This window comes from Rhineura floridana, chromosome 3 (genome assembly GCF_030035675.1).
Source record: "Rhineura floridana isolate rRhiFlo1 chromosome 3, rRhiFlo1.hap2, whole genome shotgun sequence".
NCBI classification, from domain to species: domain Eukaryota; kingdom Metazoa; phylum Chordata; class Lepidosauria; order Squamata; family Rhineuridae; genus Rhineura; species Rhineura floridana.
The window spans coordinates 144,324,211-144,542,100 of record NC_084482.1 but is presented as its reverse complement, the minus strand read 5'-3'; the positions used below and the strand labels follow the sequence as shown (position 1 = coordinate 144,542,100).

Below are 217,890 nucleotides of genomic sequence, written 5' to 3'. Positions count from 1 at the left end.
GCACTCTGGAGAAATGGAACCTCAACATCAGGCACTTCACCGGGTCAGGCAGCCCTCAACTAAATGTTAAAACAGGAACAAAGAAAGGAAGTTGCACGAACCGACATCAGCAGCTGCCCACTTTGGGGCAGGATTTCACTGCAACTGACATAGGTGCCTGCCCTCATGGCTGTTTTGTGTTAATGTCCCTTCATCTGCTCTCCCACTGTTTGGTGTGGAGAAGGGGTGTCCATAGGTCCCTAGGCCTAATAGAGCCACTGTCAACAGTAAACTAAGGCCAGAATCATATTCCTATCTTCACTTACCTGAGTGTAAGGTCTGTTTACACTTACTCCTGAGCAGATGTAGAATCATAGAGTTGGATGGGTCATCAAGAGTCATCCAGTCCAACCCGTTATAGGTAATCGATTATTACAGCCTACGGGTGGTCTGTCATCTGTATAGGCTTGCATTGTCGTGCTAGGGCAAAATAAAACTAAACACAGATTTAGTAGTATTTATTTATTTATTTATTTATTAAATTTATATCCCGCCCCTCCTCTCAGGAGGAGCAAACAAAAACACTAAAACATCTTTAAAAACATCTTAAAAAATCTTTAAAAACAAACCTTTAAAACATCTTTTTTTAAAACCCTAAAAACAATTCAAACAGAGACACAGACTGGGATAAGGGCTCTACTTAAAAGGCTTGTTGAAAGACGAAAGTCCTCAGTAGGTGCCAAAAAGACAACAGAGGTGGCGCCTGTATAATATTTAAGGGGAATGAATTCCAAAGGGTAGATGCCACACACTAAAGCATGGTTTAATTGTATATAGTTTAGATTGTGGCAGGAGAAGTTTCACAAAGTCCCAGCACTCTTATAGAACTGATAGCCAAGCCAGTTCCTTATTCCAGAGGATGTGTTGGAACAAAGGCACAAATGCCATATGCAATAACTAGTGCCCTGTGGACAGACCAGATTTATCATGATTGCTTTTTGTGTATTAATTGTTCATTAATTGTTCATTGTTCATTAATGACCTAGAATTAGGAGTGAGCAGTGAAGTGGCCAAGTTTGCTGACGACACTAAATTGTTCAGGGTTGTTAAAACAAAAAGGGATTGCGAAGAGCTCCAAAAAGACCTCTCCAAACTGTGTGAATGGGTGGGAAAATGGCAAATGCAATTCAATATAAACAAGTGTAAAATTATGCATATTGGAGCAAAAAATCTGAATTTCACGTATACGCTCATGGGGTCTGAATTGGCGGTGACTGACCAGGAGAGAGACCTCGGGGTTGTAGTGGACAGCACAATGAAAATGTCGACCCAGTGTGCGGCAGCTGTGAAAAAGGCAAATTCCATGCTAGCGATAATTAGGAAAGGTATTGAAAATAAAACAGCCGATATCATAATGCCATTGTATAAATCTATGGTGCGGTCGCATTTGGAATACTGTGTACAGTTCTGGTCGCCTCATCTCAAAAAGGATATTATAGAGTTGGAAAAGGTTCAGAAGAGGGCAACCAGAATGATCAAGGGGATGGAGCGACTCCCTTACGAGGAAAGGTTGCAGCATTTGGGGCTTTTTAGTTTAGAGAAAAGGCGGGTCAGAGGAGACATGATGGAAGTGTATAAAATTATGCATGGCATTGAGAAAGTGGATAGAGAAAAGTTCTTCTCCCTCTCTCATAATACTAGAACTTGTGGACATTCAAAGAAGCTGAATGTTGGAAGATTCAGGACAGACAAAAGGAAGTACTTCTTTACTCAGCGCATAGTTAAACTATGGAATTTGCTCCCACAAGATGCAGTAATGGCCACCAGCTTGGATGGCTTTAAAAGAAGATTAGACAAATTCATGGAGGACAGGGCTATCAATGGCTACTAGCCATGATGGCTGTGCTGTGCCACCGTAGTCAGAGGCAGCACGCTTCTGAAAACCAGTTGCCGGAAGCCTCAGGAGGGGAGAATGTTCTTGCACTCGGGTCCTGCTTGCGGGCTTCCCCCAGGCACCTGGTTGGCCACTGTGAGAACAGGATGCTGGACTAGATGTGCCACTGGCCTGATCCAGCAGGCTCTTCTTATGTTCTTATGTTCTTGATCTTTTGGTATTTCATTTTTGAGATTTTTTTTTTTTGCATTTCTGTATTTTTGAAAATGTAGTCTTTTTTAAAAAAATTCTTGCTTTGTTCTTTTCATTCTTTTTTTTCCTGATGGAGTGCTAGTCTGAGTCCAGAAGGCACCCCTTACATGGAATGGTGTTGCATTTGAACCATTAATCTTCATATTGTGTCTTCCACACAGTGAGCCCTTCAGAGGTGGCAGCTTTTGGGCAGTTCATGCACAAGCATGCAGTAAGAATTTAGATGTGGTTTTTTTAAATATATATTTATGAAAAGCTGCAAATAAATGGGTGTTACTGTAAGCAAACCTTCACCAATCTGGCACTCTGTAGATTCTTGGACTACAACTCCTTGGACAATAACCATGTGGCTGAAGCTAGTGGAAGGTATAGTCCAAATCATCTGGAGGGCACCAGCTTGGTGAAGGCTGCTGCAGTTCCCAAACACATCTGAGAGGAGGGGGAGGGACTCCTACAGCAGGAAAGGAGTAACCTATGGTCCTCCAGTTGTTGGATCCCACCTCCCAGCAGCCCCAGTCAAGGGATGATGAGAGTTTTAGTCCAACAACCCTAGTGCAAGTCCATAATGCAGGCTTCTGTCTCCTTACTTATTATTATTAACAAGAGTTATATTTTCATCCCATATTTCCTTTGAGGAACTCGGGGCAGGATATGTGTCTTCCCTCTGCCATTTTATGTATTGTTGCGCACCTCCCCCAATCTCCGAGCGGTGAGATTTTGGGGGTCCCTGTGCTCCTCCAGGGTCTCATTTCCACACAAGTACAAAAACAGTCCATTCCCTTATAGCACATCTTCAATTAATTGCTCTCTCTTTAGGCTTCCTCTTCTTTCTTAGAGCCCCCCTAAACAGTTGTACATACACCCACAATGCAACAGTCACAGAATAGTAAATCTTAACATTAAAACCTTATTGCAAAAACCTATCAACATAATTCCTAAAAAAATCATTAAACAGGTCATATCCCCACAGACATGCAGAAAGGACAAATCAACAGCATTTCAAAAGGCAATACTAAAGCCATCAGAAAAATTCCTTCAGCAAATCAATACACAGTCCCATCAGTACACAGTCCCATAAGCACAAAGCCCACCCCCAAACCATGCGGTCGGCCACATGGTGCTTTGTCTTGGGGCTTCATGGAGTTCCCAGTCCAGGCTGATCCCTGCTGCTGCCTACAGGGGGTTTGGACTCCTCTCCAGGAACAGATCAGCACATGGCAAGCTGTAGCCATTTTCTTTCCCACTCTCTGCTCTGGGAAAAGTCTGTAAAACAGTCCACTTGGTCTCCTGCCCCAAACTCCAAATCAAAGTTCTGCCACAAGTCTATATCTGGGGGCATCTTCTTAAGGATTGGCTAGCCTAGTCCACCCAGGTTGGCAGAACAAAATCTTCTCTGTTCTCCCTCACAATCTCCAACATGAAACATGGGCCCAAACAGAGGCAGGTAATCCTTCCAGTGTCTCTTGCCCTCCAAACTCACAGGGCGCTGGGTGCCTCTCACTGCTGGAATTTGCCCAGGGACTGCACCCATCATAGGAGCTGCATCCCACCCTCTAAGACCATTATGGGGCACCCAAGGGGCAAAGTCAATTGGGGATTTTATCTCACCCATCTCTCCAGGCGCTGGGAGCTCCTCTTGGACTTGAACTCCCTTCTCAGGCTGCTCCTGCTGCACCTTTTCTTGCACAGCCATTTCTCCAGGTGCTGGCAGCTCCTCTCAAACACACACCTCCAACTTTTCCCCCTGCACTTTCCCTTCCACAGCTAGCACACACGGGGCTAAGAAATCTATTGACAGCTGCTCTTCTCCAGCCTCTAGTTCACCTTTCTCCAAGGCTTTTTCTTCCTCCTGCATTACTTCCTTAACAGCAGGCACACAGGGAGCAGAGAAATCTATCAGCAGCACCTCTTCTCCAGCCTCTACTCCACTTTCTTCCGAGGCCTCTTCCTCTTCATTTTCCAGCCTGTCCTCCTTCAAATCTTGGGGCTCCACCTCCAGCTTTCTGCTGTCTTCCCCCCGGCAGGCTCCTCCTCACATGGGGTCTCCTTTTCCTCTTCAAAGGTACTTCCCAGTATCTCCCTCATTCGTTGCCAGTGCTCCTGGCGGTCTCTCTGTCTTTGCTCCTGTTCCTCTTGGCGCTCTTTTTGTATTTGTTCCCGTTCCTCTTGGCGCTCTTTTTGTCTTTGTTGCTCAATCTTCTCCATCCGTTCTGCTTGCTGCTGGAACATCAATTTAATCTGTTCCATGAGGGTTGCTGCTCTCCCCTCCATCTTGACTCAGGCACACCTTGCTCCCAATGCTGCTTCTAGGAAACTCAATCCCACTTCTAACACCAGTGTTGCGTGCCTCTCCTAATCTCCAAGCGGTGAGATTTCGGGGGTCCCTGCGCTCATCCAGGGTTTGGTTTCCTTTGAGAAGAAGGTCAGCGGAGACTGTGGTGTCTTTATGAAATATGGTTTATTTATTTACACACATTCCAACCTGAGCTTCAGAATGAGGGGTTCAATGCATCAGCAGTCTAATATTCAGCTTTTCCATCTGGGTTGCAGGGGGCACCTCAAAAGCCATGGTGCAGAGAGCCAGTCTCTCTCTGCCTGTCTGCAGCCCCAACCATTCTCTAGCCACACTAAAAACTACAAGCACGCTTCTGCTAGCTGCCAAGAGTGGGGGAGAGGCTCTCCTCTAGGGTTTTAATGACAAAAGGGGTTTTCCTAGCCCATTCTCCGTTGCTAGGCAACTGATCTGCCCATTATCCTACCTGGCCAATCTATTTGGTTAACAAAAGACTCATTTGACCAGCAGAGAGTTCCTCATTCCAAGGCACAGGATTCCAAATCAGAGTCTGGAAAGGTGACCCACAGGAATCATCCATTCCAACTCCCCATGCTCATAACTATGTTTTCAGAAATTATACATGGGAATAGTAAACAGTGGCCAATGCTTGCTTATAGAAAGTGGCCCTCTTTTAAGGTCTTTCTTAACTTTGATACTGAGGAGTAGCATCAAATAAGTATCTCTAGGAAAAGAAAACTGAACTTTTTTCTGTTACTGCAATGAAAGCTACAGCGACTGATAAAAGGCACTGTGTAAAAAAAACAACAAGCCCTTTTTCAGTTGCCTGACTGTATGCCATTTCCTGCAGGACTGTTAATTTGTGAAGAATTATCACCACCTTGTGGTTTACTATTGCATATTATCTGCTTATGACAAGGAAGGAATTAGTTAACAGTGTTCCTTTAAAATTAGGCTAAACTCTCCATGTAATGTTTACCTGACAACTTTTAAAAAAATATAACCCAAAGGATTCTGAGGATGAAACTACACGTAACAGAGATATGTGAATGAATCTTTGTCTCGGACTTCACAGGAGGATCCCTCCGCCTGTGCTGCCTCTGAGACGGGCTCCCGTCTTGGATGAAACTTATCCAGGTTAAATTCAGTCAGAAGGCTCTTTTCTGACTGGGAATAATTTCTTCCGGTTAAAGAAGAAACGTGAGATTTCCTACATAGCTTTGTTTTGATTGTTGGAGTCTGGAATTCATCAGAATTGTCTGTCTTCCAGCAGCCCAGACAGAGCGAGGATTTTTATGCTAGCTCAGCTGGATAAGTGACCCGTTTTTTTATACGGATTAACAGGCAAACATCCTCCTGTCTACATTCATCATTTTCTTATCTATACAGCTAAAGAGATTTGTCAAAGTAACAGCAATTGAGATAACCTAGGTGAGGTAAGACTTTCCTTTTTTTATTCACGGAACTAAGGGGGAAGAAAATATAAATAGCGTATCTTTTTTTTATTGCAAAAAGCTGACATGGAAAATAGCATCTAAAGATTAAACGGACGAGAGATTTCTGATTGGAAGAGATAAGAAATCTTTTTGATTTACTTGCTGGGACTATTTTTCTTGATCTACTTTTTTTTTGACGAATCTGCTCATTCTCTCTGCTACTAGCTATTTTGACGCTGTGAACTAAAGCCGTTCTTACACTTCTGGGCAGATAAGAGATAAGGGCTGTCTAGCGTGTGACGTTAGTTTGCTGGAAAGATTAACTTCTTTGTAACTGGTTAAAGAAATAAGCTGCTCTTTGTTTGGGACATTGAAAATTGAAGGAGTTTTGTTCCTTTGGTTTTAAGAATGACAATTAAGAAGATCATGGATGTACAAGAAGAGACTTTATCTCTAGACATGTTTCAGAAAATAATGAATGGGATTAACTCAATAAAACAAGAACTGAGAAATAATAGACAAGCGTGGAGAATTGAATTTCACGAAATGAGACAGGAGCTGAAAGAAACTCAGGATTCTATGAGAAAGGAGAATAAAGATAGATCTGGAAAACAAAAAAAGGATGAAAGAGAAATTAAAGGCAAGGTTCAAACTATGGAGATTGGCTTAATTATGGACATGAAAAAAGATTTGGATTTCCTGGCTGTGATGGATTCTGGAGACAAATATTATAGTTTGGAATTCAGCGCTGTCCTTGAAGGAATTGAAGAGATTGGAGATAAAGATATTATCGGTTCAAGAAAATTCTTGGACTGGAAAGATTTGATGGAACTTGAAATGGAGAAAGTTAACAGAATTAATCCCTGTTTTGTGTCAATGGAAAAACCTTCAAGAGATGTACTAGTGTATCATGTGGAAAAGAGGAACAGAGATGCGGCTTTGCAACAATACTTCAGTGATACGTTTGGATTTGATGGCAAGAAAATATCTGTGATGGAGGAAATTCCTATCAGACTTTTATTATATGACTATGACAGCAAGATTTTTGGGTGCGTAAAGATGGATGATGGAAGATGGACCCAATATGGATAATGACAGAAGAGCGATTTAAAATTACTGGACTTAGTAGATTTGATGAGTTGGATTAATTGGCATGTTTATTTAGAAAAAAAATTGATTGACATATATCTCAAGGATTGGAAACTTCTCTTTGACTTTTTGTGGAAGATTAAAATGATATGATGTTAATGAGATTTGAAACCAACTAAGATAACCGTTGGAGGAAGGTGATTTTATAATCTATTAAGAGATAGGTTTGTTATATATTATAGATTTATAGCTGAACTATGACAAATCGGAAGTCAATATTCTTTATATATATATATATATATATATTTCTTTCTTTTTGTATTGTACTAGTTATTGATTTGTGTTGTTTTCTTTTTGTATTGTTTTGGTTTTGAAAATTGGAATAAAAATTAATTAAAAAAAAGAAAAGAATGAATCTTTGTCTCTTTACATCCCCCCTTCAAATAGAAACTATAGGGAGGCTCAGTCTAGATTTGGACCATAGTACAGATTGGGTTTATTAGCCTTTTCCCTGATGAAAATTGCCCCCTGAGGCTGCTATTGGCCCATACATCTACACAGATTTTTTTTCCTACCAGGACAAATGATGGCTTTGTGTGCGAGAGAGATTTTCATCAGGAAAATAGTGTAAGGGCAGGAGTTAACCCCCTTACACCTCTTAAAGATCACTCCCCCCAATCTACTGGGAGTGGGGGAGTAAAGTGATAGGGGAGCTTGAATGCACCTCTGTTATAATTTGGCCCTGAGGAAGCTACAAATTGAAGTGGAGCCATGGTGCTATCTCATAACCTCTCTCTGGGACCATTTTATTTTCTGCTCAAAATGACCCCAGTCTGCTTTTTCTCTGTGGTCGGAAAAGGTACAGATAGTACCTGTACCTTTAAATAAGTAAAAACTAAGGACCATCTTTGATTCTGAAAAATGAGGAAGGAATCTTTACCTGATGGAAGGCAATATATGTCAATCACTCTTCAACCTCTGCCTGCACCCATAAAAACTGTGCTCTAGAAGCTCCACCAACCCTCTGTGGCAGGTTTGGAGAGGGTGGAATCACTTAAAATTGGGGAAGACTTACAATTGCCTCCCTTCAAAGTCTCTTTCAAGATGCCTTCTGAGTGTCAGTAGAGCAACAGCCATTTGATTCCACCCTTTATTTATGCACCGGGTTGGTTTGCTTTTTTATTATCTTAAAAGAAAGAGAGATAGGCAGATAGGTAGCTCATAACTTCCCATAAGAAACCGCAAATTTCTTAATTTTGCTAGCTGCAGATGTAGAGCCTAATTTATTTTAATTTGATAAAAGGAGCAGCTTGGCAGTGTTATTTCACACACACACACACATCAGTGTAATGCACTAGACTTAGGGTTGCCAGGTCCATGGCCTGAGACTGATCCTGTATCTTTAGGAGAAGAGAGAGTCTGGGCCTGGCAACCAAGAGGTCTTCTGTATCTTTAAAAATTGTGCAGGGGGAAGGGAGAATTGCACCTTGTGGTTTTTCCCATTACAGGGTTGCAAGAACACCTGCACTTGGCTGACTTTCTCTTCTCCTAAAGATACAGGATCAATCTCAGGCCAAGAACCTGGCAACCTTAACTAGACTATTTTTCAAATACTTTCACAGGGATACATAGAAAATAATAATATTCTGTAAACAGTGTAGCTGCTATTATTCTAATTTGGGTCTAAGGGCTACTTCACACTGCCTTTAACTCTCTTTTCTTTTTAAAATTTGCAATGCCTAGGATTCATTATATTCATGCGGTGTCTCAGATCACTTTTCAAAGCCTCATCATGCAAGAATCTTTTCAGTCCTGTTTCTGGTGGCTTTCAGCCAGCATATGTCAAGAACTGGTGGAAAGTGGCATGCAGAAGAAACAGAAAAAGTTACTTCATTTTGTGCAGTAACCTTCCAAGAGTTGCTTTTTCACCTTGATCTGTCTTTACCTTTAGGACTCAGTCATTCACTTTTGCATGTCATGAAGTTGTCCCAGATTGGCTCAGTTTGAGACTTGTGGAACTTGTTAATAGTTGCATCCTAGTGCCATCCTGTACTTAGAGTAGGGTTGCCATGTCCATGGCCTGAGACTGATCCTGTATCTTTAGGAGAAGAGAAAGTCAGCCAAGTGCAGGTGTTCTTGCAACTCTGTAATGGGAAAAACCACAAGGTGGAATTCTCCCTCCCCCCTGCACAACTTTTAAAGATACAAAAGACCTCTTGGTTGCCATGCTCTCACAGTGACCAACCAGATCTCCATAGGAAGCTTGCAGGCAAAACTTGAGTGCAACCACACTCTTCCCCTGTGAGTCCCAGCAACGGTTATCCACAGACATTACAGTGACATCATTACAATGGCTTTGCAGATAAGAATGTTGACCCTGATCTTTAGGATCAGATCACAGACCTGTAAACTCATTTCCAGAAGGTTTTTATTTGATGCGCATGTGAGAATCTACCTAGGAAGAGGATTTTTGCACCTATGCATCTTATAATCGTATGAACAATGCAACATATTGACCTTCTTAAACTTTTTTAAAAATAAAAGTTTTAAAAGTTTTTATTTAAGTATGCAAAGTACAAAAAGGAAAGAAGAAAAAATGGTCATCCCATAACCACAACAATAAGAACCTGCAAATAGCTATCAGCACACACTACATAGATCTGCAATTGTGTGAACAGTGCTCTATCCACAAGTAATCTAATATAAAGCAAAGTGACAACATCCACATTGTTTTAGAGTGGTTCTGATCCTAACCCCAAGGCTGTTTTCAGAGAATAGCATTGGGTGATTGTCTTTCAGCCCCCTGGCAGTTGTGCTATGGGGTGCCGCAGGGTACCATCTTGTCCTCCATACTATTTAACATCTATATGAAGCCCTTGGGAGCAGTCAACAGGGGATTTGGGGTGAAGTGTCAGCAGTACGCTGATGATACCCAGCTCTGTTTCTCTGTAACATCTGAATTAGGAGAGGCTGTGCAAGCCCAGGACCACTGCCTGGACTCAGTGATGGGCTGCATGAGGGCCAATAAACTGAAACTGAATCCAACATGTCAATCCGCTGCTGAAAGAATTGCACTGGCTGCCCATTTGCTACCGGGCCAAGTTCAAGGTTCTGGTCTTGGTGCACAAAGCCCTATACAGCTTGGGACCAGGATACCTGAAAGACTGTTTTATCCCTTATATACCCAGTCGATCACTGAACTCTGCAGGTGAGGGCCTCCTGCAGATACCATCTTATCAGCAGGTCCGTTCCGCACAACATAGGAAATGGACCTTAAGTGTGGCGGCACCTACCCTGTGGAATTCCCTCCCCTTAAATATTAGACAGGCGCCATCTCTGTTATCTTTTCGGCGCCTATTGAAGATCTTCCTCTTTCAACAAGCCTTTTAAGTTAAGACCCTATCCCAGTCTGCATCTGTGTTGGAATTGCTTTTTAATATGTTTTTAAGCCTTTTTTTTAAAAAAAACCACACACAATGTTTTTAACCTTTTTAAAAAAATGTCTTGAAAGCTTTTTAAAAATATTTTTAAAGATGTTTTGTTTTAATGTATTTTAAAGTCTGTTTTTAAGATGTTTTAAAGTGTTTTTAGTGCTTTTGTTTGCTGCCCTGGTATCCTGCTGGGAGGAAAGGTGGGATATAAATCAAATAATAAATAAATAAATAAATAAATAATTGAAATTAACTGGAAAGTATTGGGAGGGCAATATACTCCTATAAACCCCAAGTCATAACATCCAGATTTGTGAGGATGCTGCTGGTAATGCATTTTTCAGTTGTGGTTGATTAGTGTACATAACAAAGTTGTCCTTAAAAGTTATCCATATTCTTGCGGCAATAACATAACATACCACTTCCAAATGCAGTTACCTAGGGTCCAATGAATGAGAAAAGCTTGAATTCCTGTGATTCTCAAAATCTAGCCATTTTCTCATGTAACTTTTGGTCACTGAGGCTATAATCCTATTCTGATTTGCCTGGGTGTAAGGCCCATTAGTTCACTGGGACTTATTTCTAAGTAGATATTTATAAAAATGGGCTGCAAGGCTATGGTCCTGGGCACACACCTGGGACTAAGGCCCACTGAGTATATGTGGACTTACTTCTGAGTAAACATGTACTCGCTTGCACTTGGCTGATTGTGGAAAATTTCAAATCCTCGTGAACAATCTTAATTGTGTGTGTTATTGAAATTAGTCAAGAAGAACTGCCCTAGTAAAAATAATTGCATCACTACCATGCAAGCCTTGGACCGGTGCCTGGACTGGGTGGTGGGCTGGATGAGGGCCAATAAGAACATAGCTTAATAAACAGCAGCTGCAGTCATTATACACCACAGAAAAAAGGATGCTGCTTTTATGTGCTATTCTTGATCCAATGTTAGTCATACTCAGAACAGAGTGACCCATTGAAATTAATGTATATGACAGACTTAGGTTCATTAATTTCAATGGGTCATCTCTGACTAATGTTGACTGACACTGGATACATCCCGCAGTTTGTAATATGCACAAAGAGAATAAGCCATGAGAGAGGGACTATTTTCAGGTGTACCAGATTTCAGTTTTCTATATGTTAAGGAAGTACAACAGCAAATGAGCCACAGGCACAAGTGTGCCCAATGTGGTATAGTGGCTAGACCAGTGATTCTCAAACGGTGCGCCGCGGCACACTGGTGCACTGCAAGAGGTGACTAGGTGTGCCGTGAATATTATGAAAGTATATTTTAAAAATGAGAAGAAACCCATCTGTATAGAAATTTATTACATCCTTGATCAATTAATAGCTAGGCTAGGCCCTAAATATATTAATATATTTTTAATTTTGGACATGAAGTGTGCCAGAAAATTTTTATATGTTTTACAGTGCGCCGCGAACCAAAAAAGTTTGAGAACCACTGGGCTAGACTGTCAGAGCAGGACCTGGGAGACCAGGGTTCAAATTCCCACTCAGGCACGTAGGCCACTGAGTGACCTTGGGTCAGTCACAATCTCTCAGCCTAATCTACCTCACAGGGTTGTTGTGAGAATACAATGCAGAGGAAGAGAATCATGCATGCCACCTTGAGCTCCTCTGAGGAAAGGTGGGCTATAAATATAATTAGATAAATAAATATGTATGTTACTGACTCAAAAAGCCATTACGGCATGTAAGCGGTATATAAATCAATAATAATAATAAAAAGGCCAATAATTATGCTGAGCAGGGAGCAGGGTGAGTTGTCAGTGAAACATTAGAGTAGCATGAGACCATCTCAAAGGAATGCAGATCCCAAGCCATTCCGGTTATGTAGGAATTCCAGCCTAGTCCTACACATATCTGCTCTGAAGTAAGTCCCATTCAGTGGGACTTCTTTCCTCCAGTTAAGTGTGTATATAGCATTGCAGCCATAAACTTGTGTGTGTGTGTGTGTACACACTCACAGATATACATACATATATACATATATAGAAACATATCAAAATTATGGTGCGGATGTGACCCTCTTTGCTCATTGTATCAGTCAATCAATGGGGAAACCAAGCTACATTGATTTCCAGTCATGCCAAAGCTTCCTAAAGTCTAGTTTATTTCAATGGAATAAAAAATATGGCCCAAAATGTGCAAAATGTGTAGTCAATAAGGGGGTGCAATAAGGGGGTGCAATAAGGGAGTGCAAGATGGAGTAGGGTTACCAGGTGTCCAATTTTCAGTGGGAGTTTCTGGTTTTGGAGGGGTCCCCTCTGGGACTCCGGCTAACGTACCTTAATCTCCAGACTCTCTGCTTCAATTTTTTTTAAAAAATAAGTTTCTAGGTGGTCTGGTTCCCGAGATATACACCAAAACGTCAGTCGCCCCCCGTGACTGTTTAATCTGTTTATTAACGGATCTGTATAGCACCTCTTAGCAGAGCGTGGAACATTTACTTTTTTAAAGTACAACTCCGATCAGCCCCAGCCAGCATGGCCACTGGATTGGGCTGACGGGAGTTGTAGTTCAAAAAAATAACTTTCCCAAGCTGGGGCTCTAACCCTGCCCTTTCAGGATTGTAGCCAATAAGGGAAGCCAGGGTTGTGATTTGTTGACCCAGGCAGTGCTTGGGCTTCATTGCAACATCAGAAAATGGTGGTTTTCAGATCTTCAGTTTCAGTAATAAGTAAGAATATGGCTTAAAGTTTTTTTTCTCTTGTGTGCCCCAGGCTGACCCTGGGCTGTTGGAGAGGGCAGTGCTTTGAAAACCTTGGCAATATGAAAGTATTTAATCCAATACTTGCTTTTAATGCTAATCCCATGTACCTGGAGTAAACCCCATTGAATTCATTAGGACTTACTTTTGAGTAGACATGGTTAGGATTGTGCTGTAAATTAATGGGACAAAGAATTGTGTTTGTGTTGTGAATCTGAGTAAACTTCTGAGTAAATCTGAGTGACTTCTGAGTAAACATAACAAAGAATTGGGGACGGTGTAAAAGCCGGAACGGAACGGAACAGGCTGGAACGGGCCCTTTATAAAAGAAATTGATGCCCAAAACACTGTGATGTGTTAGAGACACTTGAGAACAACATTTAGGAACAAAAACCATTCTGATAAGATTTTTTATTAACCCTTTAACAACCAAAATGCCCTCCAGAACGGAATGAAACAGCCCGGAACAGCGACTTCCCAGCGAGCCAGACTTCCCAAATTCACCAGTCCCACATGACTACATGGGATGCATGCAATAAGACACAAAACTTCCATGAAAACCACGTTCCGATACCAGTTCTGGGCTATAATACGCTTTTACGTAAAACAGCCCGGAATGGTGACTTCCCAGCGAGCCAGACCTCCCAAATTCACCAGTCCCACATGACTACATGGGATTCATGCAATATGACACAAAACTTCCACAAAAACCACGTTCCGATACCCATTCCGGGCTATCATACACTTCTACGTAAAACAGCCCGGAACGGCGACTTCCCAATGAGCCAGACCTCCCAAATTCATCAGTCCCACATGACTACATGCGATGCATGCAATAAGACAAAAAACTTCCACATAACCCATGTTCCATGCAATAATACATCTTTCTGAACAGAGCCCAGAACAACATCTGAACTAGCCAAGTCAATCAAATGCACCAGTCATGCATAACTGTATGTGTCAATGCTCTGGGCCACAAGCTTTCACAGAAACCACTTTCACTTGCATATACACAAGCAAAGATTTGTGCTATGCACTCCAATTGTTTTCAATGGTATATAGCCAAATATAACTTCAGTTAATTTAACAACAGAGACAAATTTCATTTGATGTCAAATTTAAATTGGTACTGCTGAAAGTTAAGGGCACACTTCTGTATTTTTGTGAATACTTTGATTCTCTTATGTTACTGTAATATATATTAAAGATGACCTTTCATTCCAATGAGCTGTAGTGTTTATCTATAAATTATGCAGTCATCTACACAAAACATCCTGAATGAAATGTTGATAGTATGCAAAATGTTGATAGTATGCAGCTCTAGTAATTATTAATGAGGTATGTGTGTGAAAACAATATAGTACATTGTTGTTTTTCTTTCCTAGCAAGGTTTTTGTAGTAAGCTATACTAGTATTGAATGCAACTACAGATAGCTTTTGGTGCTAGAGAATAGCTGCAGTTTACTCTTCTTCCCACTAGGGGCACTATAAGATCTGCTGGTCTCTGCAGAGACAGGATGATCCCTTCTTTTTTCAGACCAAAAAGGCATTAGCCCATGTATGCTATATTTATACTGTGGAGGTGGCTCAGTGGCAGCAAGTAATGTCTTCTCTCATTACCTACAGCAGAAAAGCCATGAGTAAAAGCTAGCCGACTTGCCCCTCCAATCTCTCTTTCTCTCTCTCTCCCCAATTCACCAGCCATTCGCAACCAGGTAGCAGTACCAATAGTGCTGCTCAGTGGACCTACAAACAGCAAGAAAGGGTATTGCTGATCACCCCAGGGGTTCCTGGGTCATCCTGTGTTATCTCCCATTTCCCAACAAAAGGAGAGGCAGCAACATGTGTGGCTGGTGAATTTGGTAGGTCTGGCTCGCTGGGAAGTCGCTATTCCGGGCTGTTTTACATAAAAGCGTATTATAGCCCGGTACGGGTATCGGAACGTTTTCGTGGAAGTTTTGTGTCTTATTGCATGCATCCCATGTAGTCATGTGGGACTGGTGAATTTGGGAGGTCTGGCTCGCTGGAAAGTCGCCGTTCCGGGCTGTTTTACGTAAATTTATTTATTTTATTTTATTTATTATTAAACTTATATACCACCCGACTAGCAAGCAGCTCTCTGGGCGGTGAACATAAAAACATATACAATAAAATTACAGGATCTGATATAACAAATACATAAAAACCATCTAAAATGAAATTACAACATTTACTTAATTAACTTAAATTAAAATGCCTCAGAGAAGAGAAAGGTCTTAACTTGGCGCCGAAAGGATAATAGTGTAGGCGCCAAGCGTACCTCCTCACGGAGACTGTTCCACAATTCGGGAGCCACCACTGAGAAGGCCCTTGATCTTGTTACTACCCTCCGGGCCTCCCTGTGGGTCGGGACCCGGAGGAGGGCCTTCGTAGTAGACCGTAGTGTACGAGCCGGTTCGTATCGGGAGAGGCGTTCCAGCAGATATCGTGGTCCTGCGCCATATAAGGCTTTATAGGTTAGTACCAACACTTTGAATCTAGCCCGGAAGCATATTGGAAGCCAGTGCAGGCGGGCCAGAACAGGTGTTATATGCTCAGACCGCTTTGTTCTTGTTAGCAGTCTGGCCACTGCATTTTGCACTAGCTGTAGCTTCCAAACCGTCTTCAGAGGTAGCCCTACGTAGAGCGCGTTACAGTAATCCAAACGTGAGGTTACCAGAGCATGTACCACTGATGTAAGGTCCTCCTTACTCAGATAGGGACGTAGCTGGGCTACCAACCGAAGCTGGTAGAACGCATTCCGTGCCACCGAGGCTACATGAGCCTCAAGTGACAGGGAAGAGTCTAAAACGACTCCCAGACTATGAACCTGCTCCTTCAGGGGGAGTGTAACCCCGTCCAGGACAGGGTATGTATCCACCATCTGACCAGAGAAACCATGCACCAGCAGCATCTCAGTCTTATCAGGATTGAGTCTCAGCTTGTTAGTTCTCATCCAGTCCATTGTCGCGTCCAGGCAACGGTTCAGCACATCGACCGCCTCACCTGAAGAAGATGAAAAGGAGAAGTAGAGCTGCGTGTCATCAGCGTACTGATGACAACGCACTCCAAAACTCCGGATGATCGCACCCAACAGCTTCATATAGATGTTAAAAAGCATGGGAGACAAAACCGAACCCTGCGGGACCCCATATTGGAGAGCCCACGGTGTCGAACAATGTTCCCCAAGTATTATCTTCTGGAGATGGCCCGCCAAGTAGGAGCGGAACCACTGCCAAGCAGTGCCTCCAACACCCAACTCCGCAAGCCTCTCCAGAAGGATACCATGGTCGATGGTATCAAAAGCCGCTGAGAGATCAAGGAGGATCAACAGAGTTACACTCCCTCTGTCTCTCTCCCGACATAGGTCATCAAACAGGGCGACCAAGGCCGTCTCGGTGCCAAAACCGGGCCTGAAACCCAACTGAAATGGGTCTAGATAATCGGTTTCATCCAATAGCGCCTGGAGCTGGTCAGCAACCACTCGTTCCAAGATCTTGCCCAAGAATGGAACATTTGCCACTGGTCTATAGCTGTTAAAGTCCTCTGGGTCCAAGGAAGGTTTTTTCAGGAGTGGTCTCACCGCCGCTTCTTTCAGACAGCCAGGGACCACTCCCTCTTGCAAAGAGGCATTTATCACTTCTTTGGCCCAGCCAGCTGTTCCATCCTTGCTAGTTTTTATAAGCCAAGAGGGGCAAGGATCCAGTACCGAAGTGGTTGCACGTACCTGTCCAAGCACCTTGTCCACGTCCTCGAACTGAACCGACTGAAACTCATCCAACAAAACATGACTAGACTGTGCTCCAGACACCTCATTAGGACTAACTGTCATAAAATGGGAATCTAAGTCCCGGCAAATGCGTAAGATCTTATGCTGGAAGTGCTCAGCAAACTACAGCGGGCCACCGATGTATCTGCCATGTCCTGTGGGCCTGAATAGAGTAGTCCTCGGACGACTCTAAAAAGCTCCGCTGGGCGGGAGAGAGATGACTTAATAGTGGCGGCGAAATGTTGTTTCTTCGCCGCCCTCACTGCTCCTACATACAGCTTGGTAGAAGCACGGACCAGCGCATAATTGCATTCGTCGGGAGTTCGTCTCCAACTCCGCTCAAGCCGTCTCCTATCTTGTTTCATCGCTCTTAGCTCTGGAGTATACCAAGGAGCTATATGAGCTCTACAAAGGAGAGGGCACGCAGGGGCGATCATGTCCACTGCCTGGGTAATCTCTGCATTCCACAGATTAGCCAGGGCTTCAACAGGAGCGCCAGTCCTATCAGCGTATTATAGCCCAGAACGGGTATCAGAACGTGGTTTTCGTGGAAGTTTTGTGTCTTATTGCATGCATCCCATGTAGTCATGTGGGAATGGTGAATTTGGGAGGTCTGGCTCACTGGGAAGTCGCCATTCCGGGCTGTTTCATTCCGTTCTGGAGGGCATTTTGGTTGTTAAAGGGTTAATAAAAAATCCTATCAGAATGGTTTTTGTTCCTAAATGTGTTCTCTAACACATCACAGTGTTTTGGGCATCAATTTCTTTTATAAAGGGCCCGTTCCAGCCTGTTCCGTTCCGTTCCGGCTTTTACACCGTCCCAAACAATTGTGTTTGTGCTGTTAATCTTTCCCTCTCTCTCCAATCCAATTTTTAAAGCAATTAGGCAGGGTTTATCTAGGTATCACATTTTTTATTATGTAGGAAACTAATACTGATCTTTTAAAAAAAATGTTCTGCAATGACCAACTGGTTTTACAATAAACTATTATATGGGGTGTATTTTTACAAGTGTGTGTGTGTATGGAGTCTTTCCAACAATCCTGTGAGGTAGGGTTGGTGATTGGAAACCAAGGCAGCTCACAATAAGAAATAAATCCCTTTAAAAACCAATAATCATAAAACAAGTATAAACAGTTGCAAAACAGCTTAAAGTGGCATGATTCTGAATTTTGGGTTGGCTGAATGAAATTTATTTATTTATTTTGCCAGGGCGGCAAACAAAAGCACTAAAACACTTTATTTATTTATTTATTTATTTTATTTTGTTGCATTTATATACCGCCCTTAGCAAATAGCTCTCAGGGCGGTAAACAGCATAGGGTAAAATACATACATGGCAATAATAAAATCACAAAAACATATATGACATAAAAACAAATACAGTTAAACAGAAAATAAAAATAAAGACATTAGTATACAAGATTAAAAAGCTAAAAAGATTAAAATGATTAAAATGCCTGGGAGCATAAAAAGGTCTTTACCTGGCGCCGAAAAGATAATAGTGTAGGCGCCAGGCGTACCTCTTCGGGGAGGCTATTCCACAACTCGGGGGCCACCACAGAAAAGGCCCTAGATCTAGTAACCACCCTCCGGGCTTCACAATGAGTTGGTACCTGGAGGAGGGCCTTCGATGACGAATGAAGCGAACGGGTAGGTTCATAGTGGGAGAGGCGTTCCGCCAGTTATTGCGGTCCCACGCCATGTAAGGCTTTATAGGTCATAACCAACACCTTGAATCTCGCCTGGAAGCAAATAGGTAGCCAGTGCAGGCGAGCCAGAACAGGAGTTTATGGAATCAATCCATCTCTTTTTTGGTCTTCCTCTTTTTCTACTCTCTTCTGTTTTTCTGTATTGTCTTTTCTAAGGAATCATGTCTTCTCATTATGTGTCCAAAGTATGATATGTGTCCAAAGTCAGAGGAAGGCAATGGTAAACCACCTCTGAATACCTCTTACCACGAAAACCCTATGAACAGAGTATCCAAAATGCTGCCACTTTACAGGACTGATTTACAAGAGCAGAACAAGTACTATGTGGCACCCATAACATGGAAAGCACAGCTTGAACTTGGCCTGGTAGCAAATCAGCAACCAATGCTGATTTCAGAGCAGAGGTGTAATGTGCTGATAGGATCTCACTCATGTCAGCAATCATGCCCCAGCATTCTGCATTAACTGAGTGGCTGCCACGCCAGGATTGTTTTAGTTTTGGTTTTCGGTTATGAATCCTGACTGGTTGTGGGATGCTAAGTTGTCTGCCTTACTCATAGGAATCTTGTTGTGGTTGGTATGGCACTGCATTTAGGAAAGCATCACTGTATTTTTCATTTTCTGTTTGCATTTCATTTACCTTTAACCTCACTCCTTTACATCCATAGAAGCAACAGCAGTGGTTGCATGTGCTCAGCTTAACCCCCTAAAATCCACTGATGATGCACCTTGTCGGTTGCATGGCAGTTTGTTTCTTGCCCAATAGTGGTAAAAGAGAATTCACATATTTGAAAGTGTGGCTGCAGTTGTTGTTCCCAAGCTGCTGCCTGTTTTCTCTCTGTCAATTATTACTCACTGGAATTGGGTTGGCTGTCAAAGTGAGTTTATAGCAGCCCACAGGATAGACATAAAGGGTAAGAATCTTCTTACTCTCACTCATTTCTCAGACCTCTTTCTGAAGTGAAGGGTCAAATCTGTAAAGAAGTTTGGAGCAGCCACATTAAAAGATAAGGGCAGGGCATTCCAGGCAGGGGGTTGCCAACCCTGCTTGGATATGGATCTCTTTGCAAAGGATCCCTAGTCAAGCTTTACCAACAGCACGATCCAAACTGCTCAGAAGTAAGTCCTGTTGAGTTGTATGGGGCTTAGTCCCTTAGTGCGTGAGTTTAGAATTGCAGCCTTCAGGGGCATCCATCTTTATTCCCGAATGCTCCCATCTAACATCTCCAAAACACTAGGCTCCTTTCTTCTTACAGTGGCCTTCCGGTGACTGGCCTGGCCTGAAGGCACTTAAACCCTTCTTGCCAAAAGCAAGTAGGCTAGATTAAATGTTCCCTACCCAGGCTCCATCTTTTAGCTAAGATTTCTATCTTAATTTCCAATCAGATGTTTTTTTTAATTGTATGCTCCAAGCAACTGTGATTGATGCTTAATGTATTATGCTCAATGACATCACTCGGGCCTGCCGTGTGACATCACTCAGGCTGCCCCCATGACATCACTTGGGCCTGCCACTAAAAACTCAGTTTTGGGGATGCTTCTGACCTGGCAATCCTAAAATGGAGTGTTCATTATGAAGCTGGACGTGCAGCTATGGAGGCCGAGCCAGGTGGCGGTGGCCTGAGCCAAGCTGTGTGCATGGGCCAGAGCCTGGCATGCCTGCTGGCACCGTGGCTAGTGCCCGGCTCGGCCCTGCTGCTGGTGGCTTGCTCGGCGGGTGCCCTGGGCGAGCTGGAGGGCAAGCTGCATGCCGCCTGCCCAGCACTGCACATGTAGGGCCTGCCTGCCAGCCAACCTGCATGCTCCAGGCTGGGTGGGGGCTCCGCAGCAGGGTTGGCCGGCTCCAGCGGCTTCTTCTCATCAGCAAGACTAGTGAGTGCCCTCCCATTTGAAAGAGGCGCCTCTGAGGCTGAGCGAGTGCAGAGTGCTTTCGCTCTTCACAGTTTGCCAATCTCCCTCCCCCCGCAAAAGTTCCCTTGCCCTGCTGTAAGTAATTCTCCGTGGGGCGCCTTCTGCTTCCCCAGCCCCCGTGGAAGTTTTAGATTGGAAGCTCCCGGGGGCAGGGACCTCTCTTCTTGTACCCTGTAAAGCACTAGGCACAGTGATGCCACAATATAAGCAAATAAAGTACCCCCCCTGTGCATGGTTTAAGTGGGATGGGAGCTTGTTAAATAAATTCCAAGACAGTTTTGAGGTCGGCGGCAGGAATTGCATTGAGGTTGTTACTGTGGGAATGCCAGTAGAGAGGAGTCAAATCTTTCCAATTTTAAACATGTCTGTTGGTAGTTCATGGGGGGGGGAAGGAAATCTAGTGCAGGGGTTCCCAAACCTTTTCCCCCACGGACCACTTCAAAATTGCAGAGGGTCTTGGTGGGAGGGGACTATTAAGAGAAGGGGGGAGTTTAAAAATGATCCGCCCCGGGTGTCAAATACGCTAGGTACGCCACTGGTTGTAGGGAGATTATGTGCCAATGAGCGTTTTTATTGGGTTTTTTGTCTTTCTATTAATCATTCATTCATTCCACACTTTTCAATGCATTTCCTTGACACTTTCCTAACCGCAAAGAGTCAGTTTCTTTTTACAGGTGGATTTGTTGCACTAGAGTGACAGAGCACTTTAATTTACTTTAATAGCGCAAACCACTTGAATCCCTCTTGCAAAATACTGGCAGTCTAGAGGTGTCCTGTATCTTTTCTGAAAGGCCTCCTGAGTGCTTGTCATTTGCTAATATGCTATACAACAGTAAGCTGAAAAGAACATGAAAGGGATATTAGAGCATTAAGGCTTTTATGAAGCTATCCACTAAGTTGCCCTCAGGATTCCAGAATGCCTTGTTCATAAAATGTTTCTTATGGTGATAGAAAATCATCTCATTAGATACCAGGCAGAGATCATAATGGTAACTGAAAAATATTTACAGGCATTCTGTCCAGTATATTAACCTTTTTCCTTCAGGCATTTGATGGACTGTGGTCAATGAAACCTTATGCCAGTTAGTCTTTAAAGTGCCACAAGACTCTGGGAATAGGTAACAGTAAATGATGTTCCATATTTAATTCATATTATTTATGCACCAGTAATATTGCCAAGATAGCTAGCATGTCTTTACTTGTTTTTGCTAAATTCCATAATTATCATTCATCAGCAAAGTCAAAACTAGTTGGGCCCAAGTGTAAATAATTGCATATTCCTTGGAGTAACATGAAGCAAAAAGAAAGTTTACTATATAGATTAAGAGATTATCAATTTGCATTGAACTTTATAAAAGATCTTGAATGAGATAGTCATCGAGTTGTGTGTTTTCTTCAAAGCCTGGAAGGAAAATTTTAGACTGTTTATTGTAAAAAAGAAACTTGTGGTTGAAGCTCTCCACTTTTCTTCCTTAAAAACAACAACATTGAAATAGTTGTATCCAAGGATGCCTTTGTGCTAATGGAACACTTATTCTTGTGCAAGCCACAATACCGAATTTTAATGAGGCCTCCTAGCTCCTACTCACTGCAGCTCCCCACAGAGAATGGCAGGGATAGCAGTTTTTGTCTTGAAGGAATGCTTGGTTTTTCGCAAATGGTTTTTGCCCATCCAAAATTTATTATTTTATAAAAGCAAACACACAAACAAACTTTTAGATTGTGCCCCAAATTACTAGATTTTGTAAGGGTGTGGCTTTACTTTGTTTGGTAAAAAACCATTTTTTTAGTGATTTAATGAATTCCTAATCCACCTTCTAGAACTTATTTTAAATTGGTCATTTAGCTAAACTACAAATTGCAAATATTGCAATTTATATCTGTTTTGCAGACTGAAGTTTCTCTGATGGAACCTGTACACAATAGGAGAGAGAGAGATTGCCAGAGTGAGCAAGCTGTAGCAGTGCATTGTTGTAGACAGCACAGGGGAAGTGGAGTCGCTGCATCTGTTTGTGATGTGCTGCTGTGTTGTGCTCATGCATGGAATGCTGCTGTGTGCAAACACACATGTGCTGCTACTATGCACATTTGTACCTGATCCTCTGTTTTCTCTATATATGCTTTTGTTTGAGTTAGCAAGACTGGCATGCATTCATAGTAGGGTTGCCAGGTCCATGGCCTGAGACTGATCCTGTATCTTTAGGAGAAGAGAAGGTCAGCCAAGTGCAGGTGTTCTTGCAACCCTGTAATGGGAAAAACCACAAGGTGGGATTCTCCCTTCCCCCTGCACAACTTTTAAAGATACGGAAGACCTCTTGGTTGCCAGGCCTCCAAGAGGTCTTCTGTGTCTTTAAAAGTTGTGCAGGGGGAAGGGAGAATCCCACCTTGTGGTTTTTCCCATTACAGGGTTGCAAGAACACCTGCACTTTCTCTGAGTACTGACTTTCTCTTCTCCTAAAGATACAGGATCAGTCTCGGGCCAAGAACCTGGCAACCCTAATTCATAGTGAGAGACTGCATATATAGGGCAGCTGGTGGGAAGAAGGTTGCTTGATGGAGAACACAGGGAGACACATGACTGGAGACAGCTAGGGGCTGGGGACTGCGGCATGATGTGCCTGTTTCATCACTCAATAGCACACAGCAATAAGAGAAAGGAAGAGGCGAGTCCTGCCTTTATAACTAAACATTCGTAGTATTGGCCTTTTTAACAGATTAGCTCTGTCAAAAATTAATAAATAAAGGTGATGTGGGGAACTTTTGGCCCTCCAGATGTTGCTGGATAACTCCTCCCATCAGCCCCAGCAAGCGTAGCCAATGGCCTAGGATGATGGGAGTTGTAGCTCAGCAACATCTGATGGGCCTAAGGATTCCCCACACCTGAGAAAATGGATGAAATAATATTTCTTTATTTCTTTATTACATTTATATACCTCCCCATAGCCATAGCTCTCTGGGTGGTTTACAAAAGGTGTTACTCTGCTGATGGACGGCATCTATCAGAAGGAGGGAGGGAAATTTTCAGTAATTTCTTCTCCCTCTGTGGCCCCCCATGCTCCCTCTCTGAATCTGCTCTGAAGGGTCTGCAAACTGTTCAGAGCAGATATGGGGGGAGACCTGAAGGGGAGAAGAGGAATTCACAAAAAATGCCTCCTTTCCTCGGATGGATACCTTCCATCAGTGGAGCAATACCAATTGGATTCCGTCCCCCCCCCCCAATTTTGAGAATTCACAACAACACAGGAAAGCATGTCTGCAAGTCTGATACTCTGAAAAGTACTGATACTCTGAATAGTTACTTTTCCAATTTTACTTGTGGTTCAATGTGAACAAAATGGCACTCTGCAGTATACGACAAGGTATGCCAGAGGTTGGTTGTCTGAATTAAGAGTTTATGATTTCAAATCATATACCTTATTTAAGTTTATCATAAGACTGATCCCAGCTTGAATATTGCTCTAGCTGCCAAGAAAGAGGATTGGGGCCTAACAAAGGACAGTGTGGCTAAATGGTGAGTACAATATGTGAAACTCTAAAACAGGAATAGCCAACATTGTGCTAAGAACATAAGAAGAGCTTTCTGGATCAGGCTAATGGCCTATTTAGTCCAGCATCCTGCTTTCACAGTGGCCAATCAGAGGCCTATGGGAAGCCCACAAGGAGGACATGAATGCAAGAGCTCTTCCCCTTCCTGCAGTTTCCAGCAACTGGTATATGGAAGCATACTGCCCCTTGACTATGGAGGCAGAGCATAGCCATAATGGCTAATAGTCTTATTCTCCACAGTAGTGTAGTGGCAAATTCAGAAGTGCAGGGTCCCTTCATGATAGTCACCATCCCTTTTTTTGCTGTGGAGTTGAGAATGAGATATTTGTTAATGCCTTCTCCCACAACAACAGACATCCCTAAGAGCCAATAAGTATGAAAGGGGAGAGTGTTAGCTACTGTAAAGAGTCTTCTCTGTGGCTGACTCATCTCCTTTCACTCTGATTGCTTCCAGTCAGCAGGAAAGGACAAGGAAGCATGTAAGAAGACTCTTCTCAGTGGCTACAACACTCCCCTTTCCTGCTGATTGGCCTGTGGGATGCTGGAGACATAAGGAACCTGCTGGGACCCTGCTCCCAAAAACGTGAAGGGTCTAAGACCCCCTGAGACCCTGGACCACTACACCCCTGATCTTCCATTAATTTGTCTAATACTCTTTTAGAGCCATCCAAGTTGGTGGCCATCATTGTCTTCTGTGGGAGCAAATTCCAGTTTAACTATGTGTTGTGTGAAGAAGTACTTTCTTTTGTCTGTCCTGAGTCTTCCAACATTCAGCTTCATTGGATGTCCACGGGTTCTAGTGTTATGCAAGAGGGGAAAAAGTTTTTTTCTATCCACTTTCTCCATGCCATGCATACTTTTATACACAACCTCTTACTCAGTGGCGTACCTAGCGTATTTGACACCCAGAGCGGATCATTTTTTAACACCCCCCTCCTCTATACGAGAAAATTATTTTCAGTAATAATCATGATATGAAACAAATAATAATAATGGCCAGGAAAGAAACGGAGACAGTGTTTCAGCCCCATTACGCGACATCTCTCAAGGGAATCAGAAAGGCCCTCTGCACACGTGTCAGCTCTGCACTGAGTCAGCAGTGCCAGTGGGGGCTGGAAATTCCTGGGTCGTTGGCAGGGAAGGAAAGTCCTTAGCCGGCAGGCTGGTCGTAAATCTGCCAGGTCTATGAGGAGGGAACCTGATAAGGGCCAGGACTGTCTGAAGATTACTTGCCAAGTCCGAAGTCCAGAAGCGAGGTCAGTAGAGGTCCAGGATCAATTGCCAAGGGGTCAGTCCAAGAGATGCTGCACGGAAACAAGGAATACATGAGCCACGCCTGACGTTGCAGTCAGCAACAAGCTGCAGCCAAGGTGTGCCTTATAAGGAGCAGGTTTGACAGCAGGTGTAAGCCCACAGCGTTTGGGCCTTAAGGGGACAGGCCTGCCTCTCTTCTGCCTGACCTTCTGCTGTCTACGTTCTGCAGGTGAGGGGGGAGTATCCTGTGCAGTGTCTGTGTCTGGCTGCAGGGCCTCTGCTGTCCCTGGGGTGCTCCGCAGCTGAGGGGGAGAAGGAGCTGGATTCTCAGGAGGCTCCTCCGCGTCTCCTTCTGGGTCTGCTGCTCCTAGGTCTGCTGCTGTTACTCCCGAGTCGTCCTCATCGGAGGAGTCCTCTGACGGGGCCATGACAACACGCTCAGAGGCACACACTGGCCTCGCCATCATTCTTTCCTGTATTCCAGTACTGATCCTGCGCTCTGGGGCTCAAACGAAGTTGGCAGCGGCTCTCTCTCGCCACCCATCCTCATCTATCCACCCATCTGTCTGTCACAGCACTGGGTCTTCCATTGGCTGCACCCGGGGCGGACAGTAACCCTTCATGTAACTAGAAGCATAAAATGCTTTTTTTAAAAATCCACAACCTGAATAAGCTAGCCTACCACTGGGACCTACCACTGGGACCTGGTTCAGGCATTGGTCGATTTTCCTGCAAGGAAACAAAACAGACAACACTCAGCTTTTGTGAAAGCTTGCTACTGCTTACTCCAGGATTATATCGAGGATCGATTCAGGTGGCCTACTATAGTAAATTCCTTGCCACCCCAAGGATTAATGGTGTTTTGTTTGTACTGTTGCAACCCTATTCAGAGATAGATTTTTTTATTATTATTATTATTTATTACATTTGTATACCACCCCATAGCCGAAGCTCTGTGGGCAGTTTACAACAATTAAAAACATTAAAAACAAATATACAAATTTAAGAACACATTTTTAAAAACAATTTTAAACTACATGCTAAAATACCTGGGAGAAGAGGAAAGTCTTGACCTGGCACCAAAAAGATAACCGTGTTGGCGCCAGGCGCACCTTGTCAAATAAATCATTCCATAATTTGTGGGCCACCACTGAGAAGGCCCTCTCCCTTGTTGCCAGCCTCACAGCTTCCCTCGGAGTAGGCACCCGGAGGAAGGCCTTCGATGTGGAGCGTAGTGTATGGGTGGGTTCGTGTCGGTAGAGGCGTTCCATCAAGTATTGTGGTCCCAAGCCATGTAAGGCTTTATAGGTTAAAACCAGCACTTTGAATCAAGCTCGGAAACATACAGGCAGCCAATGCAAGTGGGCCAGAATCGGTTTTAATGTTCGAACCATCTGGTCCCTGTTACCAATCTGGCCGCTGCACTTTGCACAAGCTGCAGTTTCCAAACTGTCTTCAAAGGCAGCCCCACGTAGACTGCATTGCAGTAATCTAACTTGGAGATTACCAGAGCATGGACAACTGAAGCCAGGTTATCCCTGTCCAGATAGGGGTGTACCTGGGCCACCAACTGAAGTTGGTAGAAGGCACTCCGTGCCACGAGGCTACCTGAGCCTCAAGAGACAGAGATGCTTCTAGGAGAACCACTAAGCTACGAACGTGCTCCTTCAGAGGGAGTGCAACCCCATCCAGGACAGGTTGGACACCCACCATCCGGTCAGAAGAACCACCCACTAGCAGCATCTCAGTCTTGTCTGGATTGAGCCGCAGTTTATTAGCCCTCATCCAGTCCATTGTTGCAGCGCATTCTTCAGCACATTGATGATGAAGATGAAAAGGAGAAACAGAGCTGCACATCATCAGCATAGTGATGGCAGTGCACTCCAAAGCTCTGGATGACCACACCCAATGGTTTCATGTAGATGTTGAACAGCATGGGGGACAGAACTGACCCCTGTGGAACCCCATACTGGAGAGTCCAGGGTGCTGAGCAATGCTCCCCAAGCACCACCTTCTGGAGCCGACCCGCCAAGTAGGAGTGGAACCACTGCCATGCAGTCCCTCCTGTGATACTGGACTTTATTTGTTTAAGTTAAAATGCATTTTAATTTACTCTGGCTTGCACAGTAAACTTACAGTTAATTTACTTGTGTGCGTGTGTTTAACAGAAATGCTAAATTGCTGACTGGTATTGTTTGTATAAAGCTGCGTTTGCAAAATAGCTGGGAAAATCAGGCTTAGTTGCAATATCCAGCTGTGCTAAAGAAAAGTATCAAACTTTGTTGCGACGTCCAAGGTGGAAATGGGAAAAACAAGTTGTGAAGAACAACTCCAAATATGGAACTAGGAAGAGAGGGGAAGGTACCAGTGGGCACGGTTAAAGTGATGTAAGGAAAATGAAAGTGATGTAGTTATGATGATAATGATGCTAATGTAATTAACATAACAAAGCTGATAAAAAGGCCAGCAATGCTTGATTTTGCCAGAACTGGCCAGGCTACTTCTCCACGTGCACGTGTTAGCAATAAAGATACTCCTACTTCATCTTGTTTCGTTCGTTTTCTGAACTCTATTGGGTGAGTATTGGGGAGCGAACTCAAGCCACCAGGATCCCTAAAAGGGACTGGGGTGTTTTGTTTGTAACAACTTGGCGACATTCCGCCGGGACTCATTTTTCTGGCGTTCCTCTTTGCCTCGGGCGTGGTCCACAGGAGGTTGGGGAAAGAGCGCTCCAGGCTATTTTCAGCCTGCCCGAGCCTGTGAGAGCGGATCGGGACGACGAGGTATCGCCATAATGACTCCCTTTTAAAATCGAAACAAGGTTGGAGTGGAGCAGGGGATTGAATGTTCCAACGTCTTTGGCTGGCAGTGGTAAGGAGCCCAGTGGGCTTAAGTGTGAAGAGAGTGGTGTGTGTGGAAGTGTGTATGAGACAGGGCGTATCCGCAGCGGTTTACCCTGAAGTGAGTGCGGACCGTGAGTAGCGCGTTTCCCTACCTCCGCGAGGAGAAGGGCCGCGAAAACCGGGAAGCGAGTGTTGTACGTCATCTGTCCGTTGTTTTGTCTCAGACACCCCCCAGTTTAGACGGAGAGGCTACCCCCGAGAGTCGTACATCATCTGCAAAGGGCAGAGGGGACCGACACGGGAAAATGGGGCAGGGTGCTTCAAAACAGGAGAGGACAGAGGGGACAGGACACAGGAAAGTTAAGAAAGGGTCTGGAAAGGGTCAAAAGAAGAAAGGCGATTGGAAAATGACCCCCCTTGAATGTGTTTTGCAGAATTTTCCTAGATTTAAGAAAAATGTTGTTTCTTCTGGAGGGCCGGTCCCGAATGAAGAACAATTGTCAATGTTTTGTGATGAAGAATGGGTGGAGCTGGGTATTGATTGGCCGCTGGGTGGGACGTTCAACCTTACTAAGGCTCGGCAGTTGGAATCCACCCTCTTTAATATGCTGCCAGACGAGATAACCTCATGGTGGTATGCATGAGGTTGGAGAGCCATCTGCCTAGACCCACCACAAGAATGTGCGCTGACTATGGCGTTGGCTCAATGTAAAATTAATGAGGGGAAGAAATTGAAAACTAAGCCCCCAGTCCTCCAGGCAGAAGAAGAAGAATGTTTAGTTTCACCTACGGCCCCACCCGTGATCCCTTTACCGCTGCCTCAGGGTCCGGTGATTCCCCTACCAGCACCAGCACCACCAGTGCTACCACAGGTGGTCCAACAGCCACCAGCCCAGATTCAGCCACCAGCCCAGATTCAGCCACCAGCCCAGATTCAGCCACCAGCCCAGACGCCACCAGCTCAAATCCAGCCCCCAACGTATCAACAGTCGACTACCCCGCAGACCCAGTCCACTAGTTTTGGAATTCCGTCTGGAACTGTAGCAACATTCCAGGATTTAAGTCAATCTTTAGGGCGGCTGAGTCAAGAATATGATATTTTGGATCTATGTTGCAAAGCCAGGGTTTGGGAGCTTTGCCCCAAACGATACATCCACGTCTCCAGATGATTGAGGAAGTTAGGAGGGAGAATCAAGGAGTAAGTGGACATACCTTGCGGAGTGGGCGGACATATAGTTATACTCCCATAGGCAATGGCGCAGGTAGAAATAACCCTGAACTGGAAGATGTTTTGGCTGATGGCACCTTTATGGGACCGATGCGGCAAATGCTTGATGGCCATGGACAGATTGCTTATGTGCATGTGCCTTTTACTACATCTGATTTGTTTAATTGGAAAAACCAGATGCCAGGTTTGAGAGAAGACCAAGATAAGCATTGCCAATTGTGGGAGACTATTTTTGCCAGCCACCATCCCACTTGGGCAGATATACAGACGTTAATGAATACCCTCCTTAGTCCAGAGGAGAAGTCATTGGTACTTTCCCAAGCCAATGCTCTCGCATTAGAAGAGCAGAGACAAGGTGGCAACGCGCCCGGTTTAGCCCCAGATCGTGTTTTACCAACAGCAGATCCTCAGAGGTGGGTTCAAACCCCAGGAGCAGCGGCCCCCGAAATCACCACGTATAAACGACTGATTTTATATGGACTTAGACATGCCATTCCTAAACCAATGAATGTGGCAAAATTATATGAAATTCATCAGGAAAAGGAGGAAACTCCCTCTGCCTTTCTTAACCGCCTCACCAAAGCTATGCGGAGATTTACTACCCTTAATCCCAAGGGTGCTGAAAATCAAAGACTCCTAATTTCTTTGTTTATTGGCCAAAGTTCTACAGATATTGGAAAGAAATTACAGAAGGTGGAAGGAGTAATGGGTATGGGACTTGGACAAATAATACACATTGCATTTAAGGTCTATGTAAATAGGGATGAAGCAAGTAAGAGGGAAGAAGGAAAGTTGATGAAAAAGCAATATAGTATGATTGAGAAGCAATGTGACATGATTGCGGCAGTGGTTGGTGTGAATCAAAGAGACAGAGAAAGAGAGCCAAGGAGGAGATTAGAAAAGGACCAGTGTGCTAAGTGCTTGAAGAAAGGCCATTGGGCAAAGGACTGTAGAAATGAGAAGGTACCTAGGCCCCGCCAAGATGGACGAGGAGGCCCATATGGCTATAAAGAGGTTCCTGGCTCTCGAGACAACTACAGGGAACCCAGGACAGTATCAAGTCCTGATCCGAATCCACCCTATGTCCGGATGGCGGCTGCCAGAGGGCAACAGGAGGAATCAGAATGAAGGTGGACGGGATATGAGGTCGGCTCGTGGGAAGAACCATATGTGTCCCTTACCCTGAATAATTCGGCGGTCCAAGGACTAGTGGACACAGGAGCGGCCTTCTCTATGATCCCACGAGCAATGTCCCGTCTACCCTTGACCCTCAGTAAAGAAACCAAGGATGTAATGGGAATAGAAGGACAGCATCGTCGAATCCCTTTGTCCCAACCCATACAGGTACACCTTCCAGGAAGAGAAGATAAACAACAATGTTTTACACATCAGTTTTTGGTTTCGGATGGTTGCCCCATTGCAATATTTGGAAGGGACCTTCTAGCAAAGCTTCAGGCCCAAATCACGTTTAGAGGAAAACCTTGGAAGTGATGATACCAAAGCAACAAGAATGCGCTTTCCAAATGATCTTAAGGGGGGAGCCAGAAGTTAAAGAGAAACAACAGTGGGAGCCTCCGGAAGGAATTCACCCTGATGTTTGGGCCAGAAAGAATAATCCTGCTCGTGCGGTCAATGCTGAACCAGTGAAGGTCAGATTGAAGCCTGGGGTAGGCCCAACCCCAGTACGCCAATTTCCTTTGAAGCCAGAAGTACGCCTAAGTTTGAAGGAACTAGTGACGGACTTCATCCAGTATCAATGGCTACATCAGACCACTAGTCCACACAATACCCCCATATTTGGAGTTCTCAAGGAAGGCCGCCCAGGACAGTATAGATTGGTGCAAGACTTAAGAATAATTAATGAAAAGGTCCTGGAAGATGTTCCAGTAGTGCGAAACCCACATACTCTGCTGGCTCACATACCTGGCGATACTGCCCGATTTACTGTCATTGATTTAAAAGATGCATTCTTTTCAATACCCCTTCATGAAGATAGCCAAGACCTTTTTGCATTCCAATGGGAGGATCCGGTCGACCTCCGACAGTGTCAGCTGACCTGGTCCGTGTTGCCTCAAGGGTTTATCAGTTCCCCATCTGAATTTACCAAGGCATTGCAGAAAGATTTGGGACCTTGGTATAAACGACAACCAACGTCAGCATTGCTGGTCTATGTGGATGATTTTCTGATCTGTAGCCCAGATGAAAAGAGTAATGAACAGGACGCTGTGAGCCTTCTGAATCATTTGCATGCCTGTGGATATCGAGTGTCCAAGGATAAGGTACAATGGAATCAGGAGAAAGTGACTTACCTTGGATATCAACTGTCACGAGAAGGACGAATGTTGTCAACTGAAAGGCAGACAGCGATCTGTGGTTTACCACCACCAACGAATGTTAGGGAGCTACGATCATTTTTGGGTTTGGCCGGCTTCTGTCGACAATGGATACCAAATTATAGCAGTTATGCTACTTCCCTGTACGAGCTGTCGAAGAAGGAAACTGACTGGAAATGGACTAAAGAGTGTCATCAAGCTTTTGTAAACATCAAGCGAGCTTTACAAGAGGCACCGGCCTTGGCTCTGCCAGATGGACTCAAACCATACAGATTATATGTTTCAGAAAACAAGGGAACTGCCAGTGGAGTCTTGACACAGCAGTGGGGTCCTGATCATGTACCCGTGGGTTATTATTCCTCCCAATTGGATCCTGTAGCAAAAGGATGGCCAGCATGCCTGCGAATTGTGGCAGCCACAGGAATTCTTTTGAAGAAAGCTGAGGAGATCATGATGGGAGCCCCTGTAGAAGTATTGGGGCCTCATGATTTGAAAAGGATCCTGGGAGAGAAGGCAGCTAAGGTTCTCAGTCCAAGCTGGCTTACCCAGTATGAACAACAGTTGCTGGGACGGCAAGGCTTACGCCTGAGAACTTGCAATACTTTGAATCCAGCGACATTACTGCCTCAACCTGGAGAGTTGGTGCATGATTGCATCCAGACACTGGAATGCTCATTGAAACCCCGAGTAGATTTGACCGATCGGCCAATAGCAGGGCGACACTTATATGTGGATGGAAGCTCGAAGGTGATAGATGGACAACGGTATGCAGGCTACGCCGTGTGTGAGGACCTAAAGGCTATAAAGAGTGTTAAGTTGCCGGCTATCTATTCAGCCCAGATGGCGGAACTGGCTGCAGCCATAGAGGCCCTGAAAGAATTGGATCAACAAGAGGGAAATATATACACTGATTCTAAGTATGTATTCCAAACTGCACATGCTTTCGCTATGCTGTGGAAGGAAAGAGGTTTTATCAAAAGTGATGGACACAGAATTGAGCATCAACAAATGATAATGGAATTCCTGGAATGTGTTCAGCTACCGAAGCAAGTAGCTATAATCCATGTGAAGGCCCATGGAAGAGAAATGGATCCAGTTCGACGAAAGGGAAATCATCAAGCAGATGAGGCAGCAAAGGAGGCAGCGCTGAGTGGACAACCTTTGGAGAAGAATTTGATGAACATTATGATTCCATGGAAGGAGTTGATTCCTCAATATTCTAAGAAAGAGGAAGATGCCGCAGTACAGTATGGGGCTCAGAAATTGACTAATGGCTGGTGGCAGTTACCTACAGGATTAATTTTTGTCCCAAGGGTAGTGCTTCGGGCCCTTGTAAAGGAGACTCATAGACAGACTCATCTTGGAGGCAACGCTCTAGGGGATCTTCTGATCAGACAAGTAGTTGCACCAGGACAAAACAAAGCAAGCGGTATATGGATGTACTATCTGTGCAGCAACTAATCCTGCTCCAAAGCCACCACCGGCCATGGGAGGAAGACCATGGGCCTACTATCCTTTCCAGAGATTACAAATAGACTTTGCAGAATTGCCAAGATGTGCGGGGTACAAGTATTTACTTGTCATAATAGACCAGTTGACGGGATGGGTAGAGGCTTTCCCCATGCGAACAGCGACAGCAATAACTGTAGCAAAAATACTGTTGAAGGAAATTTTTCCAAGATACTCCATGCCAGAGACATTTGAGTCAGACCAAGGTCCACACTTTGTGAGTAAGATAATTTGTGCTGTAAGTGCGGCCTTGGGGTTCAAGTGGAACCTTCATACCCCATGGAGACCACAATCATCTGGTCAAGTTGAACGCGCCAACCGGACGGTTAAGACTTTGCTGACCAAATTGTGTCAAGAAACCAAGTTGAATTGGGTCATAGCGCTGCCATTGGCTTTGACCATTATGAGAAACACTCCAAGGGGAAAAACAAAACTGACTCCTTTTGAGTCACTGTTTGGCAGACCTCCCATTGAGCCTGGGCCCCAGACAGAGATTAATGGGGAAGTAGGGAACAGACAGTTAGTAGACTATGTTACTGCCTTGCAGGGTGTTTTGTCCTCTATTCACAGGCACAATCGTGAGTTTCAGAGGTTACCCCTGGATGTGGAGATCCATCAATACCAACCTGGTGATTGGGTACGAGTTCGGAAGTGGAAGCAAGAGCCTTTGCAGCCCACGTGGGGACCGCCAGAGCAGATCATCCTAATTACTGAATCGGCAGTAAAACTCGTAGGCCACAAACGATGGGTCCATGCTAGCCGTATAAAGAGAGCCAAGCCTGTAATCATTCAGGAACCCGAGCAGGGAGTAGCCAAGGACTCCCCACCTGGAGGGGTGAAGGATCAGACACCTGAAGAAAAGTGGCTATCGCAAACTGTTCCGGGTTTGGGCCTGAAATTGAAACTCACCAAAGAAACAAAGACTGATAGTTAATGGGAGGCTCTACACGACCTTTACCTTTGAAGACAGCTGTACGAGAATTTCCAGGAGATAGCCGACCAGCGGTAGATGTGATAGTATTGTACGCTCGACCTAGCTTAAATCAAAAGGGCTACGTACGAACAAGATACCGTTGGAAAGTACTGACTTGGGGCTTGTTAACATTTTGGAGATTAGGATTAGGAGATATTAATATAGAATAGATTATAATTAGCAATACTTTATGTCAAAATGGGTCGAACCCACCCAAGTACCAACTCCTTTGGCTTTAAACCTATGCTTGGTACTATCTTGTGTCTTGCTTCTTTATATGTGGTATATGTCTACTTCTCAGCTTCTTTTTCCGCACAAGAAACGGGAATATGCAGTCGTCAAAGGTGCTCATTCCAGGAGAAAAGGAAAAATGTGTTTGTCGAACTTGCCCAGGAAGTAGCTAAAGGATTTAACCTCACAAATTGTTGGGTTTGTGGAAGTCCAAAAGGATTTCTAAAATGGCCGTGGATTGGATTTCCTCTTGCACCCCGATGGCTCTTGAGTAACGTAAGTGAGGTGCATGTTAATTTAAGCACCTGGACAGAGCCTCATACATGGGATTTGTATACTTCAAGTCTTGGCAAATATTGCCTCCAACAGAACATTTCTAGAGGCAAATATGTTGGAACTAGTAAATGTAATTGGACATTGGGGTGGCGTGAGTATTGTTCCATAAATGGTTGCCCAGTCACAAATTGTACTACATTCGTCTCCCAATGGAATGACACATATGTCCAACTTACAAATGGAACATGGTGTTCATGTGTCCCTGATGCGCGTAACCAGAGTTCATGTAGATCCAAGTGTGAACCCACAGATATTCAATTGAATGAGTGCCAAGAAAGAAACCTAACGGTTCCTATGGTCTTGAAAGATCAAGGTTGGCTATGGAAACACCTTAATGGGACTGTCATTTTAGGATTTCAGAATTATTGGGCAGTGTGGAACCAAACTAATAATGATACTAAATGTACTTATAGGAATGAATCCCAATTATGGAAGTGCAATTTTGTTCAGGGACAAGGATACCGCATTGTTACAGGCCCTCTTGGCTCAAAGGATACCTATTACATTCCTTATAATAAAGGTTCCCCAGTTTTATATAATACTACCATGCCTGCGCTAAAAGGACATTACTGGATTTGTGGTCAAAAGGCTTATGCAATTCTCCCCTTAAATTGGACTGGTATTTGCTATGTTGGAATCATACAGCCAATATATACCATAAAAGGTGGAAACTTAAATCCTTTAATTCCAGTGTTTGATGAAGAACAGTCTGAAAGAAAGAAAAGGGCACTTGATCTTTCTTTGACAAAGGGCCAAGGGAATGATTGGGAAGATACTTGGCCTCCAGAACGTATCATTGCAACTTATGATCCTGCCTCATGGGCACATGATGGCACAGCGGGATACCGTGGCCCAATATACATTTTGAATCGCCTCATTAGACTTCAGGCGGTATTAGAGATAATAACCAATCAAACAGCTAAAGCCTTAACATTGCTTGCTGATCAATCAACTCAAATGAGAGAGGCTATACTCCAAAACAGACTGGCCTTGGATTATTTATTAGCCAAAGAGGGAGGGGTCTGCGGACTCCTAAATTTGACAGAATGTTGTTTGAAAATTGATGACAATGGTGAAGTAGTAAAAGATATTGCTAATAAGATCAAAAAGCTTGCTTATGTCCCAGTGCAAACCTGGAAAGGAATAAATCTTGGAACTTGGGGAATTTGGTTCAACTGGTTTGGAGGAATGAAGACAATGATTGTATTGGTTATTCTGATTTTATTGGGATGTATGCTTTTACCTTGCTTATTACCGATCATCATGAATGGTATTCGCAGTATAGCAGATAATGCAGCAGCAAAAAGTAGTATGCAAATGTATGGCAAAATTATGTATCAACAAGTTATTCAGAATGAAGAAGCTATATGATATAAATATCAGAAAGCTTCTAAGGGGGGAATTGTGATACTGGACTTTATTTGTTTAAGTTAAAATGCATTTTAATTTACTCTGGCTTGCACAGTAAACTTACAGTTAATTTACTTGTGTGTGTGTGTTTAACAGAAATGCTAAATTGCTGACTGGTATTGTTTGTATAAAGCTGCGTTTGCAAAATAGCTGGGAAAATCAGGCTTAGTTGCAATATCCAGCTGTGCTAAAGAAAAGTATCAAACTTTGTTGCGATGTCCAAGGTGAAAATGGGAAAAACAAGTTGTGAAAAACAACTCCAAATATGGAACTAGGAAGAGAGGGGAAGGTACCAGTGGGCACGGTTAAAGTGATGTAAGGAAAATGAAAGTGATGTAGTTATGATGATAATGATGCTAATGTAATTAACATAACAAAGCTGATAAAAAGGCCAGCAATGCTTGATTTTGCCAGAACTGGCCAGGCTACTTCTCCACGTGCACGTGTTAGCAATAAAGATACTCCTACTTCATCTTGTTTCGTTCGTTTTCTGAACTCTATTGGGTGAGTATTGGGGAGCGAACTCAAGCCGCCAGGATCCCTAAAAGGGACTGGGGCGTTTTGTTTGTAACACTCCCACTCCCAACTCAGCCAGTCATCCCAGAAGGATACCATGGTCAATGGTATCGAAAGCCTCTGAGAGTTCAAGGAGAATTAAGAGTCACACTCCCCCTGTCTCTCTCCTGACAGAGGTCATCATACAGGGCGACCAAAGCTGTTTCCATGCCAAAACCAGGCCTGAAACCCGACTGAAATGGATTCAGATAATTGGTCTCATCCAAGAATGTCTGGAGCTGGCCATAGATTCATCACAGATGAATGTGGAAATAAAATAAACAGAGCTTTTGAGCCACTCATGGGTCAAAATATGAAAGGGGCAACCACTGATTGTTTCTTTTAATGCTTACTCTTAAAAAAATGTGACCCTAGCCATTAAGAAACATTTGTTCAGGCCTTGATGGATCTTATTGCAAATAGGTCACATCCACACCATTCTTTTCAAGCACCTGGCTTCCCCCAAAGTATCCTTGGAACTGTAGTTTGTTAAGGGCAATGGGAATTGCAGCTCTGTGAGGGATTCTTTGGGGGAAGCCATGTGCTTTCAATGTATGGTGTGAAAAATCCTCATTATCTGTCTGTTACGAATTCTGCAGCATTCCATAACTACAGGGGAAATGCTAATACTTCTGTAGTGGCCCTATGACTAAATTCCAGGGATAAATCTTCCTTTCTCAGTAGAATTTACTGATATCAGATACGTTAAGATGAAGTAAAAGCCCACAGCGGCACACAAAGTTCCTGCAAGCAAAGCAGCACATGGGGAATGAAAAAAAGAACACGACAACCTTAGGCTTGCACTGTTCTACAACCCCCATCATCCTTGGCCATTGGCTAAGCTGGCTGGAGTTGATGGGAGTTACAGTCTGACAACAGCTAGAGGCCCAAGGCTGAAGAACAATGACTCAGAGCAGTAATGGGACCTGGTTATTTCCTTCATGCCCTGTTTATGGACTTCCCAGACTTATCTAGTTTTAAGGATTCTGAACTATGCAGACCGTCATTCTGAACCAGCAAGGCTCTTATGTTCTAATCACCCTTTATCCCAAATTGATCAAACACAACATTTATTTATTTACATTTATAGACCACCTTTCTTCCCTCACGGAACTCAAGGTGGCACTTGTACCTGCTTAGCTTCAGCAAGATGCCTCATGTGCCTTCAGACCACACCTCACGACTGTTAAGGTTGGGTCATATTACATAACTAGTGAGCACATGCTGCATATAGAGAAAATAAAGGATTCACCTCTTTTTCTACCATACGTACAAGCCAGGCAAAGGCACCGAGTACAACACCATGTCTATGCACAGGGTGCCCATCAAACTGTAATGTGTAAATGCAAGGGAGATTATGGCTGCAATCCTAGGCAAAATTACTTGGGATCAAACTGCACTGAACAGCATGGGACATACTTCTGAGTAAATGCAGCATTGTGCTGTAAGGTCATTTTCACAAGTGATTTGGGAAGCCCAATTCTATGGATTTACTCAGAGGTCCCACAGCATTGGATGGCGTTATTCTCTAAGGCACACTGTAACTTAGTAGTACAAGCACATGCTTTGCATGCAAAAGGTCTCAGGTTTGATCTCCAGGATGGTGTGGGAAAAAACCCCATCTGAAAACATGGAGAGCCACTGCCAGTCAGTGAGTAGACTATACGGATGGAGCAGTGGCCTGACTCAGGATAAGGCTTCCTATATTTGAATACTGCAGTTATGAAGTGCATATTCATGTTTACTCAGAAATAAATAATACATTCTATTGAGTTCAGTGGGGCTCCCAAGTATAGGATTGTGCCCTCATAGTGCAATCCTACACATGTTCACTCAAATGTAAACCTCACTGTACTCAGTGAGGTTTACTCCACTGTAAGTGTGCACAGAGCTGGAGCCTTACAGTGCAAGCCAATGCATATTTGTTTAGATGTCGGATGTAAATGAGGAACCAAGAGAACCGACATTGATAGATCTTTTCATCAGTATTGCCAAGTAAGGGTGCACAGGACTGCACCCTTACAGCGCACACTTATACATGTTTACTAAAATGTAAGTCTCACTGTGTTCCAAGAGCCTTACTCCGAGGTTACTGCACAGGACTGCAGCCTAAGCACTTTTTCCCAGTCAAAACTAATGTGCTGCATTCTTCTTTTGATCTTTGTGTATGTAACCCCAGGGTCAGCATGACTGGGCACCCCAGCAAATGCCTGCCTTCTCCCAGCGGGCCCTTGAACCGAAAATGGTGCAGAATGGTAGTACCACCTGCTACACCGTACAATCTTGCCATAAACATCTCGTGCCGTTAAGAAGGCAAGGCTACACCAGTTCAGGTTCAAGGGCGTGTTGGGAGAGGGGAGACATCTTTTGGGGCACCGAGTCATGGTGACACCGAGATTAAAAGCAGAAAAGCCCTGCCAACTGCAGCAAAATTTGAAACTGCAGTTCCAGATGTTGGATTGGGGGGAGTGATTTAGGCTGCAGTCATGTCCACACAGCCACCTGGGAGTTTGAACACAGCGAGACTTACTACTGAGTAAACACGCCTTGGACTGCACTGAAAGGTTGCTGTTCTGCTTTCGAAGCTGCCTACCTCCCCCAAGGTCCAAGCCCCAAGCAGCCATTCCAGCCTCCTGAAGCAACTACTGGGGACTTGGACGCCTCTTCCTGAGGAAAATGGCGGGTTAAAGTTCAGGAGGGCCGTACCAGGCGCAAGTTGCTGGCTTTGTGAACCACCACTGACGGTTCGTGTTGTTGGCTCCCATCGACATCGCCGCCCGCTTCTCTGTCCGTTGAGGTGACGCGCCTCAAAACGCTGCGACTGCCGCGGGGAGGGACTTTAATCTGCGGCGGGCAGACTCTTTTATTATTGTTTTTAAATTCAGACAATGCACCCCCTTATTGCCTGCACCCAAGGTGGACCGCTCCCACTGCTCTGCCTTTGGAATCCCACTGCTCTTACTTACCTTTTCTCTAAACTAAAAAGCCCCCAATGCTGCAACCTTTCCTCATAGGGGAGTCGCTCCATCTGCTTGATCATTCTGGTTGCCCTCTTCTGAACCTTTTCCAATTCTACAATACCCTTTTTGAGGTGAGGCGACCAGAACTGTACACAGTATTCCAAATGCGGCCGCACCATAGATTTATACAACGGCATTATGATATCGGCTGTTTTATTTTCAATTCCTAATTATTGCTAGCATGGAATTTGCCTTTTTCACAGCTGCCGCACACTGGGTCGACAGTTTCATCGTGCTGTCCACTACAACCGCGAGGTCTCTCTCCTGGTCAGTCACCGCCAGTTCAGACCCCATGAGCGTATATGTGAAATTAAGATGTTTTGTTCCAATATGCCTAACTATACACTTGTTTACATTGAATTGCATTTGCCATTTTACTGCCCATTCACTCAGTTTGGAGAGGTCCTTCTGGAACTCCTAGCAATACCTTTTTGTTTAAACGACCCTGAACAATTTAGTATCATCAGCAAACCTGGCCACCTCAGTGCTCACCCCTAACTCTAGATTGTTTATGAACAAGTTAAAAAGCACAGGTCCCAATTTGGATCCTGTGGGCTCCACTTTCTACATCCCTCCACTGGTAGAACTGCCCATTTATTCCTACTCTCTGCTTTCTTTTTCCTTGCCAATTCCTGATCCACAGAGGATTTCTCTTATTCTATGACTGCTAAGCTTATGTGGGAGTCTTTGGTGAGGTATCTTGTCAAAAGCTTTTTGAAACTCTTAAGTACACTATGTCCACTGGATCACCTCTATCTATATGCTTGTTGACACTCTCAAAGAACTCTAATAGTTTAGTGAGACAGGACTTACCCTTGCAGAAGCTACGCTGGTTCTGCTTCAGCAAGGCTGTTCTTCTTCTGCTTGGTTATTTTATGTTTAACAATACTTTCCACCAGTTTCTACGGGACAGGCATTAAGCTAACCAACCTGTAATTTCCATCCCCCCCCCCACGAATCCCTATTTAAAGATTGGCATTACGTTGGCCACTTTCCAATCCTCAGGTATGGAGGCGGATCTGAGGGATAAGTTACATATTTTTGTTAGAAGATCAGCAATTTCATGTTTGAGTTATTTGCGAACTCTGGGGTAGATGCCATCTGGACCTGGCAATTTGTCAGTTTTCATTTTGTCTATTAAGCCTTGAACTTCATCTCTCGTCAGCACTATTTGCCTTAGTTCCTCAGATTCCCTTCCTGCAAAGCTTAGTTCAGGCACAGAGATCTGCCCTATAACTTCTGCTGTGAAGACAGATACAAAGAATTCATTTAGCTTCTTTGCAATCTCCTTATCCTGTTTCAGCATACTTTTGACTCTCTTATCATCCAAGGGTTCAACCGCCTTTCTAGATGGTCTACTGCTTTTAATGTATGTAAAGATTTTGTTGTTGTTGGCTTTTGTTTTTAGCAATGTGCTCCTCAAGTTCTTTTTTAGCATCCCTTATTGCCAAAGTTTGTGTTCCTTTTTATTTTTCTCATTCAGACAACACTTCCATTTTTTGAAGGAAGCCTTTTTGCCTCTAATAGCATTTTTGACTCTGCTTGTTAACTACACTGACATCCTGTTAGTCCTGGTGGTACCTTTCCTTATCTGCAGTGTACACTCCAGCTGAGCTTCTAATGTTGTATTTTTAACAACTCCCAAGCATTTTAGAGTGATTTGACCCATGGGATTTTACCTTTCAACTTCCTTTTTACTAATCCCCTCATTTTTGGGAAGTTTCCTCTTTTGAGGTCAAATGTGACTGTGTTGGATTTACTTGGCTATTGTATGTTTAATTTAACAGCATTGTGATCACAGCTCCCAATTGGTTGAACAACATTTACATCTCACACCAGGCCCTGGGTGCCACTTAAGATTAAATCCAGGGTTGCCACACCTCTACAACCAACTGTTATAGGGCACTGTCATTCAAGGTATCTAGAAATTTTTCCTCTTTGTCGTGACTGGAACACATATGTAGCCAGTCTATGTACTTGAAGTCACTCATTACTATCACATTTCCTAGTTTAGATGCTTCCTTGATTTTGTTTTTCACCTCAAGATCTGCCTAAGCATTTTGATCAGGGGGCCTGGTGCCCCTGCACTCACAGTGCCTAGTCCTACCCCATGTTTTAGTTCTCATCCCAGGAGAATATTTTTTTCCGAAATGGAACCTCCTCAGTTCCCTTTGGCTTTTCCCTCCTCAATCAGTTAAAAACCTTTTTAGTTAGCACCACCAGTCTGGTTCCATCCTGGTTCAGTGAAGCCCCTCCTTTTTGTATAGGCCCGGCTTGTCCCACAGTGTTCTTCAGTCTAACAAATCCAAACCCTCCTCCTGACACCATTGTCTCATCCATGCATTGAAACTACAAAGCTGTGCCTCTGTAGCTGACTCTCCATGTGGAACCGTTAGCATTTCAGAGAAAGCTACCTTGGAGGTCCTGGCTTTCAGCATCCTACCTAAATTTTACTTCCAGGACCTCCCTACTACATTTACCCATGTCATTGGTGCCAGCTTGCACCACAACCACTGACGCCTCCCCAAGCTATATAGATGATGAGCGACATCCGCAAGCAAATCACCCTGTGGTCTGCATGCCCATCACATCCCCCACTATCTGTGTTTCTAATGATTGAATCACCCACTACCAGGATCCCTCCACCCCCTCACCCTCTTGGAAAAGTAACCTCAGCACAAGAGGATATCTGCTTGTCCCCCAAGGAATGGGTCCCTTCTAAGGGATCGTTTCCCTCTTCTTCAGAACAGCGCTGTTCTTCCCTGAGGCCCTCATTGTCTATGATAGCTGGAGAGCTATCATCCTGGGAGTGGGACAAAACTGTAATGCCTCACCCACAAACCTCTCTGCCTCTCTTGGCTTTTCCAGGTTAACTACCTTGGTGTTCCCGGAGGGCCAGCAGCTCCTTGCACCGAGGGCACACTCATGACTTCTATCCAATAGGCAGATAATTGTACATGTGACAGACAGTGCAAAACACTGGAAATCCCACCCCCTGAATTCCTACCTGCATAATTGTTTTTGTAGTTTATTGCGTTACTTTATTGTAGCTTATATATTGATCAGGTCAAGGAACAGAAGGGCAGAGTAGTGTGCCCTGCACTCCCTGCCCTGCTGTTGAACTTGCTCAGTTGCTAAACTGACATTGTCATCTGGGGTCCCCTCTAGCTTATGAAGTGGGCTCCCTCACTAGGCTATCCTAAATTTATATGCCTGGCTGGTTCCTCCCAGCTGCTGCTACAGCCAGTGGGGTAAGGATGTATGGCTCATATTCCTCAGTGGTAGGGTTATGAGAGCTCTGGCTTTCAGTTGGAGACTCTGGTTTTGGGGTTGCTCGCCCGACCTCCGGTCAGAATCACCACCATGTCCCTCTATCTCCAGCTTTTTTGGACTCGCACCCAGCCGTGCATGTGTGTTCTAACTTCCAGACACACATACACCAATTCTCCCCTTGCTTCTACCTTCATGGCTGCTTCGGCGCCTACTTCCTTTGCTTCTCTCTTTGTCACACGCACATGCGCGCGCATTGCATGACATGCCCTGCCAGCACAACCCACCAAGCAGAGGATGGGATGGGAGGGGCCAGGGAAAGACTCCACTCTCCTTCCCAACAAGCACCACCCCACGTTCTCATTGGCTGCCCCTGAGGCTCAATGAGAGCCCAGGCTTCCTCAGCGGTGGCGCCACCAATCAGAGTGAGGAAGTGAGGGAGGAATTTGGAGCATGTACGAGGTGAGTTGGCTGGCTGGCTGGCGGCGCCACACTGAAAAAGGCCCTGACTTTGGGCCTAGGGTTTTATAGATCTGCTACCCGGTGCCCGCTTAGCCCTTTAGGTGGCAATCTGGGTGGGCGCCAAGCTGCAGAAAGGGAACTACTGTGCCTGGGAGGGAACTGAGACATAATCCCAAACCATCCCCAGTCCTATAACAGCATATAGCCTGCTACAGATTTTGTTAAAAATAATTATAACTCACCCTTCATTCATAGATACCATGGGTGTCCGCAGGGGGTGGGCAAGGGGGTGGGCAGTTTCCATCCCCTGATGAGCCATTATCCCCTAATTCCAGTTTTCAATTAAAAAAAAAGTTAGCTTCTATTACTTATAGATATGAGATATGAGGATAAATATTCAGACACTATTTTTGCTGGTCTTCCCCGGTGGGGAAGTGATTGCTGCCCACAGAAAGCAATTCAGATATCCAGGATTTCAGTCTAGCTCTGTTTAGGGATTAGCATGCCAACTCCAAAACAAAAGGTAGCAGGACAAGAGCCTGGCTGGGAGTCCAGGGTCTGTGAGTTCAAATTCCCATTCATGTCTCCTGAGTATAAAGGGCCAGCTAAAGATCATCCCCTCAGTGAGTGGCTCAGGGGTTATGTGCCTTGCCACCTGTGCAGCCGTGGGCAAGCTGCATAAAATTAAAAAGGTAGCAGAGCAGCTTTTAAACTGACTGAGGGGGGAAACCCGACAGGAGCTGAGGAAGGTCCGGTTCGGAATAAACCTCCCCCCTAAAAACCAAAGAAATGATGACATTTTAGAAGGGGTAGGCCTAGAAGTAGGCATTGTGAGAGCAGGGGCACAGGATATAAATTCAGAAGAGCAAAATTACCACAGGCCAAACCACAAGTGCCAAAGACACTTGAAGAGAGACACTGTTTACAAGTGCCTGTACGCTAATGCTAGGAGCCTCCAAACCAAGATGGGAGAACTGGAGTGCTTGGTCTTAGAGGAGAGCATTGATATAGTGAGCATAACGGAGACCTGGTGGAATGGAGAAAACCAGTGGGATACGGTTATCCCTGGATATAAACTATATCGGAAGGACAGGGCAGGACGTATTGGTGGCGGAGTCGCTCTATACGTGAAAGAAGGCATTGAATCCAGCAAGCTTGAAACCCCAAAAGAGGCGGACTCCTCCACAGAATCGTTGTGGGTGGTGATACCATGCCCCAGGAGGGACTTAATACTGGGAACGATCTCTCGTCCCCCTGATCAAAATGCTCAGGGAGACCTGGAGATGAGATATGAAATTGAGGAAGCATCCAAACTAGGAAATGTGGTAGTAATGGGTGACTTCAACTACCTGGACATAGACTGGCCGCATATGTGTTCCAGTCATGACAAAGAAGCAAAGTTTCTAGATATTCTAAATGACTATTCCCTAGACCAGTTGGTCATGGAACCGACCAGAGGGACGGCAACCCTGGACTTAATCCTCAGTGGGGACCGGGACCTGGTGCGAGATGTAAGTGTTGTTGCACCGATTGGGAGCAGTGACCACAGTGCTATTAAATTAAACATACATGTAACTGGCCAATTGCCACAAAAATCCAACACGGTCACATTTGACTTCAAAAGAGGAAACTTCACAAAAATGAGGGGATTGGTAAAAAGAAAGCTGAAAAACAAAGTCCAGAGGGTCACATCACTTGAAAATGCTTGGAAGTTGTTTAAAAACACTATATTAGAATCTCAACTGGAGTGCATACCGCAGATCAGAAAAGGTACCGCCAGGGCCAAGAAGATGCCAGCATGGTTAACGAGCAAAGTCAAGGAAGCTCTTAGAGGCAAAAAGTCTTCCTTCAGAAAATGGAAGTCTTGTCCAAATGAAGAAAATAAAAAGGAACACAAACTCTGGCAAAAGAAATGCAAGAAGACAATAAGGGATGCTAAAAAAGAATTTGAGGAACACATTGCTAAGAACATAAAAACCAACAACAAAAAATTCTATAAATACATTCAAAGCAGGAGACCATCTAGGGAGGCGATTGTACCCTTGGATGATAAGGGAGTCAAAGGTGTACTAAAGAACGATAAGGAGATTGCAGAGAAGCTAAATGAATTCTTTGCATCTGTCTTCACAGTGGAAGATATAGGGCAGATTCCTGAACCTGAACTAACATTTGCAGGAAGGGATTCTGAGGAACTGAGACAAATAGTGGTAACGAGAGAGGAAGTTCTAGGCTTAATGGACAATATAAAAACTGACAAATCAGCGGGCCCGGATAGCATCCACCCGAGAGTTCTCAAAGAACTCAGATGTGAAATTGCTGATCTGCTAACTAAAATATGTAACTTGTCCCTCGGGTCCTCCTCCGTGCCTGAGGACTGGAAAGTGGCAAATGTAACGCCAATCTTCAAAAAGGGATCCAGGGGGGATCCCGGAAATTATAGGCCAGTTAGCTTAACTTCTGTCCCTGGAAAACTGGTAGAAAGTATTATTAAAGCTAGATTAACTAAGCACATAGAAGAACAAGCCTTGCTGAAGCAGAGCCAGCATGGCTTCTGCAAGGGAAAGTCCTGTCTCAGTAACCTATTAGAATTCTTGGAGAGTGTCAACAAGCATATAGATAGAGGTGATCCAGTGGACATAGTGTACTTAGACTTTCAAAAAGCTTTTGACAAGGTACCTCACCAAAGACTTCTGAGGAAGCTTAGCAGTCATGGAATAAGAGGAGAGGTCCTCTTGTGGATAAGGAATTGGTTGAGAAGCAGAAAGCAGAGAGTAGGAATAAACGGACAGTTCTCCCAATGGAGGGCTGTAGAAAGTGGAGTCCCTCAAGGATCAGTATTGGGACCTGTACTTTTCAACTTGTTCATTAATGACCTAGAAATAGGAGTGAGCAGTGAAGAGGCCAAGTTTGCTGACGACACTAAATTGTTCAGGGTTGTTAAAACAAAAAGGGATTGCGAAGAGCTCCAAAAAAACCCTCTCCAAACTGAGTGAATGGGCGGGAAAATGGCAAATGCAATTCAATATAAACAAGTGTAAAATTATGCATATTGGAGCAAAAAATCTGGATTTCACATATACGCTCATGGGGTCTGAACTGGCAGTGACTGACCAGGAGAGAGACCTCGGGGTTGTAGTGGACAGCACGATGAAAATGTCGACCCAGTGTGCGGCAGCTGTGAAAAAGGCAAATTCCATGCTAGGGATAATTAGGAAAGGTATTGAAAATAAAACAGCCGATATCATAATGCCATTGTATAAATCTATGGTGCGGCCGCATTTGGAATACTGTGTACAGTTCTGGTCGCCTCTTCTCAAAAAGGATATTCTAGAGTTGGAAAAGGTTCAGAAGAGGGCAACCAGAATGATCAAGGGGATGGAGCGACTCCCTTACGAGGAAAGGTTGCAGCATTTGGGGCTTTTTAGTTTAGAGAAAAGGCGGGTCAGAGGAGACATGATAGAAGTGTATAAAATTATGCATGGCATTGAGAAAGTAGATAGAGAAAAGTTCTTCTCCCTCTCTCATAATACTAGAACTCGTGGACATTCAAAGAAGCTGAATGTTGGAAGATTCAGGACAGACAAAAGGAAGTACTTCTTTACTCAGCGCATAGTTAAACTATGGAATTTGCTCCCACAAGATGCAGTAATGGCCACCAGCTTGGATGGCTTTAAAAGAAGATTAGACAAATTCATGGAGGACAGGGCTATCAATGGCTACTAGCCATGATGGCTGTGCTGTGCCACCCTAGTCAGAGGCAGCATGCTTCTGAAAACCAGTTGCCGGAAGCCTCAGGAGGGGAGAATGTTCTTGCACTCGGGTCCTGCTTGCGGGCTTCCCCCAGGCACCTGGTTGGCCACTGTGAGAACAGGATGCTGGACTAGATGGGCCACTGGCCTGATCCAGCAGGCTCTTCTTATATTCTTATGTTCTTATGCATAGTCCCAAGGAGCCCAGTTGCCCACCAGCTGGCAGTTGCGGATGAAGGGGCTGGCTTGTGCAGCTGTGGCAACCTAGCCAGCTGGGGAGGGCTAGCCTCAGAGGGAGGCAACGGCAAACCCCTTCTGAATACCCCTTACCATGAAATCCCTATTCATAGGGTAGCTATAAGTCGGGATCAACTTGAAGGCAGTCCAATTTTCAGGGCAGGCAGCAGCATCAGGCCCTGACAGGGCCCTGGGAGCCCAAGGATGCCAGGTGCTGACATCGGCCCTGCAGGTAGCTATTCTTGCCATTGGAAGTGAGGTTGGTAGTGCCCTGGGATGAGTGTTTTCAGTCATGGCACCCCAGCTTTGGAATGTTTGCACTGGGGAGGCTTGCCTGGCACCATACGTGATGCCTTTTTGGCACCAGGTGCCTTTTCAGTTGCACAGGTCTTTAGTTCCTTTATTCCTGTTTGGTGGTTGTTGCATTTAAAAATAATTTTAATACTGACATCTCTGTTGCTCTGCTATTTTACTAACAGATTTTGCTTTTACTATTTTCCTGTCTTAAAAAAAGGGTTTTGCAAGCCACTCTGAGTGCAATGTAGAGTTGGATATGAGCATTTAAAACAGTCTTATAGAAGAATTAACTCCAAAATGAGTAAGATTGAATTTGCAGCAACAGAATTCAGGTACATTTAAGACCAGCATGCAATCTTAGGATCCAATTCGGTGGAGGGCTTAGATGGCTATATGGCTTACTTCAGTTGGGAAGTACACAATTAACATTTCTCTTCTATTAAGATTTCTCTTCTCTCCCCCACCTTCACCTGCCATTCCATACTTTACAAATGGGTCTACATTTCTGATACGAGCAAAAACAAAAGTTGCCAACTCTGATACAAAATAATTAATTCTCCAAGTATGTGCAGTTTCACATTACAAATTCATTGAAATCATGGTGTCATCATAACTACTGGAATAAAATTGAGTTTCTTCTACTGCCTTGATACAAAACACATTTACTCAGGAATAAGCATCGTTTTGTTGTAGAAGATAATATATTTTAAAAGTAAAACTATTAACTATTTACATGTAACCATGTACATGCCCGTCACTATAAAATGCTTTTAAAAATAAAATAAAAATAAGAATATTATAAACTGACTTGTTTTGGTTGTGCTGCATGACGATTTCTGTTACCTTGGCTGACTGGCTTCCAGGATTGTGGGATGCTGAGTTTTCTGTCTTACTCACAGGAATCTTGTTGTGGGTGGTATGGCATTGCATTTAGGAAATCATCACTGTTTTTGGTTTTCTTTTTTATTTGCATTTCATTTACCTCTGACCTCGCATCCATAGAAGCAATAACAGTGGTCCCCTATACTCAGCTCGACCTCCTTATATACCTATTGATGATGCACCTTGTTGGTTGCATGACGGTTTGTTTCTTGCCTAATAGTGGTAAAACAGAATGCACACACTAGGAAATGTAGCTTCAATTGCTATTTTCCCCAAGCTACTGCCTGTGAAGGTAGATCAAACCAAGGGTGTTTTCTCTCTGTCAATTATTACTCACTGGATTTGGGTTGTCTGTCAAAGTGAGTGTATAGCTGCCCACAGGGTAGCCAGGAAAGGGTTGAGAATCTTCTTAACTCTTACTCATTTCTCAAACCTGTCTCTGCAGCAAAGAATAAAGTCTGTAAAGAAGTTTGGAACATCATTTATTTCACTTGCGAAGCACAGTCAAGAGCACTGTGGTGCGTTTTTAAAATTATTATTACTATGATGATGGAACTCTCACCAGTTAGCCTGATCCTATGCATGTTGGCTTCAGCATATTCTTACTACCTTCAGTAACACAACCTAAAAACCGCATAGCATCCAATTATTCCAACTACCCAGCTTCACTCCTAAACACACTTACTATGTTCCATTAAAAGCCGCCCTGGGCTCCTGCTGGGAGGAAGGGCAGGACAAAAATCAAATAATAAATAAATAAATGCAGTGAGATTTGCAAAGCAATCAAAAGTAACTGTGTATTCCCCTACATGTCTGGTCAAAAGTAAGTCTCATTGACTTGAATGGGGCTTTTTGCCAAGTAAGTGGGAGGGCAGCATAAGGATGCAAGCCTAACTCCACTTATTTAGGGATATGATGATGATGCACTGCCTTCAAGTCGATTGAATTCAGAAGGACTTACTTCTGAGTTTAGGATTGTGCTGCCAGTCTGCTATCTCCATCCTGGGCTCCTACTGGGAGGAAGGTCCTACTGGAAGGAAGGGTGGGGTGTAAACCTAATAAAATAAATAAATAAAATAGAACCTCCTCTTCCTACACTCCATCTTCAGACTGCGACCAGAATAGATGTAGACACTGTGGCAACAACAGCAAGACAGCTTTGCCATCCAGCTTGGTAAAACATTCTGGAGAACTTGAAAGTTTGCTTGTTGGTTTGTGACATTTTGGTTGTCTTAACAAAGGTATTGCTTGGCTGTGGATTTAGGCATTTTTCCTATGGACCAACACAGCTTCTTTTGCTTGTTGTGTGATTGGCTTCTAAATTCAGCTTAGAATTGTGCCTTTTAAAGCATTATTTCTTTTTTAAGGATTGCACATAATAGGTGACGCAAGTGCTCTCTTATAGCTTTCAAAATGCTGGATGTGAGCTTTTGACATTTATGAAACTGTTTTTCATGGATGATGTTTTTCATCACACCATGGTGGTGTGATGTTCTTTAGATCCTGATTAAAAGTGTGTGGGGGTGGTGGATGTAGGCTGGCCTGTTGATGCAAATGACACCGTGCAGACTCTGCAAAACATGTGCACGCATAAGGAACCTTTTCACCACAAGCATAAGCTGAATGGCCCTCTCTTCTTCCTGTACAGGTGCTGTTGTGCTGCACATCTGTTGTATCTGCAACTCTGCTATTGGTTTTAATGCAGCCAGAAGGGGAGAAGCAGAAATATGCAGCATAATTTCAGACTGAATGGCTGCAGAATGATGCTTTCAAAGACTGGATTGTAAAAGTAGATGACATTCTTGCCAGTTGTAAGTACTGTAATTCTACCTTCACCGTGAGACACGATGGTGTCAAGGCTGTCCAGAGACACATGCAAACTGAAGCACACATTAAAGCCTCAATAATGGTGAAGCAGAGTGCTGCCATGACATCCTTCTTTGCAAAGAAAAGTACACCGGAAATGCTCAGTGTTGCTGCTATAGAGGTTAGCAGCGTGTATCATGAAGTTATGCACCAGCACAGTTACCTGAGCATGGACTGTGGAATAAAACTGATTTCTACAATGATTGAGGACTCTGCTCTTGTTATAAAACTGCACTGTGGAAGAACCAAGGCACAGTGCATTGTTGAAAATGTGCTTGGACCAAAATCAGAAGAAAATGTGGTGCAGGCACTGGGTGGACGTTCCACTAAAAAGTTCCTTTTTTAGTTGCCACGGATGCCTCTAACAAAGGCAACAGTAAAATGTTTCCTGTGGCTGTGCGTTACTTTGATGCTGGTCTTGGAGTCCAAGAGAAACTACTGGACTTCTATGAGTTACCATCAGTTGCCACCAGCAATAGCCTTCTGAAGACTGTGACTGATCTGGGATTATCTGCTGAAAATATGGTGGTTTACACAGCAGACAATGCTGCTGTCAATTACGGTGTAAGGAACTCTGTATTCCAGATCCTAAAGGAACAGAAAAGTTCCATTGTGAAGGCAAACTGTTTTTGCCATGTTCTACACAATGCTGCAGGCATGGCTGCTTAAAGAGTAAGCATGATGTTGGTTCATACGGTATACATGGAGTTATCCAGGAGCACCCTTAAAAATGAGGAACTCAGAGAATGCTTTGATGAGCTAGACATGCAGTACCATGCACTAATTAGACATGGAAACACACGGTGGCTCTCTCTTTTCCCAGCTGCTGAGCGGCTACTCCAATCGTGGCCTGCTATAAAATCCTATTTCCTGGAGCTTGGGGAAGAGCAGACCAGTGACATGATATGGAACTTTATTGGAGACCAGGCAGATGAGGCAACTAGTGACACAACTAAAAAGATTTCTGTCCCAGAGTGTTACCTTTGTGCATCACTACATGCAACTATTTCATGAGACTATTAGTGTTTTGGAAAGAAAGCACTCAGTAAGTCCACACCTCCACACCTTGATGTGCAGCTTGAGGGAAAAACTGGTAAATCATGTGGACAAAGGATTTTGTTGGAGCAAAGGTGTTTTCTGGTCCAAAACATCTCCCTGAATCTCAACGTGCATCTTTTACTACAGATGCTCTCCAGATGTACAATCAGGCAATAGCATACCTTGATAAATGGTATGATTTTGAGAACTCACAACTAAAAGACTTCACAGACTTTGATCTGGACAGAGAGTCAGAGGAGCTAACAGTGGGCCATGTTAGTAAAGTGGCTTCAAATCTGGGCATTGAAGTCGATGTTGATGGACTTTTTGATGAACTTTGCCTGGTTAACAAGTTTATGCCTGAGGTGAGAACATCTGACCTTCCTCTGGGTGAGAAATGGGTGAAGTTGCTAAAGAGCATCAAATCAAGAATTCTGGTGAAGGTTGTCAGTGCAGTGTTTGCCATCCCAGTAAGCAATGCTTTCGTGGAGAGAGTGTTTTCACTCATGGCCAACATATGGACTGACAACAGGAGCCATATGTTACCTTCCCTTGTCAAACCAGAGCTTTGTGTCAAATTAAACTTTGGCATGAACTGTGCTGATTTTTTTCAAATATGTGAAAAAAGAGGAAAGGTTGCTTAAAGCTTGTATTGCAAATGAGAAATACAAATTCTAAACTTAGCCTTTTTTGTTATTTAAATCCAGTTACTACAGTGAAAGCATCTTGTTCATTATTTCTGTTTCTCTTTTATAAAGAGTAATACTGTTTGTAATGTTTGAGAACATCCATTGGATGCCATTCACTTCTGTTTTGTAAGAGAGATAAATGCCTAAATCCAGCTGCTAGTCCCAACTACAGTAGACCCATTGAATTGATGGGAACTTGGTAAATTGACACTATTCCGTTGCTTCAGTGGGTCTCTAGTTGGGACTAGCAATTGGATTATGATTAGCAGTTGGATTAATGATGTAACCTGCCTTTGTTCTCTAAAAGATAGTGTTTGTTAATAAAAAAAGTTTCTAACCTGGTGCTATTGGTTTTATTTCTCTCTCCTCACTTTTTTACCTTTATCTTAATATGAGAGGTAATCGTGTAACTGTGATTGTTCGATTTCTTTGAACAGAGACTGACAGAACAGTAGCCATCACATAAATTGCAGTGGCCTATGGATAACTTTGTGGAAGATCCCCAGTCAAATCTTAGCAATAGCGCAATGCTAACAGGCAGTTGCCAACTGCTTGCCTAGAATGCCCTCCCTTTTACGGGGTGATTTTCTTCTGAAATTCCTTGGTCCGTTCCATTATCCAACGTAGGTTTGCGATATGATCTCTGGTGCCTCTTCCCTTTCTAAATCCAGCTTGGATGTCTGGCATTTCTCGCTCCATATATGGTAAGAGCCTTTGTTGTAGAATCTTGAGCATTACATTACTTGCATGGGATATTAAGGCAATAGTTCAATAATTACTGCATTCCCTGGGATCCCCTTTCTTTGGAATTGGGATGTATATTGAATGCTTCCAGTCTGTGGGCCATTGTTTAGTTTTCCATATTTCTTGACAAATTTTTGTCAAACTTTTGACAGATTCAGTCTTTTAAGAGCAGCTCTCACATCATATTCTAAAATTTCTGGTTCTTCATCATATGGTTCCTCCATGAATGAATCTGTCATCCTGGCATCTCTTTTATAGAGTTCTTCACTGTATTATGTTCTAAACCGCACTTAACAAAATTTGTCAGTACTAACAGTTTTAGGCACGTCAAACAAATCCTCATCCCGACCATCTTCCATCTGGAAACCTATGTCCTCACTGTGGGAGGCTGTGTGGATCCAGAATTGGCCTCCACTGTCACTTACGGACCCACTGTTAAAGACCTTATCTTGGAAGACAATCTTACTCGGCCACGAGTGATCGCCAGTGAATGAAGATGAATGAATGATAAAATCAGACTGAGGATATGTGAACATATGGCAAGGACAAAACTTGAGCTGTCATGACAAAGATGTATCTTCAAGCCACCCCCCCAATGGGTTAAAACATGCAAAGAACAGTTTGCATCTTAGGTGTATTTTAAGTAATTAGAGAGCCTACTAGTTTTTATGCTCCTGTCATCAGCATGACATTCTTGTTTTCACTTAACGACAACCATCAGGGTGACTGTGAGCTGCTTTTGTGTAATACAATGGGCCATCATTTACATACAGTTTGCAATCATAAGCAGAGAGTGCATTAGGCAATCCCAGCCAGAAGTGCTCTTAATGCTTCTTTCAGAAAATATCATACATTCGAAGGACAGCAGCTATTGTGGCAATATGATCATAACAAACAAGGGGAATAATGCAGAGAATTGGATTTGAATTACTGGCAGAGATTATATCTATGGCTCTCTTCACATTGCACTTTTGGTATGCTCTACTCCTTCACTACAGAGGAATTTTCAGGGGGGGGATTGTTTTTGGCTCAGGGCCTTTCTACACAAACCTCTTTTCTTCTTCTTTTTACACTTAAGTGAAGTGAACTCTAGTCACAGTTGCTGTAGTAATAGTAAGAACCAAGGGTTGATGAATGTGTGCATGGAGGGTAGTAAATCTGGGAACACTAGCAAAAAGGGAAATAACCATTTCAAATTCATCAGCAGGAAGAGAATGCTACTGGTGATAAAAGGAATTGAAAGAGAAAAATATATATATTTATTTTGCATGCTCAACCATTAGAAGAAAAGAAATGAACATAGGAAAGACTAAGTCCTGCTATTAGCATCTTTTTCGTTTTGTTCATTCTCACTTTGTCCTCAAAGTGATTTTGATAGCATACCTTTCACTCAGAATGGAGCCACTGAAATCTGCAAAATGAACTATCTGCTGGTGAGCTTTGAGCCGTCAATGACATGTAAAATACTACAGGAAAGGCATCAGTCAGCTGTCAGAAGCAATGTAATTTTCAAATGAAAATGCCTACCTCTTTTATTGAAATGCTCCAGTCGAGAACTTGAGCCTATGAAGCATTCATTTGTACATTTCTTCCTCCACATCAGTTGTAGAACAAAATCTACCATGGCTTTTAAAGGACTATTCTGCTTATTATTTATAATATATATATATATATATATATATATATATATATATATATATATATATATATATATATATACACACATGTTAGGTCCAAACCCAACATGCAAGCTGTCACTGTCTACTCAGCTCACATACACCCGGAAAGGTGCGGAGTTGAGAGCAAGAACCTATTGCCAGAGGCCAGGAAATAATACACATTATTACCTTTGCAAAGGTGTCCCAAGACCTGCGAGCGAATTGCCTTTCAGAAGTGGGAACCCCGTTTATTGATACACACAAGATTTATATAGTTTCCCCAACGGTTACAAAAATGGGGAGCAGACGTCATAAAGAATAGAAACACATTGCTAGACATAGTAATATCTTAGATATGGAAAAAGGGGTGCTTAGGATAACAAAGCCAGGAACATCTTGCCTTCTTTCAGACATAGGCTTGCATAGTTTATACAACCTTGAGATAAGCACTCAGAGTCAGAGGAACAAAGGATAGATAGGAGCAGGGGAGGTTCGGTTACAAGTGGGATCATTAAACTAAGAATACACTCAGGTTACATTTTCTACATTTGTAAGAGTATGCGTGTCAAGGTCTACAACCATGTAAATGAAGCACAGGCATTCTTTTGTAATACAGTTGGTAACATCATACAAGACATTGAGTATAGATATGCACAAGAAAATGGGAGGGGAGAACATTTCCAGTTCAATCAGGCTTTTATTCATTTAGCCGCTGGAATGTTTAGGGTCAGGTCATCGGGAAATAAACCGATATCTACTTTATATCAAGTCAGTAATATTTCCATACCCAACATACACATATTAAAACAACAACACATTCTTCCTTTCTTCCCTACGCACCCTATTGTGTCAGTCAATTTTACACTGTGAAACTGTGGGTCAGGAATAGCACCTAGTAATTTTGGGTGGCTTAATAACATGATGATGATAAAGGCAAAGAGGAAGGTCCATGGTTCAGTGACAGAGCCCATGCTTTGCATACAAAAGGCCCCAGGTTCAATCTTGTCCATCTCCAATTAGGGCTGGGAAAAGACTCCTGTTTGCAATGCTAGAGAGCTGCTGCCAGTCAGCGCAGACAATACTGAGCTTGGTATGAGGCAGTTTCTTATGTCCGAAGGGACCCCATTCTTCTCTATTATAGAGAGTTGTGTTCTGATCCCAAACTCATGTATACTCTCTTCATGCATTCTTTTTTTCAGGTTTAAATGCAAGGAAGGGGTGTGTGTGGGAACGAGCATGCTGGCTGCACCTCCTGTTGCCATTCTGGTCACCCTTAGTGAGTTGGAGGATGAAGAGCCTCCTGCACATGTGGAGGCTCCCTGCATATTTGAGAACTCTGAAGGGTTCTAATTTAAAACACGTGAGGAGCTTCCAGCACAGCCTTCATCCTCCATCTTGGCTCAGGGTATGGTCTGAAGGTACATGCATGCCACCTTGGATTCTGTGGTGAAAGAAAGGAGGAATATAAATGCAAAAATAAATAAACTTGGGGAAGGTGATGGAAGTGGTGATGAATGGGTGAAGCTAGTATTCTCACCGCTGCAGCTCCCACTCCATCCCTGCAGGCCCGCCCCCTTGCATGTTTACTTAACCCGGGAAAATAACGCTTGAAGAGGGCTTTACTTGGAAGTTAATCCTATTGATGTCAATGGAACTTACATACCATTATAAAGTACGTTTAAGTTATAATCTTAACCACATTTTCCTGACAGTAAGCCCAATTGAAGACAATGTGGCTTAATTCGGAGTAAATATGCATAGGATTGCACTATTAAACGTGTGACACTTAGATCACATTCACACCATACCTTTATGTTATTTATTTATTTATTTATTTATGAGATTTGTTAGATGCCCATCTGGCAGAGGTTAATCTGCCACTCTGGGCGACTTACAACCAAACACAAGTACATTTCATATAAACATAATCAAAATCCTAAAAATTAGAAATTAAAAATTAAAAGCTTAAACATTTAAACCCCCCAAGAACTACAATCTGCCAGCCTAATCCCCTTCCCACATCTAGGTAAAGAGCCAGGTCTTCAAGGTCCGCCAAAAGCATAGCAGGGAGGGGGCCTGATGGAGGTCAGTTGGCAACAAATTCCAAAGCGTAGGAGCCATGATAGAAAAGGCTCTAGACCTTGTCCTCACCAACCTTGCCTCTTTTACTGGAGGTATAAGAAGTGAGCCATTCAAGGACGATCTTGTAAGCTGGGACCCCTGGTGTGAATGAAGGCGACTCTTTAAATAGAGTGGGCCGGCCTCATGAAGAGCCTTATAAGTTAAAGCCAGGATCTTAAACTTGGCCCGCGCAACCACAGACAGCCAATGCAATTCCTTAAGGACTGAGGTGATATGGTCACGGTGGTGACTGCCCTTAATCAGGTGAGCCATCACATTCTGCACCAGCTGCATCTTATGAACCGTAGTCCAGGAAAGACCAACATATAAGGCATTACAATAATCCAGCCGGGATAAGACCAGAGCATGGACTACTTTGGGAAGCAAGTGGCTCGGGAGGTAAGGGTGTATCCTTCAGACGAAACGTAGTTGATAAAGCACCGCCCGACTTACGGCCACTACCTGCAACTCCATAGATAGCTGGGAGTCAAGAATGACCCCCAAACTCTGGACTTGATCTCTTAGGAGCAATAATACCCCATTGAGCATCAAATCAGTAATCCCCAATTTCTCTTTATAACCCACCAACAGAACCTCAGTTTTATCAGGATTCAGTCTGAGCTTACTCCTGCTCATCCAATCCCTCACCGACTCCAGACACTTAGACAGCATTTCTATCGCCGCTGGTGGGGAAGATTTAAATGAGAGGAAGATCTGAGTATCGTCTGCGTATTGGTGGAATTGCAGCCCGAATCTCCTAATGACATCTCCCAGCAGCCTTATATAAACATTGAATAACATCGGGGAGAGGATAGAGCCCTGTGGCACCCCACATGTGAGAGGCCAGGGCTCCGAAACCTCATCCCTCAGTACCACTCTCTGGTATCTCCCAGAGAGGAGGGAGTGGAACCACCATTATTCCACTATTATTCCACTTTGAACAGTCTTTCCAAAGAATCCAACAAAGTGACATGTGTAAAGGGTGCTGAGAGTTAGGAGACACCTGTTCCCAGAGCCCCAATTCCCAGAGTTCTCTAGAAAGAGGGACTGACTATTAAACCACTCTGGCATTAATTTATTGTTCTGCAGTAGTGTAGTGGCAAATTCAGAAGTGCAGGGTCCCATCATGTTAGTCACAGCCATGCCCCTCCCGCCACTTTTTGCTGCGGGATTGAGAATTAGATCCTTGTAAATGCCTTCTTCCACAACAGACCTCCTTAGGAGCAATCACAATGAAAGAGGAGAATGTTAGGTACTGAGAAGAGTTTTCTCAGTAGTTTATTCACCTCCTTTCACTCTGATTGGCTCCAAGGAACCATGTTAAAAGACTCCTCCCAGGGATAACACACTCCCCTTTCATGTTGTTTGGCTCATAGGGTGCTGGAGACATAGGGACTCTGCTGGGACCCTTCTCCCCAAAATGTAGGGGGTCTAAACCCTCCCCCAAGACCTTGGATGACCAAAACTCTGTTGTTGTCCCCCCCTTTCAAGTGAGGTTGCTAACCTCAAACTCCTTATGGAAGCAGAAAAATATAGTAAACTAAACTAAGCATAATTACCTTGCACTCCCCTTTAATATATCAAATTTATTTATTAGAAAATATTTTTGTACATTTAAGAAATGTTCAGGGCAGTTTCCAACAAAAAATAAGACTATGTTAAAATTATAAACTAAAAATAGCCATTAAGGCTGCAGTCCTCAACACATTAGGAAGGAAGTCCAACCAAAGATAGTGGGCAATATGCAGCATTGATTTCCCCTTCCTCTCTCTTCTGCAGCCCCCTGTGCATCCCTCTAGGCCAGCCTTTCCCAACCTCCAGATGTGTGCCTCCAGATGTTGTTGGACCATGTTAGGTCCAAACCCAACACGCAAGCCGTCACTGTCTACCCCAGCTCACATCCACCCGGGAAGGGTGCGGAGTTGAGTGCAATTACCCACTACCAGAGACCAAGCAATACAGACACAGATCCTTTGCAAAGGGGAACCCGATACTTACAAGCCAAAAGCCTTTCAGAATGGGGAACCCCGTTTATTGACTTCCGGGAAGGGTGACTTAGCCTGTGCCTGCTTTTGAGACGGGCTCCTGCCTCAAAAGAAGCTTATTCAGATATATCAGTCAGTTTTTTCTTTTTTTTTTGACTGATTAAACTTCTCCCGGGTAGGGAGAAACGAAGAGATTAACCTCAAAGCCTATTTTTGTTGGGACGACCAGATCTCATTAATTTATGGGACGAGGTCCAGCCGACGAAGGTGGGACGGATTTTCAACAGCAAGCTCTATCTGATAAAGCGAACGTTCACCTTATCTTCTAAGAGAGAACGCACTAACAGGCAAGCACCCTTCTTTCTATATTTTTCTTTTACTTGACTTAAATTGTTGCTGTTTAAAAGAGATTTGCCAGATTGATCGGTTTTTGACATCTCACTGGGGAGCCATAACTTCTCTCTGCTACGCACTAATTAATAGCTTATCTCTGTTTTTGTTGCAAAAAGCTGTCCTGGATTTGCATTCTAAAGATATACACAGAAGAGGGATTTCTATTCCAGATTTTTATTTTGAAGAATATTATATTGTCTGAGACTACTCTCTTTTTGGTCTATTTTTTTTTGACGAATCTGTTTCCTGACGACTGCCATTAATTGTTTCGATCCTGGGAACTGCATTTTGTTTACTTAACTATGGAGAGATAAGGCTGTCTGCTCTGTTTATACTGTGATGTCACCAAGTTTGGAGTATTAACCCAATTGTTGCTGAAATAAGAAGTGGTTTTCCTATATTTTTCTTTTAAAATGGCAATTAAGAAAGTGGCTGAGAATCTGGAAATAACTATGTTTCAGAAAATAATGGATGAGATTGAGATAACGAAACAAAACCTGCGACAGGGTTGTAAGGAGCTGAAAATTGAATTGAGTAAAATGACGCAGGAGATTAAAGATATAGGGGTCCCTGTGAGAGAGGTGACCCTGGAAGGGGTCCCTGTGAGAGAGGAGACCCCGGAGATTGGAACAAACGTGGAACAGGAAAAAGATTTGGAGTCTATGGACTTTAGAAATAAAATCTATTGTTTGGAGACACAGGAGATTAAAGACATAGGGGTCCTTGTGAGAGAGGAGACCCTGGAGACTGGAACAGGGGTCCCTGTGAGAGAGGAGACCCTGGAGACTGGAACAGGGGTCCCTGTGAGAGAGGAGACCCCGGAGATTGGAACAAACGTGGAACAGGAAAAAGATTTGGAGTCTATGGACTTTAGAAATAAAATCTATTGTTTGGAACTCAATGTTATCTCTGAAGAAATTAATGAAGATTCTAGAGATAAAGTTATCAATGGCATGGATAATCTTCTGGACTGGAATGATGTGATGGAGCCCAATATAGAGAAAATCTATGGAATTAACTGCAGCCATGTGACAATGGAAAAACTTTCAAGAGATGACCCAGTGTATTTTGAAAAAAAGAACAGAGATATGATTTTACAGCAGTATTTCAGCAACCTATTCAGAATGGATGGCAAGAAAATATTTGGGATAGAGGTAATTCCCATCAGACTCTTACTATATGACTATGGCTTTGACAGCAAGATTATTATGGAATACTGATAATGGAAGATTGGATACTGAAATTACTGGACTTAACAAGACTACTGAAGATGGAAGATGGAAAATGGAACTAATAGGGATAATAGAACAATGGCTACTGAAATTACTGAACCTAACAGATTCTGATGTGATGGATTAATTGAAATGTTTATTTTGACTATGGTTATGACAATAAGATTATCATAATTAGTAATGAGATGGATTAATCGATATGCTTATCTGGAAAAAAAAAATTGATAGATATATTTCTTAAAGAATTGAAACCTCTCTTTGACTTTTTGTGGAAAGAATAAAGTAATGTTTATGAGATTTGATGATTAAGTAAGATAACTATTGGAGGAAAGTGATTTTATAATATGACTTAAGAGACAGGATTGTTATATATTATAGACTTATAACTGATCTGATCTTTGACAAATGGGAAGTCAATATTTTACTCTTTATTTTTTATTTTTATTTTTATTTTTGTTTTTTTTTTTTTTTTTTTTGTTTAACTATTTTTGATTTTGTTTTTTGTCTTTGAATGTTTTATGATTTCGTCTTGTATGTTTTATGAAAATTTGAATAAAAATTATTGAAAAAAAAAAAAAGAATGGGGAACCCCGTTTATTGATAGAGCAGAGAATATATAGCTTTTCCCCGGAGGTTACAATATTGGGGAGCAGCGTCATAAACTATAAAAAACATTAATTGTCACAATAACCTCAAAGATATGCAGAAAAGGAAGTGAAGGGGTACAGGGGAGGAACATTAGCAGGGACATCAGAATCTCTTTCAGACTTGGGTCTGCATATTTTACATGTCCTTGAGATAAGCACTCTGTAGCTAGAAACAAAAGATAGATATGGGATGGGGCATCAGTTGCAACCGGGCGCCCCTTGAGTGGCGACAACCTTAATATTGCCAGGCTTGCATTTCAAAGGCTTACATGTCAAGGTTTATAGGGGAATAGGGAAACTTTAACATTTCTTTCATGATACACTTTGCAACTATATGCGAGGCAATAGGTTTGAGAATGATACAGGAAAAGAGGGAGGGAGGAATGTTTCCAGCTTAAACCGGCTTTTATTCATTGAGCCACTGGAATGTGAAAGGTCAGGTCACCAGGAAATAAACCAGCGTGCTTTATATCAGGATCAATTTAATATTTCACCCCAACAACCACAATTCCCATCTTTCCTGACCATTGGCAATGCTGGCTGAGGCTGATGGGAGTTGTGGTCCAACAATATCTGGAGACACACTGGTTGGGAAAGGCTGCTCTAGGCGGACATAACTGGATATCACTCAGAGGGGATTATTTCTGAGTAAACATATGTAGGATTGCACTGTATGACAGTGTTAAAACAACCCAACAGGAATAAAAATAGCAAAGATTAAAAGTCTGATTAAAAGACTTGTCCTGGCATAGCAACATAGGCATTAGATGAGCCTCTCTGGGAAGTGAGTTCCATAAATGGGGCATCACAACTGAGAAGGCCCTTCCTTCACTCACCATCTGCCTCACTTCTGATGGCGGGGGCACCCAGGAGGGCCTCTGAAGCAGGTCTTAATAGATGGGCAGATTGATGTTTGACAGGACATCCCCTGTTTTCACAATGATGAGGAAGCAGTCCTGTTACTGTGTGTTTCAACTGATGAAAGAAGCTCCCTTTGCTTGCTCCTGTAATTTCCTCTCTGTCTAATTGTGCTCCTTTATCATTAAAAGAAATAGGAATTCAAAAGAATGAAATCTGAACTGTTATGCATTGACTGGCAGTTCTGTCTGTAAGTTATTTCCTTGTCTGAATCTTTCCTTTCTAATCAACAGAATGACCTCTACTAATACATTTTTTATCTCATCAAGAAAGCTAGCAGGAAACATTCTCACTTTAAACAAAAGAGCAAAACCAAAACACCTCCTCTAAGTTGCTAACAGTTAACAGAGACTGGAGAATATAAACTGGGAAGGCTGTTTACAATGCAAGGCTTCTACAAAGTGAGAAATGTTTATCGATGGAGGTCTGTTTAAGGCTACAATCCTAACCCCACATACTTGCAAGTAAATCCCATTGAATTCAGTAGGACTTACTTCTGAATAGGCATGATTAGGATTGTGATATAAACCACCTGGGAATGATTAATCCCCTTTTTAAGAAGGGTGATAGAACAGATTGTGGAAACTATCAAGGCATCTCTCTTCTTGCTACTGCAGGCAAAATCCTTGCAAGGATTCTCATAAATCTCCTCCTACCTATCTCAGTAGATATTCTCCCCAAATTCCAAAATGGCTTCCTCCCTTCCATGGGGACAGTGGATATGTTCTTCACTGCACGACAGCTTCAAGAAAAATGCCGGGAGCAGAATCAACCTTTATATATGGCATTTATTGATCTCACTAAGGCGATACTGTGAACCAAACTGCTCTCTGTACCATCCTTCTGAAGACTGGATGCCCTGATAAATTTGTGAATATCTTGTGACTGCTTCACAACAATATGACGGTGACAATTTTGGATAACAATGGTTTTCAGAGCGATCCATTCAGAGTCAGATCAGGCGTAAAACAGGGATGCGTCATTTCTCAGATCCTATTTGTTATTTTCATTGCTATGATTCTACACCTTATTGAGGGGAAACGTCCCACTGGTGTGGAAATCATATATCGAACAGATGGAAAGCTTTTTAACCTCAGTAGACTGAAAGCATAAAGTAAGGTAATGTCAACCTCTGTCATAGAACTTCAATATGCTGATTATAATGTAGCCTCCGCACATTCAGAGAAAGATTTTCAAACTATCCTAAATGTCTTTGCAGAAGCGTATGGAACGCTTGGCCTCTTGCTTAATATCAAAAAAACCAAAGTGCTTCATCAGCAGGTGCAAACTAGTTCCTCTGTAGCCCCATCAATCCAGCTTAATGGTGCGACGCTGGAGAATGTTGATCACTTTTCTTATCTTGGCAGCCATCTCTCTCTAAAAGCAGATATTGACAATGAAATTCAACATCGTCTGAGCTCTGAGAGTGCCGCATTCTCCTGAATGAAGTGTTCAAAGATTGGGATATTTGCAGGGAGACCAAAATGCTTGTTTATAAAGCCATTGTATTACAGACCTTACTGTACAACTGTGAAACATGGACCATTTATAAATGCCACTCCCAACTTCTTGAAAGATTCCACCAGTGCTGCCTCAGGAAAATTCTGCAAATTACTTGGGAAGACAGACAGACTAATGTTAGCATTTTGGAAGAAGCAAAGACCACCAGTGTTGAAACAATAATCCTTCAACATCAATTTCGCTGGACTGGCCATGTTGTTTGAATGTCTGATTACCATCTTCCAAACCAGCTACTTTACTTAAGAATGAAAAATGGAATATCGGTGGACAGCAAAAGAGGTTCAAAGACGTTCTTAAAAATAACCTAAAAAAATGTAACATGAGCAGTGAGAACTGGAAGCTTTGGCCCATGAGCGTCTCAATTGGAGGTCGGCTATTATCAAAGGTGCTATGGACTTTAAAGAAGCACGAGTACAGGGCAAAAGGGGCAAATGAGCTAAGGTGAAGGCACGTCAAGCAAATCCTTATGACTATCTTCTATCTGGAAACCTATGTCCTCACTGTGGGAGGCTGTGTGGATCTAGGATTGGCCTCCATAGTCACTTACGGACCCATTGTTAGACCTTATTTTGGAAGACAATCTTACTTGGTCACAAGTGATCACCATAGATAGATAGATTAACTCCCTGTATTGCTTGTTAGAGAAATGTCTATGAGTAACCTCATGGGGACTTAGGATAGACATGTGTTGGGGATCCATGACAGCTTCATCTCCACCACAAAGAAAAGAGTCAGACAAGGAAATAACTTACAGAACTTCAGAAATCCCACTTTCACAGATGTCAAGGACCCCAGAAAACTGTTGCTGACATGCAGGAATTTGATGTACTTTGCATCATGGCCCACAGGTGTTAAGAAAACAAGTTCAGATGTGATGCTGAGATCTCAGGGTTGTATTCAACTAAGTCCTACTCAGAACAGACCCGCTAAAATTAATGAACCTAAGTTAGTCATGTCAGTTAACTTCAATGGCTTTATTCTGAGTAAGACTAGCATTGAATATCGCCTTGAATTTTAATCTTTTTTTGGGATTATTAACAAGGTTGTCCACAGAAATATTTTGTTTTGGGGAAGGCCTGTGAATTGTTGCTACAGGCCATTGTCAACCCACTTCACCCACCATTACATGTAGAATTTTGGGGGAGGTAAATTCTCCCCTTGCCCCCCTGCAGACACCCTTGTTTATTAGGGACCTAGAACTTTCAAAAATAAAACATCACCCTGAATGCATTGTATTCCACTCCACTAAAAATCAGAGACAATATAAGGTAAGCAATACAAAGGAAGAAAATAAATCCATACATTAAGATTTTAAGAGTGGGATTTGAAAGGAAGGAAGGATAATTACCAATCTCTGAGTGGTGCCTTGGGAGGCGTTAAACAAAGGGCCTGTATGTAACTCTAGGTGAACAGCTGAAGATTAAATATTTTCCCTCTTCCTCCTCCTCCTCCTCCTCTGTGCAACCATTCCATTCCTGCCTAGCCAGGGTATGCCTTTCTTTTCGAGCAAGCACACCCAGAATCCACTTTGCAATGCACACTGGCAGATGGCACGCCAGACTTCCTGGAATTTGGGCTCCCTTGTCTCTCCCCTCCCTGTCTCTCCCCCTGGCAGTGAGCCAAGATAAAGCTGTCAGGCAGCCCCCACCCCCACCCCCACCATCCCATCCCATTTAGCGCTCCTTTCTTGAAATTCAGAAAAACCAGTCTGTTCAGATTTTGGATTGCCTTAATTCTCTACCTCCTGCTCTTTCATCTTTTTGTTACAAGCAAACCCAATTTCTAGTATGCAGTAATATGTTTGTAACACATTTTCCAAAATTAATACATGGTGCTCAATGCAAGTTCACTGGGGCAGGGATATTTTTCTATTTATGGCATGTATAGACAAACTGCCTTTTACATGGAGCTGCCTTTGACTTGGTTTGAAAGCTGCAGCTAGTCCAGAATGTGGCTGCCAAACTCATGACTGGGGCAACCTGATGAGAACATATAACACCCATTCTGAAGCAGCTGCCCAGGCTGCCAGTGTGCATCCCAGCCAAGTCCAAGATCTTTGTGCTGACATATAAGCCCCTATATGGCTCAGGATCTAGACCTGAAAGCCAGTATGGTGTAGTGGTTAGACTGTTAGACTAGGACTTGGGAGACCAGGGTTCAGATCCCTACTCAGCCATGAAGCTCACTGGGCCAGTCACCATATCTCACCCTAACCTACCTCACAGGGTTGTTGTTGTTGTGAGAGTACAATGTACCACATCAACCATGTATGCCACCTTGAGCTCCTTGGGGGAAATATGGGATATGAATGTGTTAGGTCCAAACCCAACACGCAAGTCGCCCTGTCAACCCCAACTCGCTTATTACACCCGGGAAGAGTGCGGAGTTGAGTGCAAATGAACCCACTATCAGAGATCAAGTAACACGAGACAAAAACCTTTGCAAAGGGGACCCAATACTTACAAGCCGAAGCAGGTCAGCATGGGAACCTCGTTTATTGGTGTTAGAGGGTTTATATAGGCTCACCCCGAAGTTTACAGTATCGGGCATACGTCACAAAATACAAAAGAAGCAGTTGCTAGACACTATAGCTTTGGGGCAGACAAAAGGAGGTAAAGGGGTGTAGGGGGAAGGACGAAAGTGGAAACACTAAGATTATCTCTTAGATTCCATGTCTGCATACTTCGCATGTCCTAGAGATAAGCACTATGCAACTACAGAAGAAGGGAAGAGTAAAGGGGTGGCCGGCTGCAACCGGGCGCCCCATGGGTAGGAGACAGACATGAAAATTACTACGCTTGCATATCAAAGGGTTTCACAAGTCAAGATCTGAGGGGCAGCGGAACAGCTTATAACATTTCTATGCAAGGCACCTTTATAGCAATAAACAAGGTCATAGGCATGGATGTGATACAAGAGATACATAGTAGGGAAGTTTCCAGCTTAAACCGGCTTTTATTATGCGAGCCACTGGAATGTAGGTAAGGGTCAGGTCACCAGGAAATAAACCAACATTTTATATCAAAAGTCAAATAAAGGCCACTTTGGTTCTATTTCCCATAAAGCCCAAGCTGGTTTAGATAGGACAAGTGAACTATAGTTTTACAAGCACTGGGGATTTCAATTTAACCCCAACAAATGCAAATGAAATATACATAAAGAAGACTTGATGGGCCACCTCCTCCCATATACACATGCCGTTGCTTTATGTTGGCTGGGGACGACCTCCTAACAATGCCACATTCACCAGGTGTGCATGTGTAGTAACACATAAGAAGGTTATGCATAAGAAGGTTGCAGTACCTCAATTGTGGAATGTTTTCCCCTTAACAAATCAGGTGGCACCAACCTTGATGGTATTTGCCATCTACTAAAAACATTCTTATTCACCCAAGACTTGGGGTTAATTGGAGGTGAAATTGGTTTGCTATCCTCAGAGATGCATGGACTTTGTTAATATTGTGTGTAAATGGTTTGTTTTATTGCTTGCTTATTGTTTTGAGATATTTATTACAACCCACTCTAGGATTTCTTTTAAATGAAGAGTGGGATATATATTTTTAAAAGACATAAATAAACAGTTTATTTGAACCATATCAAAGGTCCAATGCTTGAATTAGTATAAAATATACCAATAGGTCAGTTATACATGTTCAATATTAGCAACATTATATCCACATTGAGCAATCCATTCAGTAGCGCCCAAATAAGATAAAACGTACAAAACTGAGCGACCCTCATCAGCAGCTTCCAATATGAGATGGAACTGTAACCATTCATACCAAACTAGTTGCAAACACAGCCTTATTTAAGAGTTAATCATTTGCGTTAAATCAACATGTAAGGGGGAAGAATTCAGATGAATAGGCGATCTCCACCCCCATCACTGTCTCTGGTGGTCTCCAGGAATTAGAGACACAATTACTGTCAAGCCAAGTATTACCCACATATATTGACCAGCCTGGAATCTAGACATTTTTTCATAGTTAAGTATTTGTACAGTTAAGAGGTACAAATCTTTCCCCAAGATAATCCACATTTTCCCAGCAATAACACTGCAATATCCCATTCATGGGGGAAATAGCCTTGTTCCTTCTTGCCTCAGACTCACCGGTTTAGAAAGTGGCTGTGCAAATGTAACAGGCACCTACTGGCTAGCTATGGCTGATATCTCCTCTCTCCTAGAATGCTTCATGAGCACTGATGGGATCTAATGGCCAAGGCTGCAATCCTTACCTGAAAGTAAACCCCATAAAAAAAATAAAATGGGACTTACTATTGAGCAAGCATGTACAGGAATTCAGTGCAATCCTATACATGTCTACTCAGAAGTAAGCCCTATTGAATTCAGTTGGGAGTACTTCCCAGTAAGTTGATAGAGGATTGCATCCTGAGAGTGGTTTTTTATTTTATTTTACCATGGCAGTGAACTGCATGTCTTTAGGCAAGCTACATTTATTTATTTATTTATTCTCTCACCCTTCATCATCTGCAATACAAAAACAGTACTACTGTAAAGGGTATTTGGAAGGATTTATGAACTAATGTAATATTTGAAACACACAATAGAAATAATGCTAAACATTGTTATGTCTCACGTTATGACTTCCATAATGTAGTCAGTAAATTAAACAGGGAAAGTGGGCGGATTGCCCAGGCCAGCCATTTCCTGCCTAGCAGAGATAGAATTCCCAAAAGATGTGTTAAGATAATTATGCCTTGATGCAGGTGTAGTGGTTCTGGACTCATGCCAGTCTGGACATAACAGTCATTACAAGCTTTTATTATGCTAATCACATACGCTCATCCTTTCATGAGTTCTATCTTTGGCAATCTGCCATTTCTGAAGACACAACCAGATGTGTCTATGAAATAGCGGTTCCTGCTTGCTGCTGAACATTGTGTTTCATGATTCTGGATGAGAGTGCTGTCAAAAGAGATCTAGGAAGGTAAATGGACGTGTGAAAACACATAGAGTCAGTGACCATTCATGACAAAAGTCATTTTGTTCACATATGTGATTCCAGTTTTTCTGTTCTTTGGATGTTGGCTAGCTCTGATGGATAGTTCTATGGCTTTTTGAGCTATGAGGTGATACTGCTTAGCTCCCTAATATTCTGCAAAGTACTAAATGTACCTTGCTTATTTGACTGATTTCTTGTATCTGAACTGGAATTCCGTTTGGTCATGCTATTTACAGGGTTCATAGCAAATTATTAGTGTATTGTATACCAAAAGATTCTGCAAATTGTCTGGAAGGGTTTCCCTTTGTAGGATGTTGAACCCTGGCTAATAAATAATGGGGAAATTGTTAACGTTCAGATTTGAGCATCTGAATTCTTCATCAGCTTGGGTGAATATAGCAGTAACGTCTTGCATTTCATTTCTGTGATAATGGGTAACAGTCTGATAATCTAATTCCAAATACAGGCTGCGGACACACCATACTTTTAAAGCACATTCAAAGCACACACACCACAAAGAATCATGGGAACTGTAGTTTACTCTCACAGCATCCTTAACAAACTACAGTTCCCAGGATTCGGGAGTGGGGATGTGCTTTGAATGTGATTTCAAGGTATGGTGTGTACATGGTCTAAGTGTATGCTGGAATGTGGGTAAAACATACAAATGGGATTTACTATGTAATGTCCATTTACTTACTTGGTACACGGGTGTGGAGCATGTGACTCTCCAGATGGACTACAATTCCATCATCATCCCTGACCATTGACCATGCTGGCTGGGACTGATGGGAGTTGGAATCCAGCAATATATGTTAGGCACCAGGTTCCCCATTCCTGATTTAGCACATTTATATTCCACCTTTCCATTATGGAACTCAAAGCAGCATATAGGGGCTTCACAAGCTGTTTCCCATCCAGGCAATGACGAGACCAATACCTGCTTAGCTTCAGCAAAGTGGCTGATTCATATTCTCTCAGACCATGTCCTGAGATTCATTGACTACACCAGGGTGGGGAGCCTGCTGAACCAGACCATTGGCCCATCTAGTCCAGCATCCTGTTCTCACAGTGGCCAACCAGATGCCCATGGGAAGCCCACAAGCAGGACCTCAGTGCAAGAGCACTCTCCCCTTGCGTGGTTTCCAGGAACTGGTTTTCAGAAGTATAGCCTTATTCTCCATGAATTTATCTAATACTCTTTTAAAGTAATCCAAGTTGGTGGCCATCACAACCTCTTATGGGAGTGAATTCCATAGCTTAACTATAAACTGTGTGAACAAGTACTTTCTTTTGATTGTCCTGACTGTTCCAACATTCAGCTTCACTGGGCTCCTGCTGGGAGGAAGGGCGGAATATAAATCTAATAACAATAACAATAGGATGTCCATGAGTTTTAGTGTTATGAGAGGAGAAAAACTGTTATCTATCCACTTTCTCCATGCCATGCATAATTTTATATACTTCTAACATGTCACCTCTTACTCGCCTTTTCTCTAATCTGAAAAGGTCCAAATACTGCAACCTTTCCTCATAGGGGAGTTGCCCTTGATAATTCTGCTTGCCCTTTTCTGAAACTTTTCGAACTCTACAAGATCCTTTTTGAGGTGAAGCGATCAGAACTGGTCACAGTATACCTCACTATAGATTTATACAGTGGCATTATGATTTTAGCAGTTTAATTTCAATACCTTTCCTAATGATCTCTAGCATGAAAATTGCCTTTTTCACAGCTGCCACACACTGGGTTGACATCTTCATCGAGCTATCCACTACAATGGCATTTGCCATTTTACTGTCCATTCATTCAGTTTGTTTTAACAAAAACGAACAATTTAGTATCATCACCAAACTTGACCACCTCACTGCTCACCCCTAATTCTAGGTCATTTATGAACCAGTTAAAAAGCACAGGTCCCAATAACGATCCTTGGGGGCAGGGCTGGCACCAGGCATAACTTGGCCCTTGGGTGCTAGCCTGCCCTGGGCTCCCTCCTCCTAGACTCCCCTACAGACTGTGAGGGACTGCTCCACTGACCTCTTCTCTCTGTCTGTGAATGCCCTGAACAGTGGGCATGCAGGTTGCTGCCATCAACCAAGATGGCAGCAGAAGCTTCTCTAAGGGACTGATACCCCCACTGCCATCTTGGTTGAAGGCACACATGCACCCTGCACTGCATGTGCACACATTCCTGCCATCAGTCAAGATGGCGGTAGGGGCATCAACTCTTTAGAGAAGCCTCTGCTGCCATCTTGGTTGATGACAGTCATGTACCCAGCGCGCAGAATTCAGAAAAAGGGAGGAGAGGTAGGTGGAGCAGGTGGGGAGCACTTGGGAGCTCTGTCTTTGCAATCTGCAGCAGTGTCAGGAGTCGACCCTGCTGAGGATCACGGAAGGAGAGCGCTATCCCCACATCCTAAGGAGGGGCCCCTGGGTTACAGGAGCCCTCGGCCAGGGCCCAACCTGACCACCCTTTGGTGCTGGCCCTGCGTGGGGGACTCCACTTTCTACAGCCCTCCATTGGGAGAACTGTCCATTTATTCCTATTCTGTGATTCCTGCTGCTTAACCAATTCCTTATCCATACAAGGACCTCTCATCTTATTCCCTGACTGATAAGCTTACTCAGGAATGTGGATGCTTCCTCAGTTTCATATTTCATCTCAAGATCTCCCTGAGCATTTTGTTGAAAACTTTTTGGAAGTCTACGTACATTATGTCCACTGGATCACCTCTATCTATATGCTTGTTGACACTCTCACTAATAGGTTAGTGAGACTAGACTTTCCCTTGCAGAAGCCATGCTGGCTCTGCTTCAAAAAGGCTGCTTATTCCATATGCTTGGTTAATTTATCTTTATATAATACTTTCTACCAGTTTCCTTGGCACAGATGTTAAGCTAACTGGCCTGTAATTTCTGGGATCCCCCCCCTCCGATCCCTTTTTAAATATTGGTGTTACATTGGCTACTTTCCAGTCCTCGGGTATGGAGGCAGATCTGAGGAACAAGTTACGTATTCTTGTTAGAAGATCAGTAATTTTGCATTTTGTTCTTTGAAAACTCTCGGGTGGATGCCATCCGGACCCAGTGATTTGTCAGTTTTTATTTTGTCTATTAAGCCTAGAATTGCATCTCTCATCACCACTATTTGCCTCAGTTCCTCACATTCCCTTCCTGCAAATGTTAGTTCAGGTTCAGGGATCTGTCCATATCCCCCATTGTGAAGACAAATGCAAAAAATTCATTTAGCTTCTTGCAGTCTCCTTATCCTTCTTTAGTACACCTTTGACTCCCTTATTATCCAAGGTCCAATCGCCAATGTTTTGTTGTTGGTTTTTATGGTCTTAGCAATGTGCTCCTCAAATTCCTGTTTAGCATCCCTTATCATCTTCTTGTGTTTCTTTTGCCAGAGTTTGTGTTCCTTTTTATTTTCCTTATTCAGACAAGACTTCCATTTTTTTAAGGAAGCCTTCTTGCCTCTAATAGTTTATTTGACTCTACTTGTTAACTAAGCTGGCATCCTTTTGGGCCTGCTGCTGCCTTTCCTGATCTGCTGATTGAGCTTCTAATATTGTGTTTTTAAAGAACTCCCAAGGATTTTGGAGTGATTTGACCTTCTGGACTTTGTTTTTCAACTTTCTTTTTACCAATCCCCTCATTTTTGTGAAATTTCTTCTTTTGAAGTCAAATGTGATCATGGATTTTCTTGGCAGTTGGCTATTTACATGTATATTTAATTTAATAGCACTATGGTCACTGTTCCCAATCAGTCTGTCAACACTTACATCTTGCACCAGGTCCTAGGTGCCACTTAAGATTAAGTCCAGGGCCACCATCTCTCTGGTCGGTTCCATGACCAACTAGGGCACAGTCATTTAGGGTATCTAGAAATTTTGCTTCTTTGTAGTGACTATAACACATATATAGCCAGTCTATGTCAGGATAGTTGCAGTTACCCCTTACTATAACATTTCCTAGTTTGGATGCTTCCTCGATTTCATTTCTCATCTCAAGATCTTCCTGAGCATTTTGATCAGAGGGACGACAGAGCTAGTACTAAGTTGCTCTTGAGGCATGGTATCGCCACCCACAATTCTGTGGAAGAGTCTGCCTCTTTTGAGGTTTCTAGCTTGCTGGATTCAATGTCCTCTTTTATGTGTAGAGCGATATCACCTCCATTACGTCCTTCTCTGTCCTTCCAATATATATCCAGTGATCACTATGTCACACTGGTTTTCTCTTTTCCACCAGATTTCTGTTATGTTCACAGTATCAATGCTTTCCTCTAAGACCTAGCACTCTATTTCTCCTGTCTTGGTCCAGTATTAGCATTAGTATATAGACACTTGTATACAGTGTCTTTCTTCAAGTGTCTTTGAGACTTTTGGTTTGGCCTGTGGTAATTTTGCCTTTCTGAATTGCTGTTCTGTGCCCTTGCTCTCACAATGCTTAGTTCTAGGCCTGCCCTATTCAAATTTTCATCGTTTTTCTTGTCTTTATCCCAGGGGGAATGTTTATTCTGAACCAGACCCTCCTCAGTTCCTGTCAGGTTTGCCCCCTCAATCAGTTTAAAAGCTGTTCTGCCATGTTGTTGTCCTTGTTCAAAATATTTGTCAGAGCTAGGACACACATACACACTACAAATATGAACTGGTTTGCCTGTTTATGACCAGGCTTGAGAGCTCTAATATAATTCTCAGTACAAGTACAAGTAGGGTTGTATGCCCCCCTCCTTGAACTTCTGTGCCTTTCACAACTATCTGGGATTCAGAAATTTGACAGGGGAAGATTTTTCCTAACATAAATATAATTTTCATTACCTCCTAAATGCATGCTGAAATTCTAAAGGCATGGGAGGCTTTCCAGAAAGAAAGAAAGAAAAAAGGTATCCCTAATAGTTATTATACTCAATAGTCTGTAAACAAGGGCTATCTTCAGCAAGGCACTATCAAGAAATTGACGTCTGCTGGTGCGACACTAAAAAGTGAAGTTTCTATGCACAAAGCAATTAATGTTATTACTTTTCTTCTGTCACATTGCAGAGCTTCTTATGTTAATTTACTTAATGCAGCCTCTGACAGTACTTTAAGTTCTTTGCGTGCATGTACGAAATGGGTGCAGGCAGGTACTGTGCAACATTTTCTCCTGAGCTTTGTCAAATAAAGCTGCAATTGTTTCTGAATTGAGCTAAATGAAGATGGGCTGGAGGACAAGCTATTAGAATGAGGGACGAACATGAAAGAAGAGGCAAAATAGAACAAAACATTATTGCCTCCATTGAATTTAGCAATGTTACTAAATGGATACCACTTCAGTGCTTTGCTAGAACTGGTGGTGTGTTTTCAGCTGCAAATGTTGTTAGCTCTTTCAAAACCCTTGTTTGGATACAACCTGAAGGGAGATTTATTGCCTGACTTGTCACTGCATGAATGCACAAGTAAGAATTCAGAATGCGATGTACCGACTGTGATGCCAGTGCCAGTGAAAAAACGTGATGTGTTTCCAGTGTTGGAGGAATATATGCCACCTATTTTGGTGCTGGCGTGGCTTAATTTGTGCCAAGGTTAGTGACACAACTGGATGACAGACAACAGTGTTGGTACATCCATAAAAATGACAGGGAGCTCCCAGGCTTCTATCAAACTCTCAGGTCACCAAGAAACTGAACCTGGAGTTGGACAATGCAGATGGAGCTGGCTTCGTTCTTGGTGGCTCCCAGTGAACTCTATTGGACAAAATAAATGGGCTTTGATAGGACAAATGAGAGGGGACAGAACCCACCTCTCACCACAGAGATGAGAGTTACTAGAGGGAGGTTAGCTTCACCCCATTGGTTGGCCTGAAGCACTCACATATTTTCTCCAATATAATGGAATGACTGCCATTGATTCCTAAGGAGAAAGTTGATGTGCTTCACTGAAGAACATAATAATCTCAGCAGAGTTGTTCTGCAAGGGATGGGGAACCTGTGGCCCTCCAGATGCCCAGCCAACGTATTACAAGACAGCCTTATTCTCTTCCAGTAGCAATATGCAACTCACAGTTAATATTTCACCAGACATTTTGGCATGTTCAGTGTCTTGCCCATTCCATCTTTGTATCCAACTTCAACTATGCAACTGTAGATTATATTTCCAAACAAATTAAATTTATCAGCACAGTAAAGATGAACATGGTAAAGATGAGACTCCTGTTCCTTCTAACCCAGTTGGGCATATCTCCATAACTGTTGTGTCTCAGAAACAGGACAACTTATGTCCCTCCCTTCCTTTCTTGTGCCACTGTAAGTCTGCCATTTCTTGCTTTCAACGCATTCAAGTCCAACTTTCTCCTCCTTTTACATCTCTTGCTAAAGCCCACCTCAGCCCACTATCCTGTAGGCCCTCTGTCCTGCTATTTTATAGGCCTCTTCTGCCAATTAACTATGCCTCAACCAAATTGTATCCCCCCGTTGTTACTGCAATAACAATCTCCCCTCCCCTATAGCATCTGCTCTGATACTGTGCATGTCAAGACTGGCTCTACAGCAGGGGTGACTAACCTTTGGCCCTATTGCTGTCACTGGACTACAACTCCCAGCATCACTGACCTTTGGCCATGCTGACTGGAGCTGATGGGAATTGGGGTCCAACAACATCTGGAGGGGAACTGGTGTGACTTAGACTACACCTCTGTATATTTCACACTCTACTCATCAGCTAGAGCAGCCTTTCCCATTGGCAATGCTGGCTGAGGCTGATGGAAGTTGTGGTCCAACAACATCTGGAGGCACACTGGTTGGGAAAGGCTGAGCTAGAGAGTTGCTATGTTGTGATCTACGCAGGGCCCCCTGATGCTATTTGGTTTCTATTGCTAATCATCCCATGGTTAGAGGCAGCAAATCAAGAGATCACATTCACAGTTGCAGATCAACACAATTTTAAATCATGCAATGGGACATTCACTTCTAATCATAAAGTGCAGGATTTGATTATAAGCTTGTACTTTAATAAACTCTGCTTTAGGGTATAAAACTGCAGCTGTATTCTCTGCAGCTTGTTTACTCGGGAGAATGTAGGCTAGGTCCCAGATTGCTCATGAAGCTTGAAAATGTCTGTTCTTGTCAGAAATATTCATCTTGTTGCTTTTTATTGTAGTGCAGCTTCGTTGAGTCAGTGGGAGACAAAAAAAACTTTGTTTGGCAAGTTTAGATTTCCAGATTAGAATTGGTAAGATTCAAGGAAGCCAGTGTTGCCACTTTGTGAATTTGGAATCTCAGGCTAAAGCACATGGGGGAAGTTCAACCAACCCATAGCTTTCTCCTGCCTCCACCCGCCACTTCACCTTAAGAAAGTGTTTGGGAGTAGCCATACAGCTGACACAGTGCTCTGCTCTAGGTGATAGCTCTAGCAGACAAAGGCATTGTATTCAGGCTAGCCACTCCACGCAGGTATAGGGTTGCAGCTACCCCCCCCCCCGTCTTAAATAAGGCTGCAACTCAGTATATGTGGTCAGCTCCACACACACACACACCATTCTATTTAAAGGGCCCTTGCCTGTTTCAGCACTGGTCAATTCCTACAGCATGGGGAAACTAGAATTCTGTTGGAGCGTCTGTATTGGAATCCTCAAAACCAAAGAATGGCAATGCAACCTCCTTGGGCCATAGAGGTGTGTAGGTAAGATGCCTTCTCCTAGTCTGGAAGTCTCAGGGAAGTGGTGACTATCATGAGCAGCTCTGTGGGCAAATTTCTCTCACTCCCTGATTCTTCCTCCAAGTCCATGGCCAGTCCCCAAAGATGGGGAATCAGAGTCCAAGGTCACAACATCCCAACTGATTTTCCCATCTTAACTGAGAGAGCAGTGAGCAACCCCAGGCATATTCACTACCTTCCACCTAAACTAGTTCATAAAGGTACAGGGTCCGGGCTGACCCAAGACATTTTGCTGCCTGAAGCGGAGCAGCAAATGGTCCCCTCCCCTGTCAAGATACATAGTATTTAAGATAAGTCAAGTTATTTTTGCACCTGAGACAGAAAATTCCACAAGTGCCTGTTCCCTCACATCCCACCAAAATATGATTTTATCTGTATATCTTCATAACTTCTGGCAGTTTTGTTTTGTTTTTCTTCTTAAAGTGATCCTTACTTCTGCTTCTTGCATGTCTTGTACCTCCTGCCCGCATGCCCTTCTTCAATATTGATAAGGTATTAATGTAGTCATAGATATCCTCTTCCTGACTTTATTTGATATTTGATGATATTATCTGTATTTTTAGTGAGTTGTTTTCTTCTATGCTAATAAAATATTTGGGGGGAAAGCCCCAAAATTTAGGGATGGTCTTTAAAATAATGATAATCTAGAACTTATAGCATGAACATTGCCAATGTATAGAATGCGTAGAGAAAAAGTAATAAGTCCAGCAAATGCAAAATAGTGTTGGAAAAATACAAATTTTATAAATATTTACAGGGGTTAAGCATATAAAGTCAATCAGGAATGGGGGAACTTATGGCCTTCCAAATGCTCCCATCAGCCCCAGCCAGCATGGCCAATGGTCAGGGATGATGGGAGTTGTGGTTAATCATCATCATCATCATCCTGCCCTTCCTCCCAAAGGAGCTCAGAGGATCACAGGCTCTCCACATTGGAGGACTCCCATCCCTCAGTTTCTGAGTGGGAAAGTTTTCATTCTGTCCTATTTGGCTTTGCTGCATGTGGCAAGCAAGCTTGTTGCACTTAACCATTCATTTCAACAATGTTGCTTCTGTTCACCAATAAACTCACATCTTTCAAGTTAATAATTTCTCCTTGTGACAGGCTTGTTCACTGAGAAAATTACTGAATATGGGGTAGGCAGGGTTGCCTACAAGATTTTCTCATGAAGTTGTATTCAGCCTTCCACCTTACTGGATTCTATAGGTTTGATCCCATGTGTAGTATTTTGAGATTCTGAGGGTAAAATGAAATGAAAATGTAACAAGGAAGTTACAAAATGAATGTCAAGAGAAAAGGAAACAAAACTTGCACAATGAAGGTCAGAGAAGAATTAAATCCCGATTCCCAGGCTTCCTTCCAGCTGCTTAAACCATGATGCCCCTAGTTACCTCACAAAGATTTTTTAAAAAGCAGCTCATAGGGACCCAATTGGCTGTGCCACTCCCCTCCTTATGTATCCCTGACTTAATAATAATAATAATAAAATTTTATTTATCAGACGCCCATCTGTCTGACCGAACGGACACTCTGGGCGACGTACAATATAAAATACAATCTCAACATATACATAATCATCATAATATTAATATCATAACATCTCATCTAACAGACCATCCTACGCTAATACAGTATAAAATCTAGCCCACCCCAGAGATCCCATAGGCCTGCCTAAAGAGCCAGGTCTTCAAGGCTCAGCGAAAAGTCAACAGGGAGGGGGCATGCCGAAGGTCAAAGGGAAGTAAGTTCCAGAGGGCGGGGGCCATGATCGAAAAAGCCCTCTCCCTGGTCCACACCAACCTAGCTGTCTTCGTCGGTGGGACCGAGAGAAGGTCCTGCAAGGCTGATCTTGTTTGGCGGCATATTTTGTGATACTGGAGGCGTTCCTTCAGATAAACTGGGCCGGAACCGTATAGGGTTTTAAAGGTTAAAACCAACACCTTGAATTGGGCCCGGTATACAACTGGCAACCAGTGTAGTTCAATCAACACTGGGGTGATATGATCGTGGCGGCGGGTCTGCTTTATTAAGCGCGCCGCCGCATTTTGTACCAGCTGGAGTTTCCGGACCGTCTTCAAGGGTAACCCCACGTAGAGCGCATTACAGTAGTCTAATCGAGAGGAGATCAGGGCATGTATCACTCGTGGGAGCAGATGTATGGGAAGATAGGGTCGCAGTCTCTGTACTAGATGAAGTTGGTACCAGGCTGCCCGGCTCACTGCAGAAACCTGATCCTCCATAGACAGCTGGGAGTCCAAGATGACCCCGAGACTGCGGACCTGGTCCTTCAGGGGCAAACTCACCCCATTAAGTATCAGGTCAAAATCACCCAACCTTCTCTTGTCCCCCACCAGTAACACCTCGGTCTTATCGGGGTTCAGCTTCAGCCTGTTCTCTCCCATCCATCCACTTACGGACTCCAGGCACTTGGACAAGGTATCCACAGCCAACTCTGGTGAAGATTTAAATGAGAGATAGAGCTGCGTGTCATCCGCATATTGATGGCACTGCAGCCCAAAACTCCTGATGATGGCTCCCAGCGGTTTCATATAAATGTTAAATAGCATGGGGGAGAGGATAGAACCCTGTGGCACACCAGAGTTGAGGGGCCAAGGGTCTGAAACCTCATCCCCCAACACTACCCGTTGATATCTACCAGAGAGATAGGAACGGAACCACTGTAAAACAGTGCCTCCTATTCCCAATCCCTCCAGGCGATTCAACAGGATACCGTGGTCGACGGTATCGAAAGCCGCTGAGAGGTCCAGGAGGACGAGGAAGGTATGTTCTCCCCTATCCAACGCCCTCCTCATATCATCCACCAGAGCGACCAAGGCTGTTTCAGTTCCGTGTCCAGTCCTGAAGCCTGACTGGAAAGGATCTAAATAATCTGCTTCCTCCAAGTGTGTCTGTAGCTGCTTTACCACCACACGCTCAATCACCTTGCCCAAGAATGGTAAATTGGAGACTGGGCGAAAGTTGTTTAAATCTTGGGGATCCAAGGAGGGCTTTTTCAAAATAGGTTTTATCACAGCCTCCTTGAGGGCTAATGGCATTGCACCCTCCTCCAAGGATGCATTTACCATTGCCTGGATCCCTTTGCCCAGACTCTCTTTACAGCTCATGACGAGCCATGAAGGGCAAGGATCAAGCAAGCAAGTGGTTGGTTTCACAGTAGAGAGCACCTTGTCCACTTCATCAGAGAGAAGAGGCTGAAACCGATCCCAACAGACCGGATTGCAACTGGCCGCCTCTGGACCACTACTTGTAACTACGACGAACGGAATCCTGCCCTTTAGGCGCTCGATTTTATCGGCAAAGTGTTTAACAAATATGTCACAGGAGGCTTTTGATTGTTCCATAGGTTCCTGCGCAACTGGACCGACCAGGCTTCGGACCACCTGTAACAACCTCCTGGGACAACACTCTGCCGACGCAATAGAGGCAGCAAAGAATTGCCTCTTTGCTGCCTTTGTTGCCCGCTGGTAGGCCGCTATTGCCGCTCTAACCAGTGTCCGATCGCCTTCAGCGCAGGATTTCCGCCATCGGCGCTCTAGTCGTCTCACTTCCTGTCTCAGACTGCGTAACCGTGGTGTATACCAGGGTGCAGTCTGAGTTCTATTCAGGAGAAGAGGACGTTTCGGTGCCACCCGGTCTATTGCCCTAGTGATCTCCCTATTCCACTTCATCACCAGGGTTTCGACCGGGTGGCCTTCAGTTAGCTCCAAATCACCCAGCACATTCAGGAATCCAGTGGGCTCCATCATGCGTCTGGGGTGGACCATCCTAATGGGTCCATGTCCCCTGCGGAGGGTATGTGGCAGAGAGAGATCCAATTTCACCAGGTAGTGGTCTGACCATGACACAGGGCTAGAAGAGACCATCCCAATCTTCAGATCACTTCCCTTCTCTCCCGCGACAAATACAAGGTCAATGGTATGACCGGCTACATGGGTGGGACCCATATTACATAGGTGCAGTTCCCATGAAGTCATGGTTTCAATGAAATCCCGAGGGGCTCCGGTGAGAGTGGCCTCGGCATGCATTTTAAAATCCCCCAAAACCAATAAGTTCGGGGTAAACAACCGTACAGCCGCGACCACCTCGAGCACCTCGGCCAGGGAGTCTGCCGTGCAGCGGGGTGGGCGGTACATAAGCAGAATTCCTAAACTGTCCTTTGGTCCCAACCTCCAGTACATACAATCAACAAACTTGGTCTCGTGGAGAGGAGGTCTGGCGAAAACCAAGGACTCTCGATAAATAACTGCCACTCCCCCTCCTCGCCTACCAATCCTTGGCTGCTGTGCGTATCGGAAACCCGCTGGACACTTATAAGACTTATAAATAAGTGTCTTTTAAAATATATTTATACCTTGCTTTTCAGCCAAAGGGACTTGCAGTAAAAGTTACACATAAGTAGCTACAAGCTACTGAGACTGAATCTGTCCAAATTTTGACAAAAATTTGTCAAGAAATATGGAAAACTAAACAATGGCCCACAGACTGGAAGTGTTCAATGTACATCCCAATTCCAAAGAAAGGGGATCCCAGGGAATGCAGTAATTATCGAACTATTGCCTTCATATCCCATGCAAGTAAAGTAATGCTCAAAATTCTACAACAAAGGCTCTTACCATATATGGAGCGAGAAATGCCAGACATCCAAGCTAGATTTAGAAAGGGAAGAGATCATATCGCAAACCTACGTTGGATAATGGAACAGCCCAAGGAATTTCAGAAGAAAATCACCCTGTCCTTTATAGATTACAGCAAAGCCTTTGACTGTGTAGATCATGAAAAACTATGGAATACTTTAAAAGAAATGGGGGCACCACAGCATCTGATTGTCCTGATGCGCAACCTATACTCTGCACAAGAGGCTACTGTAAGGACAGAATATGGAGAAACAGATTGGTTTCCAATCGGAAAGGGTGTGAGACGGGATATTTTATCATCCTATTTGTTTAATCTATATACAGAACATATATGGAAAGCGGGATTAGCAGAAACCTGTAATGATTTGAAACGAATGCTGATGAAAGTTCAAGAGGAAAGCACAAAAGCAGGACTACAGCTGAACATCAAGAAGACTAAAGTAATGACAACAGAAGATTTCTGGTAACTTTAAAGTTGACAATGAGGATATTGAACCTGTCAAGGATTATCAATACCTTGGCACAGTCATTAACCAAAATGGAGACAATAGTCAAGAAATCAGAAGGCTAGGACTGGGGAGGGCAGTTATGAGAGAACTAGAAAAGGTGCTCAAATGCAAAGATGTATCACTGAACACCAAAATCAGGATCATTCAGACCATGGTATTCCCGATCTCTATGTATGGATGTGAAAGTTGGACAGTGAAAAAAGCGGATAAGAGAAAAATCAACTAATTTGAAATCTGGTGTTGGAGGGAGAGCCTTGCGCATACCATGGACTGCGAAAAAGACAATAGGTGTTAGAACAAATTAAACCAGAACTATCACTAGAAGCTAAAATGATGAAACTGAGGTTATCATACTTTGGACACTTAATGAGAAGACATGATTCACTAGAAGAGACAATACTGCTGGGGAAAACAGAAGGGAGTAGAAAAAGAGGAATGCCAAACAAGAGATGGATTGATTCCATAAAGGAAGCCACAGATCTGAACTTACAGGATCTGAACAGGGTGGTTCATGACAGATGCTCTTGGAGGTCACTGATTCATAGGGTTGCCATTAGTCGTAATTGACTTGAAGGCACATAACAACAACAAAGTAGCTAGCAGCCTCATACCTGGTGTTGCTCGGGAATTCTAAGAAATTTTAAGTGGTTAAAATCTGTGCAATTTTGAAAGGTTCAGTCCCCCATCTTGGTTCAAAATGGCATTCAATTATTTTTAAACACAGATGAAAACCTGCTCCTTGATCTTAGGAACCATGATTAAAAATGTGGTTATGATATCCTGAAAGGTGTCCAAATCCCTAGAACAAACAACTTTCCAAATATATCGTAGCTAGATATGCTAATGTGTGTGGCAGGCCAATCTCTTGACCTCTGGTCAGTTTAGGTTCTGGGCTCTTTCCTCAAAGTAAGGGAGCAGAAGTGCAGAATGACAGGGATTGGGTGATGGTAGTTAGAGTGCTAACTTGCAGTAGCAGCTCTTCCATTGATCTGGAGTCTTTTAGCTCCTCCCCTTATATCTCAGGGGTCGCGAACCTTTTTGTACCGGTGGGAATATTTGCAAACCAGACAAACTGTTGTGGGCATCATGTGCACACTGCAACCATTAGCTACAATACAATGCTTCTTTCAAGGCTAATTTCAATGGAGGGAAAAGATCCTGTGGGGAAGGCCTCTGTGGGTGCGTGTCCATGGCACTACGTTGTTGACCCTGTTAACTTATATCCTATGTTCTAGGCTGGAGCTCCTATATTCTAGGTGGAATTCAGCAACACATGTGATTGTTGGTGTTTGGATATTGCCTTGACAGGAGATTCTTAGTCTTGTGCCCCTCAGGAAGGGTGTAGTCAATCAAAATCCATCAGTCATTTCCAGGGCCAGCCTAAGGGGGGGGTGAGCTGGGTGGGTGCCCCTGGTGTCACGTTGAGAAGGGCACCAAGCTGAGCTGAAGAGAGAGCTTTTAATGTATTATCTACAGTGAGCTAGGGTGGCACAAAACAACTGTGACCTTTTCTTTACAATTCTACAGGTTGTTTGGGTACTAGCTACAAAAATGATCTTCCTCCAATTAACTTTAAAGTATATTTCTTTGTCAATTTCAACTTTGATATCATTTGCACAGATAAAAATGAATACAGCTTTGTTTTGAGGCAAAGTTACCAAGCACTTCGCACTCAAATACTATAAACACTATATAAATTCACTAATACACAAGAAACCTTGCAGTTTAAGATATTGCATATAGCCACAAATATTTTTATCAAACATTTAAAAGCAGGGAATTGGGCAGCTATAGTGAATGCACCAGGGGAGCAGGAGGCATGACCCCCTCTCTGCGATATTGTACTGCCCTACAAATTTGTCAAAATGCAAACACAATTTGGGTTGGTCTTTCACAGTCCAATCCACTTGCTGAGTAGCTTGGAATAATTTGGTAACATGTGCCTTTGAGCATATGGTGAGTGGTGGCAACACCTGGAATCAGCCCAAATAATAGAAATAAGAGATGCTGTGCTGATCTCATTTTATCAGGGAGGAAGTAATTGGGCAGAGCTTATTTAGGAGCCACTGCTGTTATTTGTCAGAAAAGTAATACTGATTTTTTTTAAAAAAAAATTATTTGGTATGGTGTGGCAGTTAGTGTTGGATGAGGACCCACTGCAAATTCCCACTCATCCATGAAACTCACTGGGTGATCTTGGGCCAGTCACCATCTCTCAGCCTAACCAACCTCACAGGGACATTGTGAGGATAAAATGGAGGAAGGGGGAGAACTATGTATGCTATCTTGAGCTCCTTGGAGGAAAGATTGGATATAAATGTCAAAATAAATGCTGCATGCTTTTTGTTGCATGCTCCCATAAACCTGTGAGACATTTTATTTATTTTATTTATTATTTGATTTATATCCTGCCCTTCCTCCCAGCAGGAGCCCAGGGCGGCAAACAGAAGTGCTAAACACACTTTAAAGCATCATAAAAACAGACTTAAATACATTAAAACAAAACAATGTTAAAAACATTTTTTTAAAAAAAGCTTTAAAAACATTATTTAAAAATCTTAACAACAAACAATTCTAACACAGACATTAAAGCTAAAATCATAGAGAGTTGAACCCATTAGTGGGCACGTGGACCTAACATGAACAGATGCTAAATACATGCTAAAGTGTTCAAGGACATGTGAGAATTTTCAGATTTGAGCCAATTAACAAAGAAGAATGAGAGCATAAAGGAAAGAAAATAAATGTTCATTAACTACATCAGGATGGATTACCTCAAACTTTTCATATTTTGGTTTCAAGCAATTATTATAACAAAGACAACAAGGGTGTTGCCTCCTTTCTTTCTTGTTTTCCACATGATGAATCCAGCCATACCATATGATCCATGTGAACTACTGAGTCTGCATAAGATCCATAATTAAAAAAATTAGCCAGGATGGCACATGATTCTGAAGCTAAACTTGCATAGATGCATCCCTTTATTAAAAGGTGATGTTTTAAATGTGCCAAAGAGGATTAAAATGATTGAGATGAATAAGATCAAAGTGTTTTATAAAGCCCTTGGCAGTAGGTGGGGCAAATGATGAGTGATCTAATTTTCAGGTGTGTTCAGAATGAATAATTGTTTTTGTTTTGGTTGGCACTTCTCTTTTCATTTCACTGCCCATTATTTCTGATGAAAAGGAAAACTTATGAGCTGCATTAGCTTCTGCAAAATGGAGGAAGCCTGGAGGAAGCTGGACTGGAGGAAGTTTCTAATTATTTTGCCAATTAAATGACCATCCTGTTTGGAGAGATCCTTTTGGAGTTCCTCACAGTCTCTCTTTTCGTTTTTACCATCCTGATGTCATCAGCAAATATGGTTTACTTACTGCTCACATCTAACACCAGATCATTTATAAAAAAGTTAAAAAAGCATCCTCGGGAGTAGACACTCCTTACATTCCTCCATTGGGAGAATTGCCAATCTATTCCTAATCCCTGCTTCCTGTTGTTTAACAAGTTACCAATCCATAAGGGGACCCATCCTCCTGTCCCAGGTTGAGGGGCTTTGTCAAAAACTTTTTGAAAGTCTAAGTACACAACCTGGTAACAGTATGTGATAACACTTAAGACTGGAAAGGCTTAAGCAAGGTATGTTTTCTTCTGAGGGAAACTCAGATTAAAACCTATCTATGAGGCCCACTGGATTGCCCAGAGCAAGTGGCTCTCAGCCTGATCTCTCTGAGTGTTAGTGAGGTTATAACACAGTTTTGGGAGGAAAGCTGGGACACAAATGTGCTAAATAAGTTTACTCCTACAGATCTGGCATCAGCACCAGTTATGATGTGGCAAATTGTATTTATTGATAAGTCACTCACATTATAAAATATCAGGGTGGTGTACAACCCCCCCCCAAAATAAGTATACAATATACACCAAGAATAATACAGTTAAAATAACAATGCAGCACCAAAAGATGATCAACAATCATTAAACATTTGTGTGTTTTTTTAAAAAAGGTCTTCAGTATGTGTTTGAAAGAGAAGATTGTTGGAGTATAATTTATCTCACATGATGGGCCCATCAGGGATGAGGCCAGTTGCTGACATTCCTTTTTTATTTTTAAAAACATTTTTATCAGAGTGGTGGGCTGACGGTGCATACCACAACGCTATGGAGTGGAATGCTGGGCCGGGGCCACAGACCCCTACCACCTTCATTTCCTCGGAATGCCTCTGGGCCCTGGAGCATTTTGTGGAAATTAAGATGGCAGGCTGCTGTAATCTCACTTGGTGGGGCGGTCTCCTTCATTTCACAATGCCCTCTCTATGATAAGCTTTTGCTGGGCCTTGAAGACCTGGCTCTTCAAACAGGCTTTTGGGGTGGGTTATGTTTTATTATTATTGGTTGAGATTTTAATTTTTTTAATGTAACTATACATTTTAATTTTGTACTTCGCCCAGAGTGGCTGGATTGCCAGCCAGACAGGCAACTAATAAATTTAATAAATAAATAAATAAATAATGCCAAGCTCAGCCCCACCTCCCCAAGAAAAATGTTGAAAAAGAACAAAGAGAAGCCTGTCTCTACTGCCTGGTAAACTGGGGGCTCAGGGTGTTGCTGGGGAGGGGAGCCCAGAAAGCACCTTGCTCAGGCCTTTCTCAAACCAGGCGTCTGCCCTGCCTCCTAAGATTCCTCCCCACCCTCACACTGCAATCAATAGGGGAGGGGGTTGGTACGTGTGTGCAGGATTTTACTGCCGTTAATTTGTATCGCCGATCATTGTCTGGAAGGAACGAATAGTGTCTAAAAAACTTTAAACACAGTTGAGAGCCGTGTTTGCTGCAAGTCAAACTGCGAAACAATGTAGCCACACGCAGAGTTCTGGCACAGCCTGAAGGGGTCAGTATTCAAGTTGAAGCAGCTTTGCCACAGCTACACTCGCAAGGAACAACAGCGCTCGCTGCCAGCTTCTTCCTCTATCAATAATTCCTTAAAGAGGGCAGGGCATAAACGGGCTTCCATCTGAGCTCGGCTCCCTGTGCGTCGTGGGACTCGTAGTCTTTCCGGGCCAGCGATTAGTTTGGCCTTGAAGGAGCCAGGACTACAAGTCCCACAATGCCGCAAGGTAACTGGCTGGCCGTTCCTTTTGAATGATTTCACTGCGGTTTACATTCCCAGCTTGTTGAGCAGCAGGAGGGCGCAGACATCATGGTGTAAGGAGCTGCCAGATCGCTGGCGTGTGGGGCAGGGCGATCAGAGGCGCAGGGAGCCGGCCCATTTAATGGCAGCCTGGGCAAGCTGCGCTGGAGGGCAGATGGCCATGGTAGCTCCAAGCTTAACGTGGTTGTAAAAGCTGCGGAAGAGAAGGGGGGGCGGGTGTTGCCGCTGGAGCCATACTGCTGCTGTCGCTCTCTGCCGCATTTCCTCCCTTCTGCCCCGTTTGGAACCCCCCCCCGCACCCGTGTCCGCCAAGATGTCTCTAGCCATGGAAGAGGAAGAGTACACCAAGTTGGTGATGGAGTCGGAGCCCGAGTGGCTCCGCACGGAGATCAAGCGGCTCTTCCAAGAGCTGGGCGAAACCACCCGGGAGAAGATCCAGGCGGCAGAGTACGGGCTGGCCGTGCTGGAGGAGAAGCAGCAGCTGAAGCAGCAGTACGAGGAGCTGGAGGTGGAGAACGAGACCATCCGGACCGAGATGGAGCAGCTGAAGGAGGTGAGGGCGCCTCTTCTCCTTTCCTCCTTACCCCTCTTCATTTTGGGGGGTTCGTGCGGTAGCAGCCGCCGCCGCCGCTGCAGCGTATATAATGCGAGTTTAGCGGGGGCAAGGAGGTGAAGAGGTGATGCACACACTGCAGGAGATGGGAGCCGTCTTGAACCCCAATTGCTTTCTGCGGGGCGGCGGCGGGGGGGAATAAATATGGGAGCGTGGGCTAATAGAGCACAATCGGGAATCGAGCCAGCAAGGCGCTTTCCGCTTTTCTGTTCGTTTGGGTCGGTGTTTGTTTACATATATGTGTATGTGAGGGGGGGGGCTTACTTCTCACGTCAAGTTCCATTTAGAAATGTTCATCCTGAGGATGCTTATTTGCAGCAGCAGCCATAGGGTGGCGATGGGAGACGCGCGCCCGGGCGTGAAGGGTTCCGCGTAAGGCTTCCCAAACACCCCCTCCGCATTCCGTCCCGAGATACAAATGGCAGCTGGTTCTACCGAACCAGCGTGTGTTGGGTGTGTAGCAAATGCAGCGCCTTGAGAAGCCTTCTCGGCTGGGACACGCAGCTCTCGCTGGAAGGCAGCTGTTGGCTGTATCATTTTTTGGTTTTATTCAGCTCGCGCGAGGCGCATCAAGCACCACCCCCTCCCCCCGGCGCGATGTAGTGTCACGGGAGCAACCAAACCGGGAGTTTTTTGGCCCTCCCCATCTGCTGGCGTAATGGCTCGCCGCTCTCTTAAAGGGGCAACTCAGCAGTTCTGTTCCTCTCATGCACCGTGTCCTTCCTGTGACATCTGCCGTGTCTTCTTGCACTGCGGTGAAACGTGCCGGATAGAGGATACTTTGAGATTAATACTCTCGAGCTCGTATCGCATCTGCCCACCAGAGACAGTCATTCTCTCTTCTTTCCTCTTGCACAGCTCTCATACCTGTTAGTGAAGATACTGTATTCCCGTTTCCTATTAAATAGGAGGGAACCCAGTATAGGCCTCTGCAAGAACTGAACTGAATGAAATTATTTCTGCCCTCATTAACTGGTTGTTGTACTCTACTTTCAGATGTAGAATTCAGATATTTTGGGAGCGTGGGTTTGCAAGGTTTAACCATATTGCTTGACCTAAGGGCAGAAACGAATCTGAATTTAAAATGGAAAACTACAGTTAAGAGTTCATTAGATAAGCTTTCTCTGATAAACTTATTAAAGATCAGTGAGTAAATTCAGAAGGTTGCAGAAACCCTACCATTGGGATTGCTTGGGCTTTTAGAATCCTTGATTGCTTGGGCTCCTTGATAATTCAGTGCCAGGAATTTGAAATACTGTTCAGCTCTCTGCAGGGCTGCCCAGTAAGAATCTGAGTTTTTTCTTGTGCCAACCCATTGTGTGTTTGTTTATATAATGCAAGGTGTTTTTTCCTACCAAATATCCATTTTGCAGAGGCAATTAAGGCCTCTTGTGCAGCTCTTTTCCTCCACATCTCCCTTTGTTCATTTCTATACTCTTGCAACATATAATGGAACAGTGGGTGCCTATGGGTTATAATTATTTTGGTATAGTTCGATCAGGTGCTAAGGTCTCAACACTGGGACATCAGGTTTTTAAAAACCTTTCAGTTGTGCTATCACATTTTATTGTGCAAACAAATGTAGTTTTTTCTCCCGTTCTGCCCGAACCTGTTCTGTCTGGCTGGTGCTGAGGAATGAAAAAGGCTTCACTTTCCTCTGCCTTGCTCAGTAACATAATAGGAAAGTGAAAATATTGGTGTAAGGACTGCAAGGATGTAGGCTGGGAAGGGATAATATACAAATGCTGCTCATCTCTTTTGTCATATCAGTTGTGTTGAATGTAAGACTAGGAAGGATGGGGGAGCCTTATCTCTTGGATGTTGTTTGAAAACGGCTAACTGGAACAAAATCAGAGGGGTGCATTTGAAAGATACAGTACTGAGAACTTCTGTTGTGAGATAACAAGCTCACAGTGACTTGCTAGCCATGGCTGCAGTTGGGCCCAATGCCAACAGTTGGCCAGATTGGGTACTGGCTGAAGGCCCAGGAGGTTGCAATCATGCTGTCATTCACTGCCTTCCCCCAGGCCCCTTGTATTGCATTTTAATGGATAACTGGCAGTGCTGCTTATGGGAGCAAAGCTCAGCTCAGCTCCCATCCTTGGTAGCTACCCATCATCTTAATGTACCTAAAATGCAATGACCTAGCCAATGTGACAGCAGAAGAAAAAATGCTGTGTGGTCATGGCTATGTGGGGGCCCATTGGTGGTACCATACTGAAGGGCCTGTGAAGTCAGGCACTCACGATAGAACAGGTCCAATTTAAATGTCTCCTTACATGAGCAAAATCAGAGCTGATTTAATTAAACAATGCAAATCCCTGTGCTGACACAGTTTCATAATGAAAACTGATTTATAGCAATGTGCTTAATATTGTCCACATTAATTAAAGCAGGCTGTCTTTCAGGCCTCGTTTAAATCTGTGTAGGTTTTCAAATCTTTTTCAGTGGCTGGAAATATGTGCCTGTGGAGTTATGGTATATGTGAAAATGATACTAACAAAATCATGGGGAAAGTTATATTAGGGAATGTGTTTGCACGTATCAAAACAACTTAATCTCTTTTTGCTCCCTGTTCTCTATCCTTTCTATGCTGTACCATGTGTTAATATAACATCTGCATCCATTAACATGAGCACAGATGAGAGGACTTTCTGTGGCTTGGTAGGAAAAGAGGAGAGGGGTTTCAGTGATCAGAGGATGGGAATTCAGTATCTGTTTCTTAGCTCTTTGCTCTTTCCTGTTACTACAAGAACTGAGACATGTTATGCATATATCTGTTTATTTTTGCATATGTTCTCAATCTACACAAGTAATAGAATTCAGTTTTTGTTTGTGCAGCACTTTTTAAAACTGAAGTGTGTATACAGTATTGATGCAGGGACTGACTGACTATGAGCTGGGACAAGGAAAATTATAGTTCTTTATACCTTTATGATGATATGGAGGAATCTGGATCTCATTAGAGATTTACTAAATCTTTAACAGATGTACATTGAACAGGCCTTGGGGGAAAGAACTCTTTAAAGGTTGTGGGTTCTCCACCCAGAATCCTTTTTTTGTATGTTTGCTTAGAAGATTTTTAGTCTTATCCTGTGTATCTTTAGGCAGAAGTAAGTTTACCTGATCTTAGTGGGGTTTAGTAAGCTAAGAGGTTCAGTCCTGTGGTGTGCTCTCAGTTTGCACCACAGAAATGTTGGCTTTAGAGGTAGCAAATATTCAAGAATAGCAGTTACTTAGGATACAAGGTAGAGGACCGATTCACATTGGTTTCCAAAGTCATCCTGAATGACAATATTTAGGCTGTGCCCACATCATATGGCATAGTGATGTGGTCACTGCAGATAATGCAGTGAGATCTCATCACTGTGTCCTCGTTCACATGCAGTGCTAAGCAGAACCATGGCTGAACATAAACAAGGAAATGTGCAGGCTCCTGGAGAGAAGATCACAGCCACTTTGCTCCTCTTAAAGCATTCTGCTGCTGCACTAAGTCATGATTTGGCTTAGCATGTTGTCTGAACTTGGGCTTCTGGTTTAGCTGTCCTAGACAAACCATGAGCTGTAAACCATTGTACAAACCTTGGTTACTTCTTGTGGTTTATCTGGAGAGAGTTATCCACAAACCTGGGCTCAGATGGAATGGTAAGCCAAACCACAGCTAGGTTCAGACCAGCGCAGCTGCAGAATGACCCGAGGAAGAGCAGAACGGTCACAGCCTCCTCTCCAGGAGCCTGCATGTTTGCTCATTCATGCTAAGTCACAGTTTAGCACTGTGTGTGAACTGGATGTCTGTGTGCAGTAATAGAACATGCTGAAAATTGGTGACTGCGGGACTTCTGTAGGATGAACCCATTATAATTAGGAGTATCCCTAAAACGAGAGGGTCCTGCAGCGTATCATCTCAGCATTTTCAGAAGAGACAAGCAGGCAGTTTATTGACATTGTCAAATCCAATAATTCTGCTAATTTGAATTGATGGGTAAACAAAACATGTTCTTCAGGCATGTGAACAGTCTGTGACACTTTCTTGGCAGCCAAGCGCATTTTACAAATAAAGGGCCATTAAACAAAACAAAACAGCCATACTGTGAGGACATCTATGTTAGTTCTGTTATTCCTTCTATTTCTGATGTTCAGACATGAGTGCTATTGCTTATATAGCCAAAAAGTACCACCCATGCACAAGAGAGGGAGTATCAGCAGGCTTAGAGGAACCTCAAGGTTTGCAGAAGTACAACAAAAAAAACCCTTAGAGGGGACTCAAATAGCCTGAATATAGGCTGAATGTGCTCAGTGAAATGCTGACTGAGCGTTGGGGAGAAGAAATGGGAAACCTGGTGGGAGGGGGAATGAAGTACTGTGGATGAGGGTGTGGCTGTCTAGCGCAGTGAACCAAAGCACTCCACGCTGCAATAATTTGTTGATTCCATCCACTATGTATAATATACAATGCCTCAGTCCCCACATAGACATGTTATGGGGGAGAATCTGGTCTACGGTTGGTGAATCTCCAGTTCTAGAACTCCCCATTCCACACCAGAAAACGTCTTGACTAACTGGGTGAATCTTTTTTTTAAATCTCAACTCTTTCTTAAATTGGTTTGTTTTTGTTTCACTTGCTGACAAATTTAATCAAGATCAGGCGAATTAGAAGGCACTTTTTTGAAAGCTGTGATTCCATGTTAAATATTTGTTATAATAATCTCTAACAGCCTTTCTTTTGTTAATTACAATTTCTTTCAGCCTCATTCTCAGTGATGGGATTATAATACTGATGGATTATAATTATAATACTGATGGATTGTCAGCTCTGTGCTGTCAAACAAAATATATTGAATATTTGCAGGAACATAACCATTACATGTGACTACTTCTCCATATTTATGTGTAGAGAAAGGAGAGAAAGCCTGGTGAATCTGGAAGCATGCACTTCTCTGTGCTGTTTCTTTAGACCAACCTTCAGCAATGCTGGCTTGAGCTGATAGGAGATACAATCTGAAACATCTGGAGGGCACCAGGTTGAAGAAGTCTGCTCTAGCCAAGCAAATTAAGGAAAAGCAACAATTCTTAATGCTGAAGATATTGTAGTCTTTGCATTATTTAATGGCTGAAATGTAGGTCTGTAATGCGGTCCCCACCCACCCACTCTGCCTCTGCTTTATTTAGGTCCTGATATTTTTTGTGCCTTCATTCAGTTATTAGTAGAGGTGGAAACATCCTGCGAAAATGTGTACATTATTTCCTCTGAGGAGGAAAGAGCGTAGCTAGAACTTGTACAGTTATCGTGCTCTCTTTGTGCAGGACAAAAATATCTTCAGTGAGTTCCTCAATCAGATCTACGTGCACATTCTCTAATGTTAAGTTTGACAGTGTCTCTGCCCTGTCTTACAGACTCCTGACAGCACAGACCATCTGTTTTGTCATACGCATGATGGGCTAGCTTTGCATCCAGAAACATGTTTGCTGCAGAAGCAACTGATAAAGTGTTCAGCTACCTTTAGATGAGCCATCTTACTTGCAGAATTGTCCTTTGTAATTTCATGAGATATGAAGCTTCTGCACTTATTCTCGACTGATCTTTGTAGAAGGACTGCCCCTATTATTGTACATGATGCAGTCTTTCTGAGGGATCTCACTCTCGTGTGAAAATGTATTCTGCTTTTCATGTAGTTCCTGCTAGATAACTGCTACTGGGAAGAGCATTGCAAGTTGGGATAACATCACCAGCTGGGCCCTTTCCCCAGTTACCATCCACTTCACAACAGACAGCGGGGGTACTTTTGAAACTTAAGGGGAGCCTCTCTGCTCCTTGAATTTCCTGCCCATAAAAATGTCTTGGGCCTGCTCTGCCTGTTAGGAAGACTTTAGCTTTTAGTGAAATAGTGATCTAGTCTAGAATCGTTCTCCTTAAAAGGGGTTGTTTTCTACACATTGGATATTGGGTTTGGTTCGTTGGTTCAACAGGGGAGCATTACAAAAAGTACTTTAAGTACAATTTAGAAAAGATTCTTATAACATTATTTTCTTGAACTTTAATTATTCTCACTGAAGTCAGCAAGACATAAAAGTATTTAGCTATTATGGGATCTTTATCACTGCCTTTTCCCAACAACCATCTCAAATATAATTTAGGGATGTGGGTTTTGAATTATTGATAGGTTGTACCTATAAGAGCTTTAAAAGGCTCTAGCCTAGCCCTTTAAGCCACCCATTCCATCTTATATATATGTATTACTATTGCATATTCCTTGCATTGTAGAAATTAATAATTCATAGTATCAGGTCTGTGTGTGCTAAGGAATTGAATCATGAGAATTATATCCCCTGGCCTTGCCCTTGGCCAATTAAAAAGCAGCTCCAAGCAGCAGCCAGTTTCACTCTATTTTTTAGCTAGCTATAAATCTTGCTGACATCACTTAACACAGATCAAAGCACTAAGCAAAAGAGATAACCTTTTGAAGTCAGGGATGGTTGGCTTCATTTTTACCCACTACAAATCACCATACTGCAAATGATTAGTCTTTGCATACAATCACTGTCTTCAAGTCAAAGCTGCAAACCTCAAACAAGTAATTCAGCTATCTACCATAGGACCACTTACAGGGAAGTAAAGGCAGGGGTATTTGGCAAAGCATTGGTTTCCTGAAACCCTTTGTTTTTGATTGGGGGGAGGGGGAACTGAGGTTAAAAGCCAAAGAAAATTAGGTACACCTTTGGATTGCTGTCAGTATTTCTAACCCCAAAAAAGGATAGTATCAAAAAGGATAGTATCAGCTAAAGGCTGAAACACCGGAAGAAGCTAGGGCAAATAGCATATGGTCTTGCAGAACCTCCTCAATGCTCCAAACTCCAAGTTCCTCTGTCACTGTTGACCCCACTGTGCTCTAGTCCCTTTCCCCAATCTCTTTCCTTTTCTCCTTACTTTCTGCCAACTTAGTTCTTGCAAAATATCAGTACCTACATGGAAAGTACCCTTAAAGTAGAATTATACAACTTAGTACATTAACATCCTACATACGACAAGGCTGTTCAATGCTGCAGATACTCTGCAACATTTTACTGCAGATGCCTACTTGTTATACTATTTTTAAATTGCTTCACAGAAAACACTTCCCCCCCCCACACAGAATTTGGTTTGGTTATCCAGACAAATCAATATGGTAAATCAGCCAAATCTTATTAAATAACAACTCAAGTTTTAACATTTTTCCTGCAAACCAATACATTTTGTTTTACCCACCCAAAGATGGATAGTTGGAGACTGGAAAACAGTATTGTCTGAATCAACTTTGTGTCCTAAAATGACTATTTAAAGCATTTATACCAATGTGAAATATATTACAATAAAACTATTTGGTACAAAACCAATATACAATAAAAACAATCCAATAAAAGCAAGATATCACAATTATAGTAGCCAGGAATCACTCAACTAGTGCTGAGGCCATGGAAAAATTGAGTAAATAGGCATGTTTTTAACAGCCAATAGAAGCTCACCACAGTAGGTGCCTGCTAAATTTCGGCGGGGAGTTTATTCCACAGGCTGGAATAAACCTCTGCCACTATAGAGAAGGCCATCCTCCTGAGTTGCCGCAAGATGAATGTCTGCAGGTCTAGGTTATCTGGGGGAGAAAAAAACCCTCCAATATAGACCTGCCCATTTACTAAGATCTGTGGAAGAGAATCCATTATTCATGCCATGGTCTGCAGAGGCTAATCTTGCGGCAACCTGGATGACAGCCTTATCTATAGTGGCAACTAACCAGTGAAAGGAGCTCCCCGCTAGAATGCAGGTACTTGCTGTGGAGAATTTCCATTGGTTCTTGAAACTTACCTCTTCACTCAAGCTTTCCCTGGTCTAAGTTAATAACAAAGCCTTAAAAACCTGGCTCGGGAGCAGATTGGTAGCCAGTGCCAAACTTTGCCTTCAGGTAAATCACTCAGTACTTGAATTTGCCTTACAGGAAATATTTGAAGGCTCACATGCTTTATGAGATAAATTCATGTGATGTGAAAAGAGTCTCTTCCTGAACAGTGGTGGGCAGGGAGCAGATCAGGGCCCCCCAGTGAATAGCGTCACAATTTGCTGTTCCCATTCTACTGTATGTGAGGTTATGACTAATCGGATACACTGCAGGGCCATAAGGCGACTTCCAGTGGGTGATTCATTCTCCAGGCATCTGTCTGTGCTTTCTCTATCTCTTTTGCTCCCCCTACTTCTGGCAGACTGCAGAGAGACATATTTGTTCGGACTTGGTAACCGAGCAACAGGAAGAATATAGCATGGATTTGGAATATGATCTGTGAAAACCTCAACACAAGGAAGGGACACAAATAAACATTGGCATCTAAGTAATTCTCACAGCTTAGCATGAAAAAGAAAGAATTAGATTCTGAGTAGATCCTTAGTTGTGAAAAACTGCTGGTCTTGTTAGAAATGACTATTTCAAGTGGGAAGAGAATCCGCACCCTGGGACATTCTTCCTGCTGGCTATTTTGTTTTTTTAATTATTATTATTATTTGCAGACAAATTTTTGCCACAGGCTGATTCACTGTTTGAGCTTGGCTAATGGAAGTGTGTGCATGTGTGAGGAATAAAGTGATGTGTACATTTCCTTGGAACATAATTAAAATCAACACACCCATACTAGTTGTATGGTAGCTAACTAAGAATATTATTCTGTATGGAAAAAAAGGAAAAGAAAAGCCATTGTTAGATAATATGTGGGCAAATGCCCTAGGGAAAAATTTCCATGTAAGTATGCATATGATATATTAAAAGAGCACTTCCTTTGCCTTTCATTCATTTTCACGCTGCGGAATGAAACATTTCAGGATTTTCTTCATGCATTGGTACAAACAAGTGTTTTATTTCTTTTCTGAACAACATGAATAAGCAAAACAAAATGCACTTAGGTGAGCTGCATTTTTTTAAAAGGTTGAATAATTTAAGGCAGGGGTGGGGAATGTCTGTATAACCCTTGCTGCCTTCCCCCAGCCCTGGTCTGTACCCTCCTTGAGTGCAGAATTCAGCAGCCAGATTGCTCCCCGGGGCAAGATGGTCTGAGCACATAACACCAATTCTGGCACAACTGCACCGGCCTTCAGTTAATTTCTGGGCTCAATTCAGTTTTGACTTATAAAGCCTTACACAGCTCAGGACCCAATACCTCAAGAACCACTTTCCCCATATGAACCAACCCGATCCCTCTGTTAGGCATCTGAGGCCCTTCTTTGTGTGACCCCTCTGATGGAGGTGCAAAGGGTGGTGACATGAGAATGGGCCTTCTCAGTGGTGGTCCCCCATTTGTGCAATGCTCTTCCCAGGGAGGCACGCCTATCATTATCTTTAGGCACCAGCAAAAACGTTTCTCCCAGGTACTTGGCTCTTAATTTTGGAGGGTTTTTTGGAGGGTTTTTGATGTTGAAGCTTCTTTTATGGGGTAGGCTGTTCCACTGTGTTTTATATTTATGTACTGTGTTTTTATACTTTTTATTTGTTTTAATTTTTTATATTGGTTTTTTAATATATTTATTTAAGTCATTTTGGGTTCACTTCTGTGAAGAAAAGTGACAAATCTAATAAATAATAATAATAATAAATGCCCAGCTGGAATGTGACCTTGAACTGTGATAATGCCTCTTGCCTCCGTGGGAGGTTGAAGAGATGTGTATGTTTGGCTTTTGTGCACCCGGAATGTAGCTTATTGTACGAAATGGTCAGAGTCACATCCTTTGCTCTGGCTGCTCTGGTCTGCCAGCGGCTTGCATGCGGCCCCTGGAATGTTGCTCATGAAGGAATGCAGCCCTTGGGCTGAAAAAAGGTTACCTGCCTTGGTGGAGATATGTTTGTGGAAAACTAGAAGCCTGTTCCTGTGCTTGTTTACTTTTATCCCACTGAGCTCATTGGGTTTTATTCCACCTAGTCAGTCAGCAGCCATAGTCCATTATCTGCTTGAGTGTTCCTGGCCCCAAAAGGAAAAAGGTTTAGATTTCTTTATCCCATTTTTTTCAAAGTGGTTGAACCAGCAAATGTTGGAATGACTCTTGGTGAGCAATAGTGGATATTAACTTGTATTGTGGTGCTATATCCAGTGCCAACAAAATTTCATTAATTGGTATTGTTGACTGATAAATGTATGCTTTAAAAATCAGTTTTGTTTTGTTCTGCATGGTTTTGCTTTATACTTTTGTGTGCCTTGTGGCTCAACAAAGAGACTTAATTAACTTTGAGGGTATGTAATAATTAGCCAGTATAACATAATAAGCAATATAAGTGAAGCCTGAAGGAACTTGCACACTTACAGATTTAGAGTGGGGGTGAAGACTAGGCATTTTAAGAAGGGAGGAATGTGAGCACAAGCCCCTGCACTGGGGATGGGGAACATGTGGTCCTCTGGATATAAGTCTCTCAACCCCAGCCCAGGGATGAAAACAGGATTTCCTGGACCCAGTACACTGTTTGTGGGTTGTGCCCCCTGCATTCTCCCCCTCCCCCCTACAATCTGTTGACAAAAACCGCTGCTTATATGCATATATATGGAGGCTCAAGTAGCCTCAGTGGCTAGGAGTGCCTTTTTCCAGCTACAGGTTGTTCGCCAGCTACAGCCCCTCTTGGACAGAGACGACTTGGCCACTGTACTTTGTGCTCTAATAACTTCCAGATTGGATTATTGCAATGCACTCTGTGTGGGGCTGCCCTTGAAGCTTACTTCAACTGGTCCAAATTGCAGTGGCCAGATTACTGGTTGGGTTCTATTTAGGTTGCTTATAGCCCCAGTTATAAAACTTCTGCACTGGTTGTTCGTTGGTTTCTGGGCCCAATTCAGGGTGCTCATACTAGTGTCTAAATCCCTAAATGACTTAGGCCTCAGATATCTGAAAGACTGCCTCCTTCCCTACAGCCCCTGTCGGGTTTTGAGATCAGCAGAGGGGGTCAGTTTGGTAGTTCCTTCACCCTCAGAAACTTGGGGGGGGTGGCCTACAAAGGTACATCTGGCACCTTCGCTGTATAGTTTTCTGTGAATGCTGAAGGTGCGCTTTTTTACACTGGCCTTTTGACACCTGAGATGTATATTTTTAGGATTCACCCTATTTTTTGTGATGTTTGTGATTTTAAGTTGTTTTTCATTGTTTTTTAAAGGGTGAAGGGCAGGTAATAAATTAAAATAATAATAAATTAACTGAGCCTAACCGCACGGATTAAAAGGGGGAAGGGAAAAACAATGTACACAGCCTTGAGCTCCTCGGAGTAAAAACAAGATACTGTTGTATAAAGTATCATTCACTTGTAGTTCCCATTACAGCTGTATGAGATCAGAGCACTGCTCCTTGGAAGAACTTGACTACTTTGCAGATTAATGAAATAACTCAATTAAAGCAAGGTAAGACTATCTTTTTAGATTTTGTAAACAACAGAAGTAAAGACACACAAATTGTGCTGAGCCCTGCCTCTGTCAGGCATCAATAATTGTGAGTTTTGCTTGCCTCACCTGAACTGAAATGGGCATGTAGTGTACATGTCATTTGTGTAATCTACACTGACAATATAAGACAAAACTGTAACCCCTGACTTTTGACCATGATGCTAAAAAGGTACAGAAAGTACATGAATTTGGCATTGGGACTGTGGCTCTTTTGCCATCCTCCCAGTTTGAAAAGCCGAGGTTCCCAAGGCTTTCCTCTTCACTCAACAGCAGTCAAAGGCCTTGTGTCTGTTGCAGCCTATGTGCATTTATGACAATTTGCTGCCAGAGGCTTCCTCCTATCGCAATGCATTAAAATATAGATGGTGAATGGCAAATAGAGATATTTAAAAGCACCTAACATTTGCTAAAAAAAACCCTCATCTTACGACATGCAATTCTTTGTGTGCTGCTGTCTAATCTTCCAGTCTGTCTTTATATATTTTTACAAATTATGCAAGGCCAAAAATAACATGCTGTGCCCTGTTTATTAGAAACACGTGAACCACTTTGACAGTATGGCATGTTTCTACAAGTTCTACAGGTGCAAGTGCAGACCCTAGAATTACACTAAATGCATTTAGGACCCATTTAACAAAATGCATAGGAAAATGCAGAGCCATTGTCTTGCTTTTGACAAGTCTGTAATCTGGGGAAGTCCTTTGTAGTGTTCTATTTCTTAGTGAACAACTCTGTTGATTTTGCGGTTACATGATAAGTTTTGCAATCTCAGCCACACTTAACCACATCAACTTTTGTTTGCTACTGTTCAGATCACTGATTAACAGTAGATCAATTTAGCAGTTATTCTGTTCACGTAAGTAGAGTGATTGTATTCTCATTTTTGTCCCAGTAATTACATTGGAAGATTTTGACACTTTTTAAAATCTCTTGGTACCTGATCCATCTTGAGTGAAACCATTCTAGTATTACAGTGGGCACATGGTTGATCAATGATAGGAGTACATAGACATGTCTCAGGGGATGCATCATAGTGATTAATATTCACTGAGCTCCTTGAATACTCAACATACAAATTATCAGATGACAAAAAAGGGGCAAATAATGCATGTAGTGTTGCATAAGAAATTGTGTTTATATACACAATATTGCTGACTTGTGCTGATAGCATAGATAGCATATTCATGTTTCAAGGCCCAGAATAAAGTTCTGGTCTAAATTGCTACAACACTGTCCATACCCCTCCCCCCCCCAATTCCTTAAACGTTCATATACTCTCGATGGTAGAGATGCTGATCTAAAGAATCTTGGCTTTGTACATGGTGTTATGTCATTTAGTAATCATATGAAGCTGACTTATGTCAATTCAGACTACTGGCTCATCCAGCTCAGTATTATCTACACTGACTGGCAATGACGCTTCAGGCAGGAGTCTCTCCTAGCCCTACCTGGAGCTGCTAGCTTTGAACCTAGGACCTTCTAGAGGCAAAGTGTCTGCTCTGCTTCTGAACTATGGGCCTTCAAGTGAGATAGCCTAGTTGTTTCACTTCATCAACATATAATCAGAAGGCACCTAAAACACAGCATGATGTCTGTGATTATATCATAAAGCACTTTTGTAGTTGAAGCCCCATTACCAAGCTGATACTATACTACTACTTGGTTGATGGTAGTTATACTTAGAGTCCAGAGAGAAGACAGTAAGATACAGTTAAACTGGTGTTGTGTATGTGTGTGTTTCTCTCTCTCACACCAGGAATGGGGAGGCAATATTGGCCCACCAACAGTCTGCCAAGACCAGGCGCCTCTTCTTAACTTGGAAAAGTGCCTCCCTCTGGCACGGCACCATTGCAAGAAGATCTTAGGGGTTCAGGAAACAGGATGGCTTAGATGCTCAGGAAATAGGCATCCATAGCCATAAGTAGCATCAGTAGCATCCAACCAGTGGCACTTGGGTAACAAAGGTCAACCACCCCTACTATTAATATGGGGTTAAGTTTACAATATTGCTGTTTTAAATAGGGAAATGTGATGGGCCCAATGCTTCAAAGATGAACTTCAACTTTTGTATAGATGTGCAGGGAGTGTGGGTCTCACCTCCCACAGAATTCAAACCGTCTTTATTTTTCAAGCTTTTCTAAAAAGAGTGAAAAAGGCATTGTGCTCTAATTACTCACAAAATAAGAGACTTAATGGGAGCACAGTCTCTGAAATTTAATGACTTGGATGGCAGAGTCCATTTATCTAGATTTTGGCAAATGCAGTATTCTGTCTGACCTATCAGTATGCTGGGACGCCATTTCTGCCTTCACTAAATAAGGTCTCCTTGGTTTGGTTGTTTTTCCATAAAATGCTGTGTATCCCCCCCCCCCCGATCAGCTTTAGTCTGTTGTTAAAGCCATTTTGGCTCTCTCAACTTTCCCCTCTGCATTTCAATTAATTTAGCAACATTTTATGGACAGGAAATAGGAACTTCTGGTTCATATACACAGCTGGTTTAAATAAATCTCAAACCAAAGGGAACATGCAGAACTCCCCCACCCGGACATCCAAGAGATCTCTACAAAACTCAGATCAGGACTTGTACAGTTCCAGTGGACTGTTTGTTAAAACTGCAGTTTTTGTAATGAGTATTTTAAAAGACTTAAACCTCAACTTTCACCTTGTCAAAATTGCCATGGGGGCTTCCAAATTAAGAACAAATATATACAATTTTTAAACATCAACATTTAAAAAGCAAATAAATATAATAAAATATAATGGCATAAAGAGCAGGATGACAGCTTTATGTCAGTAAAATAAAAAAAATGACTGTTAAACCCCAAAGCAGTAATAAAATACCAAAACTGAAGTTAAATAAAAAGGAAACAATGAAATACACACACACAAAACTAAGAGTTGCTACTACAGCTGGGAAGTTGTCACTAGGTGCCACCATAAACAAGGCCCTGTCAACCTTGCCTTATTCTGATCCTTAATTAATTAAATAATTATATTTATATATCGGCCCATAGCCAAAGCTCTCTGGGCAGTTTACAGCAATTAAAGACAATAAAAACAAATACACAAATTTTAAAACACAAAAAACAATTTGAAAACACAATTTAAAAAAATTAAAAACAATTTAAAAACACATGCTAAAATGCCTGGGAGAAGAGGAAAGTCCTGACCTGGCGCCAAAAAGATAACAGATCATTCCATAATTTGGGAGCCACCACTGAGAAGGCCCTCTCCCTTGTTGCCAGACTCCCAGCTTCCCTCTGAGTAGGCACCCAGAGGAGGGCCTTTGATGTGGAGTGTAGTGTATAGGTGGGTTCATGTCGGGAGAGGCATTCCATCAGGTATTGTGGTCCTAAGCCATGGAAGGCTTTACAGGTTAAAACCAGCATCTTGAATCGAGCTCGGAAACATACAGGCAGCCAATGCAAGCAAGCCAGAATCAGTTTTATGTGTTTGAACTGTCTGGTCTCTGTTACCAATCTGGCTGCTGCATTTTACACAAGCTGCAGTTTCCGAACTGTCTTCAAAGGCAGCCCCACGTAGAGCGCATTGCAGTAATCTAGTTTGGAGGTTAGCATGGACAACTAAAACCAGGTTATCCCTGTTCAGATAGGGGTGTAGCTGAGCCACCAACCAAAGTTGGTAGAAGGCACTCCGTGCCACTGAGGCTACCTGAGCCTCAAGTGACAGAGATGGTTCTAGGAGAACCCCCAAAGAACCTGCTCCTTCAGGAGGAGTGCAACCCTCTCCAGGACAGGTTGGACATCCACCATCCGGTCAGAAGAACCACCCACTAACAGCATCTCAGTCCTGTCTGGATTGAACCTCAGTTTATTAGCCCTCATCCAGTCCATTGTTGCACCCAGACACTGGTTCAGCACATTGACAGCCTCACCTGAAGAAGCTGAAAAGGAGAAATAGAGCTGCGCGTCATCAGCATACTGATGGCAACACACTCCAAAGCATCGAATGTCTGCACCCAATGGTTTCATGTAGATGTTGAACAGCATGGGGGACAGAACTGACCCCTGTGGAACCCCATACTGGAGAGTCCAGGATGCTGAACAATGTTCCCCAAGCACCACCTTCTGGAGGCGACCTGCCAAGTATGAGCAGAATTACCATCATGCAGTCCCTCCCACTACCAAATTAGCCAGTCTTCTCAGAAGGATACCATGGTCGATGGTATTGAAAGCGGCTGAGAGATCATGGAGAATCAACAGAGTCACACTCCCCCTGTCTCTCTCCCGAAAGAGGTCATCATAGAGGGCGACCAAGGCTGTTTCCGTGCCAAAACCAGGCCTGAAACACGACTGAAACGGATCCAGATAATTGGTCTCATCCAAGAGTGTCTGGAGCTGGCCTGCCACCACTTGTTCAAGGACCTTGCCCAGGAATGGAACATTTGCTACCGGCCTATAGTTATAAAGATTTTCTGGGTCCAGGGAGGGTCTCTTCAGGAGTGGTCTCACTACCGCCTCTTTCAGGCAGCCAAGGACCACTCCCTCTCGCAGAGAGGCATTAATCACTTCCCTGGCCCAGTCGGCTGTTCCATCCCTGCTCGCTTTTATTAGCCAAGAAGGACAAGGATCTAGCACAGAAGTGGTTGCATGAACTTGTCCAAGCACCTTGTCAACGTCCTCAAGCTGTACCAACTGAAACTCATCCAAGAAATTGGGACAAAGCTGTGCTCTGGATACCCCGCTTGATTCACCTGCTATAACACTGGAGTCTAAGTCCTGGCGGATGCTAAAGATTTTATCCTGGAAGTGCCTAGCGAATTCATTACAGCGGGCTTCAGATGGTTCTACCATGTCCTTGGGGCCAGCGTGTAATAGTCCCCAGACAATTTTGAAGAGCTCTGCTGGGTGGCAGATTGATTATTTGATAGTGGCAGCACAATACTGTTTTTTTGCTGCCCTCATTGCCCCTAAATACAGCTTACCATAGGCACTTACCGGTGTGTAACCGCATCTACCAGGAGTCCGTCTCCATCTGCACTCAAGCCGTTTCCTATATTGTTTCATCGCTCTACAACTGTAGTTGTGAATATAATGAGGCAGTTTCCCAGAGAAAAACTAGTTTTGGACATGGTGTTAGTAACTACCTTTCAAAAACTAGTTTTTCTATTCACCATGCAGTAGGAGAAATGTCAGTTTGCTAAGGTCAAGACCTGTTTCTTAAGGACTTGGCCTGTTTGAAGTACTAGGTTGCCAATTCACAATACTAGGTTGCCAATACACATTGTAATTTAGGCTGCAATCCAATATATGTCTACTCAGAAGTAAACTCCATTGGGTTCAATAGGACTTACTCCCAGGTAAGTGTGTGTTGGATTGCAGCCTTAGTTATCTAGCATGTTATGTCATAAGAGTATAAATAATTGCTTTCCCCTTATTAAAATATATGTGAGTAGTGGGTGTTCTTGCTTACATGTATTTTAATAACATAGATGTATTTTGCCATCTTTACGTATTTAATTTATTTAATAAAATTTATATACCACTTCATTGTAAAAAAAAAATCTCTCAGCTGTTTACAAGGAACATTACAAATTTCAGTTAAAACAGTTAAAAACAAATAATTAAAAACATTTTAAAAAACCAATTAAAACAGCATGTATGCACTCTTCATATCTGATGTCCTGCACTTGGATGCCTGCACCAAGCGCAACAATCCAAGTACAAACCATAGGTAAAAAAGCAGCCCTTAGATGGAGTTAATGGCAAAAGAAGAAGCAAGTGAAAAGGTAAAGCATAGGAGGGAGAACTCTGCAAAATGCAGCAGAGAGAAGCCTGAAGCGGTATTAATTTCTGATAAATGTTTATGAAACTCAGATCAGAAATAATGCTACATTTTACATTGAATTTTGTTTAATTTTTTTTAGTTTCCCATTAAAATTGAACAAATGTATAGTGACAGACTTTAAGTGTTTGATATGTGATTTAACATTTCTACTAGTTTTACTTTTTCAACTTTCAGAACAATGGTTTTAATCTGAATCTATTGTTTAATACAATGACAATATGTAATTAAAAGAGGATTGCTAACTGTAATCTACAGCAATGTGGTATGTAAATGTGTTAGGTATTGTTAATGTTTTAAAAGGTTTAAAATGTTTTTATTGTATGGTTTAAAGATTTTGGTGTTTACCACCTTGGGCTTCTTTGGGATAAAATTTCATAAATAATCATAATATATTGATCAAACAGTTTTTAAAAAGGCTTTACACTGAGGCTAATTAATTTTCCCCAAGATGGTAACAGCCAAGGTTTTATCTTAGTAAAAACGTCCCCATTAAATTTCATGCCAGTCCCAGAATAAGCAGGGATTTAATGGAATACCATGTATTTCAGTCTCTCACAACAATTCATAGAGAGAGGTTTTGCAATCTGAATGTGGTTTAAGAACCCAGATTGTTCTAAAAATGCTAACCATAGTTTGTTGGTTCACACAAACGAGAAACTAGGATTAATTGGAGAACTGTGGGTTTAATTGCTACCTGACACAAAGCAAAGAGAGAAGGGGCTGTGTGTGCACACAAAGCTGTAGTTCCTCTCTTGGCTTATTAAATCAAGGTACGATTGTCCAGACTGGGCCATTATCTGACCTGTTATAAAGCAGCTGTATCTGTTCCAGGGCATCTGATTGGGCAATACCATGTATCAGGCAGGTAGGATCAATGATGTGACCTCAAGATTGTTGCTCTCAGCAACTGCATTCTTTAAGTGAGGAAGAGCCCTGATTCATATAAACTAGGGCACATGCCCAATTCACTGGGAATAGAGAGCTGGATTCTAATGGTCTCTATCTGTGTTAACATACTTTTGCTATGATGTCAATGACTATACTAAGGATGTTTTTTCACCTCATTAAATTTGCAAGAGTGCAAATGGAAGGAAAGTGATTTTGGCCAGTGTATGGCTCAGTTCTGGAGTTTAATCCGAGAGTTTGTTCATTTAGCTTTGTTCAGAGGTTATAATATTTAGAGTGATGAATGCACAAGGAGAGGAGTGCATTTGGCAGTTGCAAAAGCCCTCATTCAGAGCAGTATTTGAATGAAGAATTGCATAAATAATGTTCTCTAATTCCCTAAATGAAAGTCTATTAGATCACCTCTGGTAGGTGGAAATCCCCCCCCCCGCTTTACATCTGTGCTACAGTGCAGGCAGTTAAACCCTGAATGGATCGGCTTAGCTAATTTAATGTGACCTTGATGTGAACTACATTAAGAAAACCCTTTGAACACAACATGAAACCTAATCATTTTAAAAGAGGCTGTCCATGTGACACAACTGGAAGAATATGCCACTTTAAATTCTATTGGATGCTACTGGGGCATATGATTATATAAATTATTGGAAATGTTACGGGTGGGGAAATAACTGCTTATTTGTTTGGGATTCTTCTTGGTGTTTTGGCAAAGTTCCTAGGATTGTGAACTCACCCTTTAGATGTGGGTTCAAACTGAATTTCTTTTGTCTTTAGCATGTATGGGTGGGGAGAGCAGGGGGGAGTGATAGTGTAAACCATAACAGTTTGTACTTAACAGGGATTTTTTTTGTCTTTGTCTTTAGGGGAAAAAATCTCTTTCCCTGTATAATTACATTTCATGGGGCTGTAAACTAGCCTTTTATGTAGCCTTATTGGGATAAGCTTCCTTTGGAGAGGAGCATTGCAGAGGCAAATAACATTTGTCTCATTTTTGGCAATTTTCATGCAAAGTTCAAGGGGTTTAATTCGCATTTGTGAGTGGAAAAGAAGACAGATAACCTGCATATTAAAAGCTCAGAAAATGCAGAACATTAAAAAAAAATCTGTTTTAATGCTGTCTCCTGTGTCTGCACAGGTCTGTTCAGATAGTGCCCTTGCACACCTCTTACTATCGAACATAAAAGGGCATTGTAAGGTATTGTTGGTTTTTCCCAAAAAATAAAATTTATTATATAAAGTACATTTATTGTACTTACAGTATGTCCAATGGTGCTCACTCATATGAATAGGCAGTTCATAGAATCATAGAGTTGGAAGGAGCCTATAAGGCCATTGAGTCCAACCCCCTGCTCAATGCAGGAATCCAACTTAAAGCATACCCGACAGGTGGCTGTCCAGCTGCCTCTTGAATGTCTCCAATGTTGGAGAGCCCACCACCTCCCTAGGTATTTGGTTCCATTGTCATACAAGTCTAACAGTTAGGAATTTTTTTCCTGATGTTCAATCGAAATCTGGCTTCCTGCAACTTGAACCCATTATTCCATGTCCTGCACTCTGGGATGATCAAGAAGAGATCCTGGCCCTCCTCTGTGTGGCAATCTTTCAAGTACTTGAGGAGTGCTACCATATCTCCCCTCAGTCTTCTCTTCTCAAGGCTAAACATGCCCAGTTCTTTCAGTCTCTCCCCATAGGGCTGTGTTTCCAGTCACCTGATCAGTAAAATAAAAATAAAATAAAAATAAGCAAATGGATTATCAGGGAACACAAACACAGTCCTGGGGCCTAGTTAAGCCTGTGTGCGTTGACCTTCAAGGAAACAGCTCTGAGCATGCTTGGACTGTACTTAAAGGTAACCATACAAACACTAGTTTTCCATACTGAGGCTGCTGTATAGTCCTTATAAAAATAGATGGAGTAGGAGCCTTCCCAAGTTGGGGTGGAATGCAGGCCCACCCCCCCTCAAATCCAGCTGTTGGTCACATGAATTTTCTACCCAGAGACAAGTGGGAGGGACTTTTGAATCTGAATTGGCTGAATGGTGCAGACCTGATAGGCCAGAGAACAGGAGATTGTCAAAAGTGCCTCCCCAAGTCTCTGGAAGTTCATATTAGTGTAAAAATGTCTGTGGGACAGGAGGGAGTATGCAAATTTGAGATTTGGGGGCAGGGTTTTAAAAAGTGCTTGTCATCCTCCTTGAGACGGCTGTGTGTAAGTAGCCCTAGTGGACCAGCCCCCATTGGTGATCACAGATCCTCTGGGACATGTCTAGTTTGACCTAGAGATGGCAATTCCTGTTCCAGTGGACTGATGCTTATAAATTGACTCCATAGCTGTTCCACTAAGGAAGAATAAATTATAACTGTGTAATCTTTGCTTGCTGAAGCGTTCTGCCACATGAAATTTAGACAATAATGTAATTTTGTTAATAAGCTTTCCAGATGCTTCTGTTACCCCAGCATGGTTAGCTGTGTACATTCTTTGTAGTTTTGTACCTTCCCACACCTAATTAGCTCAATAAAAATAGTTGGAGGGTGTGTGATAATGACAGAAGATGGAGGATAGAAAAGCTGAAACTGCCTGTATGGAAGGTCTTTCCACTTGTTCTAATGCAGCTGTGCAAATTAGGCTACAACCCAAACTCTACTTACCTAGGAGTAAGCCCCACTGAATTCAGTACAAGTTACTTCTGAGTAGACATGGTTAGGATTGCAGTCTTAGTCTGCAATAGTTACTAGCCTCAAAGAGTTCTCTTTTATTTTACTTTTTTGAATAATTTTTTTAATGTAAATAAAATCAAATACAAAAGTAACAACAGATCAACACAAGTATCATGGCTGACAAAGGTGTTACAAAAATGAAAAAATGAATAATCAAACATGAATCCATGTTCAATTATATAATATAAAATTATTTCAAACTTCTAGTAGGTACGTCAGGATTTTTTTTTACACATATGGTTAACAAATATGTGGGTTAACACATGAAAAAAATAGAATACAGCAGGGCCCCACTCACACAGCAGGTTACGTTCCAGACCTCCGCCTAAAAGCAAAACCCGCTGGAAAGCAGAACTCCATCAATAAAATGGCGGCCAATGCCCGAAAAATGCCGTAAAAGTGGAACAAGCGCCGTATGAGTGGGGCCTTACTCTAATTGAAAGCTGCCGTATTAGCGGAACACCGAAAAGCGGGGCCCTACTGTATAGGGTTTGTAACATCTATTCAAAGAGTTCCCAAGATCTTATTTTATCATGAACCATATCATTCTAGTATATTACAAATAAAACTCCATTTCTTTATAAAAGAGTCTTGTGATTGTCTTGCTTACCTTGTAACTATACTGGTGAGTTTTACCATTTATTGATTTATTTATTAGATTTATTAGTCGCCCATCTGGCTGGTTGTCCAGCCACTCTGGGCGACATACAGAATAAAAACATACAAATACATTAAAACATTAAAATCTCAACAGTAGTAATAAACCTAAACCTAGTTTAGATTGACTATGTACCATACTTTGATAATGCATTCATTAGTATTGTTTTTATTGATGTATTTTTATATTTGTGTTTTTTGTAAGCCGCCTTGTGCTTAGACTTACCTGCAGGATGTGTTTTAAGAGGGTATGGGAACTAGGGGGCTGTGACAGGGCTTCACAGAAAAGATGGGTTTTGAGGGCGGATTTGAAGGAGGTAAGAAAGATGTCAATTGTAAGCAAACAGAGGGAAGGAAGAAAAGGGCAAAGTCTTTTGAGAGACCCTTGGATGGCTGAGGGAAGTGGAGCTGAAGGAGTGAAGATCACAAGTAGGGATGCATTGAGACATAAGAGCAGAAGGGGAAGACATAATTGTTATGCAATCTTAAAATTTAAACATACACTTATAATTGAAACTCTTAAATTGCTACTCATAAGTATGCCCAGGGGTACAATATAGTGCGAAATATGCTTCTCATTGGAAGCCAGTAAAGCATCCTGGGAGAAAGCATCCAGATGGGTCAGTCATGGTCTCTGCAGGGATGGCACAGTTCACCCAAGGAACAAAATGTTGTGAAACCTTGCCCCATCACCACTCATGTATCTGATTCGGAAGTTCTATACTTGTTTCTTTGCTATGATGATCTGGAAAATAGGAGTTGTGAGAAGGTCTCATACAGAATCTCTTTTATACTGTTGAAATGGGCAGGGTTTTCATGGTGTGATTTATTTATTTATTTATTTATTTATTTATTTATTTATTTATTGTATTTCTATAGCGCCCCTGGGCGGTTTACAGACTTTTGTTATTGTTATTTAAATTTATATCCTGCTCTTCCTCCTAAAGGGAGCCTAGGGGAGCAGACAGATGGTAAAGTGCTAAAAACAAAATATCCTAAAAATGAAAACATCTTAAACACATCTTTAAAAATATCTTACAAGCAATTTCCAATACAGATGCAGACCAGGATAAAAATCTCTACTTAAAAGGCTTGTGGGCAGAGGAAGGTGTTTGGTCGGCGTCGAAAAGTCAGCAAAGATGATGCTTGCCTAATATTTAAGGGGAGGGAATTCCAAAGCATAGGTGCCATAATGCTAAAGATCCACTTCCTATGTTGTGCAGAGCAGACCTCCTGATAAGATGGTATCTGCAGGAGGCCTCCACCTCCCACAGCGCCTCTGTCTTGCTAGGATTCAGAGTCGATTTATTGGCCCTCATCCAGTCCACTTGATAAAACAGTTTGCATAGTAAGGGTAATGGGTTGTATCCAATCGTGTGCCTCCACTCACAGTTTGGCATGTGATTTTTGCAAATACCTCCTTTTTCTTGCACCCCCATCCTGCCCATGCAGCCTCCCACACTGTCCTGAAAAGTCCCCCAACCCTTTGCAGCGGTTCTTTTTTTTTTTTTTTTGCAGGGGGAAGGGGGAAACAGCAGAAATCACCTCTTCTTCCACTGAAGAGTCTTCTGTGAACAGAGGGACACAATAGGATACAGCTCAACATTCTGCCCACAATATATATATGAGAGTGTGACAATTGTTTGCCTCAGTTGCACATCAGTGTGTTATTGGTTGGAGCTCCCTAATCAGCACCTAGTATGCCTGATGGCTTAGTAGGCCCTCAACAACAACACCCCCCCAGTGGCCTGCTGCCACGTCTCATGGAACAGATGTTGCTCTTCCATACAATTGATTTTCCCCCTCTCATGCTGTTGATAGGTAGAGGAGAGAAATTTAAACTAGGGTCTGTTGTAGGCCACTGCTCTGGAGGTTCTAAGATATAAATCCAATGTTAGGGAGATATGGTGGTCATTTGTGCTCCTGTGCGCTCTCCCTAACCCCACAGAGTAGCTATGTCTCAGTGGTGGGGAGGGGAGGGAGATGGAAGCAGGCAATACAGCAGAGCAAGGAGCTGGCAGCCGGGAGCCTGTCCCTCTTCCTATCTCCCCTTCTTTTAAAGCAAGGGTAGAGAAGTTGTGACCCTCTTGATGTTGCTGGACTACAACTCCCATCATCCCTATTGGTCAAGTTGGTTGGGGCTGATGGGAGTTGGAGTCCAGCAACATCTGAAGGACTACAGTTTTCTCATTCATGTTTTAAAGTATTAGGTTTTTAATAAGTTGTAAATGGACATAACTGAATGGTTCTGATTCACTTGTTTTTGTTGGAGGCTGGATTAGTTTAGGGTTACATTGCTTGTGAATTCTTTGATCAAAAATTCAAGCTGGGTAAATGTGTATTACATTGCAGAATGACCTTAAACCCTAATGTGCTGGAGTACATGTGAAAGCAAAAGGATGGAAACACTTCAGGTATTGGATTCATTACTATTAACATAAGAACATAAGAAGAGCCTGCTGGATCAGGCCAGTGGTCCATCTAGTCCAGCATCCTGTTCTCACAGTGGCCAACCAGGTGCCTGGGGAACCAGGTTCCATTAAGGAACAGAATGGATGCTTGCCTGAGAAATGTGATAATCGCATTCCAGATTTTAAAATAGAGTGGGTTATTTCAGTTTGCAAATTCTCTTTAGGATACGTAGATGATGGTTTTATGTTTATTTTCTTAGCTTGACATGTTATGAAATGTCTCTCTACATTGGAACTGTCTTTTTCTTACCAAACATTAATGTATTTGAAGAAATAAATCTATAAAGATTGGGACTATTCCTTCTAGGCATTCTTATTGTTCTGAACGGTTTACAGAGTGTGGACTTGAATGGCAATCTGTAATGAAGTTTTTTTTCTTGAACTCCCTAGCAGTCTGGCCTGGAGGTGCGTTCTCTCTCTCTCATCTCCAAAAGACTTGCCTATGGGCAGGATTTGTGGACTGCTACTAAATTCTGACGATAATGGGAGGTTTTGTGAAGCCACCATTGGTGTTTCTGCAAGTCATGGAACTGGTCTAAGGTCATCAATCAACAGAATCATTAGAATTTGTCACTACATATGAACACCTTTTCCATGTTATTTATTCTTAAGGGCTGACGGCTGGTTGACAAATCCAAAGTTGTCTGTAATGTGAGATTTGTAGTGAAATGGAAGAATTATATGTTGAATTATCTTGCAAACTATTTTATAGCAGTCTTGCAGGTGTGTCCAGAAAATAGCCCGCAACAAATATTTCTAGCTATGGTCAAGTCATCTGAGGCACATCAGTAGCCCATTATCTCCAATGTAACCTAACCTCCTTACTTTGCTTTCTTGGAGCTAGCTCTTAATAACAAGTATGCAGGCGAGTGGTTGTGATATAAAGCCTGTTTTATAGTGTGCTTAAATGGCTTAGTGCAGTGAATTCTTAGTTAAGACCTATCCCAGTCTGTGTCTGTGTTGGAATTGCTTTTTAATATGTTTTTTAAAACCTTTTTTCCCTAAACAATATGTTTTTTTAACCCAAAAAGGGTTAAAGATGGTTTAAGAGGATGGTTTAACCATTTAAGATGGTTTTTAAAGCTTTTTAAAAAAAATGTTTTTAAAGTTGTTTTGTTTTAATGTATTTTAAGGTCTGTTTTTATGATGCTTTAAAGTGTTTTTAGTGCTTTTGTTTGCCGCTATGGGCTACTGCTGGGAGGAAGGGTGGGATATAAATCAAATAATAACAAACAAACAAACACAAACAAACAACAGGCTCTTCAGGATCCCAGGGATTCCTATTGCCTTTTGTCCAAACAACTCACTTATCAGTCACAGCTCTGGCTTCACTTATTGGCTTAAAACACTGAGAGGCAGGAGCAGCCAGGCTAGCTCATTTCACAGAAATCACTTAGAAGAGAGAGAGACACACACACACACACACACACACACACACACACACACACAAAAGCATGGCATACTGTTAAGTCTTTTAACAGTATTTTAAGTGCACCTTTTTCCACATTCTCTTTCCATTCTTCACTCTTGTAGGTAACAGGGACCAGATAGTTCGAACATATAAAACCGATTCTGGCCCACTTGCAGTGGCTGCCTGTATGCTTCTGAGCTCAATTCAAGGTAACCTATAAAGCCTTACATGGCTTAGGACCACAATACTGGATGGAAAGCCTCTCCCGACATGAACCTACCTGTACACTACACTCCACATCAAAGGTCCTCCTCCGGGTGCCTACTCCAAGGGAAGCTCGGAGGATGGCAACAAGGCAGAGGGCCTTCTCAGTTGTGTACCCCAAATAATGGAATGATCTTTTTGATGAGGTGCACCTGGCACCAACACTGTTACCTTTTGGCACCAGGTCAAGACTTTCCTCTTCTTCCAGGCATTTTAGCATGTGTTTTTAAATTGCTTTTTAAAAAATGTGTTTTTAAATTTGTATATTTGTTTTTATTGTTTTTAATTGTTGTAAACTGCCCAGAGAGCTTAGGCTATGGGGCGGTATACAAATGCAATCAATCAATCAATTGTAGCAAGGCCAGCTATGCAGGCAACCTGCAGCAGCCCACTCTCTTTCTTTTTTGCCTCAGGCTTCAAGGCTTTCTGAGTGGACCCATGCTGTCTTAGTTTTGTCATAATGTACTGTACATAATGTTAGCTTTTGTTTGTCAGATATGTGCCTTGCACTGTAGAAAGCACTGAAAGGCTGCATTAACTCAAAAACGTGGAGACAATTCAATGTTTGGGTGATTCCCCACCCCCTTATTAGCATTGCTGAAAAGGGCTAGAGAGCTTCCCATTTTGTTGTGATGGCTGAGGCTTGCCTGCAAAGGCTCAAAGCTGAGTGTCTAACGAATACTCTTTTTGTCGTCAAAATTCTGAAGCCTTCTGATTATTTTAAGATAGCTTTGCCTATCAGTACCTACATTGCAACATGCCCTGATAACACTGCACCGCTCAGGATAGTAACACTCCAATTTATGGTGTCATTCAGAGGCTATTGCAGAAATCTCTGGCGCTCTTGTGTCTAAAGGCACAATCTAAAAATTGATGAAAATAGTTGGAAGGGATGGTTGTGAAGCAGTGTCCTTGCCCATGAGGTGAAATGGTTATTGCCAATGAAAACCTTCCCCTTCCCCCGACACCTTTCTTTAATGAGATGTTATTTGTGCACAATGTGCTAAAAACATCATTTTATCTGCAATTGCTGTCATAACTCTTGAAGTACCCACAGCTTTTCTTCAAGTTCCATCTGTGAATGTGAGTTCCACTCTCAGGCAGGCACAAAACAATGCCTACACGTAGTAGAATTTTTCTCAGTTGTCTGCTTTTGGGAACTACAGCTGTGTTTTGTTTTTCGCTGTGATTTACCACCACTTGAGCCTTGGAAGGGCAGGGGTATAAATGTATTCATACTGCTACACTCCGCATGCAAAAAGTGCCTTCATTTTGTTCCAATTCACACTTGACAACAATGGGTCTTTACTTAAAAGTGCTGCAGAAACCTACATGAAACCCTTTATACAGAGGATAGACTTAAGGTGGAATGTAGGCTGATGCTTTGTTGACTCAGGAACATTGTATAATAAACCTATAAAGCTGCCCCTTTCCATTGGTTCATGTATTGTCTCTTCTGAAACAGAACGTTGTCTCAAGCAAAAGACTCTATGCTTGTCTCAAGCAAAAATATCAGCATTGCTACTGAGATCACTTAACTTGAGATGCTGGGATGGAACCTGGGGCTTTCTTCTTTGCCCAAAGTATGGACTCTCCCACTGAGCTATGGCCTATCCCTAATGAGTTTTTCTGCCCCCTCGCTGTGTCATCAGTGGGGACTGGTTGTGATGGTGTAGGGAAACTTGCTGGGTGATAACTCCAGTTCACACAGAGTGCTGCTCGCCATGGAAGCATTGGAGGAGGAGCTCTGGTGAGGCTCAGCGGCGCTCACTGCGAGGGAGAAGGGACTCGGGATTCCTGACCCTGAAAGACTTGGGAGGCAGCTGACCAAGAGAGGAGGAGGAGCTCTGGTGAGGTAAGCAGCTCATCTGCATACTTTCTTTCCCACCAGGCTCGGCGGCGCGTGCCTGACGAAGCGCGAATTAAACACACAGACACGCACACAAACTACAATCCGTTCAACTAATTCCTGGCACTGACAACAGGAATATCAAGACTGCCACTGACAACAGGAATAGTAAACAACAAACAGAAAATGGAGGGGGATCAATCAGTTGTTGTCACCTGCAAGGTGTGCGCTATGTTCATCTTCTTGACGGAAACCATCCACGATTACACTTGCAGCAAGTGCAGATTGGTGGCGCTCCTACAAGAAAAGGTCGGGGATGCAGCAACACATCAACACCCTGCAACTTATCAGAGAAGATGAGGACTTCCTCGATAGAACACAAGAGGAATTAAGGGAACGACACAAAGTACAGGAAGAAAATGACAAGGAAGAAGAGGACTGCAACAGCAACCATGAATGACTGTCACTGTAAGGGCAAGGAAAAACAGGAGAGATTCAGAACTGCTGCAACTAACAAATCGCTTTCAGCGTCTCTCGGCAGACAGCACCCCTGAAGAGCCTCAACAAACTCACCTGCATCAAGAGACACTGACGGCAAAGGAAGACTCCACACCCCAGAAGAAGGAAGCTCATGCAACCACCGCTTGCGGCGAAAAGAGGAGAGTGCTGGTGGTTGGAGACTCGTTGCTCAGGGGGGTAGAGGCACCGGTATGCCAGCTGGACAAAATGAATCGGGAAGTCTGTTGTCTCCCTGGGGCACTCATCCGGGACGTCGCTGACAACCTGCCGAGGCTCATTGGGAACCAAGATAGGTACCCCTTTCTCCTCATCCATGTGGGCACAAACGACACAGCCAGAAACACCTTGGAACAGATCACCTCAGACTATGAGGCTCTGGGTAGGAAGGTCAAGGATTTTGGGGCGCAGGTGGTCTTCTCGTCAATTCTTCCTGTGAAGGATAGAGGACTACAAAGGGAAAGAAAGATACTGCAGGTCGACTGGTTACGCAGATGGTGTCGACGGGAGAGGTTTGGATTCTGGGACCATGGTCTAAGCTTCTTGGAGGGGGAACTGTTGGCAAGAGATGGGCTGCACCTCACGAGGACTGGGTAGAATCTCTTTGGCAGAAGTATGGCAAAACTCATCAAGAGGGCTTTAAACTAAAGCCTCTGGGGGATGGAGATGATAGCTTAAATACCGATCCAAAGACAGCGGGTTGTAAACGCAAGGATTTGAAGGGTACAGGAGACACTGGGAGAGAGAAAGGGATGCACGGCACAGCTCACGGTATATTAACGGAGGAATCCAATCAGGACAAAAGAGACTTCTGGTGTCTATATACCAACGCGCGGAGCTTGGGAAACAAGCAAGAGGAGCTTGAAGTCTTAGTGCATCAAGGCAAATATGACTTCATAGGGATAACAGAGACTTGGTGGGATGACTCCCATGATTGGAATATAGCCATTCAAGGATATAAACTCTACAGAAAGAATAGAAGCAACAGAAAAGGAGGGGGAGTAGCGTTATACGTCAAAGACAAATACACCTCTATGGAAATCCAGCAGAGCGAACAAAGTGGACCGATAGAGACCATTTGGGTAAAAATAAATGGAGAAACAAATAAAACCGACATGGTAGTAGGTGTCTACTACAGACCCCCTGGCCAAGAAGAGGTGGTAGACGAGGCCTTTCTCAAACAAATCTCTGAAATCTCAAGGAGGCAAGAAGTAGTAGTGATGGGGGACTTCAACTACCCGGATATCTGCTGGGAGACAAACTCTGCGAAGCACAAAGCCTCCAACAAATTCCTGATGGGCCTTGCTGATAATTTCCTCTTTCAAAAAGTAGAAGAAGGAACAAGGGGATCGGCAATCCTGGACCTGATCTTAACTAACAGGGACGAATTGGTCACGGGAATTAAAGCGGTCGGTACCTTGGGGGAAAGTGACCACGTAATGCTGGAATTCGTGATTCTGGGGAAAGCCAAAGAAGAATATAGTCAAACATGGACCTTGGATTTCAGGAAAGCCGATTTTAGCAAGCTCAGGGAAATGATGGGTAGGATCCCATGGCTAGATAGACTAAAGAAAAAAGGAGCCCAAGAAGCGTGGGAGTTCATGAAGAACGTATTACAAAAAGCGCAATCGCAAACAATTCCAAAGAGGAAGAAAAACGGAAGACATCGGAAAAAGCCAATGTGGCTACATGGAAGACTGGTGGAGGAGGTAAAAGTAAAAAAGAGCATGTATAAAGAATGGAAGAAAGGACGCATCACCAAGGAAGAGTACCGACGAGCGGCTCGGGCTTGCAGGAATAGCGTAAGGAAAGCTAAAACCCAGAATGAGCTGAGGCTGGCGAGGGAAGCGAGGAACAACAAAAAGGGGTTTTTCAGATATGTTCGAAGCAAGAGAAAGACCAAGGAAACGGTGGGACGGCTGCTCAATGAGGATGGCAGAATGTTGACAGATAACAAGGAAAAGGCAGAACTGCTCAACGCCTATTTTGCCTCCGTTTTCTCCCAAAAAGGGAACAGTGTGCAACCTTGCATCGGTAGCAATCTCAGTAAGGGGTCAGGATTGCAGTTCAAGATTGATAGGGAGATAGGCAGGAAATACCTAGTTAACCTAAATGAGTTCAAATCTCCAGGGCCTGATGAACTGCATCCCAGAGCATTGAAGGAACTTGCGGATGTACTCTCGGAACCTCTTGCCATCATCTTTGAGAAATCCTGGAGAACGGGAGAGGTGCCGGAGGATTGGAGACGGGCAAACATCGTCCCACTCTTTAAAAAGGGTAAAAAAGAAGATCCGGGGAATTACAGGCCGGTCAGTCTGACTTCAATACCAGGAAAGATATTAGAACAGATAATAAAAGAGTCCATTGGCAACTATCTAGATGACAATGCTGTGATTAGTAGGAGCCAGCATGGGTTTGTCAAGAAAAAATCCTGTCAAACTAATCTCATCTCTTTTTTTGATCGGGTCACTAGCTTAGTAGACGGTGGAAATGCTGTAGATGTCATCTATCTAGATTTCAGCAAAGCATTTGACAAAGTCCCTCACGACCTTTTATCAGCAAACTAGTCAAATGCGGACTAGATGGAAATACTGTCAGGTGGATTCACAACTGTTTGGAAAACTGTACTCAAAGAGTGGTCGTCGGTGGCTCTGCTTCGGACTGGAAGGAGGTTTCGAGTGGAGTGCCACAGGGTTCTGTCCTGGGGCCGATACTCTTCAACATTTTTATCAATGACTTAGACAATGGGGTGGAGGGAAGCCTTATGAAGTTTGCGGATGATACGAAACTGGGAGGGATAGCTAACACAATGGAAGACAGGAATAAAATCCAAAAGGACCTGGATAGACTAGAAAATTGGGGTGAAATTAATAAAATGAAATTCAATAAAGACAAATGCAAGATTCTGCACTTAGGCCACAAAAACAAAATGCATGGGTACAGGATGGGAAATACCCGGCTTAGCAGTAGTGCGTGTGAGAAGGACCTTGGAATTGTAGTGGATCGCAAGTTGAACATGACCCAGCAGTGTGATGCTGCGGCAAAAAAGGCAAATGCAGTTTTGGGCTGCATAAACAGAGCTATAAACAGGTCGAGGGAAGTAATAGTCCCACTATATTCTGCATTAGTCAGGCCTCATCTGGAATACTGCGTTCAGTTCTGGGCGCCTCATTTTAAGAAAGATATAGACAAGTTAGAGCGGGTTCAGAAGAGGGCGACGAGGATGATAGCCGGTATGGAGAACAAGTCTTATGAGGAAAGGTTGAAGGAACTTGGCATGTTCAGTCTGGTGAAGAGAAGGCTGAGGGGTGACATGATTGCACTCTTTAAGTACCTGAAGGGCTGTCACATAGAGGAGGGTACAGATTTGTTCTCTGCTGCCCCAGAGGGTAGGACTAGGTCTAAAGTTGCAGGAGCGTAGATTCAGATTGGACATTAGAAGGAACTTCTTGACAGTAAGGGCAGCTCGGCAATGGAACTGACTGCCTAGGTAGGTGGTGGGATCCCCTTCGCTGGATGTCTTCAAGCAGAGGCTGGAGAGCTATCTGCGGGAGATGCTCTATCTGTGGATTTCCTGCTGTGAGCAGGGGGTTGGACTCGATGGCCTACAAGGCTCCTTCCAACTCTATGGTTCTATGATTCCTCTGGCCATTGTAATATATAGCCCACTCTAAGTTATAATGCTAACAGTACCGGAGTCCTCTCTTGTGTAAGTTGTGTTGTGACCCAAATAAAGTCACAGAAAATGTGTGGTTGAGCCCCTGGTGGAACTCCCTTTGTGGTGGGCGATAGACTTGGGTAAAAACCCTGTACTGGCCATGCTGGTACTGCTCTGACTTTGCTTGGGGAGTGTTGTGGGCCCAAGCTAAAAGCATCATGTGAGAACTAGCTGTCTGCCTGATGTGAGCTTGGCTTGTTAGTTTCTAGTGCCAATTCTACTTAAGGAACTTTCTAGAACCAGCTCTCTGGGGTGTAATTTTTGTATGCATACCCATTCCTTTCCCTTTGCTCATATGTGTATGTGTTCCTGGGGAACAGTGCTTTTTTATGCCTCTGCTATTAACAATTTGTGTGGAAGTGGCCTTTTGGTTTGATACAATGCCCTTCATCTTGTGAATGGTGCCAATGTTGCTGAATGTGCTTGAAAATAACCCACTGCTTCAGGGACCGTCTTGAGAGACAAGTGCATCTCCAAATTAGTATCCATAAGTTTAGATTTATTTCATCCCTAAAAAGACCCTAGAACTGAGATTTGATTTAAAGCAGGTATTTTTCTGTTCCACAAGCAGATTTGCCATTGCAGTTTGTGGACATCCTTTGTCTGATATTGCTTGGTTTTGCTGAGAGGAAATGTTTGCATGTTTTGTTCCAGGAAGGCATCTGCTTTGTTTTTCTTTGTGTTCTTTCTTGCATCTCAAGCCTCCAGCAGCCTGGAGTTGGTTCCGCTATACAATTTGACAACCTCTCTCTCTCTCTCTCCCCCCTCTCTCTCCCCCTCCCCCCCTCTCTCTCCCCCTCCCTCCCTCCCCCTGTCCACTTCTCTTGATTTGCATGTTGATGAATGAGGGGTTTGTGCCTGAAGTGAGATAGTGATGTATATGCAAAATAGCCAGCAGCTGTTCTTAAAGAATTCAAGTTTATTTTCCTCCCTATGGCGTGTGTTTCCTTGCCTTGTGGATAAGTACTCCATACTGAATGTGAAATTCAAGTTCTGATGGAAGTCTTTTATGGAGAGTTCACTTCGTTTCTCTTATTTTCTGGCTCTGTAGTTTGCCTAAGACACAAAGATTCACTGGATAACAGCTCTTCATTGTTGCCTCTGTCTGCCAGCTTCTGTTGCAAAAGGGGTAATCTTTTCTAAATGGTGCTAAATTAAGCTTAAATCCATCTCTCATGCCACATAAGAGGAGGAATCACTGGTTTTCTAAAAAGAGTTTATTGTTTCGGACACGCAACAGTGGCCTTCAATAACTTACCTTGTGGTAGACCCGACCAACACGGGAGACAATCTGTCCTTGCTCAAACATTTCATTTATCTTTTTTTCAGACTTGGGGAGGGAAAGAGTCAACAAAATGGATTACTTTGTTACTTATGATAGCAAACTCATTTTCTTGGGTCACACAGATGTGGGCTTTTGTGGAATACATATCTCAATATATCTAGTCTTATCCACTGATTTGTAAAGGAGGTAGTTGAGAACTGGCGGTATCCATGAATTTATTTATTTATTTATTGGATTTCTTAGTCGCCCATCTGGCTGGCTAACCAGTCACTCTGTCTGGCCCAAAGCTCATCTGCTCACCCCTTATCGCCACTATTACCAGGCAGATGGAATTAACGTCTTCCTGTGGGTGAGTGGTGGTGATGGGGGGGTAGTGCTCAATCCTAAACTGGCCTGCTGACCTTCTGACTTTCCTTAATAGCACAATGCATAATAAACCAAAGAGCAGTTAAATTGTGGGTGGGACAATCAATGAATGGTCTTCTTGTTGGTAAGAAATAAAGCTGTTAGTGTACATTTCTATGGGCTTTGACCCATGCCAATTAATATGACACAGAAACAGCTAATTTAAACTGAGCTAATAGTCTTTTATTTGGACACAATTTCTGGGATAATGACACTAGACTGCTTTCCATAATGCAAGCGTGTAGGCCACTTGGTTGTTGGTAGAACTGTCCATTCAGGAATTGCAGCATTGATGCTGCTAACGTTTGAGCCAAAACTACTTTGGGTTGGACAACAATTGGCACCAGAAACATCCTTCCCAAACTGTTAAAGAAATGAATGATATTATTTTAATGAAAAGTTGTAGTGAAATAAACAAATTGAGATTAATTACATGGGGATATATACAAGGATCATGTGGCATAAATAAACATTAGAGCCAAATTTGTACCAGGTTTTAGAAATTGCTCTGAAAACGCTGTTCAGTCTGGGATTTATCATCTGCTCTTTGATGCATGTAGTCTAACTAAAATTTCAGGATTGTATTCAATGTACTTGTTCTGTTAGCGCAAATATTTGTGCTTGTGCAATGGAACATCCTTCCTTCCCCCTCCTCCCCCACCGTATGCCTCACACCCACCCCAAATTTGTTTTGAAGTGTTGGGGAAAACCTCAGAGCAGATTTAGGGGGAGGGGAAGGAGGGGGGAAGTTCTGTTGTGCAAGCATAAATCCTTGTGCAGGGGAGGGGAACCATTTCTGGCTGGTAGGCCAGATTGTTAGCTCCCCACTCTTGGGTCAAATTTGACAGGTGGGTGGGATTGCCCATCTGAAGTAACTATGACATCAGATGCTGCTGTACTATGAAGCCCCAGTGCAGTGCTGTTTGAAAACCTTTTGCTTGTGCTTTAATACAGCCCCAGATGCGTGTTTAACCCTTCATTTTTCAGAGGCTCAAACAGGAATGCTGGGCTGATGCAAGTGCTTTTGCTAAGGGCTTTCAAGCAAAGACTGGTCCACAAACAAGTTACATAGCTCTACATTGGATACAAACCCAAGTCTCAAGAATTTTCATTGGGGGGTTGCATGGGGCGGGATGCTATTGCTTTGCATGTAACACACTCTGGCTGTAATTCTGTACCCATTGAGCTGTAAGTAAGCCCCACTGATACCAATTTTGAGGAAGACATGTATTGGAACATTGTTTGTGTCACCTAGTGTGGGCAAGACCACTTTGTATAGCTATGCCTATATTCACCAGAAATTACCCTAAAATACAGTAATTATCCACCTACACTTTGGAATTCCCTCCACTTAAATTGCAGACAGGCACTGTCTCTGTTATCTGCTGAAGACCTTCCTCTTCTGACAAGCTTTTACGTAGAGACCTTTATCCCAACGTGCATCTGTGCTGGAAATTGTAAGATATTTGTAATGTTTTATTGCTCCTTTGGGAGGAAGGGTGGGACCTAGGTTAGGTAGCAGGTTTGTGAAGATAAAATAGAGAGGGGGGAGAACCATATACGCTACCTTGAACTGTTTGGAAGAAAGGTGGGATATAAATATAATAAATAAATAAATATTTAATTGATGATGATACTATCAAGATGTTTTCAAACATAATTTTTAGCATTTATTAAATTTTAAAAGTACACAACTGTGTCTTGGCTGTAGCTACTCTGTGGCCAAATTGGAAAATAAAATGCTTTTTGGGATAGTGGCAGGAGATTGGTTGGAATCAACCCTCAGGCTCTGTGTGTGTGTTTAATTCTTCTAGTACTCCTATAGTTAATTAAAACAGCATTGACACAGGCTTTTTATTAGATGTACAGACCAGCAGGCAATGGGGTCCTTGGCTAAATGCTGGCGATCCTGGGTAAATTTAACTATAAGAAGTTTTCAATTAGTTGCTGCCATCTGTGACAAAAACCTAGCTGAACTGCTTGAGCTGGAGATACTGTAATACATTCATGATCTCTCACCAATATGTTCTTCAGCCCTTTCTGAAGAAGCAACTGGAAGACTGGCATGCCAAAAACTATGCATCAGATTTAGGTCACAGTCGTAGTAGGGCAGCATGCTTTTAAGTAGCTTAGGCTAAAAAGTTAGCTTTTGATTTGCAAATGTTTATAGAACATGGGCTAATACTGTTGGGTAGAAACGTGGCCTAATACAGTGGGGCAGAAAATATGGTAGCAAATGAACAAACATAGACACTGTTCAACTTTCATTTATTTGAATAGAGCTATAGAGCCCTGCTTCAGTGCTGGCTGCGTGCAATAGCAGAAGACTCTTTATATATTTTTTAATAGAAATATATGAAATCAGAAAACAACCTTTTGAAAATGGGCATCCTTCCCCTCCTTGTGCTAGCTATGGTTCGCTATATACATGTATGGTGACATAAGCTAAGGGTTATGCAAACCATTGCATCCTTGTAAACCAGGGACTGAAACCACGGTTTGAAGTGGGTTTGCAAACTATGATCAGAAGGGAATCTGGTTTGCCTTAACCATGATTTACATCAATATAGATATAATGTCTATCAATGATGCTTGGTAGAGAGGGAAACTGATCTGGAAAGGGAATGAATAAAATGAATAGTATGCCCTAAACTGGGTTTATAACAGGAGTGGGAAACCTCTGGCCCCTAGGTCAGTCCTGCTCTGTCAGGGGGTCCAATTTGGCCACACAACCATTTTCTTCCGAATAAACCCATCCGCCCGTCAGCCAACATCACTGGTGATGTCAGCTGACGGGAGGGAGGACAGGGTTAAATCCCGCATTGGCTGTGCACACCTGTTCCCAGTAGGGAACAGGCTTGTGCAGCTAAGGCAGCAGGTTTTAGCTGATGAGCAGGGGTTAAATCCTGCTCAGTCCAAGCAGTCCAGTGTTCCTGCTTGAGCCTCTGGCTTTCAGAGGCTCAAGCAGAAGCGGTGTGTGTGTGTGGGGGGGTTCAGAAAGCCGTTTGCAAAAGTGCTTTCAAGCAGATCTGTTTGTGTCTCCAGTTTGAGTGTGTATGGGGGGAGGGAAGCTGTCAGAACACTTTGCAAACAGCAAAAGGGCTTTCAAACAGTCACCTGACGTTAGGTGATTAACAGGTGGGTGACTCCATCCACCTGTCAAATTTGGTCTGCCAGGGGGTGGAGAGATAATGATTTGGCCTACCAGCCAGAATACATTCTCCACCCCTGGTTTACTGGGAGTCAGTGTTAGGTCTGTACTGCGTCATAGTACTGCGTCTGCTCAAAAGTACTGCGTTATTTTTTATTTTATTTATTTATTTTATTTAATTTATATACCGCCCTAAGCCCGGAGGCTCTCTGGGCGGTGTACAAAAAGATAAAAACCAGCACAATATATAGATACAATAAATACAATAAATCAAGAAACAAAACAAACAAACAACAAAAGAACCAAACAACGTCCAAAATACAGAAATGCTGTTAAAATACACTTTAAAATGCCTGGGAGTATAAAAAGGTTTTCACCTGGCGCCGAAAAGATAGTAGCGTCGGCGCCAGGCGCACCTCATCGAGGAGACTGTTCCACAGTTCGGGGGCCACCACTGAAAAGGCCCTAGCTCTAGTCACCACCCTCCGAGCTTCTCGATGGGATGGTACTCGGAGGAGGGCCTTAGATGTTGAGCGCAGTGTACGGGTAGGTTCATATTGGGAGAGGCGTTCCACCAGGTATTGCAGTCCCATGCCGTGTAGGGCTTTATAGGTCAAAACCAGCACTTTGAATCTAGCCCGGAAACAAATAGGAAGCCAGTGCAGATGGGCCAGAACAGGTGTTATATGAGCGGACCTTCTGGTCCGCGTCAACAATCTCGCCGCTGCATTCTGGACTAGCTGTAGTTTCCGAACAGTCTTCAAGGGCAGCCCAACATTGTTGCAGTAGTCCAATCTAGAAGTTACCAGAGCATGAACAACTGAGGCGAGGTCATCACTGTCCAGATAGGGACGTAGCTGGGCTACCAATCGAAGATGGTAAAAAGTGTTCCATGCCACCGAGGCCACCTGGGCCTCAAGAGACAAGGAAGGATCGAAAAGAACTCCCAAGCTACGAACCTGTTCCTTCAAGGGGAGTGTAACCCCATCAAGAACAGGATGAACATCCACCATCTGAGCAGAGAAGGCACTCACCAACAGCATCTCGGTCTTGTCTGGATTGAGCTTCAATCTGTTAGCTCCCATCCAGTCCATTATCGCAGCCAGGCAACGGTTTAGCACGTTAACAGCCTCACCTGAAGAGGATGAAAAGGAGAAATAGAGCTGCGTGTCATCAGCGTACTGATGACAACGCACCCCAAAACTCCTGATGACCGCACCCAGCGGCTTCATGTAGATGTTAAAAAGCATGGGGGACAGTACCGATCCCTGCGGGACTCCACAATGGAGAGTCCAGGGTATCGAGCAATGTTCCCCAAGCACTACCTTCTGGTGACGACCCACCAAGTAGGAGCGGAGCCACTGCCAAGCAGTACCCCCAACTCCCAACTCTGTGAGTCTTCCCAGAAGGATACCATGGTCGATCAAAAGCAGCTGAGACATCAAGGAGAATCAACAGAGTCACACTCCCCCTGTCCCTCTCCCGACAAAGGTCATCATACAGGGCGACCAAGGCTGTTTCGGTGCCAAAACCGGGCCTAAAACCGGATTGAAATGGATCAAGATAATCAGTGTCATCCAAGAGCCCCTGGAGCTGGCCGGCAACCACCCATTCCAGTACCTTGCCCAAGAACAGAACATTCGCCACAGGTCTATAGTTGTTCAGGTTATCTGGGTCCAAGGAGGGTTTCTTCAGGAGCAGTCTCACTATCGCCTCTTTTAGGCAGTCAGGGACCACTCCCTCTCTCAAAGAGGCGTTTATTATCTCCTTGGCCCAGCCGGCGGTTCCGGTCCTGCCAGCTTTCACCAGCCAAGAGGGGCAAGGGTCCAGAACAGATGTGGTCGCCCGCACCAGTCCAAGGATCTTGTCAACATCCTCAAGCTGTACAGACTGAAACTCATCCAATAAATAAGGACAAGACCGTGTTCTGGATGCTTCATTAGATCTCACTGCCATAACATTGGAGTCTAAGTCCCGGCGAATGCATGCGATCTTATCCTGGAAGTGCCTCGCGAACTCATCACAGCGGGCTACAGATGAATCCATAATATCCCGAGGGCCAGAATGTAAAAGCCCTCATACAATTTTAAAAAGCTCCACCGGGCGGGAGAGAGACGCCTTAATTGTGGCAGCAAAATATCTCTTTTTTGCTGCCCTCACCGCTACTATATACCGCTTAGAAGAGGCACTTACCAAAGCATAATTGCATTCGTCAGGAGTTCGCCTCCATCTGCACTCAAGCCTCCTCCTCTCTTGCTTCATCACTCTCAGCTCCACGGTATACCATGGAGCTGTATGAGCTCTACATAGGAGGGGACGCATGGGAGCGATCGTGTCAACCGCCTGGGTCATCTCTGTATTCCACAATCCAACCAGGGCTTCGACAGGAGCGCCAGTCTTCTCAGTCGGAAAATCCCCCAGAGCCCTTTGGAAACCCTCAGGATCCATTAGTCTCCGGGGGCGGACCAATTTAATAGGTTCCCCCACCCTTGCAGAGGGAAAGGGTCGCTGTGAGCCTAAACTTCAGCAAGCGGTGATCTGTCCATGACAATGGGGTAGATGAAAAATCCCCGACCACCAGATCACCATCTCCATGCCCAGTGGCAAAGATCAAATCAAGAGTATGTCCCGACACATGCGTTGGGCCAGTAACAACCTGAGACAGCCCCATGGTTGTCATGGAGGCCATGAAGTCCTGAGCCGCCCCAGATAAAGCAGTCTCGGCATGGACGTTGAAGTTCCCCAGTACCAATAGTCTAGGGGACCGCAACAATACCTCCGATATATATATAGTCTAAATCAAACCAGATAGCCTTTTTAACTGCACCATTGTGTCAGGTGTTGAAATGACAGCATTGTATTAGTGCTGCACAAGTGCAAAAAAAAATTAATCTTATTGCAGAGGGCAAATACCAACACTGTTATCTTTTTGGCACCAGGTCAAGACTTTCCTCTTCTCCCAGGCATTTTAGCATGTGTTTTTAAATTGTTTTTATTTTTGTTTAAATTGTGTTTTAAATTGTTTTTTGTGTTTTAAAATTTGTATATTTGTTTTTATTGCTTTAATTGCTGTAAACGGCCAGAGAGCTTCGGCTATGGGGTGGTATATAAATATAATAAATAAATAAATAAAAATACCCATGCATGCTGCAGAAAAATATGGAATTAATGTAGCAATCCATATAGTACTTAATGCTGTCCAGCAAATAATTAGTTTAATAGAAAGCCACACATCCACGCATAGGAAGTTTAGAGAATTCCTCCTGTAGACTTGAACTGGAATCAGTTTACTTGTAGAACATGAGATTTGATTGCTTTAACCTTAGTAATCTTTGAGAGCAAATGTAAGCCGCCCTGAGTTCCAATTTTGGAAAAAGGGTGGGGTAATAATAATAATAAGGCTGCAAATGTTAATAAATTAGATTTTAAGATCAGCCCATATTGTTTGACTTCTTGACTTCCTGTAAGGAATGACTTTTAAAATACTCAATAAAGCAATATTTACTCATTGCTGTCTGCAATAAGAATCTTATTTTTAGCTTCTCTCACCCCCAAAAAGAGATTTACCAGGTTTCATTAAGGTTTTTAACATTTGTACTGGTTCCTTTAGTTCATTTACTACTCTTAATTAATGTTTTTGTAGCTATTTTTTCCCAGTGAGTCATAATCTTAAACTATCCCTTATATACTATTGAAAACCCTTATTGTTAAAAAAAAAAAAGTGTGAATATTTTTTATTGCAGTTTACTTTCCAGGGACTTGACTGAGCATGTGCTAAGTATTTGCAATTACCCATATAATTGTGGCAGTCATATTGGGACTGGCCAATGACTGTAAAACAGGACATAAAGTCATTTCTGCCTTGATCATATGGTTGCTAGACATATTCTGGTGAATTCAAGACTTCATCTGCTTTGCTGTTACTATATGCTCTATAATTACCTTGGCTGTCTTCTGGACATAGGCAAGTGGTACACAAGAGAGATAAGAATTCAAGAAGTGGTCACTATAGAGTAAAGTACACTGGAAAAATAATCCAGCACATTTTAGCTTTTTTTATTTAACTAACTTGGAATTACCTTAGTGAATTGTGGAAACCACAAATTGTTTGAAATCATGAAGGAGTCCTCAAATTGGGAAGATGATCCTAGAATTAACGAATTAAGGACTGTAACTGTGTTGGATCTAGTTTATGTGCATGTTGTCTCAGGCTGTCTGGCCTATGAATTCTGTGCTACTCAACTATGTCAAGATGCAGTGTCTTAATCTCTGCTGCGTTAACTGCTTCTCACTTTCTAGTTTACAGTTTTTCAGCTCACATCTGAAAGTTTGTACTACCCCTTCTTTGAGCAGCTTCTCCCTCATGTAGACAAAAATAAATATGTACAGCAAAACACTTTAATATCATGAGGTTATCTTACTCAAGCTGTGCTCTGTTGTCTGATGTTTTGTTGTGCTTTAAGCAAAATCTGTAAATTGTGTTCACTGAAGACTAACCAGAAGCTTTGATTACAGATTTTCTGTGTGGACAGAGAGCACAGTTTAAACATTGTCTATAGAAGATGACTTCACTGTTGAATCAGCATTGCCTTCAGACCCAGGCAAAAAGCACTTTTGTGTTCAAAGTATCAAAACTGGATCAAATTAGGGCACTGAAAAAGAAGCTCCATTTATGGTGGCTTTAAGCATTCACAGGAAACGCATAGTTATTTCTTAAATGCAAAGTGGCTCTGAGAATTGTCTCTTTATCAAGCACCTACAAAACGTTATACCGGGATGGGCATATGTGCAATGTAAAAAGCTATTGGACTTATGGTAAAGTATAAGTGGGATTAAAATATAGTAATATATAAATTGGATTTTAAAAAACACACTACACTGCAGAATATCAATAATGTCCTTGTACTGAAGATTCCAGCTCCCGAGGATTTAGAAGAGTAAAAGCAGCAGGGCATCTGCCTCCATAGCAGGCGAATGGTTTTGCTGAACTGTAATAATTTTAAAACTACATGCCAGGCTTTGGACCTGAATCAGTAGTCTCTGTTCTAAGAGCATGACAGACCTCTTGTTCAGCAAATACAGTTTTTAAAAATAATTAGCATCACGTTTGATAGCTAGGCCTTTGCTTTGTTTGTAAAACCGATTTAGTCTGTAAAGTTGATCGCTGTTCTTCAGAAGCCCCCCCACCCAAGCTAACTGAAAAACAGGGTCTATTTTTAACACGGCGTAGGCCAAATTCTGTTGGTTTTGGACTGATACCAAAATGTGGCAGTTCTCATTGGTACACTAAAATGAGAAAGAGCTGAAATGTTGATGCCTTGGAAGATTTAATTCAAGTAATGGGTATTTGGTAGAATGGTTTCAGGCAGAATTTCAGTTAGGGTTATTGTTCAATTTCACATGCTGGTGTAAAAGTGCAATGCATCTCCCCCTCCATCTTGGCTTTTACTGTGCTCCAGGCTCCCCTTTTCCGTCACCATCACTCCCAAACATTAATATCTGGGAGTACATAATAGCTCACCAATAGCTAGATTGCCCAGCCTCATTCCTGGCTGCATGTGAAAGGCAAAGCTGAAGCTCTCATCCGTCCCATACAAAGATAGACCAAACCTGGTTATATGGGATGGGTCATATGAGGAAAGTTCAGCTGAATCTGTGGAGGATAGCAGTAGGATTTCCAAAGATAGTTCTTGAAAGACAAGGGAAAGAATATGGCCAGCTGCAGAAGAGGGTGTGTAATTCTGAATTATAGAGGGCTGTGTGCATATGAGAGAGTCAGACGTATGGTTTATTTATGCTGGAAAGTAGCCACTGCATCCTCACATTAGAAATAAAACTGTGCTGGATTTTTTCTTTTGCCCTCCAGCATTGTTCTGTATTCCCCTTAACCTCTTCCAAGAACTATTGTTCTTCCACATTATTAATGAATCTCTTTGATTTACTGTAATTTTGTTGTCTGGTTTTTGCATGGAGCACAGAGATCAGCTGGATCTCAACATTTTCATACACATGTCAGAAGGTTAAGAACATAAGAACATAAGAAGAGCCTGCTGGATCAGGCCAGTGGCCCATCTAGTCCAGCATCCTGTTCTCACAGTGGCCAACCAGGTGCCTGGGGGAAGCCCGCAAGCAGGACCCGAGTGCAAGAACACTCTCCCCTCCTGAGGCTTCCGGCAACTGGTTTTCAGAAGCATGGTGCCTCTATAATATCCTTTTTGAGATGAGGCGACCAGAACTGTACACAGTATTCCAAATGCGGCCGCACCATAGATTTATACAACGGCATTATGATATTGGCTGTTTTATTTTCAATACCTTTCCTAATTATCGCTAGCATGGAATTTGCCTTTTTCACAGCTGCCGCACACTGGGTCGACATTTTCATCGTGCTGTCCACTACAACCCCGAGGTCTCTCTCCTGGTCGGTCACCGCCAGTTCAGACCCCATGAGCGTATATGTGAAATTAAGATTTTTTGCTCCAATATGCATAATTTTACACTTGTTTATATTGAATTGCATTTGCCATTTTTCTGCCCATTCACTCAGTTTGGAGAGGTCTTTTTGGAGCTCTTCGCAATCCCTTTTTGTTTTAACAACCCTGAACAATTTAGTGTAGGTTCTGTAGTGTAGGTTCTGTATTTGGGCCATGAGAGATTCCTTTCGGAAAGGAAACAAGGTTGGTAATAGCTTACTGGGGGCCTACTCATGTGACTTGTTGTCACCTCACTTGGTAGTGGGATTCTGACCACAGCTGCTTCAAGTGGGAGCTTGTGTAGGCTAGCAAGGGGACCAACCTAGTTATCAAACATGAGAGGTATGCATAAGACTTGCAGTAACTGATGTGGGTTTCCAAACCTACTTGGATGAAGAGAGAATCTGCATCAGTACTGCAGAAGAATGTAAGAAGAGCACTGAGAGATCAGGCGAAAGGCCCATTTAATCCAGCATTCTGTTCTCACACTGGCCAACCAGATGCCTATGGGAAGCGCACAAGCACATACTCTACCTGGGATTCCTAGCAACTGGTATTCAGAAGCAGACTGTCTCTGACAGAATTATTTCCTTGTAATTGGTTCTTTCCCCACCCCCTAAAAAAAGAGTTTTTGACTTGACAATTTAAAAATAGCCATCTGCTATTAAGTAATGACATATGATCCTACCCTTTCCTTCAGTTTGCATGATACTTTTTCTAAAGGAGTCCTTTTGGGTAAAGAGAAGGACAAGTGAAGGAAACTACTCCTTCCTGTTTTCCATTTTGTAACTAAATGTTGGCACTGCTTATTCCTTACAGGCCTCTGACCAAATATATCTCCAGAGAGAATGTTTTGTTTTGTTTTGTTTAGAATGACCTTGTTGACTGATGACATCACCATCAGGAAGGCGTTATAACATAGGCTCCAAGTCCTCTTGCACAGTTTCTCTAGATAGCACTAGGATTTAACTGGATTGCTTGCTAGTCATGTATCTGATCCTCCTGGTCAATTTGGCACTTGTATGGGATGGCTGTGGCACTTGGAGCCTGCCAGTGGGTGCTCTGGGTGCTGGCTTGGCAGCTGGCAGTGGGTCGCTCCAGGAAGAGTGAAAGAGGGAAGAAGGAAGGAAAGAGGAATTGCAGGATAAGAACAGACAGGAAAATGGAATGAGGAGGCAGGAAGCTGAAGCCAAGAGGGAGACTAGCTGAAGACGACCTCCTCCCCTGTCAGTGAACTCCACTGTGGATCATTCCAAAGTCTGCTCAGGAAATACGTTGTTGGGTCTTAGCCTTCGCTAGAACTGTGAGCTACATTTTATTTATGCCATGCCTGGTTCCTGTTCTTCTGTATGGATTATTATCTGTATTATCTGTATGGAGTCTGAGTCGGTAGAAATGTACAGACTCCGACTTCAAAATAAAATCAATATTTTAATATTAATATTAATACATTAATATACATTTGCTATTTATGAAGGAGTCGGAGTCAGACAGTAGAAAAATAGAGGAGTTGGAGTCAGAGTCAAAGATTTGACATACTGACTCCACAGCCTTGGTTTGGACAGTTTAGGCAGCATGAAAAAACTCTTGTCACTTCTTTCTGTCAAGACCTTTCTTCAGGGAAGCTTCTCAGATCATCTCATTCACCAGCTCCCTTATGATCTTCACCAGACCACTATCAGTGACACTCTGGGTAATAATACATAGGCCTCAGTTCTTCCCTCAGCTGTTCTCACCAACCAACTTCTCACTCCAACTATCACCAACTCCCAGCTGCTCCAACCACCCTTTCTAATTGCTGTCAGTTAGCTTCCTACTGCCTGGAACCTCCAGCCAGTCAGAAAGAAATTACCTGATCAGGCCCCATCTACTAGAATCTTAAAGCGATCATGTCTCTCTCACCTCAGACCATGTCACGAAGCAATCACTGGCAAACAGGCTTGCCACAGTGTACCAAAAGAAGGCTTCATTGCAATCACAGAAGTCATATAACATTTCTTTAAATGCAAATACACACAAACATGGACACGGAATAATGAGCTCAAGTTGCGGGAAGCCAGATTTTGACTGAACACCAGAAAAAACTTCTTAACTGTTAGAGCAGTACAACAATGGAACCAAATACCTAGGGAGGTGGTGGGCTGTCCAACACTGGAGGCATTCAAGAGGCAGCTGGAAGCCACATGTCGGGTATGCTTTAATTTGGATTCCTGCATTGAGCAGGGATTTGGACTCAATGGCCTTCTACTCTATGATAGCATTTCTCCACACTCTCTGATTCCTTTTCCTATTTTCTCTCCATGCAGTCTCTGTTTTCTAGCCCCTTCTTCATAACCACTTGATCCTCCTCCACCTCCTGCCATAACAGTTGCTGGACTCATAACCACTTCTTTGGCAGAGACTTTTCCAGGTTCCCATCTGTTCCAGATAAAATTAGATTGTGTGCATTGTTAAAAAAAAAAAGACTAAGTGTCCAATGATGCATTTCTTTGGCCGCAGACAATTATTTTGCCTTTTAGAACCAGCGCATTACAAACCAGCTTCTTTTCACTAGAATGTGAAAATGCTAATAAAAGATTCACCCAGTGTTGACTGATTAGAAACTACTGACCCTTATGAAAAGATGTATACAACAAACATTTTAAGAGTAGCTTCATGTGTAGATGTCACTTGCTTTGATATGTTTTTAAAGATGTTTTGTTTTAATATGTTTTAAAATCTTTTGTTTTTAAGATGTTTTAGAGTGCTTTTAGTGTTTTTGTTTGCCGCCCTGAGCTACTTCAGGGAGGAAGGGTGGGATATAAGTTTAACAAATAAATATTATATTTTATTTGACAAGCAATGTCTGTGACAAATGGCAAGGCAAGGATGTTTATCCTTTCGGAACGTAAGAAATGGTGTTCTTTAAAAGAATCCCCATTCGTCCCCTCCCACCCCCATAGATATTTTGATTATAACAAGGATTCCCTCTTGCCATGAAAGGACATATTTTTAAAGTTGCTGATGGAAAGCAGACTATTCAGTGAAAGGTAAAAATGTTTAGATTATAGCTGTTGTGTTCTCCTCCTGCCTGCTCTTCCCAGTCCTTCCATAGCTACTCACAGGCATGAATGTGGGTTTATACTCTTTTGAGCATTGTAATTAAAGGGTGTTTTGTGGTGGTTGTGCTAAAATTAAAAAAAAGAACCCAAGCATTTAAAGAAAAACAAAATTAATCATGTTTATTAAGATTCGTTGAACCCCCTTTTTGACTTTCTTGAGACATATCTTTGTGGCACTGCATAAGACTTTTAGTTAATTGATCTTTCCTTTTGTAGTTTAAAATGCTGATATGATCTGTTTGGGGGCAAAGAACAGAATATTACGTATGTATTAACTGCCAGCCTCTTTCAACTTGTACACAGTGATGGTTTTCACACATAGGATATGTTTCACAGTGTAGCTGTGCAAGAAGCCTACACAGAACTATCCTGAACATAGAACTGAAAAGCTGATCTGCCTTCCATTCTTTCAACTCAACATAGGATTCTGTGAATGTAGGAAGGTAGAGCACCTTATGCAAATAGAAAGAAAACCTATAGTAGGAAGGGAAATGAGAATATTCCTCTCTTCTATTTAAATGGAAATGCCAGGGGAATCATAAATACAAGTCTTTGCTTGCAGCCCTTTAGATTTTTTTTTGCTATGGCAAAGCCTGTTGCCCTGGCGACCCTGTCTTGAACTGTGAGGGGCTTTTAAGTACAGATGCCTACTAATGTACTGGCAGACTGAGAGTATGTTAGTTCGCTGACACATTATGGTTGTTCAGAAGATAGAGTTGGGGGAGGGAACAGCCTTTATCCTGACACGTTTCCCAACAGACTTCCAAAATTACTGCTCAGTACAGCCTTTCACCTCCCCTCTTCCAAATGAACAACCAAAAAACCCACCTATAATTACATTCAGCAAAATTATTTTGGGGAGCCTTTAATTTTTCTCCTCTGCAACTACTTTGCTATTTTCTCTGAAGATCTTTGGCTGCCTGCCTGTTTTTAAGCCACTTAAAAACATCTCAAGCAGCTGTTGGCTTCGCAGTTTACTCCTAAGCTCCCCTGGATAGCTTTTTTCCCCATCATGAGTAATGTGGTTGTGGGCAGCAAGTTCTGTCTAAACACCATCACGCCGACTGCCTTTCCTTTGCCCCCTTCTCTCCACCCGCAACAGCAGGGGATAAGGAGGAACATAATTTGCACTAGGAAATGAGGAGCTGAAAAGATGCCTCACTAAATGTCCAAATGTGTTTTGGCATGGTGGGTTCACTTGGCATGTGTGTCACAAGGATCTTATTTCCAAGGCTATGAATAATGATTACAGCCACAACTGTGTTTAACAAAACCAAATTGCCACTCAGTAGGGCAAAGGTGTTTGATTTCCTGTTTCCTGGTCAAAAGAGTTCACATTTATTTAAAGCTGAAAAAATAAATGCTGGCAAACGAAGCATTGTCCTGGCTGTGACTAATGTACCTTGGCTCTTGATGCCATGTAATTAATTGTAGGATCACATAATTCTTTACTTTGGGATGTCTGATTTATGCAGTTGTGTGTAAAACATTTCAAACACAGGAGTGAGGCCCATCTCAGCTTACCCTACCATTTTGGGACACTCTCTCCTTTTTTCCAGTTCCATGCAGACAGTCTGTATGTAAAGATTCTTGTAAAAGCAACAAAAGGTCCCATCGCACCTTAAAGGCAAACACATTTACTATAGCATAAACTTTTATGGATTGTACCAGGTGTATGGTTCTTCTCAGTGGTGGTCTCCCTGTTTATGGAATGCTCTCCCCAGGGAGGCATGCCTGGCACCATCTATCCTTAGGCACCAGGTAAAAACATTTCTCTTTTCCCAGGCATTTGACTCTTAATTTTTGGACAGCTTTTGATGCTGTAGCCTCTTTTAGGGGATGAGTTGTTCCACTGTTTTTTATATTTATGTACGTTATGTTTTACTTTTTGTTTTATCTATAAGTAACTTTGGGTTCACTTGTGAATAAAAGCGACTAATAGATTTAATTAATAATAGTAATAATTCTGAATTGGCAAGCACCATACCTGTGATGGTAAAGAATATAGAAGAGTGAGTTCAGAGGGAAGTGAAATGCAAAAATAACATACAGTGATGATTACCTTAATTCTTACAGTCACTCATGAGGATGCGGTTTTTGCCTGCAAGAATCTGGGGATCAAAGTAAATATCTGTTAAGTTTATTTCTTTTTTGGGTGCTGTCAGAATCCCCAAACCTCATCCTTCATTCAGAGAAGTATTGGTGAGTCCCTGGCTTCCTAGTATAAGAGGGTTGAGCTATAAGATCTTATTGTCTCTTACTACAACATCTTATTAAATGGTGTAAGATTACTTTAGCAAGAGTGCAACTTCTTTCCCCATGTCAGTCTGCATAGTTTTGCCTGGCTATTGCAGGCATAATTAGTTACTTAATTAAATTTGTACTCACCAGGAACCTTACAGAGGTAAACATGATATCTCCCTCTCCTCCACCCCTTTTGTCATTACAACAACCCTGTGATCTTCATGGCTGATTGGGGATTTGTTTCTGTCCAACATGCTGTCCACTAAACTACAGTTGCTCTCATAAAAACATAGATCTTAGGGACAAGTTTGCAACATCTTCCCCCCTCAGTGTAGGTATTTTGTGATCCACTATATGGGTACTGATCTCCTGTTTGCTACTTATAATGAATATTTGGAACCCTTCAAGATCATTAGGAAAATATTTTATTTGCTATATTATACTACTGTTTAGAGAAGCTGCCTGAGCAGTTTACAAGAGAAATAAGACCACCGTAAATAACCCAGTCCAAAAGAATAATGACATTTGCATTGATCTCAAGAGGCAAGAACTGAAACTGACAATGCACCAAAATATACCAGTTTGAACAAAAAAAAGTTTCTGAAATAAAATTGTTTTAACGGGCATTCTAAAAACCCAGTAAGAAGGGTGACAGAAATTTCCGCAACTGGGATGCGACAATGGAGAGAAGGTGTTAGATCTTAAAGTGATGATGGTAGCACTGTCAACAGAGCATCCCTGGAAGATCTTAACATTTCAAAATGTAGACGTGCTCAAATGAATATTTAATAATCCAATCAGAATGATAGAACTGCCTTTAATAATTACAGGGTTTGTCAGAGGAAGGGAGGGTGAGGGTGGAATGTGTGCTCTATATTACTGTGCATGATGATGACACAAATTAAAACTTGCCCATACAATAAAGGCACCATATGGAAGCTGGTTTAATTTACTCCCATGTGGCAGTTGTCATATCATGGTAAGCCATTTCTGGGCAGCAGCACATCCTGTGGTTGAGACAGTTTTCTGTATGCCAACGCAGCCATTTTCATTTTGGGCATTTGCTCTGGTGCAGAGAGAATCTGTACATTTGTACCCTGAAGGTCTTGCACATGTGAAACCATCTACGACATGGAATGATGTTTGAAGTTGCTTCTTTGTAGTGTTTTTTAGACCAACTCAATATATGCTCAAGGGTCTCTCTCTCTCTCTCTCTCTCTCTCTCTCTCTGTGTGTGTGTGTGTGTGTGTGTGTGTGTGTGTGTGTGTGTGTGTGTGTGTGTGTGTGTGTGTGTAAACCTTGAAAATCTTGACTGTGATGGCTGAATTCAGTGGAAACCCCCCTCTGAATACCGCTTACCATGAAATCCCTATTCATAGGATCGCCATAAGTCAGGATCGACTTGAAGGCAGTTTGCTTCCATTTTCCACAACCCACAGATGTACTCTTTTCTTTCTGGACTCCTAGAATTTGTAAAGTTTCTTACAAACGTACATCATACAAAGTCCTTTGTAAAATGATTTGCTTGGGAAGTGGACTTGTTTTCTCTGATCTTGTTTGTATTCTAACAGACAAAAATGAAACTGAGGCACCACAGAGAAAGTTTAACTTGCTAATTTTCCTTAGTGCCCATTTCTGAATCAACCAATAGGATTTGTGCGTCTACATTGCCTCATTCCTTTCTTATTGTTTCCCCTTAAAGAAGTTAGCTCGAGAGCTGTTATCTTAAGGAATGCAATGGGGAACTATTCTCCATTATCTTATTTTTTTAAAGCTTCCACCACCACCCCTTTCCCAACTAAGCACTTTCTTCGGCAGTACTTTGTTCCTTGACTGAATTAAAAGAAGTATCTTTTGGTGGAATACAAACTCATGTGTACTCGTCCGTTAGCTTCCAAACACAGCCTTATTGTGAAGGGGAATGCTGTACATGGTAATGTAAATGGTAATGGGGAGAATCTAGCCCCTTGAACCTGTTTTGTGAATGGGTGAAAGCAAACATTAATGTCTCAAGTTGGTTCATCTGTTGAATACAATTAGTTTAATCTATCAGCTTTTCACTTCAGAGAAAAGGGCAGTGTAGCATTTATTAAAAGGCGGCCTTGTTTTGCTTGACATTTCAGAATCACATGTCACTGGGTGCCTCTCTTAGAGTAATGAGTGAGGCTGTGGGACAACAGTGTATTTGTAGGCTTTGGATTAAAATTGGCAGTGGTTTCGAAATGTGGAAGCAAATGTAGACACTGCTTTAGAAGTGGTGGTGGTATGTGTGACTCCAAATGCGAGTGCTTCCCTTTTTTGCTTTCTAGGAACAAATTGCTAAATAGATTGTCTCTTTCTCCTGCCCAGTTTCCTCCCCCCCAGCTGAGTGCCAGCATTTGCTCCATGGGCCATTAGTGATGTCCCTTCTCACACTTCCAGCAGAACTGTTTAATTGGAGCCTGCTGTGAAGAGACTTCTCATTCCAGGAGCCCACAGTGTGATAAAGGTTACATCATTTCACTGCCACTCTAGATTGTGATAACATGTTGATCTCTCTCTCTCTCATATTTTTAATGTGTTTTGGAGTGTGTGTGTATGTATTTTCAAAACTCCCTGCTAAAAATTGGTCAGTAGAATAATCTCCTTTAGGACATGTAGGGAAGACATATGGATGGTTATGTTGCTTTCCAGTGCAGCGACAAAGTAAATTGAAACAAAGGTCAAGGACTGCCTCTCCCCATATGAACCAACCCAGACCCTGAGTTCAGCATCTGAGGCCTTCTCAGTGGTGGCCCCTGGGAGGCATGCCTGGTGCCATCATTATCTAACTTTAGGCGTTAGGCAAAAATATTTCTCTTCTCCCAGGCATTCAGCTCTTAATTTTGGAGGGCTTTTGATGTTGTAGCCTCTTTTTTTGGAGGGGTGGGCTTTTCCACTGCCTTTTATATTTATGTGTTGTGTTTAACTTTTTATTTGTTTTAGTTTTTTTATATTTGTTTTAATCTTTATTAATTGTAAGTCACTTTGGGTTCATTTTTATGAAGGAAAGTGACTAATACATTTATAAATAAATAAATAAAATAAGTTAGTACACCAAATATTTCTGATGGTGCAGCCTCCATCATATGGGGCAATTTTTGGTGTCCCATGCAAACTGTGTTTCATTTGAGTGGAGAATTACATAGGAGTAGAAGTGGTCTTTACACCCATTCTTTATGGTGTCCTGGCTTAAGGGCCATAGCTAGATGCTAGAGCACCTGCTTTGCATGCAGATGGTCCCATGTTCAATCCCTGGCATCTCCAGGTCAAACTGGTAATGTCCCCTGCTGAAACTCTGATGAGCCGCTGCTGGTCAGTGTGGCTTGAGATAGATGGACCAGGTTGGCTTGGACAGAGAAAGTGTGTGTGTTTAGAAATCTCTGGCTTATGTGTAGATGGAATGTAGCCTACCGTGCAAAGGCCAAGTACATCTGTTGCTTTGTCCACTTTTACTTCTGGTTTCACTGCCTTTTCCCTCAGCTGATGAGAGGTGTGCCTCCAGAAAGTTGTCTATGAGGGAATGCTGCTCTTGGACTGAAAACGGTTCCCTACCCCTTTTCTAAAAGTGGAAAGATAGTGGCTCTTGTGGCTGGGCTGTCAAGTTGCTATTAGTGAATATTAAAAACTGTTGAAATTCTGGAAGTCACTTTTTTACAGTCTGTGATAGTAAAGATGAATGCATTAATAAAAGGGGGGAAATTCAAAATACTTTGTTCTTCTCCACTCTTTCCTGTAATTCTTATGTCTGTAAAAGCCAGGAAGAGAGGAAAACAACAAGTGACTTCTCAGACTCATCTAGCATCAAGAGCAGAGTAGGATACTTCAGTCAGAAACTTCTAGAGTTTCATGAGGCTTGTGCCATAAGAACATAAGAAGAGCCCTACTGGATCAGGCCAATGGCCCATCCAGTCCAGCATCCTGTTCTCATAGGGGTGAACCAGATGCCTGTGGGAAACTCAAAAGCAGGATCTGAGTGCAACAGCCAGTACAAGTGATCTTGGCTGTTGCTCAGTATTTCAGCACTTACAGGGCAATTCCATACAATCCTATGCATGTTTTCACAAAAGTAATCCCATTGAGTTCAGTCCTGTGCACACTTTGTTATAGAGTAAGTCCCCAAGAGCACAGTGGGACTTTCTTCTGAGTAAACATGCACAGGATTGCTGCTTTATTCTTGTAGTATTTTGCATTCAGTAAAACAAAACAAACTTGCAATGACCTTTTTTAAAAAAAGAATATTTATTCATTCAGATAGTTTTGCCTAGGAGGAATGTTTGGAAGGAAGTGTTCACCCAGCAAGTAATGAGTGATTAGAAAATAAATATGCAGGGCATATACTAAAGCCTGATTTACTGTAACAGCTTGGGATGATTCTTCTCCTGGATGTTACTGTGCCAACCCCAGACTGTCTTCAGTTTATAGAGATCATTTCACCATCATGCTGCTGACCAGTATTTGACCCCATAGCTATATATAAAATGAACATCAATCCTTCTGTTCTTTTAAGGTTAAGGTTGTTGGAAACGGAAATGTACAAATCAGCATCGACAAGAATTATTGTTCTCTTCAGGTAATTTCATCCTAATTGCTGGATTCTCTCTGTGTTGGGGAGAGGGAGAGAGAGAAGGAGACATACAGAGAAGGTGAATAATTTTTATTTATTTATTTATTATTTGATTTATATCCTGCCCTTCCTCCCAGCAGGAGCCCAGGGCAGCAAACAGAAACGCTAAAAACACTTTAAAACCTCATAAAAACAGACCTTAAAATACATTAAAACAAAACAAGGTTAAAAACATTTTTTTAAAAAGCTTTAAAAACATCTTTTTAAAAAAGGGTTAAAAACATATTAAAAAACACATATTAACAAGCAATTCTAACACAGACGCAGACTGGGATAGGTCTCAATTTAAAAGGCTTTTAAATCATTTTTACTGCTTTAGTAGAAATAATCCCAAACTGAAGACTTGGATCAGAACACAAATTAATTGTGGATCTGCATTAGGGGAAAAAAAGACCTTTGTATCATTAATCTATTTTTGGGATTCTAAAGACATTCAGATCTTGATGCTGTCAAGATTATCACTTGTATTTCCTTTTATGAGCCGGCTTGAATTATGTATTTTAACCTTTTAAACTGTATTGCAATTGTAAGCCTGAATGTTGTATTTTTTAAAACAAGCAAGACTTGTGGCATCTTAAAGACTAACAAATTTATGATGGGATAAGGTTTTGTCAACTATAGTCCACTTCATCAGATGCAGTTAATCTTTAAAGTGCCACAAGGCTGTTGTTTTTGCTGCAACAGACTAACATGGCCTATTTCTCAGGAAATTGTATGTTTAAGATTCAGCAGTTTGACTTGTTGCTGATACTACTTACTCTTTTTCATTTATTAGTCTTGAAGCACTTAACTAGAGCTGCTTCAGATTTGTAGTCTGGGCTATGTTGAATAATAATATATCATTTGTAATTTCTGTATTTGTATCATTCCCTCCCCAGCCCACACCCGCAGTAATAATTTGGCTTCTGAGTTGTACAAAGTAGCCATCTTGTACAGGCCAGAGAGCATGTGATATAATGTACAAGTTACCTAAGCCAGTTCTTCACAAAGTGGTCTTTGGTTAGCATGTTTTTTTTTTATTTAAAGAATATCCACAGTGGCTGCAGGCAATGCCACAACAGTCTTATCCTCTTATACATCAGTAGAGCAGCCAGTGCCTCTACAGTCTATTCAAATGACTTTGGTACTCCCATTCAACAAAGTTGTCCCATTAGCACAGATGTTTCATCCACAATGGAACTCCCCCACCCCATGCTCACCCCCAATCTGTTCTGGTTTTCTCCCCAATCTGTCAGAGCAGGTGGGGGGGGCATGCAGGAAGAAGGAGGGAAAGTTCAATTGTGCTTTGACACCCTCTCCAAAAGTTGGGTGAGTCTTGTGTGCCATTGTACATACACAGCTGTTTGTGAAATGCAGCACTAGTGTTTCATTTTGCCGGTAAATGGCTCTTGGTGAATATGTAGCCCATGTTCACAAAGAAAAAAGGAGAGAAAATATAACCTCACCTGAGACCTCTTGGGATTAAAAAAATGAGAATGAAGTGGTATGCTTTTTGATTGTGTGTGTTTTCTAAGTTAAAGTGTAGTAATGAGACAGAATGTGTCTGTTCTTCCTCCCCTTATGGGTGAACACAAGCTTGAACATTTTGTTAAGTTAGAAGAGATCAAAAGGCTGAGAATTCCCATCTCTTGCTATCTTGAACATCTCCCTCACTATGATTCCCTTTTGGATCAACCGGTGTAGTAGGTACAATGCATGCGGCAAGCAGAGAATAGGTGTGGCACAGAAAAGGAAACTGCAGAGCAAGTAGGTTTTTTTTGTTATGTGCCTTCAAGTCGGTTATGACTTATGGCAACCCTATGAATCAATGACCTCCAATAGCATCTGTCATAAACCACCCTTTTTAGATCTTGTAAGTTCAGGTCTGTGGCTTCCTTTGTGGAAGCAATCCATCTCTTGTTTGGTCTTCTTTTTCTACTCCCTTCTGTTTTCCCCAGCATTATTGTCTTTTCTAGTGAATCATGTGTGTCCAAAGTATGATAACCTCAGTTTCATCATTTTAGCTTCTAGTGATAGTTCTGGTTTAATCTGCTCTCAACACCCAATTATATGTCTTTTTCTCAGTCCATGGTATCTGCAAAGCTCTCCTCCAACACCATATTTTAAATGAGCTGTTTTTTCTGTTTCCCACTTTTTTCATTGTCCAACTTTCACATCCATACATAGAGATTGGGAATACCATGGTCTGAATGATCCTGACTTTAGTATTCAGTGATACATCCTTGCATTTGAGGACCTTTTCTAGTTCTCTCATAGCTGCCCTCCCCAGTCCTAGCCGCCTTCTGATTTCTTGACTATTCCCTCCATTTTGATTAATGACTGTGCCGAGGTATTGATAATCCTTGACAAGTTCAATGTCCTCTTTGTCAACTTTAAAGTTACATAAATCTTCTGTTGTCATTACTTTAGTCTTCTTGACGTTCAGCTGTAGTCCTGCTTTTGTGCTTTCCTCTTTAACTTTCATCAGCATTCATTTTAAATTATTACTGATTTCTGCTAGTAGTATGGTATTGTCTGCATATCTTAAATTATTGATATTTCTCCCTCTAATTTTCTTACCTCCATCTTGGTCCAATCCCGCTTTCTGTATGACATGTTCTGCATATAGATTAAACAAATAAGGTGCTGATTCAATCCAGCAAGACAAGTAGCATGCTGCAGGGGAAGGCAATAAGAACTTCAGCTTGAACAAAGTCTTACCTGCAAGGTTTTCCCAAATGAGCAGTTTTTCTTGGGGGTGGAGGGAAGCATGACCACTATAAGTCCCTTGATTCAAGTATCTGCTAAGATTCAAACATTTGTTTAAACAAAAAGTAACTGCTGTGGGAGTTATAGGTGGTATACTTCCCATCCTAGGGAAGCTTCTTATTCCTCCTGTGGTTTATATAAAAACAGAAACCTTATATCAAGAATGGGCTGGGTCTGTGTCCTTTTGTTATATGATTCCTAGAGCAGTTGCTTACTTTTGCTTGTTAACTATGCTGCGAGCTAGTAACACTGAATTATTTTGGAGGACCTGCTCTGAGGTGTCTGGCTTATTAACCTTAACAAATCATCTGGAGGCTGCTATGAATTATGCACAACAGCCTGACCCATTTGCTTGCAAATCTATTTGCTGGGCAAGGCAGGTCACATGCTGTCTGTGGGACTACAGAGACAAATAAAGCGTCTAGCCTCAGAGGTGCTCAGAATACTCTTTGCCTTAACAGTATGTTTATTGTTCAGTCATTAGGAAATAATTGTCATGGGGGAGGAGAGAAATGCTGGAAATATTCCAAGCAAGACATTTGTAAAGCCTTCCATGTGTGTTCTGGTCAGATGACATTCCTGCAATCAAGTAATGGCTCAAAATTATGGGTTTTTGTTTTATTTTAGTTGCTTAGAACAAGAGAAACTGCCCTCTCAACAGTCGGGGTGTGTGTCTCTGTGTGTGTAATATATACATGTATAGGAGAGGGTGGAGGGACTAGGATGGAATTCTACTTGTTATAATTTTGGTCATTGATTTGTGTTCATTGTATACATTTTAATGACGAGCAATATCCTGACAGTCCAATCAGGAGTGTCCATGTCAGGCAAGAGGGAAAGCATTGCAATGCATAAGATACCGTGCACAAATGTAAAGTCTCTGTGTTGGTAAGAATACTGTTACATATATTTTAGAAGATAAGGAGATGAAGGGGCCTAGAGTGAGTGCACTAGACCATCTGTCCCCTAGGGTCTCTGCATGTGTATGGTGTAGGAAGGCGTTACTACAGTTCTGTGCATTCATTGTAAAACCAAAGTGTGGGTATGTGACTGTATGTCTCCATTGCCCCCAGCACCCTCTGTGCAACACTAGTAGAAGATCATTCATTCATTCATTTTCATTGGCGGTCACTTGTGGCCGAGTAAGATTGTCTTCCGAGATAAGGACTTTAACAGTGGGTCCGTAAGTGACTGTGGAGGCCAATTCTGGATCCACACAGCCTTCCACAGTGAGGACATAGGTTTCCAGATGGAAGATGGTCGTGATGAGGATTTGTTTGACGTGCCTTCCGCTTAGATCGTTTGTCCCGTTCGCCCTGTATTTGTGCTTCTTCAAAGTCCACAGCACCTTTGATAATAGCCGACCTCCATTTGAGACGTTCATGGGCCAAGACTTCCCAGTTGTTGTTGTTCATGTTACATTTTTTTAGATTCGCTTTAAGAACATCTTTAAACCTCTTTTGCTGTCCACCGACATTCCGTTTTCCATCCTTAAGTTGGGAGTAAAGTAGCTGCTTTGGAAGATGGTGATTAGGCATTCGAACAACGTGGCCGGTCCAGCGAAGTTGATGTTGAAGGATCATTGTTTCAACATTGGTAGTCTTTGCTTCTTCCAAAACACGAACATTAGTCCATCTGTCTTCTCAAGTAATTTGCAGAATTTTCTGGAGGCAGGTTGGTGGAATCTTTCAAGAAGTTGGGAGTAGCGTTTATAAGTGGTCCATGTTTCACAGGCATACAGTAAGGTCGGTAGTACAATGGCTTTGTAAAAAAGCGTTTTGGTCTCCCTGTGAATATTCCAATCCTCAAACACTCTACGCTTCATTTGGGAGAATGCGGCACTCGCAGAGCTCAAACGATGTTGCATTTCAGCATCAATGTCAGCTTTTACAGAGAGATGGCTGCTGAGATAGGGGAAGTGATCGACGTTCTCCAACGTCACACCATTAAGCTGGATTGATGGTGCTACAGAGGGACTAGTTCGCACCTGTTGATGAAGCACTTTGGTTTTTTTAATATTAAGTGAGAGCCCAAGCTTTCCATATGCTTCTGCAAAGACATTTAGGATAGTTTGAAGATCTTTCTGAATGTGCAGAGACTACATTATCATTGGCTTATTGAAGTTCTACGACAGAGGTTGACATTACCTTACTTTTTGCTTTCAGCCTACGTAGATTAAAAAGCTTTCCATCTGTTCGATACTTGATTTCCACACCAGTAGGAAGTTTCCCCTCAATAAGGTGTAGAATCATAGCAGTGAAGTTAGCAATGAAAAGTTTAAATGAAATAGATATGTTTGTGTTCTTTTACTGTATGAGAAGAGCCTCTAATTATGGCACTAATAAGTGGAACAAGATGGCTCAGGAGACTGACTGTTAGTTCTAGCTAGATTTTCTTGCCTTTATAGTCAACAGAGACCAAAAGTAATTACTAGTTGATGGATGGATAGCAGCCCATGTGTGTGAAAAAATCAATGGCTTCAGAGAAGTTGCTTGTAGACAGATGTCCACACTATAACAAACTCTAGGGATTAAAATTAGTGGCAGTCTGACCATCTGAGACTCCCTGTATTTGGGTCTGGAGCATTGCCAAAAAAGCACAGTAAGTCCAAGTGACCTAATGATATAGGCTCTTCCTTTCTAATGCATCATGCAGTCAAAAGATCTGTGAGTCCCATTTCCCTCTCAATCTTCAAGACTTTAGGAGGGTGGGAGATAATCTGATTTTTACAAGCACATCGTTCAAATTACCTTTTCTCCCCTGTTTGCAGCATGAGAATGATTAGCACAGAAAAGCATTCCCTTACACCTTTGTGTTTGCTTGTGTATTGGGCGCCATAGATCAATGACAGAGTGCATGCTGTGAAGTAGAAAAGACCAGGTTCAATCCCTGACATTTCCATTTAAACTATAATGGATTTCAGATAGCAGACCTGGGGTAGAACTGAACTGTTAATAACCCCATTATTATTCACAGTTAATTTTTACCCTGCTGTTTCTCTGCCTGAGTGCTCATGTGGCTTACAACGTGCTAAAAGCAACAGCAAGCCTGTTCAACACAGATGCAGTAAAATCACAATAATACACTAATAAAACTGAAAATAGCAGAGCAGAGTAATGTAACAATATAATATATTTGTGCCATGGCCATTGGAAATGTGTTCCCCGTGTATATGCTGCCTTTTGAAATGCCTAGTATGGCTGAAAAGGACATTTGAGATATAGACAGCGGTAGAAATTCAGAGGACATCCGTTGATGTTCTCTAATCTTTTTCCTGTTCTGCCCTATCTGCACATTGCACTTACAGTTCACGTTTATTCTCTGCCAAACTCTCTCCCATTCTTTCTCTCCTGGAAGGAAGCCCTTTCTCTCCTGCCTGGTCCTGCATCTCCTCCCATGGTCAGCATTTTCTCTGCATTCCTGCATCATGTTTCTGTTTCAAGCTGGTTCCAACTTGAAGCCCTGGAGGCAGTTGATCTGTTTAGCAAAGTAAAAGTATATTTCCCAGGTGTAACCATTGAAACAGACTATTGTGTTGGTCACAATCTTACCTTAGGAAACTTCAGAATAGCAGTGATGGATCAAGGGTAAGTCTGTGAAGCTCATGCTGTGATGATGCCACTTTACTGCACATACACTGTGTAATGTCAACATGGTGAGGCTAGCACATTCCATTTCATTTAGTGCTATCAGCTATTTCAGAGAAGTTTAAGAATTATTCTGGAGTTTCTCAGGTTGGGGAAAAGCAGGTTAGGGAGAAACTTTAAAAAAAGGTGTAAAATTCCCTTCTCTATAGTAGTTTGAAACAGCAGTACCATGTCTGCTGTGCATCGGGGAGGTTGTTGCATAGTTGCATGCATGAAAATAAAACAGCTTCAAACATCTGTCTCCAGATGTTGCAGAATTAAAGCTCCCATCAGCCCCAGCAAGCATGGCCAGGGGTGATTGAAGTTGTAGCTGATCTAGCTAAAGAGACATATGTGTGATGTCACCACATTCAGCTTTTCTCTGTCCCAACTCTTTTCATTGGTTTCCTCATGCAGAGGATGGGGAAACTGACTTGTTACACACCCATGTTACCTGATGTTATCAGGAGTGGCAGGAAAGAGATGTGATTTGGCTGTGGTTGCACATTTCAGATAACTTATTTTGACCCTCACATAGCACATGGTATTTTATTTATTTAAAAGATTAAAACACAATACCTTTAAATCCAAATGATCCTTAAAGCAGCTTACATTACCTCCCCCCCAACCCATGCAACCCAACAGCCCTTCTTCCCCTGACCAATAGATGTGGCCAACGTCTGCCTCCCTTCAACTCTGCAGTCTTGGGGCAAGTGTAGCTGGAGCTGAGTGTTATTTCATCATGAAGAAGGGAAGCACACTCTCTGCTGCAGGTCTTTTTTCTGGCTGGTGGATAGGGCTAGGGTGGTCTTCCTCTTGCTGTGACGTTCTTCCAGGGAGGTAAGGGGTACAAAGATCCTTGGTCCCCTGGCTGCTGGCAGAGCCCAGAATGTGCTTCTCTTCTCTTCTGCAGTCCCAGAGCAAATTATTTGTGCCGAAGAGCACCTATTATCTGCCTTAGTCATTCAAATATATTTATGATCTGCATTCACAGTATCATCTGTCAACATGTATAATGAACTTCTAACTTTGTGAATGTTCATTATATGCCTTCATGCATTGAGGAGGAAACTGGTTATGCCATATTTATATAATGGGTACTGTAGAGAGTTCCCATTTTTTGGTGGCGGTGAGGAGGTCCTCTTTTATTTTTTAAACACAGTTTCTGTTCATGTCTAACGCCCTGGAGTTTTTAATGAAAATATTGATGAGGAAGCAAGAAAGGGGAGCAGAAGAAAAATACAAAATGCCAGCAAAGCTATTATGAAATCAGGAGGGAGGATGTGTCGTCTTCTTTGTGCACTGGTCTGCCTGAGAATGATTCCCCCCCCCACAGCATAATGGAGAAAAAAAATTGCATATTGCTTGCTCCACCTGAGTACTAGTTCTGTCAAGAAATACATCAATAATAATATACAAGGTTACAGCAGGATGCATAAAGTATTCCTAATCAAGCTTTAATTGCTATGCTAGAAATCTTTTAAAAATAAGATAGCAGGAGGCATACAACTTGTCCCAAAAAACACCTCCCAACCCAACACCAGCCCTTAATGGCCTAAAATGTTCTTTAATTGCTATATTGTTTAGACATGTTCCATATACATAATGTTTAATCTTGTGTTGGCCTCGCATGGTTCATGTAGGTGAATAACTAGTGGTTCCAAACTGGCAAGCTCTTTGTGTCCCAAGTTAATTTTGATCACTTAGAAACATACTTCAGCATTTAAAACACTGCAGCATAAGGATCCACTGGTATGGTTAAAGTTACAATGGCAGTGAAACTAATTGCTCAGGAGGTATAAGAGAGTCATGGGCAAGAAAGTCATGGGCGGTTTCTGAACACAGATCAAGACCCCATCTGTACCATACATTTAAAGCAGTATTATTCCACTTCAAACAGTTTTGGCTTTTCCCAAAGAATCCTGGAATATGCACTTTATTAAGGGCGCTAAGAGTTGTTAGAAGGCCCCTATAACACTGTTCACAGAGCTCAATTTTCAGAGTGGTTTAACAACCAGTTCCTCTTCCCAGGAAACTCTAGGAACTGTGAATAGGGTAACAGGGGTCTCCTACCAACTCATAGCACCCTTAACTAAACTACAGTTCCAAGCATTCTTTGGAGAAAGCCATGACTGTTTAAAAGTGGTATTGCATTGTTTTAAATATGTAATGCTGATGAGGTCCAATACTAGGAGTCAGCATTTGTCAACTGATCATGTGAAAATGCATCTGTGGAAGTAGCCTCCCCAAACTATAACCCCTTTTTTATAGACAGGAGAACCGGTATCCCACCACCACAATTACTTATTTCTTTACCATTGTAGGTGTTGCACAAGGCTTATACTGCTAGGCTATTGTTCAGAATAAGAATATTCTCTTCTGGCCAGGTTAAGGGTATGCATATGGTGCAGAGGGCTAGAAGATGAGCAGAGCTGTTAGCTGTCTGGCCATTGTATCTCTTTCCACAGTGCTAGGAATAATGGGCATACTCTACTGTTGTGATGCAGAAGGTCAAAACGGCATAATGTATGTATGTCTAGTACCTTCTTCATGTGTTAATTTCATGTAGAAGACAAATGAAGTGAAAGAGGCTAGTGGTGGCTGGTGCCCATTGGAACTGGTGGGGCAGACGGTAGGGAAGCCAATGGAAGGTGGAACAAGAGCCAATGGCAGGTGGAGCTGCCTAAGGCTGCAATCCAATACTCAAAAGAAAGAGCCATTGGGTTCATTGGGACTTACTCCCAGCTAAGTGTGTATTGGATTGCAGCCTAAATCTAATTTTTGTCCCCATCTTTCACCCTGCTGTGTTCTACAAGGGCAAAACTGAAACTGAGGAGAAGATGACAGCCAATGCCAACCTCTGGACTTATTGTAAGCAGGCAGGTGGAGACTGGCTGAGGTTGGTAGGGCAGTGCCTCATTTGCCCTAACAGACCATCCTCCACTGAAAGGAGCTATGGACTGTCTTTGGGTGTGGCTCCTTGCATGGTCAGCATTCTCAATCATGAGGAGCCTCGACTCATAGAGAAGGCTCTCCACTGCAGAAGTTCCACTAATCATGGGGGGGGGAGCAGTGTTACTCTGGGTGTGAGGCTAAATATACGGGCCCGTAGCCCTTTTCACCCCACTTGCCCTTTCATGTGTGTAATGTGTGAAGAGGAATTAGGGAAGGCAGGTTTTTGGTATATGGTGATGTCTGGAAGGGCTGCCGACATCATTATTGTAAACCACTTAGAGGTCTTTTTTCTATTTATTAAAATTATATGCCGCCCTTCCTCCTAGAAGATGCCCAGGGTGGCAAACAAAAACATTAAAAACATTCTAAAACATCTTAAAAACAAAAGATTTTAAAACATATTAAAACAAAACATCTTAAAAACATATTAAAACAAAGCAGCTTTAAAAACATATTAAAACAAAGCAGCTTTAAAAACATATTAAAACAAAGCAGCTTTAAAAACAGTGTTTTTTTAAAAAGCATTAAAAACATCTAAAAAAGCAATTCCAACACAGGCATAGACTGGGGTAAGGTCTTTACTTAAAAGGCTTGTTGTTCTAGAAGCAGTGTATAAATGTTGTTAAATAATAATAAAATAAACAATAGGTGTTTAATTTGGTTCTGGTATAAAAGACCTGAGGATGCAAGAGGCCACTGAGGATCTTGGCTTTAGGAAGCCTTTTGATATGCAGCTCAGAAGTTAGGAATTTTAGAGCAATCCACAATGTGTGACAAATCATGTTTTTTGCTTACATTACCATTTTTGCAGCAGGGTCAACCTTTTGAAAAAGGACATAAATTTGTGTGCTGTCCTGTGTTATTTTAGTCACGACCCAGATTGTGCATGGTACAGTTGAACAGAAACATATTTTTGTGAGCAGATACCTGCATGGCTCAGAAAACAAGAGTTGTCAAAATCCGCAATGACATAGATTTTTTATAATTGGGAAAATATCAACTGCATAAACTGAGGTCAATCTTGCCTTTTATTCAAACAGTCAGAAATGTCAATAAAATTTAACCGTTGGTTTTTGTTTTTAATTGCCGCACGACATGTTGAAGTGGCCTTACATCAAACGCATATGAAAGGAAGAATGTGTTGCTAAAAGTTACGAGAGTAAAAACTGTCATGGCAAAAGTTCTTTAGAAGTCAAATGGGTCAATAAAAATGAGAAAAGAAACTCCTTATGATAAATATCTGATTTATGCGATTAGGCAAAGGTTCAAGTCAGCACGACATCTTAAGAACCCAGATCCCAGTTGTCACTTATAGGAGCCAGAAATCCTTTCTATTGACTATACATTTATAACAAAGGGGGGGAAAGTCCTTTTAATAAATAAGTTGGATTTGGGAACAAGTTTTTTGCATATAGCTAGTGTTTCACAAATACCACTAAAGAGGCCAAACACTCATTTAAGATGGATAACAACAAATGCAAATTATGTGTATGTGTGGGGCTAATAGTGAATTTTGACCCATGCCCCTTGATGCTAGGAATGTGCATAGTGTTTGTACTGTACACTCTCTCTGTGCTGGTGCTTTAAGAATATGTATTTGCAAAACATTAATTTGTACAAAAAAAATGGTGTCATTCTGTTTTGTGGTAAAGTAATAAGAGATCAAGGACTTGTTCTGAAAGTATTTTGCTGTTGTTAAAATTAGAAATACCTGTGGGGTAAGGGTGGGGGAGAAGGGTGAAATCATTCTAGGCCTTTTACTATGTATAAGTTCCTTGCTCTAATATGAATTAGGTCCAGTTCATATGTTGCACTAGTGCTGTTGTAGTTTCTTGAGAACAAAATGTGTGCCTGCCATTCCATATGGGAAGTGGCTTCCCATGTGCTTTGGCAAATTTCAAGCACACTGGGGTAGCTTTTCTCATTTTTGGTGTTCCTCTGCCATGGTCAAAATATAGCAAAGATTGTAGAAGTGCCACTTTATACACAACTATTTCTTATTTGAGAAGGTATTTCCATTAGATCTTGAGTATGAAGCAAAATTTATCCATGAACCATCTTGGGCACCCCAATCCTGACTAAATTTACTTGGAAATAAGTTCCAGTTGACTGTTCTGTGGGTTTAGATATGATATTGATTGTTTGGAGTTAAGCCGTTTCTGTCACCCTCCAGTAAAATTTTGGAGTGCATGTAATGTCATGAAGATGGTTTCGCTTAACACTAGCCCTTTTGAGAGAATCCTATGCATAAAAGAAAAAGTGGTGCTTGCTGTTCCACTGTTTGGATCCCCTTCCCATGCATTCAGTTCCCGCAACCATATTTCCATGTTAAAATGGGTAGTTGGATTAAAACAATACAGACAGTACTAGTGAGAAATTCTGGATAGCTGTTGTTCATCCTGAAGGGGTAAGCTATGTTAGCTAAATGAATATGTGGGGTGGGGAGTTTGTATTCAACCTTCCATTTAAATTAAAATACAAATCTTATGGGAAATTGCTAACCTCTAAACACTTGGGAATTAAAATGTCATGTCTGGAAGTGTCCATTTTCATAATCGAGGAAAATGAATCCCTTTTACTTCCCCCACCAGAGCCCCTGTACCCAAACTTTTTCAGGCTTCATTCACACTGGGGGGATGCTCCTGCACCTGAAAATTTCTTCTGCTTCTGCTGAAAGGTACAACAGTTGCAGCCATTTTTAGATTCCCATAAGGGTGACTGGGGAACATAGAACTTCATTTTATACAGAATGACTCAGAACCTGCATCACAGATTGAAATGGACAGACCATATCAGAAACAGACTGGATTAAAAGTATTTTAATTGGATATTGGAACTTTATTCTCATTGTGGGCAAAAAATAAACATAGTCCCATAAAAGAATTTTAGTTCTTTTGGGTAGAGATGTAAAATTTCTGCAAATTTTGAAGCTATGGGAAAAACCTTGTTCTTTTAGAAAAAAAAAGAATTTTTTGGAAGAATTGAAAAAAAAGCAATATTAGCACTTTTTACAGATTGAAAGTCACTTTGTTTCTTCAGGAACATAAAATGTAATTATGTACAAGTTGGTTTGGCCTAAAAATATCAAATTTGGTAAATTCAAAGTATATTTTATTCAAACAATTATTACAAATTGAATTTACGTTTTAAAAATTTTACTTTTTGGTGGGTAACAAATGGATCTATAAGCTCCTGAGCTGTAAGGAACACCTGAACTGTAAGGAACCTCTTTAGTTTTGCCAGTTTATGAGGAGCAGGCAAAAAACAATTTAAAAAAACCCAGAAGAAACCATCAACATTAATAATAAAGAAAATTATTTATGTCTCTGCTAGACCTCCAAAGTGTCAAGCATCCATTCCTATAAAAAGCATCCATTCCTATAAAAAGAACTGGGAAAAGGGGGGGAGGCACCAAGATTCAGTGAAACATTTTATTCATCATGCTAAAACAAAACATTCCATAATTCATTTTCTTCATTTTTCCAGTTTTTCCAATTTTTTGGAAAAAAACCAAAAACTGCTTCGGAAAAAAAATGTTTTTTTCCTGAATTTTTCCGGGTTTTTTCTGGACCTTCACATCTCTACTTTTGGGGAATAAAAAGTGTATACATTTGTTTGCTGACATTAGCATTGGCACTAGGCTTTGAATCTGCTTTGTATAGTTGAGACTCATTTGATAGCACCTTGCACAGATGGCATTTTACTTTCCATTTGAAATGTGCTTTTTAATTTCCCTTGGGACTCTTCTGTGAACCTGGGCAGAATTTACTCAATGGGTACTTGTCTCTGGTTTCTCTGATTTACTTATCTGAAATCAGATTCGATCTGATAGGAGCAGTAAGTGGGTGACTTGAATACAAGATGGTGCAGACATGTTCAGTCATATGGTTCATTTCTGTCAGTTCAATAATTATGGAATCAGTAAATGTCTCCTATCTAATATGCTGAAGTAATGAAATTCTGGGGCCTACTTCTTGTATGTTGGAAATAAATTTCCTCATGTGATGACAGATATAGTCTGAAGGGCTAGGACATAAATGGCTAATGGAAAACTTGATAAATCATTAAACAAGGAGTTTTGTTTGGAGAAGGAGGAGAGATGCTGGTTTGCCCATGGCCTGGTTGAAAATATAGCATTCATATCCACAATCTCATTATAAGAAATGAAAGAAAGAATGGGCATGTTGAACATACCCTTGCACCTGAAAGACCCAAATCCATTTAGAAAGGCAATATGTGCAGACATATATTGTAGTTCAAAGACAGTATTCATTAATCTCTTTGATGTCAGTCCATTACTCCGTTACCAGAGTATCCCTACTGGAAATGTTAAAACTGTTTGCTTTATAAATATATGATGATGAAAGCAGTTAGCTGGGCTCTCTTAAGAGCTAAGTGCAGGTGTCTGATAACACCTGAAGAGATAAACAGAAACACTTTTGCATCTTGTACAAGATTTCAACTTAGTCGTGGAGAGAAGAATAGTTTATTAGCAAAAAGTAAAAAAAGATAGAAACAAATTTACAGCAATATATATGAACAGTATAGCTTTGGCTTAATGATGCCCAATCATTACCTGTCCATAGTGTAAATTATTGCTATTGGCAATGGGCAGAACACTTTGAGCAAGAGTCCAGAGTCGTATTGGAAATACTGCTTTGCATATTAATTATGGGATTTCTTTGATCACTATCTGTGTGTATTATGTGTGGCCAGTGTGCTTCAATACGTACCTTAGGTTTCTGTTTGCATGGCAGTCACCTAATTATCACATCCAAATATTTTTCATATAAGCATTTTGACACTTCAAAACAATTGAACCAAATATATTAAGAGAATCTAGCGAAGCTTCTGGTGAAAATTAATTGTTTGACTGCAGAGGAGGAGCCTGAAACAGAAGAAAAAGGTGGATGATTGAGACAGAGCAAGTTATTTTGGAAAGTGCCAGCGTGGCTCTGTCTGTAATGATGTGACACTAATTCATAAAGGAAGCAATAGGGTTGTTCAGACTGAGACATGTATGAATGTATGCCCTCTTCATGCAAACATCTCCACTCCACTTATGGATTCATTGCATGGCCCTTAAACATCACTGCATTTGAGCTTCATCAGTAAAATGAGAATAATATCAAGCTGACAGGGATGTGTGATGACTTAAACTGTTTACAAGTTGTTTGTTTTAAATAATTAACTTACAAGATTGAGCTAAAGAGAACACTCATTTTTCAAAATGGCAAACGCTGCTCTGACATGTGCCAATCCCCCCCTTTATAAAGAGATAATCTCATCAGAAAAGGAAAAGAACACAGGGTTGTATCCAAGGAAATCAATCCTTTAAGTCAAGGACTCCCACCTGTGCAACAGGTCTTCCTCTCCCTGCATTTTCCTGCCCCCTCCCCAAATCTTTTTTGGGGCTTCCCGTACACTCCAGTGCAGATTGGAGGAGTCCAGGGGACACACATGGAGAGAGGGAGAGGATGTCCCATGGGACCAGGACTTGCACCTGCACAAGTAGGACAATCTGCTGTTGTTGGGTGCAACCCATATACCGCATAATGTGTGAAGTACAGCAAGTATTTATGTTTCTGCCTGTTCATGGATTATGGACTGGTGTGTACTTTTAAGCAAGGGTATTCTCAATGCACAATAAAACATTAATGTTGCTAAGTGAAAATGGAGATTTCTTCATTGAAGATCTGCTTTCTGTTTCTTTTCTAGGCTTTTGGGCAGGCTCACACAAACCACAAGAAAGTAGCAGCAGATGGAGAAAGCAGAGAAGAAACCTTGATTCAAGAGTCTGCCACAAAGGAGGAATACTATATGAAGAAAGTCATGGAACTGCAGACAGAGCTAAAGCAGCTGAGGAACGTCCTTGCCAACACCCAGTCTGAAAATGAACGCTTGAATTCTATTGCCCAGGAACTGAGAGAGGTGAGAGTTCTTATGTGATAAAGCCTGAACTGAAAAAGCTTTGAAACAGTCGTGCTACATTCCATTGGAAAACCATGACTATTTATGTGTCTGACAGACTCTTCTTAAATTAAGTACACTGGGAACTATTCAAAGGCATTTATCTACTAATTTTTAATAATCTGCTGTTCAGTCCAGCAGGACCCATGTTGCTGTTTCTAAAGATAACTATATTATAAATATAAATACTAATATCATTAAAAACAATGTCATCATTAAAAAACTCACCTTAGGACTTCTTAAAAATCAAATGTATACAAGTAGCAGTCAGCTAAAAAATAGATTCTCATATTAAATACCTGGAGGAACAATAAAAACGTAATTGATCTTAAAAAAAAAACTACAGGGAACAAGCATGGTGAGCCTCTCTGAGGAGGGAATTGCATAATGGTGCCACAGTGAAAAAGCTCTGCTTCTCATTAGCCTCAGTCATTTGGCCTCAGTTGAGTGAAGAACACAGAGTAAGCTCTTGCATGATGATAGAAACACATGAGGATATTCTACTTCCTGAGATATTCCTATACATAGTTCTGTATGTCTTGTCACATGCATGGCAAATATAGTTAATTCCAAGATAAATGCTAGAGAGGTGTCTTGAGTCTTCGAAGCTACATATCACAAAATAGTTCTTACGATCTCTAGCTGTTACTAGTTTTAAGTCTGTAATACACCTTCATTTAGTTGTACCAAGCCAATAATTTATTGTATAGTTTAGCACAATGTTGTCATATATTCAGCTGTAGCTTTATTTACTTTTTTTTGTCCACCTGCCAGGGTACTGTGATCAGCATGGGAGACCCTGTTAGCACTGCCACCAGCCTCTGTGGCTCAAGGGGCAGTAACACATGAGAGAGCCTTCTTTGAAGTGGCCCCCAGGTTGTGCAATCTCTCTCTCTCTCTCTCTCTCTCTCTCTCTCTCTCTCTCTCTCTCTCTCACACACACACACACACACACACTCACACACACACTCACACACACACACTCACACACACACTCACACACACACTCACACACACACTCACACACACACTCACACACACACACACACACACACACACGAGAGAGAGAGAGAGAGAGAGAGATGCATCTTGCACCATCATTGTATGTTTTTTGACGACTGGTCAAGGCGCATCTTTGGTTGAGTGGATATCTTCCCTTCTCCTACATTGCTGTGCACTGCTGTTCTGTGCTGCTGTTTTGTTAGCTTGTAATTGGTTGTTTTGTGCTTTTATTTTATTATTTTAAGGTAAATTATACTTACTGATAACATTTTTGTAATTTGGTCTGGGATTGTTAGGAGAAGAGTGGGCTATAAGTACAAATAAATAGTTTTCTTCTTTTTTGGACCCCCCCCAATATGATTGAAGAGTGGTATAAAAATACTAATTGATCAATTAATAATGCAACCATTATGTGGTTAGAAAGAATCCTACAAATAAGCTCTCCACATGACTGGACATTTGTGTGGTATGTCTGGTTCACACTAGCTTGTTGTATCTGTGGCGAAGGGAAGAGGGACGTCCTATTTCTCCATCATGGGTATTGGGGTTTGGACTACTCACTCAGCTTCAAAGTCTGCTGGTCATGGAGAGTATTCACTTATTCAGAATTCTAGCAAGAGCTGTTAAGGGAGCTGATAGTTCAACCAATTTATCTTAGCACCACTCCTACCTGCTAACACAAAACTCATGTCATGTCTTCCTGCAGTGGAACAGGTGGGGGAAAAATACCTAAAACAGAAAAAGTGATTCAGGAAAACACCAAGAGTATATGACTTTAACTAGGGATTTCCAGGCAGAAGCCACAACAAATGGAAATGATATTTATGAATTTTGGAAGAACTAATCAGCCACTCAATCATTGTAAATAGAAGTTATACGAGTGAAATATTATGTCTTCTAAAACTTAAACCCTGTTGGTAGTTGTGCTCTATACGTTCTTGCCAATTTTTAACATCACTGCTGAGCCATTGAAGGGGTATTGTATGCTGCTCTAGAACATGAACAGTTGTTGCAAGGGTAATTTGTGCATATTATGGAACTCATGTGGAACTAGACAGTTTTTCATAGGTAAGCTGGCATTTAGTCACAAGTCACTTAGAAACATTATGTGCAGGAAGTAATGTCTGCAAACCTAAGTACAAATTTTTGATAGTTTTGGAAAATTTGGAAGGGAAGAAATAAAACATTTTTATTATTAAATTTTATTTTATTACTAAATTTATATCCCACCCCTCCTCCAAAAAGGAGCCCAAGATAAGATGAAAAATATATAAGATATGAGATCCAGAGCAGGTGGTGGCATAACTGACCACTACAAAGCTTTCTTGGTTTGCCTTTTAAAATCCCTGTAGGATACAGCTGAATGCAGAAAGACAGGAGCAATCAGATTCTCACTCTTGCAAATGGCTTTTTTTGTATTCTTCCAGCTTCTTAAAATCTTTATACATATTATATAGCAAAGTTAAGCTCTTTCTCTCATTTGATAAGGAAATATATCGGGAACTGTACAGTGGGAACCTGTGCAAATCTTGCTACAGTGAGACCTTCAGTAAAACTGAAGTGACCCAGCAAATGAATTAGGAACACTTAGGATGCACATCTCAATGTGGTGAGGGAGTTTGAGAGTGTCAAAGAAGCTGAGAGCAATGCCATCAGGAGTCTAGACCAAGAGAGTAGACTCCTAGCAGGGTCACTCAAGGCGGAATGGTCAAAGCTGAGACACCAGAATAAGATGCACCCAGACTCAGAGGAAGGCAAATGGTAAACCACCTCTGAATACCTCTTACCACGAAGACCCTATGAACACAGTATCCAAAATGCAACATGAGATAGTGCTGGAAGATGAGACCCCTAGGTCAGAAGGCACTCATCAAGCTACTGGGGAAAAACAATGGACAAGCAGGAGTAGCGCTGTGACTAATGACACAACCGGGTCAAAGCCAAAAGGAAGCCCAGAGGCTGATGCGCACAGGTGTGAAAGGAGAGTCCGGAGTTGTACTACATACACAATAGAAACAGATGCTATTGGAGGTTGCTGATTTATAGGGTCTCCATAAGTCGTAACCGACTTGAAGGCACATAACAACCAGCCTTTTCCTGCATAATCTTAAAATGTGTTTGAGATGAATGCAGAGAAGCCTAATTGATTCACACTTGTTTGTGGGGAGGTGGTGGTGGTTCACTTGCTTCTTTGTCTGTTCCATCAACCCAACCATTTTGGAAGAGCTGTTTTGTTTTGATGATGCTCATCAGTGTGTGGTTTTAGGAGGAGTTAGAAATATCTTGTTCTGTTTCCCTTCTAATTCCAGTGTCAGATAAATGGGCCAACATACCCTTGAGTGTTTCAGCAGGGTCCACGTACATGCCTGTGAACAAGGATCTGTGTGTGCTCCCTAGTGGAACAGATGTTTGGTGCTGGGCTGAGGGGCCCACAAGGTAGAGCAAGTTCAAAAGGAGCAGGGCAAACTCAGTGATCTCATGTATCTAGTACTGTTGGTATTGCTTGCAACCTGCTTTATTATATTTACATTATTTGTAAAATCCCTATAACTCGTTATGGGGTAGGAAGCAGAAGGAGATGGTGCCAACTCTCCATCCTAAGCACACTTGTAAAAATATAGCGACAGATAAATTTCTTCCATGTTTACTGGATGTCTACACAGTGAATGTGGCAGTGTTGGAACAGGAGATATTTACTTTCCGTCCTCCCTGTCTTCCATTATGAAATTCAAGGTGACTCACAGATAGCCTCTCATCCAGGCACATGATCTGGCTTGGACCTGCTTAGGTTCAACAATATGGCTACATCACAGGCCTTCATACCAATGTGCCTGCAAACACATGATCAGCATGTGAGCTTTGTCCTGGTATGAAATATTTTTATTAATTTCATTTCATTTGTTAGTTGCCTCATACCCAATGGTCTCTAGGTGACTTACAACATATTTAACTGGTGTTCCATACTGCTATAAATGTTTTGGATTGTTGGAATTTTTAAAAATGATTGCTATATTGGTAAACTTCATATGATGTTGCTGAGTTTAAATGCTGTGAGCCCACTAGAGAACACAGTTGGATAGATAGTAGAGTTGTGTAACAAATAAAATGTGAGGAGGGGTACCAACTGCAACTTCTCACTTTGTGTCCTCTTCAAACCTTATGGTGGTTGCCATACAGAGTAAACATTAGCCATGTTAAATATGCAGTAGCCCTTAGAATATGACTATGGATTACACATTTTAATAAAAGTATAAAGGTATGTTATGCAAATGTTTATTTGGTTTATTTACCAATATGTTTGGTCTGGCTGTGCTTTTTTATATATATAAGGTGCTTAAGTTAAGGCAACAAACAGATTTTATGTCTTCAGCATGTACTTAGAAACATCATTTATGTTATTGTCTGGTTGGATTTTCTTTCTGCCTTGCCCGCAATCTCCCGATCCATTTTTCTAATGGAGTGAGGCATTCAATATTCAAATAAAAACATCTGGGCCTTCCCTGTCCTAAACACTATATAGCATCTGTGAAGTTGGCTACATCTGTTTCTATCTCTTGGAAACTGTAAAACAATATATCAAGCTATTTTAAACTTTGTATATTTCAGCTTGAACAGGTCAAAATGTTGCAGAGTTCATAAGAGTTCCTACTTTGGTCTCCTCCTGCAACATTTTCGGTGGTTTAATCAGTGCTATTTTCGTTGAGTGAAACTGGAAAGAAGAGTAATAGGAATTATAAGCCCAGCTCATTTATCTGAAACTTTTGGCTGGACAAGAGTGCAGCAAAAAGTGCTGAAAATTAGTGGGATTTATCTTTAGGAGCTGTTGACTCTTTGCGGCCTATTGCCAAAATAAAACACAAACACCATTCATTGGGTTAAATCATGGGCCACTTTATTAAACGGAATCAATTATAATAATGAACCTGCAGAGGGGAAATCAAGTGCGGGAGCATTCTGATGATCCAGGCAAAGCCTGCTTGCAGCCATAGGGCAACCAAACCCTTGCCTGAGCCTGGGGCTGCCCTGTGCCAGACCCCAGCTCAGGCCACACCCTGAAGATGTGTAGGGGGTCCAACCCGCATCACCGCCCCCCGGAGCCCTGAAACTCTGAGCAGATGAGGCACGTTGGCCCCAAAGGGAGCCCGTGTTCTGCCCCCGGGCCGTATAGCCCTGAGCAGCAGGCCCCCAGACCGCCGATCACCCCCAAAGGTGCTTAAAGGTGTCACCTAGCTGCCCTTTCCCTTTTAACCTTTCCCCCACACTTCCTGCCGACGCTGCAAGGCCTCACCGCGCCGCAGGCCTTGCCGCACCAAAAGCCTTGCCGCATGAAAAGCCTTGCCGCACGAAAAGCCTTGCCGCCAAAATTCAAAGGAGGGCAGGAGGCTGGCGGAGCGGCCTTAAATGGCCTTCAGCAGCCCCGCTTCCTATTGTGTGTCACGCAGGTGCGCCAGCGCGCTGCGTGCACACACACATCCCTCACGATGGCAGCCTGGGTTCGGCTGCGGCCGCAAACTCGCCCCTTTGCCCGGCATGTACCGGGTGTGGAACGGGATTGTGAAGTTGTCTTATTTAATCAACATTGCATATGAGGACAGGCTGCAGATGAAGTCCATGTAATGCAGAATGGAAGTCTCCCAATTGCAGAACTGAGTAAGGTCAGTAGAGCAATTTCTGAATAATTGGCTAGAATTCACCATAGGTGTGGATGGAGGAGGAAATGGAGGCAGATTGGGGGAGGCTGTAGACTGCAATGTTTTGCATGCAGAAGGTCTCGGGTTCAGTCCCTGGCATTTCAAGGCAGGGCTGTAAAAGGCTTTTGTCTGAAACCTTAGAGAGCTGCTGCCAGTCAGTATAGACATTACTGAGCTAGCTGGACCAATAGTCTGCTAGATATAAGCCAGCTACTTAGGTTCCTAAGATTACTATTAAACCATTGATTCTGCTGGAGACAGGGAAAGGTTTATTATTTTATTTTTTACCCTTTGGCAGCCCTAGAAGTTACTTTATGGAAATGTTGATTACTAGGAGATGCATTATCCCAGTAAGAGTCTTGGACACATGTCTATGTAATATATGTTGCCTTTTTATTTGGAGCAAAAAGTAATGCTTAACCCCAAGCTATGCTGTTTCTTTTATGATGCTATAGCTGAAACCAGAAGATGGACAATGTTATCAGAACAATAGTGTTCTGTAAATGTGATAGCAGCTATGATCAGATTGGAGGTAGACAGAATGTTGCAGCCTGTACTTAATTCTACCTTTATTATTTCCCACTGCCTGATGAGAATTCTGTGCAGCAATAGCATTGGCTTGCCTTTTCTCCAAGCTGTTCCAATAAGAGAGGCCACTTTTCCTGGTTTGTGGAGCCTTTCATAGAGAAGTCTAGTGAGCAGATGATACTTACTAGATGAACCTTTCATGGAGAAGTCTAGTAAGTAATCAACCTGCCTGTTGAAGCACAGTCTGTCAGGAAGAAGCTTGAAGGTCAATTTTGCAGAGTGGGGTGACTAAAGCAGCAATTCTAACCCCCTTGATCCTTAAGGCTGGAAGTTAGGATTTAGCAGCCATCCTCATCCACTGTGGAATGCACAGTAGTAAGCACGGCTGCAGCACTGGCAGTGTTGCTGCCAGCATAGTGGGTGCGGAGCCCCAAAATGGGCTGTTATGGGGTGAGGCAGTGGTGCACCAGGGCCATCCACAAATTTACTTAATCCCAAGCCAGTCTAGTTACCAGAGAGGGGCTTGAGTCAGGCCCTCCATGTCTCCAAAAAGAATCGGGGGGGGGAATCCCAAAATGCTGTGAGAAAATTTATTACTTAGGAAGCCCAACATGTTTCAGCCTCTAGTATATTGGGCCTTAATCATGGGCTACAAGGAAAAGCAATACACTACATTAATATATAAAAATGGACAATACTAAATCACACCAAAGAATACAGAATTAAAATACAGTTATTTCATCCATAAATAACTAATCTAATGTTTAGTTGTTACTAAAGATTAAAGCAGTTTTGCTGCTAGAGATCTCTACAGACAGCTTTAATTTTATGTAAGCATTTACAGTTTTTAATGATTAGTTATTTATGTGTGAAATAATTGTATTTTAATTCTGTATTCTTTGTTGTGATTTATAGTCCATTTTTATGTATTAATGTAGTGTATTGTTTTTCTTTATAGTCCCTGATGAAGTCCCAGTATACCAAAGGCATCGGGCTTGCCTAAGTAATCCATTTTCTCACAGCATTTTGGGATTTTTCCCTCCTTCTTTTTGGTTCTTGGGATGTTGACTGCCTTTTGCTTTCTCCATGTCACCAGCCTGAAACTGGTGTGGCAAAAAATAAATGGAAGAGTCGCCACCACCTTGTGACAGCGGAGTTAATGTTCTTCTGTGGTCCTCTTGCCAGTGCTACCAAGCCAGAATTTGGATTGCTCTGCTCAGTTTGAAAGCAAGACAAGTCTGCATGAGAGCAACCCAGGGAAAAATGAGCCACTAAACCAACATCAGTTGGGGAGCAGCATTACTAATGAGAAGCTTCCCTTCCTTTAACACGTGAGAAAGCCCTTTTATGTTTTGCCATTGCTACCTGGGAATTTGACCATGAGAAGAGCGCTTCTGGACCAGACCAAAGATCTGTCTGTCTAGTCCAGCATACTGTTGCTTACAGTGGCCAACCAGATGTGTCTGGAAAGCCCTCAAACAGGGCACAAAGTTACTCGCTCTCTCCAGGTGTCCAGTGGCAGAACACACACTGCACATCACAACTCAGCCACAGCAAACCTTAGACCTTGGACATAGTTACCTTACTTATTTTAGGTGGCCTTCACATGGGCAACACTGTCCTGGATGGGAGGCATTTTTCTTCTTCACCTGTTCTCTGTAAATTGCTGGTTTTGTGGAACTACTGTTTTTATTATGAAATGAATAAACTATGATAGCTAGTTATTTATTTTATGGGGTTTATAATACAAATTATTATTGTTTTGGTATTTTTAATATGAGCTTGCCTTGAAAGGGTATCAGTCAGAAATGTGGCGTATAAATATTTTCACATAAAAAAATAAATAACTATGGACTGTTTACTAGAGTAGCATCTAACTTAGTGGTGGCTAATTTATGTAGCCTGTAAGCACCATGCAGCCCATTCAGTTTAACAAGAGGTAAGATTGAATATGCAAAATTAAATATGCATTTTAGGACTCTTGTTCTATAGCGTGTGTTAGTTTTTTTGAGCTGTGAGGGATTTTTTTTTTTAGCAGTAAGCACTACTCTTTGGAGAAGATTATTCAAGCACATTTCTATAGGCACAGAAACAATGTGCCTGATTTCTAAGGACATTATGATATTTTGATACATACAATGCAAAAGAAATAATGGCATGTTGGGGGAGCAACTGTTTTTTCAGTTTTCTAATTTGTTCTTGTTAAGATATGTTGAGGCAGTGGTTTCTGAATATAAGTGTGGTGTTGCCATGACCTAGCTCAGCTTCTGTCTCCTGGAGGTTGTCTTGAAATAACTATGTACCACTAATTTTCTCATTCCATCATTTAGGGAAGTGCCATAGCTCATTGGTAGAGCAATCATTTGTATGGAAAAGTTTCTGTCTCTGGTATCTCCAGGTAGGGTTGGGAAAGACTCCTGTCTTGAACTGCTGGAGAGCTGCTGCCAATACTAGACTGTACTAGATTGATGAATGTCTGAGTCCTAAAGTAGCTTCCTATGTTCCACTTTGCAAGTATAAAACATTGATGTCTTGTGAGATTCTTGCTTGTTAAGGTGAACCACGTCGTTTCCCAGGGTCTCAAAATAGGCGGGCAGTTCCATTTTTAGAATAGAGTGAAAAATCAAATACTTCTACAGTTAATACAATTCTGTGTGCTTTTAAAGAAAATCAAATTATGCCTCTCCTAATCTGTAGATAAGAAAAACAAAAATCTCAATTCATTCAGTAAAACCATAAAAATTGCAGTAATTTTTCTTAGGCTGCTTTTGAGGAAAGTTTGTTACTTTCTATATGCATTATTGCTCACCTTTGTTAGGCTGAGCTGCATAAATAAACTATGTGTTAATCCACAAAAATGGAGTTTTCTGATTATAATGCTTTCAGTAGAGCACAACATTCTCTCCCTCGCTCATTCCCCCTCCCTTTTCAATCATTAGTAATCAGGCTTTTTATTCAATAAAACTGTCCTAGGGCTATATATCCATTTGTGGACAGCAGTTTTGACCATACCATCATTATTTACAGAGACCAACCCTTTCCCTTATCCCAGATAAAGAACTTTTGTGGGTGAGTGAAAGAAGGCAGGCAGGATGAATGATGTACAGGGGAATCAATCCAGTGTTGAGTGCTCCCCTTCCCAATTGTTCATTCCATGCTGTTTTAACATAAACAAAATTTTTAGTTCGTCTTCTTTCTTCCATCTGAGATTCCTTATATGATTTTGTTTGGCTCTAACAGCCAGTTTGAATGTATAAAAGACTTCAAATGTTAGTTGTCCATCATTAATCTGGTCCCATGAGATATGAAGGCTAGAGCAGGGTTCTGCTGGATGGGTTTTCTTTTCTTTGTATTTTTAAAAAAACATTCTGGATTGGCAGTACTGAATGCTGCATTGCTTTGCAGGACAAACAAGCAGAAGCTCTTTCAAGCTGTTTCTCTGTTTCCCGCTTCCACAAAGCCTATTTGCCTCCTGTTGTCATGAGGTAATTCCAGCTGAGAGGAGAACTTATGGCACAAATGAGCCTCCTGCAGCTGGTGGCCATGTGCTTCCTGTAGTCTGCCTGCCTTTTCTCCACAGTGTGTGCAGCAGCGTCACTGGCTCTTGTGCTTGGTTTTTGCTCCCCTACGCTTTCAGCCTACCTTTGCCCCTCAGTCCATGATCAGAGCCTTCGGATGTTCAGGGGACAGGTTTCTGCTGTCTGTATGAGGTGAAGATCAAATATTTTCCCTTTTAAAACTGCAAGACTCCCAGCTGGGTCCTCCCCCCGGCCAACTCTCTGAATGTCTGTTCAACTTTTAGGGCCTTGAGGTTCACTATTAAAAATACAAATTGAACACAGGAAATGTATGGGGAGGTGTGGGGAAAGAAATCTGGGTTCTGGTCTATTCATTAAGAATTGATTGACTGTATATAAGGTTTCTTCCCCACTGGCTCTTTTATCTCCCCCATTCAACCAGTGTTATTTTTAGGTGCCAGCGCTGTCACCATAGTAGCTAGCTAAGCTTGTTGTTAGGCCCCATCTGCCTACATTGGCTCTGTCTGGTGCTCTTTTCTATGTACACAGTAGTCTAATTGTTCCAGATCTCCAAGTTCCCATAAGCACCTGGCTAAACATCATTACTGAGGGGAGAGTATTCCTAAAGTCAGGGGCACTCTTCTGTTCCCAACAGCATTTATAGCTGAAATGCTGATTATTCCTTTGTGTATCATTATCCCCTCATCTCTCAGAAACTGTTAAACTATTGAAATTTTAGGAAGGACAGGACAAAAATATGGAACTTACTTCGCAACTGAAGGTTCCTAAAGTCTGCTCTATGAGCTAAGCCTAAGTCATGTGTTCTAAGAACATGAATTTGTGTTACAAATGGTTCTTGTTGGAAAGGAATGGATTAAACAAAAAGCCTCTTTGCATGTATCTCATATATTAATTTGGGGGTTCCTAAGGAAAAAGTCTGTATAGTGAGATGGTTTGTTCATGAAGGAGCTATAGTGGCCAATCAGCATCATCATTATTATTATTCAACCTTTTGTCCCACCCTTTCTCCCAGAGCATGGATACGGAAAGTTTTTTGTTCCTCTTTTCTTAATGTCAGAATGTTGTCCAAGCTGAAAAACACGACTGAAAGGATGTGAACAAATCTGACTCAGTCCCCTGACAGTTCAGAATAAAAGCCTGGACTTGTCATAATTGCAGTATGGCAATTATACCTATAAGATGCACATGAATCAAATGTGCAGAGCATATCCTGAGTTCACAGAATTGATCCCATTACTTGTTCTAAAGATGCTATCAAAAGAAAATAGACACTAGGGAAAAAAAGAAAAAAGAGCGGATGAGAATAGAAGTGAACAAGATGATGATAAACTCTGTAGCATATACAGGAGGCCCTTGCCAGATTTAAAAGCAGAAACTACCTAAGGAATCTGTCATGAAAGTACATGGTGCAGTTTAAAAACAGAGGAAAGAGTACAGTAGAGACTACCAAATGGAAAGGTGTGGGACAAAATGTAGTGAGACACATGTAAAATTTTATTCACCTTGTGTGTTGTGAGGGTGGGTAGGAATCACAAGATGCTATTGGATTTGCAGTAAACCACTTTATACTTTTTCAACCTCTGTATCCCAAATCAAGGGAAATGACTTCAAATCTATTGAGAATATTGCAGATAACAATGGGACAGATCTTTCTGGAATACCCTTTAAACTAACTGTTGGTGAATTTGGTGTGGATAAGCAATGAATTTCTCAGCCCATATCCAACCATAAACCTTAACGTTTTAAACCTTTTGCTTTTCATAGTAGACAACAAAGTCTTGTGCTGACAGGATTTATTCAAAACACCATATTTATTATAAGTGTGCACCAACCACAAGATTCAGATCCCAATTTGGTGCTTCGGAATACAGCTCTCCTTAGTCAGAGGCTTTGTCCTGGAATTTGTCTGAATCCAATGAAAAATTCTACTTAATTATGTTGCCTAAATGCCTACACAACATAAATATTGCCTGTAGACAAATCATGCTTCCAACATAAACAAGTTCAACTTTCCCCCCTCATTTAAGTCTGTTAGGGCTTATACAGTTGTAAAACTCCTTGTTAAAACATCATTGGGAACAGGATCCAGGCTCATGCTCTTCTCTCCCAATCTGCTACCTTGCCTTAACTCGGTCTTCCCTAACCTGATGTTTTTGGACTACAATTCTCATCATTCCCACCCAGCATGGCCAATGGTCAAGGATAATGGGAGCTATAGTCCAGCAATATCTGGACTACTTTAACTAGTCTAGCATTAGGATTCCAACTGAACTGCAGTTTGGAAACAGAGTTACCACTTACTAGTTTATTTTGAATTCTAGTCAAGTTGGAACCCTGCTTAGCCTAAACCACGATTTAATTCTATGTGTTGTTGTGTGTGGTAGAGGGGCTTATAATATGTTAAGTATATCAGTTGATAACTGCTTGTTCTGTGAATTGGCTCTTAGTGAGGGTGAAAGAGAAGTTAAGTGGGAATGAGATTATGCAAGGCCGAGATATTGTGTGTCTGGAATGTATTTGTGATATGGCTTGATGATACTACTTCATTAAAGTGTCCAGTGAAATAATGTGATCCAAAAGGGCACTTAAAATTTAGCAACAGCAACCCAACGAAACTTAAAAAACAAAATAGAGGAATCCAAAGAAAAAAGCCAGACATGGTGCAAGCTATTGTATGACGGAAGAGGTATATTCCCAGGGATCTAAACAGACCTACATCCATCCCCCAATGAAATTCCTACTCACAGGAATTGGGTGAACCCAGTAGTCCAGTAGGCAGATAGTCATACATGTGACATTCTGTGCAATGCACAGGAAGACTCCTCATCCCTCCTAGTTTTCTACCTATGTATCAGGTGGTGATGGTGGTTGTTCGTTGGGAGCTTAGGATTTCTTAGGTTGCAAAAAAAAGGCTTTCTCATCATGCTTCCAAACTTGCTGGGCTGCTTAACTCTCTTGTCACCTTGACTTGAGTCTTTGTCACTGGGACCGAGATGCTGCATCAACTGGGGCTCCTCTCTTACCCGTGGAGTAGGCTCCCTTACTAGGTTTTTCTACATGTGTAGACGTGGCTAGCTTCCCCCAAATGCTGATGCAGCCAGTTAGATCAGGTGGTCCTGGTTTGAAAAACACAGTGATGTGTGACTCAACTACTGGGCTCCTCCGAATGAGCAGGAATTTCAAAGGGGGGCGCATTTAGGTCAGTTTAGCCCCCATGGAATGAGAAATTTTTGCCAGAGAAGTAGGCAATGGGTGGTTATTAAGGGGAGAATGTGGGCAGCTGAAGCACCTCTGATTTTTTTAAAAAACACCTGAAACTAGCTTTTAGCTGGTTTTAAACTGAACTGGAAGGTGAAACTTGTACTTAGGCCTATCCTTTCACTTTAGCTTATGTGTTGCACTTAATAACCTTAAATCAGGCCTAGACTGTGCTTTAAACTGAGGCTCTTAACACTTACACTCTAGTTTTGAAAACAGAACTAATTTTTAAACTGGCTTTATACTGAAATGAAGGGTGAAATTTCCCACTGTGGCTTATATACTGCTCCTGCTTATTCTAAAAACCCTAAATCCTACACAGAATTTGAGCTAAAATATGTCTACCCTTTTGATTGTAAGCTGACTTATTCACTACCTATATCTGTAGAAGTTCTAGTAAAATCTAATAGGTAGGAATTGACAATATGTCCACAATAACTATGTGAGGGAGTTATGCCTACCACTTTGAAAGAGGTGTTGTACAACCCTTTCTGCAGTGTCTAATATTCCCTTCCTGGGCAAAGTGATTAAGAGGGTGCTGGCTGGTGAACTACAAGTATGGCTGGAGGAAATAGATTATTTAGGCCCGTTTCAATCTGGTTTCAGGCCTTTTAGCACTGAAACCCTGATTCCCTGATTGATGACCTTCATTGGGAGAGAGACATAGGGTATGCAACCCTGTGGATTCTCCTTGATCTCTTAGTGGCTTTTAGCACCATTAACCACGGTGTCCTTCTAGAATGACTCAGAGGTTGGAAGTTGGAGACACTCTGTTACAGTGGTTTTGCTCCTACTTGCTGGCTTGTTACCAGAAAATAGCTCTAGGGACTGTTGTTTTGCCCATGCCGTTGTGGGTGTTGCAAAGGTCCATTCTGTCTCCTGTGCTATTCAACACCTATATGAAACCATTGGGAGCTGTCATCTGGGGATTTGGAGCATAGTGCCATCAGTATACTGATGACATGCTGCTCTGTCTCTCCATTCCATCTGAATTAGGAGAGGCTGTGAAGGTGTTGGACTGGGGCCTGGAAACAGTGATGGGCTAGATGGGGAGCAATAAACTGAGGCTGAATGATAGGTTGGAGGTGATGTGTGTGGGGAAGGTTGCATTCTGTCTGAAAGAGGAGGTTCATAGACACTGGGAGAGCTCTTGGATTCCAGATTGCCACTGGTTGTCCCATTTATTACATGCACTGTACTTTCAAGTTGCTTCTGTGGCTATGAGTGCTTGTGCCAGCTTAGGCTGTTGCATATTGTCCAAGGTAGTGGTGATGAGTGACAGGGCCACCTTGGTAGTGGCTCTCCATTTATGGAGTGCCCTTCCTGGTGAAATACATCTGTCTCCCTCATTATTAACGTTCAGGAGGAATTTTAAAACATTCTTGTTCATCCATGCAATTGATGGCTGAACTATATCCAGGAACCTTGGAATAAGGTTATGTGACTGATTTTAAATATTTTTAGACATTTAATGTATTCTAATGTCCTTAATATTTTTAAAAAAATTATATTGTTTTGCTGTTTTGTTATTTGCCACCCTGGGTTCCTTTGGGAGGAAGGGAGGGATAGAAAAATGACAGACAACAGTGCTGCAGCTGGGGAGCAAGCTTCACTGAAATCCATGGGACTTCCAAGTAGATAGCGTACATGTGCTTCTTTTCACCTTTGTGATACAAGTAGAGTTCACTTGTAAAGGGAATTTGGAAACAAAACATATGAAGAATGAACAGTGTTAAAATTTCCTTTAAAAGTGAACTGTACTTGTATCACAAAGGTAAAAACAAAAAAAGGCATATGCAATCTACTTGGAAGTCCTATGGATTTCAGTGAAGCTTGCTCCCAAGCTGCAGCATTGTTGTCTGTCATTTGTCTATCCCTCCCTTCCTCCCAAAGGCACCCAGGTGATTCAGTTTTATAAACAATAAACGTATTCCTCAGGTATTCCATAAAATTGCTTTTGGATTTAAACCTTTTGTGTCTGTCTACTATGCGTTGTTCTATCATGTTACATCGAATTAATAAACAGATATCCTGATTTTGAATTACCCGTCCCCAAATGCCAGATAGGCAAGGGGAAAATAATCTGTTTAGTATAATGGCAGCTTTTAATTACTGTTTGTTTGTTTGTTTTTACCTGGGTGAGTATCATCTTGGGAGATTTGTAAAAAAAAAAAAATCTGGGCTCTGTCTCTCACACAAAAAGAATAGCAGACATTCTTTCCATCCTTTCAAAAAAAGAGTTAGGATATAATTGTAAACGCATATTTACATCATAGATATATTTAACAGTGATGTTATAGGTGTATCTTTAGCTAATTTGACCTAGTGAATGGCCTGGGAGCACTGGAACCTGTATCACTGCTAAAGTTAAATGGATGTGGACCTGATCATGGGAGATCATTGTGGGGCCCACATAAGTCATTCTGCACTATCTAAAGGAAGAACAGAATATAATAAATAAAGACATCCATAGAGGACTGAACCTTAAATGTGACTGATAAATGGAACTGTCTTTAAAACTCATCCAGCCCATGAAGTTATAACTGTAGCACCGCACTTAAAAAAAACAACTAGATGAGGCTGAATCTGGTGTTGAAAGCTTGTCTAAAGGTCTGCCCCCTCCCACAATTACCCTCTCACAGCCAATGTATGCTATCAAAACTATTGATACGCACAGGGTAGATAGACTAGAGAGAAGTTTTTGTGTCCCCAAGGAACTCATCATATCAAATTTGGTCTGCAGGACTGGTCCTTCTAACTTATTGAGCAAATTAGAAATATGGTTTCCCCCCCCTCTCTCTCCTTCTCCCTCCCTCCCCTCCCCCCAAACTTTGACTTTAAGGCACTATAAAGAATTATAGGATAAATAGGCAGAGCCAATGCATTTTCTTTTGTTCATTGCAGGAAAATCCAGATGTAGAGAATAGTGATGTGAGCTGGGTGCTGTCTCAGCATCCTGTGGACTGTTGCAGATGGCAGCCGTTGGGCTTCCCTCCTTTTATCTTTATTGAAGCTGATTTTAAACTGACAGTTTTTCTTTTGTCTCCCCCAATAATTATAAGAATTTTCTATTTCACTCAATAAGAACTTATCATTTATTGTGTGTAGGCCTTTGAGATCCCATAATGAAAAAAAAACATTCCAAAGATGATGAATTGTAATGGAAATACACTTGGTTTGGTTTGCATATTTAAGGAGGCATCTGTTCCTGATTTTCTCCATTGTTGTTGTGCATTGATCATCAAAAGAAAGATGTTAAAGAAGCATATCTCTTTTAAAGGGAACTGCCTAGAGACTCACAGTCTCTGACTAATTCATAAATCCAGTGATACAGTCTGATTTTGAATTGCACAATATTTTCAGAAAACATTGGTTTTAAAATAATGCATCTGTACAGACACTGTATTTCATGTTTTGATTTTATAGGTATCTATTCCCCTAGTGTCTTCAAGTTCTTTCTCTGGGCTGTACTCTATTATTTGAGACCTCATACCGTGCATGAATGAAGATCACTTAACTTTCAATTAGACCATTATGTGACCTTAAGCCCCATCTTGATAGAGGTTTTTTTTTTTTAAAGTGTCTTGCCTTGACTTTTATTTTGACCTTCAATCTGCTATAGAAAAAGCTCTATAGAAAAAGGGAACTGCAGTATTCAAAACATTTTGTGATAGTCCAGGGGATAGATTTAAGGGTGCAGAACATCAGAAGCAAATGAGAAAGGGAAAAAAGTGTAGGTGCTCATAACGTGTTTAAGATTGCTTAATTTAATTAATCATATTAATGTATTTAATAACACTGTTGTTGTTATGTGCCTTCAAGTTGATTACGACTTATGGCGACCCTATGAATCGGCGACCTCCAGTAGCGTCTGTCATGAACCACCCTATTCAGATCTTGTAAGTTCAAGTCCATGGCTTCCTTTATGGAATCAATCCATCTCTTGCTTGGCCTTCCTCTTTTTCTACTCCCTTGTGTTTTTCCCAGAATTACTGTCTTTTCTAGAGAATCATCTCTTCTTATTGTGTGTCCAAAGTATGATAACCTCAGTTTCATCATTTTAGCTTCTAGTGATAGTTCTGGTTTAATTTGTTCTAACATCCAATGATTTGTCTATTTTGCAGTCCATGGTATGCACAAAGCTCTCCTCCAACACCACATATCAACTGAGTTGATTTTTCTCTTACCCGCTTTTTTCACTGTCCAACTTTCACATCCATACATACAGATTGGGAATACCATGGTATGAATGATCCTGATTTTAGTATTATGTGATACGTTTTTTCATTTGAGGACCTTTTCAAGTTCTCTCATAGCTGCCCTCCCCTAAGCCCCATTTTCCCACAATTTCTAGTTCTTCTCTGTTCCCTGCTTTTGAATTTCAGTCCCCCATGGTTATCGGCACATCTTGTTTTGGTGTGTGATCAATTTCTTCCTGTACTTCTGCATAAAATCTCTCCAATTTCTCTTCTTCTGTGTTTGCCGTTGGAGCATAGACTTGGATAATAGTTATGTTAACAGGTTTCCCATTAAATTTAATAGATATAGACCTTGCGTTATAGCTCTTAATTGTTTTTTGCTACATCACTTCTCACTATTAAAGCAACCTTGTTTCTTCTTAATTTCTCATTTCCTGCATAAAATATTTTGTAGTTGCCTGATTGAAAATGTCCCATTCCTGTCCATTTAATTCACTCATGCCAAGTATTGTAATGTTGATACTTTCCATTTCTTGCTTGAAAATTCTAACTTTTGTTGGTTCATGCTTCTCACATTCCATGTTCCTATTGTGTGCGTCGTACAACTCCGGACTCTCCTTTCGCATCTGTGCACATCAGCCTCTGGGCTTCCTTTCGGCTTTGACCCAGCTGCATCATTAGTCACAGCGCTACTCGTACTTGTCCTTTGTTCTTCCCCAGTAGCTCGGTGAGTGCCTTCTGACCTGGAGGTCTCATCTTCCAGCACTATCTTGTGTTGCAGTTTGGATACTCTGTTCATAGGGTTTTTGTGGTAAGAGGTATTCAGAGGTGGTTTACCATTGCCTTCCTCTGAGTTCAGATGTATCTTAGTCTGGTGTCTCAGCTTTGACCATTCCGCCTTGGGTGACCCTGCTAGGAGTCTAGCCTCTTGGTCTAGACTCTTAACGGCATTGCTCTCAGCTTCTTCGACACTCTCAAACCCCCTCACCATGTTAAAGTGTGCATCTTAGAGGGGGTTTAATAACATTAATACACTTTTCACTTGTTTAATTATTAAATTAATGTAAAAGTCCTGGATTCCTGAAAAGGTTCACCATAGAAGAAGCTTGCCCAGAAGTGACAACCCAAGGACAAGGTTATCCTTTTTTTTGTCCTAGTCTGCTCCTGAACTGGGGTGGGGATGGGAGACCAAGAGAAAGACACACATGGCAGTAGACGATCCTGTTGGCACCATTTTGAGTCTAGAATTTACTAGACCAGTGATGGGAACCTGAGGCCTTCCAGGTGTTGTTGGACTGTAATTCCCATCACCCTTGGCCATGCTGGCCTGAGCTGCTAGGAGCTGGAGGCCAACAACCCCTGGAGGGCCAGAGGTTCCCCACTAGACCCACAAGGTCCCCCGTGTTTAAAGGTGGCACCCTATGCTAGTGATATATGTATAAGAATATTTGTCTCATTTAGTCTCAGCTCTGTTAATTACACCACGAAATACATCGCAGTTTCAGTAATTTTATTTACATTCTCTTTCTTCCCACACCTGTTTTGTTGCTGTTGCTGTTCTAGTTTAAAGTTCTTCACTATTTACCATCATGACTAGTGCATGGCAGAATAGTCTACTATGAAATTTATTGCTGCAGTATATAAAAGCCTGCTTTCCAAAACATTATGAAAGCAAATGTGCATTTAAAAAATAAAATCAAGCACTCGGCAGTTTTACACAGTTTTTGCCTCAAACGGCTTCATAAATGTAGCAGATATTTAAATATTTATTCGCACAGCTTAGTTTATGAATACCAAATATTCTTTTCCTGCCCTGCTTTTCACAAAAAGATGCTATGAATTGGACATGCATGAAGAAAATAGGATTTTCCACTTTAAGGTGTGTTCTTTATTTGCACGCAAGTTAATTTTTGCTACTAAACCACAGAGGCTTCTCTTCATATATTGCATTACAGTGCATTGACAGCCTCTCTCACTTCCTTCAGTAAAACAATGGCATGAGACCTTTCACATTTCAGGCTGAGAATAATGTCACAAATAAGCATTCTTAAGTTTTCAGAGAATAATAGGCAGTGTAGTCCAGAGTACAGGTGCTGCCACATTAAACGATTTGACTCCTTGCAAATACTGGATGGAGTTGGTGAGAGTTGCAGTCCAAAATAGATGTTGGGGATGGTTGAACTAGAATAATAATCTGTATCCCTTCTCCTTCAGGCTGTAACTAAGTTCGGTTTTCTGTTGCCTCTTTCTTTCAAATGAGCCAGAAGTAGCCTCACAAACATGACTGACCTTGCCAGTTTTAATTCACATTTGTAGTGTTGCTGACATCTCTTAGATTGCTCACCACAGTTTCAGTCACAGCTGAGACTCCTAAATTTGAAAGCTTTAAAAAATATTATTATTCTGGCTATGGAAACCAAGAATCAGGCATAAGCTTGACTAATCCTTGCACAAATAATAAATGCACCTATCACTCCAATCTGTATATATTTCTGTGTAGACAGTATATTTAAATTTAAGAGTGTATTTGGAAAGTAAGTGTATTACTACCATTATTTGTCTTGTTATTTCAGTGTAACTTTTTTTCTGGGTGGGAAAGGACGGCAGGAAAAGACACCAAACATATTTTTGTTTCCGTTAAATTAAAAAGGCAACATTTGTCGTGAAGAAACTTGCCCAATTTCCCCACACTTGAGACACAAACAATGCCTTTGAATTGATGTGTAATTTGGAGAAACAAACGTGGAGATGTGGTAATTTGGACAGCCTTTACACAATCTTCAGAAATATTTTTAAGAGATTTCCTTTCTCTCTTAATTAACCAGCATAGGTTATCTACAAAGAACTGTCCCTTAAGGAATCACAGATGCTGGGGTGTAGTCTTGTGGAAATGGTAGGAATAAATACCAAGGACAGTCTCTTCCCCCATTCCCTGAGTTAAGTTGTGGACTCACAGTTATGATAATAATTTACAACTCCTTTCAGACGTTACTTTTTAATAGAGCGCACACAGGCTGCATTTTTCCTGATTCCCTTTTACACATGAAGTGTAAAATGATAATGGCCATGATCTGAACTTTCAGTATATGCAAAATGACACATGCAACTGGTTCCTTCTTTTAAAAATTATGTTAACATTCTGGGAGTGTGCATTTTAAAAAAGCTAGGACACTAATTTGGTAAGCCTTGGAAAAAAAAGTATACCCTTGTTCAAGTAGTCTGCAGGGAAGAGGATCAGCCCATAGTCAAAGGATGTTCAGTAGATGCCAGCTCCCAGCAATATTTTGTTTCAGGGCCCAGCAAGATCTTTGCTGAAAACATTTAACGTCTCACTTAGTTTACAAAGAAAACAGCCAAACTAAAAATCTAATTTGCACTTAAGTTAAAATTGAAAAGGCTCAGTTACCGCTATCATTGTAACTGAATTTAAAATATCATGTTAGGGTGGAAACTGGGTGATTACATCATTTATTTATTTATTTATTTATTTATTTATTTATTAAATTTATATACCGCCCGACTAGCAATAGCTCTCTGGGCGGTGAACATAAAATAGCATAAAAATACAATGAATAACAAAATAATACTAAAATACAATCATCAATCCAATACAATAAACATTTAAAAAAGTAAATCAGTGTAACTTAAAATGCTTCAGAGAATAGGAAGGTTTTGACCTGGCGCTGGAAGGAGAGCAGAGTCGGCGCCAGGCGTACTTCCTCGGGGAGACTGTTCCATAGTTCGGGGGCCACCACTGAGAAGGCCCTAGATCTTGTCATCACCCTCCGGGCCTCCCTGTGAGTTGGAACCCGGAGGAGGGCCTTCGTAGCAGAACGTAGTACACGGGCCGGTTCATATCGGAAGAGGCGTTCCACAAGGTATCGTGGTCCCGCACCGTATAAGGCTTTATAGGTTAATACCAACACTTTGAATCTAGTTATGTGCAGTCATATTCATTTCTCTTATCTGCAATATGCAGTAAGCTGAGGCTTGAGCTGGCCAAAATTAAAGGTATGGGAGGGTAGAACTAGTTAAATATCAGAGCACCAAACTGCAATCCCAACCTGCTTCTGCTTTTATGTTCTCACCTTGCTGCACTATAGAATGGTTGTGCCCCATGTTTGGAATTCGCTCTCCAGGACGAATGTCCTATGGCCATCCCTATTTTCTTTTTAGTGCCTGATGAAGACCATTATATTTTCCCAGGCAGTTTACATTTTCTAAATAAATACATCCTTGTCTATTATTTCCCAAAGCTTGTATTGCCGGTGTGGAGACCTTTTGGTCTTCCAGATGTTGCTGGACTCCCATGAGCCCTAGCCAGCATGGCCAATGGTCAGGGATGATGGAAATTGTAGTCCAACAACATCTAGAGGGCCCACATTCCCCATCTCTGGTTTATTATGTTGTTGCATGCATCTCTAACAATCTAGGTTAGGCAGGGATGTGACACAGCCCTGGACAGTTCTCCAATCCCTTTGTTTCAGCTTCTCTTCCTTCTCTCATGTTCTGCCTTGCCTTACAGCAAAGAGGAATGGAGGGCTAAAGGAAGCTGGCAGATCCAGTTGTCATCCAACAGTGCTGGCGGTGCCTCTACACTCTGCTTCCTGCAACCATTGCCAGTTAAGATGGGTGGCAGCTAAAATGTTGTTCCCTTTCTAAAATAGAGCAAATTTCATAACACTTCAGATTGCTCTAGCAACACTGTATGTTCACTGTACCATACTGATGTCATCACAGTTTGAACCATCTGTTTGTCACTGAAGACGGGATGGTTGCTTTATGGCTTAATTTTGATTGAGATCTCATTAGGTACAGCCCATGGCTGTCCCATTTACTAAATAATATTGAGGTGCAGTAAGAACATAAGAACATAAGAAGAACCTGCTGGATCAGGCCAGTGGCCCATCTAGTCCAGCATCCTGTTCTCACAGTGGCCAACCAGGTGCCTGGGGGAAGCCCACAAGCAGGACCCGAGTGCAAGAACACTCTCCCCTCCTGAGGCTTCCGGCAACTGGTTTTCAGAAGCATGCTGCCTCTGACTAGGGTGGCACAGCACAGCCATCATGGCTAGTAGCCATTGATAGCCCTGTCCTCCATGAATTTGTCTAATCTTCTTTTAAAGCCATCCAAGCTGGTGGCCATTACTGCATCTTGTGGGAGCAAATTCCATAGTTTAACTATGCGCTGAGTAAAGAAGTACTTCCTTTTGTCTGTCCTGAATCTTCCAACATTCAGCTTCTTTGAATGTCCACGAGTTCTAGTATGGAGAAGAACTTTTCTCTATCCACTTTCTCAATGCCATGCATAATTTTATACAGTAGATGTATTCAGTTTAGAAAGAAGGTCTCTGTGTGAGATTGCATACATTTGGAGGAATGGTTATGAAGAAAAACACTTGATGGTGTAGTTTAGGGCTTGATTGTGTCACTGTGTGTATATATACTGTTTTTAAGTGTGGAGGGATGCATGACAAAGACTTATCAATTGGAGGATGGCAGGAACATGACTAAACATATAAGCAGAACTGAGAGCTGGCTGCATTGTGAATCCACTAGGATTTTTGTGCTGTGCGCAAAAAGCCAACACAAGTCAGGTCATCCATCATATTGCCATTATGAACTTCAGTGGTCTTAGAAATTGGCCATAGCGCTTAAGAGACGGAGTGGAAACTCCATTTAAATTTCCAGACATGCTGAAGCCCAATTACCATAATCACATGAAACACCATGTGTCTCTGTGTATGAGAGCATTGCTGCCCTACCTACAATGCTATATGCATATATTACATGTAGTGTCATGTGTCTTCGGTGAGGAGAAACACTTTGCAGAGAATATACCTGGTACTTGGAAATCTGTGTTTTTCAAAAAAGGATTTAGCTCAATTTATTTGCTGCTAAGAAACACAGTGCACCATTTTCAGGACAGCCAATATGTTTATTGTTAATTTGTTTCCTCACTCCAGAAATAACTGGGTATTTAAAAAATATGATCCATCTATGTGTAATAGTCTTTCCTGGGACAATTACGACAAGAAATTTTCAGTATATTCAAAGAGGAATAGGGAATGTGTAGTTTTGAGGCTTCCAAAAATGTTATCTAAAATCATGAATACTCTTAGAGATATGAATTTCTGTGTTCTGTTTGGATTTTAAACAATTACTAACCTTTTAGGCAGCTGTAATGGAAAACTTTAAATAAACCAGTGAGAGTAAAAGCAGAGGAAGGGCAGAAGGGGAGTCAGAGCAAGAGTGATTAAACAGCTGTAAAAATGTGCAGAAATAAAACAGCAGCTGGGTAAGGAAATATGCTATATTTCATTTCTGGTGTTTGTTGAGAAAAACTCATAAGGAAAATGGCTTTTATAATTCTGAAATGAAGAAATATCAGTGTAACACCAACTTTCTTCAAACATACACATGCACAACTACAGTGCCGTGAAAAAGTATTGCCCCGTCAGATTTTATTTATTTATTTATTTATACCCCCCTTCCTCCCAGCAGGAACCTAGCATAGTTGCAGATTTTTGGCACAATGTTATCAGATCTTGAACCAAACCTAACAGTAGGGAACCTGAGTAAACAAACAACACAAAATTGTGATACTTATTTAATTTATTTATTAAAGAAAGTTAAGCAATACCCAGTGCCCCTGTGTGAAAAAGTAATTGCCTCCTTAGAGACTCAAAACCTGGTTATGTCACCTTTAGCAGCAATGACTGCAACCAAACGCTTCCTATAGTTCTTGATCAGTCTCTCACAGCATTGTGGTGGAATTTCGGCCCACTCTTCAGAAGAACTGCTTTAATTCAATGACAACTGTGGGTTTTTGAGCATGAACTGTGCCTTTCAGGTCCTGCCACGACATCTCAATGGAGTTTAGGTCTGGACTTTGACTAGGCCATTCCAAAACATTAAATTTTTTGTTCCTCAACCATTCTGATGTAGACTTGCTTGTGTGTTTCGGATCATTGTCTTGCTGCGTGACGCTCCTGTTCTGAAAAAAGCCCCTTTCCTGTGCTTGCTTAGGCTACCCCTCCACCACACCACTGTTTCACCTAATGTGAGTTTATTTTCCCCTTCCCATCTCTTCATTGAGTACCTGGCTACTAACTTGGAACACACCTTTGAGGCGGTTGAGGACTGGCACAGCCTTACTGGGTCATTAATTCTCTTATAAGAGGCTGACTGCAGAAATGGGTTGGGGAACACAAACATTGTCCCTCCTAGAAGCGGACTGCCTTCAAGTCGATCCCGACTTATGGCAACCCTGTGAACAGGGTTTTCATGGTAAGCGGTATTCAGAGGGGGTTTACCATTGCCTTCCTCTGAGGCTGAGAGGCAGTGACTGGCCCAAGGCCCAAGGAGCTTCATGGCTGTGTGGGGATTCGAACCCTGGTCTCCCAGGTCGTAGTCCAACACTAACCACTACACCACACTGGCTCCTTCGAGATTTCCAAAGACAAGCCCAGTCCTAAAACTTTCCTCCATGTCCCACAGAGACTTGCTTCCATTATTTCTCAACTCTTTCTCCAAACCCTCTTGAACAAAACAATCTCTTGCTACAAGCCTTCTGCCTGCAGTCTCAAGGGCTTGAAATGACATTTATCCCACAAGGTGACTAATAAACAGTGAAGGGATATGTGAAACTTCTCTGTTGGGGAATGAACAAGCCAGCATCAGCTTCTAGGGAAAATCTTCCCCATCGCTTTAGCTATGACTGCCTCCCAGCCTCCAGCCAGGGGAGGGTTTCATGGTGGGTTGTTTTTTTTTTTTGCCATTCTTATCAGATTACTCAGCAAACACCAGAGGCTCTTTTTGCTTCAGGAGCAAAATTTTTATGTGAATTTTGAAACTGTAAATACCACTTTCATGGAGAGAATATCTCAGATCAAGAATAGAGGATAATGCCTTTTTCTTTTTTCCCTCTTCCCAAGATAAATAAAAATGGTTAAATAAATAGATAAAAGTTAAAAAAGGAAGTTTATTACTATAGCCAGCGTTGATTTTTCACATTCCGCAATGTGAAATTGAAACTACCCCCATGCCATTCTGATGCTTCCCATAAGCTCATTTCAAAACAAAACCTTACAAAACTTATAGTCCTGAACTCAGAAATGCTTGCTTAACAACCCTCTCAACCCATTTAGGAGAGGGGAGATATTGCAGATGATTTAGGAGAGGGAAGACATTATTATTACAGTAATAATGAGAAATAAATGTGACTTAGTCAGGGCATAGTTAATTAGCAGAAGAGGACAGTAAAATAACAGAAGGGAAGGCCTGCAGGAAAGTGACTTGAGATGGGTTTTAGCAAGAGATGTAAAAGAAGGAGAAAGTTGGTCTTACTTATATATTTATTAAATTTCTATCCCTCCCAGAAAGAGCCCAGGGCAGCAAACTAATGATAAAACATAAAAAAATTAAAACATCTTAAAAATGAAACATCTTTCAAAAATAATTTAAAAGTCTTTAAAAACATCTTAAAAACAATTCCAGTACAGATGCAGACTGAGATAAGGTCTCCACTTAGAAGGCTTGTTGAAACAGAGAGGTCTTCAGTAGGCACTGAAAAGATAACAGCGATGGCACCTGTTTAATATTTAAAGGGAGGGAATTCCAAAGGATAGGTGCCACACCACTTCCTATGTTGTGCAGAAAGGACCACCTGATGAGAAACTGCAGGAGGCCCTCACTTGCAGAGCACAATGACCAATGGGCTATGTAAGGGGTAAGGTGATCTTTCAGGTACCCTGGTCACAAGCTTTAAACACCAAAACCAATCTAGAACAAATGAACAAACGAACTTGATGCCATGTGAAAGGAAGGGAGGAGCAGAAATTGTCCTGTTTTCAGAGACATGAAAATGAGGGAGAAATGCTAAATAAACGAGAATGTGGGCAGTAGGAGTAGGAGCCTCATCTTTACCATGCTGAAGCATGATTGCTTGACAAGCATTATCTGTTTTAGAAGCATACTTCACAATCACATACTTGAAAGTGGGCTTCACACGGATACAGAGATGGAACAGGCAGGCCACTGATCATGCCAAAATGTTTGGTGTCTTAGTAGTTGTTAGCTACATACCACTGCTGGAAGAGAATTGTGTACTGGCTTTCATTTCCCCTTCTCTCTCTTCTGCACCAAATGATAATGACATTTAACAAACAGCTGAAGTAAATAATAGATTCATAGGAGTATCACAGATCCATCTGCTAGCTTCTGTAAGCTTAAATTGTAACTGACAGATGCTCATCCACTCTGTCTTTTAAACATCCAGAGAAAAAGATTCCACATCTTCTCTGGTCAATTTTGTTATCTTAAAGAAATAAAGAACAAGTCATTCTTGCTTTTAAAAGCATTTCCTAGTATTCATCCTGATTCTGTTTTGCTCTAGTTACGTTGTCTTTTTATAGAGGCCTTTTAGATTTTTTAATGGCCACTTTAAAGAAATGACTAAATACGGGGATATACTTTTAAAATCTGGACTTGAAGCAGATAGCCTTTTGAAAGGATCCTTTAAAAAAAATTCAAATCCTGCCCCTTAGGGGCTGATTGCCTTTATGGTGCTTCCTCTTCTTGGTAAGGGTGGTGAGGAAGAGGTATGGTAATTTTGTGAAATATGAAACAATTGGTTATAATCTTTTAGAGAATAAGGTCTGGTGGCAAAGACAAATTGTAGATGATGGTCTCTTGCAGATAAATCAGAATGTGGAGCTTCAGAGGGGCCGCTTGCGAGATGACATAAAAGAGTATAAATTCCGAGAAGCTCGTTTGCTGCAAGATTACACTGAGCTTGAGGAGGAGAACATATGTCTTCAGAAGCAAGTGTCTGTTCTGAAACAGAATCAGGTAGGTATTAAAATAGCCCTCTCTTGCTCTCAAGGACTTGAGTTCAGACTCAGTTGTGCTTGTAGAAAGCTTGTAGCTCACCTCTGATGCCACAGATTTCAATCCTTGGAACTCCAAGACCAGTAGTGGATGGCATTGTGGGGCAGTTGCGCTTATCTGACCTCCTGACACCTGAATTGCTGCCACATACTGGGAGGGGGGCTGACCTCCCCACCTCCTCCTTGTAAATAACAGCAACTCAGGTCAGTAAGCGCTGTTGCCCAACATGTTCTCCATTACTGTCAGTGACTGTTTCTTTTCATCCATTATTATAGCAGCTTTTGGTATAGAGCAGATGGCCACCACTCTGGTGCCCCCAGATGTTGGATTCCCAGTTCCATCCGCCCCAGCCAGCATGGCCAATTGTCAGGATGGATGGGAACTGTAGTCTAGCAACATGTGGAGAGCACTACATTGGCTACCTTTGCTAGAGGACTTCATCTCTCTCTCTTGCTCTTGCTGTTTTCTTGTTTCAAGGTGTAGTCCTCTACCCACAGTAACCACACTGACCTCTGTAGGACTTACTTCTGAGTAGGCATGTATAGAATAGTGCTTCCATTTGGCAAAGCAAATTTAACAGCAACACAAAGAACATTTCTGGTTTTTGCAGCCGTGTTAATCTATTCCAGGAAAAACAACTTTATTATGGTATAAGCTAGACTAGAGTCTATTTCATCAGATACATAGAGTGTTATTCTCAATTGGCAGCTATATGTTGAGGATCTCTTGGATATGAGACTGCTAAATATGCATTACTTTCATGGCAGTTTTACTTATGCAAGTTCCAGATTTTACTGAAAAGAACAGAAGTGGATTTGCAATTTGATGTGCATCTGATGTTCAAAAGTGTCATGTCTATAACAAGTTATTCTGAAATAGTTGTGCTGGAGAGATGATGGGTTGGATAGAACAAGTTGTAATTAAAAGTACACCATTTTATAACATTGGGTTGAAGTTAATTAACTTAGTCATGTAGCACAGTGGGGAGGAGAGCCTGGCTGAGAGTCCAGAGTCTGTGAGTTCAAATCCCTGCTTAAGTCTCCTGAGTGTAAAAAGGCCAGCCCCACAGTGATCACCCCCACAGCGAGTGGCTCAGGGGTTACGTGCCCTGCCACCTGTGCAGCCGTGGGCAAGTTGCATAGTCCCAAGGAGCCCAGTTGCCCCCCAGCTGGCCGTTGCGGACAAGGAAGGGGCTAGCTTGTGCAGCTGTGGCAAGCTGAGCAGGCCCTAACCAACTGGGGAGGACTAGCCTCAGAGGGAGGCAATAGTAAACCCCCTCTGAATACTGCTTACCATGAAAACCCTATTCATAGGGTAGCCATAAGTTGGGATTGACTTGAAGGCAGTCCATTTCATTTCATCTATTGACATCAGTGAGTTTACTCTGAGTAGTAGAATTGAATACCACCCTTACAATGTTGGTAACTTCAGTGGCAACATTCAATCTTTTCCTGTAAAAGAGTTTTACCTCTGTGACAACTTCTTGCATGAAGAACTCTTCACTTTCTGGGTCTCACACTCATAGTTAACATTGGAACATTTCCTGCCTTTTCTTTCCACTTTTGGTGTCAGGCACTTTAGTGACACTTTTTATGTCCTAGGTGGAATTTGAAGGGCTGAAACATGAAATCAAGAGGCTTGAAGAGGTTACTGAATTCCTCAACAGCCAGCTAGAAGATGCCATAAGGTTGAAAGAGATATCTGAACGCCAGCTTGAGGAGGCCTTAGAGACCCTGAAGACTGAACGAGAACAGAAGAATAACCTTCGGAAGGAGTTGTCTCATTATATGAATATCAATGATTCCATGTATACCAGCCACTTGAACTTCTCTTTGGATGGACTGAAGTTCAGCGATGAAACCACAGAGCCCAATAATGATGAAATCGTGAATGGCTTTGAACAGAACTGCCTGAGTAAAATCAACAATGGCAATAATAAAGCATCAACGCCCAAGAAAAATGAAAGCTTCCCTCCAGCACCTAGTCTTGTGTCTGATCTCTTGAGTGAGTTGAATATTTCTGAAATCCAGAAGCTGAAACAGCAACTTATGCAGGTAAATCCTTGTTAACCATATTTCTGAAAAATGAGCATTTATCAAACGATGTTATTTTTGATTTCTATTTTGTTATTGGGAGGTTCCTATTGCTACAATGATTAAATACTGCAAAGTATTTGAATTTATCTTTGCATCGTCTCTGGCCTCTTTGTGCTATTAGCTCTATCTTAGAAATGGCAAAGATCAAGTCAGAAACAAACTGGCACAAAATTTGTGTGGTAGGACAGAATGTTAATTTTAGTCATTTCTTTTGTTACTACACAATTCTTGGTTTCGTCTTCAGTTATATGGGATGACTTCCCCTCATATTGTATAAACAACTTTACAAAAAGTATTGTTCCAATCACAAATAAATAAGAATTGTCTTTGATAATAGACAAGTAGAGAACTTGTCCCAGATCCTATAGGACCCCGTGGACAGCATTGATGTCACATTTTGTCAAATATTGAACCTGTACAACAATGAACACAATTAAAATAGATACTGGCCTCATTCAAATGGTCATATCTGCTTAATAAGCCTTTTGCCTGCACATGCATCCCCTGTGCGCCTCTCTTCACATCATGGAAAACAAACTAGCAAGTCTTCAGTTAACCATAATATCCCATTTTGTCCATGCCAGGAAACTGTGGTTACCAGCTTTGGAACAAACCAGAAAATTAAATCATGGTTTGAAATTGGTTTAATATCATAGCTTGAAGCTGGTACTCATAGTATCCTGCTTTGGGCAAAATGGGATACTGTGGTTAATTGAAGACTTCCAGTTTTGTTTGCTCACACCATAAAGGGAAGAGCAAAAGGGCTGCGTGCACAGGGGGAAGGTTTGTTCATACCTTGTACCGGAGAGGCTGGAAGTAGAATCTAGGGCTTCTGTATATGCACATGTATGTGATCTGTCAATGAGCTATGTATCATTTATGCCGGGTGTTAAAATAGATGTACTTTCAGAAAGATAAACATTGCCTTTTATTCATTATAGATGGAAAGGGAAAAAATAAATTTGTTGTCTACGCTCCAAGAGTTTCAAAAACAGCTGGAGAACACCCGAGGAGCTCTGGCTGAGCAGAATGAGAAGGTTGGCAGGCTCACGGAGAACCTCAATGCCATGAAAAAGCTCCAGGTCAGCAAGGAACGCCAGTCTGCTCTTGACAATGAAAAGGAACGTGATAGCCATGAAGATGGAGATTATTATGAGGTTGACATCAATGGCCCAGAGATTCTGGAATGCAAGTATAAAGTGGCTGTGGCAGAGATTAGTGACTTAAAAGAAGAGCTTAAAGGCCTGAAAGCTAAATATGAAGAGTGTGAATCAAAGTATGAAGAGGAGAAGAACAGATATGAGACAGAAACGCAAGCTCTGACAGAAAAAATCACCTCACTGGAAAAATCTAGCAGGCAAGATAGGGAGCAGGTAGTCAGATTGGAGAAGGAACTCAAGAAAGTAAGTGATGTTGCTGGAGAAACACAGGGAAGCCTCAGCGTAGCCCAGGATGAACTGGTCACCTTCAGCGAGGAGTTAGCCAACTTGTACCATCATGTCTGCATGTGCAACAATGAAACTCCAAACCGGGTGATGCTGGATTACTACAAAGAGGGTAAAGGAGGGCGTACCAGTCCAGAGGGCAAAGGCCGCAGATCGCCAATCCTGCTATCTAAAGGCTTGTTGTCTATAGACTTAGGAAAATCAGAGAATGGGAGTGGTGACAGTAGTCCTTCGCCAGTGTCATCTCTGCCATCACCAGTATCTGATCCCCGGAAGGAACCCATGAACATTTACAACCTAATTGCCATCATCCGTGACCAGATTAAGCATCTACAGGCAGCAGTAGACAGAACAACAGAACTGTCTCGGCAGCGGGTGACCACCCAGGAACTTGGGCCAGTAGTAGACAAAGACAAAGAGGCTCTTATGGAGGAAATCCTGAAGCTGAAGTCTCTGCTAAGCACCAAGAGAGAACAGATAGCAACTCTGAGGACTGTGCTAAAGGCCAACAAACAGGTGAGCAGTGCTGTAATTTTACACTACTTGTATTATCAACAAAAGGGTTTCAGCAGATAAATTTTGATATTCATCCAGCCATGTAAATAATGTAATTACTAGTTCACTCAGTGCCCTTCACACATGTGCACAATACATAAAATATGCCTATTGCTGAATCATGCTCCCATAAATGCCACTTTGTAATGTGGACGCACAGTGTGCTGTACCAGACATTGCACTAGGCATGAAGATCAGCATCTCCATAGCAAATTTTGAGTCCATCAGCCAGGGTCATCATGTACTGAGTTTTTCTGTCTGAACTCTCCCTCCGTGATGGCCTCAGCTTTTCATTGTGTTTGTGTGTATGTAAGCAACTCATCATAGTGATGCTGATCTACATGGGAAATATAATTTGTAGTCCTGGGTTGCCAAAGTAGTGCTTTGTGAAATGCCTGTGAAGCCTCTGAGCTCCATCCACATTCACTGCCCTCTTTATCTTGAGGTGAGATGCCTTTTTTCCTCCTTGAAAAAGTATAAAAAGCTGAAGGAGGAAGTGGGAAGAGTGACACTCCATCCTACTTCCTCTTTCAGGTCTATGTGTGTCTCAAGAATCTGATCCGCATCTGACCAACTCAACAGAAAGAGTGGTTGAGAGGGGTAGGAGTGGAACCGGAAGAGGATGGGGAGCAAGATGGAATGGGAGGAAAATGGAATGACTGGGGGGGGGAATGGGGTGCCACTGGAGATGAGAGATATTAGGGAGTCCCAGAAACAGAAGGGGTGTCTGTGTGTGTGTGCCTCTTGAAAATGGAGCAACCAAAAAAGAAAGTGGTTTGCTGCAGGAGTCAGGAGACACGTAATGGAGTACCAGAGACAGAAGAATAATGAGAAAGGGCAACCAAAATGATCAAGGGGATGGAGAAAAGGTTGGGGCTTTTTAGTTTAGAGAAAAAGGTGAGTAAGATGTGACATGGTAGAAGTGCATAAAATCATGCATGGCATGAAGAAAGTGGAAAGAGAAACATTTTTCTCCCTATCTCACAACACTAGAACTTGTGGACATTCAATGAATCTGAATGTTGGAAGATGAGTTTCAGTCAGCAGGGCTCAAGGACGTGGACAAGGTGCTTGATTTGGTCTTGTGCTCTTGATCTTTACCCCTCATGGCTGGCAAAATTAGCAAGGAGGGGACAGCCAGCTGGGCTACGGAGGTGATTAATACCTCCTTAAGAGATGGGGTGGTCCCTGCCTGCTAAAAGGAGGCAGTGGTAAGACTATATAAGAAACCCTCCCTGGATTCCGAAAATCTAAATAATTACTGACCGATTGCTAATCTCCCTTTTTTGGGTAAAGTACTTGAGAGAGTGTGGTTGCAGGTCAGATCCTGGCGTCTTGGATGAAACAGATTTTCTAGATCCATTTCAATTGTGGTTTAGATCCAGCTTTGGCACAGAAACTGCCTTGGTTGCCCTGCATGATGATCTCTGTTGAGACAGAGATAGGGGGAGTATGTCCCTATTAATCCTCTTTGACCTCTCCTCGGCCATGGTATTCTTCTGAAACAACCATCTGAGTTGCGGTTGGATGGCACTGGTCTGCAGTGGTCCCATTCCTACTTGGATAGTTGTTTTCGGAGGGTGGTACTTGGGGACTATTGTTCAGCCCCATGGAGCCTTTAGTGTGGGGTTCTGCAGGGCTCAGTGTTATCCCCCAAGCTTTTTAACATCTGCATGAAACCACTGTGTAGAGTCATCCAGAGTTTTGGAGTTCGTTTTCAGCAACATGCTGATGACACACAGCTCTGCTTCTCCTTTACATCTGCAGATCTAGCAGTGGATGTGCTAGATAGATGTCTTGCCTCAGTAATGGATTTGATGAGAGCCAATAAACTGAAGCTTAATCCAGACAAGACTGAGGCACTGTTGGTGGGTGGGTTCCCAAGACCGGATGGGCGGGGTATGGCCTGCTCTGGATTGGTTTACACTCTGTCTGAAGGAGCAGGTATGCAGCTTGGGGGTACTCCTGGATTCTTTACTGTCACTTGAGGCATAGGTGGTCTCAGTGGTGCAGTGTGCCTTTCATCACTTTTGATTGGTGGCCCAGCTGTACCCCTACCTGGACAGGGACACCATGACTTCAGTTTTCTACACTCTGATAACCTTTAAGTAACCAGTCATTCATTATTTCACTGCTCTGACTGATAAAACTACATTTTGATACAGAACCAGGTTTGGAATCAGAAAATCCACTAAACGTAACTGGAAGGTTTACTTTTTGCTTTGATCTTGCTCTTAGCCCAATCTGGCTCTGACTTTATTTATTTGATTTATATTCCACCTTTTCTCCCAGTAGGACCCCAGGGCAGCAAACAGAAGCACTAAAAACATTTTAAAACATCATAAAAACAGACTTTAAAATATATTAAAACAAAACAACCATTAAAACATATTAAACAAAACATATTTAAAAACTTTTCAAGATACAAAAGACCTCTTGGAGGCTGGGCTTGGTAACCAAGAGGTCTTCTGTATCTTTAAAATGTGTGCAGGGGGAAGGAATAATCCCACCTTGTGGTTTTTCCCATTACAGGGTTGCAAGAACACCTGCACTTGGCTGACTTTCTCTTCTCCTAAAGATACAGAAGCAGTCTCAGGGATTGAACCTGGCAACCCTAGCCAGAACCCATTGGCTGTCTGCTTAGATGTCTTCTTATGTTCCATTTGCTTTCATAGGAAAATTACAGCTTTAGTCAGAAGGAGGAGGCAAGGGGGGACAGTTTTAAATTATTCCTTTTTTACTATTTGACTCTTATGCATTATACATACATTGCAATAAGCAGATTATATAAGCTATTCAGCAAATCTTAAGTATATTCTAAGCAATATACAGGCTGGCCCATTAGAAAGGGTGCTCCTTAGTGGACCTGTAGGTTCCAGTAGGCATCAATCTGAAGTCAACTATTACTGCAGACTTCTGTTTTCAGTTACTGCAAACGTGTATTTTCAGCTCCTGGTAGAGTTTCACATGCCAAAGGAACTCTGGATGGCTGTTGCTTAATTTGCTTCTTAATTAGGGGTGTGTGTGTGTACGTACAGAGAGAGAGAATTCTCAAATGTAATAAAACATGAATTATCTAATTGTCCTGTAAAATAGTTGATTAAATTGCCAAGTCACTGTTTTAGTATGTGAACAGGTCAAAACCCTCTCTTATCTAGCTACTTCATGAAAAATCCCATTAACTGTGAATATTTTCTTTTGCTCTTTTTGGTGAACCCTAAGACAGCAGAAGTTGCCCTTGCCAACTTGAAAAGCAAATATGAAAATGAAAAGGCCATGGTTACGGAGACAATGATGAAGCTGCGTAATGAACTGAAGGCTTTAAAAGAAGATGCTGCTACCTTCTCTTCTCTGAGGGCCATGTTTGCTACCAGGTAAAATACAGTGGGAATTCAATACAAGTTAGTAACAGGGAGAAATAAATAGAACTTTCTTACTACAGTACTAACCTACTCTGGGAAAGATAACAATACAAGTATCCTCAGTGGCTGCATCTGGAAGTAACACCATAAATCATAGTTACATGAATTAGCTTCTGCTCCTCCATTCCTCGAACAGGGAAACAAACCATGGAGCAGATGGTTTAGTGTTGCATCCAAACTAGTGCTCATGGTTTGTTTTCCCCAAGAACAAACCTGTGCTTCCCAATTGTGGTTGGTTTGGGAGAAACTTTGGTTTGGACACAGCATGAAGCCAGCTGTTCCATAGCTTGGTTTCCCTGCTCCAGGAAGGAAGGAGTGAAGCAGGGAGTGCTTAAGCTGTATGCATGAGCACATAGCTTGTGCACAAGCTCATTTCCCTACCTATGGTTTATGGCATGCATTGTGTCTGAACATGGCAATGAACATTTTGTGCAGTGTGTGTGTGTGAGAGAGAGCTGATATTGCACACTAAGGATTCAAACCTAAACACATTTACTAGGGAGTAAGTCCCATTGAAATTCCATCCCATCCGATTATGCTGTTAAATCCATATTTTCTGATTCGAACAAAAATGTAAGACATTCAAAAATGTTAAAATGCTTAACATGCATTATCTATATGCACACTCATCACACATACGCAGTGTGTTACTTATAACATGAAATCAAGAGGAAAGCTTTATAATTTATTTATTTAGACAATTTATATACCGCTTATATTTAAATGAAACTCTGAGCAGTGTACAGCATAAGTTCAAAATCTTAAAACAGCAAATACAACAACAAAACTACACAATTTTTAAAATGCAGTTGATAACTGAACAGAACATCCTCTTTAGTATCAACATTGCATATAAAATTTATCTACAAAAAAGAAAAAACATAGAATTCTCTATGTTTAAAAATATCTAAAAAGAATTTAAAGCACTGTGAAGGTGAGGCTATAATTCAACCATGATTACACACAGAAAAATTAGGTAATTTTAGAGGCCTATGCTATGTGTGGATAAAAAGCAAAGGTAATGAAAGACTTGTGCCTATCTTGCCATTTGGCTTAATAAGGCTCGCCACTAAATCACAATGTGTAAAGGCTTGTTTTTCTTATTCATAGAAGTGGTGTTGCTACATGCTACATACATTGCTTATATGGTAATAGATTGCATACTATAAAATATGGGTTTTTTTAATACGCATCTTGCAAATCATTACCTATCACAGGTGTTCTCTTTTAAAGTGAAATTGCTGATGTATTACAGGAATAGCGAAGAACATTTTGTCTTCTATCTGAAAAAGCTTCAGGGCAGTTGCTCTGGGAAATTATCCTAGTATCATGATCAGCAGTAGAGAAGAAGCTTGAATGATAGCAGCATACCTGACCCCTAGATGAGAGAAACCAATGAAGGGACTATATTGCCAAATGCAGGACAGATGTTGGTAATGACCGTCATTTGATATAATTTGTGAGTCAGATGTACAGACTATCATAATTTCCACAAAATGAAGAGTGAACCTTGAAGGTAGAGCTTATACCTTTCTTGTCTGGCATGAACAGTTAAAAAAACTGTTAGGAAGTGTTGTGTCATCTGTGGGAACTTACTTTGTAAAACAATTGACTTTTTTGAGATCCTCCATGGGGCCACAGTTTGTCTTGACAGCATTTGGGGGGATAATGTTGCAGTGAGTGAGGCTGTTCTACTACCTCTTAATTAGGGCTCTATTTCAAGAAAGCATTAGAATGCAGTTCTGTATTTCTTTAGTCTTGCACACCTCGTTAAAAGACAAATGGGTGCAGCCTTTAGGGAAATTTGTAAGAGCAGCTACATGGTTATTTATTATTTGTATTGTATTTATTGCCCGCCCTTCACCAATAGGGCCCAGGGTGGGTAACAGCAGTCTAAAATTCACTATTAAAAACAATTAAAACAAATTAAATTCACAAGAATAAGGTGGTCCTGAAAATATACATCTCAGGTGCCAAAGGCCAGGGTAAAGAGGTGTGTCTAGCATTTGTTGAAAAGTGGCAGACGCACCTCTGTCAGAAGGGAATTCCACAACTTAGGGGCTACCACAGATAATGCCGTCTCCCAGGCCACTAGCCTTTGAACTTCTGAGGGTTGTGGAACTACCAAGAAGCCCCCCCCTGTTAATCTTAACACCCAGGACAGTCTGTAGAGAAGGAGGCAGTCTCTCAGATATCTGGGGCCTAAGTTGTTTATACACAAGTGTAAGCATCTTAAATTAGGCCTGAAACAAACTGGCAACCAATGCAACTGTTTTAGAACAGGTGTTATATGAGTTCCAAAAGCAACCCCAGCCAGTAATAGCTGCTGCATTTTGGACCAGTTGAAGTTTCTAAATCATCTTCAAGGGCAGCCCTATAGAATCATAGAGTAGTAAAGTTGGAAGGGGCCTATAAGGCCATCAAGTCCAACCTCCTGCTCAATACAGGAATCCAAATCAAAGCATTCCTGAAAGATGGCTGTCCAGCTGCCTCTTGAATGCCTCCAGTGTCAGAAAGCCCACTACCTCTCTAGGTAATTGGTTCCATTGTTGTATGGTTCTAACGGTTAGGACGTTTTTCCTGATGTCTAGTCAAAATCTGGCTTCCTGCAACTTGAGCCCATTATTCCATGTCCTGCACTCTGGGATGATCGAGAAGAGATCCCGGCCCTCCTCTGTGTGACAACCTTTCATGTACTTGAAGAGTGCTATCATATCTCCCCTCAGTCTTCTCTTCTCCAGGCTTAACATGCCCAGTTCTTTCAGTCTCTCCTCATAGGGCTTTGTTTCCAGTCCCCTGATCAGCCTTGTTGCCCTCCTCTGAACCTGTTCCAGTTTGTCTGCATCCTTCTTGAAGTGCGGAGACCAGAACTGGATGCAGTATTCAAGATGAGGCCTAACCATTGCTGAATAGAGGGGAACTAGTACTTCACACGATTTGGAAACTATACTTCTGTTAATGCAGCCTAATATAGCATTTGCCTTTTTTGCAGCCACATCAAACTGTTAGCTCATATTCAGCTTGTGATCAACAACAATTCCAAGATCCTTCTCACATGTCGTATTGCTGAGCCAAGTATCCCCCATCTTATAACTGTGCATTTGGTTTCTTTTTCCTAAGTGTAGAACTTTGCATTTATCCCTGTTGAATGTCATTCTGTTATTTTCAGCCCAATGCTCCAGCCTATCAAGGTCCCTTTGAATTTTGTTTCTGTCTTCCACAGTATTAGCTATGCCCCCCAATTTTGTATCATCTGCAAAATTGATAAGCATGCTCTGTACCTCCTCATCCAAGTCGTTAATAAAAATATTGAAGAGCACTGGGCCCAGGACTGAGCCCTGTGGTACCCCACTCGTTACTTCCACCCAGTTTGTGAAGGAACCATTGATAAGCACTCTTTGAGTACGATTCTTACGCCAACTGTGGATCCACCTGATAGCTGTTCCATCCAGCCCACATTTAGCTAGCTTGATAATCAGAAGATCATGGGGCACTTTGTCAAAAGCTTTGCTGAAGTTGAGATATATTATGTCCACAGCATTCCCACAGTCTACAAGAGAGGTTATCCGATCAAAAAATGAGATAAGATTAGTTTGGTAGAATTGGTTCTTCATAAATCCCTGTTGGCTCTTACTAATCACTGCATTGTTTTCAAGGTGCTTACAGATTGACTGCTTTATAATCTGCTCCAGAGTTTTTCCAGGGATTGATGTTAGGCTGACTGGTCTGTAGTTCCCCGGTTCCCCCTTCTTGCCCTTTTTGAAGATAGGACAACATTAGCTCTCCTCCAGTCATCCGGCACTTCACCAGGCCTCCATGATTTTGCAAAGATAATAGACATTGGTTCTGAGAGTTCTTCAGCCAGTTCCTGCAATACTCTAGGATGCAGTTTATCGGGCCGTGGAGATTTGAACTCGTTCAAAGTGATGAGGTATTCCTTGCCCATTAGTCTATCAATCTCAAACTCCAGTCCTGCCCCTTCTACTTCATGTTTTCCGGGAGGGTCATAGACCCTTTTTTGGGAGAAGACTGAGCCAAAGTAGGAATTGAGCACTTCTGCCTTTTCTTTGTCATCTGTTATCATTTTGCCATCCTCATTGAGTAGCTGTGGCACCATTTGTCTTTTATTATGGACATACCTGAAGAAAGCTTTTTTGTTGCTTTTAGCATCCCTTGCTAACCTCAGCTCATTCTTAGCTTTAGCCTTCCTGACGCCATCCCTGCAATTCCGTGATACCTGCCTGAAGTCCAGGGTGAGTGTATGGCTACTCTCAGCTTTTGCTTCTGTTAAAATCAAGAATTCAAATATGGTGTGGTCACTTTCCCCCAGCGTTCCTGTAACTGCCGCTTCATCCACCAAATCATCTCTATTGGTTAGAATCAAGTCCAGGATAGCTTATCCTCTGGTTGCTTCCTCCACTTTCTGTAGGAGAAAGTTATCTCCAACACAAGTCAGAAATTTCTTGGAGGGGCCGTGTTTGGCAGAATTTGTCTCCCAACAGATATTGGGATAATTGAAGTCCCCCATTACTACTACATCATGCCTCCTCGAAACATTGGCAATTTGCTTTTCAAAAGTTACATTCTCGTCTTCTCCTTGATTGGGTGGTCGGTAATAGACTACGTAGAGTGTGTTGCAACAATCCATTCTGGAAGTTACTAAAACATGGAATACTATGGCCAAGTTGTCTCTGTGCAAAAGAGGCTGTAGCTGGCAACCACCATAGCTGAAAATACGTTATGTTCTATGCTGCCTTTTGGCCAAAAAAGCTCCCATGACAGCTGAAACAGAATACACACAAACACAAGTAAGAAAAGAACAATACAATTTATAAAAATGTAAGGCAACAAAATCTTAACATTTTAAAAAAGCAGTACCTAAAAGCCAAATACATTAATCTTCCTGGTAAAGGGCAGTCCCCAGAAACATGTCAGAAAGAGCAGGGTGAGGGGGCAAGCAGATGGAAAAGCTTGCCCCTTGAGGGTTCTTACCCCTGCAGCACCACCTCTCAGTTTGCAGCTCCTCCTTATAAGCGTCTAGGCAGAGGGGTGTGGCAAGGCACTCCCAGCCACGAGGCCAACTGAGCCTCAAATAACAATGTTGGATCCAGGAGAACCCCAAGTTACAAACCTGCTCCTTCCAGGGGAGTGCAACGCTATCTTGAACAGGCTGGCTTCCTATTTCTTGGACTCAAGAACCTGGAACACATAACACCTCTGTCTTTCAGGATTCATTTTCTGTTTATTGGCCCACATCCAACCCCTCACTGTCTCCAGACATTTGTCTAGCGCCACAACTGCCTCCAGATTGAAAGGAGAGAGATACTGATGACACTTCACCCCAAAACTCCTGATGACACTCCCAGCAGCTTCATATAGATGTTAAATAGCATGGGGAACAGAACAGAACCTTGTGGCACACCACAGGAAACTCCCATGGTGTTAAACAGTAGCCTCCCATAACTTCTTTCTGAAAATGTTCCTGAAGGTAGGAGCTGAACCACTGAAATACAGTCCCCCCCAATCCCTACCTCCCTGAGCCTCTCCAGAAGGATATCATGCTTAATGGATCAAAAGCTGCTGAGAAATCCAGAAGAACAAACAGGGTTTCACTCCCCCTATCTCTCTTGACATATGTCATGCACCAGAAACACCCGGGTGGATAAAAATCAGTTTTTGTTTTTTTTAAAACACATTAAAATTTTGATTTTTTAAATTTATATCAGATTTTTTATTTTTTTAAAAAAATATTAATAAAATAGTGAATGTCTCTCTCATTAATTCTGTCTTATTACAAACATGCTAAACCTACACTTACAGTCTTAATAAAATGAATTAATGGCTCAATCACACACATATGGAGTTGCCTACTAATCAAACATGGGCATTCATTTCAGTTTCTCATCTCATGAAAATGGCTCTGCCCAACCTAACTACAAACTCTTGCTTCTTGGGAAGTTCTGGACTTTCAGTTTCTCTGACTAAAGTTACACATGCAAAGACACAGTCTGGATGAGAATGAGATTGCTGTTGTTCTGGGCTTATATGGTAGTGGAGCTGGGCTGCACAAGGCAAAGGTATTAAGAAGGAGACAATATAGAAAAGGACAGCTGGAGGCAGAGTAGAAAGGAACAGTGGAGAGGACTGGAAAGAAGAAAAAGGAAGACATTCTAGTACAGGCCAGCTTCTAGTTCCTACACTTTTGCCACAGAAGAGCTGTCATGGCTTCTGGGTGTAAGAGACCCCATCTGGGAATATTTTGAAGAAATTCCTTCCCTGGGCAAAAAAGGAAAATGTGCAAAGTGTAAACAGTGCAAGAAGGAGATGCAAGGCCTAGTTGTAAGAATGATGGAACTTCATAATGAAGCCTGCTTATTGGGAGAAAATGATGTGGAAGATATGGATATGTCTGAGGAACAATGTGGATCAACTGGTTAGTAAACTGAATAATTCACTTTGTACTGCATTATGGGAATGCACCATTCGTCAGGACTCTCTATGCCTTTTAGTATTGGTGTTATTCAACAAGCTGTTTGCTCTGTTGGATGTTTATAGTAAAAAAAAACTTAGCCTCCTTATGGCTTGTTTAATCAGTTAACTAGGTTTAGAATCTATAACCCAAGTTCACAGCACAGAAAGATACTGTTAAGAGTTGTCATTTTCTGGTTTTATATTAAGCAACATGCCCCTTGTTTTGGAACATCACAGCAGACCATAATGGTGATGCTGTAAGTCTATTCCCTGTTTTACTTCAGCATCACTCAGCTTCCCTAGGGAGCTCAAAAAACAAGCATCTGCAGCTTGACACAGGCAATATTATGCCCTATTTCTTAAATTAATAAAAATCAAATTATCGAAACAATTACACAAAGTGTACCCTCCTTGTAAAATGCTCTATTGAGTTGTAAATTAACATTTAGTAATCAGATTTGCACCATAGTTTAAGAAATATGTGATGAATTGTAAGTGACAAACTTGATTTAAATTACATTGATGTAACTCAATCCACCCTGAGGGCAACCAAGGTAGTTTCAGTGCCATGTCCAGGCCTAAAGGAAGACTGAAATGGATCCAGATATTCAGTTTCCTCCCAGCATGCGTAAAGCTAGACTTCCCCCACCTTCTTGAGCACTTGCCCCAAAAGGGGATATTTGCCTCTGGGTGATAGTAGTTTAACATTTGTGGGTTTATATTATATTTCAGAAAAAGAAATTTGCCACACCGAGAGTGCTTTTTATAATTTATCATTTCATGGCCCTTTAACAGATGCTACCTAGATTATTTGTAAAGCTTTGCTTTTGTCTTTGTTTTAAAAATCAATTTAAGCTAAAAAAATCTGATAAGAAATCTATAAAGTGATCATAGATGCAAAAAAAAGTTAAACTTTTATTAAAAATGGAACAAAGATTTACAGCAAGAGATAGAAATGGTTATGGATATGGACAAAAATTCCTCAAAGGATAATATCTATAGATTTAAAAGAAAATCAGTTCAAACTTCAATACCAGTGGTATGTCACACCACAAAACATCTCTAAAATACATAAAACGCACTAATAAATGCTGGAGATGCAACCATAACAAGGTTGACTGTTTACATATTTTTTGTAATGTTAAAAAATACAAAAAAGGGGGATAATATACTAAAACACATATGTGAAATAACTGGATATGGATTACCTCATGAACTACATATTATTTTGCTAAATTATCAGAAAGATGTAGTTAGACAGATTTGGAAATGATAGCAACTCTATTAACATTAGCAAAAATTGAAATTGCAAAACATTGGAAACAATCTAGAGTACCATCAGCTCTTGCCTGATTTAACAGAATCTGGGACACCATCAACTTAGTAAAAGTAACATTATTTAAGAGAAACAATGGATAAATAAATATATAGAAAACCGGGCAGTTTTTATGATTTTTTTGGAACCGAATGTATCAGGAGAATAAGTATCCATACAAATTATTTTCTCTGATTTATCTTAATATATGTAACCATGTTTATGCTTTTGGCAATATGCTTTCCCCCCTTTTCTATCGTTAGTATTTATTATCTCTTATAAATGCGCAAGATGAACTAGCTGTATTTAAAAAAATCTTTTTTTCTTTCCTCTCTGTTTTTTGTCTGTGATTTTTCTTTTCTTTAATAAAGATTAAAAAAAAAAAGTAAGCAGAAAGAAATGTAAAAAATAGTTTAACAACATAACAACCCTGCTGGGTCTATCTAATCTAACATACTGTTTCCCACAGTGTAGAAGCCGACAAGCAGGATATAATACTCCAGTTTTTCCTTAGCTTCTGGTATTTGGAGGCTTGATGCTTTTGCTCCTAGATGCAGAGCTTGGAAAACTTACTTTTTTGTACAACTCCCATCAGCCTAATCCAGTGGCCATGCTGGCCGGGACTGATGGGAGTTGTAGTTCAAAAAAGTAACTTTTCCAAGCTCTGCCTAGATGTAGTATAGAGCCACCATGCCTAGTAGCCATTAGTAGCCTCTGTGAATTTGTCTAATCTCCCACCATTTAACTTGAGCAGGTTCTACTATTTTGTGCCAACCCCTGATCTCCTACCCCTTTCCCTCCCTTTAAACATACATGCATACCGACCACCTGCCATCTTAATTTGGAGGCATCTATACATATATTAACACAGTGGTTCCCCAACTTTTTCCCCCACGGACCACTTGAAAATTGCTGAGGGTCTTAGCAGACCACTTTATGATTTTTCTGCCTGTGGTAGCAATTGTAATGCACTGTGCTAGATGTATGATTTTTAATTGCATTTTTACAGACACACTGCAGGCCATCTGAATGAAGCTCATGGACCATTGGAGGTCCTGGACCACAGTTTGGGAACCTCTGTATTAGCATATACATACTTATGAAAATGTCCGTCTTGGGCCTGTGCCCATGTCCTTTAAACACCTAGCAAAGCCCTTGCTTCTTTGTACAGTTTAAAATGCTGGTTTAGACCTACTGTGTTATTCCCAGCATTCCTCTTGTTGCAAGCAGTAAAGGGTTGTTTCCTAGTGTAATGGGCCTTGTTTTCCTCTGTGCTGCATGCTTTTGGAGCTTTGTATCTAGCCTTATAGCACATAGATGCTTTCCTCTGCTCTGCTTTGAGGTGCACCTAGAATATTTCTCTCCTACAGTGAAAATAGAACATGAATGTGGGGAATGCACTCAGAACCTTGTAGTATAGCATTCTTAGTAATGAACAACTGCCTCTTGGAATGCAAGTTTCCCATGAGGCCAGCAATTCCTTATTCTGCCCACCCACCTCCAGCAACTTTCCACTCCTTGTAAAAACATGTCATTAATTCAGTCTTGTAACATTTCTGGCCTTATATACTAGCCTGAAAATGTTTTTACTAGTTGCTAAGGGACTGTGGCACCCTGCTAGACAATATGATTTCCAAACTGCAATCCAGGGGCCAGGTTAACATCATGTAATGCTGTCGACGTGACAGCCAGGCCGCCTTCTTATGGTGTCAGGAAGGTAGTTTAATCTTAAGTTTGAAATTTGGGTGATTAAAGAAGGAATTTCTCCATCTGAAAATGATATTTTTCTCCATAAGGCCACAATCCAGTGTAGAAATGAAACTGTTTTGCTTGGGTACCCAACTCAGCAGGGTAGGAAGCTGCCATATATCAAATCAGACCACTGTATTGTCCACACAGAGTTTCATACAGAAGGCATTCCCAGCCCTATCTGCTGGGGAATGAATCTGGAACAGGTGCTCTGCCACCAAGCTATGAATTGTTTACCTCTCTTAGGACCGTTTATACTAATCTAAATTTTATTCCATTTGTTTACTTTCCACCTTAGAATAACAAAGACATTGTGAGGACTTTCTAAATTTAGGCCTCAATCCTGACTATTTGCCTGAAACTAAGTATCATTTGAACTAAGAGGAAATAACTTCTCTTTGGGACTGTGGTGTTAGTATTTCTAATGAAAGGATGACAGTTTAATCTAATGTTGTTAAGATTAATGTAATTGTCTCCTATGGGCGCTGCTTCAGATTTATTATTTATCTGCTGCTTTAGATTTCTTTTCTCCATATTGTTATATACTGCTGGTTTTAAAGAAAGTCCCCACTCTGACTATAATTGACGCTACAAAATGTCACTTTTTTTTGACGCTACAAAGTAATTAATGGCAGGAGGTTCCACTTTCAAATAAAGATCATGTACTGCAGTGTGTCAAAATGAAATGCAGGCTCGAAAATATCCTGAGATTAATTAACCATTTTGCAAAAGTACTATAGCATTGCAGATTATTAAAAGAAATGTATGCAGGGGGATAGCATGTGGCACTTTTAATAAGCAATTCTAATGCTAAACTGCTTTTGAAGCTGTTAGCCTTCATGTTGCTAAAATATTAACAAATAATATTTAAAATGAATAATATAGCTGCTGTTTTAATGTTTTGAGAGAGCCAGTGTGATGTAGTGGTTAGAGTGTTGGACTATGACCTGGGAGACCAGGGTTCGAATCCCCACACAGCCATGAAACCCACTGGGTGACCTTGGGCCAGTCACTGCCTCTCAGCCTCGGAGGAAGGCAATGGTAAACCACCTCTGAATACAGCTTACCATGAAGTGAGTGAGGCTGTGATTATATATTTTCTATCTTGTGTCTTATGGGTTGGTTGACCATAATAAACATCTGAGTGACTGACTGAATCTGCCTTGTGGCAGCCTTTCCGTCAGGTGGAGGCAACTCTTGCTGCTGCTGCAAAGGGAGAAAAGAAAACCAGGGCTATTCTGTTTCCGCTGAAAGACCAGTTGGCTTTGGCCTGGCCTCAGCTGTCACCTAGCAGTAGCCATTCTATTAGGTTACCTCAGAGGTGGGGAACCTCAGGTCCAGGGGCCAAATGCAGCCCCTGGGCTTCTCTGTCTGGCCCTTAGGATCCTTCCGAGGCCACAACTCCCTCCTGAGCCACACTTCACATCCTCCTCTCTGAATGTGTTTCCCTGTGGAGCGTCTTTGATCTCTAATAATACCTCTTCCTTGCCTGGATGAAAGTTAGTGAGGGGTGTGCATGTGTGTATAAAAACTAGCCCATTGTACCGAGGTAAAAGCTATATTCACTGCTCCGCTCACTTTTGCCCATGGGCCCACCACTACTGGAATTTGGCCCTTGGCTTGAGAAAGGTTGCCTACCCCTGGGCTACCTGAACTGTTGCAATTGCAGCTGATGGTTGTCAGATGTGGTGCCTGACATTGTTTTTTTCCTCCTCTCCCCCATCCCCCTTTCCTTGTATGTCATGTCTTTTAGGTTGTAAACCTGAGGGCAGGGGCTGTCTTACTTGTCTTACTACTGATTTTCTAAGCTGCTCTGGCAGTCTTTTCAGCTAAAGAGTGGGGTAAAAATACTTTAAATAAGTGCTTATTACTTATTAAAGATGTTAAGCTTTGCCTTACCTTTAGCCTTTCAACTTTCCCCCCCTTTTGTCCCAAAACATTTTGTTTGTATTGCTGCATTTCTTATTTAAAACATAACAAATTAAGGATATTCCTTAAATTCTGACTTTCAATCCTTAGAGGTGAGTATATGCTTGGTTATCAAAGCCTTAGACCCAAGTTATACATCTTTTTTTAAAAAAAATAAAATAAAAGGTTAAATAATAATTAATTGTGCAAATCCAATGAGGTCTGTTATTATCTTGCATTCTGTCCCTTTAATGATTTCCCAGTTTAATAAATTTGCTTTATTTATACTATGAGAAGGAACTAAAAAAAGGGGATGCTTTCTAGCCACTGAAAAAGTGACAAGTCAGTAAGATTTCAGTTCCCATAAACTGGATTTGCACTTACAAGATCTGAACAGGGTGGTTCATGATAGATGCTCTTGGAGGTCACTGATTCATAGGGTCGCCATAAGTCGTAGTTGACTTGGAGGCACATAACAACTACAAAACAGGATTTGCAGAGGGGCTAGCCATGTTAACCAAGGCTCTGTCTCTATTGTCACTAGAGAGACTTAGCAGTCTTGCTAGAAAATATTCCCCTCCCCTCCCCATACCACATCCCTCCCCATACGCTAGTGCATTCACATGTTTTAGCTTAGATATTAAGACACTCCCGGTAGCCAAGAGGAATGTGCATGCATGAAATGAGCCTGGGTGGGGTGAGAGAAAGCAATATGTGTTAAATGAACGTGTGGCCCTCCAGATGTTGAAGTCCTATTGCCCACTGCCAGCGTAGCTCATAAGAACATAAGAAGAGCCTGTTGGATCAGGCCAATGGCCCATCTAGTCCAGCATCCTGTTCTCACAGTGGCCAACCAGTTGCCCATGGGAAGCCCACGAGCAGGACCTCAGTGCAAGAGCACTCTCCCCTCCCATGGTTTCCAATAACTGGTATTCAGAAGCATACTGCCACCTACTACAAAGGCAGAAAATAGCCGTCATGGCTAGTAGCCATTGATGGCGTTACCCTCCGTGAATTTGTCTAATTCTCTTAAAGCCATCCAAGTTGGTGGCCATCACTGCCTCTTGTGGGAGTGAATTCCATAGTTTAACTGTGTGCCGTGTGACGAAGTACTTTTTTTTTCTTTCCTGAATTTTACAACATTCAGTGTCATTGGATGTCCATGAATTCTTGTGTTTTGAGAAAGAGAGAAAACCTTTTGTCTATCCACAATGGTAAAGTATAATGAGAACTGTAGCCCAATAATGTCTGGAGAGTAACAGTTTCCCCATCTCTGGCTTACTCCAGGCTTGAGCTTTGGAATTTAGAAAGTTCCCATGTGAACGTGTGTGTGTGTATGTATACCCATGCGTGCCCATGGAACGTCTAGCTTAAATAGCACTGGAAGTCACGCAGAGAATTCTATAAGGTCTTTATCCAACACTGGAAGGGCACAGCATCCCTTTTTTGGAGGGTGTTTCCAAGCTAATATGTTAATAGTCCCTTTATACTTATATAAAATATATTATGGATATGTTCTGGCAAGGAAAAACCAATAAACAGTAATTAACCAGTGAAGATGAGCAATGTGGAGCTCTATATGTGGAGCTGTAGTTTTAAAACACTGCAACAGTTTTAAATGCATTCGTAGGACCCGAGGGTGAACAGAAACCAGTATGAAGTTTGAACTACACCTCGGGAGATAGTGAAATGACTAACTCAATTTTAACTAATTGTGCTAGTAGAAGTCAGTGCATGGATTCTCACTAGTGCAATGGGACTTTCACCCCTCTTTTCCCCTGCATGCCCTCCCCATATCTGCTCTGGGGGTTGGTGGGAGAACCCACAGAACAGCGTGTGAGGGGAGGAGATGGGAGATCATTCTGTTGAGCAAGCAGAAATGCTTATGCTGATGGAACAATCTCCTTTATGCTACATTGAATACAACCCAAAGTTGTAAGCAAACTTTCATGTTCTCCAGAACCCTTCAGACTGTATATTGTGCAAAATGAGGTTGGGGTGTAGAAAAAGCTAGGCATGATCTTGTTGCCCCAAAGTCTGCTGTTTAAAGCAGTCTTACAAAGGAATAGCAGGAGAAGCCTTGCTAGGTGCAAGTCAGATTGCAGGATGCATCCAGGTCTATTGAGGGAAAAAGCAATAGACAACTCTTTTCCATTTTTGAAAATGTAAAATCTCATAATTAGTCCATCCCTAATCAGATCACCAGGCCTTTGTGAAGCAGAGAGCAGAAGAAAAGGGAAACATTAGCAACATTGGAGATATATTTTGGGTGTTGCATTTGGTACAGTGAAGAAATGCCAACTTGGTAGTAATATCTACCTAGTGGTTGAAGGATATGTAACTCGCCAAATTTCTAATGTGATGCAGTCTCTTCACACAACTTCTGATTTTTGCTCTGTATGTATGAGGGAGAGAGAAATTCGGTTGCTAAAAGCATGTGTCAGTGTCAAAATTGTGCTCTCTACAGCTTGCATCTCATAGCTTTTGGGGCAAAAGCAGTCTTGGATCCAGTGGTGACTGGTGCCTACTAGACCTGGTGGGACTGTTGAGGGGTCATAGAGGCATGGCCAAGTTATTCTGGTATTCTTCCCATCCTCTCTTGCAAAGATATTGTAGACACTTAAGCATTGCTGTTTTAAAAAATAGTTAGCACCTAACTTAGCTGAAAAACGTCTTTGGTTCAGAAATGGTCCTGCTGTCATAGTTGATTCTCCGCTGTGGAAAAAGTTGTGTGGCGTCCACCTGTTCTGGTTCTCTCTTTATCCTCCCCCTTTGCAAAGAAAGACTGGACACTTTAACACTGCACTTTTATTAATATTTAGCACCTAAGTGTCAAATCTTGGTTGAGAAGGGGTCCCTGCTGTCACAATTTCTAGTGTGAATTCAGGCCATAAAAACTGTACATTACTGAGCAGTAAGCCATCACTGAATTCTATGGGGATTGCTCCCTGGTATATATGTACAGGATTGCAAGTGAATTGGTTTTTCTGAAAGGTCCTACACGAGACTATTAACAAGGGACCCCATACATTTCCAGATCTATGGGAAAATATTATTCCTTCCTCCCCTGCCCTCCGTGTATTAATTTCTACTTTATAGAATGTGTTATAAAATCTTGGTCAATTAAGTGGACTACGACCTGGGAGATCAGGGTTAAAATCAACACTCAGCTATGAAACTCACTGTGTGATCTAGGACCAGTCACTGTCTCTCACCCTAACCTACCTCCTAGGGTTGTTGTGAGGATAACATGGAATGTGCTATCTTCAAGACTTAACCATTTTTTTATGGTGTAAGCTTTCATGGGCTACAAAAGATACTCTGAGCATGTGCAGTTTTAAAAATTTTAGTCACTTAACTCATTGGGTTTGCTCACTTCCTGCCTTGGGCCAGTTACCACTCTCAGCCTTATTTTTATGTGTAGGACTGCACTGCCAACTTTATTGATGCAGACAGAGATCTGAAAAGAACACCACACTTTTTAGTTGGTCAAATTACCAGCTTTATAGTGCAATCCTAGATATGGATGCTCAGAAGTATGTCTAAAGGGATTTACTCCAAGGAAAGTGGGATTAGGATTGCAGTTTTAGCCAGGGGAGTGAAACAATGATCACCACCTCCTCCCAACTTTCCAGTGGCTCTCCTAGGCAAACAAATTTACACACACATGCCCCCCCAAAAAACCCTCAAACTTATGGGCAAACAAACAGAAGAGAAAGGTGATGGAATATGGGAGAGTAGAGATTTAAGACCACAATATCCTCCTCCTTCCAACTTTGTAAAAGCTCCTGTGAGCAAACGAACTTACAGAAAGAGGACTCTGGGTGGGACTTTGGGATATGTACTTATTGCAACCTCCTCCTAAATTTCCAAAGCCTGAGCAAACAAGCTTACAGAAGAGTCTTTAATTCAGCAAGTCACCACTTTACAGTGAAATCCTAACCACATCTACTTAGAACTAAATCCTATTGAATTCAGTGGAGCTTACTTCCATGTAAGTGGAGTTCAGACTGCAACTTTAGCAAGAGATCAAAAGCTGGATTGGAGCAATGATCCACCACCTCCTACCATCTTTCTGACAGTTGTCTTGTGGGCTTAGAGGATAGAAAGCTGGGTAGGACATTAGGAGAGTGAATTATTACAGCCTCCTGCTCCCAACTTTCCAAAAGCATTTGGGAATAAGCATACTTGCAGAAGAGGAGGACAACTGCCAAGCACATGGATGGTGATCACGCAGGGAAATTGGAAAATGATTCATCTTCACCAGCTACCCCACCTCCCAACAATTCCATCAAGTGCAGAAGGCACAGACCACAGTCCACCATTTCTCCCAATCCTCCTATGGTATCCCGCAGCCCATTCACAAAAATAAATGCAAATAGCTTAAGAAATAAAAAATAGATCAATCTTTAGTATAGAAAGGGACTCGCTCACACTGTCCCAGTGTTGCTCTCTCTCTGTTAACAAATACTAATTTAAAAACCCTTACTCGCTCCCCACTCCAATCTGTAAATAGAACAAGCTGTTGCAGCAAAGCACACATAAGTAGAGACAGGCTGCCATTTCTCCTCTCAGTTGTTTCACCATCCATTCCCTAAATTAAATGCCAATAAAATAGAAAAGAAAGACAAGACTGAGACTCGTGTATGTCCAGTGTTTTACTCTCAGAGTTCTGAGCATGCTTAGAACCTGTGTATGATTCTGATACCAAATGGGGCTGTTCTTGAAGCAGCCTAGATTCCTCACTGGCTCCTCCCTAATTTGCTATAGTGTCTGTGTTAGATAGGCCTCATAACAGATGGAGCAGGGGCTTTCCTAGGAGGGCTGACAAGGAGGCAGACCAAAGGGAGAGAACTCTTTGCCATACCTTCACTTTTAGATTAGGATTGCTGGTGCACAGAGCTGATTGGCCAGAGAGCAGTAAGTTGATAGAAATGTTGGCAGAGCTTCTCTGAGTTCAGATAGAAGTGTAAAATATGTGTGGAATAAGAAAGAGTGTGCACCTTTGAGATTTTGGAGGATTTCTTTTAAAAATTGCTTGACATTCCCATTGGGAGAGTTGTGCCCCAGTGGACCAGCCTCCACTGCTTGGAACTGGTAAGTCTTGATTGCTTCTGTAAGCCAGAAACTCATGGATCTCAGTTATAGCAACTTTTACAAGCTGAAAGTTCTATTTTGCCCCTTCAGAGTCCATAGAAGCTGCTGCAGCTGATATCAGTATGCTCTCTTGACATGTAAGTTCTGCTATTTATATGAGTATACTGTCCTTGTGTATTCAAAAAGTGTCTGAAAAGTAATGTGTGAACCAACTCTTGGATCCTAGTAGTTAAATGCTATGCTGCTAAAAGTTCTTTTTCATTGCAGGTGTGACGAATATGTCACTCAGTTGGACGAAATGCAACGCCAGCTGGCTGCAGCTGAAGATGAGAAGAAGACACTGAACTCCTTGCTTCGTATGGCCATTCAGCAAAAGCTGGCTTTGACCCAGCGCCTTGAGCATCTTGAGCTGGACCATGAGCAGTCCAAAAGGGTGCGCACAAAATCTGCTTCCAAAGCCAAGGGTAGTAATCCCAGTGTAAGTCATATACGATCATGTGGAGACAGGTCTGAAGGATCTGTGCTTAATAACCAGGTGTTTTGCAGTGAGAAGTATAAGATCTATTGTGATTAAGAAGGCAAATAGGAGGCCATAAATATGCATCTGATGTTTGTGCTGTTTGAATGTCAGCATAAATCCCCACTATATTAATGTTGCGGTGATGCATGGATTTGTACTAGTATGTTGTTAAACCATGTAATACAGGCTGTATTATAGTGGTCTTAACTGTAACTGATTCGCAAGTATGGGGCGGGGGAGATGCTGTTAACAAGTTAATGATGGGAAAGCACGTGGGCTGTTTTGCTGTTATAGGGGTAAGTGTTAAAGATGCATACCAGGTATACTATACCTGGTGTTACTAACAGTAGCTCGTACGGCACAGATGTGATCCTTTCCTCTGGGTTATAAGCATTCTTCAGGTAATGGAGATAATTTCACTGGCAAAAGCATCTCCTTGCTTAATATGTTTGAAAAGTGGTGAAATGCAACACTTAAAAAATAGGTTTGTAACATGGGTATTAAGAAACTGTGTTTAAAACCAGAACCAACCCCTAAATTAAATCGGCTGTGGCAGGTAGTTGCTGTCATTATTGCCACGTGGCAAAATCCAAAAGGCTTTTTTATAAGCTAAAAATGCTAATACAACCTAGTAGGAAGGATGCTTTCTAAAACCCTCCGGATTTCTGCCCTGCTTGGCTTCAGAGGGCTAACCTGTAAAAAATTGCACAATTAAAGAAGAGAGAGAGAGAGAACGAGATAATGCAGTTTTGCCTGTTCTGGAACAAAACTTCACACAAAAACAAAATTCAGATCTCAATTCTTCAGAACAGTTAAGTTGTGGACAATACCATATACTGCAAAGATTTCTGTAGTATCATGTTGTTGTCGCTTCTGGCAGTGCATCATGCCAGGTAGACGGTGCATTGCATATTAGGCACTATTCAGCCAAAGTTAACCTAATTTTAAATCTCTTTGATTTTTAGTGAGAAAGTTAATAATAATAATAAAAAGCTCAACTCTCTTCAGTTGCAATCAGTGGGATTTAAGGGACTCAAGGTCATGCTCATTATTACTATATCTGCACAGGATATGTGTACAGAATTAATAGGAGTGTGTTCTAGTATTGTCAAGTTGCAATGCAGTTCTCCTTAACTGTCAGTATTAAGGCTTAATAGGATAGTATTACAGAGCTCTGTCTTTTGTTTAAGCAAAAAATTAAATAAATTTGCATTTCTTATGCAAGCACATCTTTCACAGGGCTCTACATTCTAGGCACAGGAAATAAAATAACCAGTGCATTCTTGCTTATACATAATTATGAAGTAGGTTAGCATATACTTCTTCATCTATAAAAAAAGATAATTTGTCAACTATTGAACTTTTAAGTGGCCTTTTTAGCCGCTTAATTTCAATATGTTTGATTTTTTTTAAAAAAAAGTGTACGTCATAATTGGTGCCTATAGAAGTGGTAAAGATACAAGACTGGGGGAAATGATGCTTTTTAAATTGTGGTAAATTTAAGGAGCACAATAAGGCACATTTTTAAAAAAGAAAAAGAAGAAACAAAAGAATTCAAAAGTGCCTAGCCTCAAACTTTATTTTAATGTAAAGCCCTGTTCATTTTGTACTCTTTTCAAATAACTTTGTATGCTTAGAATATTACTAAGAAGTAATGCAGGACCGCACAGCTATGGCTGCTGACAGTAATATTTCCCCTCACCCAACACCATGCTGATAATAACAGTCTTAGTGTTCTACTGCCTCACCTTACTTTACTGTTTCTTTGTAGATGATCAGCAGCTTGCTTCCTCTGTATTGCCACTCTGCCTATAAAGTAGTTAGGAGATATAACAATGTTACTGTAAGGTAATAAGGGGAGTGTTGCCTGATTTTTTAGCAGAGGGAAGTCAAGTGGTTCTTGGACCTCTCAAGAGATTAGGGACAAAAAACAAATTCTGCAAAAATTGCAAAAAAAATTTCCAGAGCAGAAGAATCTAGCAGCTAGAAATCAGACTATTGAAGTTATACCTAATGATATATAAATGATCCAGTTTCAATGTATTAGTGAAGAATCAGCTAATACAAGGGGATTAAAAATAGATTGAGTAGTGTCAGAATGGCAAGCCCTATATGTCTCACCTTATTACCGCATTTGCAGAAAAGACTATTCTCCTAATTTTGAGCTTTAATATTGCTATTTTAGCAGGCTTTGATATTTTTTAGATGTAGAACACCTTTTAACAATGTTCAGTCCTGCTTTTCTCCTCTTTGATGCACAATAATCCAAAAGGCCTTTTGAATCTCAAACGCACAGACACACACACACACAGACTCCTTTTAAATAAAAGAAAATGCCTTGGGAATAACTAGGCTTTTAGAATACTAAGTTGTTTCGCTCCATTAGAAGCAGTGGTCGCTACTGCTTCCACATTGATGAGGAGCCAGTAATAATCCTTCCAAACATATCCTTTTCTCTGGTGGTGCCCATAACACAGAATACTCGGGGAGGAGAGAGAAAAGGAAAATTTAAGCAATCAGCTGCATGGGCAAGTTTTCAAGTTAACATAAATGAAAAAGGGAGGTTTCAGTGTTGTGAGATGGTGACAGTGTCGCTATCAGTGTTAGTTCATATTGCTAAATACAATATATTTACTGTTTTCAGCAGGCTTACCAATAATTTCCATGGTTATCTCTACCATTGGTTTACAACCACAATGGCTTCGGTCTGTTGAACCTTCCACCATTTTATCTCTGGAGCATTCAGAGTAGCTGTACTTAGTAAGTAGACTGTGCCCTTGATAGCCCAGCTACACTCTGATATTTGTCAGTCTCATGTGTCCAAATTGGTTCTAAACCTGCTAGAAAGAGAAACTGAGTAATACCCAAAAGATCATGTGCATAAGCTTAGATAAAGATATTTTGAGTAGGCTTGCACTTGTGTTATCAGCTTCCTAAAACTAACTTCTGCTATATCCATGTCTAATATTTTTGCTGTCACTGAATTGGGATACAGCATGGAAAACATACTAAGCCATCACCTACCTCTACAAGCAGGACTTTTCTCCTGAATGATTTACTGTTCTCTTCATTGGCTGGCATGATACACTGACTGACCTGCATGTTTCTGGAGAGGTTATGCTTCATTGATAAGTTCTGTTGCGTACTCACCGCTGTTTACTTATGCTTGCGCAGCATATTGATTCAGGACTTGTAAGAAACTTTTCTTCCTGCACAGCTTTTGCTAACAAGTGGTGCATCAAAGCATTGTTTGAGATGCTTGAAAAGCACACGTGACTTATTGGCTGCTTTAGCTTAGAAGACTAACAGATGTCCTTCAGCCAACTAATGTACTATGGAGCTCTTCCAGCACACCCACATCTGTATTTGAAGTTTTCCGTTCTTGAATTGAAGAATAATGATCAAGGTTTTTTTCATTTCTAATGTTTTTGTTTTTGTTTTTACTCTCCACTTTTCAGCTGTAGAGTAGCTCCTGGAGAAGCCCATTGCAACAGTGCAACTTCGTATCTTAGCCTGTGTCGTTGTGGTTAGAATTGGTGGTAACCCGTTGCACAAAGAATGAAAACCACTGACAGTGAGCCTGTCTTCCCCGCCCACTTAAAGCAAAACCACATAATTTTCAATATGCAACCTGCTTTGTTGGGTTTTTTTTGGCATATTATCTCTTGATACAAAGAAAATAAAGCTTTATTCTATAAGTGCTGCTGCAGGAAGAAAACTTACAAATGCTGAAGAAACCTACTTCATCTGATAATTGTCATGGTAGCTTATTATAACCTATTAGATTCTCATGGGTATTTTTTTTTAATTTCATTATAGAGCATCCATTTAAAACAACAACAACCAACAATGGTCTGGTTATTTAAACCTGTGCACTTTTAATATTTTGATATTTACTTTAATGTCTTTTTATTCTTTTTGTAGAAGAGTTTATATTAAAGGGGGGAAAAGTCCAGTGGCTTTTGCTCATTGTCTCTCTCCATTTTGGGCTTGTGCTTGATGTTTTCCCATCCTCATGTGGCAGAGTTTATACTATATTGTTTTGCTCTACATTGTGTTTAGAGAAGAACTTCATCCCAAACCAGGAGTTCTGCTAAACTATATATGTGCTGTGCATCAGCAGCTTTTTCTTTCTTATAAAATGTTGAGCTTTATCTGTTTTAAATTACTGATTTTTAACTGCCATGTTAATTGAGAAATCCAGGGTATTCAAATTCTGGGGTTTTTTCATATTGTATTATTATTCTTAGGAATAGTTCAATGTAACAAGAAGAAAACTTGACTTTGCTCTGGTTAAAACAATTATAGGCACTTGAAGAGAAATATTAGTGTTACCTATAAATTCCAGAATGTCTGGGTTTTAGGAAAATGGCGTATGATTGATTAACAGAATTTTATACAACTATACCACTTAAATTCCAAATTGGAATTGTTTTTGTTACTACTTTGTTTTATTGTGCCATATTGTGGTACATTTTTGAAAGACAAATTCTAAAGTTGTCAGTGCTAGGGTGTTCTATTTCAGCGCCTTTTTGTGATTTAATTGTTGCCAGTAGTGCCTTTCATAATTTTAAAGGGAGGAGCCTAGGCTAGCTTAGTCTGTCTGAGAAGAAAGGAACCATGGTTTTGAAACCTAATAATGATGTGGAGCAATAATTGCAAAGTGAACTTCCCTACCACACATTTTTTTAATGGGTAGACCTCCTATAGAGATGATATATGCGCAAATTGTAAAAAATTCTGTTAGTCAATGATACTTCATCATGCAAATTCAGGGGCATAGAACAAAATAACAAACACAACTATAAAAAAAAACCCCACAAAACCACCCCGACATCCTTTGCAAACCAAATGGACTTTATGGAACAAAATAATAAGCAAGATGTAATAACACATTTGTGATTGCAGTACAGATGTTGTTTGGAGAATATTGGTGTGCTGGTAGCTTTGTATGGTGGTGGATCAGTTAACCATAGTATTGTTTGCAAACGTGAAGAAGAAGAAAAAACAAAACATTTAATATTTTTCTCTTGCATGTTGTATCTAATCCATGGTAATTTCAGGAAACAGAAACTGAGATGTGACTCAGCAAAGATAGGCCTGCTGGTGCTATTCGTTGAAGGTAATTTTGAATGATTAAATTTGGTACTTTTCAGGGGAGGAGAAACTACCTTCCTTTCAAAAAAAAAAAAAAAGAGTGGAAATTGTAATAATAAATGTCATGGCAAAAAGCTTTCTGTTTGCTGGAAGAAACTTTATTATTCCTAGAGGTGGGGACTTATATTTTCAACTTTTTTGTTACAGTATTGACTCATAAGTGGTATGATTACATTTAAAATTACATCTCTATGTGGGTATTTATTTGAAATGTCAAAGTACTGTATTACGTTTTTATGTGCATTATCTTTAGTGGTGGATTGGTCTTTGTTTCATTGTCATATGCATGTACTCTTGCCAAGTAACCTTTACACAGACCTGGAAAAAAAGTTAATATAATTGCTTAAAAGGAAAATGTGGAAACTGATTAAGGTACAACTCTTGTGTTAATTTGATAATTTTAGGAGGTGTAGAGGACAAAAAAAAGTTAATTCCAATTAATAAGAAAAGAGTGCATATTTTGTAGGAAAGCAATCTACCTGTGTAAAGGTAGTCATACTGGCAGTATCAATAAAGGAGAAAGAAGAGATTCTGACTGGTTTGTTTTTCAATTGTGTTACTTTTATTTGCTGAAGTATTTCTAGACCTCCCCCTCTGGGATGCACACCTTAACATAGTGAGGGGGTTTGAGAGTGTTGAAGAATCTGAGAGCAATGCCATCAGGAGTCTAGACCAAGAAGCCAGACTCCTATCAGGGTCACCCAAGGCGGAATGGTCAAAGCTGAAACACCAGACTAAGATGCATCCAAACTCAGAGGAAGGCAATGGTAAACCACCTCTGAATACCTCTTACCACAAAAACCCTATAAACAGAGTGTCCAAAATGCAACACAAGATAGTGCTGGAAGATGAGGTCCCAGGTCAGAAGGCACTCACCGAGCTACTGGGGAAGAACAACGGACAAGTGCGAGTAGCGCTGTGACTAATGATGCAGCTGGGTCAAAGCCGAAAGGAAGCCCAGAGGCTGATGCACACATATGCGAAAGGAGAGTCCGGAGTTGTACAACATACAAAGTCAGTCTTGACACGTTACAGGCATGACTCAGTGAAAAATAATCACATTTCCATCCCTTTAATTTCAATGAGAGAGATGTAAGACTGTGCATATAATCTTGCATTGAAATGTATGAGACTTAGAAGCAACTTTGGCTGGATTGCATCTTGTGTTTAGATGTACACCAATGATTCTTTAAGTCTACTCCTAAAAGTTTGCCTTCTGAATACCATAAACAAGTATTTTGGAACTTGTGTATCATTCAGGTACACTCCCAGAGAACTGGGATTGTCTGTGGTTCTCTGTTGAGTGTCCGTTCTCTGACACATCTGTGCTTGTTGCTGTATGAGCTAGGAAAGGGCCATTTGAGAGAGTCAGTTTTTAGTTCAGGAAATAGGTATTCTGCCTAGCTTTACAATTTGAAAAAAAAATTGTTTACAATATAAACACCCTTCTGTATAATGCAAGTTTCATCTTCATAGAAACGTATACCACTGCATAATGAATTAACAGGTAAGCAAACGACACACAGAGGGAGAGAGAGAGAACAGTTTTACACAACTATAACATGAGTAGACCTTGACCAGTAAGGATTTGCATCTTAAATCTGTGGTTAAAGAAAAACACCAGCAGTAAATATTGGAGCCAACTTTCATTCTGAAGCAGAAATGTTGAGTTTCAGTGGAGGTAATATCCCTTCCAAAGGTATAGTTTAAAGAAGAAAAGGGAAGTTCTTTTTAAAGTGACTTGTCAAATATTTTTATTTGTCACATTTGTATCATACCCATCTTCTAAAGAGCTCATTTAAGAAGACTTAATGTGAGTTATCCAATTTTGCCCTTGCAAAAAACTATCTCGGATTGAGAGGGAATGTTCATCAATGAGTTCAAGACTGAGGTGGATCTTCAGTGCAAGCATACCTATTTTATTTCATCTCTCCCTCCCTCCCCCTCTTTGAACTCATCTTCGATGTTTGCTGTCTGTCCATTTCCTGCCCTTTGTATAAATCTGTGAGATATTTTTTTCTGCAGAATTTGTTAATTCACTTTACTATGCTCATAAAGATATATAGATTAATATGCAGCTTTCTAATTTTATATTATATATAAAATGTATGCTCGTGCAGTTAAAATACTCAAAATACATTGCAAAGATAACAGTGGCATTCCCCCTCCTCCATTATTCTGGTATAAGATCTGCCCATGTGCCAGTACACGCATGCATGTGAACATGTGTCTTACTCATGTATTCATGGAAAAGCTAATTATGGGGAATTAGCAATACTACTTTTTTTATCTTTAATGGAGATGATTGCATGTTACAGGCAGAATTGCATTGGCTATCAATACCTTGCTTAGCAATGATCAATGGAGAACCAGTATTAGTATGCTTGCTCTGTAGAGTCATCAATAACCACACCAGTGTTGCAAATGTAATATTTCTAAAAAAACCCAATGGTTTAAGGGTAAAAATAATGGCTTCTGCATTTTGACATGCTATTACTGAAATATGCAGAGTAAAAAGGGTTCAAAGACATTACACAGGCCTCCCACCATGTTGGGTGGCTAGTTAATATTACGATAATAGGACAGGAGAAGGATGAAGGTGGAGTGTCTCCTTATATAGAAAGGCTATATGGAATCTTAAGGACTCAGTTTAGATACAGTGAGAGAGAGAAAACTAGAAAAGGGAAAGTTCACATACAAAGTTTCTGAGTTTTGAGAGAGCTAAGAGAAAGTGAGATCAGGGAAACAGAGGGGTTAGAAAGAAGTTGAAGAGTTAAGATGCTAATATTTACTTGACTGATAAGAAGAAAACAGGGAGATAAAAACTGGATTTCTGCTGTAACTGAGGAGTTATATGATTTTTCTCCAAATATTCTTTACTTTGTTGGTGGTGCTGGTGGTGGTGGTGGTAATGGCTCTATATCTGCCCCCACATAGATTTATAATCCTCTCATCCACCACAATCCTTCAAATGCTGTGGTGCTTCACTTTCATCTTTATCTTAATTTGGGTTACATTGAGCCCTCTTAACCTGGTTCAAAAATAGAAAAAATCTTTCCCTTTAGAAAGACATTGGTAGATGCCCCTCCATAGAGGCTAATCCCAAAGAAAATAACAGTCATGTTTCAGAGGCATAAGGGGAAGGGGAGGCAAGGAAGGGATCTGAGAGATAGACAGAGACCAGCTCCCACAGACATTCGAGGCAGTAAGGTGTCTGAAAGCAGTATGGAGTAGCCTACTGGTGTTAACCCAAAAAGTTTAACAAATTATGGATGCAATGTGCACCAAGTTTTTATTATTATTAATTATGGTTATAGGAAAAAATGATCAATGAACTTCAACCTGGAAATGGCTTTTCACAAAGCTCCGGGCTGGACGCAACTATCATTATATCAATAAAGGCTCTGGTGATGAGTTTTTCTGAGTCTGTTAAGGTGATCTTGCCCTTCATGAAAGAGGACAAGCTTGAAACTCTTCAGAAAATATAAAATGTGGTTTACTCAAAGCAGGATATGCTTGCTGGCTGGTATCCATTCCCTCTCCAGAGATTATTAATGGCCAAATTATAGGCATTACTTGCATTACATATGGTTATAGGTTCCAGGAATAAATTAGGTAATTATAGCCTCCTGCCTGTGGCTGGCACATGCTTGGATCATCTATGGCTTGCACCATTGAGGCATTCCCTGATTGCCACAATGACTCTCATTAGTCAGAGCAAAGCCAAACCACACGCACAGTTTTGGAGTGTATGCAGGGCACCAGTTGAGCCAGGCTTCTTGATAACAGCTCTTAATTGTTGATCCAATAAAACTTATTAAAAATATAGCCTTTCCTCTTTGGAATATGGAACAAAAAAGTTTACTTTATTCTACCAACTGTCCCCTCCCTTTAGTTTATGTTTCAATATTATGGTAGACCAATCACTGACCAGGTCTAACAGTGATAGCAAATCTAAATCACTGTTCCTGTTCACAAAATAGCTCACTAGGAGAAACAATTAGGCACATCAGAAACAATAACTACTTATCTTGATGTTCGTTTCTCCTTTCTTATGTCTGATTAGGTATATCAATTTTACATGAAGCAAAGTATCCTACACTCTTCTGACCCAGATCAGTAATAACATGCTTATTACTGAGTTCCATTTCAGATGCAAGTCTGTTTATGGTTGTAAAACAAGGACTTGCAAGCTTGTAATCTTTACAAAGGGTGGAGCTTCAGGCTGACAGATGTTGCTCTACTTAATCCCAGCAGCAGGAACCTTCTACTAACGTGACACATACTTGCACCAGTCATGAACAATCCACAACTTATTTCTCTTATTGCCTGCCTGTAGTGAGGGCCTTCACAGACAAAAAATAATTGAGTTACAGTGTAGCCTTTTGTTATGTATGAGAACAGGATAACTAGGTGACTGATCCCTTGAGCTGCTGAGTTCCATCATTGCTTTGTTAATTTCAGGGAATGCTGGAATTATTTGCCTTCCAGGCATGTGAAGAATATAGAATTTGTCTAGCCCACTTTCTTGACTGTCAAAGGGAGATGGCAGCAGTGGTACCTTCTGTTGTCTAGAAGGATGTAAAACACTGCCTAAATGCGAAGCAACCCACTGTCACGGACAACGTTTCTGCCCAGAAAAAATGCACCTAGCTACCATGATATCACAAAAGCGATAAAGTCATAGGTTAGCTGTGCTACAGTCCTTGTTATGTACATCCTTTGTACAACCACCTGGACATCCTCCATTGCTTTGTATCAACAATATGCAAACAGTCCTGTGGTATTTTCCTAGTACATTTACACATAAAATTATGCATAAATAATATTAAATTAGATGCATAGTTAATATTAGAACTTAAGACTGGAGGCTGGAGAACAATCTGAAGCTGGTAAGGACTGCAGAGGGTTGCAGCCTCCTTTCCACTAGTTTTAGCTTTGAGCTTCAGCCTAGAGTGCTTAATCTGTTAAAGACTATTGCTATATTTTGTGTTACTGGGTAATTTATATTTTCTCCAAGGAGCTCCAAGTGATGTTTTAGGGTAGCTTAAGTGCACTTAAGCCCTATTGGCTGTTATTCCTTGATGTGATTAACATCACATCAGGGGCAGAGTGGGGCTGCTCCTGCTGACCCTGTCCCCCATGTGCGAGGTAGAAGGTTTGAAGAGGGGAGCCTGCTCTGTGTTATACATACCCTCTGTGATGTAAAAGTTTGATTGTACAGGATTACACATCATGTGGGAGCTATGTGCATAGAGCATGTTCCCCTCTTCATACTTTTTCTCCCTTGTATGTTGATGGTGGGGCACAGGGGTTGCTACCACCAGCTATAGCAGAAAACAAAAAGGAAGTCAACCAATGATATGATTATATAAGACAGTTTCATATGAAATCTACAGACCTGAGGTGGGTTTTAAAAAATCAACAGATACGTTTGCTTATAAGATACATTCATTGCTTTGACCCTTCCAAAAAAAAGGCACCTGAGGCTATATAAAATTTATAAACAGTAAAACACAAAACAATAAAATCCTCGTTAACTGGAGAATGCATTATTATATCATGATGATTATATCATGATGTCCTTGTACCATAAACCTCCCAGCTCTATCATTGCTCCATTCAGGCACTGCAAGCAGTTTATTTCTG

General features: G+C 41.8%; 1 protein-coding gene across 2 annotated transcripts; it reads left to right on the top strand.

Moving 5' to 3' along the window:
* The first annotated feature begins 86,289 nt into the window (after positions 1 to 86,289).
* On the top strand, positions 86,290 to 212,764 carry BICD2 (BICD cargo adaptor 2). 2 transcript variants are annotated; one of them, XM_061618208.1, is made up of 8 exons: positions 86,292 to 86,989; positions 155,148 to 155,360; positions 182,315 to 182,467; positions 184,108 to 184,560; positions 185,544 to 186,563; positions 189,825 to 189,976; positions 206,832 to 207,042; positions 210,543 to 212,764. In XM_061618208.1, exons 1-8 carry the CDS (start codon positions 86,750 to 86,752, stop codon positions 210,546 to 210,548), a joined length of 2,448 nt encoding a protein of 815 aa, XP_061474192.1. In that variant the 5' UTR covers positions 86,292 to 86,749; the 3' UTR covers positions 210,549 to 212,764. The 2 variants fall into 2 exon arrangements, with proteins under 2 accessions (XP_061474191.1, XP_061474192.1); XM_061618207.1 differs by having other exon boundaries at positions 86,290 to 86,989; positions 206,832 to 212,764.
* The last annotated feature ends 5,126 nt before the right edge of the window (positions 212,765 to 217,890 follow it).

Bases quoted from the DNA above. Each gene is read 5' to 3' on its own strand.
- BICD2 (XM_061618207.1), top strand. From the start codon at position 86,750: ATGTCTCTAGCCATGGAAGAGGAAGAGTACACCAAGTTGGTGATGGAG. The intron at 182,468-184,107 runs GTAGGTATTAAA...TTTATGTCCTAG, and splicing joins CTGTTCTGAAACAGAATCAG to GTGGAATTTGAAGGGCTGAA. The intron at 184,561-185,543 runs GTAAATCCTTGT...TATTCATTATAG, and splicing joins TGAAACAGCAACTTATGCAG to ATGGAAAGGGAAAAAATAAA.